This window comes from Lissotriton vulgaris, chromosome 6, assembly GCF_964263255.1.
Source record: "Lissotriton vulgaris chromosome 6, aLisVul1.2, whole genome shotgun sequence".
Taxonomy (NCBI): Eukaryota; Metazoa; Chordata; class Amphibia; order Caudata; family Salamandridae; genus Lissotriton; species Lissotriton vulgaris.
In genome coordinates, this window is record NC_141694.1 from 756394442 (window position 1) to 756682799 (window position 288358).

Here is a 288358-nt window from a genome sequence, read left to right on the forward strand (position 1 = left end):
CGCCCAAGGTGCGCCAAAGGTAAGCCCGTCTACGCCCATCCGCGCCTGGACCGCGCCAAGCGCCAGACCCCCTGGCCCCCGCAAAATCCACTCCACCCGCATAACGTACGACACCGCTACCCTCTCTGCACTTAACCCCGGCCAACTCACAAACTGCTACGAAGCCGCCCCAGGACACACCCAGGGACCCTTCACCTGCCACTCCTGCAAGTTCGACTGCATCAGGACCCACACCAAATCCACACACTCGAAACAGAACTCCGACACTAACCACCTGAAATGCATCCTGCTCAACACCCGCTCGGTCCACAGACACGCCATTGAACTTTGGAACCTACTCGACACCACATCGCCGGACGTCGCCTTTCTTACAGAAACCTGGATGAACGCCTCATCAACGCCCGACATCGCCATTGCCATCCCGGACGGCTACAAGATCATCCGAAAGGACAGCATCAACCAAACAGGAAGAGGCATCGCCATTGTCCATAAGAACACCATCCACATCACGACCAGTTCCGATGACAACCTCAAAACAGCCTTCACTTCCAGATTCACACTGACCCTAAGACCACTCTCAGAGGCACCCTCATCTATGGACCACCCGGACCCCGCACACAATTCAGCGAAGACATCACTGACTTCATCAGTCCACATGCCCTCCCCTCCAAGGATTACATTCTACTGGGAGACATAAACTTCCACCTGGAAAAGAACAACGACAGCAACACCACCACCCTTCTGGACAACCTCGCCAATCTCGGACTCAAACAACTGGTAAACACCCCCACCCACTATGCCGGCCACACGCTCCACCCAATCTTCACCTCCAGCAAGCACATCTCCTTTAATCACACCACAGCTCTCCATTGGACTGACCACAGTTGCGATCACTTCAACTACAAAAAGACTACGACCCACAACCACCCACAACCAATTCCCCGGAGAACACTGGAACAAAATTACAACTGACCAGCTCTTCACATCACTTCACCAAAACCCTCCAGCAAAATCATCGGACCCAAACCAAGCAGCCACCAACCTCACACAATGGATCACCCACAGCGCTGACGAATTAGCACCCTTGAAAAACCTCCAAATCAAGTGGGGCAGCAAAAAAGCCTCCTGGTTTAATGATGACCCTAAGAAATCCAAGATGATCTGTCGCACCCTCGAGAAAGCTTGGCGAAAAAACCACAACCACTGACAACTTAGCCACCTTCAAGAACGCCACCCGCAAACACCACCAACTGATCCAATCCACCAAGAAATCAGCATTCAGGGATCAACTCGACAACAACGCCCACAACAGCAAGGAACTATTCAACATCGTCAAAGAGTTTACCAACCCCGCCGCCGGCACCAACGACATCACTCCCTCCAAGACCACTGCGACTCTCTAGCCTCGTTCTTCCACAACAAAATCGTTGACATACATAACAGCTTTGGAGACCAGTCCACCCCAGCCTCCTCCGAACTAAAACCCCCCTCCAACAACCTTTGCGCCTGGAACCCAATCACCACTGAAGACACCATCCGCCTGATGAACACCATCCACTCAGGATCTCCAACCGACCCATGTCCCCACCACATTTTCAACAAAGCAGACTCCATTATCGTACCCCATCTCCGAGACGTCATCAACTGCTCCCTCAACTCCGCTACCTTCCCGGAAAGCTGGAAACATGCCGAACTCAGTGCCCTCCTGAAGAAACCCACAGCAGACCCCACTGAACTTAAGAACTACCTCCCCATTTCCCTCCTCCCATTCCCTGCCAAAGTCATTGAGAAAGCCGTGAACAGTCAACTCGCCGCCTTCCTCGAATCCAACAAATCCCTTGACCCTTCACAGTCCGGCTTCCGAGCCAAACACAGCACTGAGCCCGCCCTCATCGCAGCAACAGACGACATTCGAACTCTACTGGACAACGGAGAAACAGTTGCCCTCATCCTACTTGACCTCTCTGCAGCCTTCGACACAGTCTGTCATAGCACCCTTATACAACGCCTCAGCAACGTCGGAATACAAGGAAAAGCATTGGACTGGATCATCTCGTTCCTCGCCGGAAGAACCCAGAGAGTCCGCCTCCCCCCTTTTAAATCAGAGGCCACCGAAGTCATCTGCGGGGTACCACAAGGATCTTCACTCAGTCCCACCCTCTTCAACGTATACATGAGTCCCATTGCATCCATCGCGCGCCAACACAACCTCAACATTATCTTCTACGCAGACGACACCCAGCTGATCCTCTCCCTCACCAAAGACCCAAACACCGCCAAAACCAATCTACACGAAGGGATGAAAGAAGTAGCCGAGTGGATGAAGAACAGCTGTTTAAAACTGAACTCGGACAAAACAGAAGTCCTCATCTTAGGATCATCCCCCTCCGCCTGGGACGACTCATGGTGGCCACCGGCACTGGGAACCGCACCCATACCAACGGACCAGGCACGTAACCTGGGCTTCATCCTGGACTCCTCCCTCTCGATGACCAGACAAGTCAACGCCGTCTCATCATCATGCTTCAACATCCTACGCATGCTCAAAAAAATATTCCGTTGGATCCCCACCGAAACAAGAAAGACGGTCACCCATGCTCTTGTCACAAGCCGACTGGACTACGGAAACACCCTTTACGCCGGAACCACAGCCAAACTACAGAAAAAACTCCAACGCATCCAAAACGCCTCAGCCAGACTCATCCTAGACATCCCCCGCCAAGCTCACATCTCCGGTCACCTGAAAGACCTCCACTGGCTCCCCGTCAACAAGAGAATAATGTTCTGTCTCCTCACCCACGCACACAAAGCCCTCTACGACCTAGGACCCGAATACCTCAACACGCGCCTGTCATTTTACAGCCCCACCCGCCAACTACGATCGTCCAATTAAGCCCTCGCCGCAATTCCACGCATCCAAAGATCCACCATGGGGGGAAGATCCTTCTCCTACTTAGCGGCCAAGACCTGGAATTCTCTCCCCACCCACCTCCGCCTTACACAAAACCACCTCTCCTTCAGAAAACAACTAAAAACTTGGATATTCGATAAGTAAAGTTCCCCCCTCCCTCAAGCGCCTTGAGACCCTATGGGTGAGTAGTGCGCTATACAAATTTAAACTTGACTTGACTTGACTATTACCTGATGCTGTGGCTTCTGTGGCACTTCATTCTGCGTCTGTGGATTCAAATCATTATTTGGCATATTACCATTTTGCATAGCCTTACACTCGTTTTTCCAGTGCCCCAACTTGCCCCACCCATGACAAGGGAACTTCTTCTTTGCTTCCTCTCTATTGAATTTTCCCCTTGGCTTACCTCCATTACCATCACCCTGATTCTGGTTAATATTTATTTGGCTTAACTGTAGATAATTTTACTTGTGCCCACATTACTTTTTTTAAAACTCTTTTCATTTATTATCGAACTCATCTTCGCAATATTTAGCATATTTAGGGATTTCATCAATCGGCTTGGCCTGCCAACAAATTTTATGGTCCTTAATCCATTGTGAAATCTCTAGCCTTAATCCTGATACAAATCGATAGATGAAATGTGTCATGTCCTTCATTTCTATATTATCTAGTCCACTATACTGTTTCAATACTTGTAATAAGCGTTCATAATATGCATGCACTGATTCATCTTTATTCTGAGCGGTTCTACCTATTGTGGTCCAATCTGTCTATTTTGCAGGCACCTTCACTTTGAGGTAGAGTATTACCTGGTTGTACTTCTTCATAACTTCTTCGGAATGGGCCCCTGTCTTTGGGTCTCTAGGATACTCGTCACTAGGCCAATCAAAAGCAATTTTACATTCGATCCACAAATCTACAGGAACCACGATGTCAAATAATCCATCTAAATCTTTCAAAAGACATTTTGAAACTTTCACAAATTTCTCGTCTTGTCTGTACCATTCTAAAGGTTTCTCACGAAGTTTTGGGAAGTCATTTGTGAATGACAAAATATCCTGTCGGGACCATGGGACATGCACATAACCTCCACCTGGTACCGCTCTCATAGGATACAACCTTTCCACTTTTTCTGTCTCTTTTAATACATATTAAGAAGCAATTTGTTTTGATCGAGCCTCTTTCTTTTTCTTTGCCCATCTAGTTTTCCATTTTTCTAGTTCACCCCATTTTTGCAATAGTGTCATCAGCCCCCTGATTTGTACTTTTTTACCTGACACATTCATATTTTCCAAGTCTTTGTCAGAAAATTCAACTCAATATGGTTTCTGCAGTATTTTAGATTTGCAATGTCAATTCCCATGCTAGCTGCTGTGTCCATTAATGTTTCATGAAACAATTTTGTATTTCTAGTAATGCTTTTACATATAAATAATAATCAATCTTCACTGAATGTATTTAATCTGTCCAATCCCACATTTCCAGCCATCATTTCCTTTAATTCGACTCTTAATTTAAAGATATCCAATACTTTTGGCTGTGACTTTGGTTTCTCTATTTAATTTAATTTAATTGTGGGTTTCTAACGCGCTAGAACCGACTCCCGAAGGAGTATCTCTGCGCAATAGACCGCTGGGGAACCCGTCCTGGCTTTCCCTGTAAGATGGTCCCTACTGGGTATCTCCAAGGTGAAACCAGGCATCCCCGGCGTATGTAGGGGTCGTTGTGGAGATGAGGCAAGCTAATGCCCAGAGTTGCTGAGTGTGATCCCTGGTTACAGTAGGCACAGAGGTGAGAATTATCGAGTCCGCTGACCCTGGTCCACAACCCTGCCGCGACGGGAATTGAACCCTGGTCCCAGGCCATCCTCTGCTCCCGGGTTTGCCGCCTCTAACCAGTGAGCCACACCACTCCACCACTCCACTATTTCCCGTGTCCATCTCTCTATTTCTTCTGGGGTTACTACTGTGGCACTTCTCATACCTGAGGATGTCTGCATTTGTACTTCTCTTGACTTTAAAGGAGTGGTTTTTCTAATCGAGCTACTCTCTGGTTCTCTTATTGGCAAATCCATCAGGGAAATTACTGACTCACATTCACTTGCCTGATCGTCTACTATTAAGGGTTCTTTTCTTGGCTGTACTACCGGTGTAGTTAAAACAGGACTTTTAGGACTAGCTTGTTTGTCTTCATACAAAGGAACAACTGGGCCAATAGTTACCGGAATTGTCAGGGCTTCAGGACTTGTATTTAATTGGGAAATCTACTGAATTAACTCACTTCTTTGTTTATTTAATGCTTCTCTTTCCATGTCTTGTAATACCTTTTCTAACGAAGTCTCATGTATCACTTGCGGAATCAAAGGTGGTTTCAGAAACGGTGCGTTTGGTTTTGCTGTACTTGGTTCCTCATAATAAGGTGGTGGATTTTTCATTAATAAATCCTCCAAATAGTCATCATTTGACTCACCACTAGTCATTAAATGTTTCGTTTTCTCAGTCCTTTTACTTCCAGTGGGCTCTTCTAAAGTTAATACAGGATATAACCCTTCCACTAACATGGACTGTCTCCTTTCGTTAATTTTTCTCTTGTATCTTTTGGAAATCGAGGATGAAATCTACTCCAATAACCATTACTTCTGGGTCTATCTTGCTCAAAAGCCTCAGTTTCCCATTCCTCCAGTGCCTCATACTGCGTTAATCTTAGTCTGGGATCTAATTCATTCATGCGAGTTCTCAGATTGTGCAAACCTCTACCATTAAATGTACCATTTTCTGGAAATGCTAAACCCCCATTATCTTTTGTGTACTCCATCCAGTTTTCTAACCACACACAAGTGTAATAGTCCCTTTCTACCATCATGTATGATGCGGGCGCATTTGCAGGTGGAATAATAATTCCTTCCCTCGTTTTAACTACTTTATCTTTCTTGAAATAATTCTTAATTCTTTTAAGGAATTACATTTTTCTCTTTTCTCCGTACATTTTAAAGGGCCTTCCTCTTATTTGTTGCTTTTTTGCAAACCCTAAATATTTCCTATCAGGTCTGTTTCCATCAAGTGGACCTATATGCCACATATATTTTTACCGGTTTTGAATTTTTCAGTTTACACTCAATTGTTTACGTAAAGTGCTTCCAATACCAGTGCGTTTCTTATTTTTCTTCAACCAATCAACAATGTAGTTTCAAATATCAATAGCCAATTATTGCGCGACTTTTCTCGTGAGACAGTTGTCACGCTCTTGTGCTCACACCTCTTTTACAATTATTATCTCAGCTACACGCCTGCTGTCTCAACCAATACCAGCGTGGCTCTGAGTGACGTCAGCGCAGCTCCACGACTGACTCCCTTCTTTGCAAGGTAATACGAAAACTCAATTTCTTTCACTTTTAATACAAAAATGTATTATTCAACAATGTAAATACATTCGCCCCTGTACCTGAGTGACTAATTCAAAGAAAAGATAAATGTCAGTCACTACGAGTAAATCCCTTTCGCTTTCTCTTCATATACTACGAGTAGATCCCTTCCGTCTACCCTTCACGCAAGCATTAGAGTACCTGTTACTCCTTCAGACTTATCCACTCCGGGATATAACAATGCTAAAGTTTCACCAGTGAACCCCTCTGCTAGCAAACAAGCTCAGCCGAACCTGCTACTCCTTCCGTGTGACCCTTTCTAGGTGATATCACACCAAAAGTTTTGCTAGCGAACTCTTTGCTATCATTTATTCACACATTCATACAGAAAAACCCTAAATAGTGCTTCCGGTTCTACCTAACGTTGCACTAATTTCCTCTAGGTAAGTGACCTCACTGCAGTGTGGCTTCCATTTACCACCCGCTATTCTGCCCCCGGGGATTCCAGACAAAACATATAACAGGTACGAACAATTTTGGTTAATACATAAATCAATACAATCAATAATACGATTTCAAATATGCAAAAATATTTGTCATTAACCAACTAACCATAACTAACTACCTATCTTAACTAATCCTTAACCTTACCTCTGCTACCAAAAGAATATACTGATAAAGCACGCACGTCACCAGACTATAAATTTTCCATACTCACCTGGGCCCATAATAAATAATTCATAATTTAATCAGGTAACCTTCGCTCTACTACCAGATATTTTTACCTTCTAGGTTTTATACCATTGACTTAACAATCCTTGTCGCTGGTACCTGTAAACCTATTGTATCAAGGTGTTAGATTGAAGATAGGTATATAAACGATAACATTTGCACTCATATAATAACCTTAGACTCGGGAAAGTTTTAAACTCTTTATCTAAATTTCTTAAATGGTCATGATCCAAACATTAAACACCAAAAGACTCTCAATAATGAAAATCAGAATCAAAATGTAACTATGCAAAAGATGTGTTATACTGATTTCAATCATTTAGCAATAAGAAAGGGTAGGAAAAGGGAACATAATATGCAATAACAAACGTTTTTGAGCGTTTAACTATAGGGAGGGTGAGAAAAGGGAACATATGTAATCAAAGCTTTAATGGCAGGAAGGGTAAAAGAAGGAAACAAATACAATGACGAACCCACAAAGATTTATATTTACCTAGAATGGTGTGAAGACCAACCCTGGCCATGGGCTGAACAAAGGACAGAAACCCCAAAAGTTGAATTCACCAGTAGGCTAGCAGGTGCAGATTCAAAATCAGGACAGGAAACCCAGATTTGGATCAGGACAGGACCACCAAAGGTTAAGACCAGCACCCGCAGTTCAGTTGCAAGGCCTGCGCTACTCCCTCTCTGCAGCTAACAGCTGGGACCCCGATTGGGTTATCAAATTCACTGACAAAGTGCTTTGCCAGCACCTCAGATTCCCGGACCCCGATTGGGTCAGCGAATCTTCTGACAGAGTGCTTCGCAGCACCTCTGTTATCGGTCACCTATTGAGTGCGTTGGGTCAGTGACAGGTCAGCTATTCGGACAAGTCGGACAAAAAACTAACTAAGCCTAACCTGGTTATACTATTTTTCAGGTCAGTGTACCACCCCCAATGTTGCAAGTGTAAGGATCCCCAATTTTGATTGGACAAAGAATGAGGAAAGGTCATCACACCATACGAATTTGAAACTTTCTGCATATGATATTAAATTATTGTTCCCGCCCATCTATTTATTTTTCTCATGACATCTTTATTCCACCCAACAATGGAGAATTTAATATTGAATACAATGTATTTAACATTGGTACAGTTGGTCTTCCTCTTGTGGGGTCATTAGTTGATTTTCTCAGGCGCATCTTGGCTGAGACTGTCCTTGGCTTGGTTTCAATGACAAATGACTTCAGCTCCTTCTATAGTTTGACATGCGCAGTATGATTTTCAAGATGGAGAATAACACCTCCCAGGCCCAAGATTACCGTTACATAGAAAAATAGAAAATAAATAGTTTTAGAACACGAATAAATGAATGCACTGTATACCATATATTTCTACTCTATACCCATTACTTTATTTTTAACTATTGCATTAGAGTTAGGCAGAACGAACAGCTTAGCAAAAGCAGCAGTGCAAGCTTCTTGCATGCGGTTACACAAAGAAGCCATTTTAATTCTAGTGCGCAGAAGCGAAAGTTTCCCCCCAAGGAAAATGTACGTCATGTCACGTGAGTATGACAGACGCATGCGCAGTAGGATATCCCGCGTAGCAGCAGCCATTTTAGTGCAAGCGGATTAACATTAGTAAAAACACATATGCAAGCTTCCCTGAGATGTTGTGTAATGCAATATTAATAAAACAAACATGTTGATTAATATATTAACGTCATGTCGAGAAGGCTGATAACAAGCAAGTCGCGTTACATGCGAATCCTTGCTCCATCAAAGCCACCATGCAAAATTTACGTTTAAGAGCACAGACATCACTTAAAGCCCCAATAGACAGGTGCGGACAGTTCTTTCAATCTCAACCTCTACCATCTCCCCCAATAGCGAGGTAACCCTTGCCCAATATTCACATACTTGTGGGCTGCCATGCAAGGTGTATAAAGTCCGCCAGGGCAACGCCACATCGTTTACAACCCGCTTCCTGACGGAGGCCATACCTATGAAGCCTTGCTGGAGTGTAATAAGTTTGATGGAGGAATTTAAAATGCAATATTCTTAAGTTACCATTTGGTGTCAACATTTGAGTGAGGGAACATGTACTCTGCCATTCCACCTCAGTAAGGGGAGGGTCTATTGCGGCATTTCATCTTGCCAGTGCTTTGTTTGTATTGTTGGCTATCTCATCTTGCGCTACAGTATATACCCGCAATACTAAATGCGTAGTGTTGGAGGAGGATAAAATGAGTTTTACTGTTTGCAACTGTGGTGGTTCGGCCGGGTGACAGGCATATATAACTTCTTAATCCCCTTGTAGTCAATGATAAGTGAAGCGAAACAATAAAGTCTGATTTTTAATATACGATAAATCCTGTGACGTTTTGAATACCCCATTCTGATAGAGATCACCCATGGTGTCAATCCCTACCTGATTCAACAAGCGCATACCAACTTCCTCTCTCGTAACAGCAAGTTCAGAATGGTGATACAGTGGTAACACTGGGGCATAGAGGGGCAATTTACGTGTCAAACTACCTAGCTTATGCCACGCTGCATTTGTGGCATCAATTGTGTTCATGTCTTTGGCATGTAACGGTGGTCTAATGTGCGTCACAATTGCAGTTAACAGTGTTGGCAATGCATCTCCTTCTTCTATGGCAGTATGCATTAAATATGGAATTGGATGATACCAGTAGGTAGCATATTGCACTTGAGTACTGGGCTCCACCTTTAATTGGGTTTCATGTTGCGATTTAGAAACAGGATTTATGCCGGATAACGAGTGAGGACTCCGGAGCCATTCTAGTGTGCGGCAATTCCTGTCTGCTTTATGTTTCTTGATTACATCTTGTACACTAACATTTTGCTTAGCAATACTGTTGGCACATATATCTCTCAAAGAAATCGACAGTCTGTACCAGGGTGCAATATAATGCCAAGTCTGCCTAAAACATACCACCCCACAATATCTCAAGGCTGCCATAAAAGAATCAAGCATTTTTATTTTCAAAATGACTAAATCCTTGAGATTCTCATCGGTTTTCTTCAAGACTTTGCCTCTCCATTTCTCTTGAAAACATGGTTGTGACAAAATAGTTATATGTTAACCCGAATCAACTATGATGTCTAAACTGATATTGACAATTTTAACTAATCCTAATGGTGCTTAAAAACAGCTAGAAAAATGTACGCACTAAAATTAACAAGAGTGAGCATCACATTTTCCACAGCTTTAATTTTGATCGTGTTAGCTGGCTTGCTAGTTTTACACTCACTTTGAATGTGTACAATTCTGTTTCATGTATTACATTTCCTACCAATAACTGGCCAACTAGGATTGCAACTTAGGTATGTTTTTGACCCAAACCTAAAAGAACTAAAATTGTTCTTTGTTACTCTTTTTACTGGCTTCTTTTTTTCAAGAATTGCACAAACTGAAGCAGTTGAGTTCAGATCTTCTTTCACTAAGGCTTTTGCTAATAATTGATGGAGCGAGGTGGCAAACACAAAATTTTGTGTACCCCTCATGAAATCAATGTCCTATAACTATAATGTTTACTAATTGCATGTTTTGTGAAAATAACCAACTATAGAATAAGATGCACACGTTATTTTTATTTTTGTTTTAAATTACACACAGGAAATACTAATTCTGCTTATATGTTGCAATAATACTAGCTAATATGTATTGTTGTTGTGTTGTGGACCAATGCATAGCTTTGATGTAAACAAAATGCTATTTAAATGTGCTTTTGTATATGTTTTGTGAAAAGAGAGGGTCGATTGTGTAAGTATAAAACGCATTTGTGTGGCATATTGCTAGGTAACGACTAATGGAAAACATTAGCATGGAGGGAGGTATACAGAATGGGTTTCATTATTAAAATTAACATGGATTTCTGTTTGTTTCTATGATAGTTCCGAATGTGGCCTGTGAGGCCTAGTGAGAAAATGGCCGCTCTGAGCTACTGCGAGTGGGTATTGGTCTGCGCAGGCGCGCCAAAGATTTCTGCCAGCGCAAGTGAGATGACTGTGCTTGAGGGAGAAGTTCAAGGTTTCAGTACCCGGAACCTAGGATGAGTGCCAAGCATGAATAAGAGCATATCCAAGCCGCGGACTGCTTAAACAATGGACGCTTATTAAATTAGCTGAATCATGTGAATAACAAATGCTGTAATGGTGAGGAAGTGCACATCCACCCGAATTTATCCAATCAGAACACAAGATGGTGATGTTAGTTACTTTTCTAGATAGATTAGGTTGAGAATTAGGGTATAAAAACCCCTGGACTTGTAAGGTTGGGGTCGTTTTTTCCATTTCTATCGGAGATGCTGCCCGTTTGCTGACCGATTCCTGGATGTAAGATCTTTTATGAATTTCTTATTTGTTTGCTTTGCAGGACTGTTAGGATAAGATGAGGGTATTAGTCAGGGATGTTAGGAGAGACTGAATTTGGAACTATCTGTTCTTTGCTAAAACTTTACTGAATTCTACAATAAAGCGATTTTCTGAGCTCTTAATAAAATGATCATGTTTTTGAAATAAAGTTTAAGAATTACTGAATAAAGAATCAATAAATGCGTAATGTCAGACATACTAAAAGATTTCTGTGAATAAAAATTAGAGAAATTAAGAATTAAAAGCTGGTCTTTTTTTTTTACCTACGCCTAATTTTTGTTCTAGCAGATCCATTGCCATTATGGTGGTGTGTCTGAATATAAGTGTTTAATATGAAACCATGGTAAAACTGTTTTAAACTTTTAGTGTAAATATTAAATAGGTTTTAGACGCTCCACCAAATGTTACAGCATTTCTCCATTGCGATTCACCAGAAGCCTTGAAGCCAAGTGTAAGTGAACAGGGTAAATGCACAGTGGTATGGGCCCCACTGGTGCATGTTTTGAGTGTTTAAAGGTTTCAGGCAAATGATGAGTAATGATTAGAAATAATTTCTGGAACCGCGCTGTAGCAGTAATAGCTTGGTAGCAGAGTAGTGGTTGCTAAGGAAATTAGCTAGGATTATGTATAAGGTGCTATATATATATATAGTTTGATGTACAGATTTATGACTAGCATCTGTTGAGTTTGTACTACGTTAAATGTAGTCTTGAAAAAGCTTCATAGAGTAGGGTGAAGCCAGTGCCTCCGACTGCAGGTGGAGGAAGTGTGGCAAGGTAGTCGCACAGTGCATTAGTCTGTTTCAAAGAAGTAGTATTGTCATATACTGCGGTGGTATCGGCGTATATCACAGTTTAGGGATTTTAGGTGTGAAATGATAAATGTATAGTGAGGACAGTCTATGAAATTTCAGCCTTCAAGTATAGGGATCATTCTGTGCTTCCCAACTAAAACTTACTGCTGGGAGAGTAATAGGTCTTAACCCGAGCTGTCCGATTGTTCCAAATCCAGCAGTGATTTTGTATCAGATTCCTCATGATGCAGAGTGGTACACAGTGATAGATCTGTGCAATGCGTTCTTTACTGTTCCATTGCATCCAGAAAGTCAGCCAATTTTTGCATTTCGATTCCAAAATCGTATTTTAGCATGGTGTAGAATTCCGCAAGGGAACACTGAAAGTCCATCAATTTTTAACCAGTTGTTGAAGAAATCATTAGAAACTTTGAACATGCCTGGAGAGTCTGTGTTAGTACAGTATATTGATGACCTACTGATTGCATCAAAAACAAAGGATGCCTGTGTAACTGATGCAGTGGCATTGTTGAATCATTTGGCTGAAGAGGGACATAAAGTGTCTCCATCGAAATTACAGTTTTGTCAGAAAGAGGTACAATATTTAGGTCACAAGATTGCTAAAGGAGTCAGACAAGTTACCATTGAAATAATTAAAATGATACAAGGAATGCAACCACCAAAAACTCAAAGACAGGTGAGATTGTTCCTGGGAATGGTAGGCTATTGCAAACAGTGGATAAGTGGATTTTCATTAATTGCAAAATCATTGCAGAGACTGACAAAGGCAGATATCAGAGACCCAATTGTTCTGACCAAGACAGAGATGGAAGCATTTGAGCAATTAAAAAACAAACTGTGTGCAGTGATGGAGCAAGGATTCGCACGTTACGCGACTTGCTTGAATTCAAACCCCTCGCATAACATTTAAAATATTAATCAATCTGTTTCGTTTATTAATTTTGCACTTTTACACTACACGTGGGTGTCCCAGAGATGCTTGCCTATGTGTTTATTAATCCTAACCACGCTTGCAACTGACTTGGTCGCTGCTATGCGGGATTTCAGTCTGCGCATGCGTCGGTCATACCCATATGATGTGACGCACTCGTAGTTCTGGAGGGATTTTTCGCTCATGCGCAGTATTGCTAATATGGCCGCTTTGTCTTTAACATGCTTTCCGCTTGCTACTGCTGCTCTGGCTCAGCTGTCTATTTCTGCCTAACTCCTAATGCTATAGATATTATAAAGTAAGGGGTGCAGTGAAGCTAATCATGGTATACAGTGTATTCATTTTTTCTGTGTTTCTAAATTGTTTTCGCTTACTTTTCATGTGACACACTTTGGGGGCCTGGGAGCTGTGCGCCACTCCATCTTTGAAGCCCATATTACTCTAACCACGTGTTGAGGGAGAAAACGAATTGCGCAGGAGGGGAACTAAGCCAGCTGGCTGCCGAAGCTCAGATGCTCCTGGGAAAGCAACCTCTGCTCTAGGAGAAGACTTCGACTTGTACCTGAAATGTTACAATGTTTGATAATGTCTGTGTGCCCTATTGTTTCGGCACTCTTATGCCATGGGAACTGGAATGTAAGGGGTGGGTTCAAATTATTTCATATTAATTATGTGAACTCCAAATTCTAGGTGGTGACAATGACCTAACCACCTCTCTTGTCCAATCCAAAGTTGGGGATCCTTTCATTTGTAACATTTGTGGGTGGTCCACTGACCCGAAAACAGTATAACTAGTCTAGTTTAGCTAGAGAAATTGTCCGACTTGTCCGAATAGCCGACCTGTCACTGACCCTACAAACTCTATAGGTGATTGATACAGAGAGCTGCGGAGCACTCTGTCCGTAATTTCCACAAACTTAGTACTGGGGTGGAGGAGCTTTTTTTTAAGTGCTGGCGAAGCATTTTGCTGGGAGAATCGAGAACCCAATCGGGGTTTATTGGCAGATTCCTTGCAGAGAGGGCGTAGCGCAGGCGTTGCATCCGAAGCTGCAGGTGTTGGTCGTACCCTTCCGTGAGCCCAGTCCTGATCCAATCCTGGGGTGATCCTGTCCTGACTGTCCATGAGCTGTACCTGCTCGCCTACTGGCATTCCAAGTCCTTGAGGGTCCTTTCCCGCCTTTCCTAACTGACCCGTGGCCAGGGTTAGTCCTCATTCTCTCCTAGGTAAATATAAAAATATATGTGGGTATTCGTCCTTCTAAATCTTTCTCTCCTATTTTTCCAAATAAAGCAATCTTGCCAGTGATTTATCTCTGACCTTTAAACTCTGATGAAATTATTCATTTAGCATGTTCCTTATCTCTCCCCTACCCTTACTTAAATATTGAATTGTTTGCATATTTAGTATGTTCCACTGTTACCCTTCCTATAAAAGTTGCATTTATTCTGAAGCATAAAACCTCTTAGTTTATTCCAAGTAGCAATTAGTAGTATGTTCCCTTGTTCTTACCTATCCTTCAGTGATGAAATAGCAGGTTTCTTATCATAGTATCCTCCTGAATATTAATGATTCTCACTCTGATTCATAGTTATATTGTGTTTTTGATCTTGGTTATAGATGTTCTCATAAATGTAAACCTCGTTCTCATGGCATATACAAACCTTTTATGATTTAGATAAAACCTTTAAAACTTCCTGAGTTTGTGGTTATTACAAGGTTATACACACATAATAAATGTATGTTGTATTAGTGTTATCTGCCTAGAGCTTAATTTTAGCTCCTGATCCATTGTGGTCAGAGGTACCTGTTCTCAAGGATTGGTAAGTCAGGTACACATGAAATATATAGAAAGTCAGAACCCCGAATTGCTGATAGCGCTGTTAAGGTTACCTGATTCACGAAAATTTATTGATGGGCCCAATTAGCGTATATATTTGGTGAATAAGGATCGGGTGACCTGCGCGCTCTATCAGCAGCACCAGCATTAGGAATGCCTGATTATGAAAAAGAGCTTGAACTGTACTGCAGTGAGCGGGAAGGATGTGCTTTGTCAGTATTGATCCAAAGACATGGGAGAATGAGAAAACCGATTGCGTATTTCTCCACTGTTTTGGACCCTGTTGCAAAAGCTTTGCCAGTATGTCTGAAAGCAGTAGCAGCAACAACTGTAAGTCTGGAACAAAGTGAATGAATTGTGATGGTATTTCCTGTGAGGGTGTATGTACCTCATTCAGTAGAGATTCTCTTCACAAGAGCGAAAACACAGTACATGACTAACAGCAGATTGACATATTATGAGAAAGTGATTTAAGGGGCTGAAAATGTGACAATTGCAAGATGTGTGAATGTAAACCCATCTACATTGTTACCTGAAACCATTGAAGCAGAAGTGAAAGGTGAGCTTGATCTCAAGTATTTGGATGTTTTGGAATACTGTACCAAACCTCGCCCTGATATTAAAGATGAGCCCTTTATTGAATCAGATTATGTAATGTTTGTGGATGGATCATGTTTAAGAACAGAGAGTGGTTTTCTAAGTGCTGCATATGCTGTTTGTACAGTAGCAGAAGTGTTGGAAGCATCTTGTCTGAAAGGAATTCATTCTGCTCAGATAGCGGAATTGATTGCTTTGATACCAGCATGTGAGTTGGGAAAAGAGGTGAGAGTAACCATAGTGACAGATAGTCAATATGGTTACGGAGTTGTTCATGATTATGGGCAGCTCTGGTCCCAAAGAGGTTATTTGACCTCTGCAGGAACCTATATGGAATGCAGAAATTGTGAAGACATTGATAGATGTGATTCAATTACCTAAGAAACTGGCTGTGGTGAAATGTTCTGCTCATAAAAAGGTGATGATTATATAACCCGAGGTAATAACTATGCAGTTGCAATTGCCAAGCACTGTGCTTAAAACCAAATTTCAATAAATCGGGGAAAAGCTGGAGAGCATGTTCCAAGTCCTTTGAAGCTAACTACTGTAGTTGAGACCTGGCAGGAAGTGAAGCAGATGCAGAAAGAGGCAGGAACAGAGGATAAAGATATCTGGATAAAATCAGGATGTAGACAGAGGGAAGAAGCTGAAATTTGGGTTTACAAAGATGAAAGACCAGTAATGTCCGATAGCATGATTTCAGATATGGCCCGAATGTACCATGGTCAGGCCCATATTACAAGAGATGCCATGATTCATCTTTTTAGACAGACTTGGTATAATCCCAAATTTAGAATGATTGCTGAAAGTTTGTGCCAAAGGTGTTTAGTATGCCAACAATTTAACCCAAACAGAAAAACTGTTGTACGTCTGGGAACCATAGGACGGGAGGGTGGCCCATTCACAAGAGTTCAGATGGATTTTATTGAGCTACCTCCATGTAACAGACTGCGATATGTTCTTGTGATAATCTGTTTGTTTTCACAATGGATTGAAGATTTTCCTACACGGAGAAATGATGGAATTACTGTTGCAAAACTGTTCTTACGTGAGATAATACCACGGTTCGGGTTTCCGGTCACAATTGAATCGGACAGAGGCCCGCATTTCCAGAATGAACTTCTGCAGATGATCTGCGAAGCTCTGGATATTCGCCAGAAACTGCATTGTGCATATAGACCTGAGGCTTCAGGGGTAGTTGAGCAAGTGAATGGAACAGTTAAAAATAGAATTGCAAAAATGTGTTTGGCAACAGGAATGAAATGGCCAGATGCATTGCCGCTTGTTTTGATGACATTGAGGAGCATACCTGACAGAAAAACCGGATTAAGCCCTCATGAGATTTTGATGGGGAGGGTGATGAGACAGGCTTATGTAACAGTTAATAAACTGTTAGCCATTAATGATGACATCATACTGGAATACTGCAAGAATCTATCTGATGTGGTAACTTCTGTGCTCCACCAGGTGGGAACTGAAGCTAATTCCAAAGAGAAAAATCCAGCTCATGACTTAGTCCCTGGGGACTGGGTAAGAGTGAAAGTTCACCGTAGGAGGAATTGTTTGGTACCAAGGTGGCAAAGACCACGTCAAGTTATCTTGGTCAGTACTACTGCAGTCAAGTGTGCTGGACTAAAGAGGTGGGTTCATGCGAGTCACACAATCCGTGTGCCAGAACCTGAATACCCATACGACGGTGAAAGTACAACTGACTCTGATTCTGAAAGTGAACCAGATAAGGATCCAGATACTGAAGATCGACAAGAACGTCAATATCTGGAAGTATCAGAAGCCAGTTCTGCGTCTGATGGTGAAGGTGACAGGGAGATTATTGAAATACCAGATTCAGAAGATCAACTTAAAGATCGAGAATCGGTAGAAGCAAGCACCAGTAAAGACGCAAAAGAAAGTGAAAAGAAAGTTGCTGAAGAGAGGAAAACTGAACCGCAAACTGAAGACTCTGGAAGCAGGAATGGAAATCCTGAAACATAGGAAGAGGAAGTAACTCATGATGAAAATTAGATTCCAAGTACCAGTTATGAAGGTGTTCCTAACAGAGTAACAGTAGAGAAAACTAAAGCTAATGAAGACCAAGACATTGTGAAAATCATAATTAATGATACAGTAGAAGACACTGAAAGTGAAACTGATGAAAGTGCAGACGAGTCTCCATTAAGAAAAAGCACAAGAAAAAGAGCTTGGAGAGTGGAGCATAATATAACAGAGCCGAAGACTAAGAAAGTCTGCAAAGGAGACAACTGGCCTAAAGGAGCTGGAGGATTGAAATTGAAAATAGTGAATACAGCAAAAGAGCAAGAAGAGCAAGTAAACGAGATTACCAGTCAAAAAGAAATACTGGGAAAGAAAATAGAGACTATTCAAAGGCCAAAAAGAGTGAGACGTCCAAATCAGAAGTACAAATCACCTGAATGGACATACATTGTCCTGCCACCAATTGTTGAAGTAAAAAGTAGTCAAGAAAATCTGTACGACCCAAAGCCAATTGGGAAAAGTGAGTAAAAGGGTTGATTAAGAAATGAAATTTTAGGTGCTCAAAGTATATGATATTAAAGTAAAAAGCCTGAAGTCCTGTGAGACAGATTTGTAAATATAGAAAGGGTCAGAGTTGACACAAGGTCGAAGAAAACTTGTTAGTAAATTTACATATTACTTAGTTTAGAATAGAACTGACACAAGGTCGAAGAAAATTTGTTAGAGTGCTGAGTAGTGTAAAACTTATAGGTGACATAAGGTCGAAGAAACGTTGTTAGGGAAAGTGGCAATGAATAACCACGTACGAAATGTTCTATTTTTAGAAAATGGTGTAGGTATTTTACTATTTGTATGAGTTTGTTAGTAGTAATATGGACAATATTAGCTATTGTAATTCCTTTTCAAACTAATTTGACAAAATTAAAACCGAATGCAAGCTCAAGTAAGCAAGTTGAGAAAGAAAAGATACCTGAGACTCATGTATACAATCCAGAATTGCATCAAGATAGATCTATTAGTGATTATAGTAAAAACAGTTTTTTGAAATTACTGCTTGAATATAATAAAACTATGAATGTAGATGACTGCTATGTGTGTGTAAAATTACCAGCATCACTGTCAGAAGGGGTGACCTATCACCATCTTCCTCTCACATATGGAGTAACTTGTAGTGTAATTGCAAGCTTGTTTTATAAAACAGGAAAGCTGGAATATCAACATTCCAATGTGGATGAAATATTTGCAAAATTAAAGATTGACAATAAATTGAATAAGGGAAAGCATGCAGAGGTGATGGGAGAATATTTCCTAGAAGTAGATGAATTAACCCATGAATATGCTTTTGCTCATAATTTGACATGTAAAATGAGAGTTGAAGAGAAAACATTTTTAGGCATGGTTGAAGAAAGAAGAATTGCTTATAAAGGAAAAGAGAAAATGGAACATGAAAAATCATAATATTATATGTTTGATGATGAGAATATTGAGGATACAAATGTGGATGTATCAATGAATATAGATGCGCCAATGATGGAAAATGTTGTATCAGAAGAGATAACACCATGTATGACAAATATTTTGTGGGTGCAAGTCAATGTGAAGATACTTATAGAATTTTAGGGGGTTGGGGATTTAAAGGAGGAAATGATCCTGTTTTTCCTGGAATTTATTTTATTTGTGGGAACAGAGCCTATTATAGGTTACCTAACCACTGGTATGGGACATGTTATGTGGGTTTGGTCTTTCCGAAAATTTTTCATGTAGATAGTGATACTAACGGAAAGCATGAGATAGGTAAAGTTCTAAGTAGAAAAAGAAGAGAAACTGTGTTAGAAATAATAGGTGATGTGTTTGGAGCACTGATACCAGCAGTGGGAATTTCGTTCAATGCAAACAGAATTAGAAAATTGTCCAAAATTGTTGATCGAGTATCAACAGACACTGCAGGAGGATTCCTGATGGTGAATACTGAAATGATTGCTATGAGAACTATGGTTTTGCAAAATCGACTTGCTCTTGATATAATTTTAGTAAAGGAGGGAGGAGTCTGTGGGATCTTGAAAGTGCAATCTTGTTGTACTTATATCCCAGATAAAAGTCAGAATATTGAAAAATATATTTTAAACATTACAGATTTGCATGGAGAAATTGAACCACTGGAGGTTGAGGGTGTCCTCAAAAAACTGGGAAAACGTTTAACAGCAATCAAACATTGTTTTCAAGAAATAGGTAGTTCAATTATAGGTAAAATACTAATTCCAATAACAGTCATAGTAATAGTGATTTTTATGATAAGATTGTGCAGTACATATAAAGGTAGACAAGATTTTAGAAGGTCATTAAAGAAAAGAAATGAAGCACAGCAGGCAAGAATGAGAGAAAAGAATGAAATAGAAATGGAAGAAATAAAGGAAAAGTTTTTCAAAATTCGAAAGAGACAAAAGTATAGATGATATTAACAAGAAAGGGAACTGAAACATGTTCAAGTAAATTTTACAAAATATTGGGAGGTATTTGGTGATAAAATCACCAGATGAGGGAATTGATGGAGCGAGGTGACAAACACAAAATTTTGTGTACCCCTTATGAAATCAATGTCCCATAACTATAATGTTTACTAATTGCATGTTTTGTGAAAATAACCAACTATAGAATAAGATGCACACAATATTTTTATTTGTGTTTTAAATTACACACGGGAAATACTAATTCTGCTTATATGTTGCAATAATACTAGCTAATATGTATTGTTGTTGCTTTGTGGACTAATGCATAGCTTTGATATAAACAAAATGCTATTTAAATGTGCTTTTGTATATGTTTTGTGAAAAGAGAGGGTCGATTGTGTAAGTATAAAACGCATTTGTGTGGGATATTGCTAGGTAACGACTAATGGGAAACATTAGCATGGGGGAGGTAAACAGAATGGGTTTCATTATTAAAATTAACATGGATTTCTGTTTGTTTCTATGATAGTTCCGAATGTGGCCTGTGAGGCCTAGTGAGAAAATGGCTGCTCTGAGGTACTGCGAGTGGGTATTGGTCTGCGCAGGCGCGCTAAAGATTTCTGCCAGTGCAAGTGAGATGACTGTGCTTGAGGGAGAAGTTCAAGGTTTCAGTACCCGGAACCTAGGATGAGTGCCAAGCATGAATAAGAGCATATCCAAGCCATGGGAAAGAAGGGCAAAGTTGCTAAAATGCAATGTGCCTAGGCAACGGACTGTTTAAACAATGGACGCTTATTAAATTAGCTGAATCATGTGAATAACAAACGCTGTAATGGTGAGGAAGTGCACATCCACCTGAATTTATCCAATCAGAACACAAGATGGTGATGTTAGTTACTTTTCTAGATAGATTAAGTTGAGAATTATGGTATAAAAACCCCTAGACTTGTAAGGTTGGGGTCGTTTTTTCCATTTCTATCGGAGATGCTGCCCGTTTGCTGACCGATTCCTGGATGTAAGATCTTTTATGAATTTCTTATTTGTTTGCTTTGCAGGACTGTTAGGATAAGATGAGGGTATTAGTCAGGGATGTTAGGAGAGACTGAATTTGGAACTATCTGTTCTTTGCTAAAACTTTACTGAATTCTATAATAAAGCGATTTTCTGAGCTCTTAATAAAATGATCATGTTTTTGAAATAAAGTTTAAGAATTACTGAATAAAGAATCAATAAATGCGTAATGTCAGACATACTAAAAGATTTCTGTGAATAAAAATTAGAGAAATTAAGAATTAAAAGCTGGTCTTTGTTTCTTCCTACGCCTAATTTTCGTTCTAGCAGATCCATTGCCATTATGGTGGTGTGTCTGAATATAAGTGTTTAATATGAAACCATGGTAAAGCTGTTTTGAACTTTTAGTGTAAATAATAAATAGGTTTTAGACGCTCCACCAAATGTTACAGCATGTCTCCATTGCGATTCACCAGAAGCCTTGAAGCCAAGTGTAAGTGAACAGGGTAAATGTGCAGTGTTATGGGCCCCACTGGTGCATGTTTTGAGTGTTTAAAGGTTTCAGGGAAATGGTGAGTAATGATTAGAAATAATTTCTGGAACCGCGCTGTAACAATAACATGGACCTTTAAATGCTCTTTGCAATATCTAACATCTCTATAAGTTTAGGAGTGTTACAGGCTAAGCGACGCTCCTTTATTTTCTTAGATCACAATTAAAAAGAAATTGGTCTCTTATGTACGTATCTTCAAAAACAGCTAACTTTATTCATGTGCACTGCCATACAAATACACTGCCTTCAATACTTTCCAGTCAAATGGAAGTGTTGCAAGTGAAAGCTATGATAATGAGCAAACCATGAAATAATTTAACTCTTTAGCCTCCCAGATAAAATAATCTTTCACTACACTCAGTCCACAAAAAATAAGTATCCAGAACGAACTCCACTTTTTACATTTTATTTATCCTTTAGGTATCAAAAAAGTAATGGCGAACATTTAATAAAATCCAATAATTAAATCCCACTGCTCTGTTGTGGCAATTCAGAATCTTTAAATGCAAAGGCTCCGTAATAATTTTATGTAATTCAAAATGTTCTTACAAAGTTCATTCTGTCATTCTTTAACAGTGCGTGGTTCGTCTCTTTGGAAGTTTCACGGATGTGTAAACGAACTATAACCAAAAAGTCAAAGTTCATTTTAGATTAGAAAAAAAAGAGCACATTTTAATATAAAACAAGGCCAAAAACACAAAAATCCAACTAGTCGAACTGGAGATATGCAGGTTAAAAGATTTCAGTGAAAATAGCACCAAAAAGCTCAAGACGTCAACCACAGATATCTGGTTGTGCTGGACCGAGACAAAGTCACAAGTTCAGGCAGGTCGCAATGGAGTGTGCACCAGCTACGAGACCCAGTTAGGCCTGCTAAACAAGAGTACCTTAAATCCTGGTTGCAGAACGTTGCGCGGTCTTTCATCAAGGATGTGTCGTGGAGCCAAGGCAATGCATTAGTTCTAAGGAGCTGCGATGCGATGTCCTGTGTCATGTTTAAGGCTGCCATCATCAAGAGACTTGCGATGCAAGGGCCTGCGTCAGGGATGCATTGCGGAGCAGTGGTTCCGATAGTGGCTGCAGAGTTGATGCAGAGTCCTTGTGCTGGGAGAATCCTCACAGCAGAGGTGATGCATCGGTTCTGCTCGGGGTTGCACCACGCAGCAGAGGAGATGTGTTTTGCATTGCCCATGTTGATGTTTAATATCAGTCCATACCACATACTTTTAAGCCCACTGATCAATAAAAAAAACTAAAAAAACAATTGTGCACTTTATACACAGCATCCTTATGCAAATAAATATGAAACAAAAATCTGGATGTCAAAAGAGTTCTGCTTTTTTTAAAGCCTTTTTTTGTTGTTTTTAGGTCAAGCCTATGCCATCCCGTAGGGATGGTGGGCGAGATTTATAGTAAGGCTTTCGAAAAGTCTCCCAAACTGCGGATTAGGTACAGTTCATGTGAGCCAGGCGCGTGCACATCGCCAGCCACATCCCACACCATGCCTCGGCATCAGACTTCAAAGGAAGCCGCTCCCCCGGCCCCCCAATCAGACTTCAAAGGAAGCCGCTCCCCCACCCCCCTCCGCGCAATGCCAGAGCTTGTTTTTCTCGTGTTTTTTTATTGTACAACTGTAAGGGAATGAGGAGTTCTGATAAGTAATGAAGATTACTAACAAGCAGCAAGGCATTTACCTCCTCATCGTCTGGCTTGTTATGTAGTTAGTATTCCCCCCCACCACATATCGCGGCCGCTCGGACATTTTCCAACCCCTCCCACTTCCTGCTTGTTTTTGTTGCAGTGACTTCCGTGTAAGTCCCACACTATTGTGCATAGTCCATTGTCCCCTCGTTTCTGTGCACATTTTAAAACCACATTTCTGTGCCTCGTACATTTATTCATTTATTTTTCCTTGCAGTTACTCCCATTTAATCCCCACTTTTCTGTCCACTTTCATTGCTGCTATTCTGTGCCTCGTACGGACAGAGCCTACCTGCAGCCCCTTGGAGTCTGCTTGTTTTTCCGTCATAGCAGATGCTGTGACCTGTGACCTCACATGCTCTCCACTCCAACCCCACTGAGACTGTCCCAGCAGGCACGCGCATTTAGACATTCCATCTTTTCCTTCCACGTTTCTATAAGACGCGCTTTCACAGTCCTCACCTTCATTCAGTGGCCCCTCTCCCCGCACCAAGCCTTTGAGGACACAGCGCTGCGGAGCGCACCTCTCAGCCTTTCACCTTCTCCGAATATTCCCAATGTGGATGAGCTCCTTTCCCGCGACCACGCACCCCCATACAACCCCAGACCCCAGCAGGAGGCTTATGCAGAACCAAGGCGCTCAGGTAGTGCAACCATCCTGCACAACCATAAGCACAGAAAAACATGTTCACTTGGGATCAGCGTTACTGACAAACACTGCTTTCTTTATAATTCACCAGCAGTAAAGTAATCTTCAGGTCTCAACTTTCGAACACACAATACTAGCCATGGTAATGCAATCTAGACCTATACTTCTACAACTGTAAGGGAATGAGGAGTTCTGATCAGTAATGAAGATTACAAACAAGCAGCAAGGCATTTACCTCCTCGTCGTCTGGCTTGTTATGTAGTATGCCCTCCCCCACCACATATTGCGGTTGCTCGCGCATTTGCCAACCCCTCCAACTACCTGCTTGTTTTTGTTGCAGTGACTCCCATGTAAGTCGCACACTATTGTGCATAGTCCATTGTCCCCACGTTTCTGTGCACATTTCAATAACGCTTTTCTGTGCCTAGTATTTTTTTTTATTGTTGCAGTTACTGTCTGTCTGTCTGTCTGTCTGCCTGTCTGTCAGTATATCTGTCTATCTATCTATCTATCTATCTATCTATCTATCTATCTATCTATCTATATATCTATCTATCTATCTATCTATCTATCTATCTATCTATCTATCTATCTATCTATCGCCCTCATTCTATCTATCGCCCTCATTCTATCTATCTATTGCCCTCACTCTATCTATCTATCTATCTATCTATCTATCTATCTATCTATCTATCTATCTATCTATCTATCTATCTATCTATCTATCTATCTATCTATCTATCTATCTATCTATCTATCTATCTATCTATCTATCTATCTATCTATCTATCCATCTATCTATCTATCCATCTATCTATCTATCTATCTATCTATCTATCTATCTATCTATCTATCTATCTATCTATCTATCTATCTATCTATCTATCTATCTATCTATCTATCTATCTATCTATCTATCTATCTTATCTGTCTTTTTTGTCTTATCTGTCTTATCTGTCTGTTTGTCTTATCTGTCTGTCTGTCTATATATCTGTCTATCTGTCTATCTATCTATCTATCTATCTATCTATCTATCTATCTATCTATCTATCTATCTATCTATCTATCTATATATCTACATATCTATCGCCCTCCCTTTATCTATCTATCGCCCTCACTCTATCTATCTATCTATCGCCCTCACTCTATCTATTGCCCTCACTCTATCTATCTATCGCCCTCACTCTATCTATCTATCGCCCTCACTCTATCTATTTATCACCCTCACTCACTCTATCTATTGCCATCACTTACTCTATCTATCGCCATCACTCACTCTATCGCCATAACTCTATCTATCTATTTATCTATCAATCGCCCTCACTCTATTTATCTGTCTATCTATCACCCTCACTCACTCTATCTATCTGTCTATCTATCTATCGCCCTCACTCTATCTATCTATCGCCCTCCCTCTATCTATCGCCCTCCCACTATCTATCTATCTATCGCACTCACTCTATCTATCTATCGCATCACCACAGCATCACTCAACACCACCACAGCATCACTCAGGGGCACCACAACATCACTATGCGTCACATGAATGCCACAGCATCACACGTCGCCACAACAACATCACTCAGGGCCACCACAGCATCAATCTGTGCAACCATTCAACAAAAATTGGTTCAAATATGTTCTCTCAATGTTTCAAGCTTTATTACAAATGTCACAAAAAGATGTTAATATTTCACTTCTATTCTTGGATTTTCGTCACAATAAAATACACTGAACATAATCTTCACAAAAGTCATTTAAAAAAGTTTAAGCTATTGCCATTATAAATGACAATAACTTTTATTGAAGTATTAATTATTTAAAAAAATTAAAAGCCATTGTTATTTTTAATATCAATACATCTAAGTCACGTAAATACAACACATATTGCAGTACAAATGCTATAGGTGTCACATTTGCGAAAGTTAAAACTATTGGCATTGTAAATGACAAAGCTATTAATTTCGCTATTTTCAAAACCAACACATAAATAAAAAAATTGTCATTTACAATACCAATAGCTCAAACTTTCCTAATGCGAGACCTATTGCATTGCAAATGCTTGTTGTTTTTTGGGGGGGTTACGATTTTCTTGCAATAGGTTGTTTGTGGCACTACTGCCTTCCAAGAGCCCTGCCAATATAAGGTGTAACCCTGTATCGTGGGCTCACCAGCATCAGACTATTCATTAACTGCCTTTTTAATTAAAAGGAGCTGTGCTGTTTTCTTATTTCTCTTCAATGCCATATCTTATCGGTCAGCGTGCACTGAACAGTGGGTCTGATTGTTGCTTTGAGTGAATTATTTGAGTTCTTCATGTGCTATTGTGAAGGCTGTCATGGATCCAGTCGATATCAGCATTTGCAAACACAGGTCCAGATTAAAGAAACAGTGCTTGATTTTAAATCTGATAAAAGTATCTAAAACACACAAGGGCCTAAGGGGAAGAAAATGCAGCGCAGGTTTTGACATGAATGGGTTAACTGGAAGCATCAATCAGCGCTGGCCGTGTCATTTCCAGCCCTCATATAAACTATTGGTCAATTCAGAAATGTAGGAGAACCAGGAACACTGGCAGCAATTACCACAAACATGTATTTAAAGTTTAATGGCATTACCCATATATGTGTTAATTGCCCATGCACGCTGGTACCGCATGTGTAAAATCAGCAACATTTAACGTTCTTTAGTAACGCCTAAAACTGCAAGAAATATCACATACCCAAAATAAGGCAGTTGAAATGTTGGGCCCTCAATAAAACCAACAAGAGGGGCCCAAATCAGGAGCTTTAACATGAGCATCTAATATAACCATAACCATAGGTGCTTTCAACTAGTCAGCTGGCGACATTTCTTTCATTTACATATGATAATGCACAAATGTGTTTTTGTCAGTGTTGCAGGTGAGCTTCCCCTGAGGAAGCAGTAACATCGCATTACAAAGCACCTGTAATTACAGGAGCCCCGGCATGGCCTGCCATTGTTGTTACTGGGTGTCAGTGCAGTTCAACAGGTGGTGTCACTGCTGCAATATTACAAACTGGTAAGAAAGATTTTTTGGCCTCGTATATAATATTTCGACGCACTGCAGCGTAGCATGCCTTTCTGATTTCCTGCTGTCCGTCAAAAGAAAAGGACTGGAATGCGCCATTATCTACAATATACAACGCATTTCTGTCCTTTTCCCCTGTGCTGCCGCAGAACGGGCTGTCATGCGCCAACGCAGGCACCCTTGTAGCAGAGTGTCTGTGTTGTAGGGTGTCCCTTCCTGTACAAAAACAATTACAGGAGGTGTTTTCCTCTTTTTATGTGTGGTGCAGGATGCAGCAAACATAGAAAAAGGAAAAACAAGGAGAAATAAAGGTATCTCTCGTCGTTGCGCCTCCCATACGCCTTCCCTCGGGAGGTGAAGGAATCTGACACATTTCCAGGTTTATGAAACCTTGTAAATCTGGGACTGTGTCAGGTTCCATGGATGTTGCGTGGGAACACCCACAGCAACACCCTTGGAATGTCCCTTTCATGCAGAGTGAAGCGTGAAAGGGGGCCATATTTACAAGGCCATGAAAAGTCACGCAGGGTGACTTTTTGGGGCCTTGTAAATGTGGGCAGGCACACTGTGCCGCTGGTGCGTCTAAAAATGTGGTGCACTGCCAACGTAATGGGCTTTTAAATAAGTCCCTTAGTTTGGGTATCTGCATCTTAGCACTGTCAGCAAGCAATCTACTTACTTGCTCCAGCTTTCAAGTAGGGCACGAAATCTGCACGAGCACCATGTGTAAAGTGCTAGCAATATGTGGGGCATCAGTGAAAGGCACACTTAGTACTCATGTTATGGTCCATCGCAGTAGTGGCCCGTCCCCTGCCAAAGTGGGGAGGCGGGCCGAACCGGAGGAGGGACAATAAATAAATAAATAAATAAACTTACCTTAGCTGCCGCCGTCTCCCGCCGCATCACACTCCTATTGCTTCTGGGCACAGGCTCCCAGAATGCACTACAGCCAATCCTGACACTTAATGAAAGCAGCGTCTGGATTGCCTCCTCTCTCCAGCACCAGCAACGCAGCTGGGACTGAAGAGAGCTTCACTGCGCATGAGGGTTTAGCTGGCCTGAGACGGCCGCCGCCCAAATACTCATGCGCAGTGAAGGGAGTGCCCACCACTCCCCCACCAGCAGTTTTATCCCCTGGACCCGCCCCCAAGACTCATCAGAGTCCTGGGGGAAGGTCCAGGGGATTAAAATAAAACGATAATAAAACAGAGTTAAAAGCCATTTCATTATTGTTTTTTATTTTATTGTTATTTGCTGGTGGTGTGGGGGGGGTGCGCTCCTTCGCTCCAATGGAGCGGCCGCCGTTGGTCCATAGAGTCACTTGTTTAGATCCGACAACTAATTCCGTAAAGAATACCCTTATTTTGATATACGGTTATGCCCTGCATTACGTAATCTGACATAAAGTTGTTTCTTTTACGCTTTAAGTTCCAAAAAGCGCTATTCTTATTTGACATTAATGTCCCTGTACCCTTTCTAGAAGTAAGACACACTCAGAGAGAAAAGCGTTTTAAATGAGACCCTTAATTGTAGGATGAAAGGATTGCAATGGTACATTCCACTTTTACATACACAATAGGGAAACTTAAATGAAGGAAATTATATCACTAGGGGTCAGAGAGATTTCCTCATGCCACTGGGAATAATGGGAAGAGTCATCCATCATCAACGATGGGTCATTCCAGTTGTAATTGAAACCAGAGAGGTTTATTAAGCACAATAAATTTGATAATGTCCCCTTCTTGGCAGGACTCCACGTTCTTTTGTGAAAGTCTCATTTTCTCCCGTTCTTGGTGTAAATTTCCAGGCTCCAGTGCAAATCACATAATTTTGTACCCGTATGCCTACAAAGTGCCTCATAGTGGTAGCGACCCATACATCAAGGGAGAGGGAATCACCCAATTACTTACCGATAATCTTCATTACCACAATTCATAGTCCTCTCCCCAGTCCTTAATTGTTAGGCAACTCAGCCTGCAACACAGTCTTCCTTTATATGATCAGTATGTTAGCTCCCTGCTGCTTGCATATTTCTTTCATGTTTATTACTACAGTATAAAGGCTCCTCCCCCCGCCCATCATCATGGGCTGTGACTAGGAGGACTGTGGTAATGAAGATCACCAGTAAGTTATTGGGTCATTACTCCCTCATCTGAGTCCTCCTTATCCCAGTCCTTACTTGTGAGGGTTTAACAAGTTATACAAAAAATTTCACCCACAATAAGTGTGGCTTAAAGATTTGTATTGCTTTCTGCAGTTATTTTATTGCTGTTTTGAAAACAGAAGTACCAAAAGAACCTACACTGAAATCTAACATATCCAACTTGTAGTGTTGGACAAATGTTAGACGGGATGTCCAAGTCGTAGCCCAGGAAGTTGCTACTGCTCTGGTGGAACGTCCTTGAATGTTTGAAGGGGTTGTTTCTCCTAATGATGTATTCATCTGTGATATGGCCTGGTGAACCCCTCTACTTACTGTCTGGGTTGACACTTTCGTGCCTTTGTTAGCTGATCCATGTGAATCAAAGAGCAAATCGGAAGATCTGACCTCCTTTGCTCTATCTCAGTAAGTGGATAAAGCCCTCTTAAAATATTATGTGAAAAAACACCTTCCTCTGTTTCTGCATGAAAGACAGCTAATATTACTTCTTGAGCCAAATGAAAGTATGGATATATTTACGGAACAAACTTAGTGCCAGATGTATCAACAAACCATTTTGCAATTTCCTAATTGCGAATCCCTGCAATTTGCAATTAGAAAATCGCAAAATGGAATGCATGAAAGTGTGTTTAACACTTTATGCAATTGCTAGGGGATCGCAAATGACCCATATCATGAATATTAATGAGGTAGGTCGCAATTGATGGCCCCCTAGGAATCGCAAAAATCACGGGGATGGTGGCCTGCTGGGGACAGCAGACCACCATGTCCGTGACTGCTTTTAAATAAAGCATTCTTTTTTTTGGTAAAGCAGCTGTTTTCCTCAAAGGAAAACAGGATGCTTTACAAAAAGAAAAATGAAAAATGTTCCTTTTATTTCTAAGTGGAGGCAGTGGTCCGTGAGACCACTGCCTGCTTTTAGAAAATGCCTTTACAGACATTCGCAAAGGAGAAGTTGTCCCTGGGGGACCCCTTCCCATTTGTGAATTGGTTACCACCTACTTGAAATAGGTGGTAAAATGAGAATGTTTTGCGACCGCATTTCGGTCGCAAAACACTCATGTAAAGCGATGCGATTCGGTATTAGGAAGGGATGCCCTAAACATATATATATACGTATAATGTAGATGGAGGCACACCCTTGATGATCTCATCCTTCATGCATTCCCGAATTTGGAAATGTCCTGAAGTTAAGGGATCTAGGTCTTTAGACAAGCACTTTCTCAAAAACAAGCATTGGAAATGCAATAGGTCTCGCATTAGGAAAGTTTGAGTTATTGGTCTTATAAATTACTTTTTTTATTTATGTGTTGTTTTTTAAAATATCTAAATTAATAGCTTTGTCATTTACAATGCCAATAGTTTTAACTTTCGCAAATGTGACACCTATAGCATTTGTAATGCAACATGTTTTGTATTTATGTGACTTAGATGTATTGATATTGCAAATAACAATGGCTTTTAACTTTTTTAAATAATTATTACTTAAATAAAAGTGATTGTAATTTATAATGGCAATAGCTTAAACTTTTGTGAAGATTATGTTCAGTGTATTTTATTGTGATGAAAATCCAAGAACTGAAGTGAAATATTAACATCTTTTTGTGACATTTGTAATAAAGCTTGTAACATTGAGAGAACATATTTGAACCAGTTGTTGTTGAATGGTTGCACAGATTGATGCTGTGGTGGTGCTGAGTGATGTTGTGGTGGCGACGAGTGATGCAGTGGCGTTCAGTAATGCTGTGGTAGCGCATAGTGATGTTGTGGTGCCCCTGAGTGATTCTGTAGTGGTGCTGATTGATGCTGTGGTGATGCGATAGATGGATAGAGTTAGGGCAATAGATAGATAGAGTGAGGGCAAAAGATAGATAGAGTGAGGGCGATAGATAGAGTGAGGGCGATAGATAGAGTGAGGGCGATAGATAGAGTGAGGGCGATAGATAGATAGATAGATAGTGTGAGGGCAATAGATAGAGTGAGTGCGATAGACAGATAGATTGTTAGAGTGAGGGGCAATAGATAGATAGAGTAAGGGCGATAGATAGATAGACAGATAGATAGAGTGACAGCGATAGCTAGATAGATTGATTGAGGGCGATAGATAGATCTTTATATAGATAGATAGATAGATAGATGGTTGTGTGTGGTTGTGTGTGGGGGGTTGTGTGTGTGTGTGTGTGTGTGTGGGGTTGTGTGTGTGTGGGGGGGGGTTGTGTGTGTGTGTGTGGGGTTGTGTGTGTGTGTGTGGGGTTGTGTGTGTGTGTGGGGTTGTGTGTGTGTGGGGTTGTGTGTGTGTGTGGGGTTGTGTGTGGGGGGGTTGTGTGTGTGTGGGGGCGATAGATAGATAGATAGATAGATAGATAGATAGATAGATAGATAGATAGATAGATAGATAGATAGATAGACAGACAGATAGATAGATAGATAGATAGATAGATAGATAGATAGATAGATAGATAGATAGATAGATAGATAGATAGATAGATAGATAGATAGATAGATAGATAGATAGATAGATAGATAGATAGATAGATAGATAGATAGATAGATAGATAGATAGATAGATAGATAGATAGATAGATAGATAGATAGATAGATAGATAGATAGATAGTGTGCGGGCAATAGATAGAGTGAGTGCGATAGATAGATAGATAGATAGATAGATAGATAGATAGATAGATAGATAGATAGATAGATAGATAGATAGATAGATAGATAGATAGATAGATAGATAGATAGATAGATAGATAGATTGATAGATAGATAGATAGATAGATAGTGTGAGGGCAATAGATAGAGTGAGTGTGATAGATAGATAGATTGTTAGAGTGAGGGGCAATAGATAGATAGAGTAAGGGCGATAGATAGATAGACAGATAGATAGAGTGAGGGTGGATTTCCGTTGCAGTAATAGGCCTTTAAATACATGTTCTATTGGGTTAAAGAAAACGGGGCTGTCTGCATGTGTCTCACCTGTCAGGGAGCACTTGACATCAATGCAGAAAGAGGCATGAAGCAGCAGAAAGAAGGACTGCAAAAAAAGCTTGGACAGTGGGGAAGAAAGCAATGCAAGAAAGTGAGAACAACAAAAGAAAGGAGACCGGGAGAAAGGGAAGAGACAGAAAGAGGAATAGTGAGAGATAGGCAAAAAGAGAACTGGAGAGTGAGAATAAGGATCTAGGGACAGGTGCAAAGGAGAGAAGTAAAGAGAGGTACACAAGAGAGTGAAGACAGTGCGGACACTAGTGAAAGAGAAAGGAAAATAAAAATGGAACACGATGTGGAAGGTATGGGAAACACTGAGCCAAAAAATAAATGGGTAGTTTAAGAAAACAAGGGTACCCCAATAGTAAAACCAGGGGTTAAAGTCGTTTTTTGAGGATGAACAATGGTTTACGGTGGCCTTAAAAGGTCCTTATATATGTGAGAAATTTAGTAGGTATTATTTGACTTAATCAAAAAGTGGAAGGGAGCATATTTTTGTAGGATAGCGTATAAAAAGCAATTTTATTCTATTTATAAACATGTACTTCGAATGTTCTTAAACATATATTTCAGCTGCTCACATTGGTGACAAGGTGCATAGGGTGACTAAGTGAAAATATACAATGAAAAAAACTATATACAAATGTCACACAAACACAAGGATATATTTCACATAAATATGTACAATGGGGCAAGGAATTTCCTCGAAAGGGTCGACGGCGTTTCGATCTATTTTAATTTAGATCATCATCAGGACATGGTGAGCTTTCTCTGGTTGATGGAAAAATGCTTCCATCCAATTAGGCAAAAGATTATTTGGTAGCCAGTTATAAAATTTGATATTTAGTGTTTTCCAACAATAGTGTTCAATTAATTTTCTAGGTGTTGGGTTTTCATGTCTTATAAGACGCCGGAGCAGCGAGGTAGAGCCATCGGACCCGCGGACGCGGTGATTAACTCCTGTTGGGACGAGGTCCAAAATAATTGAATAAAAGAAATAGATCGGCAACACCTGGCTCGCATAATTAATGAAATTCGACTATCGGAATCTGGATTGTGGCCACCATGAAAACCCAACACCTAGAAAATTAATTGAACACTATTGTTGGAAAACACTAAATATCAAATTTTATAACTGGCTACCAAATAATCTTTTGCCTAATTGGATGGAAGCATTTTTCCATCAACCAGAGAAAGCTCACCATGTCCTGATGATGATCTAAATTAAAATAGATCGAAACGCCGTCGACCCTTTCGAGGAAATTCTTTGCCCCATTGTATATATTTATGTGGAATATATCCTTGTGTTTGTGTGACATTTGTATATAGTTTTTTTCATTGTATATTTTCACTTAGTCACCCTATGCACCTTGTCACCAATGTGAGCACCTGAAATATATGTTTAAGAACATTCGAAGTACATGTTTATAAATAGAATAAAATTGCTTTTTATACGCTATCCTACAAAAATATGCTCCCTTCCACTTTTTGATTAAGTCAAATAATACCTACTAAATTTCTCACATATATAAGGACCTTTTAAGGCCACCGTAAACCATTGTTCATCCTCAAAAAACAAAAAAATAAATGGGGGCACGGAAAAGGAGAAAAAAGACTTATCAAGAACAATCCATAGGGTGCCTTTATGTCACCTTGACAGCATGCTTCCTGTATGCAAATGCCATCTAACATATCAGCGCATTCTGGGAGATGTAGTCTTTCCTTGGTTGAAAGGAAACCATACGATTTAACGAACCTTGTAATGATGCCACCTAAAAAGGAAAGGGCAGGGCTGCGACAACGTTGGCCCCTTGGCGTGTTGCTATTCGGGCACCCGAAACATACCTGCACTGAGTCATGCGTGTAGAACTGGAGGCAGGCGGTGCCCTTTGATGCAAGAGGCATGCAGTAAAAAAATAAGGCTGTGGTTTGGAATGCCAATAATGTTTATCAAAATGGATCAATTTGTTTGCTTTGGAATTCCCAAAACTCGACGTAATGCATCCCTCGCTTCAAAGAAAAGCACGAGCATATGGACACAGACAGCGGTCAACAGTAAGCAGCTGGAGCGGTTCGAAGTAGACTCCTGAGACTGATCGTACCTGGAGAGCAGTGGGCGGCTGGAGCGGTTCGAAGTAAAATTCCGAGACTAACCACACCCGGAGAGCACCTGAAGAGCAGTAAGCGGCTGGAGCGGCTCGAAGTAAACTTCTAAGAGCGACCGCACCCATAGAGCGCCTGGAGAACAGGAAGAAAGAAACGACTGCGAGGCACCGGGTAAGAGAGGAACGAACCGCTTGTTGTATGCGTCTGTTTTGCCTGCATTTGGAAAAAAGTCTGATACTGAGTGCCTGGAAGTGAGTAATCCTTCCCTGCTGCACAGCACGAGGCAGCAAAAATAATACTCTGTAACGTATATAGCGCTTTCATCCAAAGCGCTGTACGTATACATTTGGGTGTATGCAATTATTTGTATCCATTTGAAACTGGTGCTCGTTTGACTGACCTCGGAAGGATGAAGAACTGAGTCAGTGTTGCTGTAAATCGAACCTGCCAATCACACACTATACTCAACAGAACAACACAAGTAAATACGATTGTCCACGGAAAGCTTTAATTACCTGTAAGAATACTGTTGAAGCTTGAGGGTATTCCAGAATGACGCGCTATGCGGCACCCTGCCATCCAATCCCACAAAAAGAAAACATATTTGCTCATCTGAGGTTTTGAGGTTCTCACCACAGGCAGAGTCAGTGTGACTCACAACGCGCGGTCGACACGTGCACCACAGACTCACGCTTCAGATGCCAGATGTTTTTTTTCTGCCATTGGGTGTGGCTGTTAAAATACATGTCTATAATTAAATGAGACGACTACAAACAGATGCGCTTTAAAGTTAGTGGTAATGACAGGGGCACAGACTAAAAAGTCAGCAAGGTGGGCTTTGTGTTCACTGTGGATGAAGGGCAAATCCTTTCTTGTGCTTCTTTGCGATTCTTTAGGGAACCCCTTTCAAATACCAGAGTTGTGGAGTCTGAGGTTGTGCGTTTAACACAGAAGCATAGAACAGTGTTTTGTGGATAACTGTGCCAAAAATATGTTCTAACTTTACCGATGCCTGTAGTTTTGAAAGACTGTGTAGCACAAACACAGGCACACAACGGAAGATAAAATGGATTGTCAGGCGCCGCACACACCAGGCCTTGCCTTGTGGCCTGTCCCGGCTGTCAGGGTCAGTCAGCTGTGTGCCTTGGTATATAAAAATGCTTCCTTGCAACGGCTCGAGGTGGCTCTTGCACAAGCGATCAAGAAATAGAGAATTCCATCCACTCACAGGCTGCACCCCCCCCCCCATCTTGTGCCTCTCCGTCAGTCAGCTGCTATCTGCACGCTTGCATTTAGTACTGCTTCCTGAAGTGTGCCTGCTCACTCCCTGTGGGGGGAGGGGAGACCACACACCCAGAAGTGACACACGAGAAGGGTAGAGAGACTCACCACATGCTTTTAATACATTAGCAAAAGGTGCACACTTCAAGCATGAATCTTGAGACAGCCGGACCTAATCTCGAGGCACCAACTGGTATTTAAATGAGACTCAGACAAAGCAATTAATGAACTCCCCAGATAAAGGCAATAACAGCTCGATCTTATCCAAAGCATAGCATCTGATTGATGCCCGCTGACATGGAAAAGCGGCCACCAGCATCCTTCGCAGGGCGCACGAACACACGGGCACCAGGAAATACATTCTAGACTGCGACTTTTGAGGGAAACAAGCGCATTCATCGCAAAATCTAACTAACCTGAATCAAACCATTTGCGTTTCTCACTAAACAATTCCCGAAGGCTCTATTAGACTCACTGTTTCATAAATGGACTTTCAGATGCATACGTTAACCAGGACCGATTGAACGTATCCTTATATTGAAAATGTATAGAAGGGTTGCGCGGTACCGGCAGAACCGAAGGAGTGCTACAAAGGAAGTTTCCCTTGTTAATGCTTGCGCATTGACCTAAAAGCGCACGGGCAGAACACCAAATCGCCCAGTTGGGTAAAGTCTGTTTAAGTCGCTATAGTCTCGCTCTGCTCAATGCGCATGCGCATTGAGAGGCGAGACCTAATGAGCCTTACTATTTTTTATAGAACGCCAATCTTGGCGGTTGCTGTGATTCCTGAATTTGAAGAGCGACCTGCTTAGAAATGCCTATTTGTTGCAGTCGTAACCTCTCAAATTCCAACCTATCAATCTGAGGTGCCAGAACTGGATTAGCGGTAGAAACAGGAATTGGAGAGGAGAAGGTTGTAGGGAGAGATGAAAAAATCCCCTTTTGAACAGATGCATTAGCAACAAAAATCATAAATTAAGACAAGGAACAGGTTTTAAGTATACAGGAATTAATGGCGCTCAAGCTGTATTGACGTAATATTTAGTGCTTAATGAATAAATCAGTGGTGCTGACAGGCGAGGGGAGACCCTTGAACCCCTCGAATTTCATGTGAAACCAAGTCACACAAACACAAAGAAAACACAAATTCCTGCGCACTCAGGACAGTATACACACACAATGTGTTAAGTAAATGCAAGAGAACAAACAAAGGAATAGCTCCCACAAAGGTTCTGGAGTTAGTTTTCTCCTTTTAATAGGTCATCAAGGTTAGAGAAAATACACAGCCAGCCGACACGTGTTTCGTTGTAGACATACACAAGTTTTTCTACAACTCTTCAGGGCTCAATGGCTGTATCCCAGGTGGAATTGAGTCAAAGGAAAATCCCTGGACTGTGTGCTAGTTTCTCTGCAGCTACTGTCTTCATACACATCAATCATTCAAAATATCACAGCTGTTATTCAATGTCAAGCCAACACAAAAATATGACGTTTACAGTCTTTATGTTTTATTAAAATCTTCGTATCCAAGGTTAAAAATCAGACCTTTGTCTGCAATACATAAAAAACAAATTTGTTATACACTTTTGTCCACTCTAATACACAAAAACATGTAAATATACAATTTTACAAATAAAAAGTACATTGATAAGAGAAAAAAGGCAAAATATAGTCCTAAAGGTTACACAAATTATAATCAGTTAAGTTCCACAATTAAATTTTTTTTTATTTTTATATAATAGCTCACAAAGACACAAAAACAACCCCTATCCACCATAGGTAATATGTGTTCCCTATTCTTGTTTTAACCTGACCCAGTATCCTCTTGCAAATATGAAACACAAAAATGCGAATGGTAGTCAAGATCACAGTATCCAAAATCCAGGTATATCTGTTCTCTGTTTGGGATCTGGCTGGGTTCTATTATATTGTGCGTCGACGCGTTTCGGTGTTCTCACTGATATGTGTACACCTTCTTCAGGACCGCAATATTCGTGGGGTTCATCAATATTACATATCCTTTTATTGCAAGGAAGGGTAAGAGTGTTAACTTCCTTCCAGAGAAGTATATCCTTTTCTTAATAGGTCTCCCCCGTAATGATGAGACAGGTAGAGCTTCCTTTTATTGTTCAGGGCGTCAAATAATTCCCTTTTCAGAACAAGAGTGAGAGTCCTATTTTGCTCCTCTCTCAAAGATAGTATACTTCTTGTCTTTTGTTGCTTTTCTTATTTTTAGAGGGTGCCTTGTGATCTTCTTATTTGGTTTCGTTCATGCGCTATTTTAATCTTAATATCGGTTAAAATGATTTCTTAAGTAGATTAAAAATCATGGCATCGAGGTATAACGTTTTTCCTTCTGCGTACCAGCGAACCGGATATGTTCGGAATATCGGATTATCCGCGCGTCTACCTGGTCTTTCCACTGTGCTCCCAGGTGGGTAAGGCCCAATTCCGGTGATAATTCCAACCCGGAAGGGTAACCAAGTTCAAAATCAGTATTAGGTATTGGAATGTGGATGAGAGACCCTTGGTAAGGCCGATAGTATTAAAGCTCTTTAATGGTGAGGGAACGCCAGAGTAATCACATTATTTGGGCAGGCGAAGGTATCGTGCACTTGCCTTTCGTTTATGTCGTAAGGAATAGAAATGTGACTCCAGGAGTTTCCGGTAAAGACACGGGTGCGTGTCTAATAAGAATCTAATGGGGGTAAAAGAGTAAAGAATGATATTCCATTAGTCCTAGTGCGCTCTGTATGATCACAAGTAGGCGCAATAAATATTACCTCCTTCCTTTTAGGGCTTCACAGACGGGGATATTTAATATTTATTGCGCTTACTTGTGATCATACAGAGCGCACTAGGACTAATGGAATATCATTCCTTACTTTTTTACCCCCATTAGATTCTTATTAGACACGCACCCGTGTCATTACCGGATACTCCCGGAGTCACATTTCTATTCCTTACGACAACGAAACACGTGTCGGCTGGCTGTGTATTTTCTCTAACCTTGATGACCTATTAAAAGGAGAAAACTAACTCCAGAGCAACAAAAATCATGTGCGACGTTGCAAAAAAAAGCTATTAGAACCACTGTAGTCCTCTCCTCCTGAATGTTCTGAAGCACCCTTGGTAGAAGGGAAATTGGTGGGAAGGCATATAGAGTTTCCTTAGCATGAATTAGTACAACTTGCATCTAGTTTCATAGGGAGAATCGGCATACTGCATACCTGTTTACTCCAAAGTGCTGTAGTTGTCAAAAGTAAGGGAGGCCGTGTTCCCTGTGAAAGGTAAACACACGTTGCATCAGCTCCTCTTCTTCTCTTCCCATACCTGGCTCGATATCAACTTTCAGTTGAAGGTGTGATACAGCAGCATATCTGGCAATCAAGACCTTCAATGGCAGTATCTTGCTCGATAATCCGTGGTTAAGTCCTCTCCTGACAATAGTCGAGTGACGGGCCTTTTGAATAGTACCTTACCTAAGATGGGAATTTCTGACTTAACCTTGGTAATTACTAATATAACCAATGTGCAACAAGATGCTAGTCAGATGGCCTGATTTACAAAGGTAAACATACACTTTTGTGTAAGTTTATGATTGCTTGCTATTCACAAAGGGATTTACGATTAGGATCTGTAGGAGTGCAGAGTCTGCACACGTAAAAAGATAAGTCATTTCATGTGTGAAGACTCTGCACTCTTAAATATATGTATTTTAATCAAGCATTTTGAAGTGTGTTCATTAGGAAAGTTTAGTTGTGTTATATTTTTATAGACACACCATAAAAAGCGAGAGAACTTTGCTTTGGGGACTCCAAGTCCCAGATTTCCAGTGGTGTAGGTGGGGCAAGGATTCGGGCCCCCACTCTGCAAGTGCTATAAAAGCACCAAAACCGGTCCTGGAGCGCTAGAGTGAACTTTGATTTGGAGATTCCAAGACCCAGGATTCCAGTGGGGAAGGTGGGGCAAAGAGGTGGACCCCCACCGTGCAAGGGCTATATAGGGACATCATCGGTAAGGCAGTGGGGAGTGAACTTTGCTTTGGGGACTTCAACTCCCAGGATTCCAGTGACGCAGGCGGGCCCCCATACTGCAAGCGCTATAAAACGCTATCACCAGTCCCACAGCCTGGGAGTGAACTTTGCTTTGGGGAGGATGAGAGGGCCAACCCCGACACTATCCAGATGGTCTCGTGATATGCTATACTGTTGCACACAGACGGGATTATACTTACGAACTATTACCCCCCCCCCCCCTCTTCCCCCCGTAATCGGCCAAAGAACTACTGTGTACTGTACCTGGAGAGGAGGTCTGTGGCAGACGACAGAGGCTCTGGGGACACATGGTCAGAATTGGAGATGGCGCATGCACCACAGCATACCGGGGTAGAGAAATAGATTCATGTACATCTTGGATTGTCATTGATGATGAGTATGTATGTTTTGGGTCAAACGTTTTTCTGCAATAATCATCATTCGTTGTTGTGCCTATATGTAGGTTGTTGATTGTATCTTCTGGACTGATGATTTCTATTCATGACGCTGGATGGAGGGATGGAAGTGGGCAGCGGTACGGGAGGGGTGCACACTGATTATGTTTATGTTGTCCTCCCTACGGAGACATGATGTGTTGGGGATTGCAGCGTCTGCCGGAAAGCAGATCTTGATGTTGATGTGAGTAATGCGCACATGCCGAAATGTTTTAGTGCTCTTATGTAGATACGGATGTCAGCGTCTTTGCCATTTGATTGTAACTCTTTGATATGCCAATAAACCAAATAAAATAAAAAATAAAAAAACTTTGCTTTGGGGACTCCAAGTTCCAGGATTTCAGTGGTGCAGGTGTGGAAATGAGGCGGCCCCATGCTGCAAGCGCTATGAAGGGCCATCACTGGTCCTGCAGCACTGGAGTAAACTTTGCTTTGGGAACTCACAAGTCCCAGGATTCAAGTGCTGCAGTTGGGCCCACACGCTACAAGGACTATAAAGTGCCAACACCAGTCCTGCAGCACAGGACACGCCCTGGCTGTTCCTAGGTCAAGGACGGGTCCGTCTTTGCCCATTATCACCCGAAAGAAGGAGGGATGAGCCACCTCTTTTGGCTGCATTGATTGAAAATCTCCATTCTGTTTTTCTGGTAAAGGCTAACACTCAGTTATTTTATTCGACTACTCCCTCAATCCTAGCCACTATTTATTTCTATTTCTCATTGGTTGGGTTGCTAAAACTCGCTTGTGGGCTGTTAAAATGGAGAAGAGAAAATCTGCAAATAGCCTTCCTGGGACTGGGAAACCAAAAAAACCTAAGGCTCAAGTTGCATCTAATTGCACATGCAAAGCAATTGATGACTTGATAGAAAAGGTGGAATCAATTTTAAAGCCAGCCAAACAGGCCATAACTTCCCAAATTGGCTCCAGGGTCCCAGCCATTTTCGAGAAATCGAAGCATGTTTTCCGAGCGCAACCACATGGCTCGCTTATGAAGTCACTGGTACTAGGAGTTAGCTGTGATTTAATATATCCGTCTAACAATTCCAATTTGGGTTCTTACAACATTGTACTGGCAGGAAAGGCTACATAGCTTGCGAAGGAAGCTCTTGCATGCCCAACTAAAACAAGTGTCCCCATGGTTGAATGCCATAGTAGATTTAAACCACTTGAGTCTATGGAACCATTCACTAGCACTGCTCCTACTACTGAACCTCCTGAGATGGGGAAAACTTGGGGATTGTTATACACTATGACAAATTTGACTGGTGTTAATAAAAATGTCACCGGCGGAGAGGAAGCTAAATGTTCTAAATATTTCTCCTACCTCAAGAGAAGACAAGGAATCTATGAAGAACAAGGTAATCCCTTGGATCAGACACTTGCAACATTGTCATTGAATGTGTGTCTCCTATGAATGACCCTTGTGGCCACATTGCAATAAAATATAGTATAAATAGAACAACAAAGACGCTGCCTAGGTACTTCAAAGAGGTCCCCTAAGGGATCCACAAGGATTATACAGAGGGTTACATTAAACATGTATCAGAGCCATAGACATCAAAAAGCATAAGGTCAGTCCATATATTTTTTTATAAACATTTTTGTGTTTTTATTAGATCTGACATTTCATCAATGCGGAGCATTCAATAAATATATACAGATGATTCTGTTGATAAAATTAATAGAAAGAACAAAGAGTTCATCAATATTTCATAATAAAGAGTTCAGCAATTACTAGTGTTTCTTACACCCCCAGGCAACAAATGGGGGGGATCATCCACATACACTCATGTATCCAGTGGATCAACCAGTCACATTCACACTCATTCTTGCACTTCTCTCATGGATATACACGACAAAGCCTGCACCATTCAGATTATATTAGGAGGTGCAAAGACCTAGGTGCAGGGTAAGAAGGCAGGGAGATGGAAGAAACTATAGTCCAGCGGGACTAAAGTACTGCCTTTCTTAGAGGTAACGCCAACACGCGTTTCGGTGTAGAACACCTTCGTCAGGGCGGGCGGGTACAACCAGGGGAGGAGAAACACACAGTAGGTAACCAAGGCTCAAGGATGGATCAGGATAATCGAACAGGTCTTTCCAGGCACAGTTATCTTCTTCGGGGTTCTGCAAAGACGAGCTCCTAAGCCGAGAAGGGGGTACATAGCATTCAAATCTGTCTTATTCTGGTAGGGGTCTTGATTCACGCCTATGAAGGATCCTATGTATTGTCCGGCTTGGATCACCTTAATGTTAGTTTCAGCCGAATCCTGGGTAGGTAAAAGATCAGCGCTTCCCTTGTGGGGACCGGCACTCAGCGCCTCCCTCGTAGAGACGGGGACTGAAGGAGAGATATAGTCCAAGTCGGGTCCGGTAGGTAAATTCTAAGGCTGATCAGAGAAAGGTAGCGCCGACATGTTGGACGGGTCAGATGAAGGCATTACAAGGCTCAACGAGCTGGAAGGTTATTCGGATAGCATTCCAGGATTCCAACAATAAGGCTTCCGAGGGGCCGGTACACGGCACTCGTCCGATTCAGCAACGGTCGGCGGGGACATTGCAATTAAAAATTAAGGGGAATGGGATTGCGGGGGCTAGTGGATCTCGACCTATGAATCAATCCTAGTAATGGCTCCTGCATTTGATTTAAATTAAGGCCTCCTCCTGTCTGGCTAATTAATTCAATGCCTACTGAGGCCCCTAGAGTGCCCTAGTTGGGGAATGAGCCTTCTGAACCTCCAACTTCAAATGCAATGCTGGTACCAAGGGTAGTAGATTGACTTATTAATCATTTAGTGCCATCTGTACACTGTCCATTTTACAATCAGTGTGAGTTTGATTCTCCATCCCCTTGTAAAATGAGGGTGGAATCTGAGAACCTGGAGAATAACTATAGTGAGCTCAGGCAGCTAGAGCCAAGATTACGTGTTTCCCAGAATTTTGATCTTCCCACTGAAAACGTGCACACACTGAACCAGTTTGCATTAAGGCTAGTTTCTTGGAACGCAGCAGGATTTAAATTTAAGTTTGGGGACCCAAGTTGGCCTAATTTTATTGATTATTTTCATGTATGCCTCTTTCAGGGAAACATGGGTAGTTCTGCCACTTCATAGATTCAGTTACCTAAACTTCAATGTGTATGCAGTACCATCTACCTATGGCCATCCACCAGGGGTCTTAACCATCTGAATCAAAGTATCACTTACCATAAAAATAAAATTATTGGATATAAGATCTCCAGATATACTGTGGCTCCTCATTTTCTCTGATAAGCTGCAGCCAATAAACTTTTTTAATGTGTACAACTGTTGCGCAAAGGGGAACAACGATTCCAAAATACTCAAAATTCTGGATGATTATTTGGATCATGACCTTGCTAATTATCCCTTGTTAGTTGCAGGTGATTCTAATACAACCTTTGAACCCCAAATAACTATATATGACCTGATGAAAGAGGAGGACAGGGTTTGGAATATCCCCAAGTTAACAACTTCTTACTTAAAAAATATATGTCTGGTATATCCCCAAGATAATAGAATAGAATAAAAGCCATTTATAAAGCGCCTGGTTACTCAAAAACAGAGTGTCCCCGCGCTGTCCCCGCGAGATAACAACTCCTTACTTATAAAAGATATATCTGATTGCATCCCAATTAGAATAATTTGTTCTCACACACGGGCCGCGGGCCTGCATTGGTTGCTCGTTATTTGATCTCACCCCTAAACAGACTATCAAGAGGGCCATGACTATAAGTAACATTGATTACATTTTGAAGGATTACATTTTTGGGTAAACATTAGACACATGAGAGTTGTAGACATGATCACAGTTCCATTTCGTTAATTTTAAGAGGAATTCCTTTTCAAGACAATGTGGTAACTGCCACTCAGTCTGCGCCAGTATTCCAATCTAACAATAGAAGAAGTGTCATTTGGCCTTGTATTATAGATTATCCAAAGAATATGCTGCAGTATATGGAACTGTAGCTGAAATATAAGAACCATACTGTTATACCTGACTTTTTCAGCTGGTTTATCTCTAGACTGTTTGCTTTTTGGCCTTCTGTTTCTGACCTGTTTTTTTGGTTTTATGACTCTGGGCATTTTACCACTGCTGATCAGTGCTAAAGTGCATATGCTCTCCCTGTGTAAATTGTTGTTACAATTGGCTCTCCCTGATTGGCATATTTGATTTACTGGTAAGCCCCTAGTAAAGTGCACTTGGGTGTGCCAGGGCCTGTAGATCAATTGCTACTAGTGAGTCTGCAGCACTGAGTGTGCCACCCACATGAGTAGCTCTGAAAAGGTAACTCGGGCCTGCCACTGCAGTGCTTGACTTGGCAAGTGCACCCACTTGACAGGCCTAACATTCCCTTTTTCATCATGTAACGCATTCCTATGGTTTGCCCAAGGTCCCCCTCTGAGCCGGGTGCAGCGTAGGTGAAAGGTAGGAAATGTACTGGGGTGTGTGACATGTCCTGATAGTGAAATACTGCCAATTTCGTTTTTTTTTGCTGTTGAAAGGCTATTGTGCCCCATAGGATAGAATGGGAGTTTATTTATAACATCTTATAAATGTAACTTCCCATGGGAACAAGATAGAGAAATACAGTTTAGGAATTTAATAACACATCTTTAGTAAAGATGGGTTTTAAATTGTGTGTTGGAAAATGCATTTACATATAATTTACATATGGCTATATGTGAGGTTGATGGCAAATTTCCCTTTCTGTTTATAAAAAGACAAGACAAATTATAAGGAATCAAAGACAAAATCAATTGTCTGGGTAAACAAATAAAGTTGTGTTTATCCGAAAAACATTCAGTGTTTAAATTCATTCGCAGAGGCTTAGGTAAAAATTCCCCTGTTTTTTCATTATATTGGCCCTACCTACCCTCTTTCCCATAGGGCCTAACCACCCTTGTTCTTTGACTTTTTGAAAGTAGGCATTTTCTTGTTTAAGCATTCTGTGTGCCTGCCTCTGCCTGTTTGTGGATTGACTGTCTGGGCTTGAAGTGGCAGAGACAGAGGATGTGCATTCATTATAGACAGCCACTGGTGGGGGTCGAGGTGTGCCTGACTCTTCCTGGATGACTCAGCCCTGAGCTGAATAGACCTTAGCTGCATATACGGTGGCGGGAGGGGATTTGCCTTACACCTGAATAGGGCCTGTCTCCCTTGAACCTCCTGCCAGAAAGCTACACCAGTAAGGACAGAACTGGCTGGGACTGGGCTCAGAACCCCTCTACACAAAGACATCAAAGTCATTTTGGGGGTTAAGTATGAGACCTAAAACCTCAGAACTTTAGATCATCCCTGGAATTCAAGAGGACCCTTTGCCAATGAGAAGATCTGGAGATACTGAGGAGAAGTACTGCCCCCTTTGCAGTGTGGTGTGTGGGGTTGGCCTGCAGTTGCTGTTTCTGCCAAGGAAAGGAGAAGGACTTTGCTGTGTGCTGTATCCCTTGCTTGAAGAAGATCCCCAAGGACCTGTGTGTGCTGGCCTCCTGTTCTGAAGTCTCAGGGACACAAAGACTTCACCCCCAGCTCCCCTGAACTCTGCTGCAGTGAGTTCTCACCTGCCAGGAGGTTCCAGTGTCAGTTTTTGACCTCTGGAGGACGTTGCTGCTGTTTTGAAGCAGGAACCAAGAAGAAACTTGAAGAACTGCAAAAATCGATGCATCTCTCTTCTTGCGGCTGTTTTTCTGAGGCACCTCCACGGAGCGAGAAGAATTTACACGCATCGCCGTTCTGCCGCAAAAACTGACGCAGTGTCAGCCGCAGCTGCAAGAATCGACACATCGAGGGATCGTGGCTGAAGAAAACCGATACAGCACTGCTCAATGCAACTACATCGATCACCGACGCATCCCGGATTTCCACGCACCGCACCTGTACAGCAAGTTTTCCCAATGCATCACCTGCAGACCAGAACCGTCACAAAGAATCAACACATCACTCCCCATACAGACCGGATTCGATACAACCCTTCTTCTGTGTGCAGCAGACGGGGAACCAGTAACTGCAGGGGCATATCCCTCCCCCCTTTTCGGTACAACAGACCCTTCCTAATGAGAAACTGGGGACCTACTTGCTTTGGGTCTTCCTCTTCATCTGCCCTGCCCCATGCTTCACATAACGTTGGATCTTCTCTCTGGGCAAGTGAGAAACCCCGATCGTGTTGCCAAATAGTTGCCTCAGTGGGGTTGGCTATAGCCACTTTATTCCAACTTTGTTTCTCCCTTTTCTACTGTTTTCCCGTTTTTTTAGGTTTACTGTCGGGATATTCAAAATCAGATACTTGTGAAAAAGCGCCAATCCATTCCTTCCCCTCAGCCAATGTATCCCTCATCAATCTGGGCATATGGGGGTAATCATTTCCTAGTACCAAGGATTCAGGTAGTCGTGGGATGAGTCCGACACGCAATGGAAGGGCACCAACCAATGGATCATGTTGCACCTGAACATCAGTAGTGGGATATTGTCTTTCATCCCCATGTACGCATTGTATATTTACAAACCCTTTTGGATGAGTGACACCTCCCGGGATTTCTTGAGGTCACATTACGCTATTGAAACAGTCGGAGTCTACAAGGGCTTGCCTTTTTTCCCCATTAACCAACCCATCCTTATGATAGGTAGGGCTGGAACCAGAAGGGGTGCAGTAATAATTGCTGATGATACCAACCTCCATGGGTTCCTCTTTCTGGGGACAAACCCGGGCTATGTGACCAAAACCCCCACAGTTGTAACATTGGGGTCCTGGCTGGGGAGGTATTTTAATAGGTATCGGCACAGGACTGGGCATGATAGTGACAGGCTCTGTTTAGAGGGGGAAGCTGTCTCTGTGGTCGGATGGGGTTACTACCCTGACGCTTCCAATGATGGTCTTCTTTTCCTTTTTGAATTTCCTGAGCTCTATTGAAGGCACTAGCTATGTCAATGGTTCATTCTAAACTCAATCCTGTGTGTTGACGAACCCATTTTTGCACATGAGGGAATAGGGATTGTAGGTACTGCTCTAGGTAGATCTTCCCCATGATCTCCTCTTTGGATGCTGTCTGGGGTTTTAACCATCTGACTGCCATATCCCGGATGCGACATCCTAGAGCTCTGAGGGTTTCTTGGGGTCCTTCCTTAATGTGTCTTAACTTAATCCGGTATGTATCTTCATCAATCCCCAGTCTTTCCAATATGTTCTTCTTTACTTCATCATAAGGAGTGAGTCCTTGGGGATTGACAGCCTGATACGCAGCTTGCAGATCGCCCGGGAGGAGCGGTCCTAGATAATGACCCCATTTATCTATACTCCACCCATCAGCTCTGACCATCCTCTTAAAATTAGAAGAAAAAAAATCAGGATCCTCTCCTTCCACATATTTTTGGAGGACTACTGAGGGGAGACTGGTATGTCCTCTTGGTTGACTGAGGGTTTCGGCCAGTTTCTCAAAAACTGTTTCCTGAGCTTGACTTTAAGTGGAAAGAGTTTTGTGTAGTTTTTCTCTATCCTCCTAGGTGACGGTCAAAAACTTCTCCATTATGCGTCCTAACTTCTCTTGTCCTTCCGCCATCTTCTGAAATGCTGCCTCCATTTTCCCTGATCCCACTTCTGACACCAGATGTGAGAGGGACGGGCAGAAAAAGAATCGAGGAGGTCCTATGCGTGGATCAATGATGGCATTAATGTATCAAGTATTAACACAAAGTATATGGTCAGCGTTGTGCAGTGATCTTCTTTATTCTCTTGTCTGGTCTGGTCTTTCCCTCCAGGTGGGCAGTGGTAGCGTCCCCGGGTACCAAGGGGAAAGAAAAGATGGAACGCGTTAAATATATGTGGCCTTTTCATCATATACTGAAGAAAGGGAACAAAAGGGTCGTCACCAGGGTCAAAAAGAAAAGGGTAACACCTCAGTGCACGGACTTTAGGGAAGTGAACTAGGACAATTTATTCACAGGAGCTTCTGTCACCTTAAGATCAGGTGACGTGGTGGGTAACTTTCTGTAGTGGCTTCCCTGTGTAGGAGCGAGGTACTACAGTTTCCCCTTATTCACAAATTATTGCTGGGCAGGCGCGCTCTAATTGAGGCAAATGTTTAAAGAAAATTAGGCTCTTTGTTTAAGGCTTATACAGAGTGCTCGCGTAATACAAGACCCATCTCCACCCAAACACACCAGAAAGAAAAACCGCCCTCCCACTGAATTCACCGTGGGTAATGACCTTGTCCTCCCACCTCCCTCCCTTCCTCCCCCTTTCCCGGTGCACATACAGCAAGTATCTCCAGAGTTACGGCGGAGTGAAGGCGTCCTCCGGGGGCGTCCATCAGTCCCATGTCCAGAGGTCGGGCTCGCTGCTTCTTCCTCTCCGCTGCTGGGGTCCGGTCCGTGGGGTGTCCTCTCTGCTGGATGGGGTGTCTTCTTTCCGTCCGTTGGGCTGCTCTCTTCCTTCTGCTTCTTTTCGTCCTCTTCCCCGACGTTTCCCGGCTTCCGCTGTTGAAGGGCTGTTCCCGCCTCCTGGGTCTCCGCTGATTGGTCTCTCTCCCCTCTGGGCTGTTCCTTTTCCTTTCCGCGTCCCTTCTCTTCCTGCATACAAGAGGAGTCCCGGCATCTTACACAGTCAAGGTTAGTGCTTGGGGTAAAAGCGGGTTCCCCCTCACAAACTCTCTAAGCCCCCTCGCATGGACCATGAGACACATTGCAGTCTTTTGAAAAGTATGTTTGTGTATCTATTTGTATGTGTCTTGTATTGCTATGTGGCACCACGTAGATCGTCCTTCTGCTTAAATATGTCCCCGCTTAAAAACCACTACTCGGACACTGCACACCACATCGTTTTTTCCTATTCAGGTTCACAGGCGCATGAAAACTTGTTTATTAACAGGCACTTTTACTATCTGTGTACAGTCTGACGCATGCCACATCAGTCGTAAGCACCACACGGAGGAACAGGAACATTTCCAAAGGGACCTACTTCAGGCAGGGTGTGGTTTCTTAATCTTGTTGTTTTTCTTGATTACAGATATCTACCAAACATTATTAAATGTTGTATGTATATTGTTCAACTAATGCTTATTAATCAGCATTTATAATCACTATTTATATTGCACTTTTGGAGTGGTACACACAGGGCTGGTCCCTGTGGCGTCCTGAGGAAGAGTTTAGGGGTAAGCTCGAAACATGTTGGCACTCTACTAGGACTCCTGACTCATTGCAAACCAGATTGACCTAGAGACCCACCCCACTTTTTGATATATCAACTAGGAGCAAGAATAAAAGTAATTCCGCCCACTATTTAGGTATTTTTTAATCACTCCACTCCACACACAGCACTGCACTACACATAGATCCTCACTAAAGTGCTCCTATGTATCTTCGCAAGTCGCAGCACGCCTCAACTGGCAGCGGATTGGGATGGCCCTTATTATGAAGCATGTCACCGTGGGGAAACCCTGGTGAGTGAGGGGACTCAAGAAAGGACATTTTTCCTTTCCAGATTACATCAAACATTTTGATGCCGATCTACTTTTACAGCTAGGTTCTTTATCCGTGATTCCGGATTTTTTGTGTGTACTACTGCAACAGGAGGGTGAACCTAGCGTATCCCTCTGCCTCCCCCCGTTTTTTAACCTCTCAATGAAACATCACACACAGTGCGAATCCCATACCACTCTTGTATTGGATAAGGTTGTGGTTGAGTAAAGACTTAATCCAGTACTAGTTTTCGTTCATTGAACTAAAAGACTTAGATGTAGGCTGCAAGATACCCTTGCTTAAATACATCAAGGTCAGGTTCAACAATCTTGATATGTGTGAGCTGTTGCATAATCCATCACTAAGTGGCAAGGGGATGATTGAGCAACTGAAGCCCAGATACTGGGCATATGCCAGCGAAAAGTGTTATTTGAAGCCATCCATAGGCAGTCTGACAGAAAACTTTCTTGTTGCAAAATGCTCACCTTTATGTGAACAGTTTCTCAATAATACAGACCCCCCTTACCACCCCCCCCCCCCCCCAAGAAGCGAGAGCTCTATTTCTGACATTTGAATAACTTTCGCAGCAGGTGGCTCCCTCTGTTACGAGCATCTCCAGTCTGTCCACCTTGTGCTTCCCCCGATGAAACAGTTGCTCATTTTATGTTCTTCTGTCCAGGCATACTGGCATCAGGACATTTTAGCTGACTCCTGTGTGCAGGAGTCTGGGAGTGAGAATTTCTGAAAATGCCCTTAGGATACTAAAAACAGACAACAATGACCAATGTGTGTGTACCTTGGCCAAATATTTGCACAAGGCTTTGAGTGTAAGGCACAAGTTTTATTTGTAGCAATTGGGCACATAAAGGACCACGAAGAACTGCCCTGTGACATTGCTCTGTAACCTATAGGCCCGATTTACAAAAGTAAACTGAGACGAAAGTCTAACTTTACGACTTTTGGTATTCACAAAGGGCCTTTACTACTCATAAATGCCCTTTGTGAATATCAACGACTTTCGGTATTCAAAAATGGGCATTTGCAAGTAGTGAATGCCCTTTGGGAATACTAAAAGTCGTAAAGTTAGGCTTTCGTTTTATTTTACCTTTGTGAATCGGGCCCAATGTGTTGAACATACATGAGTTCTATACATCATAATGAACCCTGGGCAGACAAGACGTAGCTCTAAGTTCTCCTGTAGCAATGGATCAATTTTAGAGGTCTTGATTATTGATAGGTAGGTGTATATTATTTTATTGGATACAAGGTTGCCTGCCTACTCCATGATACTAGCAGAAATCGTTTTGAATATCTGGTTTAATCAAATAAAATTAATCTTTATTTGGCTGCCATCACAACCATAAAATATAAAACCATAGAGCAAATACATTAAATAAAGTATCATTGTTAAATACCATTAAAAATATAAAATAAAATCACATTTAAAGCAATGTACAGTAAACGTATATTACCACATAATATCAGTCTAGTTTGGATTGTCTTGACCTCAAAGCTGCCCAAAAAAAAGGAGGTCAACAAATCCTGTATTATTTTAATTCGTGCCATTGTGATTTATATCCAGTGGCTCTTGTAATTTCTTTACTTATGCCTTCTGTGAAACTTTGCATGATTAGATTTAGTCTTTACATGAAATTATCGCCGGAAGAGTCGAGCAGGTTGAGATTAATTTCCGCTTCGTCTTATGTAAGTCTTTTTCTAATATTTGTTGCTGAATGAAAAGGGTTGGGCATTTATCTGAGCACAGGGCCAGCATAAACTCCCTTCAAGATTTGGAAGTAGAACATATCACCCCCAGATTTGCCAGGGACTTAAGAGAAGTGGTTTCTCCAAGGGGAATGTATTTTATCTCCAGAGAAAAAAATGTGCATTTGCCCATGGGATCAGATTTCTCCTGTGCAAAATTCTCCGCTATGGAGCTCCACACTGCAGGTGTAGGATCCCCTGGGAATATCATCTGACTTTTTGGCAAGTACACCTGGAAACCTGTGCCCTGAAACAGCTTCCCATGCTACTCCTAGGCAGAGCTTAATTTGTAAACGAATAAGTGCAGGGTCCTAGTGTTTTCCTGAGAAGCCCAGACTTGGCACTGCTGAGGTCTGGACTGCCTCTTCCATTCACCAGCATACTCTCTGCCTGTTTTCTCGACCTTGCAGTTTCTTTTTCATCCCTGCTTCCTCCTTTTCTTACAGTTGTTCCATCTTTCTCTCCCCCCTTCTTTCCCTCTTCTCTGCCCTTCTCTTTTATGTTCAAAGTCTGATAAGGAAAAATAAGTGCCCGTCCCCAAAATACCGGATCAAATTATGCACTACTCCTTGGAATGTTTGTAAATTCCAGAAAGTCCGAAAATCGGAGATCTATGCCAATAAGTTTTCGACTTTCTTTCTGAAATGGACCCATAATATTAAAATATAATTTAAATTTCTCTATCAAGTCCTTGCTTATTTTGCGGAGGGCTCAGAATTTAGCACAAAAGGGTTAAAGTTGACTCAGACAGAAAACTATAAGTAATTGTATGTATACTTGTGTGGATGTTTTTGGGGTGTGTGTGTGTGTGCGCATGTGTGTGTGAGTGTGTAGGATAGAAGGAGTGGAGGGAGGGGGTTACTAAAATAGAGTTACTTTTACCCGAAGGCACCGGATGAAGCACACAGACTTTGCCTATAATCACAGCCTCTTTGGTATGACCTAATTCTCTTTGCATGAGCCTGCTCCCTAACATTGGTTGAGAAATCAGATGTGGTTATATCCACTTAACCTGGTTTTCAATATATATTTTTTAATTTAAAACAAACCTGAACCACCAAGTATCCATACCACAAAAACAAAACATGCATAATTATGTATAACATGGTACTGAAACATTATTCCATACATTTTAGTGGAGGCATTAGGTGAGAAATCATGTTATTTTCTCTTTATTGGTCAGTTTGTCATAAGAACAAATGTAAAGTAAAAATATTTTATTCAATTGATAATACATACATAAAATGAATACAGAGGAGGTCCGCACATTTGTACAAAGTAGTTTACCAACACGTTGTATATATTCTCTGTGTGTACACTGTTAGGTTTCCCATTCTCTGTAGGTTTTGCCCTTTCCATATAATAAGATGGATTCTCTTCTCATTGGACATCATCGCAAGGTCCCTTTTAACTCTGATGAATCCAGATGACAGCAGTATGCAGCCCCACCGGAATTATGAGATCTGCAGGAAGACTTCACATTTGTTTTGTTTCACCCACAGATTTCGGCTGCAGAATGCATATGAAATTTCAGTGAAATTCTAGGGGGGATGATGAATTGCAAAGGGAACCGGGACTGGAGTTACCAGGTCTTCTGGCCATTCCTCATTTTTGGGTGGATCCTCGTGGCCCACTTCTAATCCCTGGGCGGTTCTGCCCCCAGAATCACTGGTACCATCAGCATCAGTGTATTAGGGCTCACATAAAGAGACAAGGCGAGCATTAAACCAGCCTTTGGACCTCGGTCATTCAATGCTCCTTTTACAATTAGACCTGCATGCCAATAACACCACTTCCCTAAAAGCTTATGGGATATGTGCAGTCTAAGGAACACATTAGAAGGGCCCCTTTATTGCTCATTGTATGTTTAAGTTCTTTCAAGTTTTATAGAGGCGCTGCTGCGCCTCCTGCACTCCTTGTTCCAGACCTACTCTTCACACACGCCCTTTACTCTTCTAGTAATTACACACTCTCCAGTTTTTAACTGCAAACGATTTCCTTATTTTTAAAAAATCATGTTAAACAATCCGGCGAAACAAGTCTTGTGCGTGACTTAATGCTTGAACACCATTTTCTTCTGAGCTGAAAAATGTGGGTGAGATTTAGACCAATACATTCTTTTAATGCTCATGCATTCTTTACTGTTTTTACAACAACAGGCCATTCTCCCTATGCCCTTATTTCTAAACACGTTCTTACGATAATTCTGTAGCAATAGCTACTTCTGCAATACTTACTAAATCATGCGTAAGGTTGTGGGTCATTTTGATTACTTATGGTTGATTTAATTTTACTACCTGGAAATTTTGAACTATTCCAACTTTAAGAATTGATGCATGACAGTTCTCTGTATCGCATATTCCTACATATATTCTAACCTTTCAAGAAACTTCTTTAATTCCACATTGGTTATCAAGCATGATAGCTCCTTGAACATTAAGAGCTTTCCCAAGATGAAAGCCCTGATTCTGAGTGGGCCAGTAAACAGTGAGGTATTAACTTCACCTGGTAAATACCAATGCCTCTGGTTGCAGTATTTACTGGGTGCTGTGAACACCTCATAGTCTCAATTTGCACTCAGAAAATGGGGGATTTCATGCAGAATGAATGTATACCACCGGAATAATGCATGTATTAGACTTTTCCTGCATATTATCCCTTAATACATTTAGTTAGTTTGTCAACAATAAATTGTAGACTCTATTATTTTCCACAAAACTTAGAATTTCAATACTCCTGTTTCGCAAATCATTTTTTTAATCAAGCTGCAAACATAACGACTCTGCCATAACGATTATCACTACATAGTCATAAGTATATGTATGTAATTGTAGATTTTATTTTTATCACTACATCTGTCGACCCTGACAATACATATTTTCAATCTAAGTAGATGTAGAGTTAAGAATAGTGAATCTACACTTGCCTATATATACTTACCTTGACAATAGAATGATATATATTCTACAGTCAGTATTGTAGCAGATAGATATTTTGTACCCGTAAATTTGACATAAAACCTGTTAGTGCTGTAAGTGAAAAATAGCACCACCAACACCAATCCCCAACCTGCCCCAAAGAAACAGAATAGCAGTGATAGCTCTGATGTGCACTGGGCGGTATTATGTTAACTTAAATGCATCTGAAACATACAGTAGCAGCAGGAGCACTAACATTTTGTATTTTATTTTGAGGTATTGCCGTTTAGAGGGCTCACTTTGTACCTCTATTTTGAGCTGCAAATGGAATTGCACAGCTTGATTCCACTGTTTAAATTAGAAAAATCTTTAAAACAAAAAAAACGGTGTTTGTTGTCTTTAGTTCTAAAACAAAAATTATGTTTTTTCCAGTGAGTTCGGATTAAGAATTTAACAAAAAAATGGGAGAATGAAGACGCAGAAAAAGTAGTAGTTGGACAATGGGGTTAAATAGAGGTGATACACTATTAAACAGAAAAATCTTTAGAAGTGCTGTGGCCAACAAATTGCTTTGTTTTACTGTCCAAAAGCGAGTAAAATCTGTTGAGTCGTGAATTTATATACTTCATTTCACCCACAAACATATAAATATTCATAACGGGCAATAGAAATGCAAGTTCAGATGAATAGAGCACCTGAATTGTGCCCGCTCAGTCTATGTCATAATCCTCTTCGTCGTCCTCCACCTGGGCTCTGACCGTTTCCTGCACGTGGCCCTTCGCGGGCTTCCTGTCCTCTTTCCCTTTCTTGCTGACGTAGTAGTACAGCTGCTCGCAGTGCTGCAGGATCCTTCGAGAAGACATCCAGGTCTCCCCTTGGCATTCCTCCGGGTGGGCGCACTGCCCGCTCTTCACGTCCAATCCTTTCTCTGTCAGGAGTTTTTTCACTTTCAACAAGTCGCACGTGCAGTTCCAGGGGTTCCCATCCAAGTACAGATGCCTGAGACGAGGTAAACACTCGAGCACCTTGCGGTCCAAAGCAGAAATCTTGTTGTTTCGTAGGTTTAAGACCTGTAATTGCTTTAGGTGCTTCAGCTCCTGTTCCTCGATTTCCTCGATATAGTTGCCTTTCAAATCCAGCCTTGCTAGTGTATCAGGAAGTCTGAAAAATAAAATACGAATAATTTTAATATTGAAAGCAAATCAGTCGCTAACAGTAGAATAGGAAGGAGGCTATCACATGGTGAATCTTTTCAGGGGCTCAAGTCATGATGACCTTTCCCGACAAGAGGTGAAATTCGGCGCTCCCCAAGTGCAACCCCAAGTTCAAGGCGGGTCAAAATCCATAGGCCAGGGAAAATATGCCCTATTTTCGATTGGCCTGACTGACGCCTTGCTACAACTTAGAAAACAATGAGCCAAGCAATTCGATATCTGTAGTGAAGAAGAACATTTTGTTCAGGTCAATTATTTCTATACATGTCTTTTTTTTACATCATGCCAGTTTTGATATCAGAAGTTTCCTGTAATTAAATCATATGGTTAACTTCTAACGATGACTTGTCACTTTTTTCTTGTCAGTTACCTCGAGATACAAAAATTTGAACGTAAAAAAATAGAAATATTTATTTATTTTAAGATTAAAAGACAAAGATATGGGAAGATGAGTACAACCAGTGCCCCTCTGAAAACTAGCATTAACAAAACCAGTAGTTCTTGTTTGAATGTCCGTACGGAGGCAACATCAGCACATTATTGCGAGACACAGGGAAAGGATGCACAGGAGGAGACAGAGAGGGCTATAGGGTCTATAGTTGTCAAGTAGACCCTCTTGTAGCTTAAAGCAAACACTTGCATGAAGGAAGAAGGATGTGCCCAAAAAACCAATAGCGTTAGGTGAAAGAGGACTGATCCACTGGACTACGCCAAGACAAGTCTGACAATGCCTCAATCCAGTGGCTGAAAGAGGCTGATTGAAGAAAGCCAATTGTTGAAAGGGGTGGTCCCTAAGCCCATTCAATGTATATTGTTAGGAACAGGTCTGTTTAAGATGTGTGCTGTCAAAACCCATACCTAAAAAAGGTTTGGAATGGACCAGATAAGAACTAATTTTTTAAGGCTAAATAAAATGAACAATAAAATCTGAAATTTACCTCAGATGCTAAAACAAAGTCTAAATTGATTGGCAAATTAATGATAAAAATTGGAGCCCAAAATCAATTTACATCAATATTTAACATAAAAATACTTGTAATATTTATTTTATAGTTAAACACACTTTTAAAATGTCCCTTTTATGTCGCCATGTGCAGATATCTACCCCAACTGTGGAGCCTTCCAATGGTGAAGTATAATGAGAAAAAAAATGAATATTTAATTCAAACATAAATATTAAAATATATTTTTTATAACATCATTTCTTGTTTTTTGCAGCAGAAATAATTAACTGTGACTTAATGACTGTACAGCAATGGCAGTATATTCCTTAGATCCTGCACCCTTTCACCGTATCCCAAATAAAATATTTAAATATGCGTATTAGTGGGTGTTTGCAGACCTGGTCTATTGAAGGTCTGTATTTTGTTGTCGAATAGTGCCCCAGATAGATTAGTCCTGTTGATAGTGATGCCTCTGTAGGATGCCCATGAACCCCATATTTTCATGTGTTTTTAGGGGCATCTTTGAGTTTTTGTAAATCGGTTGTTCCCTAGTGATGCACCAATCCAATCCCCTTTTCCATGACGGTGGATTGTCCAGTTCCCATTGTCGTGCTGTGTCCCAGTTAGCCACAACAAGTCGAATCCAAAAAAAACAAAAAACATTTTTTATATTGAATATCAATATAAACTCATTTCATATATTTGTTTTATATGGCGAACAAAAAAATGCTACAGCACTATTAACTTATTTTTAAAAATGTTTTTGATTATTGAAAATATATTAAATTAAAATTATGTTTTCCAAATTTTAAATTAAACAAATGCATTCCCACTTAAGTAAAATAAATAATATACATTAATCATTATTAAAAGTTATGTATGGAGTTAATTTAAATTAATTTAGTATTATTTAATAAAATTATTGTTACATACATTTTTTAACTCAAAATAATAAATATGTACTATTATACATTTATTTATTATTACATTATTTTATTTTATACTTTTAACTAAGTTAAATAATTTTTATTGTATATATAATTATTTCCGGTGGGGTTTTATTTGAGATCCTTAACTCCATTATTTTCTATGGGACGATGTGTTGCAGTATCAGTATGCAGGGCTGAACTTACTACTTCAGTAGTAACTTACTCTAAGATTTTATGAAATGCCAAAAGTAGAACATTTAATCAAAAGTGCAAATTATTCAAAAGTTACCTTTATATCCCAGTCCCAGTATTAACTGGGTGCAATAACATCTCCGCAACTCATGAGATATGAGCTACTTCTGTTACAACACATACACTTAGCACTCCTAATAAGGCCTTTAGTCTCCCTAGCAATACACTCTCTGTCCCATTCAAAGATGTCTACAGTTTGTGAGTTAATTATGCAGGTCACTACAGCAGGAGTCCGCTCTTGTGAACTTCCACCAACTCATGCCCATATGACAAAGGGATCTTGTGAATGGATTGAGGTAGGTACCTCAATGTCACAAACCTCATGAGTGAAAAGGTTCTGAGCTTCAGTGTCAATATATACCCAGTCCCTTAGACTATGTCCTCCCTAAATTGGTATCAGACTGTTTCTGGTCCTTTTTATTGCTTCTTTCAACGTAGGATGTGTTGCAAATGTACAGATAGTATTGAATTGTGAAAAACCAGTAGACAAACGTACTAAATAGGATGCAAAGCAGCACAGCAAACAAAGTTGATGTACTACGCTACGTGAATGCGTGAGTGAAAAACAACGGCATAGCTACTAAAATATTGTGCTATTTTCTCTTTCCCAGTGCTGGTAAACTCTAGGCTGCCTCGCACCAATGCACACCCCCTTGCACTACAGTGTGTTCCGTCAAGGATAGATTTTGTACTGGAAGGAGAACCTTCCATTATAAAAACTATGCTTTAATACTTTTCCCAGTTTGCGTGTGTGCTGTACAATGCAGCATGCATACAAAGTTTCAAAACTTTGGAGAACTTAAAGCATTTCTCATCTGTTACGCTTGCTTGGAAGCTTAAGGGTTTGGCACAAATCCTTGTCACAATGGCTTGTAAATAGGGATTTGCACCAAAACCCATGGGTGCTTGCATGGGAATGCCAAGAACTACCCATGCAGTACCCACTAACATTCCAACAAAAATCCTGAATTACATTGGAAAGTAATACTATCAGAACACTTTTGGCAGAGTTTGCATTACAAACATTACACCAACCTGGTGCAAAGTGTAAGTAAAGCTGGGCCCTAGTCTGCCTCATAAAATACATATGGTTTCAGGGTCACTCTGTAATATGTTTATTGAGAAATTGAGAGATCCAGTTTGTGGGAGGACAGAGGTGAGAGGAGGCATTAGACAAGATTTAGATTGGGGTGGACCTGTACAACAGAAACATTCACCACTATGCAACCAGCAAGTAACAATTCTCCTGCTTTAAAAATTCTTGCCTGCATGGAAGGGACTGTTTTACCAAATGTGCATTTCAGTAAAACCTAAGATCAAGAAGGCTGCCATGTTACTGCAGCTTGCTTATCATTCTCTTTTGTATTTCAGAAATTAAATCCCCAAGGGGAAAATAACAATGGCACTATCCACCCGTGAGAAGTTTTCTCCCTGTGGGTCAGGCCACTATTGCTTTTGCCTTCCCAGATCAACCATACCTTGGATGATAGAATGGGCACTGGCAATGAAGGCCCTATAGCGTATAGGCTGCTCCTAGTTATTGCATACCTGGAACACCAGTGTTTTACAGCTCCACCAGTGAACCGTCACTGGTTTCCCATCGCTAAATGGGGTGGTAGACTGCCAGTTTGTAAGAGAAGGGACCTTCTATCCCACCAAACATAAAATGACCTTGTTAATGCTTAGATGTGAGACATTCAGAACCCTATTCACAAAGGTAAATTTACATGTATAGATTTATTCAAATATAAGTTTACTTTTACACTTTGTTGTAACTGTCCTACTTTGGCAATTCACAATGTCCGAGCATAAAGTTACCCCAAAGTTTAATAAATAAATCTCCACACCCCATGAAAGCAGGGACTGAAACCAACATTATGAGTGTAAAGGTACTGCTAGTAACTTATTAGACCTAGGTAGTGTCTCTGACACAGGTAAGGCAAACTCCCCATTGTAAAGTACAGGGAAAAGTGAAAAGGTTTATTGAAATTTATAAAAATGTAAGAAAAATATTTTAATGGTAAATATTAATAGAAAATAATTTCATATATTGTTTCTACACCTTGAACAAATTAAAAATGTTACAACACTATTATCTCAAATGTGTATTACAAATTAAATAATTTGAAAATATTGAATTTATGTATAATTTTATTTAAAGATTTATTTTAAAAGAATCCAACCCACAATAACATTTTTAAAATGTTTATTAGCATTTAATATGTATTAATAAATACTAAACGTTATGTATAGAATTAGTTGACATTTTTACAAAATAATTAAAGTAAATGTATTTTTAATTTTAAAAGGTCTATTAAAAACTGATAAACATTATTCATTAATGATATATATATTTAATCACTTTTGCACGACACCTCACAAGAGGAATAAACTGTGGGAGCACTCCAGATACCACAAGGCCGTGCGAGCGGCCACACCCACTGGGGACGTTATCATTTTGGAAGGTATAGTGCACCTTTTTGCCAGCAAAATGATTTGGAATGGCCTCGAAAGAAGGGCAGAGCCCCAAACGCGTCGGCCTGCGAAAACGCTTCAAAGACTGCTCTGTTAATGCTGCAGCTCTCAAATAAATTGGAGCAATACTAACCTGTGTGGGTCTCATCCGTTGGGGGCAATTCTTTTTGATATATATCTGAACTCCGTTCCCAAATCCGCTTTTCAAGCAAGAAAGGATGCAGACCCAAAAGTAGTGCTGAAGCTATTTTATTTCGCCCGCACCTCCGCCATATATATATTACCTACTGGCCAGTAGGTAGTGTTATGGTTAGGGCCTATTATGCATAGGAAATCCTCAACATTCTATTGATAAATAACTTTGGCGCCGATTGATGAATCTGCGCAAAATTTTCAAAACGTTTGGCCAGCTCAGTTCCGCTCCTTCCCTGAAAGTTTGGGGGTGATTGGTCAAGCGGAGGCCGAGAAAAAAGGGGGTCCCAAAATGTGTTTTCCCCATGCAATTTCCCATAGGACCTTTAGCCACGGCTACAGCCCGAACGGCTGGACGGAATTACACCAAATTTGGCAAAGAGTTAGTTCTCAGTTCAGACTCGTGCCTTTTGCTTATTTGGTGTAAATCTGTTCAGTAGTTCCTGAGAAAATGACAGTTAAAAGTACATATATTTTTATGGGCGCGGTGGATCCGCGTACTATCCACGTACCCTAGGCGCTGCATAAAAGCACCCTGCCGTGCAGGAGCTGAATGCTAATTGGCTGACAACTGTTGGCAGCCATCTTGTGCCTCGGTAGAACCGAGGCACAAGAAAACAAACAAAAAACGCGAAAAACGCGAAAAGGGGGCACGGTAGACACACTCTGACCCCCTCGGCCTGCTCAGGGCCCCCCCAATTTTTTTTTTGTTAAAAGAAAATCGCGGGATGCGCGTAGGATCCGCGCATCCTAGCGATATAAAAAAAAAGAAATGCGGTCTCCCGCGGTAAAAATGTTAATTTGCGCCCGGAGGGGGCAAATCCCGGGGGCATTATTGAAAAAATAGTCCCAATCCCCCCCACACTGCCCCGGGGACCACCACCCCCCCGGGCTTATTCAAAATGGGTGGGGGGGCTCTCAGACCCCCCCCCCAGCCCCGGGGACCGCCACCCCCGGGCTTAAAAATTTGAACAGGAGGGCTCTGAGGCCCCCCCAGCCCCGGGGACCGCCACCCCCCAGGGCTCGATTTTAATGTATGCGGGGGGGTTACGGGCCCCCCCGCAGCCACGGGGACCACCACATCCGGGGCAAGAACTGAATGTATTCGGGGGCTCACGGGCCCCCCGCATCCCTGAGACCGCCACCCCCGGGGCTTCAAACAAATGGGTGTGGGGCTCTCAGACCCCCCAGCCCCGGGGACTGCCACCCCCGGGGCATAAGAAAATTGGGTGGGGGGCTCTGAGGTCCCCCCAGCCCCAGGGACCGCCACCCTCTGGGCAAGATTTTAATGTATGCAGGGGCTCATGGGCCCCCCGCAGCCCTGGGGACCGCCACCCCCCCAGGGCTTCAAACAAATGGGTGGGGGGCTCTCAGGCCCACCCAGCCCCGGACACTGCCACCCCCAGGGCTTAAGAAAATTGGGTAGAGGGGCTCTGAGGTCCCCCAGCCCTAGGGACCGCCACCCGCCACCTCCCACATTCTAAAAAATGTGGGAGGGGGCCGCGCAAACCCTGTCCTGGAGCCCTCTATGGCCCTGGGAACCGCCACCCCCCAGGGCCGGCTCCTGCAGTGTCCCGGGGTGCCCATCCCCGGGACATTGCTGTTTGCAAGGCAGGGCGGGATCCTCGCGGCTCCCACCCTGCCATTGCAAACTGCTTTGCTATTTGGAAACGAGAGCAAGGAAACCTGCTTTCTATTCCAAATAGGAAAGCAGATTGCTTTTCCACATGGGGAGCAGCATGTTAGCAGATGCGGGGAGCCAGCTGGGACGGTGGGGGGATTGGGAACCCCCCACGGTCCCCAACAGAGTGGGCCAGCCCCGGGGGATGCTGCACCCAGGGCTATTAGTGGCCCAGGAGGGGGGCCACGTGGCTCCCCTCCCCAAAAAATTAAATAAAATAAAAATAAAAAAAGGTCCGGCCCCGGGGGATGGGGTCCCCGGGGCCAAAAGTGGCCCAGGAGGGGGGCAAGGCAGCCCCCTCCTAATAATTTCTTTTTTGTAAAAAGGCGCATGCCCCGGGGGTTGGGGTCCCCGGGGCAAACTATGGCCGCATGAGGGGGCCACAGGGTACCCTTCCAAATAGTTTAATTAAAAAGAAAACAAATTGGGGGCAGGCCCTGAGGGATGGGGTCCCCAGGGCCAAAAAATTTGAAAAAGAAGGGGGGCTACACAGCCCCCCTTCTTAAAAAAAAAAAAAAAAAAAAAAGGGATCGCGGCCAGAGGCCACACCCCCTTTTTGCACCACTCTGCAAACGCGCCCCTCTGGTGCGTTTTCAGATGGGTAACAAATTCCCCTTGAATACTGGGGGTCCCTGGGGGCCAACTTGCCCACCAGGTACCTCCAGTATGTGCCAGCATTGCAGAGAGGTGTTCTGAGGCCACGCCCCTTTTTACACCTCTCTGCAACGCAGCTCTGTGGCGCTTACTGGAGGTAGCTGGTGGGCTAGCTGCACCCCAGGGACTCTCAAGATTCAAGGGGAGTTAATCCCCCAACTTAAAACGCGCCATGGGGCTCGTTTGCACAGTGGTGAAGGGAGGGGCGGGGCCTGAGTTCACATGTGTGCAAACACGTCCGGAGGCACGGTTTAAGTTGGGGAATTAATTCTGTATCAATACTGAGGGTCCCTGGGGCCAACTAGCCCACCAGGTACCTCCAGTAAGTGCCACGGAGCTGCGTTGCAGAGTGTTGTAAAAAGGGGCGTGGCCTCAGAACACCTCTCTGCAACGCAGCCCCCTGGCGCATACTAGAGGTACCTGGTGGGCTAGTTGGCCCCCAGGGGACCTCAGTATTCAAGGGCACTTAATCCTGCAACTTAAAACGCGCCACAGGGCGTGTTTGCACACATGTCAACTCAGGCCCAGCCCCTTCCTTCACCATTGTACAAATATTCCTGTAAAATCAGCCCAACTACGAATTCCGATTTACTCACCTGTTACCAGGAGAGAACCCAGTGCGGCATCTTTTAGCCCAGCACTGACCCTGAAAAGTAATTCTAAGCATACTTACAGTAACTTGTATTTCCTTCCATAAGAATCCATTGTGTGATTTTCAGCAGAAAAGTTTCTAAGGGGTCCAGTATGATGTCGGGTGGATTGCCCCCGCCAGGCTGGCGGTGGCCACGCCCGCCATCATCCCTCGTTTCCCCTCCCCGCCATATTAGTATGGTGGGGGACCTCAGCTGACGGAAAGACCGTCCGCCGCTTTTCCGCCCCGGTCGCCTTGCGCCCCGGGCGGAAAAGTAATAATATGGTGGTGGTGTCTATCAGACACCGCCAGCCATATTATTATGGGCATTTTACAATGCCTTTCCGTTGCAGCATGAAGGCAGGCGGACTTCACTCTGGGGGCCCCCTGCGGGACCCGGGACCCCGCCCTTAAGGCGGATGGTCCCGTTTACCGCTAGGGTGGCGGGCGGGCTTTGTGTTGTTTTTTTGAAACGTACAAATATTCCTGTAAAATCAGCCGAACTACGAATTCTGATTTTCTCACCTGTTATCAGGAGAGAACCCAATGCGGCATCTTTTAGCCTAGCACTGACCCTGAAAAGTAATTCTAAGGGTGCTTACCAGCAACTTGTATTTCCTTCCATAGGAATCCATTGTGTGGTTTTCAGCAGAAAAGTTATTGTGTTGATTTTTGAAACGTACAAATATTCGTGAGAAATCAGCCGAACTACGAATTCCGATTTTTTCACCTGTTATCAGGAGAGAACCCAGTGCTGCATCTTTTAACCCAGCACTGACCCTGAAAAGTAATTCTAAGCGTACTTACCAGTAACTTGTATTTCCTTCCATAGGAATCCATTGTGTGGTTTTCAGCAGAAAAGTTATAGTGTTGATTTTTGAAACGTACAAATATTCCTCTAAAGTCAGCTGAACTACGAAATCCGATTTACTCACCTGTTATCAGGAGAGACGTCGGTGCTGCATCTTTGAGCCCAGTACTGATCATGAAAAGTAATTCTAATTGTGTACTTACCAGTTACTTGAATTTCCTTCCATAGGCAAACACTGACTGGTTTTACTTGGAAATTCTTCTAAGTGTAGAGTTTTTGAACTTTAAAAAATTCCTATAAAATCAGCAGAACTACGAATTCCGATTTACCCACCTGTTATCAGGAGTTACCTCAGTGCTGCTTCTTTGAGCCCAGTACTGATCCTGAAAAGTAATTCTAACCGAACTTACCAGTAACTTGTATTTCCTTCCATAGGAATCCATTGTGTGGTTTTCACCCAAAAAGTTTCTAAGTGTCTATTTTCACAAACTAAAAATATTCCTTAAAAATTGCCTGTATGCCTTAAACGCATTCTTTCGACTGTTTACGGGAGATGCACCCGTGCTGGAACCAGTATCCACCACTGAGTAAGAAAAAGTAATGTTAACACTACTTACCTGATAAGTGAATTTCCTCCCATAGGATAACATTGGTGATTCTATGTGAAAAAGTTTCTGTCATCTTTTAAAATACAATAAAATTCCTTAAAAATCACTACTGTAACCAAAACGCTTTTACTCAACTGTTTACAGGTGATGTCTCAGGACTAAATTTAGGATCCAGACCTGTGGTTAGAAAAGTAATCCAAAAAGTAATTAATTACATTTAACTAGAAATTCACATTGACCTCAATGTTGCATTGTGTTTGAAATTGAGTTGCCCATTGCAACAACTGTAACTACTGTACTTAAAAGTCTATTGCCTATTTGCAAAGTATTTAAACGAAAGTAATTCATTCCGAGAAAGTATATTTTGTAATGTAATGTATAATGTAATTATAATGTAATTTAAAAAATAAAATATGTAAAAAATAAACTGTTTAAAAAAATGTACAAAATCAGTATAAAAAAATAAAAATAACAATAAATACATTTAAAAATTGTCATTTACAAAACCTTTGAAATTCACTGAAAGGAACATAGGTTTCAGACATGTTATAGTTAGGAATTTTTGGAATTCACTGAAAAAACCATAGGTTTGAGGCTTGTTAAGAGTTAGGAATTAGCATTTAAAAAAACCTATGAAAATAACTGAAAAAACCATAGGTTTCAGACATGTTATAGTTAAGAATTAGCATTTAAAAAAACCTTTGAAATTCACTGAAAAAAACATAGGTTTTAGGGGTGTTATAGTTAGTTGGACATTTCACTCGTACAAAACCATTAAAATTCCCACTTTATAGTTAGTTGTACTAACTATAACTCGTGCGCCCGCAATACACTGCTGATGATGTCACATATTACATTATTCATGACATGACGTGGGAATTTCAATGATTTTGTACGAATGAAATGTCCAACTAACTATAACACCCCTAAAACCTATGGTTTTTTCGGTGAATTTCTAAGGTTTTTTAAATGCTAATTCCTAACTATAAAATGTCTGAAACCTATGTTTTTTTCAATGAATATATATAAAATTAACATTAAATAAAATGTATATATATTTCTTAAATATATATACATAAATACATACATACATTTTAACATTATTTCCTATGTGATTTTAATATAAGTCTCTACCTGAATTCATTAATTTAAAAGCTTTATTCTGATTGGCGTAATAAAAGCATAAATATTTAAAAGACAGTATTTCAACGCCCACTCTGTGGCAGACTGCTCAGTGATCAAAGTATTTCCTAATGCACTAGACATGGCATAAATAGCTGTAAATGGCAGAACATACTTTGACTGATAATAGTTACTGAAGAAAAGTAAATGCAGGAACACAATTTCTGAACAAGTATCTCCTTAGTAAATACTTAATAAAACTAGTTCTAGGCCAGTCATAAAAACATCAGAAAACATTACAAAGAGTACACCATCAATTGACAGATTATCACATGGGCATGTGCCCAACTTTTGTGACCATTCATTAAAGTGAGGAAATTACACCAGGTAGTGTACCATGTTGATGGAGAGAGGGGTGTGGAGATTTATGATTTAATAATGAAACTAATCACATAAACGTCTTATTGATACATTTCTTCTTGAGTGATTGTAAACTGCTGCTTGCAGCCCACAATTCACCAGCATTGCTCACTGCCCTATTCAAAACAGGAAGAAACAACTTTTAAGCTTGGTCCAGCCCTCCCCTTGTGACTGGTCAGCCTATCTGAGTGTAGTCAATGGGATGTTAAGGCTGAGAAAAAGAAATGTTGAGAGGATTTGAAGAAGGGCTGGTGGTAGGGCTATCACAAAATTAAAAGCTTTTCTCGCTGGTGCACAATACGCCAATGTAAACTGCAGTACACTGCACCCGGTGTCTGTCAGCACCTCTGGGGTACTGACAAGTTCAACCTTGTTTAAGGTGATCTCTGCCAGACCTAGCTGTTCCCCTCCGTCCGCACTCTTGAGCCGAAGAGACCCAGTTACTGCCCGATGCATGGAGAGAGAGAGAGAAAATAATATAGGGCTTTGGCATCTTTAAGGAACACACCCATATGGATATAGGATTCCATTAATAAGTAGGCACATATTGCTTTAAACTTTTGTGCTTGTATGACAGAAAAAGCAACTTTAGGGACACTCTCATGGTGAATGGCAGTTACTCAGTCATACACGCAACTTCTGCAGCATCGCAAGTCAGAGAGTGGAGGTCAACTGTTGAAAAGAAGACCATCAACCTTTCTTGGTCTACTTTAAAGCTAATTTCAAAGATTATACTGAAGAGGGCTGAACAAGGAGACAATTCATTGAAAACAAATATTATGGATTGTCACACTATCTTTGGAAAAAACAGAAATGATTCCCTGTATGTGATAATGTACAGGGAGCAAGGAGAAATAAAGCTGGAGCCAGAAGAGCATGGTTAGAGAAGTTGGAAGATTGTACTTGCCCAATGAGGAACCCTACCGCCACTGAAGGGAGTGCAACCCTAGGAAACATTAGATAGGACATGGACAAAACAACATTTGCAGTTATCAATCTATTGTTGTAATGGCAGGTGATATTGCACAGAGTTCAGTCTTATGTTAAATCCATCAGTTTCTGATAGGCATGCCCATGAACATTAACAGATACAGTCACTACTTTGACAGCCCACATGCATTACAGGATGTAAAAGAACACTTCTACAGTACAACAAACTTCCCCAGTTTGATTTGAGTTCCAGATGGACAGCATGACCAACAGCAGCTACACTGAACACATCCCGAAGAGATATGGACAACACGTATTGAACAAGCAGATGAATTTTGATGTATGATGCATCATTACATAATGGTCAAGTAACCAGCCAGGAAACAAAACACATTCATGTTAAGGCACACTGTCTTTCGCCAGCAGCTACGGATGAGTAGGCTGAAAACATGTCAGCACAATATCACTATGTATGACAACACAATGAATTCTATTCCCGGGAAGAGTGCCTATGACATATATAGGTGAATCCTTATATCCTATCTACATTCCAGCGTTGCAAGGCAGGTCCTGAACAACATTGCTCACTGAAGAACAACAGATTTGATAGAATGAACATTTGGCCTTCTCAAAGGAAGATTCAGGTTCTTCCGCAAATCTGGTGTTACGCTGAACTATAGCCAGTCACCTGCTGCGTGATAATTGCCACAAGTGCATCCGACATTAAACTTGAGATTGAGGTGGAAGTGGAGGAAGATAACAATCCTGAGACAGTAGGTGCACATGATGGTAATGGGGCCATGGAAGAAGTTGCAATAGGAATAAAGTCACATACAATTATTTTTTAGGTAAGTGAACTACAGTGGATTCATGCAGACAGATATGTTTTAACTTCAACTGCTATTTTAACCCTTTCGATGCTCATGACGAGCTCAGCTCGTCATGATGCACAGTTGAGCTGTGCTGATGACGAGCTGAGCTCGTCATGACACCAGCAAAATGGCAATTTTCAGCACAGGAGGGGGAAAACGCCTAGCAGCCAAGGTGTTAAAAAGAAAAACATCACCCGTTGTTGTGAAAAGAATTAAGGTCAGAATAATAAAGGACATCCCAGCTGCAAATTAAAGACTACCAACAGTGGCATCTGAACTCTTAATGCCATCACTGCCCCCTATGTCCATGTTCAGTTGGCCCCACATTCTTCTCATGGCTTTCAATGCAGTTCCTAATGTAGTGGCTGGTGGCTATAAGGGATAGGGTGGCATGCTGACTATACTCAGTAGGAGTGGGAAGGATTATGTGGCCTGCCAGTGAAGGATGCGAACTGGCATATGGCAGTAGTAACCTACAACAATCCTCTCACAAGGTCACTCCTGCATTTTATGAGGGCTTAATGAAGTGTGATAGGTATCTAGCTGAGCATGGTAGCGTCATGCGCAGGTCTTCTGAAACATTCCATTAGGCACCTTCTTGTGTGTAGATCAAGCCTGCTACCTCCAATTTGCACTGCTGAATATAGAATGGAGACTGAAGGAAGAGTGGAAATGGTGACAGAATGAAGAACATTTTGGTTCTGGAAGGAAGGAAAGCTGACAGTAAGAAACCATTAAGAATACAGGAAGATATATTGCAAACTCCAGGATCCGTGTAGTAGATGTAGGAAGCAAACTGGAAGTCTTTTGGAGTGAGCAATGAGTCAAGAGTGAAGTTGCAAAGTACCAAACAGACAAGTCTTCTTATGTATTGATAGGTGCGGGATGACCTGGAACAGGAAATAGGAAAAGAACAGGAAGTTATTTTTCTACATTATGGATTGGGAATGTTCTTTTAGATGTATAACATAAGGTAAGTTTTCCCCAAGGTAATATCTAGCATGGATAATGACTAAACGAAAAGGAGAGGATTAGGATTGACTGATGCCAGTTGTGATATACCTAAACTGCAACAATTGCGCTAAGCACGTTTAATACTGAGACAGAGAAAACGTTCGCTTGATTCTGGCCTGATGATCTAGACTGGAATCCCCTGCAAGACTCAAGGGACACAACAGGAATGCCTGCAGAGAAATGTCCTAGCCGGTCACAGCTTATTCTGCAACATGGGAGTTGTATTGTGTTGCACTAAAACCGCAGAACAGAGGAGCCCACCCAGTCCCTAACCGAGTTGCAGAGCAGGACACCTTCCTAGATGGCAAGAGACCACCTTGAAGAATGCCACCTTTGGAAGCAAGACTAAAGTTAGTTACATTCTTCAATCTCCATCTTTGCCTAATCACCTTGCCTGTATATGTTACAGGCAGTGGACATGTTTAACTTATGAACAGGCTGCCTGGGTGAACTTTCTGAGGTAGTATGTGGGCATGTGGAGAACTCTCTCTGCTGTCTCGGGCAACTCTTGCTCTATGCCTCTGATAAGCTCTTTCATCTTGCATTTTTGTCTTAACATCGCTCAATATCTGCTTGAACGAAGGAAGCTTTGGCATCAGCACGACTACCAGTGTAGTTCAATCCACACATCTGCTGCTTATGTACATGAAGTGTTTTCTTTTCAAATGCACCTATCTTTTTACTGCTTAAACTTTGCTACTGTAGCCTTGCAAGTTGGGTGGTGGCATTGCAAGTGACACCTTGGTGGGTCACTCTGAGTGATGGTCTAGGTTGCACAGCATCCTGACTCGACTGGGCTTTGACCTGAGACTTGTGTATTGATAACTACAAGTTGTAGTGTGATGTCTTCTATGGCCTCATCTCCCTGCACAAACTCATGCAGCAATATCACTGAGGAAATGCAAAATGCCATTAAACTTGTAAATGTCACAATAAGACGCAGGCTGCATTCATGGGCACAATGCATGTGTTACATCATAGAATTAAAGGCAGAAATGGGCTTAGAAGGCGTTATGGTATGTTAACTTTGTATATTTTGGACTAAAGCTTATTTTTTAACTCAAGTATCTCTACACACCAGTGTAGAGAAAGGGAATAGTTAGAGATTGTGGCCTTCTCCCTTTTAGGGGTAAACTATGGCCTGCTGCTGAAAATCACCTTTGCTGCTGCTGAAGAAAGCACAACTTAGACCGCCTGGAATGGAGAGAACCTGACTGTTCAACATGAGATCAAGGGGCATATTATCAAGGTTGGTGTTAAAAATTCTCGCCGGTTTAGCGGCGAAAACTGCCGCTAAAGCGGCGATAATGGGCTTGATAATATGCCCTTGAGAATTCCAAGAAAAATTCATGTTCTGGTGTGAACATGGGCTTCTATTGGAATTCTCCATACATATTATCAAGCCCATTATCGCTGCTTTAGCAGCAGTTTTCTGAAGCTAAACCTGCGATAATTTTAACGCCGTCCTTGATAATATGCCCAGAGTTCTGTAAAGGATTCTAACATAAGGAAAATAGAGAAGCCAGATCTATCAACAAAGAACGCTGTGGACCTTTGCTTAACCAATCCGTGCATTCCCTCACAAGCAGCCTCCCAAGCCAGCATGCTTTGTCTTCATTGGTACAGGATAATCATGAAAGCCATATGAGACTTATAAGCCTGAACCCAGCCTCATCCTGTTCTGTGCCTGATGATTAGAGGCCCGTTAACCTGAAACTTACATCCACTGCTTGCTTTGAGCTGGTGGTTGCAGGTGAGATGCACCAGCAGTCATTTTTGGGTACTGCTGCTTACTTTTTCTCATCAGACTATGACCCAGAGCAAGAGAGAGAAAACCACAAAAGCAAGAAAGGAGAAGAAGGAAAACAGAAGGGATGAAAAAGAACCTGCAAGAGTAAAATAAAGGGGCACACTGTGTTATATAGTCTTGGAAGACAAATGGATGAGGTGGAATCAAGACTAATTAGCCTTGGTATTCGGCAAACCCAACAATCGTCAGCAGTGGTTTCAGGCTTTAGAGAAAAACTTTGGGCACCAGCACTTATTGTTATACAAATTAAGCACTGCCTGCATCGCCATATCCTGTCCTGCGCCCAATGATTGTTAGAAGTATGTACACATGCCTTCATAACTGCATCCTCTTAAATAATTGACAACTGTGTCTGAACACTGTGCAATGTATATCTTCAACCATGGATAGCCCATTTCCTCTGACTTTCATGCAACGCATCATTACTTCAAGGGACGCGTATGTGTGCGTTGTGTGCTCAGTTGTGTTGGGCATGTGTGTGACTGTGTACATCCCATCCCCGAGGCTGCCGTTCATGTCCCTTTAGCTACGGAAGGCCAACTCCATGGCCCGATTGTATACCCACTGCAGCCTGACTTGTGGCCCAGACTGCACTCCCGTCACCCAGGGCTGAGATAATGTGCAACCACTGCCTGCAGTACGGTCCTCATGTGTGACCTCCGCTGCCCTCTTACAGAAGGACACAAAGCACTGACAGGCGATAACTCATACTCTTACAAGTAGGCAATGCACTTAGCTAGACTTTAGCTTTTGGTTCCCAGAATGTAAACCTTGTATGCTCAAAAGCATAGAGCCAAGTACACTTGCACAGCATCCAGGGTACACAGGCAAGTACATTTTAGGTTCTAGAAAGTGTATTACTGTTAATCATCATATTTATTTAATACAAATTGAAATCCATATATTTTTCTAAAATAATAACACTGCTTTAATAATCTGTTTCTTTTGAGTGATTCGTGTGCATCCTGAACTAGACATTTTGTCCACATGCAATTCTCCCAGAGTAAGCCTTGACTCTTCAACTCTGCTACACCCTGAAAGTCCAATTCTAAAAAGAAGGACCTTTTCATTTCAGTAAAATAGCAGTAGTTTAAGTTTCAGGGTAAGTGCCAATACTTGATGCAAGTGTTGTCTGTCTGCCCTAGAGTTGAGCAGGACCCACAGAATTTGCCTGACATAATTGTCCAGCAATGACTGCCCTAGATCTTAGGAAGCAAACGTATTAATAAGCACCTTATTACAGGTTGGTGGTCTTCCTGTCAGCCCGCCACCACTGCGCCAACAGAAAGACCACCAAGCCCGTAGAGCGCCCGCCCGTCAGATTACGAGTGTAATCCATGATGGGCATGCGATGCTGCGGTGGTCTCACAGCAGTAGTCTGTGAGGCTCCTAGGAGAGCTTTAACAGCAGACCACCACTGTGACAGCGCCTGAAGCACGTTCTGGCATGGTGTGGCATGCACCATCAAGTTCATGCCATAACGTGCAGTAATGGGGGTTCAATTCCATGGGGGGTGCATGTACCCCCAGGCCCAGAAGCAGCAGGCGGACCTGCTAGGGCCCCCTCACTACTATGTCCACCACCCTTTTCATGGTGGGCTCACCACCATCAAAAGGGCAGTGGAAACGAAAGTTTGAATATTCTCGCTGGTGCTGCACTGGTACCGCCAGCTAACTCTTGGCCATTTCAAGACCACTGGCACAGCGAGATTCTTGATCCCGGTGGAGCCAGCGGTCTCGTGGTGGCCCGTCCACCACGTTCAGAATACGGCGGACAGACCACCAGTGTGGCGGTGGTCAGACCGCAACCACAATTAAGGCGGTATTGTGGACTGCCATACTCGTAATAAGGCTCTAAGTGTCTAGTAAAGATCACAGACAACAAATTTAACTTTGTTGAGTAGGAGGCTGTTGTTGGGATTTGGTTACTCACCATGGGATGCTCATCACGTTTGTTCCCTGCGTGGAACAGAGATTGTTCTAACCACGGCAGTTGCTGCCGGGGAGCTCCCATGGCTGGACCCAATAAATGTTTCTCCTTACCTGACGACTTGTGACGACTTGTTGACTTCTTTTCACTGGCGAACAGGGTCCAGTCTCCGGTCTCCCCACTCTACTGCGATCCTGCTCTCAGATGACCAACGCTGCAACATTGTGTTTCTGCTGTATTCCTGTTTTTGGTGTTGCTGTGTTCCTCCATCCTGTTCGCTTTATTGGTCTCCTTCTGGCAACCTGTTGGTCATCTCCGCAAGTTTCAGCAAGTCTTTTCTCCAATTTGAGGTACTTTTTGCTATTTTCTATGCCCCGCACGCGACCGAGTCAGTTAACACTGCTCCTCGCGTTCCTGACGTCTTGGTTCTTCCTTCACGCGCTGTGAGCCTCGTTTTCTCGTTTCCCTGCCTGACTTCCTCAACGACGCCCACGCAACGTATCGACGTTGCGTGCGGTCATCTTGGAATTCTTCGGTCTGCTTGTAACATTGTCATGGCAACGCTTTGCCGAGTCTACCACTGATGCGCACAGCTGTCAATTTCTTTGCGCACAGTTCATGCCTAGCGGAGTCTATCGCTGATGCACACAGCCATTAATTTAAACGCACACTGTTTAATTATCTGCTGAGTCCACCGCTGATGCGCACAGCTATTCATTTTAAAGTGCACAGTTAACCAACTCTCTGAGTTCACTGCTGATGTGCACATTTGTTAGTCTGTATTTTCTTCGCTGATGTGCACAGCATACCTCCAGTGATGCACATTCTTTTGCCAAGTCCTGCACATCACTATCTCTATTCTTCATTGCACATTCGGTGATGCGCTCACCCTCATTTCTCATTGTATTCACACTATACCAAATCTTCGCTGAATTTTTTAATATAGCGCACTTTATGTCAGTGTGAGGACGCAACTCACCCACGCACGCTCAGTTATGGATCGTGTTTTGGCACCTCCTCCTTTTCTACAGTCTGCAGGCACACCACCTGTGAAATGGGAAGAATAGAAGGATACCTTTGAGGAATATTTAGAAGCCATTGATGGTGAAACTTTTACTTCTAAAAAGAAGGCTCTTTTAATCTACAACCTTGGTTCGAAGGGCAGGAACATTTTAGAAACCTTACCTCTGGAGGTAGTAAGTACTATGGTGAGTGGTGGGGACAGTGGAGATTCTCTACTTATTGACGATTATGCTTCTGTCATCAAAACCTTAGACAAACGATTCAGCCCTAAAAGGAACATTGTTCTGGAACGTCACAAATTTCTTCAGCATGCTCAAACTCCTGGTAAGTCTATTGATGATTTTGTCGCTGCCCTTAGAATTCTAGCTGTCAATTGCAACTATAGAGAATTTGGGGATGAGATCATATGTGATCAGTTAATTGAGAAGACTTCCAACAAAAAAATCCAAGAAAAATTGCTGTCCTCAGATGATCCTGATTTGAAAAATGCTGTCACGTTAGCCAGAAGTATAGAACATTCCCAGTTCTGTGTGAAAGAAATGAGCAATACTTCCTCAACTTCCAAAGTAAAGCTACTAAAAACTGTTTCCAATTCTATAAAATCACCATCTGTTAGTGTTTCAAAATCATCACCTGTCACGTCTTCCTTCATCGAATTTTACTGAAGCCAAGTTCGAGCAGAATGATGCAATGTGCTTCCGCTGTGGGAGTAAATCTAATTTGGGTAATGCCAAATTTTGTTTTGCCTTGAATAAGACTTGTTAGAATTGTGGAAGGAAGTGTCACTACTCAAGAATGTGCAAAGCTGTTCCCATCAAGAAGAATCCTGATCAAATGGTTAAAGCCATCGTTGATGATTCAGATGAGGAGAACTATGACCTACTAATGCTGTCCCCTTCATCGTCTCACATTGAAGGAGTAGTTGAACTATCTTCCTTGGATGGAATTCACAAGAGGAAATCTCCTTCTTGCAACATATCTGTAAATGGTACATGCTTAAGTTTTCTGTCTGATTCTGGTTCTCCGTTTATTTTGGTGAATGTGGAGGATTGTGATAAAATAGCCAATACTCAACTTGAACATTCCAATATCAAAATGTTTGCGTATGGGGGCAAAAGAGCCGAAGTATTGGGAAAGTTTACTGCCAAACTTATTTTCAATACCGACCATACTACTGGAACTGTATTTGTGGTCAAGGATGGTGCAAATTTGTTAGGTTGGGGTGAACAAGGAGCACTGAATATCATCTTGGACCCAAACCATTCCGACATGGTGGTTTCAGGAAGTGAGTTCTACAAATCTTTTCTCAGTGCATCCTCAGCTCACACTGTTACCCAATTATCCAATGTCAAGTGGGAGCATATGTTTCCTGAAGTTTTCAATGGCAAGCTTGGCAATCTCAAGGGGTTCCAGCATGGAATTATTCTCAAAGATGGTGCAAAGGCCGTGGCACACAAAGTTCGCAAGGTGCCTTTGAGTCTTTGTCCTGAACTCAAAACAGAACTGAAAAAAGAATGAGAACGTCTTTGTACTGCTGGGGTCATCGAACCTATTGAGGGTTCCGAATGGATTGCACCAATTGTTTTAGCACGAAAATCAGACAAGTGTCTTAGGATGTGTGTTTATTTGAGGGACCTCAACGCCAACATCTGGGTCAATCGTCAACCACTTCCCAACATCAATGAGTTGTTAACCACTCTTGATAGTGCCAAGTTTTTTACTTCCGTTGACATTTCCTCAGCGTATCATCAGATTGAGTTGTGTTAAGAGTCCAGACATTTAACATATTTTGTCATTCCAGAAGGTGCTTATCGTTACATTCGTATGCCCTTCAACCTTGCCTCAGCTTTCGCTGTGTTTCAGAGGTTAATGAAGAATCTATTCAAGGACATTCCTCGAGTAGTTTTTTTTCAGGACGATATCCTTATTTATGGGAAGACTGAGTCTGAACATGATGAAAGAGTAAAACACGTACTAGGTATCATTCAAGCAAGTGGTTTAACATTTAGGGCTGACAAGTGTAAGTTTCTTCAAGATGGTGTGGATTACTTAGGCCATCATATATCTCACAATGGTGTTGAGCCTAAACTTAACATCATAGAGGCCATTCAGAATGCACCCACACCTACGAACAAAGACCAACTGTGTTCCTATTTAGGGTTGGTAGAATATTACGCAAAGTTTGTTAGCAATTTTTCTACTAAAACTGCTTCTATGCGCAATTTGCTTAAAAATGTTAAATTTGTATGGGATGATGACTGTCGCAACAACTTTGAGTCTATCAAACATGAAATTGTACAAGCTGGCCCCCTTAAACTTTTCAACTTCAATGATTTATGAATCATATCTTCCGATGCCAGCAATGTTGGGTTAGTGGCTGTTCTTCTCCAAAGGAGGAGTGATGGTCGGGTGAAAACTATAGCCTTTGCTTCGAGAACTCTGAGAGGTGCTGAGGGTACTTACTCAACCATTGAAAAGGAAGCTGTGGGTTTGTGGTGGGGTGTACAACATTTAAAAAAATGTTTGTGGAACAACAAATTCATTTTGAGGACTGATCACAAACCTTTGGTGGACTTATTCACAACCAAGGGTGGTGGGAGGGCCACGCCACGTATTTCAAAATGGCAATTTAGGTTGCAAGAATTCCTTTATTGACTTGAGTATGTGGCTGGGGTTAAAACCACGTTGCTGATTGCCTGTCCAGGTTACCCCTTACAGCTAAGAATGATGTTTCAGAATGTGACGATTTGGAAATTGTCTGTGCCATATGCTCGTTGGAAAACACCGTGGGTTATGCTCTTTCCGAAAGTGAATGGTTGGACAGTTCGTCTGAGGATGTTGTTGTCATGAAGGTGATTGACCTCTTAACCAGTGTTTGGCCCAGAGACAAGGATTATCCTTCTGATTTGGTGCCCTACAAAAGAGTAAAAGATGAGCTGTCTGTGTTGGATGGTGTGTTAAGTAGAGGTGGGTTGCTAGTGGTTCCCTACTCTATTTTTAGCAGAATTTTAAATCTGGCTCACGAAGGTCATCCTGGCATTCGTGCCATGAAGTGCAGGGTAAGACAAGATTTTTGGTGGCCGGCACTGGATAAGAATGTTGAACATTTTGGAAGGGACTGTTGTGCGTGTGTCACAAGTGATAAGTCTCAAGTGGCTCAACCTTCTCCAGTTGAACCAGTTGTGGTGAAGAATACCCCATGGACCAAACTGGCCTTTGATATTGCTGGTCCGTTTGGACTCATTGGTAGTTCCCCCAAATATGCTCTGGTTCTAATTGACTACATGTCCAAATGGCCTGAAGTGAGATTTGTTGATAATGCCAATTCCTCTTCTGTTATTATTTTTTTTCAAGACATTTTCCTCAGGGAGGGTTTTCCGGAGGAGCTAGTATCAGACAATGGTACCAAGTTAACTTTATTTGAAATGCAGAAATTCCTTAAGGAGGCTGGCATCAAACACATTCGTACGTCCCTTTACCATCCCCGTAGCAACGGTTTATTTGAGCTTTTCAACCTTGTTGTCAAGGAACATCTGCAACTTGCTTTGGTGAATAAATTGCATTGGCGCAAGGCTGTTGGTGATATGTTGTGGGCTGCGAGGACCACTCCTCATGTCAGTACTGGGGTTGCCCCATTCACCTTACTTCGGGGAAGGGTGGCAGGCTCCAAACTGAATAAGGAATGGATGTCCGGAAGAGTGGCTGATACCAAGAAGCTGTATTCTGTAACCAATGTCAGAGCTGCTGTTCAGTCTAGATATGACACCAGGTCTGCTGTGCTTCACCCTCTGGATGTTAAGGTGGGTGATTGGGTAAGAATAAAAAAAACTGGATTTCTTCACAAGGGATAGTCTCGGTTCTCATCTCCTGTAAGAGTTTCTGCTGTAAAAGACCATGTAGTGGTATTAATGGATGGAAGAGTTTGGAACAAATCCGCCGTCTCTATTGTATCCAAACCTATGGTAGATGCGGTAAACAAAAATTTGGGAGCACATTTTCCTCCTGTTGTTATATCTTCTGGTGTCCATGGGAAGGGAGGTGTTGTTCATTCTGACCATGCTCCTTTGAGGAGTGCATCTTCCAGATTGAAATTTGTTCCTATGAAATTTCGTGATTACAAGATGTCGTAATTTGTTTCTTGTTTTCTGCTTTTGCTTCTAATTTCATCCTTATTTTCATGTTTTCATTCTCTCTCTGTTTTCTTTCTACCCTTTTCTGTTCTTCATTTTCTTTTCATTGTGAAGAGAGGGAGATGTGTTGGGATCTGGTTATTCACAATGGAATGCTCATGACGTTTGTTCCCTGCGTGGAACAGAGATTGTTCTAACCACAGCAGTTGCTGCCAGGGAGCTCCCATGACTGGACCTAATAAATGTTTCTCCTTACCTGATGACTTGTGACGACTTTTTGACTTCTTTTCAGCTGTGCTAACAGATGGGCAGAGAGAAGCCTGTACAGTCAGGTAGGCCAAGAATGCTCGTATAAATAAGGCTAATGCGCGTACTCCAGTGTGCATTTTCATGTTTCCCCTGTATAACATGCAAGTCACATACCTGATCCTCTTGTTAGTGATGATTTGAGACGACAAAGAGTTTTAGAAAAGAAAAGGAAGGTATACAGTCTTTAGCCTGCTGTCTTTACCCCTCAGAACATTAATTACCATGTATGGCTTTGCCACACAGTTATGTACCACACAGGCTTTTGTTCCATACTTTACCATCTGGGTATTTGTTTACCTATTTTTTCATTAAAAAAATTGTATTTAAGCATTATGGGATTAAAAAAAGAGGATTTGAGGGTTATGTGCTAGATTGGGTGTAGGGTGGTAAGGGATGTAAGTTTTTTTATAGGGTTCAGGGGTGGGTAAGTGTATTGTGTAATTTAAAAAAAGAGGAGTTACGCGTTATAGGATAGATGAAGGTCCAGGGTAGTAAGGTTATAATGGACGTTTTTAGGGTTCAGGGATGGCTACTGGTATGGCCTAGTAATGGTTTTAAGGGTTTTCAGCAATTTAGGGATGAATAGGGGTACAAGTAGAAAGAGGTTTTAAGGTACAGGGATGGGTGAGGCTACAATGTAGTAATGGTTTTAAGTTTTGTTTAGGGTTCAGAGATGTGTAAGGCAATAGGTAGTAAGAGGTTTTTGGGAATCAGTAATGGGTAAGGGTATGGGTAGTAAGGTTTTTACAGGGCTTTTAAGCTTCAGGAATAGGTATGGATAAGAGGGTATAAAGGGATTTGTAGGGTTTAGTAATTGGTAATGTCATGGAGTTGTAAGGGTTTTAAGGGTCTTTTTTAGGGTTCATGGAAGAGTAAGTGTATGAGGTAGTAAGGCACTTTTAAGGTTCATGGATGAGTAAGAGTATAGGGTAGTAAGAGTTTTACAGGGGATTTTGGGGTTCGGTGGTTCTAGATACATTTTTTAAGGTACAAAGAAGGGTAAGGATACAGGGTTGTAAGGGTTTTATTAGTTTTTCATGTTTTAGGGATGGGTAAAAATAAGGGGTTGTAAGGGAAATATGTAAACGGGGAGGGGCAAGAGAAAATATATCAGTCAATATCACTGCAATTGCATGATAAAGCTTAGCATCATACTGCAACCCATTGTATGGGTCAACATGTTGCAATGCCATCGGGATAAACGCATTGCAAATAAAGTCATGTGTGATATCATCTGATGTTTGAAGAGTCAGGCTAGAAAAGAAAGGAAATGAAAAGAAAGCAAGGGAGCATGCAGAAAGAGAAAGAGGGGGAGTTGAAAAAAATAAACCTAGCTAACACTACAGAATAAAAAACTGAGTTGGAAAGTGCTAAGGTAGTATCTGCACCAGTGGTGGGCACACCACATACAGACAATAAGACCTGCAACCTTAGGTCCCAAAAGACTGAGCGAGCTTCATGGTTTGGCGTTCATCAAATGTGTGTTTTTCCTGGATCATTTAAAGTTGACAAAGCTGTCACGTTTAAACAGACATTTCCCTCAACACAACCACAATGCTTTGCAGGGAAAAAACAATGGCCCTGAGGAAGGGGAAGACAATTAACTGCATGTCAGCCGGATTGATTTTCTATTTTTCTGAAACGGGCTCAAGGTTTGGGAGTTTCTGTTAGAAAAACAAGAGTGCAGTGTAGGACAGAAAAAAATAGGGTTTGTTCAGCATTTAGCCTGCCTGCGATGCATGTATCACAGCAGCAGAAGCGCTGTAGATACAAAGATCCCCATAAGGCAGACAGAATTTCTAAATTTGGTGTGTACAAACTGGCAGGTATGCTCCCACCCGGTAGTAGCTAACAGATGAGTGTTTAACAAATCACTACGTTGCACACCATGGCAAAGACCATGACATTGCACCTGAAATGCAATTCGGCACCTAGAGCGATAAGGAACAAAGATGAAAGCCAGCAACCTTATTATAAAATACTAGCAGAACCACAGCTTTTCAAACTGGTATTGCCTCCTTTTCTAGACTAAATCTTAAGTCAGTGTATCCAGGCATACTATGGGTTGTTGACAAGGCAGTATAGCAATGATTTAGATTGTAGCAAGGACCACCAAAAATAAAGATGTAGAGAATGAACATGGTAAAGGGGATGATTTTATGATCAACTGTCTAGCAAGTAGATTGTTTGCAAGATTTGAGCAATGCTTTACTCATTTTTATATGTATTGTTCAAGCTAAGAATTTAAACGTTTTAAACAAAAAATTAAAAGATATACCAAAGGGGAAGAGAGGTGGGTCAATTACTCTTATGTCAGGTGAAGAAACAAAAAGCAAACAATTAAATGCATATTTGTTCAAAATCTAGAATCATAAGTTCTTTCAGCTGTTGTATACATTTGTTTTAAATCATGAGAGATTCTCCACTCAAGTGTCTGAGCCAAAATTTCCAGTTTACATAGGTTTGAGATCAATAATACACACTGGTTCTGATTTGTAGGTGAGTGGCAATAAGACAGCTGCTGCAAATTGGCAGATGTCCTATTTGCAACTCTCACATTGCCCTCATTTAGACGTTGAGGGATTGTAGCTTCACAATAGCAAAGATATTTCCTGGAAAACCACTGCAGCAATTGTTTTTTTTACCTGTTTAATTCCCCCTGTACAACATGGTGATCCAGGCAGGAAAATTGCTAAAATGTTTCCCACCTGCAGTGAGCTCGTTGGGATGTGAGGGGGTAGCAGCATGTGCCAGAAAAAAAATGCACTAACATGGAATGCTGAAAGAAAAAGAAAAAAGGAGTTCCTTGAATGTTGGCAGCCATCAACATAGCCAGCATAGCCAGTGATGATTTATAACTTATTTATTGAAACCTTAAACTGACGCTGTATCTCTCCTGAAATTCCACCTTAGAGCATCTCTCCCTTAACCATTCTACGTGACATCACAGTGCCACTGATTCACATTACTGCATCTAGGAGTTTCCTTCCCAGGCTTGTGTTGTACCAGAATTGCCCCTAGTCCCACAGGACTGGCATCCACTACCAAGTCTGTACGTAAGTCCAGAATCAAAGTACTTCAAATTAGCTGCAGTTGATATCTCTTGTTTTATTTCATTAATAGCATGCTCGCATTCATCATTCCAACAAAACTTTCACCTCTTTTTTGTTAGCTCCCTGAGCGGAGAAACTTATGGTCGCAATGTTTTTAATATATCGTAAACAATAACTAACCATTCCCAAGAATGAGCATAACTCTAATACATCTTTAGGTCTGAGTATTACATTCAATGACCAACTTTGACTGTGTCTTGCCTTATTCCTTCACTTGAAAATATGTGCACAAAAAACGTTAACTCAGATTTCTTTTTTTATTAAGCTTAAATCCAGCCTTTCGGAGTGGTTGACATACTCCATCTAATGCAAACACAAGGAGTTGATGGATGGAGCTCTGAGACATTTCGGACACTCACCCCCAGTCACAGATCTGGGTTGAATCCATCGTCATTCTTTAGCTTAGTTCGCCACCTCAGGTCAGACCCACCTATATGCAAACCAGTCTTAACCCTGTGCCTCACGAGGCACAGTACAACCCAAACTGCCAAGCCAGGTCTTCCCTGAACCGGAAACAAGCATTCTGGGACTGGTTTCTGGGTAACACCCTTCATCAGCCAGGCTAGCTTGAATCCAGCGGCAAAGTGAGCAAGGAACCCCCGTCTGGGCATACCCTGCCAACTTAGGATGAACAACACAAACACAAAGAGATAATGGACAGAGCGCTGAAACTTTTCAGACATTCACCCCCAGTCACAGATCTGGGTTTAATCCATCATCATTCTTTAGCTCAATTCGCCACCTCAGTTCAGACCCAGCTATATGCAAACCAGTCTTGACCCTGTGCCTCATGGAAACAGTACATCCCAAACTGCCAAGCCAGGTCTTCCCTGAACCGGAAACAAGCATCCTGGGACTGGTTTCTGGGCAACACCCTTCATCAGCCAGGCTAGCTTGAATCCAATGGCATAGTGAGCAAGGGACCCACGTCTGGGCATACCCTGCCAACTTAGGGTGAACAACACAAACACAAAGAGATAATGGACAGAGCGCTGAAACTTTTCAGACATTCACCCCCAGTCACAGATCTGGGTTTAATCCATCATCATTCTTTAGCTCACTTCGCCACCTCAGTTCAGACCCAGCTATATGCAAATCAGTCTTGACCCTGTGCCTCATGGGAACAGTCCAGCCCGAACTGCCAAGCCAAGTCTTTCCTGAACCGGAAACAAGCATCCTGGGACCGGTTTCTGGGTAACACCCTTCATCAGCAAGGCTAGCTTGAATTCAGTGGCAAAGTGAGCAAGGGACCTACTTCTGGGCATACCCTGCCAACTTAGGGTGAACAAAGCAAACACAAGGAGATGATGGACGGAACGATACAACTTTTCAGACACTCAACCCCAGTCACAGATCTGGGTTGAATCCATCATCATTCTTTAGCTCACTTTTCCACCTCAGTTCAGACCTAGCTATATGCAAATCAGTCGACCCTGTGCCTCATGGGAACAGTCCAGCCCAAACTGCCAAGCCAGGTCTTCGGCTGAACTGTTTCCATGAGGCACAGGGTCAAGACTGATTTGCATATGACTGAGTCCAAACTGGGGTGGCGTAGTGGGCAAAAAAACAATGGATTTAACCCAGATATTTTGAGTGGGGGAGAATGTTTGCATTGTCAGCATTCCGTCCATCATTTGCTTGCTGTAATACTCTCTCACGGTGGCACAGCACAATTTCAAATATCTCGACAAACACAAATACCGGTCCCACGCGGACATGCTAGAGGGTAACCTTACTAGGGCGATCAGGACAATACGCATGAGAGTCACCTTCTGAACTACGCTACCCCTTTCTGCAATGGGCCTTGCGGCAGTGTCAAAAATGGTGGTCCTTCCACAGCTTTTATATTACTTTACCAACCTACGATCATAGTACCTCCCACTACTTTCAGATCCCTAGACACCATACTCTCAGATCATATATGGGGGTGCTGGAAGGCGTAGAGTAAGCCTTAAAAAACTACAGCTGAAGACCAATAGAGGGGGGCTAGGAGTACCAGACCTTAGAGCATATTATTATGTGAGTCAGCTGCAATGTTTGTCCTACTGGAAAGCTGGTCGCAACCTACAGGAGATAGGCTACACGATGTATGATGTTGACAAAGGTACTCTAAATACATTACTACCACCGCAATGTCAAATCCCCTCGAGTGTGCCATCCCTGTTGCGCACTGCACTATTGTGCTGGAAGGCAGTGCTACAATACACGTCCCGATGCCACCCGTATGCAGGGAACATCCCAGTGGTAGGAATCCCAATTTTTAGTGGTAGGCTCACATAGCAAAGGATAGGGGCCTGGCTGGATGAAGGAGTCAACACGTGTGGGGACTTATTTAACAATGGAATTTTAATGGACCACGAGAACTTTGTGCAGGAAACAGGTGCGTCAGATCACTTGTACCTGATACATGCTGCACTATTACAATACGTCAGGAAGCACTGGGCCCCCCAGGGAAACGAACCTCGACTCACGAATTGGTTAAGGCCCAATATTACATGGGGAAGGGACAACACCTTATCAAATGGTTATATGTGGGAATACAGACGCATGCTGCGGTAGCGCTTACAGACTTACAAGCCACATGAGTGGAGGATATTGGATGGGAGCTCTCGGACAGGAAATGGGTTGGAATTCTGAAGTACCCCAAAAATATGACTCGAAACACAAAGTTTAAATTCATACAAAGTATGGTCCTCCATAGAGCCTATCTCACATCATGGCGATTGCAGCGGATGTTCTGAAATACACAACATCACTGCCCTCGGTGCCAGTTGGACAGGGCAGACTTAACCCACATGTTATGGGCATGCCCCTGCTTGAGTAGCTTTTAGGAGTCAATTCGGCTCTACATACTGACAATCACACAGTTACACGTGGGGAACTCGGTGGAGGAGTGTCTCCTAGGCCTACGTAAACCTTTGACCAAACAAAAGGTGCAGCTCAGATTCATGGACCTAACCCTAATTATAGCCAAGCGGTCCATAACTATGCGATGGAAGTCAGCAAGACCCCCTACTGGCAAAGTGACATGCTCCGTTGGGGCAGGGCTGAGAGTGTCGCGATAGTACGGGAGGAGGCCAGGGGATTACGGAAAAACGTAATATCCATGCAATGGGATATTATGCTAGAAGCCCTCAAAGGTGTAGACTAGGATCCCATAGCTAGCACCCCGAACGCACAGCAGTCCATAACATAATTGTAATACACGGACATACAGTTTACGACAGGTTACATTAATCGCCACAATCACTAAAGTTATAGATAATTGATTGTTTGAATAGGATGCAATAATACATGCACAAACAATAGAGGTTGCCAGAACGAGAGTGGGAGGAAGGAAGAGGGGTGAGTGGGGTTTGTTGGTTAACAGCTTTGTTAAACATTTGCAGAATGCTTAATAGAAGAATAGTACTAGGCAGATGCCTGATGAGCGATGCCCGAGATTTTGACACTATTGCAAATATGGCATGTATCCCACTACTGTATATTATGACGTATCATTAATACATGATTTAACTACATGTATAGTCCTATTGACTGTTTAATGGAAAATTAATAAAGTTTGTTTTAAAAAAAATTAGGTATGGGTTTTTACATTTCGACTCTTGTTATTGAACCCTTTTTCTTCCCACAGTGTTTGACTACAAGCGCTTCTCCCCTCCTGTGTTTAAGCTCATGGGGCATTAGTTAAGCACCAAAAGTGTGCATTACCTGATTGTGTTTTTCTTATATAACTCACATAATGTTTTATGGCAGATAGTCACATGATGTTGCTTTCTCGTGTGAAGACATCGGTAAGGTCACACGATCATCAAATAAAGAATCTGTTTCCAAAGATGACAACTCATATAGAGTGTGTGTTTTTTGTTATTTGACTTGTACAGTCTTGTTCGTCATGACAAAGAGCAGCATGGCACTCACGTGATTAAGCAAGGAGTAGTCGTGCACTAGTGAAAATGTATCACCAAATTGGCCTTCCACAAATTAGGTGATGTGTTTTTTTCAAGAGTATACATCTCTATGATAATTATGTTTTATTCTACCCTTCCCGATAGTTTTTTTAGTAACATACCAATTAGGTATTGTCTGAATGCATGTTTACTATATGCACCTTAGACTATGACACTGATCAGACAGACCACATAGGTTACTTGTAGAGTGATTTTAGGGATCAACTGCTTTGGTCCTGAAGAAAAGCAGGGGGGAAGGCTTTGAAACATGTAGACCAGGAAGGAAACGGCCCATTATAGCACACATTCCTCCTCTCCTCATTTTACTGATACCAGCTACAGGGAGTATTAAAGTTTAGTTTCCATGCAGCCAGGTATTTATTAATTCACTTTATTGCCTCTGAACTGTTCACTCTCACACCAACACATGGAATCACCTCACTAACAAGTGCTCCCACGTCTCTGTCAGTCGCAGCACACCCGTCCCGCAGCGGGCGGGAAGAACCCAATGATGAAGCATGCCACCAAGGGACCTTTTGGTGGGTGAGGGGCATTTTAACAAAACATATTGTTTCCCTATACACATTTAGGAAAACCGATTGTCTTCTAAAACTCACTTTAGAACAAATTCAGGAAGGATAGCTTTTTCTATGAATGAAGTGTGGACTTTCTTTGTGTATTTATGTATGCATATGTGAGGTACAACTATTATTAAAAATATTAATTTACATTTATATTAATATTTTCATAGTTTTTAATTTACTCATATAACAAGTATAGGTATATATATATATATATATATATATATATATATATATATATATATATATATATATATATATATATATATATATATGAGCATATAAAAACTTTAACAAATAAACAACAAACAATTAAAAAAAAGCCAAATTATGCATAAATAAATTAAATATTAAAGAAAATATGGTTTTCTAAACATATCTTAAAAATTACAGAAATGTTTATATTTAAAAAATATAAAACTAAATACGCAAACTATAATAATTTGTATTTTAACAATATTAACAAAACTATTGAATTCTAGTAATAATAAATATACTATTCACACTCCAGTCTGTGCAACAGTAGGCGTTGGATGCCAGAGGGGTAACATTTATTATTCCCACTCCAGTCTATGCAACAGTAGGGAAAGTGTTGGACTAACGAGGGATACATGTTACTATTCTGGCTCCAGTCGGTGCAACAGTGGGGAAAACGTTAGACTAATAAGGGGTAGAATTTACTGTTTACACTCCAGTCTGTGCAACAGTAAAGAAAGTGTTGGACTGCAGAGGGGTAAAATTTACAATTCCCACTCCAGTCGGTGCAACAGTAAGGAAACCGTTGGACTAATGAGGGGTACCAATTATTATTCCCACTCTAGTCTATGCAACAGTAGGGAAAGTATTGGACTAAGGATGGATACATATTACTATTCCCACTCCAGTCTGTGCAACATCAGGGAAAGCATTAGACTCAGGAGGGGTCAAATGTACTGTTTCCATGCCAGGCTGTGCAACAGTAGAGATAGTGTCGGACTGCGGAGGGGTAACATTTACTATTCCCCCCACAGTCTGTGCAACAGTATGGAAAGCGAAGGACTCAGAAGGGGTAAAATTTACTATTCACACTCCAGTCTGTGCAGCAGTAGAAAAAGTACTTCACTTCAAATGCGTACCATATTTTAAAAACTATATCAATTGACCAAAAATATAAAATTATATATATATATATATATATATATATATATATATATATATATATATATATATATATATATATATATATATATATATTCACTGAAAAAACCATAGGTTTCACACCAGTTATAGTTAGCTGGAAATTTTACTGACATAAAACCATTGAAATTCCCTCGTTATAGTTAGTCGGACTCACTATAACTTGCGCGTGCAATGCACTGCTGATGACATCACATATTACATCACTTATGACATGGTCAGTGACATCACTCATGACATCACTCATGACATCACTCATGACATCACTGATGACACCATCCTTGTGACACAGTCACAGACCTCCTCTCAGTGTAAAGTAACCCTTGAGACACATATTCAAAAATAGAAACTGAAATTTTTAAAAAATGGACATACCTATATCAGTTACAACAAGCAATTCTGTACTTCCACTATCTATATACACATCCACTCATTCACCAACAGTTCTATATAGTCACTCATACATATACTCACTCATCATATGAAGAGATACACCTATACATCCTGTTACACACCGACATTCATCCAAAAGTTACTCACACACATATTCACACGTGCAAATAAACTATTGAACAACCATTTATTTGAATATACAGTTATACACACACTTCCACCTTACTTCTATTGAAAATTACACATATTTATTCTCTTAAACAATCACTTATAGAAACACATACTTATTTAAACAGGAAATCATACAATCTCTTACTCTCACATATACTCACTTATATACATCAATATTCACATATACTAGATTAAAACATATGTAGTTACTGATAAAGACACTAGTGAGACAGTCATTCACTCACTAACAAACACATATAGACACTCATCCACCCATACAGTCCTGTACATATGCTGGCTCTCAGTTGTCTTCAAAACACATACAAACAAAGAGTCAGTCACTCATGCATCTATGTGCTAAGTAATACCCCCACCAAACCATATAGACACTCATACTGATACTAATAAAAATATCAAATAACCCATATACATACGCATGTAGCTACTTATCAACACATGTAGCCACTTATACACAAAGTGAAACACTAATATATGTATTTAAATATTTAAAAATAACTCACTAATATTTATTTTTCAGAAAGACACATATTCACTGGATGGTGTCATCAGTGATGTCATGAGTGATGTCACTGCCCATGTCATGAGTGATGTAATATGTGATGTCATCAGCAGTGCATTGCACGCGCAAGTTATAGTGAGTCCGACTAACTATAACGAGGGAATTTCAATGGTTTTATGTCAGTAAAATTTCCAGCTAACTATAACTGGTGTGAAACCTATGGTTTTTTCAGTGAATTTCATAGGTTTTTTAAATGCTAATTCCTAACTATAACTGGTGTGAAACCTATGTTTTTTTCAGTGAATTTCATAGGTTTTTTAAATGCTAATTCCTAACTATAACTGGTGTGAAACCTATGGTTTTTTCAGTGAATTTCAAAGGTTTTTTTAATGGTAATTCCTAACTATAAGTTTCACTTTATAAATAAGACTGTTAGCACTCTAGTTGTTCTTTTTAACACTCTGGTACATTCTGTCATTGGGCTACAGTTGGGCTACATCTAGTTGAATTTTGGGCTACATTTACAATTTTTGATCTCTGGTGGCCATCTTTGGGCTACATTGGGCTACTTTGGGCTACATTTGGGCTACATTTTGGCTCTAACATATATTAAGCCCAATGTAGCACAATACATATTTTTCTAAAGTTAATGTTTTTTACAAACCACTTCAGAATAGGGCTACCTGTCCCTACAATTATCCCATTTTTTTTTTTTTAATTTTTGGGGGGAGCGCTCCCAGAGCGCGCCCCGGAGTGCGCCCCGAAAAGCGTATTTCTTAAAAGCGCCCCCGGGCGCGCTCCGGGGAGCGTCCCGTGAGCGCCAATATCGCAAACGAAAACATGATCGTGACGTATCGCGTAGCCGCGACCGCGTGATACGCACGGCGTAAGCGCACCCGGAAGTACTCGAGCGAATACGATCGCACAACGTTAACTTCCGACGCGCTTACGCTGCGCGCCCCCGGGCGCGCCCCGGGCGCGTAGCGTAAGCGCGTCGGGTCATGTGAGCAGAAAATAACACTTTTCATTGGTTCATAACAGTTTTAGTTTCATAATGATGAAGCCCCTGGTCTTGTGACCTGAAAATAACACTTCTCATTGGTTCAGGACAGTTTTTTTTTCTAAATGATGAAAGACCCCACCTTTTTTCCTTATTCTGACTTTGTCCTTTGACTGAGGAAGACCTGTTTGTTGCTCTCTCTACTTTTTTGCTCCAAATAATGGCTTCAGTAGTAGCATCAGCTGGTGCATCTGCCCCACCACCACCACCACCACCACCAAGAGGACCAGCTCCAAATTATATTGGTGGTCAAGAACAGGAGGAGGAGGAAGAGGAAGAGGAGGAGGGGAGAAGAAGATGGCTGCCAGAAGAAAATACACCTTACAAACCCAAACCACACATTGTTTGGCAGTTTTTTTCAATTCCAGAGGGGAAAAAAAAGGTGAATGCTCCCAAGGTGACTTGCCTCATCTGCAATGATGAACTTTCACGGGGCAACCCAAACAAGAAATATTCTTTTGGTAACTATACCATGATTCGGCACATGACAAGAAAGCATCCAAACAACTACTCTCGTGCAGAGTTCCGGGAACTGGCCAGTAACCTCCCCCAGTCATCAAGGACCCCCTCCCAAAGAAACCAACCCACTTCCTCGCAACCAGAAACATCTGAGGTGATGCCTTGCATTCAGCCGAGATTTGCTGATTTTAAAATTACTTGTACTGCTTGTGGCAAGCTTATCTCCTATGGGGAACAAAGTGTTAAGCTCATCGTCCTTGCAGGTGATAATCACAAGTGCCCCAAAAAGAAGTAATTTTTGGGGTTTTTTGTTTTTTTGCTCCAGTTGAGCCAGTTTCAATTCCCTTTTTTTGTTTCTCCCCCTAAAAAAATACAAAAAAAATATAAAACTGTTTTGAAAAGCCAAAAAAAGTTCAAAAAGTTAAAAAAACACAAAAAAAATATAAAACAACAAAAAGAAGAAAAAAAAAAGTTCTTTTTAGAACTACCTCCAATTTCTAAATAAAAACTTTATTTTTTTAAAAACTCTGTCATCTTTTTCCCTCATTTTACGCTCCCCAGTGCGCTACCTGGTGCGCGCACCGGGCGCTTCCCCCGCGCAAAACGAAAAAAAATATATATTTTAAATGCCCCGCGGGGCCCTTTTATAGCCCCCACATCAAACCTAGGGGGTCAAAGGGGTCTACCCTACCCCCTTATGGTCAATTCCCCCCTTTGTTTTTGCCACCTCTTATGACTAGATTTTACCGATAGACAAGATGGCGGCCGCTCAGGACTGTTTAGAATGTTTACAGACAACTGAGAGCCAATCAGCTTCCTGCCCGCAAGTCGCGTGGCACGCCTGGAGCGCTCACCGGTGCGCGCACCGGAGAGCGGCTACAGATATATATATTTTTTTGAATGTTAATTTCTCAAAATCCACTGAAGCACATATCTTGAGACATAGCAAAGGCACATCGGGCTACCAGTCCCTACAATTTTGCCAAGTTTGGTGGAAATCCATTCAGCCGTTCGGGCTAAAAGTGAAATCGACCGCCTTATGGAAATTAACATGGGGAAAACGCGTTTTGGGACCCCCCTTTTATCTCGGCCCCCGCTTATTGTATCCCCCCCAAACTTTCAGGGAAGGACCGGAGCTCGACGAGGCCATTTTCAGGAAATTTTCAGGCAGATTCGTCAACCGGCGCCAAAGTTATTCCAAATAGAATTTTCAGATTTAACATTGAAAAAAATCCTAACTATAACTACCTACTGGCGACCGCCAGTAGGTAATATATATATATATATATATATATATATATATATATATATATATATATATATATATATATATATATATATATATATATATATATATATATATATATATATCGCCACTTGTGCCCCGCCGCTGCGCCAGCTATGGATGATCAGCTAACACCAACAAGGACACGGAAGAACCAGAGTGCAGGTGAGTTATTTATTTCTTCGCACACCACGCCAGGATAACGTTTCGCCCTACACAGAGGGCTTGGTCACATGGCGCAACGAAAAAAGTTGCGTGAATTTAAAGTGCCGGTGCAGCCTCAGCGTCTTAACTGATTGGTCATTGCTTAAGCAGTCAAATTGAAAACACATTTGTAAGCATTGTTTAAAATACATGTGTTAAACCACGGAGCAAGGTATGGAAGTAAAGTGCAAGTGCTTTCATTATTCCTGTGTAAATACATGTTCAATATCCAGCATCATCCTAACAGAAGCTTTGAGAATAGAACGGACAACTATTTTGCACTGCTGTGCATCTAATAGTTAACCAAATGATTCTAATGAGACATAATTCATATATTTACAAATAGTGCAACGGGGCGTTAGCCTGTGTGTACACTGTTTGGCTCACATAATCACTGCATAAATGCAAACATGCCCCAAAAAGCTTCAAATTAAAATATATACACATTAATTCATATATATACATCTATATACAACGAGTATTATACATACGTTTATCACTAATTACCATAGGGGTTTAAACTGGTAATGTTGTGCCGGATAGACATGTAGGGCCTAGAGAATAGATATACCCTCTTAAAAAAATTCTCATACCCTGCCAAAGGTGTTAAATCAATATTAACCTAAGACGTTGACATGCTAGCACCATAATAAACAAGTGAAGGTTAAAAAGCAATGGGGTTCATATATTGCTAAATCCAATGATCTATACTACAGTCAACTTGGCTACAGAGGAGTAGATATAGTGAATAACAGTTTTAAGGCATATGCAACGGAACATAGATATGATACAAACAGTGAGCAGCACGGATCATGACAGTAAAACTGAGGGCGATGGGAATATGTGGAGCTATAGACATGTGTAAAAGTCCTCAGTGGAATTAAGCCCATTGGGGCTTTTACTGTCCATCTCCAGGATGTACCTGGTCTCGAGAGCCCTCAAGATCCCTTCTCTATCCCCTCCCCTTCTGAGTGGGCCAATGGCGTCAATGGCATAGTATCTCAGGAGCCCACTGTTGTTATTATGGAACTCCTTGAAATGCCTAGCCACTGGATATGTGGCGTCGCTGGTGTTGATAGCACGGATGTGCTGGAGCACCCTCTTGTGAACCTGCAGCTTGGTACTACCAATGTATTGCAGGCCACACGGGCACTCCAGCACATACACCACATATTCTGATTTACATGTCAGCTGCTTGGTGATTTTACGTGGCACTGTAGAAAAGGCTGTTAGAAACTCGGTCTTATTGAGTCCCTGCGTGCAGGCCTTGCAGCTAGAACACTTTCTGAATCCGCGGCTTGCAGCCAACCAGTTCTTAGGAGGAATCACTTCAGGGCTGGATTTAACCAAGGCATTTTGCATTGCAAATGCTTTCCTGTAAGTGATTGCTGGCTTGTTGGACATGTGGTCTCCTATAACTGGATCCAGTTTAATCAAATTCCAGTTCTGATTGACAATTTTCCTGAGCGCTCCATGCTGACTATTGTATGCCCAGATGAGTCTGACTGGCTGCTCACTGTTAGTTGCACTAGGTTTCTGATGTTTTCTATGGGTCAGTGCCTCTGTGCGGGAAAGGGCATTAGCTTTGTTGATTGCTGAATCAATAAGATGTTCCTTATAGCCCCTAGCTAGAAACCTTAGTTTGCTTGCTGTTTGTGCCTCCCTGCAGTGAGATTCAGTACTGCTTACACGCCTAATTCTAAGCATCTCCCCATATATATATATATATATATATATATATATATATATATATATATATATATATATATATATATATATATATATATATATATATATATTCCAGTTCCGAGGTACCCAACGTACAAAGGAGCACCCGGACCTCAGCTGCACACTAGGAGCCTTAAATGGTAAGCACGCCTCCAGCACAACGATATCCTTTGACTGTTCAAACTGCCCTGGATGCCTGACGTGTTTCGAAGTGTCCCCACTTCTCTTCAGAGGCTTTGGCAGTTATGAAGGAGCGCTTGAGGCACCACACCCCTTCTTGCTTAGATGCACGCCCTAGATGGGACTTATGGGACTAGTAGTGCCTCACATCGCGCTAATGTTCAGGGGGTAACTTTTCAAGCCCACAGATGGGCCTCGCTGTGTGGAATGCGTGCAGAATCCATACGCTGCTGTCCCATGTTCTCGGCTCGTAGTCAAGACCGCATGGCCCCCGGTTCTTTCAGGGTGGTGCTCCTTCCGCTGCATGGGCCGCCGCGTAAATATTCCAGCTTTGAGGTACCCAACGTACAAAGGAGCACCCGGACCTCCGCTGCACACAAGGAGCCTTGAATGGTAAACACTCCAGTCTGTGCAACAGTAAAGAAAGTGTTGGACTGCAGAGGGGCAAAATTTACAATTCCCACTCCAGTCGGTGCAACAGTAAGGAAAGCTTTGGACTAAGGAGGGGTGCCAATTATTGTTCCCACTCTAGTATATGCAACAGTAGGGAAAGCATTGGACTAAGGATGGATACATATTACTATTCCCACTCCAGTCTGTCCAACATCAGGGAAAGCATTAGACTCAGGAGGGGTAAAAGTTACTGTTTCCATGCCAGGCTGTGCAACAGTAGAGAAAGTGTCGGACTGCGGAGGGGTAAAATTTACTATTCCCCCCACAGTCTGTGCAACAGTATGGAAAGCGAAGGACTCAGAAGGGGTAAAATTTACTATTCACACTCTAGTCTGTGCAGCAGTAGAAAAAGTACTTCACTTCAAACGCATACCATATTTTAAAAACTATATCAACTGACCAAAAATATAAAACTCAAATATAAGAAACTAAACAATTTATATAATTGTATATTTTTTCAAATAATTAATATAAAAATACTGTTCATTTAAATTTCATTAAATACCCACACTATACTCTCACATACCTGGCAGCGCAAAATTAAAATGTAATTAAAATGAAAAAGTATAACACAATTAACATATTAAGTATTAAATAAAATAATTAATAATAAATGAATAATTTATTGTTAATTATGACTTAAATAGTACTCACTGACGAGAATGCAGAACGAGACCTTGAGGCTTGGGAAAACATGCTGGAAGGGCTCCAAAAACCAGACACCCAATTAGAACCTGACTCAGATGAAACACAAATAACACAACCCAACCCCCCTTTGCCACGTACGGAGAATGTGGACAGCCTATCAACCACACGTAGGGAATCCAGACATTGCTGAGTAGTGAGGATCCCCCTTCTACCGACCAAATAGTCCTTGAGTGGCAGGCAAATACCCGGCCCCTCAAATTAACAAAATATCTGGTAATCGAGAGGAGGAGCCAAGCAGGCATTCGAAATGGCCGCATAGTCGCTCGGCTCTGTGAGCCCTTTTGCCCCACACGTATATCCTGGCGTTTATCCTGAGCCACGAAGGCGTACTTTATTAGGAGAAGGAGAACGAGCACTTACCGTCTGCTCCCGAAGCTCCTGCGTGCGGCAGACCCTGAGAACTGCCCCCGACTGCTCCGCGGCCCACGCGGTGATGAGACCGGGGCGTTGACCTGGACGTGCATCCGGCCGCGACTGCAGCAACAACGGCCGTTGATGGCGGTGAGGGGCCTGCCGGTGGGTGCCGTTGACATGAAGGGCCGCTGATGGCGGTGAAGGCCCGGTCCACTTGGCGGTGACCCTTGAGGGGCAGTGTGGTGACACAGGATCGGAGGGGGCGCATGACTCCTGCCCCCTCCCCAAACTTTTTGCCCGGGCATAACCAAGGATTGCCCCCGATATAGGCGGGCGACTCCCGGGTTTCGGCAGGGATTTTAGCCTTTTGGTGACTCTCCTTCGGGGAGTCTGCCTCACAGTTTTGAGCCCCGGGGGTGCATCCCGTGGCGCCCCACATTGGGGCCTGGTCCCTGAATGAGGTGAAGAGGGACGGGGCCAACTTGACTAAGATGGCGGCTGGTGCCCTCCTCTACGGTCCACGTCCATGTCGGACGGCTGTCGCACAGATGAGGCCGGGATGCTCGCTACATACGCAGGAGCTCACATCCAAGGACGTGTTGGCTGCCCTAACAGTCTTGCATGAGACCCTGATTTGTCATGCCTGGGACCTGGGTAGAAGAATGGACGCCATTGCTGTCTCACCATCTCTAGCGGCCACGGTCCGATTCCAAAGGACTGCCGATGAACGTGCAGCTGTGTCCATGGAGGAAGTCCCAGCTCCGCCTATGCACCAGGAGCCGCTGAAAGACCAGGCTCCCATGACCGCACGGGCCGACATGGTTGCTCGTATGGATGTCTCTTTGGGACACATGTTCAACTGGCGGCTGGGGATAAAACGCTATTTTCCTTCTTGGACTGTCCTAGCTATGTCGTGGCGCTTGCCGGACTGTGTGACTCTCCTCTCCTGGATGGTGCTACTGTGTGTGAGCTCTGGGAAGCTCCTGGGATCAACGTCGATATTGCCGGATCTCCGCTGTCGATATTTGGATGGATTTGGATTGTTGTACTTTCCTATGGCTGCGCTCCGACCGGACCCGCCCATATTGTTTGGACCCTCAGGACTGTTCTTTAAATCGATTGACGAGTGGACTTCTGGCGGTACCACTGCCAGACAGGGTCAGGGATGATGTGGTTCACAGTCTATTGGTTTTATTGTTGACAGACGGTACAGTGGGTATGTTTGACCGGGATTTCATCGTTCTTGTGACCGGGACTAGTTGTTCTTCATTACTGTACTACTTCATTTCTGGGATTTTCCGAGGTGTAGGGGTGAAGGGCGGGGCCGGGCGACACAACTGAGGGCCCTCCTCCGCTTCTCTTCTTCTTCTCTTCTTTTTCTCTTTCCTCTCTCTTTCTATATTTCGGGTCTCTATTAGGGCGACAGGCACGCTGCTGGGGGGGTAGGCCATGGCCTTCTGCGGGTGTGCAGGGTGGTGGTTGAGGGATGGGTGTTTGATCGGTATTTGTTTCTATGGCCCTTTAGTCTTTCTTCTCTTTTTAGTGTCGTCGTCGTTCATGCTCTTTGCAATATGTTTGGTTTTGAGGGGCGGGGGATCGACTCGCTACACGCTGGGGTTGTGCCTGCATTTCTCCTGCTTTGTGCATCTTACCCCCGATATTTCCTTCGTATCTGTACTGTTTGTAGATATCCTGATTCGCGTGCAGTATTGTAGGACTGTGTACGACTGTGCGACACCCCTTCTTTAGTTCCTTATTTGAAAATGAACCTCTCAAATCCTGATTTCAAGTTGGTGCATCTGATTACAAGATATGTTCTGGTATTTTATGACCCCGGATTTTGAACTGCTATAACTTTTCATATTGCTTGCTGTACTCTTGCTCTGTTTAGCGGCCGGCCGGGATGGTTGTAGGCCCATACTTGTAACTGCTTGTACTACAAATAAAGGTTAAAAAAAAATATCTGGTAATCATGTTTTTAGGGAAATACTGTCACCAGTCACTGCTGCAAGATGTTGATGGTTTGTTTTTCTCCTTTCATATCATTCTTTCTTCTGTAACATTCGGTTGTAATGAACACTGCTGCACACAAATGGTGCCTGGGTGAGTAAACCTTTGTACACCACGCATGCCACAATGTAAACCTTGCTAATGGTCCTATGGCAGATTATGAGATTTGTAAAATGGACTAATTATTGTGACAAATAATGCAGTACTATAATAAAAATAAGTAGAATAAAAAGATTATGACTTAAATAACTTCCCACCCTATCCCCCTAAAAACACAGCAACCCACACCTAATATCTTACACAAAAAATATATTTATTAAACAATATATATTTATTTATAAATCAATTTCATATTTTGATCAAACTTAATAATTAATTGGTAAGTCATATTTGCTTAGTTAACTTCCCACCCTATACAACTATAAAAACAACTCACACCTGAAATATAACTTAAAAAATGTAATAATTACAAAATGTACATAAATAATGATCAAATATTGAACCCCTCCCCTGCTGGTGACGGAACCACTCAGTCATCAGCCCCGGTCGTGCTGAGCTGATGACGGAGCGGTTCCGTCATGGCCCGCTCGGCACGCCTGCGCGGCGCGGATTCCACGCCTGCGCTGAGCGTTCTAATTATGAATTAATTATTGCTTAGTTAACTTCCTAATGTATACCGATACCCACCCAACAACCCACACCTAAAATATAACTTTACAAATATAATATGCAATTTACATAATTAAATAATAATACATTAATAATTGATTATCAATCAATGATTATTTAACTTCCCACCCTATACCCCTACAAACCTAACAACCCATATCTAAAATGGAACTTAAAAAATTAAACAATTTACATAATTAATTATCAATTAATTAATGTTAAATAAACATTCATTACTAATTGTTTATAATTAACTTGCCACCCTGTACTCTTACAACCCTCACAACATGCTAAGACACTATAAATCACTATTAGCAATGTAACTAAAATTATAACTAACTTAAAATTACAAACTATATTTAAAAAATGTGACAATTATACAAACAATATAACATATACAATTAAAATATGAATTAAAACACAAAGATAGTTAAAACAATATTTTGTACAACTATATGTATCATAACTATATTAACAACACAGATATTTTTTAAAACAAAATTACTTACCTTAAAAGATTGATTTTTTTCCAAGGATATATCTGCATCACAATATTTATGTGTCACATTATTAAAAGGTCACTATTATTGTAGCTCTCTCTTTCTGACTCAATATTTTGTATAAATACCCTTACACAAGTTGTGCTTTTGAAATTGGGCTGTCTAGAAGGAATGCACAAAGTAAACCTGTCATCCACCCCAGACGTGTATTGGAGTCAGGCTGCAGGCACACAGAGCAGTAAGAGCAGATACATTTCCACTTTCTAAAAGTGGCATATCTAAAATTGTAAATTCAACTTTCCCAGTAATGAGGATTTATCATTACCATTCCAAAGATATGAAACATGAAAATGCTACTCCTTTCGAATCAGGAATTACAACTTAAAAGTGCAGTAAGGAATTCTCAATGTTAACCCATGAGAGGAGTAGGCCTCACAGTACATGTCCTCATTTTTACTTACAAAGCACCTTGTCCTGTGGGCTACCTAGGGACTACCTTAGGGGGGATGCATGTATAAAAATGGGAGTTTAGGGCTTGGCAAAGGGTTTTAAATGCTTAGTCAAAGTGGCTCTAAGCTTCACACACAGTGGCAGGCCTGAGACAGGTTTGAAAGGCTAACCGGTGTAGGGTGGCACAATCAGTGCTGCAGGCCCACTCGTAGTATTTAATTTATAGACCCTGTGTATATGGTATACCCCTTTATAAGAGACTAATAGGTAAATTAAAAATGCCAATTGTGTATACACTATGGTTACCATGTTTAGGGGAGAAACCCATGTACTTTAGCACTGGTCTACAGTGGTAATATGCTCATAGTCCTAAGGCCAACAAAAAGAATCAGCAAAAAGAAGAAGCTTAGCAGGCAAAACGTTTGAGGGAAGATCACCCCAAACATGACAGGTCTAACAAGGACCCATCAATCCCCTAAGGACAGCTGTGGCCAGCTGGTTTTAGCATAACCAATGCCCAACCAATGCCCCCTAGGGAAAAATCTTTGGAAACAAACAAACAACTGATAAACAAAATAAAGACAGACAGTTGAACACCTGTGCCTGCCTGTGGAGAAAAGAAGCAGTAAAATCAACCGTCTTGTCTTTGAACCTTTTAACTAAACATACCTATACACTGTTAACATAGCCTACTACTCACTGTGATGTGCAAGTACCCACACAATACTGACCGTCAGGTTTTGAGGGATCTAGGTTCTATCCATAATAGCATGTCATGTATTGCCTGTCTGCAGATAAATCGGAATAGTTATGTACACCTTCCAAAGGAACTTTCCATTTTACTGTTTACTCTTATTTTAATATTTAATTATCTATTGCAACCACCTGAATAAAGCATGTTGATCCCTAGAAGAAGGTCAGTCCTCTCATTATTGTTGTATCTTACTGCTCCTATTGCATCACAAGAGTATAAGACAGTTCACACTCAGAGATCCACACCAAGTGATACTGACAGTACCATAAATTAGACACCTGAAATCTTAGGGCATACACTCTAGGTTATGATTTACAGTTGCTCTTCACATATAAAGTTGCACAAAGTAATAATTAACGGGCAAGAGCTTTCTCCCAATATTCGTTTGCATCATAGACAAGCACAATGAAGTTTCACAAAAGCAGTATATCCTCAGAGTGCAATCAATATTATACTTCTTACACAACCGCCCACAGTTTTTAGGCTTGAAGAAAAAGGAGCACCCCTCCCCGCCTTCTTTATGAAGGGGGATTCAGAACAGTTCTGCAATTGGCCCTAGCCGCATTTAAATCAGACTTTTTAAAGGACTTCACTTATCTGTCTTGTGGAGATTGAAATGCCCAGTAAACTGCCCTAAAATACAGGTCTATGGGGGAAAGTTCCTGAAGCCCCTGATCTCCTCAGGTGCCTCTGCCCACCAAGAAATCTCAATGTGAAGAATTGGGACTTTCCTAGGTGTGGGTTAAATACTCTTCCAAGATAGCCACTGAGACTTTAGGACATTTCAAAGACCTCAAGATGTGCCACAGTTGCACAGGACTGGCAGTACTCCAGCCAGCACAGCCCCAGCCCCAAAGGACCATCCCTGGTTCTGCAAAACGCAGCCCCAGCCACGGTAGGGCCATCCTGTAGGCTACTGCTGAAAGGCAATTAAGACAAAAAGAGAGAGGACCAGGGGAGGTTTAAAGAATGGCAGGTGTACTCCCAATTCATATATCTAACATGCTCAAAAACAGCTGGGTCCTGAGAAAGCCATAAAAACCTAGCTGTCCAGGAATGTTCCTTCATTAGGACTAATTGCCTCACCCACCAAAGGTTGCATGCTTCATCATTGGGAATCTCCTCACACAGTGACAGCTGATCAGAGTGCGAACTACAACTCCCTCTCTGAGGAGGAGCTCTTCAGATGATTTTAGAGAGTTGGCACAAACCCTATAAAGAGCTGAAGTGTGGTGAGGCTCACAGGACATGCAATAAGTGAAGATTGATTTAAAACTGGCTCCTGGGCAAGTGTACAACTTTATTTGTGCTTGCCTGGGTCAGCAATAGGAAAGAGAGAAGGAAAACTGCAGGTCAACTGAGCCTGCTTAGGCGTCACTACATATAGGCCAACATGTTATCAACTAGACCCTCGGAAGAGGTGTGTCAGCATTCGTCAGGACTTCTAGTTTGCTTCTGCTCATATCATGTGCTCATAAAGGAAAAATTCAAAACAAAACCAAAAAGTGGTCCACGGTGAAATTTAACAGCGGATCCAGTGCAATTCAACCTACAATTGGGGAACCTGGTGGTGGCTGGACTTTGAACAGAGCCCTCTGGTTTAGGATAGAGTGCACCCTGAGCCCCGTTGCCAAGGTCCCTCAAGTTGAGGCACAACACCCGACGATTGCAGGTTGAATTGCAATGGATCCACTGTTGAATTTCACTGTTGACCACTTTTTGGTTTTGTTCTGTATTTTTCCTTTATGAGCACATTATCTGAGTAGAGTAAGGTAATAGAATGGATTTGCCCTGCCTTGCCTTACACCATATCTATGAGGCCATTGAAAGCCAAGCATAATGGCTTTGAGTGGCCTCATAGATATGATTTTTTAATTTGCGACAGAGCAAGGGGCTTGTCAATTGCGACAGAGGAAGAGGCTTGTAAATATGTCCCTGAGAAGGCTTGATAGTCTTGCTGGCTGGATATTTGGTCAAGTGATCCTTTAGGTGATTATTTCCTTCATCCATCAGTGCTTATATTTGACTGCAGGGAACTTTCGCTCCAGGTTTTAGGTCTATTTGACAGTCAAATTATCTATTGGTCTCTCTGCGGGGAGTGGGAAAGTAGCCAAAATGGCTACACCTAGTCCTGACATCCTGTCGGACTCACTGGCTCCTGAGTTTCCTTTGAAGCCCTTTGTTGTTTTGCAGAACGTTTTGCAATATTCAGATAAAAGGCAACTGTCCTGTGGTGCCAGTTTATGGTTGGGTTATGTTCCATTTACGTTTGCACCAAAAAACGAACAGGCCCTTCAATCATCAAGTCCACTTATCGTGGCTTCATCCCACATTACTATGTAGGTGTACCTTGGCTGAGGGATAGTTCTAGCTACTAACACATTCCGATATTTTGGACCAGCACTGTAGTGTGCTAAAAATATAAAGGATAGCCTCACACACCTCCCAGGTGTCAGGCTTCCTCATCGGCCATTCCACATTCACCAAGGAATCCTCTAATGGTGAACGAACCCGTATTAGGTCTGTAGTTCCAATATTAGTCGGAAACTAAGGAGAAAAAGAAAAGGAAAATAGGGGGGTTCAGGAAAATAATAACTACCACCTGCCACTTATTTATTTAATTTGTATTCGGTGGTGGTGGAAGGATGATTAAAAACACAAAGTATAGGAAAATTGTAGCTCTGTTATGGTGCTAATTGTCCACTATGTCGACATGTTTCAGCCCTGTCGTGGCCCCTCTGTGCGTCCTGGGCTTTCTTCAGGACTGTACTGAACCCAATATGTCCCTATGGTACTTCCTCACACTCTGCGTACAAATATCACGCATACAATACCCGACTGACACCTGGACCAAACCAGGTTTTTTCAGTATCTGTAGGAACCTTATTTACAAATCATAAAGAGTATATATAATACAATGAACACATAAACATGTACAGGCAATCGATGCAGAATTGTCTTCATGAGTAGCCAGAGACAACTTATGCAAATACTTAGCATGCAATGGTCCTTCTATAACAATCTGTTATTGCACGCTTACTTATGTCATATGAATTTCATGCATTAAAAACACCTGTATATACCACGTTCACCTTCCAAAATTTCGAAAAATCGTTGTTATTACCCATGCACGAGGCCCATGTCTGTGCACCAATATCGATAGTTCTCAATACCGATTCTTACCCTTAATATTTAAGTATTATACCTCATGGAGGGGCGGGGGAGGGAGACCTGTACACCCTAAATTAGTAACAGTTATGTTAAATGGTCATTTATTTAGGCTTCTTCAAAGAAAACGCTGAGCTGTTTGAGGGTAGGCGCGCACTACGTGTCCTACGTACTTTGTCAAGGTACTCCCTCTCTGGATACCTAGTGTGTATCCTCCTCCCAACGGTGCCTTCTCTCCTGTGAGGCACACTATGTTAACTGGTTGATGCGTGGACAGCATCGACGTCGCCCTGTGACGAGTAGGGAATCATGAGAATTGGAATAGGGTGTAAGTCGTGCCTGTTTACAGAAAAATAGGAATCGATAATTATACCTCCCAAGGTAACTTTCCCTTTAACTGTGACTCTTGACTCTTACTTCAATAATCTATTGCCGCCATCTGAATAATGGACGCTAGTTGTTAGAAGACGGGTGGTTCTCTTACAAATGGTACATGCCACTGCTCTTGTTGCATCACAAGAATATAAAACAATTCATACAGAGAACCTGTCACCTGAAATGCGATGCCCCCAAATGTACTGACAATACCATAACTTAGGCACATGAAATCTCTAACCACCGAGTACACTAGGTTATGCTTTACAGTCTCTCTTCACAAATAAAGTTGCACAAAGTCTCTATTAACAGGCAAGAGCATAATCCCCACTTTTGTCTGCATTGCAGACAAGCACAACAAACATTCATGAAAGCGTTATATCCTCTGGGTGCAATAAACCTTACAAGACTCCTGCCATACTCCAGAGTTTGGCCCTCAGTTTCTAGGTGTGGAGTAAAAGGTGAGCCGTTCGCTACCTTTATGAAAGGGAACCTAAAATCGTTCAGGATTCGGGCCAGCTGGCTCTGAGAGCAAACTTACTAAAGGCAATCACTTATCTGTCTTGTGGCTATGGAGGTGCCAAGTACGCCGCCTATGAAATCCAGGTCCCTGGGGGAAAGTTCTTGAAGCCACCAATCTCTGCAGGTGCACAGCAAAGTAGTGGAGCATTCATGGATATGATAAAGTATGTGATGAAAGGTACCCCTGGAGAACATCAAACCCGACAGAAGTATTACCAGTGGTAATTAACAACACTCTGCCGTTTGAAACCTTGACGCACACTGAATCATCACCCCTCAAAATGCCACTGTGATAAGCGCCAGTGTGGTTGACCTCATTAATTGTTCGTGATGTTACCGGAGAAGTGCGGTCTGCACACTTACGCTTATCAGGGTGCCGTTTTGAGGCATGATTTGCCCTTTGTCCCCTTAATTAGGACTCACCTACATAATTGACCTTACCTGATGGATCTTTTCATAATTAGACAGTTAATCGGATTATACTTTTCCAAATCTCGATTTGGATTGAACCTATGGGAAATAACACAGTTTTCTCCCCGCATTTTGATGGGAATATTGGAGGCCTTGTTACCATGTGTATGAGCGCAGGCCCTGAAGAAGTCCAATGTATTGGACGAAGCGCGTTGGCTGTTTTTCACTGCACACGCATGTCAGGTCTGAATCAATTCTGAATAAAAAAGAAGATTTGAAAATACAGCTCTGAAACGGAATTTGATTTTCTTTGACTACTGTTTAATATTTAAGTACTTATTGGTGCACCGGTTGATCCTTGTTTAGAATTGTATAGTCCTGTTAGGACTGCACCTTGACAGTGGGTGCTTGAACTATGTACCTAGACGTATATAGGGCTATTGCCTTTACTATAAGAACCTTGGGGATAGCAGGATAGGTGTGTGTCTCAGTTTTGGTGAATGCTGTGATTTAATAACCTCAATGTGTATGATCTGCAGGTGGCCAATTGGGTGCTGATCGCTTTTATTTTACTACATTTCTTTATTGTTTTAATTGGGCCCCTGATATAGGTTTGAGAACCCTTAGAGACAGGTAGGCCTTTGTTGGACCTCCCACAGGGTTTGCAAACCCGGTTCTTGGTTGGCAAACTCAAAATAGGGCCCAACAAAGGTTCAAATGAGACCTCAAGGCAGGGTTCACAAATGTTATATCCTTGCCACTGTACAGCAAAGCCTGCTTCAACATCAGCAAACCCTGCAGCAAAATGTACTTTAAAAATATATATGACCCACAAGCGTTGCCCCTGCCCTCTTATTGCTGCTTCATTGTGTTTTCTAAAGACAAGGTGTTGGATAATGGCCCTTTGGCAGTGTCACCACCAAACGTTTTGCCTTCCTCCTCCCCGTTCTGCTTAATTTGTTTTGTTGGCCTTAGGACTCTTTGCACTTTACCACTGCTAACCAGTGCTGAAATGCGTTTGCTCACTCCCTTAAACATGGTTTGATTGGCATATACCTAACTGGCATATTTATTGTACTTGTAAGTCCCTTGTGTCGTGTCCTGTGTTTATGCGCATGAAGTCTCTAGTGACCTTTGACAGACTCCTTACAAGTATTACATAATTAGATGGGTGTGACTAGGTGTGGTTGGTAAAGTTTGTGACACAGTGCGTGCAGTTAACGGTTGCACTCTGAAGAATAAAGACGTGCACTACAGAGTGCTGAGTGTGGCATGGTTATTTGCATGCTCCCGGGGTGGAGAGGATGCTACAACTGGTGACAAGGATGGGATCTGTAACCCAAGGAAATGAGAATGCTTTCCCTGAAAGTTTGCTGAGCTCGAGCAAACTGCTTGTGCGTGCCACGTGTGCCTCACTTTAAGTGAAGCAGTCAACGTTTGACATATGTGGAGTCTAATCATCACCTCGGCCAGTGCAAGGCTTTCGAAAAAGAAGAAGGCCCCATGAAAAGCTCAGTCACAGTTGACCCAGAACCTGCTTTTAAGGCCGAATGAAGAGGGACTGCATCGCAACATAATACAGAGCCAGCATACATACAGTGCAATAGCGCTTAAGGTAGGGACAACCAGGTACAGAGAAGCATAGAAGGCCACGACAGCCAGGTGCACAAGTGCATCAAAAGCAGCAGCATACAGGCACCAAAAAATGCTTAAGGCCGTGAAAACCAGGTGTGATGCAGTAGGTTGAGAATGGTGATGACCATGTACAAGAGACAAAAAACAGCTACTCACAGCCAAAGATGAAAAAGAGGCCATACAACAGCAGATCGGCAGCGACAACACTGATGCAAGTGAGAGGCTGGGGATTAGAAATTATATAAATGGAACTGGTTCAAGTTGACAACAGACAGTGCAGGAGAGGGCCATACTCTCAACATCAGTGAGGTCCATAACTGGCTATGACTTTGCTGTTTTCCTGAAACCGCCGCTACCATCTGATAGCACCAAAAAGCACAATATTGGTGCCAGATGGACTGCATGGATTGAAACATTATATGGATTAATCAACGCTCTAGAAGAAACAGATGACAAAAAGATCATCAAAAACGTAAAAAATCTTGCAGGTGACGGAGTGAAAGAAGCGATAATGAAAATACCACAAGCAGGTGAAACATCTTACTGTCAGATTTAGGTGACATTAGGCGTCAAGTTCGATCTGATGCCAAACGTCGACTATGAAAGGTACATTTCGAACCAAGTAAGACAGCAATCTGGTGAGATGATGGATGAGTTTGTTGAGAGACTTGATACGCTTGTAGAGCACTGCAAGTTCAGTGAATTAAATGATGAAGAAGCAATCCATCTTAGAGTTGTTGATGGTTGCCTCTCTGACTCTTTCAAAAAACAAATTTTTCCGATGAGGATTTTTCTTTCCATACGGAGGTAAAATTCCCACCATTAGACAAACATGCAAAGGCTGCAGGAAGGCAAACCATTTTATAAAGGTTTGCAAAGCGAAAAAGGAACTAAGTGTGTCACAAAGAGACAAGAAGATGGATGCCTGCAATTTCCTTAAGCATTCCAGTCTCTTCCACAAGGCCAAACGGCACATCGACTAAGGCAATTGGAAAGGAAATGTATAAATCTTTGTTATCAATTTCATTATCCAATGGATCATTGAAATCATCATCAAGTGACAATGACGAAAATGGATGTACGGTGGTGATGTCATCACAGATTGATGTGCTCTTGTAGGATTAGTTGCATGCATGAAAAAAGACTTGTCTAAAAAGAAGTGCCACATGGAGCAACAAATTTCCTTTGGACATTGTCCTAAAATCCAGCTCAAGTTGAATGGTGTATCAATAAACATCATGCCAGCAGAAAAGTACAAAGAACTGTCTCCAATACCACATCTCACAGAGTCAAGAATCAAGGTGTATACCTGGGCAGCTACTACAGCTTTTCGGAGTAAGGGATCCTTTTTGGTGATCATGTGGCACAAGAAAATGATGGTACAAGCGCCAATTCATGTAGCTGGCCCACACTCCATGGTGGTCATTCTGAACATTAGACTTTGTCCTGGTCCAGTGTGACCAGCTATCCCTTGCTGGTGCTTTGCGCTTTTTGCTGCTATTTTCACTTAACTCTGTGAAAATCAGGGTATACAGACATAATATTGACAACAAAAATATCGAGGTAGTTAAATATCGAGTTTAAAATATCGAGTAGACAGAATATCGATAAGACAAAATATAGACTACAAAAATATCGAATAGAAGGACAATAATATCGAATCAAAAATATAGAATGGACAGAATATCGAATGGACAGAATATAGACAACAGAAATATCGAGGGACAGAATATAGACAACAAAAATATCGAGGGACAGAATATAGACAACACAAATATCGAATTTTAGGTAAGTAACTAAGTCAATTTATGGTATTTAATTTTTGCGTAATATAATTCTGGAGCGGGTTGTGGGTTTATAGGGGAATAGGGTGGGAAGTAATTTAATTATAATTATTTAAATATTTTAATTTATTGGTATTTATGTACAATTCATTGCTAATTATTAATTGGCAATTAATTAAAATATAATTGGTAATTAATTTTAATTAATTGATTAATTGATAATGATGTGAATTTTATTTATTTATTTTCTGGAGCGGGTTGTGGGTTTATAGGGGAATAGGGTGGGAAGTAATTTAATTATAATTAATTAAAATATTAGTATTTATGTACAATTAATTGTTAATTAATTATTGATTGGAAATTAATTAAAATATAATTGGTAATTAATTTTTATTAATTGATGAATTGATAATTATGTGCATTTTATTTATTTATTTTCTGGATCTGGTTGTGGGTTTATAGGGGAATAGGGTGGGAAGTAATTTAATTATATTTGAATAAATATATTAATTTATTTGTATTCATTTACAATTAATTGTTTATTATTTTTAAATTGGCAATTAAGTAAAAATATAATTGGTAATTAATTTTTATTAATTGATAGTTATGTTAATTTTATTCATTTATTTTCAGGAGTGGGTTTTGGGTTTATAGGGGAATAGGGTGGGAAGTAATTTAATTATAAATAATTGAATAATTTTGTTTGTATTGGTATTTATTTAGATTTAATTGTAATTTAATTTGTAATTGGTAATTATTTAATTTTAATTGGTAATTAATTTGTATTAATTGATTAATTGATAATTATGTTAATTTTATGTATTTAATTTTTGTAGTGGGTTGTAGGTTTATAGGGGAATTGGGTGGGAAGTCATTTAATTGTAATTAATTAAATTTATAAATATATAAATTGGTATTAAATTTGAATTAATTGATAATTATTTTTAAATGTTCTAATAATTTATTGTTATTTGTAAATATTTTGCATTAATAGGCAATTATTTTTAGTAATTAAATTAATTTTATTATTTTAAATTGAATAAATATTATTTTATCTTAAATTGTGAATTAATTGTAATTAATTTGTAATTGGTATTAATATTTAATTTATTTTCAAATATATATGAAGTATTTACTTTCCCTACTGTTGCAGTCACTGGAGTGGGAATAGTAATTTTTACCCCTACGCTATCCAATGTTTTCCCTACTGTTGCACTCTCTGGAGTGGGAATAGTAATTTTTACCCCTACGCTATCCAACGTATTCCCTACTGTTACACTCACTGGAGTTGGAATAGTAATTTTTACCCCTACGCTATCCAACGCTTTCCCTACTGTTGCACTCACTGGAGTGGGAATAGTAATTTTTACCCTATACTATCCAACGCTTTCCCTACTGTTGCACTCACTGGAGTGGGAATAGTAATTTTTACCCTATACTATCCAACGCTTTCCCTACTGTTGCACTCACTGGAGTGGGAATAATAATTTTTACCCCTACGCTATCCAACGCTTTCTCTACTGTTGCACTCACTGGAGTGCGAATAGTAATTTTTACCCCTACGCTATCCAACAGTTTCCCTACTGTTGCACTCTCTGGAGTGGGAATAGTAATTTTTAACCCTCCCACTATCCAACGCTTTCCCTACTGTTGCGCTCTCTGGAGTGGGAATAGTAATTTTTACCCTCCCACTATCCAACGCTTTCCCTACTGTTGCGCTCTCTGGAGTTGGAATAGTAATTTTTACCCCTACGCTATCCAACGCTTTCCCTACTGTTGCACTCACTGGAGTGGGAATAGTAATTTTGACCCCTACGCTATTCATTGTTTTCCCTACTGTTTCACTCTCTGGAGTGGGAATAGTAATTTTTACCCCTACGCTATCCAACGCTTTCCCTACTGTTGCACTCTCTGGAGTGGGAATAGTAATTTTTAACCTCCCACTATCCAACGCTTTCCCTACTGTTGCACTCTTTGGAGTGGGAATAGTAATTTTTACCCCTACGCTATCCAATGTTTTCCCTACTGTTGCGCTCTCTGGAGTGGGACTAGTAATTTTTACCCTCCCACTATCCAACGCTTTCCCTACTGTTGCACTCTCTAGAGTTGGAATAGTAATTTTTACCCCTACGCTATCCAACACTTTCCCTACTGTTGTACTCACTGGAGTGGGAATAGTAATTTGTACCCCTAGGCTATCCAACGTTTTCCCTACTGTTGCACTCTCTGGAGTGGGAATAGTAATTTTTACCCCTACGCTATCCAACGCTTTCCGTACTGTTGCACTCTCTGGAGTGGGAATAGTCATTTTTACCCTCCCACTATCCAACGCTTTGCCTACTGTTGCTCTCTCTGGACTGGGAATAGTAATTTTTACCCCTACGCTATCCAACGCTTTCCCTACTGTTGCGCTCTCTGGAGTGGGAATAGTAATTTTTACCCTCCCACTATCCAACGCTTTCCCTACTGTTGCACTCTCTGGAGTTGGAATAGTAATTTTTACCCCTATGATATCCAACATTTTCCCTACTGTTGCACTCACTGGAGTGGGAATAGTAATTTTCACGCCTACTGTATCCAACGTTTTCCCTACTGTTGCACTCTTTGGAGTGGGAATAGTAATTTTTACCCCTACACTATCCAACGTTTTCCCTACTGTTGCGCTCTTTGGAGTTGGAATAGTAATTTTTACCTCTACGCTATCCAGTTGTTTTCCCTACTGTTGCACTCACTGGAGTGGTTATATTAAATTTAACCCTCTCGCTATCCTACGGTAAAAATATTGTATATGTTTTGTTAATAATATATATATATATATATATATATATATATATATATATATATATATATATATATATATATATATATATATATATATATATATATATATATATATATATATATATATATATATATTTTTCCACAAAGCCTCCGAGCAAAGGAACATCATACCCTGCAGGGCGGCCTCTGAACACCGGGCACGGAGCAGCCCGGTCAAATTCCATCCAAGAAAGCACCACAAGAGGCCCAATACCGGGTGAGAGGCATTTGATGACAGGCTCAGCAACGCAATGTTTCTCCTTTTCCCTTACGCGTTTCGGCGTCAGCCTTGGTCACAGGGGGAGGGAATCATTTACAAAGTGCAGTTTGGCGTGCTTTTAAAACTCCTGAAAACCACGTGACAAACATCACAATACAAGTTCCATGATGCATTTGCACTGGTATTTACGTTGCACTTATATCTTGATAGATCGTTTTTTCATTTCAGGTGTCCAGTTCTTAACAGTGAAAGTTTCATCTTTTAGTGGGGCAATCACTCACTGTGTCACGTGAAAAAGTCTGTTGCATAGTGCTAACATTCCAAGGTTGCCTGCAAAAGATGCCTCCGCTCCGGCACGATCAGAGTGAGAGAGTCCCCCTCTCTCTGAATCCCTTCCTACAAACTGCAGTGTTTCAGCAGAATAGCATTCCTTGATAAGGATCACGGCAGCGAGTGGGTCATGTTAATTTGACCGGGCTGCTCCGTGCCCGTTGTTCAGAGGCCGCCCTGCAGGGTATGATGTTCCTTTGCTCGGAGGCTTTGTGGAAATACTTAATCTGGAACATGACCCACTCGCTGCTGTGATCCTTATCAAGGAATGCTATTCTGCTGAAACACTGCAGTTTGTAGGAAGGGATTCAGAGAGAGGGGGACTCTCTCACTCTGATCGTGCCGGAGCGGAGGCATCTTTTGCAGGCAACCTTGGAATGTTAGCACTATGCAACAGACTTTTTCACGTGACACAGTGAGTGATTGCCCCACTAAAAGATTAAACTTTCACTGTTAAGAACTGGACACCTGAAATGAAAAAACGATCTATCAAGATATAAGTGCAACGTAAATACCAGTGCAAGTGCATCATGGAACTTGTATTGTGATGTTTGTCACGTGGTTTTCAGGAGTTTTAAAAGCGCCCCAAACTGCACTTTGTAAATGATTCCCTCCCCCTGTGACCAAGGCTGACGCCGAAACGCGTAAGGGAAAAGGAGAAACATTGCGTTGCTGAGCCTGTCATTAAATGCCTCTCACCCGGTATTGGGCCTCTTGTGGTGCTTTCTTGGATATATATATATATATATATATATATATATATATATATATATATATATATATATATATATATATATATATATATATATATATATATATATATATATATATACATATATATTGCAAATCCTGTTGCAGACGCCACGTCTTTAGATCACGTGATGCAGTCAAACAGGACACAGACCCAAATTTCGTGCTCTTCAATCCTTTATTTTCCCAAGTGTCTGAGACGCGTTTCGCGGCGCGAACGCCGCTTGTTCACTCGACAATTTGTTTTTACCCAGAAGGCATTTTTAAAGTGGCAGTGCATGAAACAGTGAATCACGTGAATTCAACTCACTATAGAAATAGACAAAACACTCCGTATGTCATACGATGCTGTCTTTTTGTACATGTTGGGCTATAGGTTGATATATAAATGCTAGTAAAACACATTTTTTATATTGAAATGAACCATTTAAAAGCATAATGATAAAATCACTATCAGCTTAGAAAAATCTGTGTAAAATATGTTAGCCCTAAAACAGTTGCATTGAACCTGTAAACGTTTTGTCTTTTTTCAATAGTGAAAAACATACTTAAAGTGCTTAAATGTGCAAGTGATTATAAAATCATTACAGTTGATTTCTTTATATTTTGCAAAACCAAATAAATTAAATTTAGCATTCCTGTTGTCATATATATTCTTATATTCCACATGTTCATTACCAATCATTGTTTTTTTGTATACATTTTCCATTACTTGGATCTTGGGTAACAGCTACAACCTCTTTTTCATGAAGTTATTCAACAATCAGTACCATATCAATTACTAGAATCTTGTCCCAAATACACAGTCAATATATTGATACCAGTGCTTATCTTTTCCTTTAGTACCCAATATTTATACTAGATTTGATCCATAAATAATGTTAAAAAACATCTTAAGATATTTACAAATATTTAAAATCATTTGTATCAAAAAATTCTTCATATAAATATATAAAAAAATCTTATTTACAACATAATCAAAATTTTTTCAGATGTCGTATACATATCTTTTGCGTTTTGAAAAAGGATATAAGATAATGCATTTATATTCATTTTTCAACTGGTAATCTTGTTGATTAATCTGGACACATTGCCTCAAAAATTCCTAAACCAAGCAAGTGTATAAATCTTCCGTTAGGTTCAATCCATTCGGATGTTTTGAATCTAACAATAAAATGTATCTGGTCTCCAGCTTCCTTAGTTTGTTCTCCCTATCACCACCTCATCTATTGGGAGGGATTGCATCAATGAGATAGTATAATAGACCTTTGTTATTCGATCCATGGCATGCCTTAAAATGTCGGGCCACCGGATATGTGTTGTCTGTATTTGTTATAGCTCGGAGATGCTGGAGTATTCGGACGTGTGCTTGTAGTTTAGTAGAGCCCACGTAGATTATATATATATTACATTTTTTGTATTTTAAAGTTACATTAATTATTTAATAATTTTACATGTATTTAATTATTTTAAGTATGTTTAAATTAATTATATTTATTATTATATTACTTTTAAATTAATTTTAAGACATTTAAAAAAATTCGATATTTTGACAGTCTATATTTTTTACAATCAATATTTTGGAGTCAATATATTTGTACTTACCTGTTTGTAGATAGGCAGTCGATATTCTGGCATTCTATATTTTTACCTCGATATTTTGGTAGGTCGAAATTTTGTCTGTCGATATTATGTCAGTGATCCGAAAATCAATATCTCAGTGTGGCCAAGATGGCAAATGGGTGAGCCGGATTTCTGAGTCTCTCCGTCACCAGTACCAACCCATCCCGCATTTATAGCTGACCATCGGGGTAATCTGCCCTGAACTCCAAACTACAGCCTGGGGAAGCGGCGGAGCACTGCTGAAGGCGTGGGGGGTTATGGCACCTGTCAGGCGACGTTCCGGGCCGACAGTGACGAGGAGGAGAGCGGGGCCACATAAGATGGCGCTGATGGCCTGCGGTCACCCGCAGGTATCACCCAAGACCGGGGCCTCAACTCTTGGAGCTGGCACCGGGGCGATCCCTGTGGGACTTCACCAAGGTGACGGTCTGTTGAGATGGTGAGTCCTGAGTGTGCCCCTCTGCCCGTTCTCCTCGCAAGAACTTGTTCATCTCTAAGTCCTTCCTTGCCCCAAGAGCCAGGAGCAAGTGCACTGAGCAACCCTCCGCTGACGCGCTGCGGACCCTGCTCTGCTACCATTTTTCTGGGTCCTGGGGAGGCTGCTACTGGGGGCCCGGCTTGGGTAATTGATCTCATTTGAATGGGCAGCAGTCCACGTGACTTTCCATCAGCCCTCCACCGGGGCTGAGAGAGGACGAGCGGCAGCCCTTAGAGTGCGGCCCTGAATCCTAGTGAACCGAAGCCGTGACCTGGTGCCTGAATTCTGGCCCCTCCCCCCACTAGAAAGCAGTGCAGCCATAGGGATTTCAGTGACCCCTCATGGCCGAGACATCTGCAAGACTAACTCGGGCCTGGGCCCTCTCAGTGCTGCAGGTTTGCCAGGCGGTGACAACTGGACACAGGCCCTATCGCGGTAGTAAGCAGCCGACTCAGAACTGAGGACCTGCTCTCACAACTGGCCCTGCCACATATTACAAGGCCCCAAAGACCCTACAGGACAGCCTACAGAGTGGTTTGCCTTGCCATCCCTCCTCAGCCCCCAGCTGCACACAGACTGGAGTGAGACAACTGGGCCCTCACTGCCATGCTGCCAGGGGGTCTGGTGGTCCCAGTCCCAATGCTAGTGCTTCTCCTGCCCCATATATAGCTCGCCCCAAGGTCATAGCTTGCACCCACATATGGGAGAGGCCAAGACACCAAAGGGGCTCCTCCAGAAGCTGTGCTCTCCCTTTATTAAGCACGGTACTTGGGCTACAACAGCATCAATCTTTAAGGTGGGTGGATTGGGCAAGGGAAGACGGGGACTCTGGGCCACTACACACTACCTCCCATTGCTTTCAGAGTGGGTTGTTGACCGAAGTCACTGACCCAATTGGACTATTTTTGACAGTTTTTTTCCTTTTCATCCTTTTTTGTTTAACTGGAGGGAACCTACAGACAGCAGTCCCAATCTATCAACTCAATGCACCACATTCTTACCTTTTCATGCTTCACAACATAGAAGGCATATGATGGTGCATCCTTTATCTCATAGCGGCCCAACAGAAAGCCATTCATTCTACTACTGTGCACCATATTCTACGGATTCTTAACCTCAATGTGAAGGGTCTAAACAACCCTGTTAAAAAGCGTGCCATACTCTCCTACCTAGAGCACTCTGGGGCACACATGTGTCTTCTCCAAGAAACACATTTACTTGCCAATGATTGGCATAGAATGTGCACTAATGCCTTCCCACAACAATTCCTCTCCTTTAACTCCTCCAAAACCTTGGGGGTAGCGATACTTGTGTCCAGATCCTTCTGGGCTGGTGGCATTTCCGGCGCTCCGCGCTCTAGTCGCTCGCCGCCCATTACTGCTTAAAGTACTGGGGTAGAGCTAAAGCGAGTCAGATAAAAGAGACTACGTGGCTCGGCCAGGTATAGGCTGTGTTTTATATCGGTAATTTTAACAAAAAGCATTTTTAATCTGGAGTAAGGATTGTTGTTTACTCACTGCGTATTTGCACATTGCTCTGCTTAGGCACCCCGGTACGTCACGGCAAGTGCCGATTGAACGGAGGGTGCGGAGGGGGATAAAGCGGTTTCACACTTCCAGGCTGGTGGGATTTCCGGCCTTCCCGCTCTAGTCCCTCACCGCCCAATACTTATTTAACCCAATGGCAGAACGGACGCGCAGCGGACGCACGCAGCAGGCGCGCCAAAGGCAAGCCCGTCTGCGCCCGTCCGCACCTGGACCGGGCCCAGGGCCACAACCCCTACACAAAAAGAGACAGGCCCAGAGAGGATTAGCTATTCTAGTCTTGAGCTGCTCACACTCAGAATTGAAATGAAATGAAATGAAAATCAATTTTATTAAGCGCTAAAAGCTGCCCTGAGGCATCCAGGCGCTAAGACTACAGCCAATGCCTTCAGAAAAAAGAGCAGGAAAGATCCCACTAATTAAAAAGGAAAGTTTTGAGCTGTCTGCGGAAGCTCAACAGGTTAGAGTCAGCTCTAAGATGGAGGGGTAGAGCGTTCCATAGTTTAGGGGCTTTATAAGCAGAGGATCGACCTCCAGCCCTCGCTCTATAAATCCTCGGAACTTGGACTAAAAAAGCATGTGAGGAGCGGAGGGCTTTGGTGGGTTGGTATGGTGATACCAGAGAGTGGCTGATTTCTGGGCCGGATTTCCAGTAAGCTTGATGTGCGATGCACATAGATTTAAACTTGACTCTCTCTCTAATGGGGAGCCAGTGCAACACTCTTAAGCCAGATTTTATTGAGGTTCTGCGGGGGATTCCAAGCAATGTGCAAGCTGCACAATTTTGGGTGCGCTGCAGTTTTTGTAAAGTGTACTCCGGCGCCCCCAAGTACAGAGCATTGTTGAAATCAAGGCGAGATTGAATTAAGCCCTGTATAACTATCTGCCTGGCCTCAAAGGGAAGAAGCGGAAGGATTCTTTTAACCATCCTCAAGAGGCCAAAACAGGTCGCTGAGACTTTAGTTGCCTGCATGTCGAAGGTCAATGATTTGTCCATCCACACCCCCAGACTTTTGATATTGTCTCTGGGGGTGGGGGCTGTGCCCATGCTCAAAGGCCATAACAGCTCTAAGGTAGAAGGGGTTGGGGGGCCTAGGAGCATAGGCTCCGTTTTATCATCATTGAGCTTCAGACAGGACTTTGTCATCCAGCTCTTGACCTGTTCCAGGCATTTTGTTAAGTTGGACTGTGGTAGTGGGCTGCTCTTTTGCACAAGGGAGACCACTAGCTGGGTATCGTCCGCATAGGAAATGATGTTAATACCATGCGGACGCACAATCCCAGCCAGCGGTCTCATATATGCGTTAAAGAGCGTAGGGCTCAGTGAAGAGCCCTGCGGCACCCCACATCCCAGTGGCTTGCTAGAAGAGACCGATGTACCTTCAAAGACCTGGAAGGTTCGATCACACCTAAAAAAGACCTGAACCAAACCAGGGCTTCTCCTGATATTCCCAGGTCGAGGAGACGGTTTAAGAGTATTTTATGATTTACCGTGTCAAAGGCGGCGCTCAGATCAAGGAGGATCACTGCCACTGACCCTCCCTGATCCAGGATCCGCCTTGTCTCTTCTGTCACAGCCAACAAGGGAGTCTCCGTGCCGTGTTTGGGGCGGAAGCCTGTCTGGGAAACGTCGAGCAGATGGTTGTGCTCGAACAACTGAGTTACAATGATGTTAATGTGTTTCTCTAAGATCTTGGTTACCCGGGGGAGAAGTGATATCGGACAATAGTTATTAAAATTCGTCGGATCAAGAGTGGGTTTTTTCAACAATGCTCGAACCATGGCATGCTTCCAGGCCTGTGGCACTAGCCCACTTACTATGGAAGAGTTCAACAACTCCATAAGTGTGGGAAGGATTACTTTGTTGGCTAGGATCAGCGTGCCAGGGGGAGCAGGGTCACATGGAGAACCCGATTTTATTTGGTTTATTAAGGGCTCAAGAGTGTCAAGGTGCAGCATAGGAAAATGGTCCAGATAGTCTTTTTGAGGGGAGGCCTCCAGCTCTATGGGTAAATCCGATTTTTGGGTGGACAATTCTACGTCTGGATCTGAAAAGGCGAGATAAATTGTGTTTACTTTCAAAAAGAAAGAATTAGCCAGTTCATCACATCAAGAGGATGAATTGTCATTACCTGTCGACGGAGATGGCAGCCTAGTCAGTGTTTTCACTATCTGATATATCTCTTAAGGCTTAGACTTGGCCGATCTAATCTTTTCAGTGTAGTATGCAGACTGCGTAATTCTTATTTCGTTCTTATAGGTCCTAATGGCTTCCCTGTCGATCGCTTTGTCCATGGAATCGTAGGACATGCTCCACTTCCTTTCTAATCTTTTGCAAAGACGTTTTTTTTCCTGAGCTCTTCTGAATACCAGGGCGCTGTTTTTTGCTTCCTTTTTGTGCCAGAGGCACGAAAAGTAAGTGCGGGGTCCAAAGAGCTCGTGATCCAGTTGGTAAATAACCTATTATTAGTACAACGGTCACAAGAAAGTGAGGGACTAGTGGCAGTGAGAATCCTGGTCCATTTATCTGTATTGAGCTTGGACCAGTTTCGAGTTGTTCATGGAAGGGGGGTAAAGGATGGAGCTTTAGAAGTGGTCCAGATTAAAGGGATCAAAAAGTGATCAGTCCAAGGAAGATGGCTAATACTGCCCACTTTTAGATGTTCGCTGTTACTAAATACCGGGTCCAAAAGATGACCTTTAATATGCGTTGAACCCAGGACAAGTTGCTCTAATTGAATAGTGGCTAAGCTGGCTATCATTCCTGTGGCGATAGTGTCTAAAATATTATCAAAATGGATGTTAAGATCTCCGAGTAGTGTAAAATTTGATGGAGATGTAACCAGTTCTGCCACAACAGACGGAAGATCTATTTGAAATTGTTTTATGGGACCGGGGGGACGGTAGATAAGAATGCCAGAGAAGCTGTTATTAGGTGAAAATTCAATAACAAAGGGGAGACTTTCACAGTCAGCAATAGACTCCGTCAGGCAGCGACATATATAAATGTCCTTATAAATGATCGCAAGCCCTCCGCCTTTGCCCTGCGGACGATCTAATCGGGCTATCTGATAGCCAGGAATAAGGGCTTGCACTAGGTCATTCTGGGAGTCGTGGGTCAGCCAAGTCTCAGTTAAGAAAACTACATCCGGGGTGTTTTCCTCCAACAACAAAGATATCGCTAGATTATGTTTTGGAAGAGATCTGCAATTAAGAAGAAACATATTATAATCCTTTAAAACCGGGTGGGTCGATGGGTTAATTAACTCAGACTTACAGTGAGGGCAGAAGTGAGGTGTCTCCAAAGGGTGAAAGTGGTGATGGCAGCATGCTAGTGTAGAGGGACGCAGTTGTTGCAGGGAGTCCTTGTTATATATTAGCCTCTGTTGCTGGAAACGAGCTGGGGGGTGGCCCCTGGTCCCGGTCGGGCTCGGACGGGCGCAGACGGGCTTGCCTTTGGCGCGCCTTCGGTGCGCCGCGCCTGCCCGCTGCACAGACGTAGAGACATGTAGAATTTATATGGTACAGAGGAGGGTGGGAGGCGTCCTGCAGCTAGACTGCAAACCCCTTAGCCCTCTCAAGATGGCGGATATGAACGGCTGTAAGCCCCTGTCTCTGTCCCTCAGCGCCAGCCCCTACTCGGCTGCACAGGGGATCGGGGTTGTAGGTTTGGCGAGCTCCACGATCTATCATTAAATACCTCCTGCGGTATTTAAATCGCCATAACCTGCAGCACGTTTGATTACTATCGTGCTTGAATTAGGTCATGTTGTCCCACAATTGTGATGCGGATGGAAACCAAACAATGTCCGAACTGCCTACGTGCTTTCAAATTCTCACCTATTGATTGGTGGATTACACCCCAGACACATCTTAATAGGTTAAAAAAAATATTACTAAGACGGGGCTAATCAACTCCAGATCCTTAGTTAAGCACAACACTGAAATGGTGGAACTAATAGAAACCCAAAACCTTGAACTCATATTCATTACCGGGACTTGGGCAGATGAGGCCTCGGATATAGATTTAGCCTTTGCTATTCCGGAGGGGTTCTCTATAATGAGGGCGGACAGAAAAGGGACACGGGGGTGGCCTGGCCATCTTATTTAGAAACAAATTGAGGGTTAAGGGCTCAGATCAGGGCCGTAACCCAGACTGTGAGACTCTAGCCTTTCAGATTAATATCACTAGCAACTATACCTGCAATGGCCACCTAGGGCCAAACACCTCTCATCCAACTACTTAGCCCATTTCTAGAATCCAGCGTAAAGGGCTCAGACTTTACCATCCTGGGTGACTTCAACCTGTATTTGGAAAAAATCTCTGACACAGCTGCGAAAGCGCTTAGGGATTTATTGGCCAACTTAGCCTTGGAACAGATGGTCAAGCAGGACACCCATAAAGCAGGGCACACTCTCAATGGGATCTTTACCTCCTTTAGTGGCATGGAAATAGTGGAAACCCTGCAGGTCCCGTGGTCAGACCATAAGGTGATTATTTTCTCCATAGAGATGAAAGAGGTGGCAGCTGCACCCGCCCTACAACCCAGGCATGTCACATACTGTGATTGGTCTAGGACAGACTCCCTGAAATTAAAGGAACAACTTCTTCTATCAGTTCCTGAACTGGCCCCAGATAGTAACACTGCCACATATCAAATCATAAACTGGATAAACTCAACAGTTAGAGTTGCAGTCCCGCAAAGAAAAGATATTTTTAGGAGGAAAACCCCCTCTCAACCGTGGTTCTCTGAAGCACTTAAGACGCAAAAGCAAAACTGTAGGAAAGCAGAAAGAGATGGAGGACCAACTACGACCAAGGGCTGAAAAAAGACTATAAAACCTCCCTGGCTGTCTACAAAAAACTGATTTTAGCAGAAAAAAGTAGATATTTAACTCAAAAAATGAACGAAGCAAAAAACTCTAATAAAGAACTCTTCCCCACCGTAATAAAAGGAACAAAAACTGACACTAATAATTCGGTAGTAATTAGCCCCGAATTTTGCAATAATCTGGGCCAATTCTTCGTCAATAAGGTGACCTCAGTCTATGAGTCTTTTAAAAGGACTGACAAGGATCTACCCGTACGGCCAAACACTGAACCTAATAAGGGACCTCTTCCGATGAAACAGGATCCCTGGTTTCATTTCACACAACCCTCAGTGGAACAGATTTTGCAGGTGGTAAAGACCACCAGATTCGGCGGTCCAATGGACCCATGTCCACCGAAGGTGATGCAGTTATTTCCCGAACTGCTGAGCGAGCAACTAGAAAAGCTATAAATATTAAAATCAGGCCTCTTCCCTGATGCATGGAAAACCACCTCAGTGATGCCACTACTAAAAAAATCAAATCTAGACCCCCAACAACCCGGTAACTATAGACCTATTACAAGGATACCCTTCGCTGCAAAAGTTCTAGAGAAACTATTGAATAAACAGCTAGCCCAATTCCTCTCAGATGGAAAAGCATTACACCACTCGCAGTTTGGTTTCCGAGAGGGACATGGAACTGAAACAGCTCTTATTATGGCAGTAGAAGAACTCAAGAGTGTACTGAATGCCGGAGGAAAGGCCGCCTTGGTTCTTCTGGAACTCTCGGCGGCCTTCGATACGGTCAACCATGGGGCACTCCTGACCCATCCTGAACCCAGAGTTCATACTTCGGCACGTACGCTACTGGCATCCTATCTGTCCAACAGAACTTTTACAGTTGAGCTGGGGGAGGCAAAATCCAAACCATTCAACTCCCCGTGTGGTGTACCCCACGGGTCTTCCTTAAGCCCCACCCTTTTCAACTTGTATGTAGCACCTTTAGCGGCAATTATAAGGAACTGTGGTTTCCTTCCGGTTTCGTATGCCGACGACACCCAAATAGTGGTGTCCATTGCTAAGAATGCTAAAGAGACGGCTGATAAATTTAAAAACTGCATGACGCAAGTCAATCAATGGATGCAGAGAAATTGCCTGAAATTAAATGGAGACAAAAGCGAAGTAATGTTACTAGGGTCAGATCCGGACATCTGGTCCCCGGAGTGGTGGCCAGATAGTCTGGGCAACTGCCCATCTCCAGTAAACAAAGTGAAAGATTTGGGTATGACACTGGACAACAAACTTTCCTTTGATCCCCAGTCAAACAAAAAGGCATCCTCAGTTTGCTACATACTTTAAATGATAAGGAAGCTCCTGCCATTTATCCCCCTTGATGCTCGGAAAACGGTGGTAACAGCTCTGGCCTTATCAAGGCTAGATTATGGGAACACCCTGTATGCTGGAGTACAGGTCCAATACCTAGCAAAACTTCAGCGCCTGCAAAATGCAGCAGCGAGGCTGGTGCTGGACGTCCCCAAGTCTGAGCCAATTGCACAGAGACTAAACTCCCTCCACTGGCTTCCAATCAACAAAAGAATAAAGTTTAAATCTGTCTGCCTGGCCTATAAAGCTCTTCATGGATGTGGCTCTCAGTTTCTAAAAACTCATCTCAAACTGTTCGAGCCTTCCAGGATTCTTAGATCTAGCCAAGCCAAATTGATTCAGGTTCCAAAACACAGAATGGCCAGGTGGGGAGGGAGAAGCTTCCTGCTGCATACAGCGAAGGCCTGGAACCTTCTCCCAATTTCCATCAAAAATAGTCCATCACTGCTCTCCTTCAGGAAAGAAGTAAAAACGTGGCTTTTCACTGCCAGCTAGATCTTAGTCCTGTCGGATCCCGAGTATCTTTGAATCTACCAAGCGCCAAGACGCCCATGGGCAATCGCGCGCTCTACAAATTTATAAATCAAATCAAATCAAGGCAAGATAGGCCCTAAACAAGCTGAAATTGGAAGCAGATTTCTAGCTTATTCAGTTTCCCTGGGCAGTCACACTTTCACACTGGGGACTATATACATTCCCAACGAAGGTCAGGGTCATTTTATCCACTGTGCAGTGCCTGAGGTTATGGCTATACAAGATCATCTGGTACTCCTGGGGTGGGACTTGAATCTGTTTTTTAAAAATGATTTAGACGGATTGACCAACACCAAGGCCAAACTGATGCTCTTTCATAGGAATGCACAATCTGGTTGGGGAGGAGGTCTTGGGGATATCTGGTGCACTCTTCCCCCAAAGGCGTGCAATAACACTATTCCCATGCACATAAAACATATGCCTGAATAGATTATCTTTTAGGCACATCAGGCATTTGATCGATGGTCACGGCCTCAGAGATAGAACCTCGCTCTTTGTTGGATCACACAGTGGTATCACTCACTCCGATTTTTCCGCCATTACAGTCTTCTCCCAGCTCTTGGTGGTTGCGTAAAACTCTCCTGCACCACAAGGCGGCAGTTAAGCAGCTTAACAAAGTGCTAGTAGACTTTCCTGAAATAAATTACACTGCAGAGGTCTCGATATTCACATTTTGGGAAACCCTAAAAGCAGTGGTCAGAGGTGAAATACTTGCGATCTCCGCAGTTGGACAATAAGCTCCACTGGTACTTGAGAGGGCAGATATAGCCACCTGGTCCAAGAGCTTGAGCTTATACATAAGCGTACCAGAGCTCCCCGAGTTTGGCGCCAACTGAAAACTGCCCAGACTCAGCTGGCGGGCATTGATCTCCCCAAAGCAGAATATGCAGTTCTTTGACTCAACCACTTCTTCTGTAGCAGCGGGGCTAGGTGTGGACCAATAGGTTACGGACATAGTGATAGGCTATATTGAACCCAGATGGCTCAGAATGGACCAAAAATGTCCATATTGCCTCTGTCTTTCAAGACTTCTAAAAAGAGCTATATGCAGGACAGCACTTGCCTGAAGACAGTCCAGGAGTTTATCTTCAGGGTGTCCCAAACTGACACCAGCACAGGCAGCCGACTTTGATTGCCCAATCCTGGTCAAAGAGGTTATCTCCATCATTGCCAGGCAGAAGTTACTTAAATCCCGGGTCCCGATGGATCCCCTGCACTTTCCTACAAACCTTCTGCAAGACCTTAATTCATCTCCTAATCCAACTATTTAACTCTATTAGGAGCACAGTCTCGATTCCGCCCTCTATGTTAGAGGCTGCAATTGGTGTCTACTAAAAACCAGGCAAAGATAAGCGCCGTTGCCCTTCTTAAAGACCAATATCCCTTCTTAATGTTAATACTAAACCATTCACAGATTTTCTGGCAGCTAGTCTAGGCCCCCTTCTGCCAGGCCTCATTGCCCCAGAGCAGGCAGGCTTTGTTCCCCATCACCAATGTATCGATGATACAAAACAAATCCTACATTTAATCGACAAGGCTCAGTGCTCCAACCAAGATTAAATTCTCCTGGCTATAGACACTAAAAAGGCGGTTGACCGGGTCCACTGGCCACACCTTGAGGCTACACTTAAACACTTCAGACTTGGCAATCGTTTTTGTTTGTGGGTCCTTAGCAACTACAGCCACCCAGTCACCATCATTAGGGTAAATTGTCAGTCGTCAACTGTGTTCCCTTTAAGCAGAGACAAGTGCCTGGGGGGTACTCTCTCGCCCCTGCTTTTTGCACTCTACATGGAACCCCTGGCCCAGCAAGTCCGCGATAACCCGGGATTTAAAGGGATTCCTATTGGTGGGGAAGACCACACTGTCAGTTTGTATGTTAATGATGTCTTAATGGCCCTGGAAGAGCCCTCCCCCCTCACTCCCAGCCTTTCTAAACAAACTGGAGGCCTTCGGCCAAGCGGACGGATTCCGAGTGAATGTCACATATCACAAGCCCTCAGTCTCTCCCTCACACTAGATACACACCTGGCCCTTTCTCATAGCTACCCTATACAATGGCCAACAACATACATCCCCTACCTAGGTATACAGTTGGCCCCCTCTGCTATGGCGACTGCATTTCTTAATTATAAGACTTTACACTAATGGATTAAAATAGACCTAGCCAGATGCAGGCCATATTGTCTCTCCTGGCTGGGTTGGGTGGCCGCCCTGAAGATGTCAATCTGCCCAAGATCTTATTCCGCCTCAAGGCTTTGCTGGTTGAACCCCCCACCTGGCCTTGCAATGTAAATTGAACGCTTTGTGTGGTTGATGGTCACTCTCGCATGCAGACAGAACAGAGCTACAGACCTCCCACTGAAGGCGGCCTGGGCATCCCCAACCTTTTACATTATACAGAGCAGCACAACTCTGGTTCCTCCTGGTATGGTCCCGAGAGGAATCTGAAAAGCACTGGCTTATCATGGACAGAGCAGTGGCTGGACAGTACCTGTGGAAAATCCCCTTTCTTCATAACACTGTCCGACCAAGAAGCCTTTATCTCTCCCCTATCACTAAAACCTCTCTAGAGGTCTGGGATCGAATGAGTGAGCAGGAAGATCTAACTACATTTCCTTCACTGCTGACACCGAACAATGAGGATTTCACCGCCGGGGCTAAATTTCACAGCATTTCATTGCTGGCAGTGAGCTGAATGCTGATCCATAGGCTAACTGTTCGATGAGGAGGGTCCCATACCTTTTGAATAACTCAGATCTGACTATGCAGTACCTGAATCCGAGCGGTTATGCTACCTCCAGATTCGGCACTGGGTGATACACCCTACAGTTCTCCCGGAAGCACGACTTCCCCTCACCACTTTTGAAAAATTGTTGTTAACTAAGGTCTCGTATAGACACCCCATTACTAAGCTCTACAGCCTTTTGCGCCCACCAGCCTAGATGGTCAAGTCGACAAGACACCACAATGGAAATTGGAACTGGGCCACTACTTGACCCAGAAGGAATTGGAGGAAATATATTGGGCTGTGTGCGTGGCACACAGCCCGAATTTAAACGGCCAACAAGATTGCCACGTATTGGTACCTCACGCCAGTCCGCCTACACCGGGGTAACCCAGCGCTTACACTCGAGTGCTGGCGTAGCTGCAGTTCTCCCTGCATCTTACTACACCTTCTATAGGATTGCCTGAAACTCACCGCTTACTGGACACAACTATTATACAACAGTTGCGGCTGGCATGTAAGGAGGGTAGAGGGGTGGGAGGGAAACCAAATAAGTTAACAAATAAAAAAATAAAAATACATTTATCTTCCTTCGTTCCTGGCGCAACATCCTCCTTGCTAATCCAGGCAGGCAAGGAGGCTCCAATACGGTACTGGACCAGGAAGCTGCAGTAACCAACCCTAGTGCTGCTTTCATGCAGCAGGAAAGCAGTGCCAGAATTGGAGGGACCGGCATCTCTCGCCACTCCCGAGGGCACTTGAGTCCAATTTGGTTACTAACCTAGCTGTCTTAAGATAGCTGGGTTAGCGAGGTTTAAACTATGCATGTCTGGCTAGCCATTTCAAGTTGAATGGCCAAAAAGACATGCATAGTTTAGACCTAAGTGCCTTGCCTGCCCATCACTGCTTTCTGCTGCTGCCAACCAGAAAGCCCCGCACCACGTCCTGACACTCGGCTCAGGACAGGGTTTGGAAAACTAAAATGGTAATAAATTAAGTTTATTGCCATTTTTTTTACATATTTGAGGGTAATTTGGTTATTTGGACGATCCTCCTCTGCCTTAACTGAGGAGCCGCCCCTGTTGGACAATGTAGACACCCACCTAAACACTCGATTTCCTGCCTACACAATATGGGGACTTTCTACTCAAGTCCCGTAGGGGCCTACAAATTGGGTTAACCCTGGGGGTAGCCTTTCATAACATCTTGACAAATTGAGAGATGGGACAGGTTCCTACTTATCGGGGCTGGCTTCATCGCCTCTGGTATATAATGGGAATTGAGAGGCTGATCCTCACAGCACAAGGCACTTCATACTTTGAGCTCTGGCGTCCCTTTATAGACTTGCAATCCTCCGAATTTTGAGAACTCACATGCCCCAGATATCTTAACCTGCTCTGACTAATGGAGCTTTCTGTTGATTCCAATCAGGAGAGCTCTAATTGAAGGGAAACGCCCAGACATGAGAGACCGATTTTTGACACGCTTTCTAGCGCTGTGGTGCCTAGGGGGAGGAGGGAGTTTGGGAAATGTTCTGTTTATTCATAACTATACTACAGATAGGTAGCTAATGTTCTTTTTATTCATATCTATACTATAGATGGGTAGAGTTCTGAGCTCTTGTGTTGTGTTTTCGCTCCATTACTGTTTGTGTACTGCATACATACTTTACACATTAGCTCTAAATTAAGCTTCACTGCTTGTGTGCCAGGCTACCCAGGTTAATGTAGTACATTTTAGCGGTTCACCTTGCAAGGGATTGTGGCTGTTGCTTGACTACAGTTCACACCCAAGTCAATCAAAGCCCCCATTTCCCTCACGAGGGATGGTCCTGTATCACAGAGCCATCTTTATGGCAGTGCAACGGGTGCAACACCACCGGGCACTGAGATCAGGGGGCGCTGTGTGTAGAAATAACATGGATTTAAAAGCACCTGCTGCAGAGTTCTCGTGCATCCAGCAGTTTGCAGACAATAGTGAAAATGTCAAGAAAAGTCTGGTGATTAAAGTTCCTTCTGGAGAGGATCTGAGTTTTGTCTTGTGGCAGTTTTACCTCATCATAACGTAGCAGGGAGGGTTAATGTGCCTCCTGAAAAGAATATGTACCATGCAGATCACAGAACTGTATTTTATGTGGATAGCACAGTGGTTTACTATTTTTGTCACAGACATCCTTTTGATACTTATGGGTCACAAGTTACAATAATAATATAGCACAGTTACCTATGAACTGTCATCAAAGACCTTAAACCAAACCACATGGTATAGATTAGAATGTTGTTTTTTGCCAAAGCCTGTCATTATCCTAATGTTGCTTGTGGAAAGTGCACCTTTCGTTTAGTCACCCTCCACCTTTTGCTCTGGATGCTGTGGTTATAGATCTGAAATTGTACTGGGACCTGCTTGCTAGGCCCCAGTGCTCCTCTCCTCAAAGGTAATATGAATTGGTACACCCAATTGACAAGATGCTTTAAACCCCTTTTAAGTCCCTAGTAGATGGGGCCAGTGCTCCCCAGGGCAAGGGTGTTAAATAGGAGTCACCAGGGCTGCAGCACTTTTTGTGCCACCCAGAGTGACCCAAGTAAAAGAGGCTTGCAGATCTGCCATCGCAGTCTGCATGAGCAGCTTCCCTTCTTAGTACGACTCTGCACATACCATGTGTAACAAAGTCACCTCACCGTATTGATGTAAGTAAGCCACACCAAAAGTATGCCTCCTACAGCCTAGGAGGTAGGGCGTATTATATTAAAGGTGTTGACATGTATGTGCAAGCATACGTGTCCCTACAGTTATTTTTCCGTTAAAGATCACTGCAAGTGAACGGAGGTTCATAGGTTAACATGGACTGGCTACCGGGCAACTCCGAGTTAGCCATCTCCATTATGGTACCACCAAATTCAGTTGTGTTTGGTATCAAACACCATGTTTTTCACCCTGGACAAGGGTGAGCTGGCATGTAGCCAGGTGGCATCCTTAGAGGTTGCTCCCAAGTTTCCTCAGTCTCCCTCTGCTTTGGCGGGCTTTCCAAGCCGGTTGCCGCCAAGACAGAAGTCTGCCCTCCTGCAAGGAAATTCTGTCACTCCCAGAGGATGGAGACAAAAGGCCTAGGAAGGAAGGAGGTCACACCTCTGCCCTCCCAGTATTTGCTAGTGAATGACACATCAGGGCAATGAGCCTCAAAGGCCACACCGACTCTGATATGCAAGTGACTTGTCTCCCATAGAGACAGAGATGACCCCTGCCCTCAGGCACTCATGTTTGTGAGCTGGCGGGAAATTAGGTATTCAGGAGGCGTACAACCACCAATGGTTAGCCACACCCCTAGGGTGGGCTAGTTGGTCCGTACAGCCGAGAATGGCTCGTGCCATCTTGATAGTCCCAAGATTAATGGGTTCTGAGTAGTTTGGCGTCATACACCCCCCGGATGTGATCACCTCAGGGGAGTATTAGCAGCAGGATCAGTAGCCCATTGGCTATTGACCCTCACACCCCTAAACACCCCTAAATCCAGGATTTAAGGGGCACCCCTGGAGCCAGAAATGCAGATCTGCTCTGAAGAAGAAGGACAAAGAAGAGACCCGTGTCTGCACAAAGCAGGACTCCACAAATAGGAGGTGTAAAGTTTTGCGGCTATGGTAGCCCCCTGCACCTGCTGGACTGTGACTTGTCCCAGACCAGTGATCGGTTCCACAAGGAAGTTGAACAAAAGACTTCCCCAGAACTCCCTAGGGCTAGAGGTACTAGTCCCCTGCAGTCAGCAGGCACAAACCGCACTTCCGAAAGACAAAGAAGGAATGTCTGCCTGGCTCTGTCGAAGAACAGTCTGAAAGTAACTGGCCAGGTATGTTCTGGGAAGTGTAGTCCTGAACCTCATTGAGTCTCAGCCCTCTACAGCGTTGCAAGGACTTCTGGAAAAAGATTTGCTACATTGCAGCATTGCCATACCCAAAGTTTATTGGTGGTCTGGCTGACTACTGACTGCTTTACTTGACGCTCCAAGAAGAGGGAAACATCCTGCATCATCGACCCTCAACTTCTGTAGTGCAGTTGTTGAGTATTTGCATCCCAAACCTGTGTGTGTTGGCATGCCTGGTAAAGACAGGCCCTGCAGCTCCTATTCAGCATCACAGATAGCCAGATAAAACTCTGCACCAGAGACACCCAAGCTAAGTTGAGCTGTTCTGCTTGGGGATTCCTGACCCTGGGGCCCTTGAAGCTTGACCTCCAAGGGGCTCCTCTGAACCCAACCTGCAAGTGACTGAGTTTCACAAGTGTGTTTTGCCAGCTCTGGTGGCTCCTTTTTCAGCACCAAGGACAGCCAAGTCACCTCTACATCCAGACTCCCTGGGCAAGGTAACATTGTTCTGACAGTCGAGGCTTGGTCTGTGTATCCGCAAGACCTTAACTCAAAGTGGGATCCATTGAACTCACCCTGCAAGCGACCAAGTGTCACATAGTGTTTTCTGCATTGAACATGATGGTAAAGTTTGACAGCTCGGCAAAGTCCGGATTTTCGGAACACTTTAAAATCGATAGCTCTGGTTATACACCTTGAATTGATTTGTGCATGATCTCTAAATTTATATAAAAATAAGTTATATTTTTATAAATTGGAGTCAGATTTCTTTCGATTTGTGTCAATTGCTTATCATCCATGTTTGTGCTCTGAACGGTTTAACACATGTTCCTCTGAGTAAGCCTGACTGCTCTTTACCACTCCACCAGGACTGAGCTAAGTGTTACTAATATGAATTCAAGTTCTACTTTTGGGTGTTGTGTTGATATTTTATTTATTTATTTTATTTATTTGAGTTTTATAAAGCGCTGGCTAGACCCAGAGGTATCAGAGCGCTTTACATAAGGTTCCACAAAATTATAAGAAAATGTTAAAATTGTCCCCCATACAAAAAAAGGTTGTATGGGGTTTCAACTCTATTCCAAAAAGAAAATAAATAAACAAATGCAAGAGAAAAACAGAAGGAATTAAAAGAGAAAATAAACTCATAAGATGATGCAACAGTATCATCTACAGGGGAAATACCAGACATATATATCGAATGCAACTGCAATTTGTTCAACTGAAATAATATGCAAATGCACATTAAAAAATTTAACACAGTATTAATGACTTCAATATCAATCTCACAAGACTAATGTTAATTTGCACCGAAATAATCAAAGCCATTAATGGATATCATTCTATTTGCTCGTTTTTCATGAAGCGTAGAGCCATACACAGATTAAAGATACAAATAAAGAAATGTCAGTCATTCTGTGATGCTGCAGAGAATGCATTACTCGGTTAATTGATATCTCTGGGACTGTGTACTTATTTTTGTGGTATAAGGCAAGAGGTACATTCTTGAGTACAATTATGTTTTATGTCCATGAGATGTCTATTTATTTTTAAACATGTTTATTCAATTCTTGGGCATTGAAAATAGCAAAGCCATGATTTCGTTATTTTTTCTTGAGGAATCTCTATACTGCTTCAGTAACAGTGATACACATAGTAGCAAATAAGAAATGTGTACCCGACATGTAAAACAACTCACCTCATTAAATAGCATTAAAAATTAAGAGTATACAACGCCTAGGTACTTGTGCCAGGGCGACTCTGATTCGCCTACCAGGAGTTAGGCATCACACACACAGCTTCGATATTCTCAAGGGCTTTTTCGTCACTTAGTACCATTTGAGCTATATTTCTTCAGCCATCAACTCTCTCGGGCGTCTTTGCACCACAGCTTTGTTGATGGACCACTAGGTTATATCCAATATATCCTTATTCTACGTTTTGCTAACAACACCAGGGATGTGAGCCTATATCAGGTCTTTCCCTTTCTTGGCTTAAGATGTTGACCAAGGTTGCAGTGCTTCAAAGATCAGTCGATCCTCAGTGATATTACCCCCTCATGGGTCCTCCTCGTCCCAATCCTAACATAGTGAGGCAATCCTGCCTCCTGACAGCAAATCAGAACACATAGAATATTTTCAAAGGTCACATAAGCCCCTCCCACCCACCGCTATGCCAGGTTTTTTTGCTATCCCACATCGGTCGGAACGCTGGTGTGCTCCGTGTTTCCTGCTTGCCGGTTTCTGAGTTGGAAGGCTGGGTTTGCAGTGCCATGAGTTTGTTCTTTTCTTTACTGTTGAAGTGTTTGTTTTACTTCTTTTGTTGCGCACGGCGGCACCGGTGCTCCGGCCAGAACACGCTCCCTAGCTGAGGCGGGGAGATTTCTCTTGCGTTCTGGCCTCAGGTCATTCCGGTGCTGGGGTCTTCTAGCGGCATCTGGCTCCCACGGCCATAATGTTTGTTCTGTGTCTGTGGGGGAGACTGTAGGGCTGTCCCTTTTTGTTTCCCAGATCTCGTGTTACTATGACTTGGTTGTTTGGGGACAGTTTTTTAGGGGAGTTGCTGGGCACTTCCTGGTATGTGCTGTGGCTTCCTGATTATGCTGCATGTGGCCAGGGGTGTTGAGGATTCCACTCCAGTGCATGCAATATCTTTGTTTTTGCATCATCATGTTCAGGGGCTTCAGGTGGTTGACCTGTTGCAGATTTCTTGGTCTCGCTTGCTGGATTTGGTTCATTCTGCAGTGCTGACTTCCCATGCAGGCTGCACTGTTTGAGCCTTCTGCTTCCTCCTCTCCGGGGATGGTGAGTACATGGTCATTTTCCCTGCTGGGGGGTAAGTCCAGAGAAGTTTTTTTTTTTTTACTTTCTGGATGTTCCACTTCGTGAGGTTCTGGGATTTGAGCCTGCTTCATTGTCTGAGCGGGGGGGGGGGGGGGGGGGGGTGACTGCCTCTGTATCGTTCTCGGTGGTGGTTGACCCGCCTTTTCCTTTATGTCATCAAGGAGAGGTTCTGGCTGTTGAATGGCTTGAGGTCGACTTGAGGGGGATTCCTAGTTTCTGGGGAAGCGGTATCTCCTGGCAGTGTTTGACACTCATTTCCTCTGGTTCCTGGGGTCAATCTTTTTGTCTTCCTTAACTGCTGCTTCCCATTTTTGGGTTCATGCTTGCACTTACTCAGCCTATGCTACGCAGGTCCATTGTCAGGGTTTGGTGTTTGACTGTCTTCCGGATCGGGGGGATGTCACTCCTGTCTTGCTAAAGATGGAGGTCTTCACTCAGTTTCTGTCTGATGTACTTTTGATGCTCTGTGGGCCCTCTCCTCGTCTGCTGGGGCAGCTGTGGCTGGTAGGAAGCCTCTATAGGCCATGCTTTGGAACCTAGTCACTGCTCAGACGACTTGGTCCATTACCTGCCTTTTGTGGATCTCCAGCTTTTTGTATGCGGAGGTGTTGTGGTTGTTGAGCCCTTTTTCAGCCTGTGCGGTGGGACTTGGTGCAGATGGAGGTCTTCACTCAGTTTCTGTCTGATGTACTTTTGATGCTCTGTGGGCCCGCTCCTCGGCTGCTGGGGCAGCGGTGGCTGGTAGGAGGTCTCTATGGACCATGCTTTGAAACCTAGTCACTGCTCGGACGACTTGGTCCATTACCTGCCTTTTGTGGATCTCCTGCATTTTGGCTGCGGGGGTGTTGTGGTTGTTGAGCCCTTTTTCAGTATGTTTGGAGGGACTTGTCTTTTTTCCGTATTCTTCTTCTCGATGCCCCCGTTGTCCATAGGCCCCGTGATACGATCTGCCTTCGTATCTGTCGTCGGTCAGTTTTTATCACAGGGCGCTGTTGTGCTGGTTCGGGTGGCTGTGCGGGCCTTAGGTTCTTTTCCTTTGCTCGCTGTTCGTGGTCCTGATGCCTGATGGTTCCTTCCGTTCGGTTCTATATCCCCGGGCTTTGTGCAGGTTGGTACGGCTGGATCTTTTTTCAGTTGATCACCTTGCGGTCCATCGTTCCCTGGATTTGATAGTCACCTGTTTTCATGTTTCTGTCCTTCCAGCAGGTCAGCGGTTCCTGCTATCTGCGGGTTTCATTAACAATCTTGGGTGTTGCCTCTCGACCTCTCTACTGCTCCCCGGCATTTTACCAGTCGGCCCGTGATCGGGGGGCTCGGTCCATTTGGTTCCTGGCCTCTGCTGCGGCTGCAGTTGCCCCTGGGTGTTGGTCAGATGTTATTATGCCCTGGAGGAGTCACCGTGGCATGGTAGTTGCGGTTGCGGTCTCTTACTCCAATGGTTATGTGTTTGATTCATAGTGTTTCACTAGTTGTGTGCTCTCTGTCTACATAGTTGGCGATGTTACAATATTTGTGGCTCTGCTCAGTTTGTTCCTGGATCGTTGGTCCAGTCTGATTTCCAACTGGTGGGTCCTGTCGGTCTTCATCTTGGTTACCAGATTCCGTTCCAGGGCTGTCCCCCTTTGTAGTGTTTTTGTGGTCCTGTTGTGGGGGTTTTGCTGCATCTGGGTTTCTCTGTGTTTCCCTGTGTTGCTTTTTGTTTGGTTTCTGCTTCCACCCTCCTTACGGCTCTTCTGGCGGTGGAGGCGTTGATAGCTTTATCTGGGATCTGGGGTTTATGTTGGATCTGTCCATGTCATCTGGTTCCTGTTACTGGCCTTCAGTTCATCGGAGGTCTGTCCGACAATTTCCTGGGAGCTGTTTTCCCCCTCCGGCTCAGTTCTCTACCCTGTTGTCTCTTCTGTGGGTCATTCTGGGTCGCCCTTCTGCCCTGGCTCAGGGTTGGTTGCAGGTCCAGTGGTTGATGGCTGCCACCACAGCTGTGGTTCCTTGGACTCGCCTGCACCTCATGTCCTTGGTGATTCTTCTGTTGACTCGTTTAGTCCCTTCCCGTGCAGGTTACGTAGCTCTGGTTCCTCTCTCCCCTGTTCTGGTTCCTACTTTGGACTGGTGGCTTTGCTGCCCCTACCTGGTGTAGGGGGTGCATTTTCAGCTCCCTTCTTTCCTTTTGTTGACCTCGGACGCCTGTCCTTCGGGTTGGGAGGCCACGTGGGGTCCATGGTGGCCGGCAAGTGTCTGTCTCTGTACCTGCTGGCTTCCATGATTTGTGTCTCGGCGGAATCTCATCTGTTGGCGTTGAGGGCTGGTTATGTTCAGGGGCGTCTGACTTTTCATACGGGCGGCTTGGGCCACCTCCTCCCATCCTCTGTTCTGTACCGTCTGTCTGTTCCTTTGTTCCGGGACCTTTATATTCGGTTCAGGACTCCATGGATTGGTCTTTTTGCTTCCCCTCACGATGCTCTTCCCCCCGGTTTTGTTCCGAGGTGGTCTGTCCTCATGCTTGGGGGTTGCTCTCTCATTTCCTTGGCCTTCGGGCTCTCTATATGCCTTCCCTCCTATTTCCCTTCTCCGTGGGGTGCTGCGGAGGATTCAGGGGGTGATGGTGTCTTTGCTGTTGCTCCTTTTTGGCCTTGTTGCCTTTGGTTTCTGCTCCTGCTGTCGGGTGCCGATTTGTCCTGCTTTCCTTGGTTCGGGCTCCTCTTCTGTGTCTACACCTGTCTTTGCCCTGTCTTCGGCACTTGCCTTTGACGGCTGTCATTGGCATCTTTGGGCTGTTCTTCTGTGGTGGCCTGTGACGTTCGGTTGTAGCGTAGGTCTTCACCACTTAGGCACTATGGTACGCTTTGGGGCTCTTTTGTCTCCTGGTGCTCTTCTCTTGATGTGGGTCCTGTGGTTGGAGATCCAGCATCTATACTTGTCTTTCTTCAAGTTGGGTTTTGGAAAGACCTTTCCCCTTCCGCCTTGTCTGCTCGATGGGCTGCGGTTCAGGCTTGTAGGGGTCCCGGGGCCTCCTTGGAGGTTGTTGGTCCTTTGGTGAGTGGGTTTCTGCGTAGTTTCGGCTTCGTTGTCTGGTCTCCCCTGTGGTTGCGCATTGTTGGGATTTGCCGACTGTTTGGCAGGGTCTACTGTTGCCTCTTTTTGAACCTTTGTTGGAGGCTGCTTTGTCGTGGTTGTCCGCAATGGTGGCTTTTTTGTTGGCTGTCGCCTCCGCACGGCGGTTGGGTCTGTTGGGTGCTTTGCTTCTCCCCTTCCCTTATCTGCAGTTTCTGCTGGTTGGGTTTGTTTTGCTGCTGGACACAGCTTTCCTCCCTGTGGTTTCCTCCGTGTTCCGTTTTCTACAGAAGGTAGGACTTCCTGTTTTGCCTGGGGATGGGGATTCCCTTGTTCCTTTGTCCTTGGTTGCTCGCTGGGCCCTTCCGTTTTCGTCCTCCGTACCCTGGGGTTTTGTCTTTCACCTGCCCTGTTTGTCTCTTGTGGGGGTGTGGCTCAGGGATGGTTGGTTTCTTCTTCCACGTTCACTCACTAGATGCGTTTGGCAGCCTGCCTATCTTTTGGGTCTGTGAGTCTGCCTCCTTTGTCTCTGGTGCAGGGTCAATTGAGACGTTCTGTGTCCGCTTCCTGGGCTGAGGCGGTGGGCGTCTCTATCCAGGAGTGTTATAGAGCAGCCTCTTGGCAGTCCCATCACACATTTGTTCAGCATTATCACCTTGATTTTGTACATGCCTCTGTGGACTGTTTTGCTGTTGGTGTTTTGTACGCTGCTGTTCCTAAATCATTTGTTTGATTACGTTTTATACTTTTGCAGGGATCCCTGGTGTCCTGAGTTTTTTCTTCTTGGGTCTCTGCTTGTGAGTTCCTCACTATGTTAGGGCTGGGATGAGGAGGACCCATGAGGAGGTAATGTCTTGTTACTTACTGGTAATCTTCATTACCCCGATTGGGATCCTCCTCGTCCCAGTCTGTTCCCTCCCTCCCTCTGTCTTTGTGTCTGGACTTGTTGATAACAGGCATGGCAATGGGTGGGAGAGGCTTATGTGATCTTTGAAAATATTCTAAGCGTTCAGATTGGCTGTCAGGAGGCCTCGCTATGTTAGGACTGGGACGAGGAGGACCCTAATCGGGGTAATGAAGATTACCGGTAAGTAACAAGACAGTATCGCCGTCAGAGCATCTGTCATCGTTCTCCAATATTTGCTAATTGCTAGAAATTACAACATTATTTGAAGGAAGTACGCCACAGCCTGTCTGCATCTAGGACTGTCCCCCATTTGCATCAGATAAAGCTTGCTAAAGGTGTGTGGGGTTGGGTAGGAACGGTGCAGAATTTTAAAAGGTAGCAAGTGAAATCAAGCATTGCTGGATACCTCCTTGTGGGTACCCCAGCATCCTGTCCCATTCCAGGTCTGTAACTGGGCTGCCAATGTTGTGTTTCTATTCAGCACATATGTACCCTGTCTTGCAGTAAGATTTTATAAATAATGGAGAAGCATCTGCCTCTGCCTGGTTGTGCCATAATGGTATTCGCCATGTGTGATTCTGGGGTCTTCACCGAAAGCCTGCCTAACATCTGTGCCCTAATGTATTCAGTTTGGCAAATGTCAGAAATTGACCCAGACAGGTCCTAAATGTGTTCCTGGCCTCCTTAAATGTAACAAATGCCTCCACCTCATACTGGTCCCTTAGCTCCTGACATCCCCCATCGATCCATCCTGCCATCTCCGCTACTCTTTTCAGACTGTGGAAACTCGTGCGAGTTCATATCTCCATGACAGGCACGAAGGGGTGGGTGCCTCTCAGTAAATATTTGCAGAAATTTTCCAGACCATCAGCACTATTAAGTATGGCACTGTCAGGGCCTCAAATCCCAGTCAAGTGTATCACACTCACTTCTCTTGGGGTAGCAGCCCACAGGCCATGTGATAATAATCAAAATCTGGGAGTGACAGCTGCCCTCCTCGTTTGGGAGCGTAAGTGTACTCAGTTTCACCAGAGGGTATCAAATTAATTCAGTGGGTATGTTGTCGATCCACTGAAAAATGCACTAGGGCAGGAGGCGCACGAGATGTCTATTTTTAAATAATTCCTAATCTATGGTCACCTAAATGTAAGCTAATCTTGAAGGTTTTGGTTTCTCAAATTTCCCTTTAAATATAAGTGGAGTCTAGGTATTATTGATTCATTAAAAAAAAAAAAATAATTGGCGGTATTTATGAAGCTTTGAACTAGCGAAGAGATGTACATGGTAAAACTTAGGATACATATTGTGTATGTCAGAGGCATGCAGGTATGTTTACAACAGTGATGAGTATGTGGGTAATACATCAGGGAATAGAAGATTTATGGGCTGAGCGGAAAATGGGCAACATACGTAAGAGCAATGGATTTGGTTAACAGTGCTGCGGATAGGCTGGAGATGGTTTGGATGGAAAGCTGGTGATAGCAGGGTATCAGTTAATAAGAAAACAGATGACAAGGGAGCAGAAGAGGATTTTAATAATATGAGGTACTGGAAATGCACGTGGCCTGCCAACCTTGTGAAAAAAACAGAAGTAGCCTGCGTGATTAAAGGTTTGAATGAGAGGGAGGCACTTCAAGCCATTTCTAGGTTGCAGGTAGAGAATCGTGCAAATATTGTTTTTTTAAATCTAGAGAGGTATTGGGGTCGGGTATTGTGGAGGCATTTGTAGGCATGGGTGAGTATCTTGAAGGTGGCTCTCTTCTTGACAGGGAGCCAGTGGAGGTTTCGTAGGTGTTTGGTGATGTGTTTGTGTCAAGGGATTCCTAGTACGAGTCTGGCTGTGGTGTTCTGTATGGTCTGGAGCTTGCAGAGCAGAGACTCTTTGATGCCGGCATAGAGGGTGTTGCCGTAGTTGAGTCTGCTGGTTATGAGTGCATGGGTAACGGTTTTCGTTGATTCAGGGGGGGATCCGTTTGAAGGTCTTTCAGGGGATGCTGAGAGTGTTGAAAAAGCTGGTGACAACGGTGTTGGCCTGTCTGATCATGGAGAGGGAGGAAACGAGAATAATGCTGAGGTTCCGGGCCTGGTCAGTGGGGGTGGGGGTGGGTGGACTGCCAAGGGCGGTAGGCCACCAGGTGTTGTCCCAGGCAGAGGTCGAGGGTCCGAGTTGAGCTTCTGGCATCTGTTCTTCATCCAGGATGCGACGTCCTTCATTCCTTCCTGGAACTTGAGTCTGGTGGTGGTGGGGTCTTTGGTGAGGGAAAGGGAGAGGATGAGCTGCGTGTTGTCGGCCATGTAGATGTTGAATAGTATGGGGCTGAGCCTTGGGGTACTCCGCACTTGATTTCTGTGGGTTCGGAGAGGAAGGGAGGTAGTCTGATTCTTTGGGTTTTTCTGGTGAGGAAGGAGCGGATCCAATCGAGGGCTGTTCCATGTATGCCGGTGTTGTGGATTCTGGTGATGAGTGAGCGGTAGAAGACAGTGTTGAATACTGCCGAGAGGTCGAGTAGTATCAGTGCCGTGGTGTGTCCTTGGTCGAGCAGGGTGCAGATGTCGTCTGTGGCGGCGAGTAGAGCGGTTTTGGTGCTGTGCTTACTGCGGAATCCTGATTGGGAGGGGTCTAGGATGGAGTTTTCTTCGATGAATTTGGTTTCTTGTGCTTTGACGGTCTTCTTAGTGACTTTGGCTGCAAATGGGATGAGGGAGATGGGTCGGTAGTTCTTGAGGTCCGTAGGGTCAGCGGAGTGCTTTTTGAGCAGAGGTCTGACTTCTGCGCCTTTTCAGTCTTCGGAAAAAATGCATGTCTTGAAGGTGGCGTTGATGGTGCGTCGTAGTTCTGGACCAATGGCGGTGACTGCTCTGTGGAAGATGTGTTTTGGGCAGGGTTCCGTGGGGACCCCTGAATGGATACCTTTCATGGTTGACGTAGTGTCTTCGGTGGTGACTGGGTTCCAGGAGGAGATGGTGGGCTGCCTGGGGTTGCTGGAGAGGGTAGTGGTTTTCAGATGGAAGTAGGGTCTGAGCTTGTTGCAGAGGTCCTGGGAAGGGGTGATGTCTTTGGTTTCGCTGGTGGGATTAGTGAATTCCTGGATGACGCTGAAGAGTTCCTTGGAGTTGCTAAAGTTGGCAAGGATCTTGTTTTGCATGAAGGTCTTTTTGGTGGATTTGATGCGTTGGTGGTATTCCGTTATGGCGTTCTTGTAGGTGGTGCAGTCTTCAGGTGTTTTGCTGTTTCTCAAGTTTTTCTCGAGGCATCTGCAGGTGCGTATGGACTCTTGGTGGTCGGTGGTGAGCCAGGTTGCTTATCGGGAGCACTGTCTGTCGGGGTTGCGTAGGGGAGCGAACTTATCTGCACAGTTGGAGAGCCATCTGTGGAGTTCTTTGGCTGCAAGATTGGCCTTGGTCGAGGTGGTGGGGTTGTCGTTGTTGAGGATGGAGTTGACCTGTTCTTCATTGACTTTGCTACAGTTCCTTCAAGGGGGGCGTGTTGCAGGCTCTGGTGGAGTGGGGTTGTCTAAGGTTGTACAAGTGGGTTGCATGGTGTCCCTTAAATGAGTGTTGTTGCCTCCTGCAAAGATGGGGTTGTTCCTGCCTTGTGGGTAGGCGTGGTGACAAGTTGTCTCAGTCCGATGTTAGTGAGGTTGTCCAGGAGGGTGGTGGAGTTGAGGTCATTGGGGTGGTCGAGGTGGAAGTTCAGGTCCCCGATGAGTGTGTAGTCTATGGAGGTGATGGCGTGGGGTGCAATGAGGCCTGCGATGGCGGTGATGAACGGGGTGCGGGGTCCGGGGGTCTGTATACGAGCTTCCTGTGAATGGTGGCTCTTGGGCTGGTCTTGATCTGGAAATAGAGGTGTTCGGTGGTGGAGGAGGAATTGCTTGTGGTGGAGGTGGAGAGTCGGAGGGAGCTCTTGTGTGCGATGGTGAGTACTCCTCCTGGGCAGTTGGGGCAGTCTTTCCTCTGGATCTTGTATCCGTTGGGGATGGCAGTGGCGATGGCAGGGGCAGAGGTGGCGTTGGTCCAGATTTCTGTAAAGACGTCTGGTGTGAGGGTGTCGAGTAGGCCCTAGATCTCCACAGCATGTCTGTGTAGGAAGCAAACATTGAGGAGGATGCAGTTTAGGACTCCAGAGTAGCTGGCGTTCGTCTTGGGGGCGGTGTTTGCGGGGACATGGTCAGAGGAGAAAGTCTGGTGGCAGTGACAGCTGGAGAACTGGCCGTGGGTGGTGATCGGCGTTTACCGTTGGCAGTTGTGGCTTCTTCCGGGGTTGAGTGCATGGAGGGTGGCTGAGTCGTAGCGGTGGATAGTTGGTAAGCCGGGGTCCCTGGCGCTGGTCGCGGTCGGGTCGCGGATGGGCACAGACGGGCTTGTCTTTGGCATGCAGCGGCTGCCAATAAATAGGGGAGGGGGAGGGAGGCAGAGCTGGGAGGCAGAAACGGGGATCGGAAGGGAGATGAGGCTACGGGGGCAGCAGCGGCAGGAGGAGAGCGCGAAAAACCAACAACAGGAGAGCACAATAGGCAAAAAACAAAAGGCACAATACCAACTAGAAAGGCACAGTAAGGCACAATAAGGACAAAAACAATTGAAATGAGGGGCACACAAATGCAGTAAACGTATGAAAAAAAATGGCATAATTCACTCTGGACTGGGGCTCGAACCCCTACCTGCCCAGAGCCCAGCACCGGGCAGGGGCACAGCATAGCTGCCGAGCTGCAGCGGGAGAGAGCAGGTCCCTGGACGTGAGGTCAAAGGTCCTGCTCGTGCTCTCGCGCAGCGGCCGGGATTAAATAGGGGAGGTGGAAGGGAGGCACAGCTGGGAGGCGGGTGCGAGAATCGGCAGGGGGGCGGGCGGCGGGGTCCGCAGCGGCCAGAGGGGAGCACAAAAACCAGCAACAGGAGGGCACAATAGGCAAAAAACAAAAGGCACAATGCAACTAGAAAAATATAGTAAGGCACAATAAGGTCGAAAACAGTGGAAATGAAAGGCATACACTGAATTCCTTTGTTATTGAAAAAATCAAATAGAAATGGCCATGATTGCTAAGCAACCTCTTTTCATAAACACCTTCTCCCGAGATCTCCTTTGAATCTATCAAGTTTACTATGCAGATATTCTCTCTTGAAGAGAAACAGACTTTACAACGTGGGCTGAGTCAGGCATGCCGTTTCCCTGCAAGCAGAACCACGCTTGCCTTAACCACGTGTAAGCTTGGTTAAGTCAGAGTGTGGTCTAGATGCGTGGATGGGCGGGTACAGGAAGAGGAAGGATCGGGAGAGGAAGCTCCAGATCGTGGTCTGGTAAGTGGGGCTGGAGCTGGGTTTTGGGGGGTTGCAGGGTAGACTTTAGGAGCGGGGGTAATTTTTAGTGCTAGGGGGGTTGGGGTTGTTTTTAGGGCCGGGAGTCGGGTTTGAAGACACAGGGCGGGGAGGGCCGGATAGATTTTATTGGTGGCAGTCAGTTTTTAGGGTTCAGGATGGAGGGGCTGAGGTCGGGTCATTTTTAAGACATGGGGGTTGAGATTTAGGGTTCAGGGCAGAGCAGTAGGAAGGGACAGTGTTCAGGGCTGGGGCAGTTTTAGGGCTCAAGGAGGTTTTCAGGACTTGGGGGTGAGTTTTAGGGTTGAGTGTGGGGGGGAGGGACAGTTTTTAGGGCTTGGGACAGTTTTTGGGTCTGGGTTTTAGGGTTCAGGGAGGGAGGGCTGGGGTGTGATCTTTACCATGCATATCCCTTTACCAATCATGCCTTTACCATGAAATTGTGTGTTTTTTTATTTAACAAACAACTAAATAGGTCATAAACTAGCAGCATTCTGGGTCCAAGCCAATGGTAATGCGCAGAGGGTAATATACCTGCTGCAAAGAATGTGTACCATGCCGATCACAATGTTAATATAATGTAGATAGTTCAATGGGTCAGTTACTGCTTTTGTCAGAGAGACCCTTTTGTTACTTGCAGTTTAAAAGTTACTCGCCTAATATAGCTATCATGATATCGTCAGATACTACTATAATAATCCTGAGCTGTTGTTCTTCATGTGTTTTGCTTGCCCTTTTTCTACAGAGTGATGTTATCCTTGAGGTATGATATTTTCACACAGCACACATGTGCTGTGTGAAAATACCACACAGCACATATTGAAAGGACAGTGATGCTGGTGTTGGGACTATACTGCATTAATGTGCCCCCCAACACTAGTTGCTTAACTGGTCCGCTAACATGGTCAAACATTTCTTTACTTCCAGCAAACTCCACACATTGTTACCTCTAACTGAACTCAGGGACTTATAGTCTGGTGAAAAAGTGGTGATTAATGGTTAGTAGACACCTGAGTGCATACTCCAGTGAACTTGAGCTGATACAGATTTAATATTTCAGGTACAACGCATGCAGCCTATTTGGCTGAACATAATTTTTGCAAAAGAGAGAAGGGCTCTCCTGAAGGGCACTGTTAAAGTGTGGTACTTGGGGGTGTCTGTGGAGAAGGGTTTTCTGGAGGAGGAGGGAAGAGCACCAACAAACAATGTCGCCCCGTGCGCCATTAGCCCTAGATCTGGCACTCTGTCCACGACCTATCACCTTTATTTCCTTTTCTGTATCCAGCGCAGACATTTGGTAGCATATACCTGCCAGCATCAGACAGGTTCCTGAAGTCCAGGATCCTGTCTCGTTCAGGCAGGTATATGCTACCAATGTCAATGCTGGATAGATAAGTAAGTAAAGGTGACAGGTCGTGAAACTCAAAGGCGCCTTCACGTCTGACCAACAGCCTGTCTGGGTGAACAAGCCTCTGTTTTGGTGGGATCTCATCTCCCAGCAGGGAGCAGCACTGGAGGCCAGCAGTGCTTGAGGCGGTCGCGTACGAGAGATACTTTGATGTGTGTAGTGTAGTTCCCACTTTGGCACAGAGTCATGCTGTGCAGACAGTCACTCCAACCAAGTCCATCCTGCCACAGAGGGATTAATATTAAAGTGACGATAAATGGTTGTGTGTGCAAACATTATTTAAGCTCAAATCCAAGGCAAGATTTTTCTTACATTACATAACACTGAATGCAAGAAAAATCTTGCAGTGGATTTGGGCTAAAATAATGTTTGTTGCCACATGTGAGTGTTTTGGTATGCAGTATTACATTTTGGCTCCCGAGAAAGACACTACTGCAAAAGAGACTCGTAGTGACTTATTTTAGAACAAGTTACAAAGGAAAGAATATACGATGTAAATACTAAAAAGTAAAATTTTGCAGATTAGATGTACATAAACTAGTAAAAGAACCACTAAAATAGAAATGCGAGTATCTTTCTGACTGCATACTAGAAATATTTTACTCAAATGCTGACAATGAGTTTGTGAGGAGTACAAATGAATATTTTGGGTAAATCTTAGTAACAGGGTAACAAAGCAAAGTTGCATTTGTTTTTCTTTAACTAACTAATAGAACGTGCATACACACATTTGTACAATTACAGCCTTGGCGTTCACAGTTAAACTTCCCTAAAAATAAAATATAGGACATCTAATTAATTCATTAATTACCTTATTCAGAGTCCCAACCCTTAGAACCCACTCCCAGCAAGGGGGAACACCTACAATTTTGGTTCCCAAAACGCACAATACCACGTTGACAAGCTCAGAAAAACTAGGCCCAAAACACCCCTTACCCTGCTTCAATTTCATTCAAGTACTGCCTTGCAAACAAAACTGGAGCTACCCAGCTAATCGAAGCCCAAAAATAAATTTGCAGACTAGTCTAGTGCAAATAAATGGTATAACGCTTTACCGCGCTATGAGTTCCACTTCTCCCCCGGCCCCCCACTAAACTTTAAAAGCCTTCCTTTATTCAGTTAAATGGTGTTTATAAAACTTTTTTACACAGTAGTTGTTTGAGAACTCTACCCTGGAGCAGACTCCTCACCGCTTCCCACAAGTATTGCTGCATGCCATTTATTTTATCATCAATCTGCTTGTTTGCGCTTTCCAATTATTTATCCAATTTATATCCTGGAGATAACTGACCATACTGTTTTGTCAAGTGCACCTTACTAGCTTGTCAAACGCGTCCACATAACCGCTCTCACAAAACCCTTCAGATAGCATGAGGGAAGTAATTAGTAAAAATCAACAAGACAGGCTTTTAATTTAATGGGCCTCATGCTACGTTTATTACATCTAATCAAATACGCCGAACCCAGCTTACTTACATGGTAGAAGCTGCGGGTCTCTGTCTAGAAGGGAAGCTTCAAGATAAGCAACACCAAATCCTTTCCACAGGCTCCTGCAGTGTGTCACATCTTCAGGAGGAGTCTGCTTGCTAAAATGACGAACTGCATTAATTGCAGCGCGGGAAGCAGATACCGTGAGTATCTGACGTGAGTATGTCTTCTTCAAAAGTTTTGATGACAAACTGCATAGATTAGATTTTTCGGCTTCCTACTTACAGCCTCAACCCCACCCTTTCCAGGGCCGTTTCTAGGTGTTTTGCCGCCCTAGGCGAGAATTGAAAAATGCTGCCCCCTCCCCTTTACTACCATCACTCTCCCCCCCCACGCCATCCAGGCTAGAAGAATCAATTAACAGGTGAGGCTTGGGAGTACCAAGGAACATCACTCCGGTTCTATGCATGCTGATAAGCAGGTGACGCTGCCCAGATATAGTGTACCGAATTCACCCACCATAACTGGAATGCACTTTATTTTATTGAATGGGCAATCATTGAACTACAAATACAGGGCCCTATGACGTGGATGCATGTTCGTGCAGGGCACAGATGTGTGTTTGTTTTTAGGTGAATTTATTGTGACTTTTAAGCTGGGGACCAGGTTGGAGTCTGGAGCGAGGCTCAATCATCCTGTGAATCTAGGCAAATCACTTAGGGGCTGATTTACAATTACTGGCGCATGCCTGCATATCGGCAGGGATGCGCCAGTAATTGTGCGCCGCAGCTCCGCCACCCTTGATGCGTCGCATTTACAATGCGGAGCACCATGGGGCAAAAACGGCACAGATGCGTCACGCATCTGTGCCGTAAAAGCGGCGCATTGCTGGAGTTGCGTCGCAAGCAGAGACATACTTACTTAAAAAGTGGATCTGTCTATAATCATTCAAGGACCACCAATATTGGTAAAACAATGGGGCACCTGGTGCTGTTTCATATATGTCTGAATTTGGAGTAGTTGCAAAACATGTCCTAATGAAAACGACAAACCCATAATTTAGAATGAAGAATTGTTATGCCATATCCCCAGTAAAGTCCAGCTAATAAGACTGCACCTGGCTATTACCTTAGTGCTTGTGGACGATCAGTTTGTCTGCTTGAATGAAAGTACTGTCCTATGCCCTGCTGCTAAGTCTCCAAACGATAAAGCTCAAGGATGTGAGTCTGCAACAAAGGTAAAGGCAAAAGTGAAACAGAATCTAGCCTAGAGCCTTACAAAGAGAAACTAGGCAATAACAAAAGTGAGCTCTGATCAACTATTACCTTTCTGAGACTTATTGGGAATCCTAAGTATGAAACACGTTATCCCGCTGGCTGGTTTAAAAAATAGGGTAATTCCTTGATGAAGCCCACTGCAAAATGTATAACCTATTTCTCATAGAAACGGATCTTCCTTTTTCGAGCCTGTAACTCCAAACATAAGCAAACGGAGGTCATGAGATTATTATATATACCTAAAATTTTCAGAGACACCATATGTATGCAAATGCAATACAGCTGGATCAATTGCTATAAAGTTTCCTATTGTGTAGTCTACACATATGAAGATATCTAGAAATGACACTCTATATGTGGCAGCCGTTAAAATGTAATAAAGATACCTACTCAATGTTATGCACAAAAGAATACGGGGATGTTTAATGGTTCAACACTCCAACCCCAAGGTTGCTCTGTGCCTGTGCCGAGATAAGATGGAAAACTGCACGTAAACCATATGTACAGGCAAAGTAGTGAAAGCAAAACTTTGCTTCCTAAAAACACCCATGCATGGGTTCCTCACTGGAAAAACTAATTAAGCACAAAGGCTCACAATGCTAGACTGTGCCGAGAGATAAATATTATGTTGGAAAACTGCCTACCAGCTATGTGTTCAAGCATAGTGATAGAAGCCAAACTTTGTTTACCGAGGCTGCCAAACATTAGCCACACTCGAAATGCTCGTAAGGCACAATACCCCCAAAATTACTTTTAAACATAATAGGAGCATCCTGAAAACTCGATAAAAATTGCACATGTGAGCGTAGTGATAGAAGCAAAACTTTGTTTACCGAGGCTGCCAAACATTAGCCCCTCACTCGAAATGCTCGTAAAACACCATACCCCCAAAGTTGCTTTTAAACATGATGAGAGCGACCTGAAAGCTCGATATAAATTGTACATGCGAGCAAAAAGCGAGCGCACCCTAAAGGCCTAGTTCTTACCTGTGTCTTGAATGGAACGAATCTCTTCAGAGATCAACAGACACGTCGATGTCTGCGCTGTTCATGAGAAAACTTCGTGTTTTGCCTATAGCTAAATACCTTTTGTCCTTTAGATATATTCATTTTCAAAGGTTCGAAATGCATCTGGGTTTGTTTATATCATAAACAGCTTTTCAACAGGCACTGTTGAAAAAGCACAACTCTATTAAATAAAAGGCACACAAACGACTGTGCAGAGTTTTGGTGTCTGCATCCTGTGTCGCCCCTTTTAAAGTCTTCATCAATTAAATTATGTTTTTCAGAAGCGCTTTCTCTAACAAGCACGGCTACATGCGGGGCTGGTTACAAATGAACCAGCCTGGGTCAGCACAAACTCATGTTTTTGCCGCCCTAGGCGGCTGCCTAGTCCTGCCTAATGGTAGAAACGGCCCTGGCCCTTTCCCAACTCCTCAAAGGATAGGATCCACCCCTCTGTGACGAGTTGGGAAAGGGTGGGGAGACCATGCTCTCCACTCCTTAACTGACGTGAGGCCCCAGCATTACAGGGCTTCTGTCAAAAACGCCCAGGGGTAATTTAACACACACGTAGTCAAGGGGAGGAGACTGGTCCTCAAAGCTATTACTTTTCTGGGCTGATGACATCACAGGCCTCAGCATGTGAGCTTGTCAGCCCGGCAAATACTCTTAGCTTTGGACCCGCCCAGGGATGGAAGTTAATGTAAAGCGTCACTGCCATGAAGCCATCTCAGCAACAAGCACTGTGAGTGTCAGTACAGCTCCCCGGCAAAATAGTTGAAGTGTGTGAACCTTTTGTTTGCTATTTTTACAAAGAGTAGTGTCAATATAATTATAGCTTTTAATTTGAACTTGAAAGTAAGGGGGGCAGAGCCCCGACGCCCTCAAAGAGAAACCGCCACTGGCATCCAGTGCTTTCAGTACAATCATAAGGAGATCCCATGGAGTGCCTTGATAATTCGCACTTGTTACCACCACTGTGAAATCTTTGAAGATTACTTTCCAAGATGGATGATGGAAAATAGTCAGCGCTTAAGTTCAAAGACCACTGTAATAATCTTTGGTGCAAAAGGCATGGCTACATTAGTCCTTCTAATCATTCCTAAACTCTTTGAGGAATATTTTTACCATCTCCACAAGTTAAAACAAAATCTTGATTTCCTCTTTGTTGAAGATGCCTTCCTGAATGCTCAAGTTCAGATAGACTTGAGTAGTTTTTTTCATCTATTATTTAAACTTAGGCATCTTTTTTTTAATCCCGCCCTAGAGAATAAAGCTCTGTTAGTAGGGTCTGCCATAAATTCCTGCGTGGACAACAGCAATGTAATGTATGCAGGATCAATTAGAGCACTAGGATCCGGAGAGTTTAGAAAGCCGCTACATGACCTGTTTTCCTGTTTCCTGGCTGATTCCCTCCCACTGCTGCTGCCTACGAGGCCCCTCCCGCCTGCCAATTTCCCGCTCCCGCCTGCCAGCTGCGATTCCATCCCCCCTTCCCTATTTAGTTGCAGCCGCTACACGTCCGCATCACCGGCGACCCACTGGGGTGCCAAAGGCAAGCCCGTCTGTGCCCGTCCGTGACCCGACCGCGACCAGCACCATGGACCGTGGATTTCCGACCTTCTACCACTTCTACCCAGCTGCGCTCCATGCTCTCAACCCCGGAAGGAACAACAACGTCCAGCTGTCGACATCGTGCACCACCCACAGCCAGTTCTCTAGCCGAAACTGCTGAAATTCCTTCACCATCCACAGCACCCCTACGACCTTTGCACCCAGGCCGGACGCAAACACCAAAGAAGCCTGAAATGCATCTTCCACGCCATAGAGATATGGGACCTCCTCGATACCCCCTCCCCAAATGTTGCCTTCTTTGCGGAAACCTAGACAAATGCCGCCTCTGCCCCCAACGGCTACAAGATCCAGAGGGAGGACCGTCCCCACTGGCCAGGAGGAGGACTCGACATCGCACACAAGAGCTCCCTCCGACTCTCCACCTCCAGCATGAGTAACTTCCTCTCTGACACCGAGGTCCTCCACTTCCAGATCCAGACCAGCCCCAGAACCATGCTACGCGGCACCCTCGCTTACAGACCCCCAAGGCCCCCCACTCCTTTCAGAACTGCCTCCACGGACTACACACCTATCGGAGACCTGAACTTTCACCTCGGCAACCGCAGTGACCCCGACTTCATTGCCCTCCTAGACAATCTTACCAACCTCAGACTGATGCAGCTCATCACCACCCCCACCCACAAGACAGACACATCCTCGACCCCATCAGGGACAAACATCCACTTCAGCCACACCTCGCAGCCCCTCTGAACAGACCACCACTGTGTACACTTCTCCTTCAACACCACCACCGCATACAAGCCCGCCCGGCGCATGCCACGAAGGAACTGGAGCAATGTCACAGAGGAGCACCTCAACTCTACCCTCATTCACGACCCCCACCTCTGCCACGACTGACACCACCTCTGCAGCCACAGAACTACACTGCTAGATCACCAGCATCACGGACAAGCTTTCCCCTTTACTCCGCCACCACAACCAACAACTCCCTCTGAAGACCACCTGGTTCACCATGGCCTCCAAAAAGCTAGACACTTCTGTAGACGTCTCGAGAAATGATGAAGAAACATCAAAACCACTGAAGACCTGTCCACCTACAAACATGCCATGACGAAATACCACCAACTCATAAGAGCCACCAAGAGGACCTTCATTCGGGGCAAAATTCTCACCAACGCCAGCAACTTAAAGGAACTCTTCAACATTATCCAGCAGTTCACCAAAAGTCCCAGTGAAGCCATGGACCTCACACCGTCCCAGGACCTCTAAAACAAGCTTGGCTCCTACTTCCACCTGAAAATCAAGGCCCTCTACGACAACCTCTGAGAACAGACTCCAAAAGCCACCCTCCCCTCCAGAAATGACAGCCAGCACACCATCACCACGTGGACACCGGTCACCACCGAAGACACCACCATGACCATAAAGTGCACCCACTCAGGAGCTCCCATGGACCCCTGCCTGCCTCACATCTTCCACAGAGCCGTAGCCGCCATAGCGCCCAAACTACATCGCACCATCAACACCACCTTCAAATCCGGCATCTTCCCGGATGACTGGAAACGGGCTGACCCAACAGACCTGAAAAGCTACCGGTCCATCTCTTTCCTTTCCTTCACAGCCAAAGCCACCGAGAAATTCGTCAACACACAACTGACCACCTTTATCAAGGAGAACGCCATCCTCCACTCCTCCTAGTCCGAATTCTGCAGCAACCACAGCACCGAGACCGCCCTTCTCGCTGCCATGGACGACATCAGCATGCTACTCGACCAGGGACACCGTAGCCATCAACAAGCTGGACCTCTCCGCAGCCTTCAACACCGTCTCCCACCGCACTCTTGCAGCCAGACTCCATGACGCCGGCATACGTGAAACCCCCCTCAACTGGATCCACTTGTTTTTCGCTGGCAGAAATCAAAGGATCAGACTCCCACCCTTCCTCTCCAAGCCCACAGAGATCATCTGTGGAGTAACCCAAGGATCATCGCTCGGCCTCACGCTCTTCAACATCTACATGGCCCCCTCACCGCCATCGTCAGACAGCATGGACTTAGCATAGGATCCAGAGCCGACGACACCTAGCTCATCCTCTCCCACACGAAGAACTTCAGAGTCACCAGACTACCAGGAAAGTATAAAAGACATAGCAACCTGGATGAGCAACAGCTGCCTAAAGCTGAACTCCGAGAAGACTCAGGTCCTCATCCTTGGACCCTCCCCCACCGCTTGGGATAACTCCTTTACAAACTTAACTGTCTAACATTAGATGTCTGCATAAACTAGCACCAGAGTATTTTATTAATCAGATCATGATCTACACCCTCAAGCAGTAGCTGCAGAAGTTTTGACAGTGAGCGTTTGATGGTCCTTTACTGCAGATTAAATTCAAGGGAAGCCCCTGAATTCTGGAACTATCTGCTTGCTGATAATCTCAGTTTCTGACAATCTTTAGAAAGCGCTGAAGACCCTTTTGTGATAACAGATCCCCTTTGGTTGAGTCATTGTAACAAATGTAGTAAGTCAGTCAGTAGCACACAGAATATATATACAAAGTTCTGTTTGCATGGGGAAGGAATGTGGGGCAGCATTCACACTTACAATACTAATTATGTTACCTCATCGGAATTGTGGTAAGCAAATTCTGTTCCAATGCCAAGTTAGTCAAATGTGCACTCCTTTGGAGAGCTCTATCCTCAAAGAAGATCACTGCATTATTATCGAGGAACAAGTGCTTCAAATCCGGCAGGCTCTGGAAGTCCTGCAGTGTCACCCTTTGGATCTGGTTACTGCTCAAGTCGAGTTTCTGTAGCTTTGAGGGGAGCCTGTGAGGCACACTTTTCAACTGGTTCCTGGACAGGTCCAGGGTGGTGAGGTTAGACGAAAGCAGGGCACCGTCAAAAGAAGATATCTGATTATCAGAAACCACAAGGTCAGTCAGGTTTTCCAGGTGTTTTATCTCACGCAGCCTTATATGTTTTACTTGGTTCCTCTCCAGCTTTAGGATTCGCAAGGTCCTGGGCAGCTCATGTGGAACTTTATTGAGTAGGTTGCCTGATAGGCTTAAATATTGAAGATATGGAAGGTGGACAAAAAATGTCCCTGGGACAGAATGGAGTTTGTTGTTCTCCAGGCTCAGATTTTTGAGCCGGGGGAGTCTGAGTGGGCCAGAGGCTGATTCAATGCTGTTACCATCCAGGATGATAATCTGCAAATTGAAAAGCGGGGAAAACATACTTGCAGCAAAAGCTGTGAGAATGTTGTTTTTTATTTCTAGTACTTGCAATTTTTTTAACCCTTCAAAATCAGATGGGTGTATAGCGTTGATGAGGTTATCATTGAGCTTTAGCACTTCCAAGCTGGACGGAAGTGGCTTAGGAATGGACCTCAATTTGTTCTTCAAGAGTTCCAAAGTCTTCAATTTAGGCAGAGCTTTGAAGGTGTGATTGGCTATGGATTCTGTACCACTGGAAAACAGGATGAGCTCTTCAAGACCCGGAAGTCGACTGAAGTCTGACACCTACAACAGAAAAAAAGATTAAAACACATTACTCTTCAAGGAATATTCCTCACAGAAACACGTGTTCTGCTTGCTTTAATTTATGAAAAAGAAATTGGTGTCTAGCCTAATGTACAGGTGAAATTCATTATTTCGCATCTCAATTTAGACTTGCGGATATTTGAAATATGGAACACATCGCTGCAAGGAAACATCAGGCCAGTCTTGCGAAATGGTGAGCAGAGTAGTGAACCAGAAAACCCAAGTTTATGCTGAGAAATTGACCATCCTTCTAAAAGAAGGTATTTTTTAAATGAAATGAGATAGAGGCTTGATTATATGATGGCTAAATTAACAGGAAGCATGAACATGGAGCAAATGCAAAATTAATATTTTAGACACACAGAAGTGCCTTAGTCTGAGGACATGTGCACCTACCTGCCACAGCCATGGGGAGACAAATGTTTCCAGACATTTGTGATTGATTTACATTATAAATAACATTTCCAAAGTATTGCTCTTATTGTTTGGTCTGATATAAACTTTTTGCCATCCTGACAATGGGCACAACCTCAGTCCTTATGCCTTTTGTGCATGAGACTGGAGCTCTCCTGTATCAAAAGTGGAGCTCAAGGAATCACATTGGGTGCCTGCCATGGAAACCCTCCAAATATGAACCATACGGCTAGCTGAAGATCTCCCTTATTGAATAACACTATAACTCACCACTCTACCATGCACAATGTTCTCACAAAATATGTCATTCGAGATGTCCTAAGTGTTTTTTCAAATGCTATAATTTCACATAGTATAAGTCATGGAATATGAAAGAGTAAACAAGGGCATGGAGAAGGAGCAAGTTATAGTTAATGTACTCTGTCTATTAAGTTGAGAGCAGTGTGTATGGAGGTGCGCAAGTGACAGTAATTTGAAGGTGGTGCGTAAATTATAAATGTAAGGTGTAAACAATAACTTTAGAATTTGAAATGTTTGTGCAGTTTAAGTTTGGTTTGTATAGAAAAAGTAAATGAAGTTTCCCTAACTATAACTTATCTTTAACCTTTATTTTTTTAAGTGAATTTGAATGGTTTTCATTTTTTAATTTAAAAAAGTTTTTCATATCGTAGAGTGGATTGTTGTCTGGTGGAGTGTTAAGTGGACTGTGGAGTGGAGTGAAGCAGAGTGTCATACAGTGTAGTGTCATATAGTGGAGAGGCATAGAATGTAGAGGAGTGGCATACAGTGGAGTAGTGTATAGTGTAGTGTTGTAGAGTGGAGTGGTGTGGTGTGTTGCAGAGTGGAATACCATTGAGTGGAGTGGCATAGAGAAGAGTGAAATACTATAGAATAGAGTGGCGTTGAGTGAAGTAGTGTAGAATGGAATACCATAAAGTGGAGTGGCGTAAAGTGGTGTAGAGTCGAGTGGATTAGAGTAAATGGACTGGTGTAGATTGGAGAGGGGTACAGTACAGTGGTTTAGAGTGGAGCGGCCTAGAGGTGAATAGCATAGAGTGGAGTGGCGTAGAGTGTAGGGGCGTAGAGTGGAGTTGTGTAGAGTGGATTGGATTGGTGTACAGTGGACTAACGTACAGTGTAGTGGCTTTAATTGTAGAGGGGAGTGGTGTAGATTGAAGTGGATTGGAGTAGAGTGCATACAGTACAGTGGCATAGAGTGGAGTGGCATAGAGTGGAATAGCATAGAGTCGGGAGGCACAGAGTGGAATAGCCTAGAGTAAAGTGGCATCGAGCGGAGTGGCATAAAGTGGAGTGGGGTACATTGGAGTGCCATAGAATGGAGTGTTGCAGACGAGAGTGTGGTAGAGTGGAATAGTGTGTAGTGGAGTGGCATACAGTGGAGTGGCGTAGAGTGTCATATTGTAGAGTGGCGTGGCATACATTTGCGTAAAATTGAGTACCAAAGAATGCAATAGCATAGAGTGGGGTGCTGTAGAGTGGAGTTACATACAGTGGCATGGCATACAGTAGAGTGGTGTAAAATGGAGTGGCGTACAGTCAATTAGCGTAGACTGGATTGCCCTGGAGTGCTATAGAGTGAAATAGTGTACAGTGTTAGTGTATGGTGGAGTGCCATAGAGTGATTGGCATAGAGAGGAATACCGTAGAGTGGCGTGGAGTAGAGTGGAGTGGCATATAGTGAAGTGGAGTAGAGTGGCATACAGTGGGATAGCATACAGTGAAGTGTTGTAGAATGGGGTAGAGTGGAGTGGCATAGAGTGAAAAAGCATAGAGTGGAGTGGTGTAGAGTTGAGTGGCATACAGTACAGGGGAGTAGAGTGGGGTGGCATAGAGTCGGATACCATTGAGTGGAGTGGCATGGGGTAGAGTGGCAAAGAGTGGAATAGTGTAGAGTGGAGTGGCATAAAGTGGAGTGTCCTACAGTGAATTGGCATAGAGTGGAGTAACGCAGAGTGGAGTGGGGTAGAGAGGTATAGTGTGCAATGGACTGGCATAGGGTGGTATAAAGTCAAGTGGAGTAGAATGCAATAGTGTTGAGTGTAGTTGTGTACAGTGGAGTGGCATCCAGTAGAGTGGCTTAAAATGGAGTGGCACACAGTTGGGTAGCATAGAGTGGATTGGCATAGAGTGGAGTGCTGTAATAACAGCGCAGTGTTGAGGTGTACAGTGGAGAGCCATAGAGTGGAATGAGATACAGTGGAATACTTTAGCGTGGAGTGCTGTAGAGTGGAGGCACATACAGTGGAGTGGCGTACAGTGGAGCAGCATAGAGCGGAGTGGCATAGAGCAGAGTGCCATGAAGTAGAGTGGCTTATAGTGGAATAGCACAAAGTGGAGTGGAATAGAATGGAGTAACTTAGAGTGGAGTGAGGTAGAGTGGAATAGTGTACAGTGGAGTGGCGTACAGTGGAGTGGCGTACAGTGGAGTACTGTAGAGTGGAGTGGTGTACAGTGGCAGAGAATACAATAGTGTAGAGTGGAGTGGCATAGTGTGGAGTGGCAAACAATGGAGTGTCATAGAGTGGAATAACGTACAGTGTTGTGATGTACAGTGGAATGGCGTAGAGTGGAATGACACAGAGTGGGCTACCATAACATGGAGTGGCGTAGAGTGGAGTAGGGTACAGTAGAGTGGCGTAGAACGTAGTGTTGCAATGGGGAGTGCAGTAGAGTGGAATATTGTACAGTGGAGTTGCGTACAGTGGAGTGGCATAGCGTGTCATACTGTAGAGTGGAGTGGTGTAAGTTGCATAAAATCAAGTGTCATAGAATGAAATAGCGTAGAGTGGAGTGCTATAGAGTGGATTTGCATACAGTGGAGTTATGTAAAAAGGAGGGGCATACAGTAGATTGGAGTACAGTGGAGAGGCATATAGTGGAGCTGCCACAGAGTGAAATAGCATACAGTAGTGTGTATGGTGGAGTGCCATAGAGTGAATGGCCTAGAGTTGAATACCGTAGCGTCATAGAGTGGAGTGGCATAGAGTGGGATAGCATACAGTGTAGTGGTGTAGAATGGCATAGAGTGGAGTGGGATATAATAGAAAAGTATAGAGTGGAGGGGTGTAGAGTGGAGTGGAGTGGAGTGACGTACAGTACAGTGGCGTAGAGTTGAATAGCTTAGAGTGGAGTGGCACTTAGTTGAGTGGCACAGAGTGGGGAGGCATAAAGTGGAGTGGCATAAAGTGGATTGGCATACTGTGGAGAGGTGTAGAGGGGAGTAGGGCAGAGTGGATTGGGGGAGAGTGGAATAATGTGCAATGGAGAGGAATATTGTGTCTTACTGTAGAGTGGAGTGGCATACAGGGCCATAAAGTCGAGTGGAGTGAATGCAATAGTGCAGAGTAGAGTGGCATACAGTGGAGTAGTGTACAGTACAGTGGCTTAAAATGGAGTAGCGTGCAGTTGAATAGCATAGACTGGAGTTGCATAGAATAGAGTGCCGTAGAGTAAAATAACTTGCACTGTTGTGGCATACAGTGGAGTGCCATAGAGTGGAATAAGGTAGAGTGCAATACCATAGCTTTGAGTGCCACAGAGTGGAGTGGTGTACAGCGGAATGGTGTAGAGCGTCCTACTGTACAGTGGAGTGGCATACAGTGGGGTAAAGTTGAGTGGCATAGAATGTAATAGAGTAGAGTGGAGCGGCATCCAGTAGAGTGCGTAAAATGGATAGACGTACTGTTGAATAGGGTAGAGTGGAGTTGCATACAGTAGAGCGGCATACTGTAGAGTGGCATAAAAAGGAGTGACGTACTGTCGAATAGCGTACAGAGGAATGTCATAGAGTGGAATAACATACAGTGTTGTGGTGTACAGTGGAGTGCCGTAAAGTGGAATGGCATAGAATGGACTACCGTAGCGTGGAGAGGCATAGAAGTGGAGTGCTGTCAAGTGGAATGGCATAGAATGGACTACCGTTGCGTGAAGAGGCATAGAGTGGAGTGACATAGAGTGGTACAGAGTGGAATAGCATACAATGTAGTGGCGTAGAATGGAATAGAGTGGGGTGGTATAGAGTGGAATAGCATAGAGTGGAGAGATGTAGAGTGGAGTGGCATGGAGTGGTGTACAGTACAATGGCATAGAGTGGACTGGCATAGAGTCAAATAACATAGAGTGGAGTGGCGTAGAGTGGAATAGGATAGAGTGGAAAGGCATAAAGTGGAGTAGTGTACAGCGGCGTGGCACAGTGTGGAGTAGTGCAGAGTGGAGTGGGGGAGATTGGAAAACCGTGCAGTGGAGTGGAATACAGTGGAGTGGCGTAGAGTGTCATACTTTAGAGTGGAGTGGCATGAAGTCAAGTGACGTAGAATGCAATAGCATAGACTAGAGTGGCGTAGAATGGAGTTGTGTACAGTCAAATAGTGTAGAGTGGAGTCGCTTAGAGTGGAGTGCCGTAGAGTGGAATAATGTACAGTGCTTTGGTGTACAGCGGAATTCCTTTTTTTCTAGTCTGAAGAATAACATATTTTATCATGTGAGGACAAAGCAGGACGCGTATAAAAATGAGAGCATAACCCCCCTGGACCATTTACCTGATAGGAATTTGTGAACTCAAGGTTACACAAAGAACTATAACAAATGTAACAAATGGATGAAGCAACTGAGTCATCTTGCTAGAATTTGAACCCTTGCTGCACAGATGGTGTACTTATACTGCTTCTAAACTGCAAAACTGTAGAAACAAGTTGCATGTACAAAATGCAAATGTGTGTGTATTTGAAAGAGCTACTCCAAAGTGGCAAGTCACTTTATCATGGGTAGGGCTTTAAAGCTCGGGTTTGTTAAGAAACAGCAGATTAGCGAGTGAAGTGCCTGGCTGGATTTTGTATGCAAGTGTGCAGGAACTTATCTGGCTGGAGAGCTCAGGACAGGTTGGTTAGAAAGCGGCAGAGGCTGCAGCTGAAGGGGCTAATCGAGAGTAGCTAAAAGGCTCAAATGTTGTACAGACGAGGGGTAGAGATTTTTTTGGGCTCTAAGTGGGGTTCTGTCAGCTAGCACATGGGCTTTGCTGATATTTAAGGGTTAACTGAGAGTCTGTGGGTTAGATCAGTTGCTCTGTAGTACTGGGTGATATGCTTTAACAGTTAGGAGAAGAGGTATTGGGCTCTGGTGGTTAACAGGGGGCAAAGTCCAGCTGAGTTCCTGTGAGGACTGGCTGAGAAAAAGTGACAGTGGGTTAAGGATTTTCAGGGTTAGGAAAGGGTATCTTGAAGACAGTTTAAAGTCACTTTGGGCTTTGATGGACCACTAAGAGTTACTCATGAAGGCTGAGGGCAAATTAAAGATGCTTATGGAATGGAAGGAGACCATCAGAAGAGGGTTGGCAGACTTTGAGCACTGACAAAGTACATTTCAGCACTGGTAGAATGGATCTGAAAGACTGAGTGCTTGGAGAGAGTGTATTAGGAGTGGCAGAGTTTCTCTTAGGTTGGCTAAGAACTAGCATATGCTCAAGTGATGGGGCTGGTCAATATATTTTTCCCTAGGTGGGACTCGGCATACAGAAGTTTGAAAACACTGATCGAACTTGTACAACTACTGTTGCTTAGATGGGAGTGGGAATAGTAAATGTGACCCCACCAAAGTCGAACTCTTTGGAAGTACAACACTTCCCTACAGTTGCTCAGATTAGAGTAGTAATAGTACATTTGATCTCTCCAAAGTCGAGTAAAATTCCCTACTCTTGCTTACAACTGAATGATAATAGTCAATCTGATCCCTCTGAAGTGCAATACGTTCCCTACTGTTGATAAGACTGGAGTGAGAATAGTAACTATGACCCCTTCAAAGTAAAACACTTTTGCTACTCTTGCTCAGGTTGGAGAGGAAGTAGTAAATCTAACCCCTACACGGTTCAACCTTTTCCATATTATTGTTTACGTTGGAAAGGAAATGGTTAATTGGACCCCTCCAAAGTCCAACACTTTACAGTTTTCCTTACATTGTTATGGTAATAATATATCTCCCCTTCATGGTCCCACACTTTCCCTACTTTTGCTTAGATTGGAGTGGGAATAGTATATTTTACCCCTTACCAAATTCTATCTTTTTCACTACTTTCGCTAACGTTAAAGGTGGACTCGAAAATCTGCCCCTACAAAGTCCATATTTTCCCTGTTGTTCTTCAGATTGGAGTTGTAATAGCAAATCTTGCCACATCAAAGCCTAACACTTTCATTACTGTTGCTAGGATTACAGTGGGAATGTTAAATCTTACCCCTTCAAGTCTAGAACTTTCTCTCCTTTTGATAAAATTGCAGTGGGAATAGTAAAAGTTACATCTCCATTGCTCAGCACTTTTAACACTGATGATTTTTTTGGGACAAGGAATAGTAAATTTGATCCCTCCAAAGTCTAACTCTTTTCCTACTGTTGTTCTGATTTCAGTGGGAATAGTAAATGTGACCCCGAAAAAGTCCAACAATTTCCCTAATTTTGCTTATGTTGAAGTAGTAAATCGGACCCCCTCCAAAATCCAATAGTTTCCATTATATTGCTAAAACTGAAGTGTGAATAGCAAATCTGATACTGCAAAATCCAACACATTCCATACTATGGGTTAGTCAGGAGTAGTAATATTTATTTTAATAGTTTTTAAAAAAATATATGTTTTTCATTAATTTTCAAATTAAATAATTTGTAATATTTTTATTTTACACTTTTCTTTTGGGTTCTTTTGTTTATTTTTTATATAATTTGCAAGATATACGTTGTTATTGTTATTCTTATTAATTAGAATGTTGATATATATTTTTTTGTGAGAGTTTAAATTTTTTTAAGTATATACTTTTATTATTTTATCTAATGTTACATTATATAATATTATATGGATTTATTTGTAATTGTATTATCATTTTAAACTTGAATTTCTAAATTATGTTAAATATAATGCTATACATCGTCAAAGCAGTACGTGTACCTGTTATCTTATGATATTCTGACCCATAGTATTCTTTTCTCGCTATTTGTGTAGTTTACATACAAACTATGTAAACACAATATTTTGGTTCCCGATTTAATTCATGATATTTGCATATTGCAATATTTTGAATATGTCTCACTCAAGCATTAAAAAGTTAGCCAAAATTAACATTCCTGTCAGAATTCTGCCCCACTTCTTCACTCTCAAGGTACTAAACACCATTATTATAAGTCATGGCTTTCTTAATAATATAATAATATATAATAATACCCAGATACAGCAGTGGAGATATTGTCAATTGTTATGAACCACCATTGTAAAGAAAGTTCTAAGTTTTGACCAGTTAACTTTATAAGAATGCTTGCTAACATAGACCAAATTAAAGGGGAGCCAGCTTGTCACGCATAGGCAAAGGTTTCACAGCAAAACTCTCTCTGACAAAACCAGTTCTATAGAAAATATGTGTACATGTTACTTTTTAGATTAAAACCTCTTATGTTTTTTTCTGTGACCTACAGACTCCATCCTTCAGAATTTCTTTTCTGGAGCAACCCTTTAGTCTATGAGAAAACTTATTTGGGGAAATTGTCATCGCTGGGAAGTCATTTATCCTGACAGAGGTGCCTGAACTCAAAAACCGCACAGTATTAGCCAATACAAGCCAACACATATATAGTGCTAATTGTGTTGTGAGGTACACACTGAACTGGAGTCTCTGAAGCGGGATACAGATAACAACTCCAGGATAGTTTTTCAACTTCTGTCTAACCAAGAAGCCACCACTTTCACCCTTCTTCTTGCAAAGCCTTTTTACTGGTTTCTCAAGTCTCATACATAGGGTAAGGGCAGAAACAGTAGAGGCGTTCTACAGAGACGTTTGCTAATGAGTAAGGACAGTCAACATTCATGATTCATCTTCTGTAATGTGGTTCCTATATTCCCAATAGGCTCTACGCATTGGAATAACATATACTATAGTTTAGACGTAGGATTGAGGTCGACTGGGTCTCTATTGCATAAATTAGACTTAATTGTGAGTGCCAGCTAGCGCAGAGGTCACTAGAAACTTTCTCGAATTCACAAGAAGGGATTAGTTTCTGACAAGCGCATAAACATGACAACTTTGTTCCCAAGAATAAGAAATCAATCTCTAGAGTCGCGGAAACAATAGATGGTAATTTTACTCAGTCAATCGTGCATGCTTAATTTCACCAGAGGTGCTGAGAAAATAGAGAGGCAGGCGTTTTCAATAAAAAGTATTTATTGAACAGTCTTCTTTCTCAGACATAAGAAATGTACTGCCACAATCGTAATACTGGTTATAAAGTATAATGCGTACAGTATGAATAGTATCATAAAATAATACTGTAAAAGCATGGTATGGTTTCTAAGCCATATAAAATAACATAAGATACATACATTAATAAATAATGACTAAAAGTACTCAACTGGTGGTTCTAAAATGCGCTTACCCCGGTGTACCTAAACTAGGTCTAGTACGAGGGAAGAAGTAAGTGAGGTGTAGCTTAAGTTTAGTATTCTTTTGCCAAGAATGTTTTCCAAGAATTCTCTAAGGGACTAATCAGCTCCGTACCTTGGTTTTAGAATGAAGGAGTTCATGTATCTCTCTCTCAGGAACGATTTCCCAGAAACCCGCAAGTGTAATCTGGAAACACTTGAGCTGGATTTCTCGGCAGGAGAAAAGACAGCTTCTCTCAGTGCATCAGCTGAAGGGGCGGCTTCCTTCGGCACTTGCTGCTCCAGGGCGCGTCGGACAAGTAGATAGTCAAACTGCTCCAAACCACCGTGTGTTTGTCTGGGCAAATGTAGGCATATTTATACCTTGAAGGTGCCGAGTTTGACGTATGATTGGACATAATAACGTCATCAAAGACTCAGTTCTTTGAAAACTCCATGATTTCCTAGATAAATTAGTCTTCAGGCAAGGGGAAGTCCCTAGCTGCTGAAGGCGGATTTTTCCAAGAAATCGTTGTGGATTCTTAGAACGTAGTGGAAGTAGCCATGCCGTATTTGGGCTGCATAGGCTCAGTCTAAATAAGGGTATGATTTCTATGCCTATATAAGGATCTGGTGATTTATACCTATATATGGGCATGAATCGGGAAAATTACACTAGGGTCCTAGATTCGTACATAACACCGACTCCACGATATTAAGTTCAATAAAACTAAATGTATAAGCACTGAACATATCTAAGGCTAGTGTTTACAATCCCACCCAAAATACAAATTGCATTTGAAAAGGTTTGTTTAATGACAAAATTATTAAAATCATGGATTCCTGTATGTCTAAATTCGTATGGAGCTATGGGAAAATTAGGAGGGCGATACCATAATTGACTCTACCACAAAGTAGGGGAGGGCTAGTCATTCCAAATTTGACTCTATACCTATGGGCGACTCTCCTTCAGCAAATGGTCCCTCTATTCAACATCAAGCCAACAGTAGCTGCTTTACCAGAACATAATATACCATCAATATATGAACTGGCATTAGGGGACAAAGCTAGAGGGCTGCTGTTAAGGCAAGTAGAGCCTTCTTACTTTAAAAAAATTAAATTCAAAATTATTACTGACTCATGGAGGATTTGGAAACGTGCCTCTCGAAGCACCTAGCAATTCTAAAATATAACAACTATACCCCTCTCTGGCATAGCTCGATCTTACCATCTTGGCTTATTGACTCCACTTCTCGAAAATGGGAGAACTTGGGAATTACGACAGTGGGTGACTTTGTTAAACAAGGCGCTATTGCACCATTTGGGGAAATACAACAGAAATTCTCAATCCCCCCCACTGACTATCTAAAATACATACAAGTACACACTATTATTTGACAAATTTTACCCAATATACAATCAGAGACCATCCCTTTCTTTGAAATTATAGCCAGGCGGGCCACTAGGATAGGTAGTATCTATGATCTTTTAATGAAGAGTCATCGTGATGATATGGAGCGAGTTGAGAGAGGATGGGCAATAAAATTAGACAATCCGAATATCGACCTAGATATGTCACTGAACCTATCCTCTAAATTATTTTTGGCATCTAACTTAAAAGCACAACACTATCGAACTATATATGACCTTTATTATACACCCGCCAAACTATTTACTTGGGGTCAAAGGCCTAACGATCAATGCCCAAGGTGTGGTCTGTCTCCAGCGAACCTTGTACATATGTTTGCTGACTGTCCCAAACTAGACCTAATCAAAAAAATGATTTCTGATTATTGGGCAGAAATTTTTGGACATAGTTTAAGAACTTCATTGACCCTGTACATATTTGGTTATGATGATTCTCTGGAATATAATAAGGAGGAAGTAATGTCTGTATTCCTAGGCATGGCTGTCCTTCGAATTATACTTGCTGCCCGATGGAAAGATCTAGAGGCACCTACCTTTCAAATGTGGCTAAGCCGATTCTTGGGGATTTATAAACAAGAAATAGCTATATATAAAACAAGAGGGAAGAAATCTAGATTGCTCGGGGCCCAGATATGGACTCCCATTACTTTTTGGTATGAGAATGAAAGGAGATCTTAGGATAGACAAGAAATATATACTCTATATTACTGTTAGTTCTTTCTGAATGTATTATAACTGTGCATATGATTATTTGTATTAATTCTTTCTCATTTTCTTAGGCCTTATATATTTTTTAATTTATTTATTTATTTATTTTTTGGGTAATCTTAGACCATGACTTGAGAACCATAGATATACTTTGTTCTAGTAATTGTTTATGATGCTTGATACATATAAATGGAATTATGGTTTTTTATTGTTGTATATGATGGAACTTGCTCAAATAAAAAATAAAAAATAAATGAAAAGGTTTGTTCACATGAAATGAGTATGACCTGTATGAAAAAACAAGTCTCAACAGATATGAAGCATATTATGACAGTATATATTCTAACCTTTATGAAATACGAAATTACATTAATTAAATGTCTCTTAAGGTACAGAAAAAAAAGTCGAGACCATCCCATAGAATAATATATAAACTGTTTTGTTTTTAGGACAAGGCCAAATATTGTCATTTAGGAAGTTTTTCAAAAGAAATCTTGTTCTCAAAGAATAGTTCTACTTTAAGCAGATTACTCTGTGCCAAAAGTTCTATTTTGGAAAAAGTTCAAATTGTTAGACGGTTTGTTTCGAAAAAACGAAGGTCGAATTTCAGAGGTCTGTGTGCGTGTGCGTGAATCAAAAGTTATTCTCGGTGTCAGGAGAAAACATCAGATCGTCTAGGCTGGCAAAGAAACCATCTACCATAGTAGGCGAAAGTGGAGCCACTTCAGTTGGCAGGTCAAATGTGCATAGATGAGGATCATCGCTGTCAGCGTTTGATGAATTAGCAATGTCCGCAGTAGGTGGTACCTGTGTGCCTGTAGTGTCACGTATCTCACCCTCAGTTAGACTTGTCTGTGAGACCTCAATAAATGCCGTCATCAGAATTGGCAGCCGTTAGGGGCAACACGATGCATGAGTTGTTACCGGACCTAGCAAGGCGTCAACATCCAATGGCAGGACTGATGGAAGTGTAAGACAAATGTCCAACACGCATTCCTCTCCGCAAAGCAGGCATCGTAGAACAGGTAAGATGTAATCTTGCTAGATTGGTCTGAACGAAAGGAACCAAGTGGTGTTTAGATCTCTTAAACTATCCAAGCCAAGAATCTGTGTAATGCGTTCATGATACCTCATGGCCTGGAGAGCTTGTTCCATGGTAGCCTGGGTATCGCTGGTGCCTGGACTTGCCATATCCGAGCAGAAGGAATAAAAATAGAATTCCTGCTACAAATCCCAAAATGAGAGGCAGACCGCAGAACACAGAGTGCACAAAATTTGGAAAAATGCAGAGGACTGCTTCAAATGGTGTTAACAGTCCCGAACAAATCGTCTTAAATACATGTGCGATGCCGCTGGTATCAGACATGTTTAAGATTTGACCTAACATTTCTGCAAAATGTACTGGGTAATTTGTTGATAATAATGCATGTATCTCTGTAGAAGTCCTTGCAACCTGCAGATCATACGTTTCTCTGGACGAGGCCAGTGGCACATTTTTCCCAAAAGAATGGCTTTTATTCTGCTTAAAGTATCAATTCGTATAGAAGAGATATTCAGTGAAGGCCATAACGCCGTCTCCCTGTCTGTCTTGCTTTTTGGATACAATACTTGCATACAACAAGTGACCCTGGCCGACACACTAACTAGATACGCTCTTCCGGGCAACATGCCACAACAGCTGTGATCATTGAGCATAACGTAGCTGCCATTGGAAAGCTGCCTGAAAAGTGGTTCTATCAAGACTGCTGGTGTCCTGTGCAGGTGGCAGGAAAGGTTGTTTGAAGAACCTTCGCATTCTCCGTGTAAATGAATACCTTGACATAAGAGTGTACCACTAAGTGAGTTCTTACAGTTTTTACCACTAAGAAATACTTCCTTTCCCTCACTCCAACATTTGTGTGTATACGGTAAAGTCCAGGTCGACTTAATGTATTCTTTACCCAACCTTTCATACAGGCCCGCTGGTATGTGGCTTAAGCAATACTGAAATTGGAAAATCGTCACTGGTATCGTGATGGTGCCATGTATTATCCATTCAATGGCAGGCTTCTCAGAAACTGTCAATGGTAATCTTTCCAGTTTTTCAATGCTCAGCACCGTATAGTCTGCTCCTCTTTGTGCCAAAGAGATTTGTTTATCTGTAAGGTTAAATACAGCAAACAATTATGTGGTGTTGATTAGACGCCATGGCACGTGGCCTGATCGGAGATTGTGTAACGTCCAGCCTAGCTGCATTATAGAACGTAATTGGGACTGGCCATGTTGTAACATTAGCAAGTCCGGCTCTATTATGTCAATGGCAGATGATAAAATGTTGTCCAAAGAATAAATTCTGGAGGACAGAGTCGTTAACCCATTGTCCACTACAGAGAGAGCTTTCTCTAAATTAATACGATCAATTTCTCGTATCTTTTCTGCAGTTTCCATTTGTGTGATTTTCCAAGCTTCATTGTAAGCAGCATATATACTGGCATATATGAAACGGTTTTGACGTGGTTTGCGAGGCCCCATTAAGAAATCTCACAAATCATTGCCTTCTTTAAGAAAAGATAAGTGTTGTTTGATTTCTGGTAGTGTGGATTTCTGTAGCCATTCAAGGCATAGTTTTCCTACACTGTAAGTACTTACTATCCCTGGATGTTGTCTCTGGGAGTATCTTGGATCTGGCCTATTCACTGTGAACCCTTGTGTTTTGTTCAGGAATCTATCTTGACAGTTATTTGTGTCTGTGGGCCAGATTAACCATTTTGTCCAACCAGGATTAGTTCTGTTTTGTTTTGAAATATAGGGTATGTCTACCTCCTCTTCTGTAATATCATTACTGTCTGATCTGGGCTTAGGTATAGATGGTTTATTTAAATATTTTATCTTAGCCAGGCCAAGACAAGAAGTTTGTTGAACAGTCATTTAAAAACATTATTTGTTCTGGTATAATGCAGGCTCTGAATAAGGCTTCTAAACCTTGCACCTGACAGTCTTTTGTGCCCCATACAGATTTTGTCTCAATGTTGTCTTTCCAAAAGTCAAAACCTAATGTAGACAGCTGAGCATAAAAGTTTGCAGAATAAATTTGTTTAGTATTGGTCAACATTGTTTTCATTCCTGTCTTATTCATATTTTTGAAATAAAACATTTCTGGACTCGTTATATTATACCCTGAGAAGTACGGAAACTTGTCATGAAATGATTTTGAGCTACCCTTTGGTGGCGTTGGACAATGTTCCCATTGATTATAAGTAAAAACATTTCTAGGGCTTGCAGATTTATGCAAATATTGGTGACCATAATGATTAAAACAATACATTTGTTCATAATCTGATGAACCTTCTATGTGTTCATGATTTGTAAATTTAGCTGACATTTCTAAATCTGTCATCATGTTATTAACAGTTTCAAAGTCCCAATCATCAGAAAATGTGCTGGGTGAGACAAAGTCACTCAAAGAAACCTTAAACCGGTGTGGAAACTTCAACAGCTCCACCGGGCCATACATTTCATAATCAGTTCTGTCCCATGCTATACCACCAGGTATAGGAACTGCTGTGATGTTCACTGATGACAGGTCTCTTCGTTCGCAATGAGATGATCTGTAAGGTTGTAGGAGTAAGTTGATGTTCTGACTTGCTGTGTCTATTGTACTATATTTTCCATCTATATTTTTTCCCAAACTTAACACAAGTATGAGCCAAAGCAGGAGGAAAAGTACACCTAACACAATCCAAAATTCAACCCATGGTGAAACCAGATATCTTTTCCCAAGTTGATGAAAGAGTTCTGTTATTTTTTCTTTGAAAGTTTTATTTGCTGGCTTTGTTTCAGGTTCACTGGGATCCTCAAAAAATGTATCAAAGTTGATTAAGTAGCCAGAGGCAGTTCTGTCAATTGTTGGAATTGCATCAGGATTGTTCCGAATCGCTAGAGATGCTACTTCCTTTGTCATGTTTGTATAGTCAGATGCTACATCATTGTAGACCGGTGTATCTTGACGAACTGTTATTTGGGTATCCAGAGTCACACGTTCCATGGCTTTGTTGCATAGTCCTTCCTTTCTTACTGCAGGTTTATAAAAGGTGATAAGTCTTTCAGTCTGAACCTCTTGGATTGTAGCAAGATTTGGTCGTCTGCTACATCTTGGGAATCCACTGGGCCTACAACTTATTATTGGCCACATGATGTGGTTTGACCAGGTCGATGGACACAACTCTGTTCTCCCTTTTATCAGCAAGGGGTGGTAGTAACACCGATCTTGTACCGTGGATTGCTAAGACAGGTACTGCTTTTCTGTAAGAAGGCCCAAATTCCTTCTTTACCGCGATCTTTTCCCTGGCTAGCTCCCCAATCTTTGGAATCCAGACAGGTCTTGCTGGGACAGATGGTTTCTCTTCAGTGGTCATTGGCTTTTGTGTTGTGTTACTCAGACTTCTTCTTGTTTCATTTAAGTCCTGTAAAACAGCCAAACTATCTTTGACATCAAAAGGTTTTTGTTCCATCACTGAAGTTTGACAATCGGGTCTTCGATTAACATTCTAGTACCAAACATTAATTCGTATGGAGTGATTCCACCCAGAGAATTTCTTGGCAGATTGTTAAGACTACGTTGGACACTTATTAGATGTTTGACCCACCCATCACCCGAACCTAATACCCTAGCTGTTATAGATTGCTTTATGTCACGTTTTTTTCTTTCCACTACCGCATTACCCTCAGGATGGAAGGGACTAGAATACCGCAATGCAACGCCCAAGCTAGCCATGGGCTCCTTGTAAGCTCGAGGGCTAAACGCAGGACCCTGATCAGAATGTAGCGTGCCGATTGCGTATGTGCCGATAAAGACTCGCAAATCTTTTATAACCGTTCTGGCGCCAGCCGAGCGGTGGGGCCACATCCAAATAAATCTTGTGCAGGAATCCACTGCGACCATGATATATTTATAGTTACCATCCCTTTGTAAGGGACCACAGTGGTCCAGGTAAACACATGCATAGTGGTTTATATGAAATCAGAAGGGGCGTCTGTGCAGGTCGTTTTACTGTTGAAACTTTCATTTTCTGGCAGATTTCACATTCTAGAATATAGTTTCTAGTTTGTTTCTTCATGCGTGGCCACCAGTATCTTTGTTTTATTAATGATACTGTGGCGGAAATTCCTATGTGTGCAGATTCGAGTCCTTCGTGTGCTGCTAAGATCAGTCCTAACCTATGTTTCATGTTTGGAATTGCCCTATCCCCCACTCCAGGGATTCGAGCAAAAGGAACATTATTTGCATCAGTTATATATGAGTACTTTGCTGGAAACCCTTTCGGGAGTGTTTTACCACTATCTTTTACTGAAGCTGTCACCGCCTGCACTATTTCGCTGTATATTTTCCTTTTTGAACGAGTTATTGCAGCTACGGTAGCCGTCTGTACAGCTGCCTTTGCGGCTTCATCAGCCAATGAATTCCCTTCAACGTGAACGCCATCACGCTGATGACTCACTGTATGAATCACATGAGTCTTTTGTAGTTCTTTCTGTAAAAGGACTATTTGTTCCCAAAGCATTTTATGCTTAATTGTGCCACCTTTTGCGTCTTTGAAACCATTCTGAACCCAGTTTTGCAGGTATTCGTTGTAAGACTGGACGCAGTATTATGAGTCACACCCTATGAGTGTGGGGAATTGACGATCGGTATTTTCAAGCACCATCTTGAAAGCCTGTAGTTCAGCTCGCTGAGCTGTACAGTCTCTGAGTGATTGAGGTTTAGTGACCATTGGTCTGAATTTACCTTTGTGCCAGCAACCTTTAACAATCGCGCACGCAGCACTATAGGCTTACAGGGTGAAGTATAACTTTATTTAGATATAAAATATCTATAAAAGTACAGGTCAGAAGATACCAACAACAGTACAAATTATTAAAAAGCAAAGCATAAAAACAGAAAGTACATTAAAACTTTCGAATTCCATTTGCGGACTTCAGTAACTTTATAAAAAAAGGCAAAATATACACAGCAACTGTAACCACAATGGCATTTGGGCAAACAAGAAGTTTGAGGACTTAACAGTAGCAGTGTTATGCTGATGGGTACAGTCAAAAAACAACTACTAGCAGCAGGTTGTAAGATAATGCAGTCAAATATAACCAATTATAGCAGCATTTAATAAAAATGCGGTTTAGAGTAGACTGTATACCTTTAAAATAGAAACGTTGACCAGCACTGCCCATTATTGAGTAAAATTACGGTATGCGTAGCGTATAAGAGTTATGAGGCCTATATTTAAAACTGTGTTCTCTGGATTCAGAGCTGCAATTACTGCCTGCCTGCAGGTCCGGGTTCCCAGCCTATTCCACTCGACTTTCAATTTTCGTCTGCGCTGTAGCGCAATTGCAGGACAAAGACAGACCACATGCTCTAAAGTCTCAGCCACCTTACCACACCCCCTGCACGTTACATCCTCTGGCGTACGACGCCAGTGAGGTAAATCCTTTAGAAATTGCCAGTCACCCAGTCTAAGAGCCAAAAAGCTAAGCTTTAAATACAAGGGATAAGTACAAGACAGATAGGGAAGGGGAGTGGCCAGCCCATAAGAATTCATTATTGCCCAGGCATGTTTGCGTTTAGCAAAATTCAGGACCTCAGTCGGGTACGTTTCTGGATACTGTTTTTAAAAATGACTTCACTAGGGTTGAGATCCCATAATTCGCTCACAGTTAATTGGTTAACTGTAAGGGTGGGCGTAGTTTGCGAAGTAGCGCTACACGAAGCTATGCGAAGTGCACTTCGCACTACGCGAACTTCACGTAGCACTACGCGAGCTGCGTAGTAGCATGTTCACACTGAGCAAGATGTGTTTTCAATGATTGCACAGTGCGGACAAGCATCCGGCACTGTGCAATCATGGAAAACGGCATCTTGCACAGTGCGAGCTGTAGTTTTCTGCTGCTCGAGTAGATTATTACTCGAGCTGCAGCTTTCTCAACGCGAACTGGTAGTTTCTGATTGAGAGCGGTCGTGAGCATGCGCAACCACTCACAATGAGAAACCTTACCTCCCCGCGTTGAGAATCTCGCCGGGATGTCATTTTGCTTGCTCGCGGTCGCGAACATGACGTTCAGGACCGCGAACAAGCAAAAAATGAGCGCTGCACTACGCTACGCTGCACTACGCGTGTTCGCACTGTGCTACGTGCAGCTCGCGTAGTGCGAAGTTGCGCAAACTTCACAAACTCCGCGAGCGTAGCGTAGTGCTTCGCCCAGGCCTAGTTAACTGCATCCCTGAAAAAACAGCCATATGACCCCCCTGGGTTTTTCTAAGAAATGTCTGACCAGAGTAGTGGCTCCAGGGTACCTGGCTCTGCTTGTCTTAGTTTGTGGCACAGATTCAAATAGGAGCCAGTATTCAAAAATTCGTAGTTTAAAAGACCCAGTTCTAATCTGATCTGTGCTGCAGAAGCAGATTTAGGCATGTGGAGAGTTTTTTATGGATTTTGTTCACATGTTGATTTAGGTTAACATTGAGTTTTCCTCTAAATATTTCAATGCCATACGACAGAGTTGGCCCGATTTTTGCTCTCATGACTTCCAGTAATGGTGATAAACTTGGACCGGACAGTTAGGCTTGTTTACCCCCAATTGCGGGCTGTGCTGATCCGTCTGTATAGATTATACATCCGTAATGTTCTAGAGGCTGAATTTCGATCGGCAGAGGACATTCGTGTTCGTATTGTAGTAATTCCTGTGTCTTCAAGTAGGGATCAAACACCTATTCAACGTCTGTAGCAGCAAGAGAGTTAACTCATTGTATCCATCTCGGATGTAAAGCCTTAGCATTGGGAATGCTTGCTTTTGTCACTGCCTCTAAGGCAGCTATGATTAATACCTGTCACGAATGATTCTGACTATTCCCCCTAATCCTACTGGATTCTGACTATTCCCCCTAATCCTACTTTATCCTTGACACTTTCCCTCACTTCACCCCCCCTCCCCGTTGTGTATGTGGGCACATATACATAAAGTTTGTTGAAATATTGTTGATGAAACCCAACCAATGAAAGGTAATAATGCAATTTTGAAATAAATCTTGTTGCATTCAATAATTTGTCTTTTTGAAATAAGTGCATTAAATTGTAATCAATTGTTCCTTGTCTGGGACCCTTTTCCCTTGTACCTCTAAGGCAGGTACAGGTGTAACGATCATTATGCGTTTTCCCTGCGCGAGAGCTCTCTCCTTTGCTACTGCAGTTTGCACCGCTGTCAGGATTTTTTCTGTTTAAGTGAATTTTATTTCAGCTTGTGTGTACAAGTGTGATTTGTATGCTATTGGTACCTTTTCACCTTCATTAAAGATCAGGTATGTGAATCTGCATTTCCCTGGGATGATTCGGATCACATGGTTGCGCACGTTGTCGCGTGTCTGTAATTGTGTTTTTGCTAACATGTCTGTCTGTACTGAACGCAAAGTTTTTGTGTGATTTTGAGTCCAATTTGTTGGTTTGAAATCAGGTTTTATTAGTTCGTAGAGAGGTTTAACCCTTTCTGCGTAATTTAGAACATAAGTTCTTCCAAAATGCAGAAAACCTTGAATTGACTGTGTTTTTCAGAATTTTTGGAGGTTGGAGCAGCGCACATTTCTCTGGGAAGTTTGCTGCCAGGCTTTTGCCTTCACCTGATAACTCGTAGCCTAAGAATAGGACATTGAGGTGAGCAATTTGTGATTTCTTAAAATTGAATTTATACCCTTCACACGCGAACCCAAGTATTATGGTGTTCACTCTTTTCAAGTGCACGTCCAAATCATCGTCTGTAAGATAGATGTCATCGACATAAGATAATGCCTCATCATCATACGTTTGTAGTACCTCTGTTGCTCTGGCTGAAAATAACCCTGGACTATTCTTGAATCCCTGGGGGAGACAGAAAAATTGTCCCTGTGTCCCCATTATTCAATCAATCAATCAATCAATCAGTGACACTTATAAAGCGCGCTACATACCCGTGGGGTCTCAAGGCGCTGGGGGGGGGGGAGCCGCTACTGCTCGAACAGCCAGGTCTTCAGCTTCTTCCTGAAGGAGAGGTGGTCTTGGGTCAGGCGCAGGTCGGTCGGGAGGGAGTTCCAGGTCTTGGCGGCCAGGTGGGAGAAGGACCTTCCTCCTGTAGTCGCTCTTCGGATGCGGGGGACGGCGGCGAGGGCGTGGTTGGCTGATCGGAGGTGGCGTTTGGGAGCGTAGAAGTTGACTCGGCTGTTGAGGTAGCTCGGGCCTTGGTCGTGTAGGGCTTTGTGTGCGTGGGTGAGGAGGCGGAAGGTGATTCTTTTGTTGACGGGGAGCCAGTGAAGGTCTCGCAGATGTCCGGAGATGTGGCTGGTTCGTGGGATGTCGAGGATGAGTCTGGCTGAGGCGTTCTGGATCCGCTGGAGTCTCTTCTGGAGCTTGGCGGTGGTCCCGGCGTAGAGGGCGTTGCCGTAGTCCAGTCGGCTGGTGACGAGGGCCTGGGTGACGGTCTTCCTGGTCTCGGTGGGGATCCACCAGAAGATCTTCCGTAGCATGCGTAGGATGTTGAAGCATGCCGAGGAGACGTTGTTGACTTGCCTGGTCATGGAGAGGGAGGAGTCCAGGATGAAGCCCAGGTTGCGTGCATGGTCTGTCGGTTTGGGTGCGGTGCCCAGGGCGGGAGGCCACCAGGAGTCGTCCCAGGCGGAGGGAGAGGAGCCCAGGATGAGGACCTCCGTCTTGTCCGAGTTCAGTTTCAGGCGGCTGGTCGTCATCCACTCGGCTACCTCTTTCATCCCTTCGTGCAGGTTGGCTCTGGCGGCGGCGGGGTCGTTGGTCAGGGAGAGGATCAGCTGGGTGTCGTCGGCGTAGGAGATTATGCTGAGGTTGTGTTTGCGTACGATGGCCGCGAGGGGGCTCATGTAGACGTTGAAGAGGGTGGGGCTCAGAGATGATCCTTGGGGGACGCCGCAGATGACTTCGGTGGCCTCTGACTTGTACGGTGGTAGGCGGACTCTCTGTGTTCTCCCGTCGAGGAAGGAGGTGATCCACTCCAGTGCCTTGTCCTGGATTCCGACGTTGCTGAGGCGCCGTACTAGGGTGCGGTGGCAGACCGTGTCGAATGCCGCGGAGAGGTCTAGGAGGATGAGGGCCGCTGTTTCTCCATTGTCCATCAGGGCTCGGATGTCGTCGGTGGCGGCGATGAGGGCGGTCTCGGTGCTGTGGTTGGCTCGGAAGCCGGACTGTGAGGGGTCGAGGGATCCGTTCGTCTCGAGGAAAGCGGCCATCTGCTTGTTGACGGTCTTCTCGATGACTTTGGCTGGAAACGGGAGGAGCGAGATGGGGCGGTAATTCTTGAGGTCGGTGGGGTCCGCTGTTGGTTTCTTGAGTAGGGCGCTGAGTTCGGCGTGTTTCCAGCTCTCGGGGAAGATGGTGGTGTCGAGGGATGTGTTGATGATGTCTCGCAGGTGGGGTGCGATGACAGCGTCGGCTTTGTTGAAGACGTGGTGAGGGCAGGGGTCGGTCGGTGATCCGGAGTGGATGGAGTTCATCGTGCGGATGGTGTCTTCGGTGCTGATCGGGGTCCAGGCGCGGAGGGTGGTGGTGGGGGGTGGTTGTTCGGTCATGGTGTGCGTTGGTTGGTTGTTGAAGCTGTTGTGTATGTCCGCGATCTTGTTGTGGAAGTATGAAGCCAGGGAGTTGCAGAGGTCTTGCGATGGGGTGATGTCGTTGTTTCCTGCGCTGGGGTTGGAAAGCTCTTTGACGATGTTGAAGAGTTCCTTGCAGTTGTGTGCGTTGTTGTCCAACCGGTCCTTGAATGCTGTTTTCTTGGCGGCGCGGATCAGCTGGTGGTGTTTCCGGGTGGCAAGTTTGAAGGAGGTCCTGTTGTCCGGTGTCGGTGCCCTTCTCCAGACTTTCTCGAGGGCTCGGCAGTTCTTCTTGGAGCTCTTGAGTTCGTCGGTGAACCATGGGGCTTTCTTGCTGCCGGGTCTGCTGGGCGGGGTCCTCAGTGGGGCGAGTCAAAGAGGTCAAATATCTGCTTTCAGGTGCAATGTTTTGACAGTAAACCCCATTTGAAATATCTAATGTGGTTTTATATTTTTTCCGCACAATGTTATTCATCAATGCTGCACTGTGTGCATTTTGGACTGCAAATGTTTTGCAACAAGAGTTTAGGTGTCTGTAGTCCAAAACAAGACGATATGAATTGTCTGGTTTGGAGACAGGAAACAAAGGATTGTTCATTGATGAGGTGCATGTTTCAATCACCACTTGGTACTCAAGTTGATTTAAAATCTCCCTGACCTGTTTTTTAGGTTCTTGCTTAACTGGATACTGCCTTTGTGCAGTAGGCTGAATTTTCAACTGGATTTTGAGGAGAATCCTCATCCCATCCTACGTGATTTTTATATAATGCTGGAGCCTGAGCTACTGCCCATTTTCTGGCGTATGTGGATTTTTAATGAATTGGAATGTGATTTGAGCAGGCTGGCATAATTATCTCTTCGCCATGTGGGCACTCCCTGCTAAATTCAGGTGGCCAGTCTTGTTCAGCTAGAAGAATGTCATAACCCTTTGATAGCTTCTCCCAAAAGAGTGCTTTTATTTTTCTAGGTATGTCCCCCTCCATCCGGAGAGTTATCTCATATAACCTGTGGGGTACACTAACCCTGGTGTCGGCAGTTTCAACTTGGATGGATTCATTCAAGTCTACTGTCTCCAGATGATCCTTCAGGATCTTGCGAGCTATGGTCACTTCTGCTGCGCTGTCTAGCATTGTCTGGGCCCGTTCTTGAGTTGTGTCCTCAAGATCTTCGGCATTTCTGATATTTATGCTTGCTACCTTCTTCTTGGTGAATAGAGTTTTCTTATTTTTTGGAAAGTGCTGTTCGTCTTTGGACTTTACGCGTTCTTCTTTTTGTTCTGATTGTCCTCTTCTTTCGGATGTCTGCGGGGAAGTCTGAAAGGTACGAGAGGAACGTGTATCAGTATCTTGATATCTATCATGTTTTCTCAAATTATCCCTATTCCTGAGGTTATACCTCTTTTCAGAGGGCTCCCGCTGGGGAGACCTACCTCCCCGTTGGGGAGATCTTCCTCTGGATTGAGAACGCTTCTCTTTCGGAAGTGTCTGTTTAGTATTTTCCCACTTCTTTTTAGGAGTGGTGAGATTATTTTTAATAAAAACTTTTTCAGGATTTTCTGTTATTTGGGGTTTTAATGGTTTCCCCCCCAAACTATCTCTACCTAGTTCTTCATAGGATTTTTCAATAATCTGTCAAGCTCATGCTCAGTAATATCTGTTTCTTTTCATTTTTGGCGGATTGCCACAGATGCTGCTTCACCTTTAATGTTGGCTAATAATATAGCCGAGACCTGTTTGAAATCTTCAGTAATTTCATACCAAGATTTAGGGCAGGTTCTGGTCCGTATTCATTTTGAATCTGTCTTAGGACGTCTGGTATTACCGCCATAGACGGAACACCATGTGTTTTTGTGTAGATTGAAACAAAGACTGTACCCCAAGTGTCACAGTCCTCTACATGTGATGCAATTTTGTTTGTGTTCCCCTGGTGAGGGGTGTGCTGTGGAATCCTTACAGTAGGTTGGACTGTTAAGGTCTGCATGACATATTGATCCAATTGTCTATGTATTTTAATTAACTGTTTTAGCTGTACTAACAGTTCTGGACCTGTCATGTTTTCAATGGCAGGATGTGGTGTAAGGCTGGCTAGTACCGGCCATGTTGCTCCTGGTCTACCTAGTGGACCGAGCCTGGTTATGTGATTTTCATGTTGAGAGGCGCCTTTAAACCAGAGCTGATGCTCTTGGTAAGTTAATGGAATTTCAACGTCCTCGTTTGGAACGTATTCCGCTGGAGGTTCCTCTACTTTGTAGTAGTGGAACTCATGTGTTCCTGCATCTGCTGGAGGAAAATGAATCCATGAATAGAATACTTCTGTCTGCCAATATTCATGTGCCTCTATAACAAAGATTACTTTACCACCTCTCAATGATACCCCATTATTTATGAGTTTGTAAATTATAGTTTTTCTTACATTTACCGGGATGATTATAACATCCGGGTCATTCTGTATGAGATTTCTGTCATCTAAAAGTGCTTGAGCTGCAGCTCTAGCTAATTCGTTGTCACTAGTCAACATTTTGTTGCAGAACAAGTTTCAAGGAAACAAAGATTAGGTGCACAATATTTTGGAACACTGTAGCCTTCAACGTTGAACAAACCAAAAACTAATACATCGGATTTTTGTCCTACTCAGTTTTTGGCGGATATTTATCCTTTTACCCTCTCCAGACGTCATTTGGAGTATTTCACGGGAAAAAGGTCTGTGTGAAAAGCACGACTGAGTTACTCTAGTATCTAGCGTTAAATTATCGCCTTACCAAACATCGGGCACCATGTAGTGTAGTTCCTATATTCCCAATAGGCTCTGCGCATTGGAATAACATATACAATAGTTTAGACGTAGGACTGAGGTCGACTAGGTCTCTATCACATATATTAGACTTAATTGTGAGTACCAGCTAACTCAGAGGTCACTAGAAACTTTCTCGAATTTAGTTAGTTTCTGACAACCGCATAAACTTGACAACTTTGTTTCCCAAGAATAAGAAATCAATCTCTAGAGTTGCGGAAACAATAGATGGCTATTTTACTCAGTCAATCGTGCATGCTTCGTTTCACCAGAGGTGCTGAGAAAGTAGAGAGACGGGCGTTTTCAATAAAAAGTATTTATTGAACAGTCTTCTTTCTCAGACATAAGAAATGTACTGCCGCAATCGTAATACTGGTTATGAAGTATAATGCCTAAAGTATAAATAGTATTATAAAATAATACTGTAAAAGCATGGTATGGTTTCTAAGCCATATAAAATAACATAAGATACATACATTAATAAATAATGACTAAAAGTACTCAACTGGTGCTTCTACAATACGCCTACCCCGGTGTACCTGTGGTGTAACCTAGGTCTAGTACGAGGGAAGAAGTAAGTGAGGTGTAGCTTAAGTTTAGTATTCTTTTGCCAAGAATCTTTTCCAAGAATTCTCTATGGGTCTAATCAGCTCCGTACCTTGGTTTTAGAATGAAGGAGGTCTTGTATCTCTCTCTCAGGACTCGATTTCCCAGCAACCCGCAAGGGTAACCTGGAAACACTGGAGCTGGATTTCTCTGCAGGAGAAAAGACAGCGTCTCTCAGTGCGTCAGCTGGAGGGTCGACTTCCTTCGGCACTTACTTCTGCAGGGCGCGTCGGACAAGTAGATAGTCGAACTGCTCCAAACCACCGTGTGTTTGTCTGGGCAAATGTAGGCATATTTATACCTTGAAGGTGCCGAGTTTGACGTATGATTGGACATAATAACGTCATCAAAGACTCAGTTCTTTGAAAACTCCATGATTTCCTAGATAAATTAGTATTCAGGCAAGGGGAAGTCCCTAGCTGCGGAAGACGGGTTTTTCCAAGAAATCGTTGTGGATTCTCGGAAGTTAGTGGAAGTAGTCATGCCGTATTTGGGCTGCATAGGCTCAGTCTAAATAAGGGTATGATTTCTATGCCGGGTGATTTATACCTATATATGGGCATGAATCGGGAAAATTACACTAGGGTCATAGATTCGTACATAACACTTCAAGAACACCATCACATCACAATACAATCATATGGTTTAGGATCACAAACAAAGGCCCAGAGTAGGTCACATTCATTTTTAAAATGTAGGATACAGCAGTTCACCCAGGGCCCTAACTCATTAGTAGGACTCTTGGTTCTATGGTATTTTTTTTTATCATTTCTATCTGTATTTAGCCATATTTCTTTTTGTGCCATCTTACTGGTATTAATCCATATTTATTTTGTGTTTTGAGAATAAATGGAGTAGTAAAATGGCATATTTCCTCATCTTTGTAACTCCTAGACATGCACTTATACATAGATTGCTGTTGCGTTTTAGCAAACTAAGCAGCCACATGTAGGAACACACTACACCCACAGGTACATATTAGCATTATACTACAAACTAGCAGCCCGTCCCGACGTTGTCCGGGTATGAATTGCTGCCAGCCAGTAGTATATTGTTTTGTAGGATTTCGTTTTGATAGCATTTCTTATCTGTGACAGGCCTGTGAAATGCTCAGATTCACAGTGCACTGCTGATGCACTTAAGAGTGCGCGTTCAGTAGTGTGTGAACTCGAGTTTCCCTTCTTTATTCTTCCTTGCAATATTACGTAGCGCGAACTCGACAACATGGCATGAGCACAATTTACATTACAGAAGAACACATTCATTTGTGGTAGGCACGGGGAGACAAAGCGATTTGCCTGGAATCACAGGATGTTGAGCTGATGCCGAGATTCGAACGTAGCTCCCCAGCTCTAAAGTTCGCAATTCTAGAACTTGTGGCGGAAGGAGTGTCTAAAAGTGTATGTCGGTGCTGGCCATCAATGAGAGAGATCTGTGCATTTTTCAAATGGGTGGTGAAAAAATATGAGTATGTTGCTGGAGATGTGGGCCGCCGTGCCACCAATGTACTTACCGTGGGAGGGTAAACACCCATTATTCCGCAACTTTCTTTCCGCAAACCATCACTCCGCATACTTTCATTATGAAAGTACCATGACTCCGCAATGCCATTATAACGCATGGCATTACATTTTATATGCTTTTACCACGCATACATTTACAAAGAAATTTGTTGTAAATGCATGAATGGTAAAAGCATGTTTTTTAAAATGTTTGGATAAGGTAAGTATGGGTATAGGAGTATATGTTTTGTGGTACTGAGGTATATGTTTTGGATTGTTTGGGTATTTTAAGGGTTCAGATATAGTTTTGGGTTATGGGGTACAGGGATAGTTTTAGGGTTTAGGGATAGGTATGGGTTTTGGGGTACAGGGGTAATTTTAGGGTTCAGGGCTAGGTTTGGGTTTTGGGGTATAGGGGTATTTTCAGGGTTCATGGGTAGGTTTGGGTTTTGGGGTACATGGGTATTTTAAGGGTTCAGGGCTAGGTTTGGGTTTTGGGGTACAGGGGTATTTTTAGGGTTCAGGGCTAGGTTTGAGTTTTGGGGTACAGGGGTATTTTAGGGTTCAGGGGTAGGTTTGGGTTTTGGGGTACAGGGTTATTTTTAGGGTTCAGGGCTAGGTTTGGGTTTTGGGGTACAGGGGTATTTTTAAGGTTCAGGGGTAGGTTTGGGTTTTGGGGTACAGGGGTATTTTAAGGGTTCAGGGCTAGGTTTGGGTTTTGGGGTACAGGGGAATTTTTAGGGTTCAGGGCTAGGTTTGGGTTTTGGGGTACAGGGGTATTTTTAGGGTTCAGGGGTAGGTTTGGGTTTTGAGGTACAGGGTTATTTATAGGGTTCAGGGCTAGGTTTGAGTTTTGGGGTACAGGGGTATTTTTAGGGTTTAGGGATAGGTTTGGGTTTTGGGGTACAGGGTATATTTATAGGGTTAAGATGGGTTAGTGTTTAAGGCTGTTGGGGTATTTTAAGGAGTAAGGGTGGGTTATGATTATGGGGTGCAGGGGTATTTAAAGGGAGCAAGGTGGGTTTAGTTTTTAGGGTGTAAAGGGTAATAAAATAAAATAATACATAAAAATAATATAAATATTGCAATTTGAAAGAATACATGTTTTAATTAAATAAAAAAATGTGTATATATATATATATATATATATATATATATATATATATACTTGCACTGTGTGCCGGTAATCCAGGGCTCTTCACTGCGCGGCGGTCCCTTCCACAAAACCGGCGTTTTGGGAAATATGACAACAATTTTCCTGTCTACCCTCCAGGGTACAGAAAAGGTCGGGACACTCCAGGATGCTCAAATTCCTTTAATCAACAACAATAGTTACAAAAGCCGACGCGTTTCGCCGTAAGGCTTGGTCACGGTAACGTTTGCACTGATTCTTTCCCTTTACATACACCCAGTGGTTACAATAGACATAGGACTACGCCGTTTCAGCAACATAGATTACGCCGCCATCTTGTAATGGCTATTGTCACTTAGTGATATACTTTGCATTCTCGCCCCAGTGGGCTAGGTATCAATTCATGCACGTAGTAATTCATTCGTGTGCTACAAGTCCCGCCCCAGTGGGCATTCCATTGGTAATCTTGACCGGCGGTTGTAATCAATTCAAGAATTTTCAATAAACTGCATAGTCCTAATACAAAATACAAAAAAATAAATGGTGCTCACATATAGTTGCAAAAGATTAAAAATACACAAATCTATGTACATTTAAAATCATTCTCAGCATTTTATGTACAAGGAGTCTGTTACTATATGCCACAATTTCTGTTTATCACAGATGGACTGCCAATTCTTCACTGGAGTTCAGGCCTGCAGGCATCAGAGTTTCGAAATCTATAATGAACTTCGACTCTAATACTCTTAACTGATGTTCCCTGTCACCACCCCGTACTTGAGGTCTGATAGCATCCAAAACTACAAAGGCCAAAAGTTTATCGTTCTGGTTGTGGCATCTCTTGAAGTGGCGAGCTACTGGATACAATTCATTGTTGTTCCTAATTGCTCTTTTGTGCTCTAACACTCTCAATTTTGCCTTTTTCTTTGTACTGCCAATGTACCATTTATTGCACGGGCAGATTAAACAATAAACACACATCTCTGTGTTACAGTCAAAGTTACCTCTTATCTCAAAGTCCCTGCCACAGTTCGGAACCCTAAGTCTAGAACAATTTTTGCTGTATGCACAAGCTTTGCAGTGCATACAGCAAGAAAACCCTGACATGGCCCTGTTACGTTCTCTGGTAGATTTGGCCGTCAAATTACGGCTCAATTCATCTTTGAGTGACATCCCTCTCCTGAATGTTATTTGGGGGGTTTCATGCAGGCACTTGTCCAGTGTGGCATCAGTTTTTAGTATAAGCCAATTCTTGTTTAATATTCTGCGTACCTGAAAGGCCTGACTTGAATACGTTGTAATGAATCTAATTTTGTTCTCATTATTGTCATCTCTTATTTTGGGATTGAGTAACGCTGTTCGATCCAGTTCATCTACCTTATTTACTGCCCTCTTGATTATCTTGTGTGAGTACCCTCTCTGTCTAAATCTCTCACACATAGTCTTCTTCTCAATGTCAAACTCATCCTTAGTGCTGCAATTTTTTTTGGCACGAATCAGTTCTCCATAGGGAATGCTCCAGTGTGCGCTTCAGGTGTCACCGGAAGTTAAGGCGAGATTACATTTCCTGCACAATGGCCCCTGTTTGCGTTCCTTCCTGCCCTTGGGAATAGCGCCATGCCTGACCTCCATACAGTTTAGCAGGTGCACGTCACTGGGAACGCGGGGCAAGCACACCCGGAGCTGGAATGTACAGAACCTGGGAAGAACAAGCATTTGCAATGCAATAGGTCTCGCATTAGGAAAGTTTGAGCTATTGGTATTGTAAATGTCCATTTTTTTTTCATGTGTTGGTTTTGAAAATAGCTAAATTAATAGCTTTCTCATTTACAATGCCAATAGTTTTAACTTTCGCAAATGTGACACCTATAGCATTTGTATTGCAATATATGTTGTATTAACGTGACTTAGATGTATTGATATTACAAATAAAAATGGCTTTTATTTTTTTAAATAATTAATACTTAAATAAAAGTTATTGTAATTTATAATGTTAATAGCTTTTGCAAATAATGTTTGTGAAGATTATGTTCAGTGTTTTTTATTGTGACGAAAATCCAAGAACAGAAGTGAAATATTAACATCTTTTTGTGACATTTGTAATAAAGCTTGAAACATTGAGAGAACATATTTGAACCAGTTGTTGTTGAATGGTTGCACAGATTGATGCTGTGGTGGCGCTGAGTGATGTTGTGGTGGTGACGAGTGATGCTGTGGCGTTCAGTGATGCTTTGGTAGAGCCTAGTGATGTTGTGGTGCCCCTGAGTGATGTTGTGGTGGTGCTGAGTGATGCTGTGGTGATGCGATAGATAGATAGAGTGAGGGCGATAGATAAAGTGAGGGCGATAGACACTCTCTGGATACCTGTGGATTGAATCTTTGGCAGCAGCCTTCGAGCAGTAGCTGAATCTGTTCCTTTTTTACACCGCCTTCATCCAGCAACTCGCGTGGGCACCTTCCTCTAAACAATCTGCCAGTAGAGGGGAAACTGAACTTGCAGGGCTGCGAGCGAGCGGAGCGGAGGCGCAGGACTACCAGTCCCAGGATCGCCCGCCCGCCCGACCTCATCGCACACACCTGGGCAGCTCTCCCTGCAGGCTCCTCCCCTATTCTTAGCTACTATAAACATATTGGAATTGTCCCGCTGCGCAGGAGCGCGCGGGAGAGCGCCGGGAGAAGCCCGGGACAAGGGCGGGACCGTCTGTGGCCGTCAGGGGCCGAAGGGGGCCGGGCTGGGCCAGGTCACTGTCATTTATATTTTATTGTCTTTTAATCCTATGTTGTTGCTGCTGTGCCCGCTTGGATTGGTAACCTGTGTTTTGTGTTTAGTTAGTGACTCACAGACCAGCCGTTGATATGAATAGCTCCCTCCCTTCTGGAGTGGGTGTTTCATTCCTTGGGCCACTTGATAAATTTTTTAAGAAAGCTAACAATGAGGTTGATAAGGAACTCTTCCTTGCTGAGAGACGCACTGAGCGTCGCCGCTCAATTGAATTTCTAAAAAAAATTCCATTGTCTACACAATCAGATCCATCTAACATGCAGGAAATTGCTGTTCAAGGGAAAACGGCTATTGAAGCAGACTTGTTTGATATAGACCAAATCCCCAGTATATTTAGGTTTCCTAACATTTCCCCAGCTCGTTTCAGTACCAATAGTGAGGGTCATGCAAATAGCCCATCTCCAGACATTACTAGCCTTATTGATCTTAACACCCCTGTCGTTCAGTCTATGGCACCTAATTTACATTCAACACTGACTAATCGGTCTATAGACTGTGCTGATCCATGTGAGAATATTATGTTATCTAACACTAGTGACGCTGGATCTAAGCCTACCACGGCCAATAAGGCTGTGTGTTCCCCTCCTAGGAAAAAAAGGAGAAAGGGTGGGGTCAAAAGAAAAGGTTCCAGTCGACAATATCCTTTTCCTTCTACAACTAACCCCATTACTAAGCCTTTGGCACAACCTGTGGTGGAGGCACCTATAGTTACTCCACAAAATCCAACCTCTCCTGAGGTTGTAGTTACTGGGTTTAATAAGGAGAATTATGACATCTTTGAGAAACTTATAAAATCATACATGCTGCCACTGTTGGAGCGTGTTAGGATATTGGGTGAAAAAATGGATCGCCTATTGACGTCTGTCTTTTTACCCTATCATTCAAGCTCGGATAGGGAGCCTGTCTTACCATCCAATCCCTGTGCTACAAACATTGACCCTCGTCACCAATCTAATAATAAAAATATTGAAGTCACTACAAAAGACAAGGCTCCGGTGTTGGCAGCCAAACCCCCCCGAGCAGCTAAGTCTGTTAAAACGAATCCTTTGGTGGTCTCTAATAAATCATCTACTGGGGGATTAGTGCCACCAGCAAAGAATGGGGCGGTTAAACCTGATAATCCCAAACATAGACAACCCTTATTTCATAGGAATAATGTGGATCTGCCCCCCGACTCAGCCAACTTCGTGATCATTCTGACGGGTGTGCCTCCAATTTCTAATGGGAATCGGGAAAACAATGAAAATTTAAAAAACAAGTCATCTTCTGGCTGAAAACTAATAGACCCCTTCCTGCCCATCTTAATGGGGACATTATTCCAGTCAGAAGATGCAAGTGGGTGGGTGTACGCCCCAAGGATATAGAGGGGGATATAGTGATTATTAATTTTAGGGACCACAGAGTCGTCACTCATCTCACGGATTGGTACGTGGGAAACAATGAGGGAGGGATTTCCACACAGAATCTCAGTTATTTTTATCCCGAGACTCTGCTCAAACCACCTGGCCAACATCGCACCAAAAGTGATCAACAATCCCTTAAATGGACTAATTTTACTCCCAGCTTTTATGGTCCTCAATTTAACCCAGAGGCTCTGTTTCGCTCTTACACACAATCAAGCTATAATAGCCCCTCACACACTCCGAGCTGGGTTAATTTCAAGCCCCAGCCCTTTGGTCCTCCAGCCACACCAGCTTTCCCATTTCCTAACAGGCCCCTGTTCCCTGTTCCCCCCCCCCCTATCCCAGTCTTTCCGCTCTTTAAACAGCCCCAAAGTCTTTATCCCATCCACAATCAACAAAGTAAATACACACAGCCCAATGAGTACTGGAATATCCCATTGAGGAACCTCTATGACCCTCTATCAGGGCTGGCGTCTAATGATTGACCAGCCATTCCATCTTGGGTTACAGAGGGTAGTCCAGATTGTAAGGGCACTGTGGAGGCCCGAGATATTACACTTTGTCATGTTAAAACTTCTAAGGACCAAGCAGACCAACGTATTAAAGGGGGTTTTGTTTATTCGTGTGTGTCCGATGTTACGGATATGGTACCTGAAACAGTGTCATCTGTGGATCATATTGCTGAGTTTGTTAAAACGGTGCCAGGTACACAGGGTGGGTCCCCCTGTACCTACACTGACGATATGAATGGAGTTGCCCCTGTGCAAGAGGAGGTCGCCCCTTTGATCAACGAATCCCACCCCACTGCTATAGTTACTTCTAGCGACCAAGTACTTAGAAATGGGACCATCCTGGGTTGTTGGAATATAGCGGGTATTGAGTCACGTATTTGTATCCCTGATTGGATCAATTTTATACGCCAAGGTGACGTTTGGTCCTTTCAGGAAACCTGGCCACTCATACCAGTGTTCATCTCTGGTTACCTGAACTTTAGTAAACCAGCCATCAGAGGTCACAGAGGTCAAGCTATGGGTGGCCTGTCTGTTTGGGTTCGTCAATATGAGGGGGTGTCAGCTAAGGAAGTTTTCATTGACTGCCCAGACATATTGATAGTTAGTATTAAATCTACAAGTGGGATGAATATATTGCTGATTAATATTTATGCTAGGGGCATTCAGGGAGGTAGGGTTTCATCTACCCTCCTATGTCTGGACGAATTTTTTAAGTGATACCCCAGAAGTTGGTCATGTGGTTGTAATGGGTGATTTTAACACCTGCTTCGAACCATTGAGTTTGGATGATGGCCTTCTAACAGAGGAAGAGGATCTGGCTTGGGGAATTCCTCAACTTGACTTAGCCCCGATTAAAAAATGGTCTCAAGCGGCTATTTTCATTAAAGGGCTGTGCCTGGATCGGGGATTACGTGCCCTTAATGGACGAGTATGCTCTGATAGGTTGGGCAAACACACTTTTAGTAATGGCAGACATAGCAGTCGTATCGACTGCATATTATTGGATGTAAAGTTGTGGCCTGTGGTAACGGACATGGAAGTAAAATCACGTCCGGAAAGCGATCATGATCCTTTGGTGGCGGAGTTAAAGGATTTTAGCTTTTCAGGGCCGGCTGAATGCCTGCCCAACGTAGTTCAGGAGGCTGTTGTACTCACTAATGATATGAGGAGGGTTCGTTGGCCAAAGATCTCTGTAGATGTTGAAGCACGCAAAATGATTAGATCTCTGGTCTCCAACTCTCTGGCTGAAATATCTAAATGTGATACTCAAGAGGTGATTAACTCAATTATTACTGACATACATTCCAGTTTGTTTATGTCCCTAAAAAAACTGTTTATTAAGTCTGTTTCCAAAAAGGGTATTAGGAAGCCTAAGAAATCCTCCAACTGGTTCAATGATGAGTGCCGACGGACCCATGTGGATCTGTTCATAGCTCTAAAACTCAAGAACCCTGCATTAATCAAATCATGTAGGAAGGCTTTTAATGTTGCTAAACGTTCTGCTAAGGCCGCTTGGGATGAAGAACGGTGGTCATCTCTAACCGATGCTTGTGGCTCTAGGAACTTGCAACAGTTTTGGCACCTACTCAAATGGGGTTTGTCCCAGGATGATCGCCCGAGCCTAGCCTCTGTTGATCAACAACAATGGGTGCGTTACTTTGAGGATCAATTTAGATCCCTCAGAGGTGCGCAGGATATCTTATGCTGGCCACTGTCGATAGACCCCCTAGTGTTCTCGGTTAGAGAAGTTGAATTAGTTTTGAAATCTATTCCAAGGGGAAAGGCACCTGGTCCCGACTGCATTCCTGCAGATTTATTCCAACAGGACCATGATCTTTGGGTACCATACTTAGTGCAGCTGGCAAATGCCCTGGCCTCAGGTGCTAGGGTACCTGAATCCTGGGCAGGAGCAGAAATTTTGCCTATCTATAAGAAAGGTGATCGGTCGGTTCCATCCAACTACCGGCCGATCAGTCTCATCGACGCGGTGCAAAAAATCATAAGCCGTCTTGTTCTTGCCAGGATCCAGGAATGGATAGAAGAATATAATATTCTTACCCCTCTCCAAGCCGGTTTTAGATCTCATGTGAGCACTCTAGATCAGGCTTTCCGCTTCATGCTTCTTTATTGGAAGACGGTTTCTCTGGGCAAAGGCAACCTATACGCAGCCTTCGTGGACCTGAGGTCTGCATTTGACCTCGTCCCGAGGGCTGGGTTGTGGAAAAGCCTATTAGATCTGGGCATGCCACCCCCCCTGGTACGCATCTTGGTGAACTTACATGCACATACTTATGCTCAAGTGCGCTGGGGCAAACCTGGGGAGGTGACGGAGAGATTTCCTGTGGCCAAAGGTGTCAGGCAAGGGTGTGTGTTGGCCCCTACCCTTTTTTCCTTATACATAAACAGAGTTACCAAGTATTTCGAAAATCATCCTACGGACGCTCCAAGTTTAGCTGGAATGAAAATTCCCTTGCTCATGTTCGCTGACGACACTCTTTTGATCTCTAAAACCAGACAGGGTCTTCAGAAAGCCCTGTCGAGGTTTGAGTGTTTCTGCAGAGAACATGAGCTTGAAGTGAATGTGTCCAAAACCAAATTTATGGTCTTAAGAGGGCACAATCAAATCACCGCAAGGGTTACTATGGGGGGTACCCCATTGGAACAAACCAAGTATTTCACTTACCTGGGTGTTACCTTTAGTGAGACCCTCAGTTGGTCCCATCAGGTCGAGCTTATGGCCTTAAAGCACCTGCAGATAGGTGGTGCATTGATCAAAGAGCACAAAAGCTCTTTTACCCGGCCAATTTCTCCGCTAATTAAGATATATGGCTCAAAGGTACTACCCTCAGTTTTATACGGGGCGGAACTATGGGGCACTAGTAAACTGAATCCCTTGAAACTTGCCCAAAATAAATTCCTAAGAATGGCAACGGGTCTGCCCCAGTCAACTCCGCGGATCCCGCTTTTATATGATCTTGGGTGCCAACCAGTGGAGGATCAAGCGAGATTTCGTCCACTGGCATTCTGGCGACGTCTATGGACAACGCCGGAACTCCATCTTTATGCTAAGGCCTGCTTGGAGGTTAAAGACTGTTCAGGTTCTACAAACATAGGCTGGTTTAGGGAGGTAAGTTCTACCCTTTCAGCCCTGGGGTATGGTGGCCTGTGGTCTAGTCCCGAAACTGCAACCTTTCCATCCAAAAAAGATCTAAAATTGCACTATTGGAATTGGGTGGATCATAATAGACATGTGAGAATGTGTTCTAGTAGTCTTACAGGTCTATTTATTGATTTTAAAGACACAGCCAAGCTTGAAAAATACTGGGACACTATAACTAAGCCACTGGATTGCAAACTATTCCACCAGTTTAGATGTGGCTCGTTGCCTCTAGGGGATTTTACTAAAAAGTGGGGAGCTGGTGGGACTGGGCATTGTCCTAAGTGTCCTGGTCAAGGTGAAAGCTTAAACCACTTTTTGTATGTTTGTCCATTATACTCTGCCCCAAGAACCAAATGGTTAAGCCCGGTCTGCAGAAGTATAGGTACCAGCTCGGCTGTTGAAGCAAGTAGAATCTTAAAAACTAATCTGACCCCTATAATTGTTGTAGGGGTAGCTAAATTTTTGGGGTGGGCCTGGTTGCTTAGAATCAGGTTCATCAAAAGTAAACAGTTGGGGGCTTAATGATGTTGGCTGCTATCTGGTAAATGTCCAGTCTACTGTACTCGATGTTTGTAGGTAATTTCTATGTAACTGTTAATCTTGTATATATTCAATAAGAAGCTTGATTAAGTGATTTAATACTGGTTTTAGATGTTTTTAAATTATGTATATATTGTATTTTATGTCTTTTATGATAAATTAATTGAATAAAGACTTCTTGAATTGAATTGAGGGTGATAGATACAGTGAGGGCAATAGATAGAGTGAGGGGGATAGATAGAGGGAGGGCGATAGATAGAGAGAGGGCGATAGATAGAGTGAGGGCGATAAATAGACAGAAAAATAGAGTGAGGGCGATCGATCGATAGAGTGATGGCGATCGATAGAGTGATGGCGATAGATAGAGTGAGGGCGATAGATAGATAGACAGATAGATAAAGTGTATTTATGTTGCATTGAGTAGAGTGTAAGTATGAGGTGTGTAATTATATTGCACTGAGTGGTATTATGTGGAGTGTATTTACGTTGCATTGAGAATAGTGTAATTATGTGGCGTGTAATTATGTGGCACTGAGTGGTAATATGGGGAGTGTATGTTGTATTCAGTAGAGTGTAATTTTGTGGCATGTAATTATGTGGCACTAAGTGGTATTTGGAGTGTATGTTGCATTGAGTGCAGTGTAAATATGTAGCATATAATTATATGGCACTGAGTGGTATTGTTTGGAGTGTATGTTGCACTGAGTGCAGTGTAATTATGTTGCATATAATTATGTGGACATGAGTGGTATTGTGTGGAGTATGTGTTGCATTGAGTGCAGTATAATTATGTGGCATGTAAATATGTGGCACTGAGTGGTATTTGGAGTGTATGTTGCATTGAGTGCAGTGTAATGTGGCGGGTAATTATGTGGCACTGAGTGGTATTTGGAATGTATGTTGCATTGAGTGCAGTGTAATAATGTTGCGTGTATTTATGTGGCACTGAGTGGGATTTGGAGTGTATGTCGCATTAAGTGCAGTGTAATTATGTGGCATGTAATTATGTGGCACTGAGTGGTATTTGGAGTGTGTTTTGCATTGGGTGCAGTGTCATTATGCTGCATATAATTATGTGGACATGAGTGGTATTGTGTGGAGTGTGTGTTGCATTGAGTGCAGTGTAATTATGTGGCGGGTAATTATGTGGCACTGAGTGGTATTTGGAATGTATGTTGCATTGAGTGCAGTGTAATTATGTGGCGTGTAATTATGTGGCACTGAGTGGTATTTGGAATGTATGTCGCATTGAGTGCAGTGTAATTATGTGGCGTGTAATTATGTGGCACTGAGTGGTAAGAGGATACATGTGTGAGTTGTAAGACACACATTAGTGGTGATGCACATATATAGAACAATGTATACAAATGTGTTGCATCAATTGTGGGGTAAAAAACATCTATGTACGTTTTTTACACAGGCTAAACTACAAAAATGATTGGGTAAAGCTGCTGCAAGATCAGAGCATCAGCACTTTCCCATCACAAAATAAGCAGGGATAGCGCAATTCTGAATATAAACTAATTTAAAACACAAAATATTTAGCCTTAATTATGAAAAAAATATAGTTCCATTTAAGTTCTCAATTATTTATGCTGTGTATATATTTCTAAAATTATTATTCCAAATTATGAGTTAGAAAGCAGATTAAGACTTTAAAAGCTGGTTTGCAAACTAAAACGCCCCAATGTAATAGTGCTGCCTATAGAAAACACTGGCTCTCTATTTGAGACAAATTAAGCACTAGTAGGCGACTTTACCCACATATTTATAGCTAGACAGAATACAATAAATAGCATAGTTCCAGTTTCCTTCATATATATTCTGCGTGTGTAAAGAGATATTAAGTGCTCCGTCTACAATTAGAGCTTATACATTACCATTACACAATGAAACATGTTTTAAAAATGTGCACATGTGCAAGTTTAACCTTTAAACACTATCCCCTGCCCATTTGTGCTGTTCGTGAGCTTTGTGTTAAGCAGGGCAAACAAAACGCACACAGTGTATAGCTGCTGCCTCATTAAAGAGCCGACCTTTATATTCTGCAAATTAGGCACTATGAAAGCGGCCGTAGCCAAGTGTTTGTAGGTACACATAATTTTTTGTAGCTCCACTGTAGGTGTACTTTTTTGGTCATGTGTATTTTCTCCTAAGCGCTGCTAGTCCCTAAAAGAGTACTTCAGGCATGTTTAACTTGTTCAAGCTAGCTGGGACCAGATGCATTTGCACTCATTGGAAAGGCTAAGTAAATCGCTATGTTTGTCGTTATAGTTTGGTTAAGAGCAAGGGTGGGGTAAACCAGGCCTATGGTCGTCTTTTTAAATAGGCTAACCTACACAAATATTTGGAGTGAAGATGCTGCATGTCCAAAGCCACAGCACATTTCCGTCTCAAAATAAACAGAGATCGCAATGCTACATATAAACTGGTGGGTTGTGACACTCCGCAGCAGCAGACAATTGCTGTCTGATAATAGCCCCAGCACGTTTCCTTTCAAATTAAGCAGTAGAAAAAACACTGCAATTAATACAGTTTACATTTTAGCATATGTGCTCTTTGTACTGCTAATTTTTAAAAACCAGGCTCAAAAAACAGGGATGCCTAAAATGTTGGCAGGGAGGCAGCCTGCATCCTGAATCTAGGCCGAATTAATGTTACTTCATTGTTTAACTGAAAGAAAAAAGCTCAACTATAATCAACTCCTAGTCATCGCTGCAACAACATTCTGCCAGCTAAGCAAGCTGAGGAAGAAGGGATGCAACCACTGCAAATGTATAAAAAATAAAGGATACCCTAAAGTTTACCATCTGTACACTACATAAGGGCACAGCACTGAAATGTGGTTGCGTTATGTAAAGAGAAACGTTTTATTGCAGTGATCCACAGCAAACACACAACATCCAAAAGTGAAAGGCAACTTCACATGACCCAGTGTTCTGCCTGTATTCTAACGACATTTGGGCATCTGGCTACTACTGCGTGTAAAGATACAAGTGAGTGGGATATAAAGGAACTGATATAAAAGCTGTTCGACTCCAAAACCATCAACCTCAACGATGCATTATTATAATAATGCCTCACTTTGCACCCAGTCTCTGATCAATACAAGAAAATACTTCCCACATTAAGTATAATGCAATCTACCGCAATGACGTGAAGGTGAATTAACATTAGAGCTACCCTTTGGTTTGAGTGCGTGCTACAAGCTGAAGCATTAGAAAGCATCGCTATTCCTCATATTACACAGATGGTGCAAGTTTCACCATTACACACCACAACAACGCCTTTATTACAAAGAAGTTAGAAGTCTGATGTTCTGAATGAAGCACTATCCTCAGAATATGCAGATCGATGTTGCAGGCAGAGGCGTTTTAGAACAAAGCTATCCTTCCTTTTATAGGCATGTCACAGGTTCATTCACTAAATTATGAACTGCCTCAGAAAAACACAGATTGGCAGAGCTATCGACCACTTGAGAGAAAAAAGATTGTTGTGCTACGTTAGAATTATCCTGCATGCCCCGCTAAGTAGAAAAAAACACATCCAGCCTGAAGCAATCGCTGGGGGGCAGATAATGAATTGCAAGTCTTGGTTAAGAACGTATCAAGTTTGATTGAGCTAAGGAGATTATAGTGATTTCTTTAAAGCATGTTTTCAACCTAGCATAGATGGGACAAAGAAATTAACCTTTTTTAATGTTGTGTTTTAGGCTGGGCCGTTATATATTACAAACACAATAGAATCTAAGGAATAACAAGAGAGGAAGGGATGGGACAGAAGATGCAGCCAAATACGGGCAGGAAAGAAATGGAGAATTCCGTGCGTTGTTTAAAAAAATTAGAACAAGGCAGCGCTGGGAGGGGGGCTGGGCACGAAGGAAGGAGAAATGTGAGTCACGGCGGCCGTGAAGTGTGAAGCAGATCCCTTTGAAGCTCTCGGGGGCAGGAGCAAATGGTAAGGGGAGGAGAAATGCTGCTGGGGTGAATGCCTGAGGCCAAATCCGGATCGTAAAAGTCAGCTTTGTGGATGGACGGCAGTAGGTCTCTCTACGAGACCTAAAAAACAATGAAATATTGGGCACAACGCTCGCTTTTTTTTCCCATAATCCCACGCCCCGCACACACCCACGCCGTCCCAAGCACACGCCCACAACACACGATATGAGACATGGCATGAAGGGTGGAACGTACCACAGGCCGCCAGCGTTTGTCACGCCCTCAGCACACGCCCACAGCACAACGCAGACACGCCCACAAGGGACTACATTGCTGGCACGGTTCTTTTTCCTAAGAAAGTGTATATGGTGGGCGTCTGCATAGCCTATGTCCTTCTGCTGCAACTGCCCTTTCCAACGCTGTATTGGGTGTTGTGATTGGTGCTGTGGTTCCTGAGATTACCCGCCTCAAAGGTTTGGGCTCTCTCTTTATTATATTAGTATAGATATATGTGAGCATATGCCTGTATTTAAGGAAAGGACATCCTTTTTTTTAACTCCTCATGCAGTTTATATGCGGTCGCTCACCCTGCACTCGGCTCGCACATCGGACGCTTCTCTCCCCGCTGCCTGCCTGTCCTGAGACCTGCTGCCTGCCTGCCCTGACACAGCGCATTGCGCAGTTTATAGCGCTTGGTATCGTTACTATTCCGTTTTGAAGTGCTGTATATGTTACATTGTGTGCGCGTGCTATCGTTCTATTTGGCATTTCATTAATTGCATACCTAGCATTGTAGTGCGGCTGATTGAATTTACATAAGAAGCGTGACTAAATACTTTCATTGGGAACCTTACACGAACTCGAACTCCGGCTCTGCCCCAGTTTCGATTTTGCTACCGAGCGGCCATCTTATTGTTTATTTACTTTTGCCCGTGTCTCCTCCCCGCTCCCCGCCTCCCAGCTGACCCTCCCACGCTCCGCCCCCTCCACTCTCCATTTATGCCAGATAAATCAACGTGCAGCGTCCACGCGCTGCGGCCGCGCCGAAGGTGCGCCAAAGGTAAGCCCGTCTACGCCCGTCTGCGCCTTGACCGCGCCCAGCGCCAGACCCCATGGCCCCCGTCCCACCCACCCCACCCGCATCTCATACAACGCCTCCACCCTCTTAGCCCTAAACCCCGGCCGCCTCCCCAACTGCGCCCTAGCCGATCCTGGACACACCCATGGACCCTTCACATGCAACTCCTGCAAGTATGACAGCACCAAGACCAACTCCACATCCACGAACACCAAACAGAGACCTGACACCAACCACCTAAAATGCATCCTGCTCAACACCCGCTCGGTCCACAGACACGCCATCGACCTCTGGAATCTACTAGACACCATCTCTCCGGACGTCGCCTTCCTAACAGAAACATGGATGAACGCCTCCTCAGCCCCAGACATCACCATCGCCATCCCGGAAGGCTACAAGATCATCCGAAAAGACCGCACCCACCATACAGGAGGAGGCATCGCTATCGTCCACAAGAATTCCATCCGCATCTCAACCAGCTCAGACGTCAACCTCGCTAGTGCCGAGCACCTTCACTTCCAGATCCACACCGACCCCAAGACCACACTCAGAGGCACCCTCCTCTACAGACCACCAGGACCCCGTGCACAATTCAGTGAAGACATCACAGACTTTATCACCCCACACGCCCTCCCCTCCGAGGACTACATTCTATTGGGAGACCTCAATTTTCACCTGGAAAAGAGCAACGACCGCAACGCCACCACCCTTCTGGACAATCTCGCCAACCTCGGACTTAAACAACTTGTTAATACCCCTACTCACTACGCAGGTCACACACTCGATCCTATCTTCACCTCCAGCAAACATATCTCCTTCAGTCACACCACAGCTCTCCATTGGACGGACCACAGCTGCGTTCACTTTACCTACAAAAAGACCACAACCCACAACCATCCTCAACCTACTCTGCGAAGAAACTGGAACAAAATCACCATCGACCAGATTACCTCATCGCTTCTTCAAAACACCCCTGCCCACTCCTCGAACCCCAACCAAGCAGCCATTAACCTCAATCAATGGCTAACCAACAGCGCCGACATCCTAGCACCTTTGAAAAAGCGTCAAATCAAACTAGGCAACAAAAACGCATCCTGGTTCAACGATGATCTTAAGAAATCCAAGAAACACTGTCGCTCCCTTGAGAAGGCCTGGAAAAAAGACCCAAACACCAGCACCAGGGACGCCTTCAAAAACGCCACCCGCATACACCACCAACTGATCCGGACCGCCAAGAGAGCCGCATTCAAAGACCGACTAGACAACAACGCCCACAACAGCAAGGAATTATTCAACATCGTCAAAGAGTTTACCAACCCCACTGCCAACTCCAACGACATCACCCCCTCTCAAACCCTTTGCGACTCCCTAGCTTCGTTCTTCCACGACAAAATCGCTGACATCCTCAACAGCTTTGACAACCAACCCGAAGACCAACCCACACAACCTTCTGCTGTACCTTCACCCCCCTTGAACATCCTTAATGACTGGAACCCAATCTCCACGGAAGACACCATCAGACTGATGAACTCCATCCACTCAGGATCCCCCACAGACCCATGCCCTCACCACATCTTCAACAAAGCAGACTCCATCATAGCACCACACCTCCGAGACGTCATCAACTGCTCCCTCAACTCCGCCACCTTCCCGGAAAGCTGGAAACACGCCAAACTCAGCGCCCTTCTGAAAAAACCCACAGCTGACCCCACCAAACTCAAAAACTACCGCCCCATCTCGCTCCTCCCATTCCCGGCCAAAGTCATCGAGAAAGCTGTCAAGAACCAGCTCGACGCCTTCCTCGAAACAAACAAATCCCTCGACTCTTCACAGTCCGGCTTCCGAGCAAAACACAGCACCGAGACCGCACTCATCACAGCAACAGACGACATTCGAACTCTACTGGACAATGGAGACACAGTCGCCCTCATCCTCCTCGACCTCTCCGCAGCCTTCGACACAGTTTGTCACAGCACCCTGCTACAACGCCTCAGAAACATCGGAATCCAAGGAAAAGCACTCGAATGGTTCACCTCGTTCCTTGCCGGAAGAACTCAGAGAGTCCGCCTCCCACCATTCAAGTCAGAGGCCACTGAAGTCATTTGTGGCGTGCCACAAAGATCTTCACTCAGCCCCACCCTCTTCAACGTATACATGAGCCCCCTCGCAGCCATCTCACGCCAACACAACCTCAACATCATCTCTTACGCTGATGACACTCAACTAATCCTCTCACTCACCAAAGACCCCAACACCGCCAAAACCAACCTACATGAAGGAATGAAAGAAGTAGCCGAGTGGATGAAGCACAGCCGTCTGAAACTGAATTCAGACAAAACAGAAGTCCTTATCTTAGGTACCTCCCCCTCCGCCTGGGACAACTCTTGGTGGCCAGCGGCCCTTGGAAAAGCTCCCATCCCGACGAACCACGCACGGAACCTGGGCGTCATCCTGGACTCCTCACCCTCGATGACCAGACAAGTCAACGCCGTTTCATCATCTTGCTTCAACATTCTCCGCATGCTCAAAAAAACATTTCGCTGGATCCCCACCGAAACTAGAAAAACGGTCACCCATGCACTGGTTACAAGCCGACTGGACTACGGAAACACCCTATACGCCGGTACCACCGCAAAACTTCAGAAAAAACTCCAACGCATCCAGAACGCAGCAGCCAGACTCATACTAGACATCCCACGTAAAGACCATATTTCTGGTCACCTGAAAGACCTCCACTGGCTCCCCGTCAATAAACGGATAACATTCTGCCTCCTAACCCACGCACACAAAGCACTTTACGAACTCGGACCCGAATGCCTCAACACACGACTCTCCTTCTACACCCCCTCCCGCCAGCTGCGCTCTTCCAACCAAGCCCTTGCTGCTGTACCTCACATCAACAAAACCACCATGGGAGGAAGATCCTTCTCCTACCTGGCTGCCAAAACATGGAACTCACTGCCCATTCACCTTCGCCTCACTCAGAACCACCTAGCATTCAGAAAGCAACTTAAAACGTGGATATTCGACCAGTAATTCCCCACCCCTCTTCAAGCGCCTTGAGACCCTCTGAGTATGTAGCGCGCTATAGAAATTCATTGACTTGACTTGACTTGACTTGGAGTTCATGAAAGACAGCATGGAGAGCCGTAAAAAAGAAGCACAATTTTCAATTTTTTTCCACTTTTAAAAATATATACATACAGGAAAAACATTGTTTTGTGTCTGTATTTATCTGTAAAAATGTGTAAAAATAGCCAAATGGGAGCCTTACTCATTAATCACTAATTAGTGCAGTAGAGTACCCAAGGGGTTCTCTTTCACCCACTTTATCACTTTTCTATGCCACAATCCAAGGGCATCATCATCTATAGTGTCAGATGCGCATGAGCTACAACTTGTTAGCAGCTCATGAGATATGGTGCAGCCAAGGACCCGGACCAGGGGGCAAAGACCCAATTTCAGCTTTGTGGAAGAAATCTACGAATTGGCATTGTTGAACTTAGGTTGAAAGGGTACAAAGAATTAAATAATCAGGAGCGGTTGTTCGAATAAAAAATAAACTGAAACAGCCTCTATAGTGGCCTCCACCTTAATACCACAACGTGGACCACTGAGTAAGATTTGTGATCTAATAATCCATTGATTGATTGATAATAAACTAACCTTTGACTCTCTTGCTGAATCAGTGAATAAATCATACAACCACCATCTTACATTAGGAGGAAGCATCACCCATACCAGGATTTAATTGTTTGCTTTTTAGGCAATGCCTTGTGGCATTACATTGATATGCCGCAAGTCACTCACACAAGCTATTTTAAATCTGATTGATGAATTTGGCCCTATTTTGTTCTTATGCGTTTCTCAGGTATTTAATGGCAGACGCAGTGCGTCCTTTATCATGATATGGTGCTAGTCCACCCATCCAATTTTAAATTTGATTTATGAATGTTTGTTTTTTATGCATTCTTTTCTATGAATTTCAGATTTTATCGAATACTAGATAATTACTGTGTTTGCACTTTTTGTTTACCTGTTATTGACGAAGGAGCCGGTCATGGCATCACATTCTTCCTGAGCCCTTCTGCCTTTTGTATTCCTCCTGCTGAGTGCCATATTGGTAGTAGGTCTCTGCCGTGTGCACAGTCCTGTTTATGACACACCTCAGGTATTTAATGGCAGATGCAGCGCATGTGCGCAGCGGGCACACCAAAGGCAAGCTCGCCTTCACCTGTCCTTGCCTGGCGTGGCCCAGGTCCAGAAATGTATACCTCTTAATTTGATTGCGTTAGAGCTGACGTGCAGGAGCTTCAGTTCTCTTCCCCAGCTTCCTGCTCCCCTCCAAACTGCATAGAATATCTGGGTACGGTCCTGCTCTGTTTGAAACCTGAAATAAGCACGCCCTGGTGCTCAGGAAGTTCGGTACACCATCTATCTTCAGGCAAACAATTACAATATTCAGAGGAGCTTATTCATAAGACCCTTGCTTCGCCGGTGCGTCACTTTTTCCCATATTAAATAAGTCCCTAAAGATACATTCTTAAATGTTTGTTCATTGGTTACATACAGTAGATGAGTAGTACTTGATTTAATTTTGGACTCTGGACTTGATTGCATTTTCTTTTACCTCAAATATAGATTCAAGATTGCTTAACATAGAGCAAGCTATCCTGGAGGTTATCATATAGCGCACATTGAGCTCCTAACTAAAAGCAAGGGGGCTTTGCTTGAATCTTCAAGGAGCATCTTCATATCTCTACTTATTCCATTTCCGATGTTTCAAATATGAAACATAAGTCTGTTATCTTGAAGCTTTCATGGAAATGTGTTATCAAAGTAATCCTATTATATAGACCACCTGGTCCAGTGAAGGACTTTGTTAATGTATTAATTGTTACAATGGTCACTTGTCTGTTAAATTGTAACCAATCATTAATTTTAAGGTGTTTTAATTTACATTTTGACAATCAGCTAGATAATAATGCTCAAACAATATGTGAATCTCTGGCTGTGCTCACGTTACAATCTTCCCAAAATATGCCACCCATGTGGCAGGCATGTATTGGACAAAATATTTTCCTCTCCTGAGGTAGTGGAAATTAAAGATATTATCCTGACAGCTTGATCTGACCATAATGTGATCCTTTTCTTGATTATAAGTCCTTATGCTAAATGCAATATGGATACCCACCCAATGCTTCATGGGCTAGTGCGTGGAAAAACTTGTACAAGACTCAGTGGAATAAAATTATAGCTGACTTCTATAACAGTCATGCTTTAGTGGGTTCCTCAGCACTGAAACAGCTCTAGTTAAGACCATAAAGGACATTCTTCCAATTCAGGACAAGGGCAGTGGCCCTACTAATCTATGACCAGTCAGCACGTTTGACACCATTTTACATGCTATGCAGCTGGGAAGGCTGGCAGGTCTAAGGGTGGCAGGTACTGTGTAAAAATGGTTTGCTTCATTTTCACAGGGTGACACGCAGATTGTACGTCAGGGAAACTTCCATTCCACCACTAGGTCAATTGGTGTGGGAGCTCCACAAAGTTCCGCTGTAAGTCCCACATTATTTAATCTGTATGTCACTCCCCTGGCAAAATTGACTGAAGTATATATTAATAGTTTCTACTCTTATGAGGATGCAAATGACTGATCTTGAGCTTAACAGTGTTCAAGATCTTTTTGGTGCTTGTATGACACACATATTGTACTGGATGAGGACATATCGGTTCACCTTGAATGGTGATTAAATGGAAATGGTTGTCTAGGAAATCAATCAATCAGTGTGGTCTCATAAATGGTGCCCAACAAATTTAGGCCCTCCCTATTCCAGTTGGGTCGGCCAAGAACCTGCGAATTGTTTTTGACTCTAAGCTTTCTTTTCTTCCACATATAAGCAAGTTGTATGCTTCTGCTGAAAGTAATTTGCGACTTCAAAACCGACAATGATTCATGCTCTGATTCTCTCAAAGCTTGATCATGGTAACTATCTGCTCTCATGAATCCCTAAGTATGCCATAAGAAAGCTTTAAGTTATATTAAACTCAGCAGCCAGACTTGTATTGAGACTTGGGCGTAATACCCCAGTCTCTAAGGAGATGCTTATTTAGGGCCTCTGCTTCAGTCACATAGTGCTCCATTGCCAAAAGAGAGATTAACTATATGAAATACTTTTTTCTTAGGCATATTCGAGCCCACGTTCTGAGTTCCTCCTACCAGTTTCAGTTGGCCATTCCGAAATTCAAGGAAACTAGAGCAGGCGGAAGGATTCTGTCTGGGATCATTCCCAAAGAATAGAAAAGTGTGCCTTTCCACCTTCGCTCCCAATGTTCTTCTGGTGCAATTTAGGAAAGATCTCAAAACCTACCAGTTCAATATCAACATTTAAAACAGCTTAGAGATCTATCCATCCTTTATGTGCGAAGCAGGTCTTTGGAGCACCTGGACACCTCTTCTTGAGGTACATCTGTTTTGGGCCCTATAAGTGTACTACGGAGACATGGTTCGCCAAATGCTGCTCTACAGGCTTGATTTTCTCCTACGAGTGGACAGTGTCAACTGGGTAGTATCAGGTGGGATACATGTCACCACATCAATTATCTTAACAATACATTTATCATTACATAGGTAAGAAACTCACTTTGACAAGACCATTACCTTGAATTGTTCCTCACAAAAAGAGGGGCGAGGGTCATATAGGTTTAGACTCTACCACCCCAGACCCCCAGGAATCTCAAATGTACACACACAGGGGGTGTATAGAGTAGACCACTCAAACAAAACACAAACACCCGAATCAGGCAAATTGCTCTGTTTGGAAAAACTGTCCTCATTCACATACCGAAGTATGTGACATGCTTCATCATTGGGCCTGCTTACAATACGCCCTGGTGTAGCCACACTCAGGGCGGAGCATAAGGGAGGGGGGAAAAATAATAAATTCCACTTAACAAGACGTACAACCAGAGTAGTTCAACATAATACAACACATAACATGAATTGCGGTGAAAGCCGTGCAAACACCCAGTGACCAAAACTGAAAGTGCGACCAAAAGTGCAGTTCAAGGGAAGTGCTTAAAACTGATTAGGGGTATCTTTATTAAACTTTCCTTGGTACCCCTATCAGGATTAAAAATAAGAAAAGGATGGGAAATGCCTTAAGGAGAAAATTAGGAATCTCAAGGCTTCCCTCCTACCACTGCTAGAGTCAACATGTTTCGACCGCTTCTTGTGTGCCTCTATAGGTCACTCCGGTCTTCTTCAGGACCGTCGCAATCAGTGCCACTCTGGGTCCTCCCGTAATTCGGACGATGGATCCCAAGGAACAGGCAGGTCCACTAGATCCGTACCCTTCCTAAGTTATGTGTGGAGACTGATCCCTGTAGTGCGGGAATACATTCACTGCAGGAGCACGAGAGGAGATGATAGAAACAACCAATTAGTTTTCTACTCTCTTCCTGTCCATCTACTATTATCAAGCCTCCTTAAAATAAGCCTACGTCAGTAAGTAATCACCCACTCTGTAACTCTGGGCAATAGCTTGCTTAATCTCCACAACGGCCCCTCGCAGCGGGATGCCTGGCTTTCACCTTGGGGATACCCAGTAATGGGTTATCTCGCAGGGGAATACCAGGACGGGTTCCCTAAGCAAGCGCTGGGACGCTTTCGGGAAGCCATGCGCTCTACAAATCAAATTTCATTTCATTTGACGTAGGCTTATTTTAAGGAGGCTTGATAAGCAGGCCCAATGATGAAGCATTTGTTATAAACACGGGGGTTTACCCAAATGAGTCACTGGGACCTGGGTGAGTTAATGATACAAACAAAAGTGGTCCCAGAACAGAGGAAGAACAATATAAAGCAATGGCAATTGATTATAAACTGAATTCAAAGGAAAATTCGCATCATTGTTTTTAATCACAACCAGCAAATGCAGTAAATATGCAAATAATTAATAAAATACATAAATATATATACACAATTAGTGCCCCTAGAGGAAGGGAAGGGTCAGGGTGGTGATGGAGAGTGTAGGAAAACTAGACAAGTGACAAATTAATCTTCAGTTTGAGCCTTAATACATAAGAATGGCATATGACCAACAATTCACAAATAAATCAGGACAATCTCATGTTTCAATTAAAAAGGCAAAAATGGCAAATAATAACAGAAGCTGAGGAGAGGGAGGGTGTGTCGACGTTTCGACCCAAAATCGTTGCAGGTACTGGCTACGACCTTGCTAGAGGGTCTTCATCAGGACGGTGGAGAACCAGGTGGGGCAGACAATCAATAGGTTGTATTCAATCCAACTGTTATGGAAGCACGGGTGCTCAGGGGGTGAGGGACATCAGGGGAGATAGCGAAAGTTTATAAAACCAGAAAATGACTGGGGAGTAGAACGTCTGAGTGGCGGAGGCAAATCAGTGAGATGTTGTGCGTAGTTTTCGAAATCGAGCGACAGGGCCAGCAAAGTATATATCTGTAGAGGATAGTAGTGCTGCGGAATATTGGTTGGGTCCGCCGCATAAATACGGAACCTTAGTTAAAAGCCTCTCACGATCTCAAAGGTGGGGTCGGAGAGATGGTGATGTTCAAGTAATCCGCCAAATGAGTCCGAATCCTCAATGGATGAAGTCTTCTAGTCACAAAAGGGAGGGTCAGAGCAGGTCGCCTACTAGGTCCACACCAATGTAAGTGGTAATTGGTGTGGACCTAGTAGGCGACCTGCTCTGACCCCCCCTTTTGTGACTAGAAGAATTCATCCATTGAGGATCCGGACTCAATGGACTCGTCTCTCCGACCCCCCCTTTGAGATCGTGTGAGGCTTTTAACTAAGGTTCCGTATTTTTGCGGCAGACCCAACCAACATTCCGCAGCACTACTATCCTCTACAGATATATACTTTGCTGGCCCTGTCGCTCGATTTCGAAAACTACGCACAACATCTGTCTGATTTGCCTCTGCCACTCAGACGTTCTACTCCCCAGTCATTTTCTGGTTTTATAAACTTTCGCTATCTCCCCTGATGTCCCTCACCCCCTGAGCACCCGAGCTTCCATAACAGTCGGATTTAATACGACCTATTGATTGTCTGCCCCACCTGGTTCTCCACCGTCCTGATTAAGACCCTCTAGCAAGGTCGTAGCCAGTACCTGCAACGATTTTGGGTCGAAACGACGACACACCCTCCCTCTCCTCAGCTTCCAATATTATTTGCCATTTTTGCCTTTTTCATTGAAGCATGAGATTGTCCTGATTTATTTGTGAATTGTTGGTCATATGCCATTTTTATGTATTAAGGCTCAAACTGACGATTAATTTGTCACTTGTCTAGTTTTCCTACACTCTCCATCACCACCCTGACCCTTCCCTTCCTCTAGGGGCACTAATTGTGTATATATATTTATGTATTTTATGAATTATTTGCATATTTACTGCATTTGCTGGTTGTGATTAAAAACAATGCTGTAAATTTTCCTTTGAATTCAGTTTATAATCAATTGCCATTGCTTTATATTGTTCTTCCTCTGTTCTGGGACCACTTTTGTTTGTATCAATGATGAAGCATGTCACATACTTCGGTATGTGAGTGAGGGCAGTTTTTTCAAACAGAGCAATTTGCATTACCTTGAATTACCTTATAGTTGTGGCTGGTGGTATTTGAATGTAATGAGTTGTAAACACACTCTGTGAATTTCAGCACATGAAGCCAACAAGCCTGACATTGTTTTAGTGGATTCTGTGGGTTCTCCTCCCAAGAGTTTGTAAGGAGCCTCATAGAGCATTTCCCAACACAATCTTCACATACATCTATACTACTATTATAAAGAGAGAACACAAACCTTTGAGCCAGGTAAACTACAAAAGTAATGCACCAATCACTACACCCAATACACCATTTGAAAGGGGAAATGTGGCAGAAGGACATAGGCTATAGATATGTACACCATATACATTAAAAAAGCAAAAACGCCAAAAGTGGTAAAGTAGTCCCTTGGGGGCGTGGTCGTGGGCGTCTCAAACAACAAATGTGGGCGTTTACAGGGCCGTGCCAAGTGCAAATAACCAACATAGGCCAAGCGACTTCACAACACACTTACATATGCACACAGAGCGGAAATGCGCTTTCACTGAATTTAGAAAGCACAATATGCAGACAGAGCGGAAATGCGCTTTCAATGAATTTCTAACAAACATTTGCAAATCCCAACACATACAGCGGATATGCGCTTTCAATGAATTTAAATTCACACATACAGCGCGGTAACACCTATATACAAAAACAGCAGAGGTGCGCACTATAAGAAATATACACACATTCGTTGCAGTTACCCAGACAACATTGACACCTTCACATTAAAAACCGGGCGGGCCTTCTATTGACGAGGAGTGTCAAATGACGCCACACAGGGGGCAGGATTAATCGCATACTACACCAATCACAACGCACTAAAGAAACACACACGACTTCGGCTTACCAAAAAAGAAAGTCTTTAACTATAGGCCATTGACCAACGACGTCACAGGGGGGTGAACACGAACAAAAAAAGCCGACATTTCATAACGGAGAAACGCAACCGACTGCGCATTTACGAGACTTTCCTCACATCTTGCGGACAAGATAAAACGCTTACAATAAGACATACGAATAACGAAAATAACACAACTGCCCATAATCACTCGAGCACTGCCAGGACTTCACCACACAATTGACAAAACGAAAGGGAAACTTCTTTGAAGGGATACAAAAACGAACACACGGAAAGAGCCTTCGAAAGAAAAAAAAACATTAAACAGGTGACACAACACTTTCCTCATATCTTGCAGACAACATAAAACGCGGAAAACAATACATACAAATTAAAAAAATAACACAAGTGGGCCAAATCAGTTGAACAGGGCCAGGACTTGCACAGACAACTCTTCTGCTGGGAAGGCAGGGGCCCTGAAGCAGCCTTTTGCTCCCGGACAACGTCGGGATGGGCTGCTAGTTTGCTATAAAGCCATAGATTCTGAAAAGGAAGTGAAGAAACACTCCAGTATTTACATGACATGCCAATGAAGATTGCCACTTCTCAGTGTATTATCGGTTCACTTGCCAGAGAAAACTTTAAAAAAAAGTGGCAAAAAGGGAACTTTTCTTTCTCAATTTCCCTAAAAAATCTGAAAAGTCATAGTAATACATGCAATTCAGAAAACCTTTAATTTTTGGAGCATCTATCTACACTTATATAAAGCTGCAAGACGTAAAAATACATGTATCTTTCAATCTCTTGTAGTACACAGGATGTCTAGAGAGACTTTACAAGCCTATACTCCTGTGCTAACTTTCAAGTTATGGAGATCTTAGAAAGGAGCACAGAAATGGATTACACCAATGGTCTCCGGCAGGCGTACCTATAATCACTTAACTACTAGCTTTAAATATATATGGAAATTTCATAATTTTCTCACATATATGATCTTGCCAGTTTATAAAAATTCAAACAATTTGATATCAAAGACAAAACTTAGTTTTTGAAAAAATAAACCGTATTCCGTTCATCAAAAGTATGTTAAATAACTAAAACTATACAGTTTGTCTTGAAATACCTGCCATGTTCATAATAGTGGCCAAATAGCCGATTGTCATTTTCATCAAGTGCTCATATTTACTAGTGCTACACATGAATAGATTCTTCTTTTCATTTCCATCTCATTGCAGGGATACCCACAATGTAATGTGAGTTACCACCACTATGCTAGAGTCAGAATTATACCAATAGTGAATGTCATCATGGAATGGAGGTCCACAAGAGCCAGGGAAGTAGCACTGTTACATCAGGACTAGCATCACCCAAAGGGTTGGCATCACCATGACATGAAAGCCCACAATAGTCTAAAAATTACCATGCTATGTAATGGCCAGAATTACACCGAAGGCGAACACCATCATTCCATAGATTTGCACAATATGCCAGGAATTAACCTGTGCTATGCTATGGCCAGAATTATACCCAAGATGGGAATCTTCATGCATTGGATCTCTACAAGATGGTGAGAATTAAACATTCTGTCTCAGAATTACAACTAGTTTGGGCACAATTATGTCAGGTGGGCACCAACATGTTAAAATTCCACAGTCTGTCCTGCATTGCCACCAATATGGGCCCAGGATGCTTCTTTCAGGTCCAGGGAGGACCTTGCTTGGCAGGTCGGGCTGGATTGTTCCCATGGGGAGCAGGGTTAATACTGATTTGCATATGGCTGGGTCTAAACTGGAATGGCATGACATGCAGAAAAACAATGGATTCAACCCAGATCTGTGACTGGGGGCGAATGTTTGATTTGTTTAGCATTTCGTCCATCGTCTGTTCTTTTTATCATTATGCTAGAGGCATCATTATACCAGGGAAGAGCACCATATTACAGTACTGTACAAAACTTATATTTTTGTTGAGATTTTTGCCACCCAAGCTTTTATTTAATGAGGTTCTAATCTTAAAAGTGTGTTTTGAATTGAATATTAGGCATAGGCTGCAATCCACAGCTAGACGGACTACCAGCAGATGTTGGAATTCATGACAGGGAATGGAGGCATGGTGGAATGCAGAACTACAATATTAGTCGCAATTTTTCCGGCTTGATAAAATGAACACACAACTCTACTAAACTTACAAAATAACAGCGCCTGTGCCTTTATTGTGCAGTCTGATTGCAAAAGAAGAAGTGTTTTCATGGAGAGGGAAACTCTGGACCTGATTCACAGTTTGGAGGATGGAGCACAGTCCATCAGGGTGGCGGAGGACATTACCTCCATTCCCCTGACAGACTTTCCTCTGCCAAATTTAGAAATGGCTGCCAGCCTAGCAGTAATCTCTGTACATTGAACTAAAAGTTTGGTTGATGAGCGGCATAGGTTTTGATGGTCGTCTACCAAAATTTTAACTTTTTATGTTTTTCAAAAACAGATTGTGTTTGAAAAACAAAAAACTAATGAACTCCATATGCTGGGGATTTTCTCCCATGGTGCGGGGGTAATTATAGTGTTTTTCCTGTCCCTCATTGTCAGATTTATTCTGGTAGCGATGAATAAGGAAAAAAATTACATTACACCGTCCACCATCAATAGGGTGGGCAGTGGGATGTCCTTCCTCCTGATGGCCTCTACTCTGTTGGGCCATCATAGGAAGTATTCTGTCAAAGGAGCCAACTGAGTCTCCGTTGGCAGAATACCTAAGGCCCGTCCATTTCGAAAAGAGTTTTACTGATGGAGGGTTTGGCGGGCAGGGTACTCCGTCATGTTTGCGGCAGAATATCCTGTCCGCAAAATTCTAAATCAGAGCCTTTTCTAAATAGGATACTTTAATGGTGATACATGCTATGTAGAAGATGGTTACTACAAAATTTGCATTTCAGGGAAAGGGCAGAGCCATTGTAAAACCAAGTCTAGATCTGATCACTGAGGAGGAAGAAATGCAAAAGGCTTTGGGTCATATTTGTCTAAAAGAAATGCAGCGCAGCAAGTCACCTTGCTGTGCTGTGTCACAGGGAAAACGCAGGACTGTGCCGTATTTATAACAATAGGGTGCATTCCTGCCTTTTCCCAGCACTGGCTCACAATGTGCTGCCTAGCGCCAATGCAGGCACCCTTGCACCATGGTGCGGTGCAAGCAGGATTGTTTTTGTGCAGGAAGGAACACCTTACTGCACAAATCCAATCCCCGAGGCATTTTCTCTTTCTATGTGTGCTGCAGGATGCAGCACACATAGAAAAAGGAAGTAATTAGGAGAAATAAAGGTATTTCTCCTTGTTACACCTTCCCTGGGAAGGCATGGCATTTTGGCACATTCCCAGGCCTACCAGTAATGATATATCTGGGAATGTGTGAAAATCCATGAGTGATGATTGGGAGCACCCACGCAACGCCCTTGGAATGCCTCCCTGGAGCAGAGTAATGCAACGCAGCGATTTGTGCTGTGTTACTCCAGATTTATCAAGCCACTCAGGGTCATGCAATGGGGCCTTGTGTGGATTGAAAATTGCATCTTAGGGATTGCGGCAGTTTTGCTTCATGTTACGTGGTGCAAAATCAACGCAACCCCTTGATAAATATGGCCCTTAGTTTTTATTAGATGCTATTTATGCAATGCCAAGACTTGATTTAGAGGGAAGTGGTAGCAAGAACTCATCTGATTTGTGAAGAAGTTCTTAATTGGACGGAGAATCCACTAGACGAATTTCCTAGCTGATGGAAAAGTAAGGTTTCTGACGTAGAAACGTCCTGCTGGTTTAGAACTTTCTCAACAACATGGAAGATTTTCTATCAGTAATCGATTCTAAATCAAGATAAAACGTTTTTGTCATTTCTTAATGAGATAAACAGCATCACGGAAGATCTGAAAATTGGGGCATTCTGAAATAGCAAATGTGAAAAGTGCATTTTATAAAGGGGGTTTAGTGCACACATAGTGATGCGCCATATGTGCAAAAAACAACTACAAAACAGGCATTGGCATGTAAATGTGGGATACTTGTAAAGCGCACTGTTACTCTACCCGAGTGTCCTGGCGCTATAGACCGCTGGGGAACCCATCCTGGTTTTCCCTGTGAGATGGTCCCTTTTTTGGGTATCTCCAGGGTGAAACCAGGCATCCCTGGCGGGCCGTTGTGGAGATGAGGTAAGCTTAATGCCCAGAGTTGCTGAGTGTGTTCCCTGGTTAGAGTAGGCACCGAGGCGAGAATTATCAAGTCTGTTGACCCTGGTCCAAGACCCTGCCGCATGGGGAATTGAACCCTGGTCCCGGGCCGTTCTCTGCTTACAGGTCTGCCGCCTCTAACCAGTGAGCCATACCACTCCACAAAATGAAATCAGCAGCAAATCTGACTAATATGCGAATTGTGCAGCGAACAGACAAAGGAAGATTTAGAACGGGTGCTAACATTCGTAAACCCCCACAAAGAGCATGAAGTCTAAATGCACCTGAAGGTCATAACCCTGTGCTGTACACAGCCAACATAAAGCATCTCCCATGCAGTCCTGTCAAAATAGACTACATCCTGGCCCTACCCCAAAAACCACTACTGCTGGAACATTCCAGACAGTAAGTACATGATAGAGATGAGGAGGTGGTAGTGAAATACCATGCAAAGGAAAAAGAGGAAGCAGGGGAGTCTCCTCCATGATAGCAGAGGAGTGTCGCCCGCTAAAAGAAAATCTCCAGAATAGCTCAAAAATAAAATGGTAATTACATTTATTACCATTTTATTTTTCAGCAACCCATCCTGAACGGAGTGTCAGAACGGGCAATTGCTGCTGAGTGGCAGCAGGAAGCTGTGCACTTATGTTTAAAGTGTGCATGTCTCTTTGGCCAGCCGTCTTGCAATTGCCAGTCAGACATGTGCATTTTAAACTTCTCTGACCTAGTTGTCTTAGACAGCTGGGTTAGACCAAGCCCAGGCCTTCAGTGCCCTTGAGCATTCTGAGAGAGGCCCCTTCCTCCAATCCTGACTCTTCTCTCAAATCATGAGAGAAGCGCCAGGATTGACTAATGCAGTTTCCTGGGTCTGGAGCTTCGAGGAGCAAAGACACCCGAGCGAGTAGAACGTTGTGTGGAAAGTCAGCAAGGTAAGGGCCTTTTTTTAAATTATTTTAATGCCACCCAGATTTTGCCCGCCCCACCCCCCTAAATACATGGCAGCCTCCACTGAAGAGAAGGGCTTTGAGCATGACCAGAGCTAGATTCAGTGCACTGGACACGACCCAGCAGTAGACAGTCACCATGAATTGCTTGAGCATACTCCATTACTGAACTCCTTAGAAACATACAAGGCGACTTGAACCAAACAGCAACATACATACTTCTTTACGCTCAATGGAGAAGTGCCAGAAGAATTGCATTTAAGTACAACTATCTCAATGTATTTTAAACTTGCCATGGCACAAGAGATATATGCCGGTCAGCAATTTCACATATCTTGCAACAAGTAACAATGCAATACTGATTCATGTAAGTAAATATGTCACTTTCTCAAAGGTACTGCAACCACCCTCGCTGTGATGGTCAAAGATTATGCCAAAATTGGTTTCCCAAATGACGCAAAAATGACTGGCATGCACTGCTTGTTTTTTGGGTCTGCAGATGAGTGCCATCATTCTGTTCTAAAGCCAGTTCCATATTTTGCGACAAGGCAAAATTCTCGCCCCAGATGGCTCCTTCCGCAAGCCTTCAAATACTCGGCTAAGAACACCGAATCCTGTTGCTTTCCTTACCATCGCCATGCTATAAGCACATGCCCAAGCCCAGAATAGCCATCCACCACATGCATGACACAGTCATATAGGATGCATTTGCCCAGTAGTATTCACATCACCTTGGCTGACCAGCCTACACCGATCCAACCTGTTGACCTTCTCTCTTTTCTTGATGCTTTATTGCTCTTTCATTATGCTTGTTTTCTAAGTACTTCTTTTCTAGTACTGTTCAGATGCGAGTATGAACTACCTATTCTATTCGTTTTTCCAGTTGCTATTTGGTTGATTTATGATGTGTGTTATCCAGAACACAGCTTTCTCTCTTGTAAAGTGCGCTAATGCCCTTGTGCACAGTTCGCTTTATAGACAACCGTAAATAAATAAATACAACACTGCAGTCTGATATGCAACAACCACTTCTCAGTGTCCCCGCTTCTAGGGTACAAAATGGCATTGCTGCATATGCACAAGGGTATAATAAGTATAGGGTTTCACATGCACAGAATGAATGACAACCCCTAAAACAGATGTTCAGTCAACATGCTGCCTCTTTCTACCAGCCCATGCCTCGGTGCCCAGCTGCTCGAGAACCATCAAACAAAGTTTTAAACATCTGTACACAAGCCTACACATCCTCGAGATATGCTGCATGGCCCACATTCTGACAATGAACACTATGGAGGGGGCATTTGGTTTGTTGAACAACTGGGCACCAAGCTAGGTGGCTCCTTACAGTACATCCAGCATTTGGTGCCTAACAGTTTTTCTTTTCAAATCTAGGTATGGATCTATAACTCAGACCTGTTAGCAGAAAAATGTATATTGGGAAAGTTGGCAGCCATGTTAGGGGGCACTATGCAGTGCAGAATGTAACAACGTAGATGCCAAACTGTGCCATGTCAGGTGTAATCCCTTCAGCAAACCACTACTGTTTAGGCAACAGCACTTCACTTGTAGAGATGTGTAGGTACATACTTACAAAGGAAAAAGTAAAACTACATGTCACAGAATATCGTGTCATGCTGACTAACTTGAAAAAGCTGCTATGCATGGCTTAGGGCCAGTTGGCAATTATCCAAAAACTACAGAAAGCCTCGCCGCCCAGCTGTGCAGGGTTGATACACTTCAGAGACAGCAGACGCAACGTAACGCACAGCTCCTTTCTCCCTACAGTGTAGAGACAGGGCGACAGGAAGGACCCAAGAAAGGGCTGGCCTCACCTGCAGGTGTTTGACTTTGCTGTGGCTGATGTAAAGCCTGGTGGTGCTGGCGGGAATGCTTTTTGGCACCTCAGTGATCCTGTAGCATTGCACTGCTCGCGTGGCCTCGCAGCTGCACCTCCTGGGGCAGCCTTCGAAGACACCAGGTAGGTGGGAAAAAATGTAAAGAAAACAAAACAAGCGCATCTTCCAGGATTGAAGCTTCACGACGATTCCACCAGTCGGGAAAAGCAACCCTCACCCACAATGCCACCGATTTTAAGGTGTCAGCCCTTTTATAGCACGACCTCCGATCTAGGGTTACCATGACGGGGAGCCTTTGTCCACACAAGAAGGTGACAAATACAATACACAGCTTTGGCCTGGTTAAATGTTGGGAACTATTACAAAGAGCAGAGGTCCCGACCAATGATTAATGGCCTTTGTATTCGGAGATATAGAAACCAGGGTTATTTATTGCCTGACATCTAATCTGCAAAGGCCTCTACTATCTGCACCTTCCTGGCTTTCTTAAATGTGACACCAGAGGGCCAGTGGGACAACAAAACCAGATAAAAGAGCTGTTTTATAGGGGCAATAAAAGCTCTGCATGTTCCGTGACCCTGTATTAAAACATTTTGTCAATTCCATATCAAAGTGTTTTTTTTAACCAAATGTCACATAGAAACATTACAAGTTTTACATTTTATTACTTTTATCGATCAAGTTTTTAGGGTATATTTTAAGTTAGTGATGCAGTAAGACTTTATGAGCATCAAATGCAAGAATCTTCCACGTTTTTCATGGTTTGGGCAAGGTAGCATACAATTTGCACTGCTGCAAAATGAAGAAAATGCAGTTTGCACTATTTTAGCGCTTAGCACAGTAAGAAATAGAACATGCATGGTTTGCTCCAGTTCATATTACATATTTTTTGTACCTCGATCAAAATTAAGCAAATTTGAACTTGCACCTCTTTTGGTGTGTTTGCATAATATGAAATAAAATACATGCCTTTTCTCTATTTTTGAAATGTGAAAGATTGAACTAAGTTTGAGCTAAATTAGTTTAACTCCATTGTTACCATCAAAATAAGATGCATAGTGCATAAAACTGTTAACAATGTTATCCTATATTTGCTTTCAAACATTGTTGTTTACATTTTTTAAATATTTTTTGCAGTTTCTTCACATTCTATTTTCTCAAATGTTTCCTTTGTGCAAAACTGGTTATATAATATGGATTAGAGCCACCTCTGCACCACTCACTCATAAAGAGACAGCAAAAGCAGTGCGAAACAGCATTTATTCTGTGTTTGAACGCTTTTAAATACATGTAATCTAACTATTTAAGTGTATTTCCTCGGTTGAGTTAAAATGCTTGATTTATTATATTTCAAAAGCTTCAAAGAAACAACCCTTGCTGAGAATTACAGCGCATGGCAGATGTGCTCTCAAATACCGGGTAAGATATTTGTGTTCATTTACGAGGTTGTGAATCTCCCATGACCTCGCCCGTGTGCTAGACTGATGATTAACACCTTCAGTGAACAGCAAACACCCCGGATATTGTCTAGGTGTGACACGCCTGGCCAGTGAAACTGACCGCCCTACCAGGCACTGTTTACTTTTGCAAGCTGTAGTCAGCATCTATCTCTCTCTAAATTGGGAAATGGTATACTAATCAATATAGAGTTAAAATAAATGATCTAAAGATTTGGAAGGTATATATTCCACGAAGGTTACATGTATCAAATGTTATCTCTTTTTACTATACTAAATCCCAATATGCGAAAAACACTCCTTACAGCCTCACAGATTTAAGTTACAATGACAAATAATCATTACAAGGCCCAGGAAATGCGATTGTAACTCAGTGCTGAATTTAACCTCTTGTACCCAGGTTCTAGTTAAGTATCTTGTTTATAATTACTTCCCATGAAACAACCGCAGGGCCTAAACTATTAATGCAGATCAGTAGAGGGTAATTTGAAGTTTTTACCCCTCTTGAAGGAGGTGGGGGGCGTTATTATGCAACTCCAGGTGTCACCTCTCAGGAGCCCTGGCTTCTCCCTTAGTAATGCTAATAAACAGCTTAATAACTGTACACATCTGCATATATACAGTATGTTCTTTTATTTATTTATATATATTTCATTGAGTAGAGTTTGTAAAAATACTAACTTTTGTGACGCAAACAGGGTGCAAAATCTTAGTAAATCTCCCCCTAAGACTACTGCAAGACTAAACTAACATGGCTCAAAATACATTAGTTCTGTCCACCTGTTGACATTTAGCATCCATCTTTGTAGACAATACCTTTATACTGTAAAGGGCCATATTGTAATGGCTGCACCTATTACCAAACATCGAAAAAACACGTCAGCATATAATATTATTGCATGGGCTCTAGGTACTTTACACTTTATAATAGAGATGAAGAAAAGCTGACAATAAGCACAGAATGAAAACAGACTAAAAAGAAACTCTCACAGTGTTCACAACATTGTGCCGTTTAAGGGCTAAGTGACACCCACATTAAAGTTCAAAGGGGCCTATGTATCAAGCTATTTTGATGTCGCAAACACTGCGACTCGCAAAAGAACAGTGTTTGCGATTGCAAAATAGCTTTCCCCTATGTATAACAGAGTTTCGCATCTCAAAACAGGTATTTGCTAAAATAGCATATACCTCTTTTGCGAGGTCCACAATCTGTGAATAATTGTTGCGAATTCGCTAATACTGACACGCTATTTGCGAAAATTGTAAAACAACTTGTCGCAAGTTGCGAATTCGCAAACCTATGTATCATAAATTCGCAAATTGCAAATCTTCAAAGTTCACAATTTGTACCTGGTTTTTATCACCAACTCAAACCAGGTGGTAACCAGGTGCAACCTATTTAAATAAGCCCACAATGCCACAGGGACTTCCACAATGGCAGCGCTGTATGTGATAGCCAGGAGGATGTGGATTCAAGCAGCAGCACAGAGAAGGAAGTGACAGAAAGGGGTCTTCAGAGTGCGCATCACTCTGTTCCAGGAGACAGAGGAAAAGATAAATGAGTAGTATAGGCTGAACTCAGCTACCATACTGGACTTGATTGCTAAGCTAAAACTGATGCTTGAACACCCAACCAGCAGGACCCAAACCATTCCACCACATGTGCAGGTCCTGTGTTCACTGCACTTACTGGCATCCGGGAGCTTCCAGGGGGTGATAGCGACAGTAGGAGGCGTGTCCCAGAATTGCCTGTCACGCTTTTCTCCATGCATTCTTGGATCCAATGGTACAGAGGCTCCATCATCACATCACATTCCCCGCCACGCATCAGACATTGCAGCAAACCAAACTGGACTTCTACCAGATTGCCCTATTTACCCTTGTCATTGGTTGCATAGATGGTACTCATCTAGCCCTAACACCCCCCTCAAACAATGAGTATGTATTCAGAAACCGCAAATCATTCCATTCACTCAACATACAGGTCATCTGCAACGCAAAATATATCATAACTATTATAGTGGCAAAATACCCTGGCAGTACGCACAACTCCTTTATTTTAAGACACAGTGGGATATACACACGTCTCACTGGGGACGAATTTGGTGAGGGCTACCTGCTAGGTAAATGCATGTCAAGCACTCTTACATACAGTTAAGGGCTGAAGTGAGGGGACAGTGATTAACCGTATGTCTTTCATCCTGTAGGTGACAGTGCATATGCAGTGCTCGAATTCATCCTCACACCGTACCTCAATCCGGCTAATCCAAGAGAGCGAAGATACAATCGCGCACACAAGTCAACACGCTGTGTAATTGAGGGGACATTTGGTATACTGAAGAGCAGGTTCCGCTGCCTGCATAAAAGTAGAGGAACACTACAATATGGCCCAGAGACCTGCTGCAAGATATTGTGACTACTTGTGCCATGCTGCACAACATTGCGACAAGAAAAGGCATACCAGTGGATCCCACAGATACAGATACAGAATCTAATGAGGATGAGGTACCAGGTCCACGTTGCAGACCAGTAAGTGGTGTAGGGGCAGCTGAGGGCCAACAGAGACGTGATGAAATAACACACAACTATTTCTAGGTGAGTAATAATGACACAATGAAAATAATGATTTGAGAATGACTGTTTTAATGTATCTTAGCGTCAGGTAAATTGCATTCAGACAGCCTACAAACACAGTTTATGTGTGGCACTTGCTGTTGCACATGTCATGTTCACAGTGCATGAGTAATGGCTTTACAAATGTCCATATGCCATGGTTTACTTCACCCATTAGGATTCGGCTGTGGTAACTCAGTTAATTTCTTACGTGCACGTCCTGCAGTTGCACGCTCAGGGTGCTGACTGCTCTCCCTTGAGGCATCTGATGGTGTTCCCTGCCTCACACTACACCGTCTGGGCTCTCATATAGGTGGGGCTATGCTGCTTAGGCTGGAGAGCTCCTCACTGTCCACTGCCCCCAGGAGACCTGTGCCACCTACATTAGCTGTCTGCAGCTGGTCAACTGCATCAGTGACCTGCACCAAACCTTTGGCAATATCCTAGCTGCAGTGTGCCATTTCTACCTGCATGGTCAATGTGCTTCGTGACAGTGCCGATGGGGCATTTGACAAATGGATGACCGCCTTGCTATACAGATCCAGACGGGTGAATAGACGTTGTTTTCCCCTGCATCTGGATGCATGGTCCCTTATCATAGTGGCACAGAGTTCTTTGATTGCTCCAGTCATTTCCCTAATGCTGTCTGCACAGGCCTTATGTCCCTCATCGACTTTGTGATTGAGTTCTCTGATTCCCTCCTTCATGTCTGTAAGGTTATGATTAACAGACATCAGCTGCCTGTGTATTGATCTCATGCTTTTGGCTTGCAGGTGCTGGACCTTCTCCATTGTGCCTTCCAGGCCAGAAAATACGGAAGGATCCTCCCCTGCGTGTGTGCTGGTTTGTGCTCTTGGCCAGTGTCTCCTGCAACTCTTGTCCCTTCGGTGCATAGGGGGCTGATCCTGTGCCTGCCGTGCATGCTCTTCTTCCTCCATATGTCCCTCATCCTGTATGCCTTCGGAGTCTAACTCCAAGACCGGGAGTGGGGGCACAATGTGACAGTCTCTTCTCTGGACTGGTGTAGGCAGTGTCTTCTACTCTGTGTCCTCTCCCCTGCCTGTTCCTGTGTCTGTGCTGCCTCCTCGGCTTCGGTGTTGTCACCCTGTGTTTCAAGTTCAACTGTAAATACAAAAGCACTACTTAGTGTGTGTCCTACTTTCCGTTGTTCACTGAATAAAGGTTTTTACATTGTGGTTACCTAAGTGCTGTGTTATATTTATGGCATTACTATTTTGTGACAACTGCTGATACATTGCTGTGTGTCATTGCTCAACTGTGTTATGTGTGTGCCTATATCTATCATGATGCATTGTGGGTGGGCTGGAATATGCGGAACGTAGTTGCATGTTACTTCGTGATTGGGGCATTCCTGAGTGTGTTATTAAGTTAGTAATGGGTCAGGGCTGATTTGGCATGCATCTTACCTTGTCTGGTGTTGGGTGTGTCGGAACTGTCTTTGTCTGCAACCCCGCTGATGCTTTCAGGTTGTAGGGTGGACTCCACCAACTCCTCAAGGGGTGTGGATTCAGGCTCTGTAGATGTACCCCCGCCAGTTTTCTTCGCCTCCGCAAGCCTGGTGGCAACCTTGTCCTTAGACCGTGAGCGGATGTCATACCAGCGCTTGCGTAGTTCACCAATGGAGCGCTGTGTGACACCTATGGCATTCACTTTTGCCTGTATGTCCAGCCATATTTTGCGCTTTTGAGACTCCGGGACATGCAGGGATTTTTGCCAAAAAAGCACTTAATGGCTCTGAACCATTTCTTCAATGAGTACCTCCTACTCCTTCTCATGGAATGTGTGTTTTCTTTTCCTGCTAGCTGCCTTCTTATCCTTTTCCTGTGGATCCATTGTGTATAGGTGGTGTTGCAGTTCAGAGTGGTGTGTTTCTCCTCCCAGCCTCTGACACAGCCTCAGGCAATCAGGAACAGCATGGACAGTCACACTTCCTGGGTGTGATGTCATCAAGCTGCACCTGAATTGCAGATTCGCTAAATTTGTGATTTCTTAATAGCGATTTCGCTATTAAGGAATCACTATTTTGGAAATCGCTATTTGTTTTTTCGATTTTAAGGAATCGCTATTTTTTTGGCGACATATTTATATCGCGTTTTTCAATTCTCAATTCACAAAAAATCGCTATTTGAGAATCGCAAATCACATTTTTGATACATATGCCCCAAAGCTCTTACACACTGGCATACCATGGGACTTTATTTCCTCTGTAACAATGTACAACAGTTCTATGCTAACTCATGCTCTTTTTATCTTTTTTACAACGTCTATATTACTGTATAACTTACAAACCAACAAAAATTGTTTGTTAAAAAATAGACTCTAATCTGGTAAGTTTGCGTAATGAAATCAAATGAGATAAAATACGATATATCACTTCTGAGGCTCACCAGACTGATATTTTTCCTTCTTGGCCTGGCAGTGCCCAGAGGAAGTAAAATCTACTTGTATAACATATGTACCTTCTTACCATTTGAATTTCCAAAGACATAGCGTAGAGGACGTCTTACATTCAGAATTTTGCAAATTTACAAAGACATTTAGAGCCCAGTCCTTGGCTAGGTGTGTCTATGAGCATAGCCCTAGGTTCACTCTAATAATGCTGTCAACTCCTTGGCAAGTGCTAAGCATACACACTACCCATATTTGGGGTTGTTAATGAGGGACATTTAACACAACAGGCATATCAAAGTAAGACAGTTATGATCATATTGAAAGCAGAAACATCATACTCTGGGAACAACAGAAAGGCAAAGCCACAAGAAGGAGGTACATTTTCCATATATGTGCCCCTGTGGAATGCTAACAGCAAGTGCCATTTTTAGCAATAAAGACATGACCGCTGATAACTGCACCTGACTGCCATGCTCCATAGTTGAAACACAATGATATTCAAAAGATGGAAAGTACAAATGCAAACACCGAAACCTCAAAGCCCCTAGAAGATCTCCATTAGCTTATACCTGGGCAGCATTGAAGTGGACGCAGACTCAGAAACAGATGTTTTTACCTATAACTTGGTCCTCAAAGCACTCTTAGAAAAAAGTGTATGGTGATCTATGACGTGATTTATTAATTCTAGTCATAAAGGAGCTCTTGTTGTTTGTGTCATATGCTGCCTAACTTCTTTGCCACGAAGATCAATTTGGTCTTTTAGTTTACAAAATTGGCAGTAAGAATTTGAGAGGGCAAAAATAAAATTACTATCAACCAAGGATTGATCTTTTGTTACTTTTAATGGCTCCATTTCTGGCTCTCTAAAAAGTAAATTGAGAAAAGTACCGGTGACCACATTGGGCAGCATCATCAAGAATGTGATCACTTGCAAAAACTAGGAAAGACCTGGTAGTAATGCAAATGATTTTATTTGGAACTTGGCATGGTATTGCCTGGTCACCAAACAAAGTTGGTGACAACAGATGGCTTGGCTGGTTCGAGCACAGGCAGGCCAACTTAGTGCTGGAAGCATACCCAGCTAAAAATGGGCGCGTCCACCAGCTATCCCAAATGCCCTGCCAGGATCCAGACAATCCCAAACATAATGAAAAACTCCCAATCCTAAATGCTAATCTGTACAAGAAAGCTCCTAAAGGAGGGGATCGCCACTGAAATAATGAGGCTGGCAAACAAACTAGCAGCTAGCAGCTGAATACTGAAGCGGACCACTTGCCTTTTCCCTGCTCTTCCCAGGCTTAATTTTCTTGTTTTAGTTTTTAGGTGTAAGCCTGCGAAAGACTGCGCACATGCGCAGTCGAACTGGCGAGACTAAATGAGGTAGAGTGAGTTTCACTAGAGAAGTTAAGCCCCGCCCCTCTTCTCCATTGGCTGGCGTCCTAAATGGTGGCCAGCCATTGGAGAAGAGGTCCTAGTGACGTTCTTCTTTCTCTTTTAGCCCCGTCCTTTTCAGACTGGGCTCCTTGACTTCCTGCTGGCGGAAAAGCCCCATAAAGAAGATAAGAAAGCTTTTACGCCAGCAGGATGTCAGGCGCTTGTTCCGAGCGCTTGTTTACTTTTAAAATACCATCGCTGCTTCGAAAGCTTTGTCGGGTGCTGCTTGCATGCTCCGATTAACGGAAATACATTGTCAGTACCTGTTGTCGAATGCCAAGATTACTTACTTTTGATTCTTTCTCTCACCATCCTGCACTACCTATCTGAGGGCCTCAGAAGCCCGCAGGTATCTAACCCACCGTGCTCTCATCAGCTGATCGCCGCTGTCTCCACGTGGCTTGGGTGGGAGGGCTGAGAGGACAAAGTGAAGCACGATGAGGGAGCCCTCATCCAATAATCATCGCTCCTCTTCCTTGCCTGGAATCAGCTGGAGGAAGAGTTGGAGCGCGGCTCTGATTGCAGCGCTGCGATATTCTTAAGCAAGCCGTGGCGCTTCCTCTCAGCCTGCAAGCGAATGTAGGGCAGGCGGCAGCTGTGCACGCACAGCGCCCACCTCCAGCCTGGATTACAGGAGCCATTCGACGCGCTTGAATGGGGGGCACATCATTTGCAATGCTAAGGCGGGCCATGCGCCGAGTTCCTGAAAGGACCCGGATGACACAACAGCCCTGAGAGCTCCCACCCCTCCCGCCGGGCCCTCAGAGGTGAAAGCGCCCTTTCTGGGTCTGCTCGGTGCTTGTATGGGGGTACATCATTTGCAATGCTAATGGCGCTCTCTGTTTCTTCCTGTTTCCCCAGGCTTCAGCGGACACTACCAGCAGGCCACTCGTTTGTCACCATGGACACCAAGCAGATCACTCAGATTCTGCAGCAGATCTTCACGTCCACGTGGTTGTCCAATCCATGAGAAGCTGCCGCCAGTGCCTCGTCGACAAACCTGCGACACCCAGCTCGAGGGTAAACTCGGTGGGGCTGACTTAAACTAGGCATCCCGTGTCAGGTGTGAGTACTCACCCAGTCCTTTTTGTTGTGCTTTTTTTTTACATTCTGTAAAACCTATAGGCCTTATTCAGGAATGCACAACTGGTAAAAAAAAGGCAGGCCCATGCAGCCTGAACTTAAGGACACGCACCGGGATTAGCGTGTCCCTGAAGGACATGTTGCTCACCCACGGGATGTCTGAGAGCTTCCTGTTTCTGAAGAGCTCGCTCCCGCTTTAAGCTAGTCTCAGGAGGGCACTCCGAAGCCGCGACTCCTCACGGATGTGAGGTGAGGACCCCATGGGCACTCCCTCCCGAGAGGTGTCACTGCGCCTGCCCCGGGGGTGTCTAACTGCCCTTGGGACTGTCTCCGCGCGGAAGCCTGGATCGGGGCTGCCATCTGCCGCCGGATACTCGTGGCCAAGGTCCGTCGCCTTCTGCCCTCTCCTAGTGGTGCTGTCTACTGCGGTTGTCGGAAGAACCGCTGGATTGTGTGAGGAGAATGGAGGAGGGTGTCCAGAGAGTGTGAGGTAAGTCGGGGCTCGGCGGGAACGCTCTTCATTTGTAAATTTGTAAAGTTTTCTGCCAAATACCGGGCTCGCTGAATACCAAAGCAGTTGGTCTTGATATATACTCGTGCCCTTTTCTTCCACCAAATACATTTTCATGTCTATATTGCTCTCCAGCATGTTCTTTTTTCATTCGTTTTCTCGTTTTCTCCTTTTTTCCATCTTTCTGAGCAGCATGTGATTGCCCTGGCTGTGCCAAGCTGTAGGCGTGTCTGTGTGTGTGTACAATCATGTGTCAGTGTGTGTGAAGTTGTGGATGATTGCATGAGCGTGCCGGTGTGCAAGTATGGGTGTGTGCACGAGTGTCAGCGTGTGATTAAGTGGTGGGTGTGAGTGTCACCTGTGTGCAAGTTGTGAGTGTGTCCGTAAATTGTGTGTGTCGGCGTGCGTGTAAGCACGAGTCAGTGTGTGCAAAAGTTATGGTGTGTGTGTGTGTGTGTGTGTGTGTGTGTGTCAGCGTGTGTGCAAGTTGTGTGTGCGTGGAAGTATGAGTGTGTGCATGTATGTCAGTGTGTGTGCAAGTTATAATGTGTGTATGTCAGCATGTTGTGTGTGGGAAGTGTCAGCATGTGTGCAAGGTGTGGTGTGTGTGTGCCAGCCTGCTGCGCTGTGTGTCTCTGGGCTCGGCAGACCCGGCTGTTCCCCACTCCCTCCTCCTGCAGCCTCTCCCTCCCCAGGGACAGCGGCCCTCCGCTAGCCCATCCCCAGCACGCCCCACAACATCACCCAGCCTCCGCCGTCACTGCTCCCCAGCAATATCAACAGCACTAACTAGAACAATACGGTACAGTGCATTTAATTCTTCACGTTACTACGATGGATGCTGGCCTGGACTGTGTGATCTTTATGTTTTTAATGTGAACATTTTATTTACTTTTGTGATTTCATATAGCGCTAACATGGGCCGGAGGCATCAGAGTGCTTTACAATAAAGCAGAACATGTGAATAACAACCAGACATGGCCTTTACGTAACTGATTAGTTGCCCAAATGACTCACATTACTCCTGACCTGTGCTGTATCTGCTCTGTGTTCCTTTGAACATTACCGACCAGGCCTCACCTTCTATCATTTATTTTTAACAATAATAGCCAGTAACCCCTCAGATCTCTGCTGATATAAATAACACAATTATTACTGCCCAGGACTACACCTTTGCAAATACATTTTGTGAAATATTGGCCAGTAGGTCACATATTTTTAGTTTATATGAACAATATTGACTGGTAACAACCAGTGCACGACTGACAAGCACACAAACATGACTATAGTGTGTGCAGCTGTGTACGAGGGCAGTGTGCTCCCGTTGGTGTGTGCGACTGTGCAGTGAGGGCACTGTGCTCCCGTTAGTGTGTGCATAAGTGCAGTCAGTGGGCGTGCACGCTGGTGAGCTCAAGCTAGGGTCACACACGCTGGCCTGTGAGTCTGTCCATCCATAGAGCAGTGCACTCAGAAGAGGTGTGTGTGTGTTTGTGTTATTGTTGGTGCAGGATTGTGAACTATGCGAGTGGATTCGGCTACGGCATGCCTGGGTGACTGACTGCATGGAGTGATTGTAGTGGTGACGTCTGTATGGGTCTGTGTGTCTGGGTGAGTCTGTGGTAGGTCGGTGAGTCTGTGGCACAGCAGTGTGTGTATATGGGTCTTTGGTTGGTCAGTGTGTCTGGAGGGGTCTGTGGTAGGTCGGTGTGTTTCGGTGAGTTTGTGGCACAGCAGTGTGTCTAGATGGGTCTGTGGTAGGTCGGTGTGTCTAGAGGGGTGTGTGATAGGTGGGGGAGTCTGTGGAATGCCGGTGCAAGACTCTCGTAGTTCGATGTGTCTGGAAGTGGCTTGCTGTGCCTGGAGTGTGAGAGACCGAATTGTGTGTAAGAAAGGCAGCAGTGTGTGAGAAACAGCAGTGTGTGTGAGAGAGACATCAGTGTGAGAGATAGCAGTGTGTGTGTTCTAGGGAGAGACAGCAGTGTGAGAGAGACAGCAGTGTGAGAGAGACAGCAGTATGAGAGACAGAAGTGTGGCTCACTGGTTAGAGGAGGCAGACCTGGAAGCAGAGGTCAGCCCGGGACCAGGGTTCAATTCCAGGCTCGGTGGGGTCTTGAGGCCTAAAATGTCCATGTACCCGACAATTCTTGCTCCGGTGCCTACTCGATTCACGGGTTCACACTCTGTGACTCTGGGCAATAGCTTGCTTAATCTCCACAACGGCCCCTCGCGTTGGGATGCCTGGCTTTCACCTTGTGGATACCCTGCCGGGGTTATCTCACAGGGGAATACCAGGACGGGGTCCCTAAGCACGCGCTTAGATACCGGGTCGGTGATTTGCGCTATATAAATACATGTACATATAAATACATGTACATATGACAGAGACAGCAGTGTGAGAGACCTTTTATTTATGTTTTGATTTTTGAAACATAAATAAAACGCATTGTTATTTGCAATGTCAATAGCTCAAACTCGTGTAAATACGCAACCTATTGCATTGCAAATGCAATAGGTCTCGCATTTGCGAGAGATTAAGCTATTGGCATTGTAAATGACAATGCCATTTATTTATCTGTTTTCAAAACCAACACATAAATAAAACGTTTGTCATTTACAATGCCAATAGCTCTAACTTTTGCAAAGGCGAAACCGCTGCATTGTAAATGCTTGCTGAAATATGAATTTTTGTCAATGCTGTTAGTACTGTTATATTATGCCCTTGCTCAGCTAGTAATATAGGGACCCCTAGGAGCCACCTTGCCTCCATCAAAGCAGTACTAAAGTAACAGCAAGATTAGTCACAAACAAAAAAGATGCTACCTTATTCAACACACCTTTACTGGCTTCAACTGGAGGCCAGAATAAAATTTAAAATTGGATGCGTGTCTCACATCAGAGAAGATGAGGGAGACGTAACTAACTGAACAGCCTCTTTTTTTTTTAATTTTTTTTTTATTAATGAGATGGATTGGAATACAAAAAGAAAACAGAAAACATACATACATACATATAATTATCAGCTGGGTAAAACAGAGAAATATGCACAGAAGTTTAAAAAGGTCAATTTCTAGCTACACACTAGCTTCTTATTTTTATATTTACACATATTCCAATACTGGTAAGGTACCTCAGATCTTACAGAAGGCAACATCATACCTTTATCTAAACCGATTTTTACAAGCCTACATAGATTCAACCATTTCATCCTCTCGATTCCCTCCATTTACTAAGGGGTGCCCAAATTTTTTCCCCAAAATCTTTCTTCTTGGGTCCCTTAAAGTTATATAAACAATCCTCGATATTATGAATCCCAAGCAGTCTAGTTAACCATATCTGGAATGAAGGTGCTATTGGATCTTTCCAGGCTGCCGCTATTAAAATTCTTAATACTGCAACACACAAAAATACAAAAGCTTCCGCTTCCTGAGTAATTTTAAGATTTTCATCTCTGCCAATTAAAACAGTCGTTGGGGATAGCAGAATTTGGCCCTCTAGCAGCCCCGATAAAAACTTCTCCATTTCAGTTAAGACCGGTTTCAAATTTGGACAAGAATAAAACATATGGATTAAATCTGCTGGGCCTTGGTCACATCTTGGACATTTATCCGTATCCCTTTTACCCCATTGATACAGTTTCGCGGGTGTGTAGTATAAATTAAAAATCATCTTATAATGTTGAGCTTTTAAGTTAGTTGCTCTTAAAATTTTCTTGTTCAATACCAATGCATAGTCCACATCTACATTTGGGTCCCCGATTTTAAGAGCCCAAGCATTTTCCACCTGTACAACATCCTCTTCCATAGCCTGTAACAGAAAACCATATCCTAATTTGATCTTCCTACCCCCATTCCTTATATACTGAACAATCGGGTTAACCTCCTGAATAGAGATCCTGGGTCTTATGGATTTCACCGATTGTTCTAACTGGTTATACAACATCCAGTGGTTCGCTGAGATACCATATCTTTGTTGTAGGGTCTCAAATCCCAACATCTCTTCCTTATTCATAACATCCCCCAAATACCGAATACCCAGCCTTTTCCAGAGAACACTATTTCTATTCTGTCCCAGATGTATGAATGGTGTTGAATCCCACAGGTCTGTAGTTCCATTGATCTTGGGGATTTTAAGAAATTTCAACATTAACTTCCAAACCCCCCATACACCTAGCATCACCTTACTTTTGCTCCTCTTGAAAAATTGAACACTCACTTCCCTGGTTAAAATTCCATTAGCTTTTTCCCCGACTACTAATTCATGTATTGTAGGGACCCTAGGGGAATCATCAGGGATATTGAAGCATAGTAGGTGTTTCATATGTAACAGTAAACATACCCAATGGTATAGCCTTAGATTAGGAGCTGCTAGCCCTCCTCTCTCTATTGGTAATGACAATTTAGCTAATGACCTTCTAACTTTCCCATATTGCCAGAGAAATTGTGAAAAAACTGAGTCCATTTTTTTCATCAGGGATTCATCAATTAACAATGGGATAGCCCGGAATAAATACAACAATTTCGGAAACATTGTCATTTTGAGTACATTAACTCGTCCAATCAGGGAGAGATGTAAAACGTCAATCCTCCTTAAATCTTTCTCAATCCCCGCTAATACTGGCAGATAATTTTCCTGAGTTATTTTGCCCACATCAGCATTGATTTTGATTCCTAGATAAATTGCAGCATCAACATATCTTTGATCTCTTTTCGGAATATTCTTTGTGCAAATTATTATAGTTTTATCAGTGTTAAGTTTGTATCCTGAATATATACCAAAGTGCTGAGCCAAGTTATTTAATTCTTGTATTGCGGTATCCGGTTTGTTTGTAACTATTGCTAGATCATCAGCATATGCTAAAATCTTAGTAATATGACCGTGAGATATAACAGGGGAAATTTTCTCTGTCGCCACAATTTTCCTAATCAGAGGGTCTATGTATAAGGCAAACAAAATGGGTGAACACGGGCAACCCTGACGTGTGCCCCTTTTAATCGATATCTCCTCTGACTGTAGCCCCATAGTGGTAATTCTGGCCACCGGGTTCACATACATAGCCCTAATACCTTTCCTACAGTTTTCTCCAAAACCCCTTTTCTCCAACACCTCCCACATAAAATTCCAAACAACCCGATCGAACGCCTTCTCGGCATCCAATAAAATCATGGCCATGTCACTCCCTAACTAACTGAACAGCCTCTTCAAAAACTCTCGTAGAAAATCCAGAAGCAAAAACATAGGGTACTGGAACCACCCAAATTTAAAACAAGATAAGCACAAAATGTATACTTTACCTGAGAAGGAACAATCTTATGGAACTATTTCCCATCCCAAAAGGGACAACAACAATTTTTTTTTTAATACTTCAGAAGGGCTTAAAAACCGTCCTATTCATTAGATATTTAAACCGAATGCTCCAGAGAAACTTAGCCTATGTCTTTCTCTTGTATCCAACCCTCGCTTCCACCCCACTTACCCTCATTCATTTATGTTAACAAACAATACCTCTAGTCCTTTTCCCCAAAGTTAATCTCTTTGATGTTGCTCCTGTTTAAATGTTAGAATATATATTCCTTGTATTGTTGTTACTATTGTAAAGTGTACTTATGCCATCAGTCGCAGCTGCAATGCATAAGAATGTAAAATAAGTTCAAAAATGAGTATAAACCACAAAGACGACAGAACCATATGAGCATTAGACCTGACATCCCTAATAAATAGAAAGGGCCCATATCCCTTACGGTAAATCAAAATAGTGATAGCAGTCAGCAGGAATGTCAGTGCGCCCAAGTTTTACCCATAATTTGCCCTGGTCTGTGGTAGCAAAGATGTCCAGTTCAAGAAAGTGCACATACAGGCACATACAGGCACCCACTCCTGATAGACTCATACTTATCAATAACGTGTTATCTTGCCAGGCTGTGGTTTATGATGCCTAAGCCAGCCTTAAAGCGTGATGAGTAATTTTCGGTGGAATGCGTTTTTCCTAAATTCTTTTAGTAAATTAAGTCGTAACCATCTACTACAGCCCATAGTATTTTGTTAAACAAGGTTAGTAGTAACTAGGCCTGTACTCTTCTAGTTATTTTTTAAGGATACCAGCTGTGATGCAAGAGCATGGTTAAATCGCTTGGTGAAGTGCAGCCATATTGAGCGCATGGAATAAACTAATTTGTTTTGAGAAATAGCCTAAAATGATCCAGCTGTAGACGCTTCTGAACAATGCACACAACCTCATTCAGTGGCAGAGAAACTTAGGCGAGCCACAGCCCCACAGACAAGATCCAACTCAACTTGATTTATAGCAGATTGTGTGCACCCTACTCAGGGCCGGACTGGGAACCAAAACCGGCCCTGGCAAAGAGCTCGGCCGGCCTGGGTGGGATGGGGGGGGGGGGGTCATATGGGGAAAGGGTGCTAGTGAAAAGCTTGCTGCTTTTGTTGCTTGTGGACGAAAGTGCCGCTATGCTGCAAAATCGGCCCCCTGTAACTAAAACGTCCCCCCAGGGGTCTAAAACTGGACACCCACAAGAAAACGTCTGGTGCCCACTACGGCCAGTCCTGCCCTGCTACTGCTTTAGCTGCTAGCAACAGCAGGCTGGTCCACCACATATGCGTATTGCTGATCATATCTGAACTAGATCATGTGGACCTAGGCCTTACCATGATCTATTGATCTACAGCAGAAAAGGGAAACCTCGAGCAGCGGGATCTCGTACTTCATATTTTCATTGGCTGCACAGCTGGTGTGTCTGGGGCCTATTGTGCCTACCTGCTTGATCACCCACTGCCAATTAATTCCTTGTCCACTTCATCCTCAGTCTCCAGATTTTTCCAATATGTGTTTCCTTTAGAGAGTGGTGCAATATGGACTAGTGTCTGCGTATGTTCTTCTTTAAAAAAACAAAGCATTGTCTTATTGTTTTCTTTATGTGTCAGAAATAGAAATATTTCATGGAGGCAAATGTTTCTTTAAACCGCATATTGCTCATTGCATTCTATAACTATGATTGTTATTCTGTAGATGATTTTGATTTTGCCTCTGGAAGCACATGATCTTTAGAGCGCTTGCACCAGTGTTTGGAAGAGGCTAATCAGAGCCTCTTCATCCATCTTCCCTCTCATCATCTCCGTAGCCAGTTAGGAGACTATGGGTAAAAAAGACAAGGGGGCATATTTATCAAAGGTTTTTTGTCGCCCTTGCACCACACAAGGGGGCGCAGGGCGACCCAAAATCTAGAATGAGATTTACCAAGCCATGCACCCTCCGTGGCCCTGCATGGATTGGAAAATCTGGATTAATGCAAGGCAGCGAAAGTCTCTGCCTTGCTTTATGTAATGTAATGTATGTATACTTGTAACATGCACTGTTACCTCATTACGTGGCGTCCTGGCGCTGTATACCGCTGGGGAACCCTTCCTGGCTTTCCCTGTGAGAGGGCAGCCCCAAGGTGAAGCCAGGCATCCCTGGCGCTGCTGGGGCCGTTGTGGAGATTAAGCAAGCTATTGCCCAGAGTTGCAGAGTGGGACCCATGGTTAGCGTAGGCACTTAGGCGAGAATTATCGAGTCCGCGGACATTGACCCAAGACCCTGCCGCATCGGGAATTGAACCCTGGTCCCGGGCCAACTTCTGCTTCAGGGTCTGCCGCTTCTAACCAGTGAGCCACACTTCTCCCAGGAGACTTCCATGCAGCATAGGTGTTCCCACGCATCCACAATGTATTTGGCGTATTCACAGATTTAGCATTAGCGGTAGACCTGGGAATGCGTCAAAATGCTACACCTTCCCAGGGGAGGCGTGACGAGGAGAAATATCTATATTTCTATTCATTGCTATCTCTTTATATGTGCGCTGCATTCTTCAGCACACATAGAAAGAGGAAAACGCATCAAAGGATTGTTTTTGTGTAGGAAGGTGCCCCTTCCTGCACAAAACAATCTTGTGTTCAATGCAAACACCCTTGTACCATAGTGCAAGGGTGCCTGGATTAGCGCTAGGCGGCACATAGTGAGCCAGTGCAAGGAGAGGACAGGAATGGACCATATCATGTTAAATATGGAGCATTCCCGTCCGCTTCCTGTCTCACACGCAGCTCAGCAAGGTGTCTTGCTGAGTTGCTTTGCGAGACATTTTGGTTTATCTGCCCCTAGGTGTTTAGCCTATTCTTATTCAGGGAGTTCCTTGCGATTAGCCTACAATTACTGTCTGACATATATAGCACGTATTCTATGAAAACTTGCGCAAAGTTGTATTGTCCTAATTGGGTTCCAAGCTCCAATGGCTCATGGTCACGTCTGGCACAGGGCACCAAAAAAAAGGTCTTAACCCTTGACTAGAGGTCAACTACCCCATAATCTAGGCTTCTCCAAACAGTCACTCAAGAGCTATTGGTAGCTCTCTATCTGCAAGTAGCTCTTCGGTGTGCGGTCGAGCCTACTAAATGTGGGGCTATTATTTGGTTGAATTAATATATGTATACCAAACGTGAGAGTGAATTCAGGAACTAGAATGTTTGAAAGTTAACCACCTATTAGCTGATATTTATTCAAAAATAGCAATATTTCCAAAATATATTTAAAACTGATATTTGAGTGATAAATCATGCAGCAGTTGGGAGATATATTACTAAGATTATTATCTTAGTGCCGGGGGCATTGCATCTATGGTTGTTATGTATTACCCATGTAGAGGCACTCCACACTGACAAGCCTTTTTAACATTACTGCTTGGCAACCCTTCCTAATGCACTGAAATGACCACTGCTAGTAATATTCATATGGTGGTCACTAATATAATCTTATCTGTTGTGGTCGCTGCCACAATACTAATGATATTAGTAGCTCGGGATGATTTTCTTTCAGCATAAGTAGCTCTTATTACATAAAAGACTGGATACCCCTGCCGTAGTCAATAGTGGATGATCTGCTCCCTTGTAGCCTGTTAGGATTGTCGTTCCAGGGGTCTCCAACCAGTAGCTCGTGAGCTACTTTAGCTCTCCAGTTACCTTTCAGTAGCTCACCCTTATGCAGCCCAGCTTAATAAATTAGAAAGCTTTTCTTTGGTTGAATTATTATACATTTTTTAAAAAGAGAGAAATTATACAACACTAATAATATTAGTAGGTCTCAATGCATTTCATTGATTATAAGTAGCTCTCAATACAGAAACGGTTAGAGACCTCTGAAGACTCTGATCACTGCTTGCTCAGCTGCCAAATGTCTTGTTGCTTCTACAGCTCGTTTGAGCCCCAGACCACCACTCACTTTGCTGGCTTAATTCACATGTGTATGATATATGCAGCAGGATTGCAATGCTCCTCAAAAAGACAGTGATGCCACAGTTGTCTATGTTTCCTGAAGTTCATAGACCATATAATTCATGTGTGCCTTGAGTGTTTTAACCACTGGTGTATCAATTTCAAAGGTTGAGTCCTTTTCATTACAGGCAGTTTTTCATCTCCATTCCAACCACAAGAAATGCAGAGTACTAGGAATTCATTGTTTAGATTGAGATAACATTTATATTCACATATGTAAATTGTTTTCTTTAACCATGACTGACAGTTGTAAGAACATGGTTTATTATTTATGATGGGCAGTTTTCCATCTCAAGAAAAAATAGGGCATGTATGTGCACCACATGTGCACCCATGCTTATTTCAGGGGTGCAACAGGGTGTCCTTTGGACACCCCTGCACCCTTGGAAATATTCTCAATTTGCGATTAGCAAATTGCGAATCGCAATTTTCCCTTTCATTTCTATAGGCCAGGAGGCCCATAGTAATGAATGGGAAGTAATCCTTAATTGCGAATTCGCAATTTGCGAATTCGCAATTAAGGAATATCTAGAAATCGCAAAAAAATAGCATTTTTCTTGATACATACAATTTTGCGATTCTGAAATAGCGATTTCTTAAAAATCGCTATTACAGAATCGCAAAATGGTTCCTTGATACATATGGCCCTTAGTGACAGAACTAACTCCGGCAAGGGTCACTAGTAAGGTCCAGTCCAGGTCCAGTTCATACTGGTCGCTACATGAAAAAGGACTCTTGCTGTTTGTTGTGTTCCTGTAGCCACACAGGAGGTTGGCCAACTGACGGTTAGAATCCATTTTTTTGTCTTGATTACAAGAGGGGAGCAGTCCTTCAGGGTGCCTGTCATGTCACAAATTGTAATCTCTGATGGTCTTCTGTAGGTCCAAAAATTGTTCTCAGTAAGGTTCCTTGGGTGGCACATTTATGGTTTGTACTAGTCCATGGTGGAGGTGACTCCTCAACACTCCCTTATCAATGGGGAAAGAGTTCCAGGTGGTAATTGTCCCCATTTTTTTAGCACATTCTGTTACACAGTGCACCTCACATCTAAAATCCAAGATGGGGGAACCCTTCTTCTCTGTGCAGAACTCTTGTGTTCACCCAGAGGTCTGGCCAGGGGAATTAGCAGTATTTTCTCCTGTGTCCACTCCAAAAAAGTTCTGGGGGCAGCTTCCCTCCCAACTGGGTGTGGATCTGACTGTCTAGTGTAGGTCTTCAGGGCAAAGGCTTTCCCTTCTTCAGGTCTCTCCTTACACTAATTTATGAATGGGCAGGCCTCACCTTTGTACGTTTCAAGTAAATGAGTCCATCCCCCGGTCTTTCCTGGGCTGACAACGATCAAATGCCCCACACCCAGCCTATCCTGTCAACAGGCATAAGCCATCTTTCTGCTCTGGGAGGAGTTTTTACACCTTATTAAGGTCAAGCACTTGCCGGGTAGCTGCTGGCAGGCTAGTATAGATTTGCCTCACAGGGGCTTCAAACAGGTATAAGGTAACCTTCTACAAGCTACGTTTTCTAAATATTTATTACAAATCTAACTTCGCCAATGAACTAAACTTTTGATAAATATGAAAAATATCTTTTGTATGACTACTTTAGCAGTTTCCTGTGAAAAGTTACAGATTAAAGGTTATAAACTATACTTTGAAGTTTTCTAGAAGCCAGTTATTGTCCTGCCACTGAAAATAGCTTTTGAGGTATATTTACTGGAGGAACATGCCAACTTCAATTTTGCACATGGTCCACTTTTAAATTCCAGATAACCTAACTTTTGGGCAACAAGGTGAACTTAGTGTGACATACTAATATTTAAAAGCAGGGATTACATCTGTCAAAAAGGGTTATTAGGCTGTTGCAGTCAGGCTATCTGGTAGGTGTTAAATACTGGGTTACTGGGTGACTGGGGTGAGAGCCCTGGTCAAGAAGCAACCACAGTCCTAGGCAGAGTGAGGCCCAAGCAAACATCCAATTAACCTGCGCTTAACCCTCTGGTAGCTTGGCACAGAGCAGTCAGGCTTAATTTAGAGGCAATGTGAAAAAGTATTTGTGCAATACTTCAAACAATAAGACAGAGGAAACACCACACGAAGAATCCCACACAAAGTTACAAAAACAGACCATTCTTTAATAAATGAAAGAGGAACAAACCAACAAAAATACAATTAGTAGAAATGGAGATATTCAGTGTTAAAGATTTAGGTCAGAATAGCACCAAAAAAGCAAAAAGTACCAACTTGTGGATATCTGGTTGCGCTGAACTGTGACAAAGTCACAAGTTCAGGCCCACTGTCTCATGAGCCAGCTGCAGGGACTCGGTTAGGCCCGCTGAACAAAGTACCATAAATGCCAGTTTGCAGAGGGTTGCATGTTTTGGCATTGAAGGTGATTCATGCAGCCAAAGCAATGTGTCCATACCGAGACACAGCAAGGCTATGGTGTAAAGTCCTATTGCGTCATTGCTGAAGATCTCATCAACAAGGGCTTGCTATGCAAAGTCCAGACTCAGGGATGGGTAGCGCAGCATGGGCAATGTGTCATGTCTGAGGAGCTGCAAGGCTGCGATGCAGAGTTCTGCATCATTGTTAAGGCTGCCGTTTGGAGAGGGGAAGCAAGGGCCTATGCCAGGGACGCAATGCGCAGGATCTATGCAGCAGTTCCAATCCACGCAGTAGCAGCGATGCAGAGGTTCAGCTAAGGGTTGCACCGCACAGCAGGGGAAATGTGTCGGTTCCGCTGGATCCACAGAGGCTGGCTGAGCACATTAATCTCACTTCCAAGGGTCCAGGACTGGGATGGCAGCACTTGGTAGAGTAGACTCACACATAGCAGAGTCCAGATGCAGTTGCAAGGTGGATGGAACCCTGTTATATCTCAGGGGTTTCAGACCAGGAGGCCAGCCAACTAGCCCTTGGACTCCTTTTGGGTTCTGGGTTCAAGAGATGCAGGTCGAGTCCTTCTCACCCAGGCCATAGTGCAGCAGGAAGCAGGGCTGTAGTTTCTTCAGATCAGCAGTCCCGCAGAGTGGCAGTCCTTTCAGCAGCACAGCAGTCATTTATCCTGGCAAAGTATCCACAGGTCCAGAGGTGTACTGAAGAGTTGGTGTCTGAGGTTCTTTATTATATGCAGTTGTGCCTTTGAAGTGGGGAGAAGCTTCTAGATGCTTGACTTTAAAGTGCACAAAGACCCTGCCTTCCTGGCCCTAGCTCCCGACTAACTGCAGTTGGTATGCAGTAGATACAGGGCAAAAGCTAATCAAGTTTAAGTGGGGCTGTGCCCAGCTTCTCCCCCCCCCCCATCCTACCAGTGATGGCCCATCCTGTCACACCTAAGCTCCCATTGCGTGTGGTTGGCTAGGAGCAATATACAAAGCCAAACTGTTACCCACACCCATGCATGTGACCCAGAGACAGGTTGCAGGCACCAAATGCTAAGGCAAGAAAATGGCACCTTTCTAAAAGTTGCATTTTCAGAACTGTAACTTGAAATTCGACTTCACCATGAGTTAAGATTTTAAATTGTGATTCCAGAGACATCAAACATGAACTGGTCATTCTTTCCCAGTTGGAAATTGAGCTTATGATTGTAATACAGCAATTTCATTGCTATTCTATGGGAAAGATAGGCCTTGCAGCAGTGAAAAACAAATTTAATCATGTTTCACTACCAGGAAACTTGTATACTTTGCTTGAATTTGAGGGTTTTTTAATTTTGAATTGCTGCTGGAGTGGGAGGGGGAATCAAACCCTGACTCTTAAAATACTTCTACTGATGCTGCCATCTTTTGGGACGGACGCAGTCTAGTTGTTTTTTATGCTGGCTACAAAAGTGGACGCTGCGTGAGCGCGCACAAACCCGTAACAGATCAGACACTCAGTCACTTTGTAGACACTTGCTGCTATTTGCACTGTTCTTCTGTCACCTATTTTAATTACTCCGTTATTTTTAAAGCAGCTTGATTTTTACGAATTGTGTACTTTGCTTGAATTTGAGGGTGTTTTTTACTTTTGAATTGCTGCTGGAGTGGTAAGGGGAATCGAACCCTGATTTTTAAAATACTTCTACTGACACCGCCATCTTTTGGGACGGACGCGTTCTAGTTGTTTTTTATGCTGGCTAGAAAAGTGGATGCAGCGTGCACGCCTAAGGCAAGCCTGTTTGCGCCCGTAAGCATCCCGAAAGTGGCCGGCTCTGGGAATGCTGTCGGTTTACCTGCAGAGCGCCCTCAAGCTATCAAATATGACAGAGAGAACTTACTTAATATCGGTAGGTGTATGAGCTGTAGGCCCCACCTCCCTATGCCGTTGAGTGAGGACGCTGCTTGCAAGTATTGTAGTTGGCAGGTCTCCTGTACTCTAGGGAAGCGTAGTATGATACTGAATACGGCTATCAACAAAGCCCAGCTGGCAGGGGGCGGTATACAACTACTAGCGTCACTGCTAAATATACGCTCAGCTAAAAAACATGAGCTGCAACTTTATGAACTATTAGCTGACTCTAGCCCTGACATGATGTTTTTAACAGAAACATGGTTGACTGAGGCTTCTAACCGCACTATTGCAGGCGCGATCCCCTCAGGTTATCAGATTCTGAGGAAAGATTGCCGTGAAGTGAGGGGTGGGGTGGGGCTCTAATTTAGAAGAGTATCTTCAGCTGTGTAACCTTAGCGCTTACGGAGATTGAGGGGGCTGAGTCTATGGGCTTTCTTTTAACTATCTCGGCCCATCAGTCCATAGCGGGGGTGGTTATTTACCACCCGCCAGGGCCGGCTGGGGAGTTTTTGGTGGCAATCAGCCACTTTATTTCTCCCTTAGCTGCTAAATATAGTCACTGCCTGGTCCTTGGTGCCTTCAGTTTACATATGGATAAGCCATTGGAACCTGAGCCCCTTAAGTTGTGTGAATCCCTTGATATATTAAACCTGACCCCCTTTGTCCACTTCCCTACTCACGATAAGGGCCACACACACTGGACCAGATTTTTTCTTCTAAACTGATAGAAGTGAAGGCCCTTCTCCCCCATATCTGGTCAGACCATTGCCTGATAAATTTCAGAGTCCCTAGGGAACTGGATAGGTCTCGATCTCAAGAAAAGGTCTGTGCCAGCAGATTTAGGCCATTCAATTTGATTACTCCTGAGGTGATGCAATGTGCCTTGCAATCTCACCCTACCCCAATTTGTGGGATTCTTGAAAGGGATGTGGACTCCTTAGAGGAGTGGCTGCTACTTAGAACCTCTGAACTGCCCTCACCCTACCTTAGGGTGGCTAAAGTGAATCGTGCTTCGGCCCCTTGGTACACAGAAAGGAAAAGTAAAAGTGCATGTAAACGCTTAGAAAGGAAATGGCGGGCGAATTCCATGGCCCAGGACAAATCTATTTTTAAAACTGCACTGAGAGATCATTACCTAAGAGTTTGCGAGGGTAAGAAATGTTTCTTCTTCGCAAAAATTGATCAGGCTGACAATAAAAGTAGAGAACTCTATAACATTGTTAAAAAACTGTCATTACCTGCAGCTATTAGATGTCCTTTTGCACCAACCAGTGAATGGTCCAATATGATGGCCTCTTTTTTCCACAATAACATTAGGAAAATACAGGACTCTTTTGAAATGCAGTCATCGGCTCTAATAGCAGTCCTAGATGGTCCTAGTGCTGCTGTTAGCTCTGAGTTCTCCCATATGCAGTTCCCCGACATCTCTATGAACCAATCTTTAACTCTCATGAAGTCCTTGAAGTCAGGCTCTCCTGCCGACCCTTGTCCCGCTAAGGTGTTGGCTGTAATTGCAGAGGTGATTAATCCTACTGTGAATCATATCTTAAACAACGCCTTGCAGGAGGGACATATGCCTCCCTGCTGAAAACACGCAAGAATGCTTCAATTGTTAAAAAACCTATGGCTGACCCAGAGGTAGCTGGTAAATATCGACCTATATCCCTGTTACCCTTCTTCTCCAAGGTTTTGGAGAAATATATCAATTCCATCATCACTGACTATATAGAGACCAATCATCTTTTGCACCCAAGTCAGTCAGGTTTCAGGGGAAACTTCAGGACTGAATGGGCCCTTTTAGAAGTTGCTGAAACAATAAAAGCCATGCTTGATAGGGGAGGCTACGCGGTCCTGGTACTGTTGGATCTCTCCTCGGCCTTTGATACCGTGCCCCACAACAGACTGGTTCAAAGACTGGTGGAGGGCAGTGTCTGCGGCATAGCCTTGAGATGGATTAAGTCATTCTTAAATAACCTTTCTGTAGCCGGGACTTGTTTCGGGGTTTTAAGAATGTTAAGGAAGTCACAAGAGAAAGGGTTTTTAAGTTACAGAGTGATATTGGGCGCTCAGCTAAAAGTGGACGCAATTAGTATTTAAGCAAAGTGGTCTTGTGGTGCAACTGGCGGGCGGAAAAGACCCTCTAACCCAGGGGTACTCATAGTACGGCCCGCGGGCCGTCAGCGGCCCGGCAAGCCTTCCCTGGCGGCCCGCGGACCTTGCAGACAATTTACCCATGGTTAAAATAAAAAAAAATAAGTGTGTCTGCAAACAGTGCGTGCCGAGACTTTGCTGCTCTGTGGCTCTGTGGGGGCCCGGCATTCCAGTCTTAGTCCGATCGGAGCTGCAGGGGCCCCAAGAGGTGGAATAAGAAAAAAGCCTCATTAACATAGGAATGGTCTTTTAACGACCTGTGAAGTGCTCGGGTGCGGCTCTGATGAAACCTGATTGACAGTTACAGCTGGGCACTGCAGGGCTTAAACCTAAAGCCCTTGGGCTGCCTAAGGCTGATGCCGGAGTGCGTTCAAATGGGGTGGGGGTCTAGGTGTGTGAGACCCCCGAGGCCAGGGCTGGGACTTTGCTTAATTCTGCCGATCTCTGAAGTGCTCCGTCGAAATACTTTCAGCTTTATAAGTGAAATCGAGTTAAAAGTGAAATCGAAAATCATACTGCCATTGTGCGGCGTTGTGACAAGAGTCTTTTGAGTTAATCATATACCCTTAAGGGAGCATCCCTAATGCACTCTATCATCAGTGCGCGCGCTCTGCATTCAATGCCTTGTTGTAAAATTGCATAAACAAGGCCTCCGTTTAATCCTGACTGTGGGTGTCCCTGCTGATCCAGATCTCGTGTGACATTCCCGGGGAACAGGGGGTTAAAACAGAGGCCGTTTGTAGCAGAGAGCCTCTCCAGCTCTTGCCTGAGCGCTGCGCTACTCCGAGGCCCGGCTGACGACATCGAGTGATGTGCACTTTTCACAAGTGCATCTGTACGGTGACCCCGTTCCTCAGCAACAGCACCCCACATGGCCTGCCAGGTAATCTTGTACATGGCATCCGCGTGCAGCCAGGGAGGGAGGGAAAGGAGGGAGGGAGTTAAAGGGAGGCAGACAGAGGGAGAGGGAGGGAGGAAAAGGGAGACAGAAAGAGGAAGGCAGAGCAAGGGAAACAGAGAAAGGGAGAGGGAGACGTACAGAGGGAGGGAGAAAGACGGAGACAGACAGAGGGAGGAAGACAGACAGATGGAGGGAGGAGGGAGTGGGAGGGCGACAGAGGGAGGAGGGTGACAGTGAGGAGGGAGACACGAGTGAGGAGGGAGACAGAGTGAGGAGGGAGACAGAGAGGGAAAGAGAGAGAGGGAGACAGAGAGGGAGAGGTAAGGAGAGAGAGACAGACTGAGTGAGAGAGGGAGACAGAGAGAGAGGGAAACAAAGAGAGAGAGAGGGGGACAGAGAGATAGAGGGACTGAGGCAGTCGGAGTGAGTGAGACAGGTAATCAGGGAGACAAAGAGAGAGGGAGTTAGAGGGAGTGAGACAGTCTGAGGGAGAGTGAGACAGGTAGGGAGACAGTGGGAGGGAGACCGACAGAGGGAGACAAACAGAGGGAGGGAGACAGATAGATGGAAACAGACAGAGGTCGACTGACAGATAGACAGAATGAGGAGGGAAGCAGAGGGAGGAGAGGGACAGAGGAAGGGAGACAAAGAGAGGGAGACAGACAGAGGGAGACAAAGAGAACGAGAGGGAAGGAGACAGAGAAAGGGAGAGGGAGGGAGACAAAGAGGGGAGAGGGTTGCAGGGAGGGAGACAGAGAAAGGGAGAGGGAGGGTGACAGAGAAAGGGAGAGGACGACAGAGAAAGGGAGACGGAGGGTGACAGAGAAAGGGAGAGAAAGACAGAAAGGGAGACGGAGGGAGACAGAGAAAGGGAGAGGAAGACAGAGAAAAGGAGACAGAGGGTGACAGAGAAAGGGAGAGGAAGACAGAGAAAGGGAGACAGAGGGTGACAGAGAAAGGGAGAGGAAGACAGAGAAAGGGAGACAGAGGGAGACTGAGAAAGGAAGAGGAAGACAGAGGAAGGGAGACAGAGGGTGAGAGAGAAAGGGAGAGGACAACAGAGAAAGGGAGAGGAAAACAGAGAAAGGGAGACAAAGAGAGGGAGAGGTTTGGAGAGACAGACCGAGAGAGAGAGAGAGAGAGAGAGAGGGAGACAGAGAGAGAGAGAGGGGGTGAGACAGTCAGAGTGAGTGAGACAGAGGGAATCAGGAAGAGAGAGACAGATTGAGACAGTCTGAGGGAGAGGGAGAGAGAAAGGGAGAGGGAGAGAGAGGGAGAGAGAGGGGGAGAGAGGGGGAGGGAGTGTGAGAGAGGGAGAGAGAGGGAGAGAGAGAGGGAGGGGAGAGAGGGAGAGAGGGAGAGAGGGAGAGGGAGAGATAGGGAGAGAGGGAGAGAGGGAGGGGGAGGGAGAGGGAGAGGGAGAAAGAGAGAGGTATGTGTGTACGCGGGGTCTGGTGGCTCAGTGGATGAAGCCGTCCGCTGCAGGGACCTGTGTTCAACCTCATGGTCACAGTTTTTTTTGTTGCTCTAGCCCCGCCCCCTCCCCCAATGATCCCGCCCCCACTGGTGCGGCCCTCGGACACAACCCATACTGTAAATTTGGCCCCCGAGAGAAAGTTTGTGAGTACCCATGCTCTAACCGCTCAAAGGTATGTCAGAGGAAACCCGACATAACGGAACTGAATTAACAGGAATTAACTATAGCACACAACATTGAAATAATAAACAGTTGTGTCATTGTCGACACATAATACATCAGAACAAAGCCAACAGAAATAAACAAGATATTCTTGCAATATGTCACTACAGTTCACTTTTTTAATGATTTCTGAACCAGCCAGCCGTACGTGACTCCAAGTGAAAAGTATGTCATGTGCGTCGCTTCAAGGTATTAAACGTAAGTGAGAGAAGTTGTGAAGTGTCAGTTCAGTTGTGAGCTGACACGAGTGTTACTATGAAAGACTTATAATTAAACGTAGTCGAGAATCATGCCGTGGCTAAAGGTAAAAATATAAAGTGTGTCGTTGTGCAAGAAGTGATGGATGGATCACACACACTGAAGTGTTCTGATTTCACACTTGCTGTGTGAGGCCCTGATGTGTGTTGAGTGTGTTAAAAGTGATCATACCTGTATTCGAAGTTATGGCGCGAGAGGAGGTCTGAAAGAAAGGAAAAATGGGAAAAGAAGGAGGCGACAAGTAAGAAGGAGCTCTGAGTTAGAGAGAGAGAGAAGGTGAAAGAGAAAACAGAGTTCTCCGAAATCAAAACATCCAGTATATAAAACAAGCAGCTCACCGCTCCACCGATGATAATTCCGACCCGGCAGGGCCCTTGACCTATTGTGACAATTCCTCGATGGAATGTACTGTAGAGTGGGCGTAGGGACAAGTGAAAGAAACAAAAGAGGTAGGAAGAAAAAAGAAGAAAAAAAGGGGGTAGGAAGCGTCACATATGTTATCTTAAAGAAGGTGTATGTAGTGTTCGAAAGTTCTAAGAAATTAAGAAAAGGGATCGTTACCAAAAATCGAAATGTAATCCTAGGCGAATTTTCGGTTTAGACACAACGTCAATGATTTTGTCCGTATGTGTCCCAGAAGTGTAGTTAGCTCGTAGCGTATTGAAGAGGTTGTGATGTAAACGAAAAACAGAAGAGAGAGCTCGTGGGTCACGAGTGTATTCCTGCCATCGGCGCCGTTAACACAACTGACCAAACGCCAGTTGTGTTATTGGAGTTATCTGCTCCAAGAAGACGCTGATTACCCCTTCCCGGGCTTACTGCAATTGATATACCGCCGCAGGGTAATGGAATATTTCCTTTCCTTTTATTGACTGGTTTACCTACGTTTGGTCAGTTGTGTTAACGGCTCCGATGCAGAAAAAGGCAGTTTTGCTTCAACAACCCACATTTTAGACTCCCCGTTTTATCAGGACCAACCTTTACTGTAAATGTTGAATATGCCTTACCTCAAAACCACTCCATCAACGTTTCCTTTTAACCAATAACATAATGATGTTTATATAAATCTGTCCAGTCTCTATATCCCTTTTGTGATTTCGAACAGTGATATATCATGACATAAATGTTTACTTGTTAGATCTTTACACCCAGTTAAACCCTTCCTCCAGATAAAAAGGATAAATGTGGGGTGACCTGGACACCCCTAAACCACACCCTTAGCATGCTTTGAGATTTAATTAATAGTTGTGCTCTTCTATTTTCTTATACATTAAGCTGAGTTAGATCTTGTCTGTGAGGGCTGTGACTCACTTACGTGTCTCTGCCACTGATAGGGATAGTGTGAATTTTTGAGAACCATCTACAGCTAGATCCATTTAAGCATTTAAAATAAAAAAGTGGGAAAGGGGGAATAAGTGTAATCGCTGTGGGTTATCTGCCGCGGATGCATCTCATATGTTCTTTTTTGTCCCAAACTTTCTCAATTTATTACGGAAGTAGAGTCTTTTTTTGATACATAGTTTGGGTATTCGACAGCAACTGTCTGCAGAGTTGGTGATTTTTGGTTTTCAAGAAAGCTCGGCCAGTGCTTGGTCGGAGGCTGAAGAAGGGTTCATTTTTATTTGTATGTCTGTTTTTCATTTATGTATTACGTCCCAATGTATTGATGTCGAACCACCAACCTTTATCAACTGGCAATCTAGACTATTGTCTATATATCATCTTGAGACCGCACTGTACAAAGTGAAGGGTGTTAGAAGGAAAATTCGGGGTCTGAAACTGTGGTCTCCTATTGCTAATTGGATATGAATTAATGATGTATTGGCATGATGAAATGATTTCAATATCTGTATAAGAACCTTATCTGTTATCTGTGGAGAAGTGTGGCTCAATGGTTAGAGGCGGCAGACCCAGCGGCAGAGGTCGGCCCGGGACCAGGCTTCAATTCCCGACGCGGCCGGGTGCAGGACCAATGTCAGCGGGCCCGATAAATCCCGCCTCGGTCCCACTCTAATCATGGGGTCCCACGCTGCAACTCTAGGCAATAGCTTGCTTAGTCTCCACTCTGGCCCCATCACCGCCAGGGATGCCCGGCTGCACCTTGTGGATGCCCAGTAAAGGGACCATCTCACAGGGAAAGCCAGGACGGGTTCCTCAGTGGTACAGCGCTGGGATGCTCCAGGGTAACCACGTGCTCTATAAATCCAACATTCATTCATTTATTCATTCATTCATAGTGAAAAATGTAATGATGTATTTGGATTGCCTACATTCTACTACTTGTAATCTATCTGCTTGCTGATATAAATTTCAAATAAAAAATTTAAATAAATAAATAAAATATAAAAATGTATTCCATGCACTTAATATTGCTGCACTTCACCTGAGGATTTAACCTGCTAATTCTATTTTCGTCTAACACAATTGGTAGAGTGGAGAATGCGATGTTACTCTGGGTTTCTATTCAAAAAGTCTCCCTGCTAACTTTCTGCAGACAACTTGAATGTGCATTCTTCTTACATTGTGCCTTTTATTTGAAAGTGAAGTTGACATTAGTTTAAATTTAGAATTATTCTTCCAAAGACCAAATTTTAGGTCGAGCCCACTATATAGCTCAAGCTGTCTCCTATCATGAGACTTATTGTCTCCTTACCAAGCCTTACAGTGGGCTAAGGGCATCCATTGCTTGCTATTGGTTGGATTTATTGTCGCTAACATTTGCTTGCTTCTTATTCAAAGGCTTGTCTTATCCATCCTGTACTTGTACCTGTTCTGGAGCATAGCCTCTTTACTTGTGTTTTTCCACCACGGACAATTAGAGAACTACTTTTTTTGCTTAAGCATTCCATGAAAGTGCATGTGTTTCCTAGCATTCACCCTCATGGGATTCTCTCCCTGTGCTCTGTGTTGCACTTTCTTATCTGTGTGCTTCTCTTCCTGCACTCCAAGTTTCTCTCTCTCTCCTGTGTGTTTTTCTCCTCACACGCTTTGTGTTGCTTTTGTCCATGTGCTTCTCCATTCACCCCTGTTATCTCCCTCGTGTACCTCCCCCCTGCCCTCCTTGTTGCTCCCTCCTGTGCTTCTTTTCCCCTACCAACCACACCTGCTACTAAAACAGCTCCTCTGTTGCCCCACCCCCCGCCCGCCTTCGGTCCTATTTATTTTTCAAGTTTCGCTTTTTTTGGGTGGACCACGTAGCAAATTGAAATTGGCCATTCTGGAATATCCAAAAAAGGGCTTTGACATTACTTCATTTTCATATTTCCTTTTTTGCCCATCCATATTGAATCAGTAAATTAAAAAATGTGCCTGATTTACGTGTATATGTCATGTAGTATGTACGGGTCTACACAATGATCACAACTTTTCTTTACCTTTTCCACATGCTGTTTAGCATCAGCTTAAACAAAAGACATTGGCAGAACCACCAGTTGACTTTCACTTATCATTTTTCTTTTGGAATATGTTATGCCTTTTCCAGTTGAGGTGTTGTAATGAAATGTTACTCCTGCTCTGGAATGAGAACCGGTTATCACATATAAATATTGAAGGAGCTGGATTCCACGTTCTATATCTACTCTGGAGCCCCAGCTGATGTCTCTTTTTGTCAGCATGGAAGCGTGGAGGGAAGAAAAAAGTTAGCCAATCAGTAATTGCAGTTTCAATGAAGTATGACTCAGAAGAATAAAAGATTCCCAATTAAGTTTAGTTAGTTTATTACAAAGCCAAGAACAATTGGACAAACAAGCACCTCTGAATGAGGGTGTAGAAATACATTGGAACTAATACAAATCCGAACCGTCAAGTCAAGTCTGTGCAACATACACAGCATAAACAGTTCAAGAATTAGGATGCAGAAAATTAGGATACCAACGTTGAGATTCCCCTTCACTGGAGATTCATAGATATAAAGCATTAATCTGTCCCTACTCTACCACTAACGTGACATCCTTACTTAGCATTTCCCAAGGCATCATCCATAAAGGTGTCAGCGTGTGAAGTCTTCCTAAGAAGTCTCTTCGCTTTTAGATGGGTCAAGTAGCATGAAGCTACAGAGCTCGTTCTAAGATGCTCTCTCTCTCCAGGCAAGGCAGAAGTCCCTGGACGCTGTCCCTAACTGAGATACTTCATTTGGCAAGAAAACCCCACGATGCATTGCAACATCACACCATCCATGCAAGCCACCTCCTCCTAGGTAACTTTCCACACGGCAGCGATGCTCCCAGGCTTTGTCGAGATGACCTTGTTTCCAAGGCTTACTCCTATGAGAAAATATAACAGTTTTTATTATCAGTATCACTGTTCAATGTATCCTCCCCGCCCTAAGCCTGACTCCTTTAACAAAGACATCATTCTAGGTAACAATGGTGAATATGCTCCACCTGCAACAGAAGCGTGAGAAAGAACAAATTCAACATGCATGTGAATTTCACTGATAAATCTAATGCGAGAGCCACCAGGGGAAAAATGCAATTCAGGCCTACAGAAATCGGTCAACATAAGGAATGGCAAAAGGCATCATGAAGTTACATATAAATGAACATTATTACTGTGCACATTTAAGTTACCACGTTGCATATGCACATCAATTGTGTGAATAGTTCTTAGCGACAATCACAAATTCTGCTTGTGAATGTGTTCGTCTTACCACATGTAGTTGCAATTTTAATTTCTTCACGTTTACATTGAAAATATCTCTAACACTTCAGATTCCACGTTATTACAGTTTATGTTCTATTGGCCTAAGTTAATTAAATTAAATATTACATGTAGGTGTAAACTACCCATACTATGATGCACCCATGCAAATGAAAGAGCAAAATTGAGCTCTATCAATATCAATGGATGACCATTGACCATAGTCTCCGGTTCAAATGATTCTGATACAATAGGCATGTCACAGAGGAGAAGAGATTACCTGAATTAAGTCCTGCTTTTCAGACAAGAGGTTGTTTTTTTTACAGAGTTTTATATAGCTCGAACTTGACCCGGTATCGGGTATCTGAGCGCTTTACATAGCACCAGTTGCGTTACATGAGGACACATTCATGTTTTTTGTTAGGCACGGGTAGATTAAGTGATTTTCCCAGGACTACACAGGATGTTCAGCGTCATTGCCGAGACTCGAACCCAGTTCTTCAGATTCGAGGTCAAACGCCCTAGCCGTTAGGTCAACTTTTGCACCATCACACTGACATTTTTCATAGAATCAGGTCATTTCCGACTGCAAAAAGAATTTTTCATATGTACAACTCACAAATTGTGATTCAGCAACATGTTACAGAATCGCAATTTGTGTTTAGCGATTCAGTATGCATGAATGTTTTGCAACCAAATTACAATTGCAAAACATTGCGTTTTTTAACTAACACCTCAAAGATCGTGGTAGCCATTCGTAAATGGGAGGGGGTTGAAACTAATTTTTTAAGAGCAGGAAGTGACTGAGTACTATTAAAAAATGAAACTTAAAGGTTTCATTTTATTTTTTGAAATGCATCCCATTCTCCTTTAAGGTAAAGAGGCTGCATTAAAAAAAAAAGAAAACAGATTAATTTATTAAAAAGCAATCACAGAATGGTGGTCTGCTCACCCTATCAGGCCACCATCACTGTGATTTTTTTGATTAAATCTGTTTTATTGGTTTTTAGTAAACATTTACACAAGTTGTTATTACACCATTTCTTTAGCTGGTAGCGACAGTAGATATTATACTTCACTAGACATCAGTATATGTGAATACGACAAAGGTGTTCCAGTATTGGGTTTTTTCGTAATTCTTTAACACATGGTTGTTTACAATACAAATCTGTCCATAACCAATATATCTGACATATTTGCTTATTGTGCGGAGTATATTACGCTTAAAAGTCAATTAAGTGCAGATAGATTAGGGAAGCCGTTAACGTGGCTATAACTGTGTATAGAGGGTAGTGAACTTGGAGTAGGGTTGGATCGGTCACGCAGGTTTGAGTACATGTATAACTGTATTTGTGCCACTGTCATAAGGCTATGGAGCGCAGGTGCATTGGGATGGTGTTGTTTAGCTGCTGGCACATGGTCGATTGCGAAAGTGCGGTCTATGGGTGCGGGTCGTGTGCGCAGCTTTGGTTGTTTTGGCCAGGTGCCTGCAGGGACAGAGTTGGGGGGGTCTGTGGATTGTTGCAGTGTTGCCAGGATCCCATCCCAATTTTCAGCTATAGGTGTTTTGCTGAGGCCCACCAGTTCTTCTCGCCTGATTGCTATACCCTCTGCTCTGGCCCACGCTATGATGGAACACCTCCAAGCCTGTACCTGTGGATGGTTCTGATGCCTTCCATCTTTTCGTAATGAGCCGTTTGGCAGTGACTATGCCCAGGCCACCATCACTGTGATGGCTGCAATTCCTAATGTTTCAAAAATTGTGACCTAGTCACAAGGGGCGACTCCTCCGCTAAGATGGAGGAGTGTCGCCTCAGAGAAAAAATAAAATAATAACAGCATTTTATAATCATATTATTTTTCAGCACTCCTCTGTAGGGATGGGGCGCTCTAGACTGACTACAGAGCAGTGGTAGGAGTGGTGGGCACTCTCTAAGTGTGCATGATGGTTTGACTTGGGCCAGCCAAACCGTCATGCGCACTTGGCATGTTCTCTGCCTGGATGTGTTGCACAGCCTAGGTGGAGAACATTCCCAGTCTCCCATCTGAGCGCCGAACCACAGTGCTCAGACCAATCACGACGCTGCTATCAGCAGCATTATGATTGGCTAGGGGAGTCTGGAAGCCTGGGTGCTTTCTGTTCCTGTGTCAACAGAAGAAGAAGAGGACAGAGGAGGAGCAGCGGCCGGCAGGTAAGTTTCATGTTTTTTTTTTTAAGCCCCCTGCCTCACCCTACGACTACTGCCTTGTAGCCGCCACTATTGCAACCTACCTCATTAGCATTCATGAGGTAGGTCTACATGCACCCCTTTAGGAATCGCTATCCCATGGTTGTAAGTTTTCTTACATTAGAAATTGCAATTTCCTAATTGCGATTGGATAAAAATCGCAATTAAGCAATTGCAGATCATATTTTTTGTACATACAGTACACTGTTTAGAAGTTAAAATCACGGACTTTTGGAAGTATTTTAAGGTTGGGATTGTTATGTTATGTTATGTTATGTTATATATTGTCTTTTATAGCGCGCGGCTACTCCAAAGAGTGTCCCGGCGCTTTTATTAAAAACCTGTAGCAGAGTAACACAACACAATAATATAAAAACAAATCAGCAGAAACAAAGAAACAGGATAGGCAGCCTAAAGGGCAAAAAGCCAGGTTTTAAGACCCTTCCTAAAGGTTAGCAGATTGGTGGCACTACGTAATGCCAAAGGCAAAGTATTCCATAGCTGTGACGCTAACAGCCTAAAGGAACGGCCTCCAATACGAGCCCTTTTCACTCGCGGGACCACCGCGAGAAGCAGTGATTCAGATCTTAAAGATCGAGCCGGGTGGTAAAAGGCAAGTCTCCTTTGGAGATATTTTGCTCCCACGGCATGAAGAGCCTTATAGGCCAAGGTCAAGGCCTTGAAAACTATCCGCTTCCGGATAGGCAGCCAATGGAGCGACTGCAGAAGGCCAGCAGCTCTGGCTCGCCTATTCAGGCCATAAATGGCCCGTGCGGCTGAGTTCGGGACCGCCTGCAGCCGTTGCAAAAGGTATTCCGGCAGGCCCAAATAGAGGACGTTAGAATAGTCCAGTCTTGAACCAATTAAGGCCTGCACTGTCATCTTCCTATGCTCCTCTGAGAGCAGAGGCAGAAACCTCCGGAGCATCTTGAGGAGGCCGAAACATGTTCCCGTTAGACCAAGGATCTGAGATCTTAACGTCAGACCATTATCCATCTTGACCCCCAAGTTCTTAGCCAGCTGGGACGAACAAGATGGAGGGAACATATTGACAGGCCACCATGCCTGCCAATCCGGATCAGATGGACAACCGAAGAAGAGTTCCTCAGATTTATCTGAGTTGCACTTGAGGCTGCTAAGCTGGAACCATTTAAAAACAGCCCCGAGGCACTCACGGATACTCTCTCCGTCAAAATCTTCTCCTTTCCTGCACGAAAAGAGGAGCTGGGTATCGTCGGCGTAGGATACGATCTGGGCCCCAAAAGACTCCGCCAATGCCGCCAAAGGGGTCATAAACATGTTGAAAAGAGTCGGGCTCAACACAGAGCCCTGCGGAACTCCGACTCCCAAAGGCGGCATCACGGCAGAGCTGGGTGAGGCCCAGACCGTTTGTCGACAGCCAGCCAGGAATGATCTAAACCAGCTAAGCACCGTCCCCCTCAGACCGATCTCATAAAGTCTAGCGAGAAGACCCTCGTGGGGGACGGTGTCAAAGGCCGCCGGCAGATCCAACATAACAAGCATGGCTTTGCCCCCCGAATCCAGTACCTCTTTAATGGCTTCAGACACCTCCAACAGCGCCAACAGGATTGAGCAGTCACCTAATAAATTATTGATATGTTAATCCTTTACAAACCCATGCTGACTAGTCTTTCATAAAGACCTGTAAAAGAAGAAGAGAGAAAGGCATCCCTACCTGTTGCTAAAAAAAACGTACTTTCCTGAGTGAAAACAAAACGGATAGAGTTGTTCCAACATGTGGTCTAAATCCTTACTTCACAGATAGCTCCAAGAACTGGGCAAATGGGTTTCTTGATTGAACTCATCAGACAGATGGTCTAGGTGTGCTGAGTACAGAGTGATTGTCTGCACCAGAACGTGCTCCCTGCAAGCTTCTACTTTTGGAAGCTGATATCCTGTACCAGAACAGCTGGAGACATCCAGCTAATGACAAGACAGTGTAGAACTGTGGAAACTGTGTGGAACCCTTTGCCGCTGAAAGGTAATAGGTGTTCTGTGATTAGTCCGGAAGTAAACAACTCCATGAAAGTACTGGGGAATTGACAGAAAGGGTTGAAAAATTTCAACATCATCACGGAGCAACATAATCTTCACCCTAGGCAGATTGTGAGATTCACATCTCTCCAACGGATTTTGTGATTGACTCATCCTATTTAGTAGATATTCTTGGTGCACTGTTGCCATCTAGTGGTCACTTTATAAACAGACTCTTTGGATTGCAGTTTTCAGACACTTGGAGAACCGAATGTAGGTCCAGTACCTTACACACTGTGCACAGTGGTGCGAGGTTGCCTTCGTGGCAGGCAGGATTGTTTTTGTGATAGGAAAGTACACCTTCCAGCACAAAAGCAATTCTTAGAGGCGTTTTCCTCTTTCTATGTGAGCTGCAGAATGCCCATTTCCTCGTTGTGCCTCCCATGGGGTTGCGCACATTTTTGACACTTTTGCAGGTTTACAACTGATACTAAATCTGGGGATGCGCCAAAATCCATGGGTGGATGTTTGGGAACACCCACACTTCATCCATGGAATGTTTTCCTAGGGCAGAGTAGCAGAGCAAGGCAGCAACTTACACTGCGTTGCATTACTCTAAATTTACTATGTCACGCACAGCCACTTACGGCTTGTGTTGCCATGACGTCACTGTGTGTGTCGCAAGGGCAATGGAATCCTTTCGTACATCTGGCGCTTAGGATTTAGCAGAGTTGAAGCACTGTCATAAATCGCCAAGGCACCCAAGTCCTGTACCTTTAAACCCAGAGTTCCCTCATCTTACCTAAAGGTGGGAGAACCACTAGGTTTCAAGCACCAGACCCACATCGGACTTTGCCATTAGAAACCTATAATCAGGTACCCATCTATCATAGGACATCTGGGTGTACGCTTTGGCGAGCCTTCAACATATGTTCTTCATTCCACTGACCGCTGTGCTGTGCTATTTGTTTCTGAAATACAAATAAAAATAACTTACTGCCATGGCATAAGGGGCGGCCTGAATTTCAGTTTTGACAAAAGTACTCCAATTGAGTCTTTCCAGAGCATTTTGCCAAAACAATCCAAGCCAAGGTACAGTACTTAAACAATACCATTTGTGCTAACTGTGAAAAACTCCATACTTGCCAACATTCTGTGACCAAAAAGATGAGTATTTTTCAGGTTTAAAAACCACCACTTACCATAACAAAGAGATCACTAGCGATTACATTTCATAAGTGTAGGCCACCTAACGAAATCACAGGAAATCACCTCATGTGACATCGGACCTGGTCATGGTAGAGGAAACAGTAGGGTGGCTTTAGATCCAGGGGATAGCATAAAAAGTGAAAGGCATTGCATAAATTAGACATCATTGAGCACTGTGACCACTCTTAGGCTCACTACGTATCTTAACCAGTAAACATAACAGCGAAGTGCGGTGTTGTCAGTCAGTAACTCTAGTAGCTGGTGCAGCGTGGTATGCCTTTGATGGTGCTATGCTGCTTTCAGAGAATGTCTGTTAGTTCTCGTCCTGTGCAGAAAGCTAGGTTTAATTTCTTAATATGATCAATCATCTATAGGTTCCCCATAAACAATAGGATGACTTCAGTAAATCTACAGGCTACAGTTTTTCTTAAACAAATCAATTCCCTACTCAGTAAAACAGTAGGTTTGGCAATATTTGTTACTACAGTTATGTATAATTAATTTACTATAAGGATGGTAATTTCTCCTTAAACGTTTAGCTTTTTAATGAACTTCAGTTTATACCTGTGTCTTTTTTGACTGTTGTAATATTTTGATTCCCATGAATGCCATGTTGTTCAGGCCAAACCACCGAAAGAGGACCGGGATTTTTCTTATTGAAACATGCTTATCTTTGCTGGGTCATAGCTCATATCCCCTTCGAGCCATGTCTCCGTCATAGCTGGGGAGATGAATTCCCTATAAAGTGATTTGTGATATAAAAGTCCATGGCTGGAAGTACCGTGCTTTACAAATAAGGCATTATCTGGTAAACATCTTTGAAGTAACTTGTGGTATTCTGTGACTGAGGTCACGATTACTAAGTGCGGCCCAAGTATTTTGTAACCATGTGATGATCAGTGGCCGCTCCTCTGCTAAGGCGAAGGAATGTCGCCTCACTGATTTTAAGCAGTGTCAATAAATAAAAAACTACATGATAATAACTATAAGTTGTTATCATTTTATTACTGCTGACAGAACAGGGAAGGGGAGGGTAGGAGTGGTTTACACTCCCAAAAGTGTGCAACATTCATGCACATTTTGCATGTTCTCCACCCAGACTGCATTACAGCCTGGGTGGAGAACATGCCCAGGACCCCATTCCCTGGCTGAGTGCTAAACTACGGCACTCAGACCAATCACACCGCTGCATTGCAGCACTGTGATTGGGTCAGGGGAGCCTGGGTGCTTCCTGGATGTTCTGTTCTGGAGACAATGATGGAGAGAGCAGCAACATGTGGCGAGGAGGTATGTTTTTTTAATTCTTTACCCCCTCTCCCAGCTCCAACCCCCCCCCCCCCCCATCTGTGCCAGCCGCCGCTGGTGATGATGTGTTATCTGTAACCAACACATCATCACTGGAATGTGGGGATGGAATCATATTGAATGTGGACTTGAACTGTCACTGTGGATGGTGTCCCTGCATTCTCGATGCTTAATAAAGGATGAAGTTAATATCTCCATTGTATGCTGCCTGTGGTTACTTTAATAGACCTGAACTGTGATATTACGTGTGGGCCAATAGTTTGGACCAATAAGGTTCCAGCTAGGCATTGGGCTTTGCATGGTATAAGGTATAGAAGACAGCCACTATTACCTGGCCAGACTACGGATTTTACAGCGAGTTCCCTGACGCAGACCTCTACCTGCACACCTTTTTAGCATTAGAAATCAGAAATTAGTAAGACATTGTTGTCACTAGATGCAGGTTCCACTGTAACCCAGGTGCGTTATACCTCAATCAATCAATCTATCAGTACATTTATAAAGCGCACTACTTACCCATGAGGGTCTCAAGGCGCTCGGGGGAGGGGGCGGGGGTGCTGCTACTGCTTGAACATCCAGGTCTTGAGGAGTCTCCTGAAGGCCAGCAGGTCCTGGGTCTGTCGTAGGCGGATGGGGAGGGTGTTCCAGGTTATTGCGGTGAGGTGGGAGAACGATCTGCTGCCGGCGGTCGCTTGACGGATGTGGTGGACGGTGATGAGGGCGAGGTCAACGGAGCGAAGATGGCGTTTTAGCCTACTAAAGATGGGAATTTACAGCCACAGTGCTATGCCCCTATCTCCTCCTCCTCTTTTTCCTCTCTTGAGGTCTCATTGGAGTTTCGACCAGGCCACTTTGACCCACCCCCACTATCCCAACCATCCATCATTCATGGTCTCTGTTCTTAAGTTGGTGTTTTCCTCAGGACCATTTTGCCTCTGTGATCATGCACCAATTTACGCCTGATCTTTCTCCTCCCTCAGCCGAGGCCACTTAGCAAATCCCTCTTTGAATCTAAGTAGAAATGGGCTATTGTGGTCACATGACAATGACAAAAGTGTACAAATAAAGTATAACATTCTTAAATAAAATCAGTTTATTCATTCAATTGAGGAATAAAAAGTCTTTAGGCGACAGATGCGATGGTCCCAGATCAGTTCTATGACAGAATATCGGAAATAGAAATATTGTCTTGACATAATATTGTGTCAAAAATATCGAGGACCAAAATATCAATAAGGTAAGTGCAAAGAGGTAAGTATAGATTTACTATTCTTAACTCCACATCTACGTACCTTGAAGATATATATAGTCAAGGTAAGTATATGTGGAGTTGTATATATAGTAAGATTTTGCAAAACTATAGAAACTTACTTTCACTATATTTTTAGCCTTGATATTTTTGACAAGATATTTAGTCCCACGATATTTCTGTTTCCGATATTCTGTCTAAACACCCCTAGATTTGAGGGCATCAATTATGAGGATGCAGGGATTCTCATCCAGTAAATTGGCATGATTCATCATTGGGTCCTCCCACTCATTTGGTGGGGGCTACAATACCCAACTGACATCCTTTGACAGCTCTTTGTGGACATCTTTTAACTTAATGTTTACAAAGCCCAAAAGCTTGCTGAACTGCCCTCTTCAAAAGGTATACTCTAAACTGAGAGTTATTATTTTTAGATTGAGCAGAAAAAAAGGAAGAGTTAAAATTCTCGATGAAAATTGGCAATCAATGTATTTATTGGCAGCTGAATTTCATGATAAGATTATAAATACACTTCTAACCCGCTAGGCATAATTAACTGAAGAACGTCAAACTTTATTTGCATATTTTAGGGTTTGAGAGGATGCCTGATGGACCTATCAACCTCACTTCCCCCATTTGTATAAGTGTTAGATGACAATGACAGCAGGTCAGATCCCACAGAACCCACTGTTCCTGGTCACCTTTCTCTTCTAACCCTTGCCACAAGGGCACTCACCCGGAGCCAGTTTCATCTCAGTATTCCACATCCCACCCGGTCTTTCGTTGTTACCTGGGAAGAATTGTTTATGGAGGCCTTCCCTCCTTACCTATATTAATGCTGTGGTTGGACATTCACCATGATCAGGAGAGGTTGCTATCACTGTGTGCCCTCTTCTCTTTATCCACCTCTTGTGTCTCATACCCTTTTGTTTTAATCGTTGGTATTCCATCTCCTCACATTGCATCAGGGAGGCCCTCACTGTGACTGAAGTATAGAACTCAAGTGCTTCCCATTCATTTATATTTGTTTCTTGGTTAATACCTACTCGAGGTCTATGCATCTTTATCTCCTCATCTACCTTTCTGCAACTGTTTCTTGGTGTATGTTGCTTTATGGTGTACTTATTTTCGGAGTTTTTCCTCATGGGACATTACTTCAGATTTAGATATGATGAACTGAAAAATAATGTCTTTGGGTGTTTTTAATCCAATCCCTAAACCCTTAATAATCCCTCTCTCCTCTAAACGTTACTCATTGCTGAACCCTAAATACCCCTCAGAACTTTAAACTAATCCCTGACCACTAAAAACCAATCACCACCTCTAAACTTCTCCCATCCAGCTACCCATCCAATCACGTTGCCTCGGGGTTTGACCCCGTAGACCTGTACAGCTCTCCATTGCCTTTCTGCTAAGTTTTCCCTGTGTAAATACCACATACATAATAATTTGCTAACACTTGATTAAACAATTTGTTAGCATATGAATACAGCAGCCCTGCCAAGTGCCATGCATCAGGGGTTAGACTAACGCATGTTAGTGCTGGTGTCCACATCACTGCACTAAAACGCATTAGTTACACATTTACATTTTCTCTGAATGTGCGAGGAGGCACTGAAGACTAATTAACAACAAGAGTTGACCCTCTTCCTGCCCCAGGCAATTTACTTTGTCACTTAACACTCATCACTGCCGTATATAGTATATTCATGTTATGCACACTAGGACCCTTGTGGTTCTGAGGCAGAGTGTGAACAGGAGCTACTTCATATGCAGGGAGGTGTTAGGGTGTGGTGTAATGAGCAGTGTGTGAGTGTATGCTGCACAATAAAGAAGAGTTTGACTTGAGTTCCCATGTGGCATGATTCATCTGCATGCTCCAGGGCTGGGAAAGACGCTACATCTGGTGACGCGGATGAGATAAGTGCTCAGAAGAAAACAAGGCCGCTGTTCCTAAGAGTTTGCTGCTGTCCGGCAATCTGCTTGTGCATGCCATGTGTCCCTCAAATTGATGCAAAGCAGTCTCCAACTGGTCATGTGGAGTCAAAACCCTGCTCCAGCCCATATATAGCCAAAGAAGAAAGTGAAGGCCCTGCAGAGGAGCCCATTAAAATGTCTGCCACAAAAACAACAGCGAAGCAGTCGACGGAGGCACTGCACTTCTCCCCGAATACGGAGCAATTACTCAAATGAACCAGAAAGATAATGGCAGCGACAAACAGGTATGAGAAACAGATAATTTACTCACCGTTAAGGACAATGAAGCATTCTACGACCTCATATCCAGCGTGGTGGCCCAAGTTCAAGCACAAGGGTTGTGCTTGCAGAAGTTGCAAGTGCTGCCGGGTACAGCTGCCTGAACAGCAAGTGCTTTGACTGGCCGAAAAGGGGAACGCAAAATACAATGCAGCCTTGTTCCTGAATCCACCACCACCTTTCAAAACTTCTAAGATGCAGAACATTGGTGCCTGGTGGGTTGCGTGGATTGAAACATTCAATGACTTCACAAATGCACTACAAGTGGAAGATGAAAAGAAGATTATCAAATACTTGAAAAACCTTGCAGGCGATCGAGTGAAAGAAGTGCTAAAGAAAGTTTCACAGACTGATGCACTATCATACCAAAAGGTAAAATAAGTGCTGGAGGCCATGTTCAACCCAATGCTGAAATTCGACTATGAAAGGTATATTTTCAACCAAGCATGACAACAGGCTGGTGAAACAATGGAAGAAATTGTTCAAATACTTGATACACTCATCAAACATTGCAAGTTCTGTGATTTCACCTACGATGAAGTCATGTGCTTCAGAGTCATTGATGGCTGCCTTTCAAATTTGTTTAGAAGGTGAATGTTAAGAGAAACACACAACCAAGAGAAAATGCTCATGGCTGCGAGAGCAGAAGAATGAGAAGACTGACAAGCTGCTGACAAGGAAGCAGGAACGGCCCACAGTAAATTAGCCAGGGTTGTGAAAAGCAAGCAAAGACATGATGCACGTAAGTCAACATCTTTAAAGAAATCAAAATGATGTTTCCATTGTGGATTTTCGTTTCTCCATGAAGGTGAATGTCCAGCCGTCGGGCAGTTCTGCAAAGGTTGTGGGAAAAAGAATCATTTCATAACTGTGTGCCGGGCTAAAAAAAATCAAGTGTGCCACAATGGAAAGAAAAGATGAACACAAGAACATTCCAGAAGAAATCATGCCATGCCCACAAAACCAAAAGACAACATTGGTTATGACAAATAGCAACAGGCAGAATCAATTATCATCAAGCTCATCGAACTAAGGCTCTTCACGTCACTATTGAGTACCAGTGAAGATGATGAATGTGCACTGATGAAGTCTACCAAAGGACGGCAAGCACATATGGGGTAGGCTGCCTGTAGAGAATATCACAGTTCAAAGTAAAGTCAGCAAACAAAGTCACAAACTTCATTTGAAAATTGTCCCAAACTCACATTGAAAATAAACGATCACCCAATAACTTTTAGCAAAGACAGTGGTACATCAATAATATCATACCTGTGAAAAGGTTTAACAGCTTATCCCTTGTGCATTGCCTCACTCCATCAGGCACGAAAGTATACAGCTGGGCCACTGTTGAGCCACTGCAAAGCCAAGGGTCATTCACCCTGACAATGCGACATGAAAATACATTGCTACAAGCCACCATTCATGTTCTACAAGGGACTTCGTCAAGTGTCTGTTTGCTCAGTTTTGCTACTGCTGCTGATGACATGGGGTTAATATCACTCAACTACAACCTCTGTGCTCAGTCTGAGGTCACAAGCTGATTCCCATCATTGTTTCATGGCCTGGTAAAGCTAAAGAAAAATTAAGTACAGGTTCATATCAATGAAGACATTTATCCTGTTCTTCAGCATCACCATAGAGTTGCTTTCTATCTACTAGAAGCTGTAGAGAAAAGTTGGAAGCACTTATAAAGCACAATATAATTGAACGTTCCATAGGACCCACACCATGGGTTTCACCCATAGTAGTAGTAGTACCAAAAAAGGACACATCTGCAATGATATGCTCCAGGCAAACAAAGCCATCTAGAGGTAGAGACACCCTGGTCCAAACATAGCGAACATGATCATGCAATTGAACAGAGCCAAAGTATTTTCCCGTCTCAATCTGAATAAAGGATACCCTCAACTTTCGAACTGGAGGCGAACAGCAGGTACTCATACTACCTTTTCAACTCATGCTGGTTTGTTCAGATATAAGAGACTGAGTTTTGGACTACCCTCGCCTGCTGAGATATATCAGGATAATATTCACCGAGTTATCCACCCTGTTAAACATTCTTTGAATTACAGTAACAACATACTGTTTTTTGGGAGCACACAAGATGAACACTATAAAGACCTTAACCAAGTGTGCCAGTTACTTGTTGATGTCAGTCTCACTCTGAATGCGGCAATGTGCGAGTTTTACAAAACTAAACTCAAGTTTTTGGGGCACATGTTCACTGAAGGCGAATGATTCCAGACCCAGACAATGTGCAAGCACTATCATCCACTTGCCTCCCCAAGATGTTACCATGCTCCAATCCTTACTAGGCATGGCCAGTTACTGCTCAAGATATATTCACAGCTTTGCTACAGTGAGAGCTCCATTAAGAGACTTGGAAAAGCAAAATCTACCATTTTAATGCTTTCCAGAGTTTGACAGGAGTTTCAGAGACACAAAAAATATGAGATTGACAATGCAACTGAAATGGCCTACTTCGACTCCAAGAAACATACTGAAATAATGGTTGATGCAAGCCCAGTAGGGCTAGGGGCAATCCTTGTTCAACATAATGGCCATCCAAATGCTCAGAGACACATTGTGGCCTATGCCAGTCGGAACCTGTCTGAGACAGAATGTGCCTACTCTCAGCAGGAGAAGGAGAGTCTGGCTGTGGAGTGGGGGCCTGCGAACATTTTCATGTATCCCGCTACAGAAAAAAATTGGAGTGGAGTGGTGTGGCTCACTGGTTAGAGGCGGCAGACCCGGAAGCAGAGAACGGCCCGGGACCAGGGTTCAATCCCCGATGTGGCAGGGTTGTGAACCAGGGTCAGCGGACTCGATAATTCTTGCCTCGGTGCCTACTCTAACCAGGGATCACACTCAGCAACTCTGGGCATTAGCTTGCCTCATCTCCACAACGGCCCCCCACAAACGCCGGGGATGCCTGGTTTCACCTTGGAGATACCCAGGAGGGAACATCTCACAGGGAAAGCCAGGACGGGTTCCCCAGCGGTCTATAGCGCCAGGACGCCTCCGGGCAGCAGTGCGCTTTACAAGACACACACATTTTTTACAATTCACTGTCATCACAGATCACCAGGTGTTGCTCACACTTTTTTGGGAACCAAAAGACTAAGATGCCCCCTTGCATCAAGAGGTGGAGGTTGAGACTGCAAGAGTATGACTATGAAATTGTGCACAAACCAGGGAAAGCCCAAAACCTAGCAGATTACTTTTCATGAGTGCCGCTACATCACCACACTTCAACATCCAAGAAAGTTGAAGCATTTCTCAACTTTAATATAAGATGCACCACACCAGCAGCTCTATCAGTGGAACCAATCATTGCAGTCACCAATGCTGATAAAGACACGATCATCATTAAAGATCTTATTGCTATGCAATCATGGCGGAGAAGTACCCAGCCCCTTGCTGAGGATGTTGAATTTCAAAAGTTCAGAACTGTACAGGATGAGTTAGTAGTCACGCTAGAAGGTGTGACACTGACAGGCTCGAGAATCACCATACCTGTGGAACAGCGCAATTTTAGCTCCACCCTTACACGTCACAGAAGCGCAACATGTACATGCACATTCCACCATATACTCTGTGTGCCTAACTTTATTAATGAAAAGTGAAATATTCAAATGTCTTACTGAAAAGCTTTCAGTGTAGAACACTAGAGATTCATAAACATGTGCACATTAATGTTTAGCCTAACCATGAAATTTAGTTCTCCAACATATTCACACATATGTCTCAAGTTATGTTGCATTTATTTGAAAGTGCAGTGCATATGTGACCATGACTCATGTACCTAACTTACATTTATAATGCTGAATTTATTCTGAAGTTATAAGTGCACATATAATCATGTAGTCGAAGTGCACATTGTAGTTTTTAACAAAGCGAATTCAACTAGGCCTAAATTTCAAAATGTATTTTTTTGTTTGCCCTGTTTGCTCTCTCCTCTGCAGATGCGGTTTCAAGGTTCATTAGCTAGGGAAAGGAGTAATATGTATTTGTGATAGCGAGGCCTGCTTTGACAGATATGTGCAGCCTATTCATTACATATCAAGAACGGTGTGATACTCAAGGTTGTTGTGAGTGTCCAGGTTTTGTGGGATGAGAAAATCTGGAGATGTTGCCATTGCAGTGTGAAGTTCACCACCATTGGTTCCTGGAGGGGTGGTGTGAGGTCCGGGTGATGAGGATGTATCTGTGTGTTATAATTTATGTATACTGTGAGAGTTTAGATCAGATCCCGTTGGACTTTGAGAGGTATAGACCTCTCTGCTTGCCATATTCTTGTGAGTGTAAAGCTATATGCTAAAAAAGAGCTGCCTTTAGGGAATTTCTACCGAAATCCTAACTATGCTGGCACCTTCCTGCAGATTCGATGGACCAAAGAAGTAGACGGAAGAAGACCGCTGCTGGATCAGGAACTGAACTGGTACAGACACAACCCAGCAAGAACCCCACCACCTGTAGCCGGTTTGACAACTGGACCTGCTGTCCTTCCAGAAACTCTGCTAGGCCCCCAAGAAACCCCGGAGACCTTCCAGCCCTCACCCAATCTCCAAGAATCTCCCTTTGGGCTAGTGGCTCTAGTCCCCGGCATCCGCCAGTACAAGAACAGCATGTAGTGACTGGTAAAGAGAAACTCTCTTGGAACTAATAGGATTTACCACATATCATTCATTCCCACTCAAAACCTCTTTTGAGCCAAACATATCAAGGATCTCACATGAACCCAAGCTGTGGGCCCCAACAAACAATTACAAGCACATTGGTGAACAACTCAATAAGTTTATAAAAATACAATTTTAATAAAAAAGATTATTTCTAGAAACATATAAAAATACAATCATGTGATGAAAAATCGCAGTTAAAAATTGCAAAATGCAATACGCAAGAGACAGTAACATATGTGAAAAACATTCAGATCATCATCTGGGAAGCATAAAGACCTATGGGGCCCCGAACATTGGCCTAGTGAGATGGGTCCACTCCCTCAGCCTTCTTCTGTGGTTCGCAACCTCGGCTTTTTGATAGACGATAAACTCTCCATGAGACAGCAGGCCACAAAGGTGGCCGCCACCTGCTTTGCCACCTTGCGATGGCTCCAGAAAATTCTCTGGATGCTGCCTCTAGCCACCAGGAGAACCGTTGTCCAGGCGTTAGTAACATCTCGCCTGGACTACGGTAATGTCCTCTATCTTGGCGCCGATGTGGCTACCGTTAATAAACTTCAGGTCGTCCAGAACTCGGCAGCCCGACTTCTTTGTAACATCCCCAGGAGATCATCGGCCACTCAGGCTCTGCGTGACTTACATTGGCTCAGGATCCCCCAACCGCATCAAATTCAAAGCCATTTGCTATCTTTTTCAAATCAAGCAGGGCTCGGGCCCAAAGTATCTACAAAGTCTGGTCCAACCTTACAAACCTCGTCGCACACTTAGATCTTCTTCCAACTGCGACTTTGTTGTCCCACGATTTAAGCTTGCTAGGATGGGGGGACGGACCTTTTCTCATCTAGGTCCTAAATACTGGAACGCGTTACCCACCTCTTTGAAAACCGAAACAAATCTCTTTATCTTTAGAAAAAAACTGAAAACTTTACTTTTTTAAAGATCTCTTGCTGCTCTAGTCCGATCTATGGTGCTGTCTGATTGGTCTGTTTTTCCTTCTTGAGTCTATCCCTTGCGCCGGGAAACCCACTGCGGGTAGCTGTTGCGCGATATAAGTTTAAATAAATAAATAAATAAAAATAGTGGTTATTTCATAAGAATCAATCAGTTTCAAGGCACATCCAACAATGAATATTAAGATTGACCGCGAGAGCCAACATCATTGCCTGTATCAACCTCTGCGGTGTAGATACTGAACTTTGCACCTCTTCGAGTGCCCCTAGTCTCCATTGTCTAGCCTTGGGCTCGGCAAACTCTGCACTCGGCCGTCTCAGTGCCTCTGGTGGTGCAGCTCCCACCTGAAACTGACCTTTTCCCAGGCCCAGTCTAACCCCCGAAGACTAGCAACGTAAGTCATGTACTTACTCGGTGTTGCATAACCCTGTTTTCCTTCCTTAGGATTACATTGTATTCTATTGATTACCTGCAACTGACTAATTGTGTGCCAGTACTAAATGTTACTGTTTCGAAATTGACAATAAATACCAAAGTACTTCCAAGACCATAAAGTATTTCTACTGCTTTTTTGAAAGTATTACCTGCCTGTAAATGAGTTCAACTTGTTTCCTAAAATAAAAGTAACAAAAGTAATATTTTTGCAAAACATTGGTCTGGAGTTAATCATTGTGTGTGTGTTCCTGTCTTGCATGAGTGTGTACAACAAATGCATTTACACTACCCTCTGATAAGCCTAACTGCTTAGCCCAGCTACCACTAAATTGAGAGTAAGGTAGTATCTACTTTAACCTCTGCTATAACTTTGGGGACTCACTGGACTCTGTTCACACCATACCTCTTTTTGGGATAGTATATAAAGAGCCGGCTTCCTATAGTGACGCAACACCCAGTGAAAAGGTCTGACCTTCCTGCCCATGCCTTGGAGAGAGTTGCAGTTGATTTCTTTAGGTCTTTAGGAAATAGACATCATCTCATGGTAGTCATTGTTTACCTACTGTGGAAGACCTTTCTTCGGCCAACCATGACAAGGTCATAAAACGACTTGATGGCATCTGTGCAAAGTGAGGCATTCCCAAAATCATCAAATCTGAAAATGGCCCACCCTTTGAGAGCAAATGGTTCAAACAGTTTCTTGTCCGACTCAATCTCAAACATCAAAAGAGTACACCCATCTAGCCCCAAGTGAACGATTCATGGGCACCCTCAAGAGAATAATTCAACGAGCGTCCATGGAAGGAATTGACATTAACCAAGCCATGTGTCATGGCCCTTCGGGCCTGTCAATCAACTTCTCTGTCAACAACTGATGAGAGTCCAGCCATCTTGCTATTTCGGAGAACAAAACTACCTAAGAACCTAGGATCTTTCAGTAAATACTGACCAAGTTTGAGACACTTTCATGACTCGAAAAAGGAAAATGAAAACATATGCCTATCTATGTCGTCATGCCCAGGAGACAGTCTTTGACAAAGGAGACTGGGTACTGGTTAAACAGAAATTAAACAGACACTCCTTTTGCTGCTGATCCTCTACAGGTGATGGCATGCTTGGGACATATGATAACAGCACATTGTCCTGGACAATCGATCCCTTGGGGTGCATTACATTTCAAACACCTACTGTGACACTTGTCGAATCCTGAAACCATACTGGAAGCAGCCCTGCCAGCAGGTCCGACTCAAGCACCTGAGCCTATGTCACCTTTGTCTGATTAGGGTAGACCTCAATAAATTCAGATCACTAGGTCTGGTCGACAAGTGTGAGCACTTGTCATGGCCGGGTTTTCTGATTAGATGGGATCAGCCCCTAGGGGCCCCTCCAACCCAGCCAGAACGTAACCACATCCCTCCTCAGGACCATCTATCCAGGAACCTGGGTACCTACCTGAGGATGGGGAACTCGCAATATACAAGCTCATATTATCAGAAACACCACTAAATCTATAGGGATACTAAGAATAGTCACTGATTACTAAGGATATCCATGCCCTACACTACACTCATACCTTATAGTCTCGCGGCCACTCAGACCCAGACTAATCTACCCTGGGGCAGATATGACACACAATCTGGCGTGTCTACACACGTGGGTCTGCAGCCCCAGTGCTCTCACTTTTTCCAAACGGTTTACAATCCGGCAAACCTCCACGCTGGTAATCCTACCCAGCGCTCTCACTTACACAAGCCACAATCCTGTGGGTATACGCGCTGGTAATCCACCCCAACGCTCTCACTAACGCCGTATATCAACGACGACCACATTCCTATGAACACCTTCAGTTATATGTTGGGAAGTCTCTCTCTCTCTATTCACTAAGGGCTTGCTACTACAATATTAGGAGTTAGCCAATTAATATAATGTACCTCTTATTCTTGGCATCAAAGGTCCACTCGCTCCCTATTTATGTGATCACCACTTACCTGATTGGGGTTACTCATCCATTCATATAAACAACAACCACCTAGGAGATACATTTACCTGGATTGAACAAGAATACAAGGCACATTTCAGTTTACTAAAAACTGGGGGTTTCTTTATTAGAACAATATAAACACCTACACAGATCTGTGTTGTACAAAAACTATAGATAGAACACACCGCTGCAAGGAAAATGATTAGCAATACAATAGCCTAGGGAATAAAGACAAGATTAAGATGCAAGTGTGAAGTAAACTAATATGACAGGATCGATATCACCTGATTAGTGTGAAGTCTTGTTCTAGCTGTCATCTGGGTTCCTCTCTCGTCTGTGCCTTGGCTCATCTCAGACTCTCTCTCTCTCCTGCACTCTTGGATACACCTCTGCGCTGATCACTTTGCACTGGACTCCTCTCCCCCACGAACTGTCTCCACTTTCCAGCTTCAATCTAATGGTTTCTGCCGCTCTGATGCTCTTCATTCCACTAGCTTGTTCACTCTATTTTGAATGTCTCTGTACCAATGTCCAAATAACTCCAGCTGCTCCCACAGATTAGTCCACGATCTCTCCTCCGTCTCTTCTAAAAGGCATTACTTCAGACTCCAGCTATTCACACCTCCTCCTGATAAGTAACTGCTTCTGACTGCTTCCTTCAGTTCCAGCTCACTGACTGTCTGTTTGTCTTCTCTCTGTTCCAAGCATGTCCTGTCTCTTCTCCTCTTGCAATTCCACTCCTCCAAGTCTACCAACACTCTCTGCTCCTTCAATTCAACTCAGCTCTCTCTAGCTTGAACCCTCTCTCTCTCTCTCCTACTCCAACAGCTCCTCACTCTTCTACCACCCCAGCTTGACTCCTCTCCGCTCTGCCAACTCCACTCGACTGCTTGGCTCCGCCACCTCCACTCGACTGACTGACTCCGCCTCTGCACTTCACTGATATAGCATGCTGTTTCCTCATGGAAAGTTCCAGCCAGCAGCTTCCTCCCACCAATCCCATGCACCAGGCTCCTTGCGCTAGACGCTCCCACAGTGACCAGTCTGCTTGTTTCGTCTAGAGACCTGAGCCCGGGAACAATTCCTGATTAGATTCAGCTCTGGCCGGTTCTCTCCGGTTCGCTTAGGGCGAACAACAGCTTTAACTATAAACTTTACCTTTACTCTAAAAAGCCTCTCAGCTCCATCAAGATGGAGTCCCTCTAGTTCTAGGCCTGTAGGCCTGAAAGGGATGAAATACCCCTTAGCTCTGTCAGAATACCTACATAAACCATACCAATGTATCAAGTATGTCAAAGCCAATAGGCAATAGACAGGTTAGAGTCAAGAATAAGGGATCTATCATCATATTAAGCAGCTATCCTCTTCTAGGTCTGGAAGAAAGGGCTTAAAAGGGCCAACACAAGCTAAGAATACCTATCCTAGATGTGAGCAAGATTAAAGTCTATATCACTGCTAAATAGAGCCAAAAACCCTGCCAAGACAGCACTTCAGTGACTTATTGAAGAAATGTGATTTAAATTTTGTGATGTTCTCTACTTTTTATTTAAGAATGTGGGAGATGTAGCATATTAATGTTATACGCATGTCAGGAGCTAGTGGGGTACAGAGCACGAGACCCGCGTAGTGACTTTGTTCTAAGTTTCACTTTTATTATGAAGCCCAATTGTTTTTAACACCACACTACAGGTCAGGATTGTTCCGGTCTTTGTTTTTCTTCTTTGGGGTTTTCTCTGTTCTTGGAGCCTCAGGGGTTTTGTCCGAATGTATATCCCGGTTCTTGGAGCCTCAGGGAAAAGAAAACAACCGGGGATTATTGTTCTGCTCAGCTTTAAGTGGTCGTGCTACCGTCACCAAGGGGGAGGGTTTTCTGTGCAAGGCTCACCACCGGACATGCCCTACATCCCGCCACCCCAAACGTACTATCTCCCTTCTCCCCACACACCCCACCAGAATGCCCCTTTCAACAACACTTGCCTTGGGCTGCGGCCTGCCTCTCGGACCGCAGCAGCAGGACCTGTGGCTTCTTCTCCCTTCAGCCCGCCGGGTTTGGAAACAGTGTCTGGATCGTTGGTCTCTGCTGCTCCCAACACGCTCTCCTCTCTTCGGTCCTCCGCTGCTCTTAGCACACTCTCCTCTCTTCGGTCCTCCGCTGCTCTTAGTACGCTCTCCTCTCTTCGGTCCTCCGCTGCTCTTAGCACGCTCTCCTCTCTTCGGTCCACCGCTACCAGGTGCTCCGCTACTTCCTCTCTGTCCTTGCACACCGTCCGTTCTAATCCTGCGCCTCTTGTTCTTCCCGCTTCCGCTCGATAACGCGACTCCTCCCCTTTCCGCCGCTCAACCTCTAGAGCGCTGCTGCAGTCTTCCTGGTTCTGGATTGTTGGCAACCAGGAAGTGGGGTGTTGTTCCTCCTCCTCATCGGCGAAAGGGTGCCCCTGCCGCTCCTCCTCCTCGTCGGCGAAAGGGTGCCCTGCCGCTCCTCCTTCTCGTCGGCGAAAGGGTGCTCCTGCCGCTCCTCCTCCCCACAACGCACTAGGACCCTTGTGGTTCTGTGGCGGACCTTGTGGTTCTGTGGCAGACTCTAAACAAGAACTATGCCATATGCAGGGAGGTGTTAGGGTGTGGTTAAGGTTGAGTATGATGTAATGCGCAGTGTGTGAGTGTATGCTGAAGAATAAAGAAGTATTTGACTGAAGCTCCCATGTGGCTTCATTCACCTGCCTGCTTCAGGGTTGGGAAAGAAATTGCACTGGCCTCAGCGGAATTGTTGATATGGTGGCCAAGTGTGACTGTGAGACATTTTTTCTGGAGCAGTGTGAGGCAGAAAAAAAGGGACGTCTGCTGTGGCTAGGACCAGACATAGGGGCTGATTAGGATGGAGGATTTTCCGCATCCTCCGGGCCGGCGGAAGCCACCGCCGGCCTGGAGGATGCGGAAAATCCTCTGCGGACCCACCAAGACCCACCGCCACATTAGGATGGCTGGTGGGTCCTGGTTTCCGTCCGCAGCTTTTCCGCCACGGTTGGCTTACAACCGCGGCGGAAAAGCACTAATATGGTGACGGTGTCTCTCAGACACCGCCAGCCAGATTAGGATGTGCTCGGAAACATGCTTTTCCGCTGCGGCTTTTCCGCCGTGGAAAAGCATGTGTCTCTTCACTGCGGGGGCCCGTTGCGGGCCCCCTAGGTGAAGGGGGGGTGGGGGGTGCACATGGGTGGTACCTATGGTACCCCCCTGCATTTGTATGCAGTAAGCGGCAGGCACCGCGCGGTGCCTGCCACTTTCTATATACAAATGCAATGCGTGCATTTTTAACATTGCTGCGGGTGCAGCTTGAAGCTCCACCCGCCGCAATGTTAAAAATAGAGGATGTGACCGCCACCCTGGCGGTCACATCCTAATATGCACAGAGGGAACGCCGCAGCCCATGCGGACGTTCCCTCCTACTCAGGGGTGGCGGACGGACTCAAGTCACAGCTGAGACAGGACTTCACCACTCTGGATGGAATGGACACTCCTGACCTGGCCAGCACTGACGCTTTCAGGGCTAGTTAGCGGCTTGCCCCACCTAGTATGGAGACACTGCGCTTCTGAGCACAGTGTCATGTGAATGCAGAACTGACTTGGATTCACTACTGTGTTGTCGCCCTGTATTGCTTTTTTTTAGCCTACTCCACTGTCAGCTAGGAGGATGTGTGACAGAAGATCGGACCACCGTCTTCTGACACTAGCACCATATGTGTGTGAAGTATTTAATTGCCCAGGTGAGAGGCCCAGAAGGACCGATGATTTTTCATTTAGTTGGGGAGGGGGGGGCGAGAAAAAGGTGTGCACATACATAAATACATGCATAAAGATGCATGTCTGTTTATGTTATAGAGGCAACAAAACGGAATCACAATATGCGCTAGGGTTTCTCTATTGTAAAGTGAGGAGAATATATATACTTAACCTTCAAATAAAGCATTTGATTACTCAAATAGTGATTGAAATTACTGTAACACCTTGGTTGGTTCTTCGGCATATATTATTCATGATCTGTTTTACTGTGTGTTGATTTATTGTATTGTTACTAATTCACTTCCTGTTAGGCACCAACCAGGCGACATGCATATTTAGATATTTTGTTTACAAAGTAGAACCACATTGTTAACTTAGCTGAGTACAGTAAAGCCATGGGCTCCTGTTGTGATTACCAATGTCTGAACTAGAGGTGAGAGAGCGCAATTTGAATGAAAAGTATGTCCGTACCATATTTACAAGCCTGTAGCGTAAAGTTAGCACATGTAACTTTAGTAATAAGAAATATATCTGTATTTACTCTAGAATGTGCATTAGAATTAGAAAGGCCCGTATATAGGTTGGGCTAATATAGAACAGTGTGAAAATGCTTAAGAACAGTAGAACGTGCTAAACGGAATTCATGTACGTATGTAATTAATTAAATGGAGAACGAGATGAAATGTAAGTTGAAGAAACGTGCAGACTACCTAGCACTGTGTAAGAACGAGGGTATAACATTGTACTTTATGTAACATGGATTCGATTATAATGAATAAGTTACTAATTCGACTATGTATATGTGTGTTAAAAGTCATATCGTATAGAAGAGTTTGTAGGAATTCTAGAATGGTGTGTTCATATGCTATTTTAACCTAACGGACCAAGGGTTCGCAAGAGTGTAGTCCACTGCATGTAATTTAGTGGGCTCACAGGGATAGGGGGATAGCTTTGATCTGTACGTGCGAGCCAAGAGTCAACGGTCTCGTTAAATTAAAGTGACAATGCTGGATGAAGTTTTATGGCCTAGTGCGATAAGGGGCGTTTGGAATTTGGGGTCTTGTTTCGAAGTGTCAGTTTTCGAAGTGACCAGGGGGTTACAATCACAATTGTAATGAATAGAGCTCTGTTGAGGTGATAGACTTTGGTCTGGAGGTGTCAACTGGAATGTCATGGGGTTACCAGCACGACGGAGACGGCGCCATGAGAAGCAAGGTTAACTTAACAAACGACTCGAAGAGACGAAACTATGGAAAAAAACCAGAAGCAGGACTACGTGAAATGTGTACGTGGTGGGCGTCTCAAGGGGGCGTTCCACCCATACTGTGATTTTGTATTTAGGGACAGCACCCCGGAGAGAAGCAGGCAGAAGAGAGCAGATGGCCTGAGGCAGAACATAAGGAGAGCAGTAGGCCGAGGACCCTTAGAGAGCGGATGGGTAGGCAGAAAGGGTACTGCTTCTCGACATAGGTTTCCATCAGAGATTAAGAGAGTTTGAACTTCTTTGGAAGTCAAACGGCTGACACCTTTTTAGGTCAAGAACTTGTTGAGTAGGGATGTCATCTAGCATAGAGTAGGGACAGATTTAACTTGTTTCATTCTTTTTCTGTAAATGACGCATCATATCCATTTTGTGTCTATGTTATTCAATTTGCTGATTTTAGAATTGGTTTTGATTGTTTTCTTCTGTAGACTGAGATCCTTTAGGGAATTTATGTTCCTTTTAGTACCTGTATACTTGTTGAATCTTATATTGAGAGGATTGTATTTGCAAATAACTTTGGGTTTATATTAAACTTTTTAAACTCTACTAGTCGTAAGTGGTTCTTCAGAGTTGCGTCAGTCTATGGGGTGGATTTAACTTATGTGGGTTTGCCTTTTACTCAATGACAGTCAATAATCGATCCAAAAAGGATGAATGAGATAGGTATCTAGGAGATCAGATAAGATATCAAAATCTCATTCCCCGCAGTTGGTAGCAGAGGATGGTTGGCTTCTTGAGGAAGGCAACCTAGGTTAAGTCTAGATTACCCCAAGGCCCCTAGTCATCGACGACCAGAAGAAGAATCCCTGCTGAAGAAGGTGCTGACGGTGCGAGAGAGAAAAAGCAGCAGAGTCGGTCGAGAGTGAGTATAAGGGTCATGCGTTGCTAGATTGCGGTGTTTTGTGTTGTACCTGTGTTGTAATGTCAAGCGGAGTTGAATGCCTGTAGTGTGATTGGGAGAAGGTTGTGAGCGCGCGCAACTGGTGAAAATCTTAAGTCCAAGGAAGGGCTTAAGTGGTTCGGGTGTATCGAACATCCAGAGTAATTGTCTACCATTGTAAAGGGGGTCATGAGGTACCATTGATCGCCCGTTGGACCGAGATAGGGGGAATGTCAGAGTGAGTGTATGAGTAACGGACGCTGGTCGGACGTTTACTGTGTGTAAGTAACCTATCAGTTAAGGCGAGCGACGTCTCGTCAGTTGAGGTGACAATTACAGTTAGACTGTGGACGTACAGTCAAGAAAAGTGATCGCTTGGGCGGAAGTAGTCATTTTTCGGTGTATGAATGAGACGCATGCAAGACCGCGAGACGAGCTGAGAAAGGAGGGGAACTGCTGCAGAGGGGACGAGTGACGTCAGCGTAGAGACGCGCTGGGATAGGCTGATCAGCGAGAGCCGCGCAGGGATTGGTGGTTCGCCATCGGGAGGTAAACAAGGAAGAGAATTAAGGAAAATCGTAGATTTTTGAAAATGAAGTGTTTTAAACGTTTAAGGGCGATCTTTAAGAGAGATAGGGGGAACTCGTATGCGGGGGAAGAAGCCCCACCAGAAGGCACACCAGCTTATTATATGGCTGTGAATGTTGGGTTACACTCAATATTATGGATCTCCGAGTGGAGTAAGCTAACAGAAGGAAATAAGGAACTGACGTTCCCGAGATACGGGACGTTTAGGTTAGAAGCATTGAATCAGCTGAAAGCGGTAATGCTCGCAACGAGACCTCTACCGAGGCCAACACAGTTCGAAGCCCTCAATGCATGGTTCAAGGCGGCAAACGACAGGAGCCTGAATAGGCGCCAAGAAAGAGTGAGACGATCTGTAAGAGCAGTGCAGGATGCTAAATGGGATGATGAAGCTAAAAAGTGGAGGGTGCAAAGAATAGAAGCAGACAAACTGTACCCAATGCTAGAGGCTACGGGAGAAAAGAAACCTCCAGAAGAGGATGAGGAGAGCGAGACGGAGGAGGATCTGATAGATAGGCTATTATTGGACAGACCACCTCCGTACAACAGAGAAGCCGGAAGTCCCGAACTACAGCAGGGGGACGGGGCTAGGATAGGGGAATATAGACCGCTCCCCGTAACAGAGTGGGAACCCAAGAAAGGTGAGGAAGTACCTCAATCTAGTCCCGTACAGAGAGTAGTAGGAAGATTTGTGGTACAGAAGGGGCCAGAAACGGAGTGTACAAGGTCGTATCAACTGCCAGATGCTCTACAAGTACCTGTTACTATAGGTCCTATAGTGTCAATCTACAACCCGGAGGGAGCCCAGCAGGAGGAACAGGCACAGTGGGACAGGGAAAGGGCAGAGATGGAAACTAGGAACAATACGATCGATTCCCAAAGGCAGTTGCTAGGACCAAGGAGTCGGAGTACACCATTGAATCCAGCAACGGATCCCTGGGTAGAACAGGGGGGTCAGAGAGGACAGATGGATTTGAGGGGACCGAAACCGAAATCCTTTAAGGAGTTAAGAGAGTACTTGAAAGAATGGGATGCTGCCGTAGAGACTCAGAATAAAAAGATAGAAACAGAAACTGAATGGAGAGATCAAGATAACAGGATCCTCTCTCACTGCGGAGCTGGCGAAAGCAGTCCGGAGTGGGAGAGAGGGAGTCAAGGAAGCAAAGGAGATACTTGCCATACCATCGGTGGCAATAGACAAATGTGTGATGACAAGAGTACAGGATGTGGGGGAGTGCCTCGCCCCATCCTTAGTGAGGGAGAACAAAGGACACAGGAGTACCGAAATAGTTACAGGTGCACTCACCATACCCCGGACGAAAATGTGCGACATTGGAGTCACGAGAGTATGGGGAGTCGCGAAAGGTCTCGCCATGCATCCAGTGATCACGGACGGGATCGCGGGAACATGGAGGGCCGTGAGGGACCTTATCGTTTATTGAGTGACACCAGACAGCAAGGGAGTTGCAGTGATTCAGAACAGAACGGAGGATCCTACCTTGCATCTAGAGAGACCGAGCCGAAAAGACAGAATGCAGTGATGGGGAATAGAACATTGTTCCACCATACCCCTAGGGAAGATGGGAAAGCTTGGGACCTAGAGAGGTGGGAACAAAGAGAAGCAAGAAGGACGCCTCATAACTCACCTGTGCCTAGACGAAGGACTCGTAGTGGGGGTGAGAGGGATGTGAACGGACCATCTAGGAGTGAGATACTGAAGGCGGAGATAAAGGCAAAACGGCTCGATGTAATCAGTTTAAAATCAGATTTGGAGGAAATAATAGACGGCACATTGCCAATGGAAAGGATCGATCTGTATGAACAGGATGAAATACTGTTTATGGCTAAGGATGTTACTCGGAAAGCGAGGTCAGATTGATGGAGCTGGGATTCGCGTGCAAGCGCCCTGCTCTCATACAAAACCCTTGCCTAAATCGTATAATCATATTAACACTATTGTTCGTCATTTATTAAGCGTTCTCCCAAACACGCGGGTGTCCCCAGGATGCTTGCTTGTATGTCTTTTCTCATACTAACGAAGCTTGCACTAAAAACGGCTGCTTCGCTGAAATTCAGTCTGCGCATGCGTCGGTCATACCCATGTGATGTGACGCACTCGCATTCTGGAGGGAGTTTGTGCTCATGCGCACTGTTGCAAACATGGCCGCTTGTCTCTCACCACGCTCTCCGCTTGCTACCGCTGCTTCAGCCTATCTGTCTTTTCGCATTAAACCAATAATGCTATAGTCATTATAAAATAAGGGTTGGTTAGTATTTTATCATGGTATACAGTGTAATCGTTTTATATGTGATTTTAATTCGTTCTCGCTTACTTTTCATGTACCGCGTCTCTGGGGCTGGGAAATCGGGAGCGGAGCCATACTTGAGGCTCTGCTGGGCACCGTCACATGACTGGAGAAAACCTCCACTGCGCAGAAGCTGAAACAAGCCAGCTGGCTCCTGAAGCACAATGCGCCTGGGAACATCTCTGGGAAGACGAAATCTTACCTTGGAAGAAGCAATACTGTTGCTACCTATTGTGAACTTTTTCTATATTGCTGTACTCTATGCATGGGAACGTGAACCCAAGGGGCGGGTAGGAAAATTTTAATATTTGGGATGAGAAAATTGAATTCTAGGAGGTGGTAATGACCGCACCACCTCTTCTGACCAATCATAATGTGAGAAACTGTCACTTGCAACATTAGTGGGTGGTCTAAGGGCCCCCAAAACAGTATAATTGCCCTAGTTTAGCTTAGGAAAATTGTCCGACTTGTCCGAGTAGCAGACCTGTCACTGACCCTACGAACTCTATAGGTACTCAATCTGAAGTGCTGCGGAGCACTCTGTCCATACTTTCCACAAACTCCTAAGGGGTGGAAATAATCCTAAGTGCTGGCGAAGCACTTTGCTGGGAATTCGAAAAACCCAATCGGGGTTACTGGCGGATTACTTGCAGAGAGGGGTAACGCTGGCGTTGCTTCTGAAGCTGTGGGTGTTGGTTGTACCTTGGTGTGCCCAGTCCTGATCCCAAAACCTGAGGGGTATCCTGTCCCTATTGTCCGTGAGCTGTACCTGCTCGCATTCTGGCATTCCTTCCTGAGGGTCCTTGTCCCCGTCCTTCCAACTGACCCGTGGCCAGGGTTAGTCTTCTCTCAGACCTAGGTAAATATTAATCTGTGGGTTTGCGTCTCTCTCTCTTCCTCTTCTCTCTCTATTTTTCTTAATAAAGCACTCTTGACTGTGACATTGCTCTATCACCTTGAGAACGAGTTATATGCAATTGTTTTAGAATTGTTCCACTTCTCTCCCCTCCCTTAGAAAATTACCAACTGTTATATTGTATTAGTATGTTCCAATTTTTTCCCTTACCTTTAGCCTGATTGCGGTGAACATAGTAAGAATAGTTTAATCACTTAGGTTAAGTACGTGTTCTAGGTCCCATCCACATCCTATGTTCTAGTATAAAGTTGCAGTGACTAGTTTTGTTCTAAAATTCCTACCTTCTAGTCTTCCCATATACTCAAATGGTCTTAGCATTAATCTATAGCTATTTTATGGTGTTGATTTTGATGTTAGACGCATTATTCTGCCTATCACTTATTACCTTGTCATATTCTCTCTGAACTTTACATAAAGTTTTAAACATCCTCAGGTGTCTGTGGTCATTTTACAGAAATTGTGGATAAGTATTGTATTGATTATAAAGAGTATCTGATTTTAGGCCTGTCTGCTATTTCCCTTATAGCTCCAGATCCGTCATAAGAATTGTGCCTGTGGTAAGTCAGGTATATGGTATGCAGAGGTGAAACCAAACCTTAATTACTCATAGCAGCGTGCAGGAGGAGAAATATAGTAATCCTCTCCCGGATCACCCAAATTATTAGTGTGGTGTTTGGAAAATTCGCACGCCAGGGCCCAGTGCGTGTAAAGAATTGGTAACCCAGGTGGCCCGGGAGAATTGCGCGCTCTATCAGTAATTTTCTGGTAGCCAGAGGATGGTTTGGACTAGTTAGATTAGGTAGACAGGATAGGTCATAAACAAACCGTGAAAATAAAATGTGCTGCTGATTTTCTACTGTATTGGTTCAAATATTTTGAAATGTTTTAAGGATTTATATGTAAATATATATGATTTTTGCATTGCTGCTATAAATGTTATATTAACCAGTGTTTGTGAATGTTCAGTGTAGTCCGAATCCCCGGGGAAGTATTTAGCTAACGGTGAGCAGAATCCGGTTAGCTGTTGAAGTCACTAGGTTTGAGGTATTAGTGCAGGGTTAAGGAGAACTGGAAGCACTAATTAGGACCTTTGTTTTCTGGAGTGAATGATAGCTACGAGTCCTTTATAAAACTTTCATTGCGATATCACCTAGTAAGGGTCACATACGGAAGGAGTAGTAGGATCTCCGAGGCTTGTCTGGTAAGTAAGATAGTTCGCTGGTGAAATCCTGGCTCAGTACATATCCCCGACTAAGGTGGATGAGTCAGAAGAATAACGGGTTCTATGTTACTAGTGTGAAGGGACAGGCAAAGAAGTCTATCCAGAGTGAATGAAAAGTAGACAGAAGTGGTTTACTAGTAGCGAAAGAAAAGTCTTTTCTCTCTTTAGAACACTCAGACATAGTGGCAAACGTTGTGTGTTGTTGACTAAAACGTGCACTTGCACTTTAGAGAGAGTAAAAAGTTTCCGTTACCTTGTGAAGGAGGGAGTCAGTCGGAGAGCTGCTCTGACGTCACTCCGTGCCGCGCTGGCATTGGTCAAGACAGCGGGTGTGTAGTGGAGCTGAATTTGTAAAGGAGGGGTGAGTGCCGAAGCGTGAGACTCTGTCTTGCGAAAAGGCCGCGCACCCATTGGTCAAGGGTGTTTGTATTCTCTGACCTGATTGGGTAGTGCGAAATAAAAGTCGCGCTAGCATTGGAAGCACAAAAGTAAACAAAATTAATCAAGCCGAGTTAGAAGCGAGTCTGGAGAGTTGCATGTGGTATCCAGATTTCATACCGAACCCAAAGTACCTAGGATTTCATACGGATCAGCTTAGACGAGGTAGACCGCACATGATGTATGGAGTAAAGAGGAAACTGTCATTTTCTGATAAAATAAAGAATTTTTTCAAAACTGACAAGCCCATTAGAACGAGGGAAGGCGTGCTCATTCCCCCGCCAAATACCCCTGCTTCTTTCATGCTGTTTGATAAAGGGTACCACACTTGTGTCTGGTTAGAAAATTGGGCAAAGTATACTGTAGATGACGGAGTCCTAGCATTTCCTGTTGAAGGCACATTTAATGGTCGGATTCTGTTTAACCTAAGGACCCGCATGAATGAATTACACCCTAGACCTAGGTTGACACAGTACGAAGCCCTGGAGGAATGGGAGATTGAGGCTGCAGAGCGAGATAAACCCCGGATGGATAAGGGAGTGAGTAAATGGTATCCGAGGGTTCAAGCACAGACCAAAGAGCAGAAAATGAAACAGTGGAGGCAATCTATGTTGACTGAAGGGCTATTCCCTATGATGGGGGTATTGGAAGAGAGAAAAGGAAAATGTAAAGAAAAGACCCATCACCTAATGCCCGTAGGGGACTCAGAAGATGAGCACCTGGAAGATTTGTTAATGAAAAATCCACCTCCATATGTTGCAGAGTCAGAGCCTATGCATTCTCCAAATCCCTTTGCCAAATATCCCAGATGTGGGAGGGATAGTGATACAGATGGAACAGGTACAGACAGTAAAGCCAGTGAGGGGGATGGGTTTTGCAGACCTAGACCCACGGTCCCAAATTATCAGCCGTTCGGAGAAGGTCCACCCCGATTGGTCACTCCAACTGCCCCAAGTATTTATCCTTCCTTGGTACCTCAGGTATTGCATGACAATTCTGCAGAAAAGGTGTTGCGGGAAAAAGAGAAAGAAGCCCTGGCTAAACAGCGAGAGGATTTAGTTCGAACCATTGCCCAGATACATCCCCATCCTGATTCCCTGACTATTCCAGTAACTATTGGTCCAGCTATTCCACTGTATAGAAATGACCTGACTAGTCCCCATCCTCCTGTTATCACCCCAATACTGCCTACTCCTAGCATCCCGACCCCGAGGAAGGAAGTATTCATAGATGAGGATCAGGAAAGTGAATGTGAATCTGTGGTTTTGATGGATTTGCCCATAAGAGAGTCTAGAACTAGTACATCGGGGGCAAGAAGCCAGACAAGACCAAAGGAGGTGTTGATTGAGGGTGCATCCAGGGTTAGGAGTGCCACCGTAGTTTCCCCAGAAGAATTGGACAGATGGACAAAGGAGCTAGAGAAGGAGACCACTCCCCAACCTAAAGCATTAGAAATATATAAATTAAGGATAGAAATAGAAGAAATGATGGCTGGGAATGTAGGAGTTGAGCGCCTAAGCTCGTACAGTGAAGAAGAATTACTGTTTATCAGCAAAAACCTTACCCGGAGTGCTAGGTTGCTCCATGAAAGGATAATGGATACCGCCACAGAAATGGGAATTGATGTTAGTCGCTCCAAAATTCTTCAGAAACCCTACAGAGTAGATTTTTCAGATAAAGATTTAGAAAGCCTGAATGTGATGGGGAAACAGATCCAAATAAAGGAATTATTGAAGCTTCTGCAGAAATGGGGCGAGGTGGGAAAATGGAGAACCCGGTGGGCAAAGAAAAAGGAAGACAGCAGGGCTAAGTCACAGGCTTCAGAATTCGTGTTAAAGGAAGTAACACCAACAGAAAAATTGTGCCCTTTGAGAGAGGTCCCGGGAGGAAAATATGTCCATGTCCCTTGGTCCAGACAGGATATTGTGTCATTTACAAATGACTTCCCGAAATTACGTGAGAAGCCAGTTGACTGGTACAGGCAGGTAGAACGCTTCATAAAAGTTCAGAAATGCCTCTTGAAAGACCTGGATGGGTTTTTCGACATTGTGGTCCCTGTAGATTTGTGGACCGACTGTAAAATTGAAATTGATTGGCCCAGTGAGGAATTCCCCAGAGATGAGAAAACAGGAGCTCCCGCACCTGAAGTAATGAGGAAGTATGAGCAAGTCATACAATACCTCAAGAAAAAGGTGCCAGCAAAGGAGACAGATTGGACCCGAATAGATAGAACCACCCAGGAACGTGATGAAACGGTGCACTCATTTTATGAAAGGTTACTGCAGGTATTCAAAACTTACAGTGGTATCGATAACGTAGACATGAAAGACATGACCCATTTCAGTTACAGATTTGTGCTAGGATTAAGACCTGAAATTTCACAATGGATTCGAGATAATAAAATCAGTTGGCAGGGAAAGCCCATAGATGATGTCCTAAAATATGCAAAATACTGCGAAGATGAAATCGAAAATAAAAAGAAAGCCCTCAAGGAAAAAGTAATGTGGGCACAGGTGAAATTAGCTGAACAGCAAGAAAAACAGTTAAGTAAATTGACTTCTAGTAATAATGCTCAGAATGCCACTGCTGGGGGAGGAGGAAAGCCCCGAGCTAAAATGAGTCGGGAAGAAGCCATGAAAAAGTTTCCGTGCCATGGGTGCGGCCAGATAGGGCATTGGCGAGACGAGTGTCCACACCTGCAGGCCGGTAATGCCCCTGTAAATGGTTTAAATCCACAGATGCCGAAAGAGGGGACAAGAAAGAACCAGCAACAGGTAAAATTACCCCCCGTACCTCGCGCTCCTAGACAGAATTTTAAGAGTCAGGGTCAGCAGAATGAGAGGGCGGAAGTATGGGAAGTTGAGAGTGAAAGAAACGCAATCATTCCACAGTACTTGCTAAATGATACCTTCCTCTGTGAAGATCAAGATTGACGGGGCCTGAGAGGGGAGGATGAGGAGTGCGTGCTTGGCGCCTCCTTACCGGTAGACCAGACTGGACCATACATTGAAGGAAAGGTTGAGGGAAAAGACGTCACCTTTCTGTTGGACACTGGTGCTACCAGATCTACTGTAAGAACAGTGGATGTTCCTAACCTACCCCTCTCGGGAGAAGCGATCCAAGTAGTGGGCGTCTCAAATCAAATAATAAGTACTCCAGTAACTGAACCAATGGAAGTTTCTATAGGAAATTTCAAAGAAATGCACAGATTTGTAGTCTGTGATTCTAGTCCTGTGAACCTGCTAGGACGTGATTTGTTGTGCAAGATGAATCGTACCATCTATTGCACACCAAAAGGCGTCGAAATTCAGACACCCGATGAAGATGGTGTGTACAAGCTGATGTTAGTCAGACAAGATTCTGATATCAAACCTTTAACAGTTGAAGATTTACCTGAAGAGCTCCAGTTAAGAGTAGTTCCAGAAGTGTGGGATTTCACAGGAAAGGATGTAGGTTTAATGGCAAATGTGGACCCAGTTAAGATAGCAATAAAAACAAATGCTGTATACCCCAAAACCAGACAGTACAAAATGAGTGCAGAAGTAAAAGCTGGAGTAGCGACTGAAATTACCCGGCTACTCGAAGCAGAGATAATAGAGGAAGTAATGAGCAGTCCCTGTAATTCACCAATCATTGGGATCAAAAAGCCTAGTGGAAAGTACCGGGTGGTGCAAGATTTACGCAAGGTAAACCAAATTGTTGTGCCGTGCTGCCCTATTGTACCCAACCCTGCCGTGATACTATATCAGATTCCCTGGAATGCAGAATGGTTCACTGTCATCGACTTGTGCCATGCATTCTTCTCCATCCCATTGCATCCAGAAAGCAAGTTCCTTTTCAGTTTTGAATTTGACAGCCATATCTATGTCTGGAATCGTGTCCCCCAGGGGTACACCGAAAGTCCATCGATTTTCAACCAGATATTAAAAAAGTGCCTTGAATCCCTAGTGCTGCCCAGAGAGTCTGTTTTGGTGCAGTACATAGATGACCTGTTAGTAGCATCTAAAACCCAAAATGACTGCGTCACTGACACCATTGCCTTGTTGAATCACCTAGGAAAGGGAGGACATAAAGTGTCACCTGACAAGCTACAATTTTGTAAAAATTCAGTGAAATATCTGGGGCACCAGATCGAAAAAGGAACCAGGAAAGTTACTACCGAAAGAATCAAAATAATTAAAGCAATGGAACTGCCCAGAACTCTGAAGGAGGTGAGAATGTTCTTGGGAGTTGTGGGTTACTGCAGACAATGGATTGTAGGATTCGCAGCTCTAGCCAGACCCCTGATAAATATGACAAAGAAAGGCGTAGAAGACCCCGTCAGTTGGGACAGTGAGAGCATTAACGCTTGGGTGACTTTGAGAAACTGTCTATGTTCTGCTCCTGCATTGGGTATGCCTGACTACAACAAGCCCTTTGAGCTATTCTGTGACACAAGAGAAAATTGTGCTCTTTCAGTCCTGACCCAGGAGCACGGACTAATTAGAAGACCAGTGGCCTATTTTTCGGCCACCCTAGATCCGGTGGCTGCTGGATTACCTGGATGCTTGAAAGCAGTTGCTGCTACTTGCGTCAGTCTGGAACAGAGTGAGAACATTGTCATGGGACATCACGTCACTGTATATGTTCCTCATTCTGTTGTCATCCTACTGACTAGAACTAAGACCCAGTACCTCACACCTAGTCGGCTGACTAAGTATGAGAGAATTTTGATTGGTGCCGAAAATGTCACTATTTCCCGGTGCAATGTCCTAAACCCTGCGACATTGTTACCTATCCCTCTGGATGTAGAAATTGAAGAGGAAGGGGAGCATAATTGCATCGATCTAACTGAGTTCAGTACCAAGCCCCGTCCTGACATCCGTGAAATAGCGTTACTTGATGGGGATAAAACAATGTTCGTGGATGGCTCGTGTTTGAGACATGAAAGTGGGAGCCTGAGTGCTGCCTATGCTGTGGTTACATTGACAGAAACCATAGAAGCATCTTACATGAGCGAGGTGAAATCTGCACAAGTGGCAGAGCTCATCGCGTTAACCAGGGCATGTAAGAGGGGTAAGAACAAGAGAATAACTGTTTACACAGACAGCCAGTATTGTTTTGGGGTTGTTCATGACTTCGGCCAGTTGTGGCTGCAAAGAGAATTCATGACGTCCTCAGGCACCCCTATCAGAAATGGAAAGGTGGTGCATAACTTACTGGAAGCTATCCAATTGCCCAAAGAATTGGCTGTGGTCAAGTGTGCGGCTCACAAATCTGGAAATGATGATGTGACTGCCGGTAATAGGTACGCTGACCAAATTGCACAGTTTTGTGCCCGATACCATATGTCACTCCAAATTGCGCTGTGGGATGGAACCAGCTGCCAACTTATGTTGTTTGAGAATGTGTCAACGTGGGAGGAATTAAAGGATTTGCAACAGGCAGTAGACAGACAAGAGGAAGGTGGGCAGAAGAGGGATGCAAGCTGAGAGATGATGGTGTGGTGGTAAACTCGACTGAGGTGCCTGTATTGCCTGACAGCCTGATAGACCCCATGGTCAGAATGATACATGAGCCAACACATATGGGAAGGGACGCAATGTGTCGGGTGTTTGACAAGGTGTTCTGTAATTCAAGGTTCAGGAACCAGGCGGAAAAACTTTGCCAGAGGTGCCTAGTATGTCAGCAATTTAATGCAGGAAAGAGGACTGTAGTGGAACAAAGTACTATTGGAAAGGCAGCAGGTCCCTTTGTCAGAATGCAAGCAGACTTCATAACAATGCCTAAATGTAAAGGGTATAGATATATCCTAGTCATAGTTTGCCTATTCTCCAGGTGGGTGGAAGCATATCCAGCGAAGAAAAATGATGCTCTCACCACAGCCAAATTATTGCTTAGGGAGTTGATACCTAGGTACGGAATTCCAGAGACAATCGAAACGGACCAAGGTGGGCATTTTGCCAACGATGTCCTATTGGAACTCTGTAAAGCATTTAAAATGAAGCAAAGACTGCACTGTGCCTACCATCCAGAGGCTTCTGGGGTAGTAGAGCAAATAAATGGCACCCTGAAATCCAGACTGGCCAAAATGTGTGATTCCACAAAAATGAACTGGATAGAGGCTTTACCCCTTGTGCTGATGAGTTTGAGAAGTATCCCGAACAGAAAAACTGGCCTAAGTCCCCATGAAGTGTTGATGGGAAGAGTGATGCGACAGGCTTGGGTACCCGGACACAAACTGCTAAGCATTTCTGATGATATGGTATTAGAATATTGCAAGCAGCTGGGTGACCAAGTGCGTTCTCTCTCTCAGCAGATTGGAGAGACTGAAGACGAGTGGCCAAAGACTCCGGCACATAAACTGCAACCAGGAGATTGGGTGGCGTTAAAGAAACACACCCGGAGCAGTTGCCTGAAACCAAGGTGGGGAAAGCCACGACAAGTGATCCTCGTCACTACAACTGCTGTAAAGTGTGCTGGTGTACCGAAGTGGATCCACGCCAGCCACACAAAGCGGGTGTCTGGAGAAAACGCGACTGGAGCTGAAGGCAGCACAGCTGAAGAAGCTTCCGAGGAGGAAAGTCCGGAGCTAGCTGACATTGAACTGCCGAGCACAAGTCGAGACGTTGAATGGTACCCCGCCGACGACCCGGTTCATGACCCAATACGAACCAGGAAATATTCCTATTTAGACAGTGAGTGGGATAGTCCAGGTGAGTTAGAAATAGAGGAAGAAGGTCAGGTCAACGAAAATCACAACACACCTGATCAGGACGTAGGCCAAGTAGGGTCAGATCAAGGCATCGAAACTCCTCCTGAAACTCCAGAAATTGGAGAGGGACAGTTAGAAATTAGAGCTGACGTTCATGCAGAAGAAAGCGAAGAGATCGAAGAGCATGAACAGGAACAGATAGAATTAGATCAAAGTGCTCAGACAACGGAAACAACAGTAACCAGAAGTAAAAAGAAAGTACGATTTAAATCTGAGCAGGGACAGATTAGGGACCAGGCAGAAGAAATAGACGAAAGACCTGGAACAAGTCAGACAGGCAGGGAAACAGAGGTGCCACATCAAAAAGTAAAAAGAGTGCACGAAGAAGGCCAAGTTTCCTCAACGACTGGGAGGCACGGAGGCAGAAGTGCACCCCGATACGTCAAGAGACTGAGGCTCAGACTAAAGACAGTCGAAGAAAAACTGAAAGACAGAAAAAGGGCTGAAAGTGAAAGAAAGGCAGCCCAAGGAAAATCGCTAAGAAAGAGCGACAGACTAAAGAAACAAAACCGACTGTATCGGAGCCCTGAGTGGACTTACTTTGTGTTGGAGGAAATAGACGAACCACGCAACAGTGGCAACAGTGACGAAGAGTCCATCGCTGATCGGAGTTCTGACGAAGACCCTCCTTGAGAGAGCCCCGAAGTGAGCCTTTGGTGCAAAGAAACGAAGAAGGGTAGCAAAAGCCACCTGTAAGCTAAAAATGTCTGATCCGAATGTCTCTGGAAGATCCCGGTGTGGGTGTCTTAAAACCTGTTGTAAAATATGCGTGTGTAGTATAGCAATGTTAATAGTAATGTGGATAGGACTAACAATTTTTCTACCTTTTATGATAAGCAAAAATCCCAACTTATCCCCTACTGAACCCGAAGCAGTAGACGTAGGGGTTGTGCAGACTGCAGAAACTCCACGAAGCCTAGAAAGACGCGACAAATGAGTAGGACTGACACACACACGACCTAATTTAGAAGCATCAGATGAGGATGGACTACACTTTCACAAAATGAGAAACAAGACGCATTTAAATGTTTTTGCTAACTTGTTAGTGCATTATGTAGAAGCTATGGAAATAGAGGACTGTTATGTCTGCATGAAGCTACCAACCTCAGTGGCTGAAGGTGTGACATATCACCATCTACCTTTAACCTATGGAATTTCCTGTAGCATATTAGCTAGCTTGTTTTATAGGAGCACTTTGCAGTATTATTATTCAAATGCTGACGTAGTATTTTCTGAACTTCCTATTAGAGGACACTTGAACCGTGTACATATTAAAAGTGATGTGACCCGTTATATGGGAGAATATTTTCTGACTATAGGTAACATAGATTTAGATGAAGCAAGACAAGCTAATCTGACCTGTTCTCTGCAAGAGCAGGAAAAGATGTTCATAAAGATGGCAGACAGAAGGAGGGAAAAGTTTCAGAAGAAGGCAAATGACGAGAAGGATAGAGTCCCTAGGTGGGCTGAGCACATGGATAACACCTCGGAAGGCGAAGCTAGTCCTGCCTTGTTGCTGGATTTTGAACGAAAGGGGAAACTTTGTATCCACAGGGAAAAGACAGAGTACTATAACAATGTATTCATCGGGTCCAGCGAGTGTGAACATAATTACAAGGTAATTGGAGGTTGGGGTTTCAAAAATGGGTCAGAACCTGTGTTCCCCGGAATATATTATATATGTGGGAACAAGGCTTATTTCAAATTGCCGGATCACTGGTATGGAAGCTGCTACTTTGGCATTGTTTTCCCGAAAATATACCATGTGAATAATGCAGCTGGAAGCGATGAAGAGACTAATGGCTTAGTGCGTAGTAAACGTGAAAGTGTAGGTGAAATTATAGGTGATATTTTTAGTGCACTGATACCTGGAATGGGGGTAGTTCTGAACACTCATAGAATCTGCAAATTGTCTACAGTAGTGGATCGGTTATCTACTGACACTGCTGCTGGATTTCTGCTGGTCAATACTGAAATGGTTGCGATCAGATCAATGGTTTTGCAAAATCGTCTTGCCCTTGACACCCTATTAGCAAAAGAGGGCGGAGTCTGTAGAATGCTGAAAGCGCAACATTGTTGCACCTACATTCCTGATAAAAGTATCGAACTAAAGCAATATGTGAAAAACATAACTAATTTGGAAAAGGAACTCAAACCATTGGAGGTTGACAGTGCTTGGACGAGACTGACTGGAGGTCTCTCCTCTATAGGTAGTTGGTTTACTAACCTAGGTAGAAGTCTTTTGTGGAAAATACTGATGCCAATAGTTATAATAGGTGTAGTTGTATTAATCATTTTTATCTGCTGCAAATGCCAGAAGTGCAAAAAGAAATATACTGTACATAAGAGGGGGGTGAAAAGAAATATTGATGATTTAGAATTAGAGGAGTTAAAGAGTGAGATTTACAAAAAGGTGAAAAATCACCACTCTCATAGAGAAGCTGCAAGAAAACTCAACGAAAAATTTGTTGAAATTCAGATGAATGATATGGATGAATGAGAAAAGTTGGCATCTGTTTCCTTCTATGTGGTGATGATAGTAAATATCATCAAAGAGGGGATTGATGGAGCTGGGATTCGCGTGCAAGCGCCCTGCTCTCATACAAAACCCTTGCCTAAATCGTATAATCATATTAACACTATTGTTCGTCATTTATTAAGCGTTCTCCCAAACACGCGGGTGTCCCCAGGATGCTTGCTTGTATGTCTTTTCTCATACTAACGAAGCTTGCACTAAAAACGGCTGCTTCGCTGAAATTCAGTCTGCGCATGCGTCGGTCATACCCATGTGATGTGACGCACTCGCATTCTGGAGGGAGTTTGTGCTCATGCGCACTGTTGCAAACATGGCCGCTTGTCTCTCACCACGCTCTCCGCTTGCTACCGCTGCTTCAGCCTATCTGTCTTTTCGCATTAAACCAATAATGCTATAGTCATTATAAAATAAGGGTTGGTTAGTATTTTATCATGGTATACAGTGTAATCGTTTTATATGTGATTTTAATTCGTTCTCGCTTACTTTTCATGTACCGCGTCTCTGGGGCTGGGAAATCGGGTGTATCGAACATCCAGAGTAATTGTCTACCATTGTAAAGGGGGTCATGAGGTACCATTGATCGCCCGTTGGACCGAGATAGGGGGAATGTCAGAGTGAGTGTATGAGTAACGGACGCTGGTCGGACGTTTACTGTGTGTAAGTAACCTATCAGTTAAGGCGAGCGACGTCTCGTCAGTTGAGGTGACAATTACAGTTAGACTGTGGACGTACAGTCAAGAAAAGTGATCGCTTGGGCGGAAGTAGTCATTTTTCGGTGTATGAATGAGACGCATGCAAGACCGCGAGACGAGCTGAGAAAGGAGGGGAACTGCTGCAGAGGGGACGAGTGACGTCAGCGTAGAGACGCGCTGGGATAGGCTGATCAGCGAGAGCCGCGCAGGGATTGGTGGTTCGCCATCGGGAGGTAAACAAGGAAGAGAATTAAGGAAAATCGTAGATTTTTGAAAATGAAGTGTTTTAAACGTTTAAGGGCGATCTTTAAGAGAGATAGGGGGAACTCGTATGCGGGGGAAGAAGCCCCACCAGAAGGCACACCAGCTTATTATATGGCTGTGAATGTTGGGTTACACTCAATATTATGGATCTCCGAGTGGAGTAAGCTAACAGAAGGAAATAAGGAACTGACGTTCCCGAGATACGGGACGTTTAGGTTAGAAGCATTGAATCAGCTGAAAGCGGTAATGCTCGCAACGAGACCTCTACCGAGGCCAACACAGTTCGAAGCCCTCAATGCATGGTTCAAGGCGGCAAACGACAGGAGCCTGAATAGGCGCCAAGAAAGAGTGAGACGATCTGTAAGAGCAGTGCAGGATGCTAAATGGGATGATGAAGCTAAAAAGTGGAGGGTGCAAAGAATAGAAGCAGACAAACTGTACCCAATGCTAGAGGCTACGGGAGAAAAGAAACCTCCAGAAGAGGATGAGGAGAGCAAGACGGAGGAGGATCTGATAGATAGGCTATTATTGGACAGACCACCTCCGTACAACAGAGAAGCCGGAAGTCCCGAACTACAGCAGGGGGACGGGGCTAGGATAGGGGAATATAGACCGCTCCCCGTAACAGAGTGGGAACCCAAGAAAGGTGAGGAAGTACCTCAATCTAGTCCCGTACAGAGAGTAGTAGGAAGATTTGTGGTACAGAAGGGGCCAGAAACGGAGTGTACAAGGTCGTATCAACTGCCAGATGCTCTACAAGTACCTGTTACTATAGGTCCTATAGTGTCAATCTACAACCCGGAGGGAGCCCAGCAGGAGGAACAGGCACAGTGGGACAGGGAAAGGGCAGAGATGGAAACTAGGAACAATACGATCGATTCCCAAAGGCAGTTGCTAGGACCAAGGAGTCGGAGTACACCATTGAATCCAGCAACGGATCCCTGGGTAGAACAGGGGGGTCAGAGAGGACAGATGGATTTGAGGGGACCGAAACCGAAATCCTTTAAGGAGTTAAGAGAGTACTTGAAAGAATGGGATGCTGCCGTAGAGACTCAGAATAAAAAGATAGAAACAGAAACTGAATGGAGAGATCAAGATAACAGGATCCTCTCTCACTGCGGAGCTGGCGAAAGCAGTCCGGAGTGGGAGAGAGGGAGTCAAGGAAGCAAAGGAGATACTTGCCATACCATCGGTGGCAATAGACAAATGTGTGATGACAAGAGTACAGGATGTGGGGGAGTGCCTCGCCCCATCCTTAGTGAGGGAGAACAAAGGATACAGGAGTACCGAAATAGTTACAGGTGCACTCACCATACCCCGGACGAAAATGTGCGACATTGGAGTCACGAGAGTATGGGGAGTCGCGAAAGGTCTCGCCATGCATCCAGTGATCACGGACGGGATCGCGGGAACATGGAGGGCCGTGAGGGACCTTATCGTTTATTGAGTGACACCAGACAGCAAGGGAGTTGCAGTGATTCAGAACAGAACGGAGGATCCTACCTTGCATCTAGAGAGATCGAGCCGAAAAGACAGAATGCAGTGATGGGGAATAGAACATTGTTCCACCATACCCCTAGGGAAGATGGGAAAGCTTGGGACCTAGAGAGGTGGGAACAAAGAGAAGCAAGAAGGACGCCTCATAACTCACCTGTGCCTAGACGAAGGACTCGTAGTGGGGGTGAGAGGGATGTGAACGGACCATCTAGGAGTGAGATACTGAAGGCGGAGATAAAGGCAAAACGGCTCGATGTAATCAGTTTAAAGTCAGATTTGGAGGAAATAATAGACGGCACATTGCCAATGGAAAGGATCGATCTGTATGAACAGGATGAAATACTGTTTATGGCTAAGGATGTTACTCGGAAAGCGAGGTCAGATTGATGGAGCTGGGATTCGCGTGCAAGCGCCCTGCTCTCATACAAAACCCTTGCCTAAATCGTATAATCATATTAACACTATTGTTCGTCATTTATTAAGCGTTCTCCCAAACACGCGGGTGTCCCCAGGATGCTTGCTTGTATGTCTTTTCTCATACTAACGAAGCTTGCACTAAAAACGGCTGCTTCGCTGAAATTCAGTCTGCGCATGCGTCGGTCATACCCATGTGATGTGACGCACTCGCATTCTGGAGGGAGTTTGTGCTCATGCGCACTGTTGCCAACATGGCCGCTTGTCTCTCACCACGCTCTCCGCTTGCTACCGCTGCTTCAGCCTATCTGTCTTTTCGCATTAAACCAATAATGCTATAGTCATTATAAAATAAGGGTTGGTTAGTATTTTATCATGGTATACAGTGTAATCGTTTTATATGTGATTTTAATTCGTTCTCGCTTACTTTTCATGTACCGCGTCTCTGGGGCTGGGAAATCGGGAGCGGAGCCATACTTGAGGCTCTGCTGGGCACCGTCACATGACTGGAGAAAACCTCCACTGCGCAGAAGCTGAAACAAGCCAGCTGGCTCCTGAAGCACAATGCGCCTGGGAACATCTCTGGGAAGACGAAATCTTACCTTGGAAGAAGCAATACTGTTGCTACCTATTGTGAACTTTTTCTATATTGCTGTACTCTATGCATGGGAACGTGAACCCAAGGGGCGGGTAGGAAAATTTTAATATTTGGGATGAGAAAATTGAATTCTAGGAGGTGGTAATGACCGCACCACCTCTTCTGACCAATCATAATGTGAGAAACTGTCACTTGCAACATTAGTGGGTGGTCTAAGGGCCCCCAAAGCAGTATAATTGCCCTAGTTTAGCTTAGGAAAATTGTCCGACTTGTCCGAGTAGCAGACCTGTCACTGACCCTACGAACTCTATAGGTACTCAATCTGAAGTGCTGCGGAGCACTCTGTCCATACTTTCCACAAACTCCTAAGGGGTGGAAATAATCCTAAGTGCTGGCGAAGCACTTTGCTGGGAATTCGAAAAACCCAATCGGGGTTACTGGCGGATTACTTGCAGAGAGGGGTAACGGTGGCGTTGCTTCTGAAGCTGTGGGTGTTGGTTGTACCTTGGTGTGCCCAGTCCTGATCCCAAAACCTGAGGGGTATCCTGTCCCTATTGTCCGTGAGCTGTACCTGCTCGCATTCTGGCATTCCTTCCTGAGGGTCCTTGTCCCCGTCCTTCCAACTGACCCGTGGCCAGGGTTAGTCTTCTCTCAGACCTAGGTAAATATTAATCTGTGGGTTTGCGCCTCTCTCTCTTCCTCTTCTCTCTCTATTTTTCTTAATAAAGCACTCTTGACTGTGACATTGCTCTATCACCTTGAGAACGAGTTATATGCAATTGTTTTAGAATTGTTCCACTTCTCTCCCCTCCCTTAGAAAATTACCAACTGTTATATTGTATTAGTATGTTCCAATTTTTTCCCTTACCTTTAGCCTGATTGCGGTGAACATAGTAAGAATAGTTTAATCACTTAGGTTAAGTATGTGTTCTAGGTCCCATCCACATCCTATGTTCTAGTATAAAGTTGCAGTGACTAGTTTTGTTCTAAAATTCCTACCTTCTAGTCTTCCCATATACTCAAATGGTCTTAGCATTAATCTATAGCTATTTTATGGTGTTGATTTTGATGTTAGACGCATTATTCTGCCTATCACTTATTACCTTGTCATATTCTCTCTGAACTTTACATAAAGTTTTAAACATCCTCAGGTGTCTGTGGTCATTTTACAGAAATTGTGGATAAGTATTGTATTGATTATAAAGAGTATCTGATTTTAGGCCTGTCTGCTATTTCCCTTATAGCTCCAGATCCGTCATAAGAATTGTGCCTGTGGTAAGTCAGGTATATGGTATGCAGAGGTGAAACCAAACCTTAATTACTCATAGCAGCGTGCAGGAGGAGAAATATAGTAATCCTCTCCCGGATCACCCAAATTATTAGTGTGGTGTTTGGAAAATTCGCACGCCAGGGCCCAGTGCGTGTAAAGAATTGGTAACCCAGGTGGCCCGGGAGAATTGCGCGCTCTATCAAGTTCATGAAAAATTATCTGAGTTGGCAACCAGGTATATGATAGACCTATCAAGGACAAAAGCTTTACAGGGTAACCACAGGCTAAATTGCACGGATCAAGATCTAGATGAGCGTAGGACGATCGGGCTGAAAATACATATAAAGGAACTGATCCTGAGTATCAGAATGTGGAGGGATTTGGACAAATGGGAGGAAAGATGGTCCAAGAGGGGAACCGTCAGAAGGAGCACACTTGAGGGGTCCCCGGAGGGAGGGCTAATGCGAATGGAAGCTTTCCCTTTGCGAGAAATCGCGAACGGAAACTACGTGCATGTGCCCTGGAGTAGGGGGGATCTAGCGGCATTTACCAATTCCTTCCCAAAGCTAAGGGAGAATCCCGTCGAATGGTACAAACAGGTAGAGAGGTTCGTGAAGATCTCTAAAGTACTGTGGGTCGACTTGAACACCCTGTTTGATATCGTAGTACCCGGAGATTTGTGGACGGCATGCAAGCTTAGTGTTGAATGGCCCATTTCCGAACCGGATAGAGATGCCCAGACGAATGGACCATCAGAGAAAGTCATGGAAAAGTACGAGAGGGTAATGGCATGGTTGAAAGAGAAGGTGCCGTTGCAGGACATAGACTGGGTTAAGATAGATCGAACCACTCAGGAACCTAAAGAGACCGTTCACGAGTACTATGAGAGATTGCTGAAAGCATTCAAACAGTACAGTGGATTGGACGTGATGGATCCTAAAGACATAGGACAGTTTGTGTCGAAGTTCGTCCTGGGATTGAGATCAGACATAAGCCTAATGATTCAACAGCATTTGATCTGTTGGCAAAACAAACCTTTAGATGAGATCCTGAGGTATGCGAGGTACTGTAGCGATGAAATAGATTCGAAAGCAAAGAAGCTTAAGGAGAAGCTGATGTTGGTGCAGATGCAGTCAGCTGGAAAGGGTGGACAGCGGCAACAGGGAACAGGAACCCTAGGGAAGAAACAGATTAATCAAAGCAGAGATGAGGAGGAAAAACCGAGACCTAGGGTAGATATCGCGACACTGAAAAAGACAACGAGGTGCCATCAGTGTAACGAGGTGGGACATTGGAGACGCGAGTGTCCCTATAATATCGAGACGGGGGAATTTGAACAGGAGGAGGATGAGGTTCAGAACAGCCTGGTAAAGGGAACAGCGGTCCCGAAGGGAAAGTTTATCAAAGGGGGGACTCAGACCCCTCGAGCTCAGTTCCCTCAACCGCCTCGCATTGCAAATGGAGGGAAAACCTATAGGCAACTGCCACTGTTCGTAGGAGGAGAAGAATGCTACTACGTTGATCCCCTTACGGGACAACGAGTGAATAGGGAAGAAGACTGTACCCTAGGGGCAGCCCTGGAGGTAGACCAGAGAGGACCATATGTGGAGGCTGAGGTGGCTGGATGTCCTACGACCTTTTTGGTGGATACGGGGGCCACTCGATCCACTTTGAGATCGGCGGTAGTCCCAGGTCTGCCAATGTCGGGAGAGACAATCCAGGTGGTAGGAGTCGCAAATAGGAGAATGACGAATCCTCTGACAGAACCGGTGTCGGTGAAAATAGGGAAATACAGTGATGAACACCAGTTTGTGATTTGTGATTCAAGCCCTGTGTGTCTGCTAGGAAGAGATCTGTTGTGTAAACTAAACTGCACCATATATTGCACACCTGAAGGAGTAGAAGTGCAGACTAACGACGATGATGCCGACTTTAAGGTTGTAAACTCGCAGGGATGTGTGGAACTATACCCTACCTTAACGGTGGAGGAGCTTCCACAGGACTTGAAGGAGATGGTGTCAGCTGAGGTGTGGGATTTTACTGGAGAAGAAATAGGACTGATCAAAGGGGTAGAACCGGTAAAGATCATGGTAAAACCCAATGCCGATTATCCAAGAACACCACAATATAAGTTGACACCGGAGACGATTGCAGGAATAAAGCCTGTGATCGAATCCATGATTAAACAGGGAATATTGAAGGAGATCGTGGGAAGTCCATGTAACTCCCCGATTATGGGTTTGCAGAAGCCTAGTGGGAAATACAGAATAGTGCAGGATCTTCGAAAGATTAATAATATTGTTGTTTCATGTTGTCCAGTGGTACCGAATCCATCAGTGATATTGTTTCAGATACCGTTCCAAGCTGAATGGTTCACGGTGATAGACCTGTGCCAGGCTTTCTTTTCAATCCCCTTAGATGAGGAAAGCCAATATCTGTTCGCTTTTAGGCTGGAAAATCGCGTTTTAACATGGTGTCGTATTCCCCAGGGGTATACAGAAAGCCCATCGATTTTTAACCAGCTGCTGAAGAAAAATCTTGAAAGTCTAGTACTGCCCATGAACTCGGTTCTGGTCCAGTACATAGACGACCTACTTGTGGCGTCAGAAACTGAGGAAGCTTGCAAAGTAGACACCATCACCTTACTAAATCACTTGGCCGAGAACGGACACAAGGTATCTCCAAGTAAATTGCAGTATTGTCTGACAGAAGTGCAATACTTGGGCCACAGGATTGAAAAGGGAAAACGGAAGGTGTCTCCAGACAGGATAGAGGCGATCATGAAAATGAGTGCGCCCAAAACACAAAGAGAAGTCAGGATGTTTCTAGGCATGGTTGGTTATTGTCGGCAGTGGATAGCCAACTTCTCACTGAAGGCAAAACCTTTGCAAAAACTGACGCACAAGGGGGTGAGTGATCCGGTACCATGGGACAAAGATTGTTTGATGGCGTTTCTGCAGTTGAGGGAGGACTTGTGTCGTGCCCCGGCTTTGGGAATGCCTGATTACGAGAAACCGTTCTTGCTTTACTGCTGTGAAAGGGAAGGTTGTGCTTTGTCAGTTTTGGCCCAGATACACGGAAATGCCCGTAGACCAGTTGCATACTTTTCGGCTACCTTAGATCCAGTAGCCGCAGCGTTGCCCGGATGTCTCAAATCCGTTGCTGCAACGGGTGTCAGCATTGAAAGGTGTGAAAATGTGGTTATGGGACATCAGTTAGGGGTGTACGTACCGCATTCTGTGGAATTGTTAATGACTAAGACCAAGACT

At 43.6% G+C, this 288358-nt stretch overlaps 1 protein-coding gene and 1 long non-coding RNA gene across 2 annotated transcripts; one reads left to right on the forward strand and one right to left on the reverse strand.

The window, feature by feature from the left end:
- Positions 1 to 54864: 54864 nt before the first annotated feature.
- Positions 54865 to 208801, reverse strand: LOC147707940 (nephrocan-like). Its single transcript, XM_086925260.1, has 3 exons — positions 208616 to 208801; positions 149219 to 150120; positions 54865 to 55315 (listed from the first exon to the last, which is right to left on the reverse strand). The coding sequence occupies exons 1-3, from the start codon at positions 208799 to 208801 to the stop codon at positions 54865 to 54867; spliced, it is 1539 nt and encodes a 512-aa protein (XP_086781386.1).
- LOC147707941 (uncharacterized) lies at positions 208673 to 214474 on the forward strand. Its single transcript, XR_015296478.1, has 3 exons — positions 208673 to 208950; positions 212304 to 212691; positions 213483 to 214474. It is a non-coding gene; the product is annotated as an uncharacterized LOC147707941 (long non-coding RNA).
- The last annotated feature ends 73884 nt before the right edge of the window (positions 214475 to 288358 follow it).

Coding starts and splice junctions, on each gene's coding strand:
- LOC147707940 (XM_086925260.1), bottom strand. CDS start 208,801: ATGCGCTTGTTTTGTTTTCTTTACATTTTTTCCCACCTACCTGGTGTC. Junction 150,121..208,615: donor GCAAAGTCAAACACCTGCAG/GTGAGGCCAGCC, acceptor TTTCTGTTGTAG/GTGTCAGACTTCAGTCGACT. Junction 55,316..149,218: donor CTTACCACAATTCCGATGAG/GTAACATAATTA, acceptor TTTATTTTTCAG/ACTTCCTGATACACTAGCAA.